Source organism: Fundulus heteroclitus, chromosome 22 (assembly GCF_011125445.2).
Source record: "Fundulus heteroclitus isolate FHET01 chromosome 22, MU-UCD_Fhet_4.1, whole genome shotgun sequence".
Lineage (NCBI taxonomy): Eukaryota > Metazoa > Chordata > Actinopteri > Cyprinodontiformes > Fundulidae > Fundulus > Fundulus heteroclitus.
In genome coordinates this window covers 20,935,442-21,179,234 of record NC_046382.1, presented here as the reverse complement: position 1 = coordinate 21,179,234, position 243,793 = coordinate 20,935,442, and the positions used below count along the sequence as shown (strand labels likewise).

The window sequence follows — 243,793 nt, the reverse complement described above, 5'->3', positions numbered from 1 at the left end:
ATCAAAGAGGTGGCCAAAAGACACACGGCCCACATCAGTTGGTGATATTTTTTCAAAGGACATCCATTTGTTGTTCACTCACCAAATCTGTCTTTTTTGGTAAAAACCGATGTCGTTGCAAAAAGAGAGCCTTGACTAAATGAAAGCCATTTGAAATTTAAGAAACATTTGGGAGAAGAAAAGAAAGCTCAGATGAGACCAAAATTAAAGTTTGAGGCATGCAAGCAACAGGCCCATCCTCCACGGATGAACTGTGATGGTGGCAGCATCATGCTGTGGGCATGCTTTCCTTACGGTGGGGCAGAGGATCGGGTCAGATTCAGTGGGAAGTTAAGTAGAGCTAATACAAGGCAATCCAGAATGATATTTTGTGCACACAAAATAGCATCATGAGGAAAGCGCATCATGTAGAAATGTTGAAGCAATATTTCTAGGCGTCAGTACACACGTTAAAGCTTGGGCACAAGACCGTTCCTAAGCAGGTTAAAAACTGGATTTAGCTCAACCAAGTCAGTGTTTTTTTTTTGTCAAGCACGGGTTTCAGTCCTGTAGAAAAATTTGTAGGCAAAGCTGAAAAGATGTGAACAGGTAAGACAGCTTCCAGATAATCATTTGTCTGCAGAGGAAAAGGTGAACACAACAAGTTCTTTGTGATGCCAATTGTGAAGCAACCTGTTACAATCAATATGTGGAGCAGTTTCCCAGGTTTCAATACAAATCCGCTGAAAGCACTGCCATGAATGAAATGTGGAGTCAAAATATCCAGAGGAACTTTAGCGGTGATCTGCATGATGGAGCCGCATTATTTAAGTAAAGCGCGATGAGAAAGCTGCCGAAAGATCTTAGAATTGACATTTTGGCGCCGCTGCCATGAAATGAAGGTAGGAAGAAAAAAATACAGCAAGAATCAGCCATCATCAGTCAGGGTTTGGACCAGAACATAATATTCCTCATGCCAGTTGCAGGCGATGTTGCTCCTTGCTTTACATGAGGACTGAAGGTAAGAAACTAAAGTGTACATCTTTACCAACTATTACAATTATACAAAAATGTCTGATGAAGTGAGACATTCACACTTCTGAAAAAAGAGAGAGAAATATAAAAGTGATGTATAATGTAACAAAAAATGGACTAAATATACACTTAATCACACACATAACTTAAATATGTGAATAAGAACAATATTCTATTCTTTATCTGTCATCAGTTATCTTATTTTCCATGTAACCACAAATAACAGAGTGGGTTTACAAGGTTGGGGGTGAGAGGTGGGGCAGGCCGGGGTTGGGTGGGAACTAAATCTCGTTGAACCTGGTTAGCATATCCAGGTGTTAGAATGGTAGTTGTACAGAAATATCGACAGAAAAAGGGTTGCATGCAAGTGCATGCTACACTTTAAAAAAAAATCATATAAAAAATTAATACCATGCATCATCTTCCTTCCACTTCATAATTATGCGCTACTTTGTGTTGCTCTGTCACAATTTTAAAAAACCAAAAAAAAAAAAATCTAATGAAATAAAAAAAAAAATTGAAGGCTGTGGTTGAACGTGACAAAATTTGAAAAAGACCAAGGGGTATGAATACTTTTGCAACGCGCTGCATGTGCATCAGAGAGGTTGATTGCTCTTCGTGGCCTTTCCCATGGCAAAAAGTCAAGTGATCCACAGGGCTTTCCCAGCATGCTCCAAACACTTTGGAAGATGTTTTCAAGATAAGAAACAAAATGACATTCTTAATGCTCCTCCCTTTCAGAAGGAGTTGCAGCTTTACATTCCATATTATGATCATTTTCAAGTAATTCAGTCATACTGCAGGCTAACACATCTGTACTTCTTGAATCTGCATGCAATAAGGAGCTGGTGTGTGTTGGTTAGCAGCTGAATGAACGCAGCTCATAAGCAGTGACATCTGAGGTTGAGGTTCAAACCAACGTCCGCGAATCGTCCTCCATCTCTGACTCGGAAGTGTAAGTCGTGTCGCTCCGTACAACATCTAAAGTGGCAAAATGTAAAGTTTGTAAACCTCATAATATCTTTTTTTTTTTTTTTTTGCATTTTTGGCTGAGTTTGTATTAAAATAGCTGTTGAATACAGATAAAGGATGTCGTCACTTAACAAGTCTGACTAATCATGTAAATTACAGCGACATTTACACTTTACAAAAGAACATCCGGACGCCTTATTTGAAATGCGTCCAAATTTCTGTAAAAGCCATTTGAAAATTGTTACGATTAATCATTCTTTATCTGTATCGGAATATGCCGGTTTTGTAATAACGTGATTCCTCATGACAGTGTTCTGTATAAAATAAAAATAAAAACACAAAACGAACCAAGAATAGGCGGTGCGCGAACATCTCGCTGCTTCTAAGGAAAACTACCGACCAAAAAGATGAGATGTAATCCTCCTCCATTATGAACTGAAAAAACAAAAAACTGTTCATCTCAAAAACCCGGAACAGGCTGAAAACTTCACATTCACTCTAACCACCACCAGGTGCTGTGTTCGGTTTCTTGCTTTTTCCCGCCCCCCCCTGGCCGCTTATAACAAGAGCTGTGGGTTTATCGTAAAGCAAGTGGGGTGTGTCTCTCCAAGGCACTTGATTCTTTTCATTTCCTCATTCACAATGAAGTGAAAAACAATGACTTTTCTTTTTTTTTTTTTTGTTCATCTTACACACCCTTCTCCAGGGTACAAATGCACTTAAAAAAATTGCAACATGTCGATTCATACTTCTCCCTAATGTGTCAAAGAAACAAGTGAAGCTCTAAAACTCGGAGGATATTACCAGTAGTTGGAAGGTCTGACGACTACCAGAAGTGGAAGTTTCATGCAACCAAAAGAAGAAGGAAAAAAATAAATAAAACACTAACATACATAAAATAGAAGGCAATCGTTAAGCTGCTATCATCAAAGCACCGTGAAGACATATGCAGGAAAAAAAACAACAACTAATAAATTGAAAAGGAACATTTTCATTGTAACTAAATGGACGTTACATGACCAGATTTTACAGTTGACTAAAGGGAACGAGCCCCAAAGGAGAAAGTACCACTTGTGAATTAGTCTGCTGTGACCATTGCCGCACAGCGTCTGCAGGTACATGTTGCTGAGCTCCTTGGGGGGGGAAACATTCAAACGATCTTGTGGTCTCTGGGACTTTCTGGTTGCCACTGGTTTCCTTGAAGCTGTAATATTCCCTGCAACACCTCCAACCAGACTTTGTAGCAGAATAGATACTGTTCCTGAAACAAAAAGGAGACAGAGGCCATGTCAAACCTTTTGTCTACATAATAATGCACTTTTAACCTTGACGCCTCCGCTTTCACCGACCTTGGTTTGGATCATCCCATGCCGCTGTAGCCTCATCTCTTTTACAATGTCACTTACATTAATCTGGAAACAGATTAGTAAACTGCTATGAACAACTGAATAAACATCAAATAATAAATGAAAAGTAATGCAGTCATTTCTACACCTGTAAAATGTTCTAAAGGTGATCTGGAGGGGAGGTCAGCTAGACTGCGAACATCCCCCACAGAGATGTTGTGATTCTATCACAAATATCCACTTGGGGATCCAATCAAGCACCGCTGGACTAATCAGAGGTATGTGACTGGTTTTTATGAAGCTCTGACCTTCTGATACAGAGTTTAGATGATTCAGATTTCTCTTTGAGAACTAACTTATAAGAAGATGTGAAGGATATGTCAGTACGGTTTCAGAAATTTACTGATATTTTGTACGTTTTCTGAGGAAGATTGTAGATCCTTGCCTCAGCTCCATGATTAAATAAAAGCAGCCAACATTTCTAAATCCCATTTGTTATGGAGTAACTCTAATCAGCCATCCTCTTATCCACCGCTAAAGGCCTTCCGTTTTCTCTGTCTCCCTTACAGCTTGCATTAATTGGTTGACATGTCATAGAAAAAAAACGTTTCAAAAAGTGCTTCCATCTCTATGCTTCTCTTGGCTTCTGGTGAAGAAATGAAGGGAATACCTAACTGTGAGTCTTTTTCAATCAGGAAGAACTTCTACATCTTAGCCTGTCATTGTCGTTCATGTAGCGCTTGCAGAGTTTACATCTGCGGATCGGAAAATAGACGTTTGACGGCCCAGACCCTGAAAATAATCCAACTTTGGCCAATGCCTGATTTGTCAGCACATCTCTAAAAATTTAAACGGTTGGCATCAGAGGCCCCCCATAAACTTAACTGTTGCTACCTGTTGCTGATGTACTACATGTGATTTTATAACAGCTGCACCCCTAGTGGCAATGTCCATGGGCAAATAAAAAAAAAATCACTGCCTGTTTTTCTGTGTACAGCCGGAAAAAAAACTCTATTAGAGTTCTAACAAATCTACAAAGCCTTGGTTTTCCTCAACAATTGAAATGTTTTTAACCCTTCAGATGCACATTGATAGAGAAAGTGAGACTATGTTGGCTGCTGCGGGTCGCAGTGTGTCTGTCGTGTCATTCTCTGCAGTCTGCTCAGATAAATACCACTGCCAGGTTAGACTATACTGAAAGCAGCTGTCTCATTAGTCTCATTAGTCAGCACTTTTGATGATGTTTCAAGAAAAGTGCTTATATTTACTGGGAAGGGAACACGTTTCTTTTCTATAAGTTTGGTCTGGACACAACATTTAGGTATCTGTAGCAAACTAGTACATGAACAAGTCCTCCCGAAACACTGGCGTCCACTTACAGGTAAGTCATTCTCGATGAGGTGGAGGATAATGTCGGTGCAGATGAGAACTCCTGTCCGTCCGATGCCAGCGCTGCAGTGAACGGTGATTGGCCCCTCGCGGTGCACCGCTCTCATGTAGCGGATAAACCGAACCAGCTGCTCGGAGCTGTGCGGCACGCCGTGGTCCGGCCAGCGTGTGAACTTCAGGTGGTGAACAAAGTGTGTCTCACCAGTCTAGGAATTACAGAAAATTTAATCTCTGCACTGAAACAACACAAAAAAATCATCACTGAACTTAAAAACGTCGTGCCTCTTTCTCACCTCCGTCTCCACCATGCGGATGACCTTTATATGGAAGTATTCCAGGAGCTGCTGATTTTCAAGGTGGAGCTGGTACCTGTCAGTGGTCAAAAGTGCGCTCTGCCTCTCCGGCAAATAGTTGTGACATTTGATCCTTCCCCGTTCTACCTCCTGTGTCATCATGGCGATGAGGTCAGACTTGTTCTCCCAGATCATTTGCCAAAAGGCCTGAACTGTGGAGGGCAGGGGGCCCTGGCAGGAGATGTAGAAGAACTCCTCGGCTCCGACCTGCATGCGGATGTAGCTGGCGTTGATGTACTCCTGGTTCTCTCCGATGGCTACTCGTGTTTTATCATCTGCAGAAGTACAGATAGCACAACCTAGTGATTGTTCAAATATAAATGAATTAGAACTGTAAGCGGTTATGAAATGGGTCCAAGCCTTAGAACATCTCTTTTGGTCTACTTTCCTCCCCAAACCCTGACATTGTGGCAAACATTAGTGAAAAAAACAAAACACTAGCCAATTGAACAATGTAGATTTAGCAATCTGAATCATACAGCAAGTTATTTCATTGGATAGTTCATTAAGTCGAAAGGGGCAATAGAAAACATTGTTTAATTCAAAGATAAGAACCACACCTTTATTCATAAGCCTTATTTATTTTGGCCATTCATTTAGTTAGGGAGTTCATCTTGTAACTGGTGGGTTGCTGGTTCAATCCCCTGCCCCGACCATCTCAGTTGATGTGCCCTCTGTCAGTCTGCCTTAGGGCAGCTGTGGCTGCTAACATAGCTCACCACCGTCAGGGTGTGAATGACTGTTGTGTAAAGCGCTTTGGGGTGGTAAGACTTGATAAAGCACTGTACAAGTACAAGGCATTTACCATTCATACAAATCCTGAAACAGTCATTTTTGTATAATAAGGTTCAGATTACTTGAGGATAATGTTTCTAGATTGGGACATGCATCTCATTATCAGTCACTAAGTCTGAGATTGGTAAAAATAAGCTAGCCAAGAAAAATTGATGGAACCTGGTTTTGATAGTTTTTTTTTTATTAAACATGTATAAGATTATTCAGCTTTATTTCTAAATAAAATTGGAAGATTTGTTGGCCATAAATGCTTTAACCCCAGAGTGAAAAAGCTATTAAAAATAACCCCTGATTTAAATTAGGAAAGGCTTTTCTGAAAGAATACAAAGGATTCAGTTTCTGTTTTGTCTGTCTGATTTACTGTTCATCATATAGAGAGTATAGAGTATATTGGTATATACATCTTAACCATATCATCAAATATTGGTGAGTGGTTGTGAATTTTCTTCAAGTTTAAGTTGCAGTATGAGATTTATTGGAGAAGGGAAACAAAGCAACAAAGCAACTACAACAGGGCTCCATGCTCCGCTGGATGCATGCTAACTTGGCTTTGCATCCTTGGGCTTGGACCCATAATTGTTATAAAGAAAAAGAAGCAGCAGTGGGTTTTCCTAATGCTATGATAAAAGCTCCTGATGATGTGACTGGACATGGACCAAAGAAAGTCTGGAATGTTTACTTGGACAGCCCCACACCTCCAGCTTGTGTGGTCAAAAATAAATAAATTAAAACAAATACAAACTCGAAATTTGTCCGTCTTGAAAAAAAAATAGCTCCAAGCAGGGACCTGAGACAGTAAATGCCTATTTTCTTAACCGGTTAACAGGCATATGGCAAGTTTTAATTCCACTGGGAGTAACTTCTCCTTTTATCACGCTCATTCATCTCCGTGCTGACCCCCCTCACCCCCACACACAGTGAGAGTGTGAGGAGAAAACCCTCGTGGACAGGTCTCAAACACGTCTGTGTGTTCGGCCAATAAGCTGCCATTGATAACCCTCCAAGGCTAGGTGTTTGGAAATGAACATTCGATCAGCATGTGTTTATTTTCCCCTGTAATCCTTTCTCTGCTTATACTACCAGTAATTAAAAAAACAAAAACAATCATGCGGTTCGTTAAACCACTTCCTCCTTCATTTATTAAAGACATAAATCTGGATAATTACAGAGATACTCATAGTCATTACATCCTCATCAGGCTGAGAGAACAGAGTACTGTAAGTGCAGTACCAGTGAGTTATTGGTAGCTATTGGAAACATACAGGATCTGTTTGCTGTTTGTTACCAACACATTGTTGCTTTATCTTTTACTGCAGCAGCATAGTGTCTCCTCTCTATTAGGATCCTTATAACCAAGACAATGGAGGTAGGCTGATCTAGTGTCTGGTGAACTATTTCCAGCTTTATTCCTACTTGCTTATATTCTGTTTTATTTTCCTGTATTTTAATCATGTAAAGCACTTTGCCTTGTCTCTGTACTGAATTGTGCTATACAAATAAATTTGCCTTGCCTTGCCTATTTAAGTACTGTATATATTTTAGGTCATTCTTGGGAGACCCAAGGCCTACAGCATCACAGATTATTTACCATTATTTCAAACATCCATTCCCGGCAACCACTTGGAAATATGGAGACTTGGTGATCCCAAGTTGCCATTGCTTTCTGCGGTACCAACCATTACCATCCTTTTCCCTGTGCATGGTGACACTATTAATATAGTAGGTCCTCCAGCATTGGCCAATTTTTTAAAGAAATACTTACATTCAACAAAACTAAGTACTTGCCCTCACGAAAGTAGACTCTACTAAATCAACGGGAGTTAGTGCAGCATGTAGAGAGATGTGTTTTGTGATTTTTAAGGGTTTGGACGTCTTGGCTGACAAGTTAGACAATAACATGCCGTCGCTTCTGATGACTGATTTTAAACATTGCAATAAAGGCCATTAAACTAAAGAGAGGCAAAGGTCTGTCACTTCAGCCTGCCATAAACAACAGAGCCAACAGGAGATTTCTTGTTACTTTTGTCATTTGTTATTGTTGGTGATGATTTATTAGTCTATTTACATTACATACAACATTAATGGAGTGCTTATTCTATAAGAAACTGAAAATTACTTTAATGGGTGGCTTTTTCCTACCTTTTTCCATCTTTTTTTTTTTTCAAACCTTGCTTGCCTTTAGTCTTGCAATTTTTGAACGGGCACATTATTTCATAGAAAATATAGGTTAAATATTTTCAGATTATTAGGTGTTATTAAATCGTCTGGAAAGTCTGTGAAGATGGCGAACATCTCCAGTTTTTGTGTCAATGCGGTCAAATAAATGAGCTCATGAAGCATGAATTCCTGAGAGCTACGAAGTCGAACGAACTGGTTTTTACGTGACGAACTTGAAGTGAGCGCAGCATCATTTGACATCGCTCTATTCAGGGGGTGATACCCAAGCTTAAAAAATAAAAAATTCCTTTGCTGAAATTATTTTACAGCAGTTGTTATAGGGACATAAATATTTCTGATGCTACTGATTTAAGGATTTCCCCCCCAGACTGAATAAATGTCTTCATTCTGTTACTTAAAGCAAAGGAAGTTCTCTTACAGGGTAGGATGTCTCTGTAGCGGTTCTTGTCTCTGTTCTCGGGTGCTTGTCCAACCAAACAGTTGTCAGAAGGTTTCAAATGCTCCAGAGCCTAAAATTAACACGATACAAGGATTTAAGTGCAGCAAAATGAATGAACTAAATATAAAAGCAATGAAAGCGTGTTTGTGTTTCTTTGCTGAATACTACCATGCTTTAAAATATGAATGCGTATATGCACACCATGAACTCTTTGACCAGTTCCTGCTGGTCCAGTTGATGCTGCAGAATCTGTATGAGAGCTTTGACTCTGGAGCCTGAGTACTGGCTGGTCTTGGCAGGGGTAATGAGTGCTAGACTGGCCAGTTCCTCCTCCGATACCAAAGGCGGACCTGAGGATCCCAACAGAGATTTGCTTTTTAAAGTTCATAGGAGCTAAAACTTGCGCTCTGACGACTGAAAACTGCAGTAAATTAACTAAACTACGCACCTGTTTGTGGTGAGGAAACATCCTGACTGGCTGCATCAAACACGTCATCATCTTCATCGCTGCTCCAGCCATCTGACTGGGTTTTTCGAATATCCTTACAAGACTGGTCCAGTAGCTTGGTCACAATTTGTCTCCTAGAGGAGTAAATGTGACAGAAATGAGTCTACAGCATCTTTGTTCCAACAGAGTGGGCTAACATGAAGCTACTCTAAGCTTCCTTACAGAACCACTGTTCACATCTAGGGTACGGACCTCTGCAGCTGAAAGAGCTGACGGAACGGGCTGCGTTTTTATAAATGTTAATACAGAACCTAAAGTGTTTTGAGGATTTTAAACAAATGTTTCCAAAAACACAGTTATTTAACAAAACTTACCTCCTTTACTGAACAATTAAAGCGTAAATGGTTTGATTTTATTGGATGGACAAATATAAAAAATAGTTATTGACTGCCTTCACCAAATGTTTTCCATTTTTCTGTTCACCCTTAAGAATTTTCAAAATATCAAGGGATTTTCAAAAAAAACATTCTTACTTCTTTTAAACAACCTTTTTACCAATTTCTCACTTTAGAACTAGAAACTTTAAGACATTATTTCTTGCATTCTTCCAGATGTTTAAAGCGTCCTCAACACAGGTTGTGACAAAATGCAACCTGGACCCTGTACGGCTTTCTTCTTGCCACATTTCTATAAAGGTAATTTTTGCGGAGTTAAAAACCAGTAACTTTAACTTTGTGCACGAGGTTAGTGGTGGCTGGAATTGTTGAAAGAAACGATTGGGAAAATAACAGATAATTTACAGACGTTGTGGACGTCACAGATGCAGCACACATAGATGTGGACAATGGGACTGACAGCATGTGAGGAGTGGACTGCTCTCATTCCTGTTTTCCACGTTGATACCTGTTAATAGAGCCTGAGTACCATTTCTCTGGCTTGTTTAGATTAAAAGTTAAAGTTTCTGCTCAGAGATTAATTTCCTACAAAAGAATTATTCCATTTTCAACCGCTTCTTCTGCATAAAATGACCGGACAGGACACAGAGGCATCTAACCACTGACTGGGGGCGGTAGCTTTAACAGCAGTCAAGCAATTCTTCCACCTGATTGGTGGATCTCTGCAGCTCTTCAAGAACTACGTTGGCTGCTTGTCTGATTAACGCTCTTCTTGTTAGTTTTGGTAGCTATGTTTATATAGTTTTGCCATACTAAATCCATTTTTGGAACTGGATTGAACAGTCGCCTGTGAGATTTCATAGTTTAGGATTTTGTTCATTCCCTAGCTCTCCGTTTAAACTTCTCCCCATTTTGACCTGTCTGCTGTGTTTCTTGGTCTTCGTGATGCTGTTTGTTCACTAATGTTCTCTAGAAAACCTCTGAGGGCTTTAAACAGCTGGAGTTATAATGAGACTGAATTACACAAAGATTGGCTCCATTTAAACAATTGTATTACTTATAAAAGCAAATCGTTGCACTGGATTTTATTTAGGTGTTTTAGAATAAGGGATAGTCAATACAAATGCAAACTGTATTTTTCGGTGTTTTATTTGTACAACTGCAGGTTACTCAGGTGCGAGCCGGCAGAATTGACAAAGACTCCTGGATAGGTGTGTTCAAATGCGAAAGTCCAGTTGCCTCAGATTTAAGCCTGTTTGTTGTTGCAATGACCCAGATAACTGAGAATTTCTTTCCACTTCACAATCATTTGCTACTTTGAGATGATTTATCATATAGAATCATACTAAAATACGTTGAAATCTGAGGTTTGAATGTGAAAAAGTTTATGGTTTATTTCTAATTTGAGCATTTAAAAAACCTTTTTCATTCAATTTAAGTCAAGAATCATTGACTGTTTGCTTCAAATATGTGTTACATTTACATTAGCTCTGCAGATTTGTGTATAAATTAAGACCTCATCAGAGTTCAAGTAATTATTTTGTCAAGCAAAGCAAACACTAGTGACAAGTCAGATTTTGTTGTACTTTTCTTCTTCTAAGATCAGATTCACATTCAATAAAAAATTTTTGCAAGTTTTTAATGTTTTTGTTTAAATCTATCTGACTGATTGAATTGATTTTGCTTTTCTGTATTTAAATGGGTCCTATTTATCTTGTAAAGTACATTGAGATGATATTGGAGGAGTGAAACCTGCTTGTCAAGACTCGATGCAATCTGGCGGGTTTCCTTAGATAGAAAACTTTTTGACCAACCTGTCTGTATGATTTGAATTTGAATTTTAAAATACCTTGAGATGACATGTGTTGTGAATTGACGCTATATAAATAACATTTAATTTAATTGACTATTGGCTGCTATATATATAAATAAACAAAATTGAACAGAATTCTATCTAAATCATCTTATGTATAATTTCACATTTTATCCTACAGACCTAATTAAAATAAATGCCAAATTATATCAATTTTCAAAAACTCTATTCAGCTCTTTTATAAATATTAACATGCAGTGTTTTTGATTTATTAACTGTGTTTGAAAACAAAGTTCATTAAAATTTTGTTTGTTGCTCTCTGCTGCCCTCTTGTGGTTAGACATGGAAATCCAGCAACGTGAACAAGAGCAGGAATCTTCGAAAGGTTAAAAAAAAAAAAAAAAAAGAAGGACAACAGAAACGAAACACAGAGACAACACAACAGAAGACAAGTTGGAGCTGCTGGTACCTGTCAGACGCTCCATGCAACATTTCAGTGACATTGAGGGATGGGCAGCAAGCCTGATGAGAAGGGGTGTTGTTACAACTCTCCTGTCCCACAGACAAGTAGCGAGAGGAGGCAACAGACAGGGGGAGGAAGTTGTTAGTGGATGTTAGTAGAGAGATATGAAGCATGATCCATTTCAAACAGACAGTAGTGTTAAATCATGAATTTAGGTTTAGGGTGTTTGTGCTGCTTTTAGTGTTACCTCCTCAACAGCAGTCTCATCCCTCATTGCAGTAACTCTGTGAGGTGGGGGAGGCGGTGATGTGAGGATCACTTCTGTTTCATTAACCACCGGTTCTAAAGGCGTTTTAAAAATATCCAGTATTAGCTTTCAATACTGTCCAAGATAAAGCTTTATCAATGTTTCACAGCAACCTCCACAATTATTAGAAATCTATTTTTCTTTTGTTGAATTCCTGAGTAAGAATCAAGGTGTGAAAATCAACCAGCATTGCTAAAACATTTAAAAACATTTATATATTGTGATTTTAAAAGTTAGATGTTTTACTTTGAGCACATTAATTCAGCAGCAAAAATTATATATATATAAAATTGGAGTTTGAACACACAGAAGAGGTCTTCAACTGTTCCTCTTTGCACAATCTTACAAGATCATCCAGAGTTCATCTCTCAAGCACTCTTCTCTTCATGCCACAAATTTCCTATAACCTTGAGGTCTGTGAACTCAGATGACCGTGACTTTTGAGTCTACCGGACCATTTGTTAGTCTATTAGAACGAATGTTTAGCATTACAATCCAAATCAAAGACCCACAGACTGATTTCAGTTTAATTGTAGAAATGCTTTATTTAGCCCTGGTTTTTCAGAGTTAAGGTTATCCCAGGGTTTTTTTTTTTGGAAGAAAAACTGGCCCACAGAATTACAGATCCTCCACCATACTTATCAGTGTTTTTCCATGTATTGATACTTTGTTTCATGCCAGATCCACCTGGAGTGTTTGTTAGACATACTTTTTGAGTCTATTAAACCCTCCATATACCACATCGGGTGGTATTAAATAGATATTTCAACCCGTTGGGATTTGGACAGCATTGGATCGATGCTATGGTGACATGGTGACCACCACGCTCCCTGCTGTATTTTTTTTTAACAGTGAGCTTTAGAGGTTTTTGTCTTCCGTACTGTACTGCCCACACTGTGCACGGTGACAGGATAAATCTGGGTCTTTTTCCAAGCCTTGTTTGTCACAGTTTCAGTAGTTTTAACCTTCTGCTCCGGATTAACCGAAGCCGTATTCTTACTTTTCTAGCTCATCTCTCCTCCTCCTGACTTTACTGACATGCTCTCTAGTCTTTCCCATTTTAAAGAGTGGCTTAGAGAACCTGGCCTTAGCTTTACTTCACATTGCACAAGGCAAGGGGAACATGAAGTCATTAATAATTCCCAAATTAATAAAGTCCCTAAAAGCACTAATAGTCATAAAGCAAAGTATAAATAAAAAAAATGCTTCTATTTATTTAACTGACAATAGAAATAAATCTATTAAAAGTGACAACTATAATTTTGCAAAAGGATATTCCCTTCTGAATAAATGTACTTACAGTGTGAGATTATGCAACTCAAATATAAGATTAATTTAAGGCGTTAAATCGAGGGAAACTGAGTCAAACTGATGAGAGGAAAGAGAGACGTTAGACATCATACCAGCGGGGTGCTCAGCTTGCCTATCCTGCAAGCCTTCAGGCGCTGAGCAGATATCAGAGTTGGACACATGAGCCGGCTGCTCTGCTAAAACAGCCTCCGTGTGGACAGACATGTTTGGCGGCGTAGGTGACTCAGAGTAGGTTAGAGGCAGGATGTCTCTGCAGATGGTGAGCTGCACTGTCCCCTCAGCCTTTCGCAGGATGTCCACCACCTTACTGTGGCTCAGCCCGGACACGATCACGCCGTTCACCTGGCACGGCAGTCAGATAATCAGACGAAAAGAAGACAAAAAAACAAAGCAGTGGTGTTTTTATGACGGTTTGTTACCTCTAAAAGGATGTCCCCGACTTTCAGCCGGCCGTCCTGCTCAGCCACTCCCCCGGAGCAGATTTCTCTCACTCTGAGCATGCTGCCATTAGTTCCCCCGACCAAAGCGAAGCCGAGGCCTCCGCCTTCTGGTTTCTTGAACTCCACTTGCATAATGCAGCTCTGAAGGGCAAAGATTGTGTCACAGGTTGTAGTTGATTGCTTATTTGGTGTTTTTATTTATTTCATTTTATGGACTTGCCGGCGCTTTGGGTGAGTCAAGCACTATAAATAAAACTCGATTGATTGGTTGACATGTTCAACATTCGAACTGAGAAATGTGAAAACAAAGATTTCTAAGAAGAAAATGCCAGGGACGTTCCTCACATCATTTTAAAATGGTTGCAATCCAGAGACCCAAACAAAACTCAGATTTTTATAGACCGCCCCGTGGGCAACTACATTTTTTGTGGCCAGCCATTTTTTTTTGTATTAAACTGAGCCATCACATGTTGAACATGGTGCAGCATTGCTTGTATTTAAAGCACTAAAATGAACTTGGACATAAAGAATACAGCACCAAACTGAGCCAGATACAGGGGAAATCCTTAACACATATCTTACACATACTGTGAGCTATAAGCTATGCAGATTTGGTCCCACAATTCCACCAGCCTGCTTTGAAGCGCACACGACATCAGCAGAAGCACGAGTCTGTGGGTGCACACAGACCAGAGCCATCAGTGCAGCTCCAGAGGGGGCTAATCATTAAATGTTTAGGTGTTATAAACATATCACCAACTTTATCAAACGAAAGGTTTTTCTTTAAGTTTTGTCTGGACTCAGTTAAATGGAAATATGTTTGAGGGCTGGCTAAATTATCAAAAAAAAAAGAGTACATATGCTTAAACCAGCAAAGAGCTTCTTACGCAAACCTCGTCAGACTGTAGCCTTACGTGTCAAGTAAGTGACATTGTTAAAGAAAGAAAAAAACTGATTAAGCTCTAAGCGCCGTAGATGAGCCGCTGTCAAAACATTAAAGCAGCTTTCTTATTCCAGTTAAAAATAGAAAGCAGACACTGAAACCTCCCGAACACCACTGGTAAAATGTAGCATGCTATTTCCCCGCACTTTAAAGCTATGGAGTTTTCTGGAAGGCTCATGACATTGATTTTATACATTTTAATAAAGTATAGGACAGGAACGATCAGATAGGTCATCCTCAGAAAATCCTTCTACAGACTTTCACATGTTTGCCAAAAGATGAACGGCTAAAAGTATACAAGCAGCTGTAAGATGCACACAAGCAACAAGTGATAACTGGAGGAAGCAAACCCTCTTTCAGAGACTTACATCCTGTCCTTGGGTAAGCGAACGACATCTCAACCTCTCCGTAGACCTGCGTGCAGCTTCAGCTGAAAAACAAAAAAGGAACAGATCGAGACGCTCCTAATGCAAAATCACCCAAAAAAACAAAGACACATTCTGATACTAGGATACCATGATAATACCACTATGATCATAATCTGAAAAGAGCATTTATCAAGCAGGTAAAAAGCTCTGGAGCTCTGGTGTCTTGAATTAGGCCCTCATATCAGTAGTACGCTCCCCTTTGCTCTCCTCTATGAAGCAACTGAAACGAAAACACACCGACCTCCCACCTCCTCTGCCATTTTCCAAAAAGAAGTGTTGATGGATGCGTCTCCCCTGCGACAGATGAACAAGGCTGATCTGTTCAGAACGACCCTCTGCAGTGTCCTCTGCTGCTCTATGTTCTGTCACCAGGCAACTGAGCTATCTGTCCAGTAGACCACTGCCTGCAAAGGTCCTAATGTGTGTGTGTGCGTGTGTGTGTGTGTGTGTGTATACATGTGTGTATCTGCGTGTGATGCCGCTGGCTTTGGAGTCCAATACTCCAGTGGAGGGCTCGCTAATTATTAATTCCACCGTGTGAGCCCAGGATCTGTCTATCACCATTCAGAGCTCACACACACACACACACACACACACACACACACACACACACACACACACACACACACACACACACACACACACACACACAGAGCGGCTGAGAGAGGTATCTGTTAGCATCGAGCTCAGCTTCGCACTGACAGTCGCACAATAAGCTAAGGTCTGACAGGGAACCGTGTTGTAAACTAAAAAAATGATCATGGAGAGTTTGGAGAAGCTGAATGGAGAATTAAATAGAGATGCGGGGGGAGAAACAAAAACGAAAGAAGAACTTACTGTCTTCAGCAGCAAACTCTCTCTCAGGAGAGGCAACTTCGTCAAAACGAGCGAAGAACTTCTTGTCCTTTTTCCAGTCAAACAGGCCTGTTAATGACATTATGCCTTTGAATCAAATCTATCGTCTTGGCATACAAAAAAAAAGGGGGGCGCAACATGCACAGACAAGCCATTATTGCGCTTCCAGGAACACTTATCTGGTAATGATTGAACTCAGACGAGTTGAGCGCAAACATATCTGGTTTCTAAGCAGTTCTTTCGGTGCAGCTGATTCACAACATCCAAACAATGTGGCCATTCCCTCTGAGCTGTTCCACTTACCGTTCCACTTAGCTTTGGAGGTGACTGGCTGGTCTTCCCTGTCACACAGAAACCAAAAAAGGCCATGGATGAATTTAAAAAATACAAACACTAACATCAGAAAGTATTTGTGTTTAATTTTAGCCCAAAGGCCAACCAACACATACCGGATAATTTTCAGCTTGACCTTACGAGGGGCGATCTCGCAGGCTTTGACTGCGTCCTCTAACGTCATTCCCAGGGTGCACCTGCCGCAGATGTACAGGATCTTGTCATTGGGCTTGACGCTGCCCTCCTCGCTGGCGGGAGAGCCCGGCACCACCTCCAAGCAGTAGATGCCCTGCCACTTGCTGCCAATGCCACCTGTCAGCTTTATTCCTGGGAAGGACACAAGCACTCACGCGTTTAAATACCGCCGATCGATCTAACCGGTGCGTCTCAGAATCCGACATTTAACGCGCCGGCTCCCACCCAGCTGTCCCGAAGGCGTCTTGTGGAGAACGATGTCCGGCAGGCTGTCGCAGGGAGGCGGAGCCACGAGGTTGCTGACTGCTCTGCCCAGCGTCATATTCAGCCTTCTAGGAGATGACCGGAGTATAGTCATGGCAACATCGTCTGCCACACTGGTGACATTGTGCCCATTTACCTGTAGAAAAAGATAAAAAAAAACCAGTAAAAGCACATGTCTCGTTACTAAAAAGAGACATTTAAATGTGCAGAAGGGTGTGCACCGTGATGAGCCTGTCGCCGGCCCTGAGTCGCCCATCTGCCTTTGCGGGGTTGTCCAGGATCTCCTGTATGTAGTAGCAGTTGTCCAGCTTGCTGCGGGTGATGGTGAACCCAAAGCTGCCGCTCCTGGACTTGGTCAGAACCACTGTGAGCTCAAACTCTTTAATCATACCCTATGGGGTAGAAACAATGTGAATACACGCCTTGTTCAAAACCACAGCGATCTTTACAATTGCGGTTTAGACCAAGAACCTACAGGCCTGTTAAAAGGTTATAAGCAGGTAGTGGTTTACATCTGTTTAGTTTTAACCCTAAGACTGAAGAGAGCAGCAACTCTGAGAGAAGCAGACGTATACTCTCTTAAAGCATCTGCAACATCGCATGCATCATAGCAGTAACTGTGGACAATAGTTCATTAACCTTTAAACCGAGGTCACATTTGTGTTGGGTGGTTACAAAATCACAAGGCAAGAATTATTTTATGGAACTGCTCAGAATAAAATAAATTAATAAAAGAAGCACTTTGCTTGCCAAAGAAGAGAAACTGGGCGGGGAGTTGCATGATTGGTTGCTTTTTTTACCCTGCCGAAAGCAATTCAACACGGACTTCCAAGTCAGGTCTGAAGGTGCAGTGCGTACTCCCATGTAAGCTGTCCATGGAGCACCAGGGAAAAACAAATCGTTTTCTAAGGATCCCCCAATGGGGGTGCAGGCCCAACCTGCTGACGGTGACTGGCAGGCAAAGTGCTTCTGAAGAAAAGTGTCATTATGAACTAGGGCTGAACAATAATTCATTAACGATATATATCGATCGATAGACGAATGCTTCAATATGAAAAACAGAGTTCAATAAAAAGTTCAATAAAATAACAGTGCATTCTAGCCTATCATGTAGGTTAATACTACAGTCATGACATCCTCCCAACCAATCACAAACCCAGGAAAGCTCCATCAGGCTTCAGAGAGCACATGTTCTTTTTTTCCTTTTTTAACACTTACAGTTTTGTAAAAAGTTGGTTAAATTTAAAAATAGGTCATGAAGCAACAGCATAAAATGATCAGTGCTGCACTCAAAATGTATATTTTGAATTGTTTTGACAATTATCAATATCGACCAATATGATTTCTATTTTATCAATATACTTTTATTCTATATCGTCCAGCCCTATTTTGAACTAAATAGGCCATTTGGGAAAATACCATTATGAAATAAAATCTGACTTTTAACTAAATTACATTTATATTAAATAAAAATTACTTGAAGTAAATGATAATGCCTCAAAAATAATTTCTATCACTGTGAAAAAGAATTTAGGTGAAATCTTTTTTTTTTATATTATCGTGCACATTTTAAAAGAAGAATGAAACGATATTTCCTAATAATGAGGTGATCATTTTAAATGCATTTGACAGTTTTATTGTCACTTTGTGTATTTGCCTTTTATTTATTCAAGAAAATTATTATGCCATAATGTTTTATTTATATGTTTAATTGTGAGCACTTTGGCGTTCCATATTATTTATGCTGGAAATGGAGGTTTTGAGGTGGTGTGCCACCACTGACCTTCCTGAGTAAAACACAGAACATCTAAAGCCTTGTTCGAGTAACTGTTGGATGTAAAAATAACAAAGTAAGGTGAACAATATTGCATAGATTTTAAATTTTATTTATTTTAGGTCATTTAAGTTTATTTATTTTATTTTAGTTATTTCGGTAACAAGCAGTTCCTGGATGAATGTTTCGCTCACATTGGTGGGAGCTGCAATGCCTCCTAACTCCATTTCCCACTTCCCATGATGCAAATAATCACCAGGTTGTGTATAATAGATGGCGCAATGCAAACATGGCGATAGTTCAAAGGTTCATAAATGTGATCTTTTGTGACCGGAGCTGCTTTATAATGGCAGAGATCTGATTTGGTCTTGGTCCGTCTCTGAGTAACTTTAGTCTGTGGGCTCAAACAAATCTGCATTCATACTCCATGAAGGACCTACAAGCAGGTAGCATATAAATATTAAAGTTTTAACCCTACTTTATTTTAGAAAAAAAATATTTCTCTAAACCTTTATGTTCTTTCCCAAACATACCCCTTTAATTTAAACATTTGTGGCGATTTGGAATATTGTGTCTTTCAAGGTGCATCATCAGAACTCTTATTTCTTTTGCATAAAGATGAAATAATTTCATGGTAATTTGAAAACTTTGCAAAAAAGGTTAGAGACAACCTGCTAATTAATTTCTTTTTGCAAAACACTGAAATATTACATAACTGAATAGTAGTGACGTTTTTCTTGCCTTCCTCCGACTCTCTTCCTCCTCCTCATCCAGCTCTTCGTCAAAAAAATCATCCATGTATTCCCTTCCTTTCCTCTCTGGCTCCTCTCTCAGCTGGGACTGAATCTGGGCAGGGCAGGGCAGCACCGTGGAAGGCAGCGTTGGAGCGGGCACTCCAGCGCAGGGAGGCACAGAGGAGATAATTTGGGCTGTGATCGGCGTGATGGGCGGGGGCTGCGGGGGAGGCACGGTGGGACGAATGTTCTTGGACGTCGCCTTGAAGTGGCTCGGAAGAAGCCCCTGTTGGATGGGATGGTGCTTCGTTTTGGGGGGCTGCGTTGTGAGCGGCTGAGATGGGTAGGTGAGGGAGCAGGTGGTGTCCATGTCCGAGGAGAAGACGAGGGGCGCGACGTTGGAGGCGGTGGGGGCGTGTGGGGCGGGGTCTGGACCCTGAAAGCTGTTCTGAGTTTGAGAGTCGGGCCCTTCGACGCTGGTTGTTGGTGTGCTGTTGGAGGGAAGGCTGTGAGGGGGCTCTAGGGTGGAGCTGATGGTCAGGTACTCTTCATCGGCCATGATAGTCAGTCCATTTCCCATAAGGCAGTAGGTCACACTTCCATCCGTCTCCTGTCTGACCCCACTGCAAATTCACAAACACAACAAGAAATGCGTGCCGTGTTATTATTCATGCAAACATCGTAACTCTGTCAATTTCATCTGTAAGCAAACTGTGAATAAAACCTAGTTTAAAACAGAGAGATCGTGGTGCGATATTATGCTTTAGTGTTGTTTGAATTCAGTTAAATGAACACGTTAGCATGACATTTACAGGGTCTTGCAAAAATCATTCCCACCCACTGAAACTTCCCGCGTTTTTGCCACATTAAAACGATCGATGTCAAAGTATTCTATTGGGATTAGGTTTGACAAAAAAAAAAAAAAAAAAAAAAAAAAAAAACCACAAAGGGAGAGGGACGTAGTTTTCCAAAACTTAAAAAAGTATGGCTAGCACTTTTATTCTGTCCCCTTTCCTCTGACACCCTAGAGTGCAGAAAATTGCTTTTAGAAGTCAGCTCTTAATTAAAAGGCATCCACCTGGGTGTGCCTCAGTTTCAGTATAAACGCAGCTGCTCCGTGAAGGCCTTTGAGGGAACATTGGTGAACATTAGGAAACACCCCAATGTATCAACGGTACACAGCTTTATCCCTTCTTTGGTTCTTTGGGTGAGTGTCCCTTATGTTGTTTGCATGGTGGGGCAGGGGAGTGTACTTGTGTGTATACATAAGTGACATATAAATGTAAATATGTGAGCATTGTTCCAAGAATCTTCTCTTTGTTCTGCATTTGTTAATATTCAACGCTTAATAGAAATAATTATACAAAGCAAACAAACAATAAAAGGAAACCGCATCAAGACTTAAACGTGGCTGTTCACTGGTGCCTTTTAATCTAATCTGACAGAGCTTGTGTTTTTTTCAAAGAATAAGAGACACAAATGTCAGCCTTCAAATGTGCAAAGCAGGTAGAAAATACCCCCAAAAGACTTAATTGTTTTTGAAAATTATTTAACAAATTAATGAATGCGAGATGTGCAGCACCTTTTAGATAGTCATACTTTTTAAGATAAGAAATGATTGCTATTCCACTTCCTAATTCTACCCCACCGTGTTTTGCTCCATCACATCAAATCCCGATAAAATCTGAAAAAATTTGGAAAAGCTCAAGGGTTGTGAATACTTTAGCAAGGCAGTAATTACAGTGTCAGTATGAGAAGTTTATAACAATGTTAAATTGGAGTTATCTTATCTTAAGATTATCTTATTTTATCTTATACCATGGTCTGGGAGAATACTCGACTCTGATTGGCTGCAGGGTGTCCGTTTAAAGTGTTATAGGACACCTATAAAAAAGTTCAGGTCAAATAGCCTGATTGTTCGAAATTATTGCGCTGTCTCGAACGTTAGCTGGTAATGGCAAGACCGCCGACACCTTGGTGTCAAAAAGAGAGATATTATATAGTTCTCTCAGCTGCTTCTTGTGAAAATATTATGATTTTAACGGTGAAAAAGACCTTACAGTATTAATAATTCATTTGATATTTATTTATTTTGTATGTGACCATGGCATAAGTTGGATAACGCCCTCCAAGGTGTCCATTATCAGAAATCCACGAACGGTTCATGCCTCCGCGTCGTCCATTAATTTCTGATGATGGACACCTCGTCTGGCATTATCCCTTACTTAATCTATAATCCTAAAAACAAAAGCTTTAAACGTACGCTAGGTGCATAATGTCTGGTCGGCATGTTACAGGGTACCTGGTATAAACAGGTTTAGAGGCAGTTTTAGCATAAACGTCCATAAGCATCAAAGCTGTGCTCAGCGTTGCTGAAGCCTCCTCCTCTTCTTCTTCCCTTTTCCTCCTCTCTGTGTCTCCTTCCCTCTGTTCTCCCTGTGTCCCAGCAGCTGGTTGGGGCTCGGGTGGAGTCGGTGGAGAGGGAGGTGCGGGCGAAGCCGGTGAGGTGGGTGATACGGGTGAGACTGGCGACGGAGGGGATGTGGGTGACGTCGGGGAAGGAGGGGTGCGTGGAGGAGATGGAGGAGGAGGGAAGGCCTCCTGCATATCGTTCTCCAGACTTATCTCGCTTTCTGGGGGTGGTAAAGGTGTGGGAGGATCTGGGATATTCTCTGTGCTGTTGGCCAGACCCTCTTCGTTGGCGGGGGGCACGGCCTGCTCATGTATGTTGACATCACTTGGAGACTTAAGGAGCTGGCTGTAGTCTTCTCCAAGTCGGAGGTCCAGAGATCTGGATCGAATCCCACGAACGGGTACAGGACTCTACGGGGTAAGGTGAGAATCAGGACAGTTGCTACAGATTAATGTCTGCACTGCAACGCTTTTTAGGAGTGATCTTTGTATTTTTATTATTTTTTTTTTTAGCTTACCAACGTGTTGTCATTTACTTCATAAAGTACACCAGGAGGGGGCCGACAGATCAGCAGGCGAACTTCGGATGGGGCTCCTCGTAGCAGGAACAAAACTCTCTGAAATGAAGCAGAAAAGGACGATGAACCAAAAACCCTTGAGAGAGAACCAAATCCGGCAGATAGAACCCCATTCATTCATCTAAATATCAGGTCGCCTGTTTGTACTGTGTATCCTTAGCACAGGCTCAATGTATTCTCAACGTATTTTTATAAGACAGACAGTGAGGCATGTATTTGTATTTATCCCCTAATTAAAATTCAGCACAACCAATTCCCTTCAGAAGACACCTAATTAGAAAAATCAAAAATCCCGCTTTTTGGTCCACTTATAAAACCCTGCATGTTGCAGAAAACCATCTCCACTGTGACACATGATGGTGGCAGCATTATGCTGTGACTAAGTAATCAAGTGAGAGTTGATGGGATGAGAAATGGAGCTAAATCACCATTGAGTCCCACTAAGATTAGGAATATCTGTTAGAAGGAAGACCTGGCCGAAGTAGCCAGCACACAAATCAAAACCTGGTACAAATATCCTTCTATATTAGAGGCTGCAAAACACTTTGGCTTTCAGCAGTATGAGAATAACAAAAGTTACATTCAAAGTCCGAACCCAAGTCCTATAAACAATCTGTGGCAAGATTTTAAAACTGAGCTTTACAGTTCCTTGCTTGATTAAATTCTCATTTAATCAGTTAAAGTTAAAGCAAAAATGCATCTCTTGATCTCAAAAGACTTGCAGCTGTAATTGCAGTAAAAGGTGTTCTTTAAATGTATTGACTCAGGCATGCTGCAACCAAGTGCATGTTACATTTCAGATGTTTAAATGTTAAAGGGTTTTCAAATCCGTGTATCATTTTTAATCCACTTTACAATTATAATCTACTTTGTGTTGTCCTTCATAGCTAGAGTCGGCGATTTGTCCGGGAGTTTCCTTAAGTCCCTTTCTGAATAACTGTACATGCACAAGACCTTCTTACCTGATCTTCCGCTCCTCAGTGGGAACCGCATGAAAACAATCTCCCATATTCACTCTGGTCCTATTTCTTCCTACTGAGACCTTCCTCTTTTTCTCATACCATAAAACATGAACGCAGTTTGCTTCTTGTGACTCTGAGCCATGTTAAAAGTATACAGTGAGAGCAGCGGAGCTATAATGAACGGCTAACAGAGAAGCTAACCACTAAGCTACCCGGATACAAACACAAGAAGTGTTTGTATCCGGAGCCAGCAAGCAGAAACTAACAAGGAACGCACACGTACAATGGCGCTACATAAACGCGTCAGAATGATGGCTTGTTGGACAACCAATAGATGAGGTGATACCCCCAGAACCTGAGGGACAGATGGGGGTGTGGACCAAAACTCTAACAAATCGGACTGAATGGGAGTGATTGATCAGAGGTTTTACAGGCCTGCAGCTCTCACAGAGAGGAATTATTTTAACCTCCTTTTTCTGAATACATAATGTATTAACTACTGTCAGGATGGAAGGACAATTTTACCCAGTATAAGAAAAAGTGTTTCTGAACAGGATTATCAACTATAGCTTTAACTTCAAAACCCCAATAAAATGTGTTGATGTTTGTGGTTGTAACATTACAAAATGTGTAAAAGTGTAAGGGCTCAGACACTCTGACACAACTAACTCGCTAATCAGTGGTACTAGATTGAAAAGGAGGTGAATCTTTGACCACGATGTGACCAAGGTGTACAGAGAACACGGCCAGTGGTCTAATAATTTATATAAGTCAAAGAAAACACATAGGTGATGCAAAAACTTCACCTCCGTATTGCTGTGCTCACATTTTACTGTTATGGAAAAATACAAACCATAAAACTACAACTATGACGGCATTTTAAATGTGGAAACCCAACCTGGTAGGAGAGATCTTTCACGGGTTCTCTGTTGACGGACAAAATGACGTCGCCCTCTCGTAACAGACCGCTCTCTTGTGCGGGCTGGCCGGGGAACAGGCGTTTGATGCGCACCACGCTGCCGCGGTCTGCTCCTGAGCGTAGCTGTGAGATGTAAAAGCTGAAGCCAAGACCGGACAAGCTCTTTTTCAGAACCACTTCGTGAGTGTTTTCTGTGAAAAGAGAGACGACACCAAAGAGAAAGAACGTGAGTTTCCCCCCATCATCTATCTGCAAATCATTAAGTGTGTAATTTTGTACATTTTCTTCTATTATTCCAACAAAGAAAAGTGAGGGTCTGTAGTAGATAGGGAGATGTTTTTATAGCCAAGCTCAGACAGGAAATGGGCAGCTTCAAGGTTTCAGTGCGTGCAGACTCAAGGGACTGAGGCAGCATCAGTTCTGGATGCCTCTGACAAGTAGCACAATGTAGCTGTCAGATGGCTCACAATCACCCCTGGGCCCTGCGTGCGTTTGTGTGTTCCTGTTTAGGCATCACAGTGAGGACCATTCTTTTTATTTCACCATTAAAGTGAGGACCGTTTGTAACAAAGTGAGGACATTTTGCTGGTCCTCACTTTGTATTTTGCTAATGGTAAGATTTACGACATAATTTGAATTGAATTTAGGTTAAGGTTAGGGCATAGGAAGGGTTGAAAATGACTGAAAAGCAACAGCAAACAACGCATGGTCCTCACTACACTATAGAGAGAGAGAGAGAGAGAGAGAGAGAGAGAGAGAGAGAGAGAGAGAGAGAGAGAGAGATTTGTTGTTGCTTTTTTTATTTTAGGAGGTGCATTTGCTCCTTCCTCTCACCATCCGTCACAAAGTTGTAGTCCTTGGCTCGACCACTCAAGGTTGTTTCCACAGAGACGTCTGTCCTAGGGGTCGGCTGAGTGTATGATGGACTGTGAATCATGGGAAGACAGGGTGACTCAGGTCTGTGCTCCAGGACAACTGTAGGCTCTCTTTCCAGTAGCAGGTTCACCACCTTCAAGGAACAGATGGACACCCGTAAACCCCTTAATAAAATGCACAAGACAACAATAATACATAACCAGATGGCCCACTTTGCAAAATAAAGCACGTTAAATGAAACTTTAAATCTTCCGATAACATGTTTCTACTGAGAGGAAGCAAATCAACATTTTGGAGCGGCCCAGCCCAGCATTCAAGTTCAGACTTGAATCTGATAAATAATCTGTGGTGGGAGTTTAAGATTAGGGCAATAGTACAGAGGCCTTCCAACCTCATCAGCAAAGATAAATCATCAGAATACCTAACATACAATTTTCCAAATTGATAACTTTTTTATTATTGGTTTATTATCTTTCAAGTTTTTTTCAAAATTTGCCAAGGGTATGAATATTTTTTATCTTAATTGTAAAACAACAACAACAAAAAAGCAAAAAAAACCCAAAAACAAAACAAAACAAAAAATTGCACTTGTAGTGTCATTCTGTTGCGAAAATATAATAAAGTATTCCAATGGGAGAACCCTTAAAAACTGATATTTCCTTTAGTGTTTCATATTTACTGTGTGTAAAAGATGACTTCAAAATATTTTTTGTTACAATCAGCCACATGCCAGAAAAATTACTATGGCTGCAGACCTGGTTCAGACAATAGATATAACAATGGTTGAATAAATATTTTCAGTGCTTTTGTTGTAGCTTTTTATGTTACAATCAAAAATATTTTGAAAACTAGAATGGGCAAAGATTGTATAATATGATTGAATTTGACTTTATAAAGTGCCTTGAGATGACATGTTTCATGAATTGGCGCTATATAAATAAAATTGAATTGAATTGATTGGTATCACTTTCAAAGCTTTCTAAAAACCTGACACCAAAAAATCAGTCATACAATTCAGATTGTGGCATCTCTAAAATGATAAATGTAAAAAAATATGTTTTGTAACTGTTCAGTTGTTTTTTTCCCTGCAAACATCAGTCAGTTTAAATGTTTTATTTGTTTTTATAGAGTGTGCCAGTGTGTAAATCTGTTCATGAGTACCTCCCCACTCCTCTTCAGACACTCGACAGCCTGTTGGTGAGTCACTCCCCTCAGGTTGGACCCATCAACCTCCAGCAGTCTGTCACCTGTCATGTGCACAAAACAGATCTCATCGCAATTAGCAGCATCAATATGAAGATGGTTAGCATGTGTGTGAGTGAGTCAACATACACAGGCTTATTAACAAAATATATATATTTTTTCTATTTTAAAAAATTTTTCCTGCTCACTGAATATAAAGGAAACAGAAGCAGACACTGTGGTACACTTCTATAATGCTAAAAACAATTTTTCTTTTTAAATCAAAGTGTGTTAGATGTTAAACTGTGTCCCTTCAGCATATTTTTAAATTAAATGTTTTGAATGCCTAAAATACATTACGATACTACACAGGATCCTGGGGAAATTCTTATCTGTCAAAAGGACATCAATCAAAGTTTGTATCTCAGGGATAGCAAATGGAAGGCTATTTACCAAAACATCCCCATAATTACATTTGTAACACATGGCTTCATAAACATTTTTATAAACAAGTTATCAAAACTATAATATTTATTTTTAACTACTTCATTTTCCTACTGTATTTTTTATTTCACTCCTCAAGATTAAAGATGAATACCAATCTGAATGCGTCCGTCTCGCTCAGCGGCTCCTCCAGGCACCAAACTCTTGATGTAAACGCCCCCAAATTGCACATTGGTGTTTATTCCTCCCTTTTAAAAAAACCCAGAGACAACAAAGATGTAATTATTCAAAGTCACAGCCCTGAAATGAGCCAGATCATTCACGCTCACTAAGGATGTAGATACCACGGCTTCTGCAATGTGTGCCCTGCTACTGAGAGACTATTTGGCTTTAGTAATTCATAGTTCAGGGTCAGAACTGACCGAAGGCAGTAAAATCCACTCACCCCACATAGAAAAATAAAGTTAATAGTCCTAAATAAAAGAGGAAGAAAAAGGTCACTCACTGTGACACTTATGCCAAGGCTTCCGCCACTTTTCTTTATCTCCACAGTGAAGCGCTCTCCTGTTTTAAGGCTTAAGATGGACGGGGACCTTGGAGCCACATCCTAAAAAGGGACACAGAAAGGAAAAATACTTTTTGACTCCAACCAGGTAAGAAGAACAGACCATTTACAGTACAGCTGTGTATTGTAAGCAGCAGGAAAAAAGCTAAAACATTTATATTTAAAAAGGAGCAAAAGAGAGATTTAAATATAATATATGTTACCCAGAACATTCTGAATTATAATTATATTACAAACTACAATCAGAAGAACCTTGTAGATTATGATTACACTGGTGAAGGGTGAATCAACATTTACAAACCAGCATATAGCAGAAAAAATCCCTTTAATGATTAATTTATGAATCATTAAAGGGATTTGTAAATTATCTTTGGAACAGTGAGCAAAATGTGTTAATACATACAGTGCTTCAGCAAAAATACTCCTTGAACTTTCACGTGCTATCTTGAAATTGTTTGTAATAGATTAACACTAAGTAGTGTAAAAGCGTATAAAAAACCTCTTAAGTCTTTTATAGTCTCTGAACTTATCTACCACCCATCCTCCCATCAACATCTCCACAGAATGATGCTGCCACCACAGAGTTCCACTGGGGGACAGTTATTCTGGGTTGATTGCAGCATTCATTTTCTGCCAGGTGTGAAATTTCACAATTGGGACAAAAAATGTATTTTTATTTGTATGAGCTAACCAGAACACCTCCGGCCACATTAGGTTAAGGGCCGTGCAAAAGTATTCACCCCCCTTGGGAGATTTCCTGTTTTGTCGCATCACAACCTGAAATCAAAATGGATTGTTTGAGCATTCTCCCTTGGCTTTGAACATATTTCAACGTTTCCCTTGAAACCACTCAAGTGTTGCTTCAGCAGTTTGCTTCGGGTCATCGTCTTGCTGGAAGATCCCAGTTTCAAATCACAGGCAGACTGACAAGTTCTGCCCGACAACATCCCTATATTTAGCACCATCCATCTTTTCCTCGACTGGGACAAGTTTCTAATTTCCTGTTCCTGAAGAACGTTCCCGCAGGATGATGCTGCCACCACCATGTTTAACTGTGAGGCTGGTGTTGGCCACTCTCCCATTAAGCCCAGCTCTATGTAATGCAGGATTATTGTGGTCCTATGGACAGATCCTCTGCTGTGGAGCTCTGCAACTCCTTCTGGGTTATCTTTGGTTTCTATAGTGGGAGTAATTTTTCTTTGGATTTATTAGCAACAAAGGGATTGAATACAAACACCCCATGATTGTTTGTTCATATATTCTTCTATGAACAAACAGCAGCGGGCGATTACCCTTACAGCTTTTAAGATAAGATAAGATAAGATTAGCTTATCTTATCTTAAGCTTATCTTTTGCCAAGAAGCTGTTGTTCAGTCAGTTCGTCTTGGACTTGATGTTCCTGAAACGTTTGCCTTATTGAAGAGGGGCAAGCAGTGCATTTCCCGTGCAAAATATTTGTTACACTTCTAAGGCTGTGTTTAAAAAATCAGTTTTCCAATTCTTAGTCGATTCTCATATTAATTCCAAAAGATTGATTCTTATACCCAAACATAACTAAAGATCAATTAAAAAAACGCATTGTCCACTGTGAACTTAAATGTTTGTTTTCCGGCTCACACTCCACTCTGGGAGGTGAATTTTTAATGTAATAATTTTAATAATGCACCAGGTTAGTGTCCAAATAGCAGCTGTAGATACCTCTGGCGTCCTCTGCTTTCTACCCTGAACCTGTTTGGGTATTCACATTCAGGGAGAAGGTTTGGTCCTTAAACAAGTGCTCTGTTATGGTCAACATGAACTACCTTTACTTTAATAATTTGCTGTTCAATGTTATTATAATACCAGCATCAATATGTTGCATAACTTCACAGTTATGTAATTCAGGTAACAGCTAATTTATTTTTTTTAATACCAGCAATCCAATTTGAGATTGGATCGGATTGAAAATAATCAATTATAAATCTTGAGAATTGAAATCGTTACCCAGACATCCCCACTTCACAGTTATAGACTACACTTTAGTTTATCACATATAAGCTCATTAAAGTACATATAGGTTTTTCAGTATGTACCATTTATGCTATATAAGACAATATTTGAAGTATAATTAATCCGTTACACTTAGAGTAATTTGTCCTTAGCTTAAGTTCATATATAAAAATAACAAGTAAAAATGCCTTTATCATTGGCTGAAACTGTTTTAAGGTTAAATAAGAAGAGGAAAATTATTCCCTGTGGTGGTCAAAAACACACCTGTCAGCCAAAAAAAAAAAAAAAAAAAATCAAACCACCGCCAGAGTTGATAGGAATAATAAAGTAAACTTGACTGCATTGTTTTATAATTAAGAGCACCCCCCGCGACCCCATGAGGGAGAAGCGGTTTGGAAAATGGATGGATGGATGGATAGGAATGTATGTTTTCTTATTGTATTTATTTTATTTTATCATAAAACACCTTGAGATGATATTTGTTGTGAAGCTGAGTTTCATTCAATTCGTTACAATTCAGATCAAGTCAGCTTAGTTCAATGAATTTGAGTTTGGCTCAATTGAGTTCAAGTCATTTTAATCCATCTGTACTGTTCCAGATTCCAATTACCAAGTGTCATCTCCGGGTACTTTACAACCAGTACAATACACTTATATTGTATAATTCAGGAAAATTAAAGTCTGTTGATCGAGTAATTAGATCAGTGAAAAGTTATCTATTTAAAGAAGCCCATTTAAGTGTGTTGCATCACCAACTTTGCTGCAAACACTCCTCCTGATGAGGGATGTGTACTCGAGTATTCTTTCTGAAACCAGTGAATGACGCGGAGCTTCATCCAATTATTAAGAGCACCTAATCAGTTTACCATTAGGAACGGTCTGAGCTGTTAAACATCCTCCATGGAAACAAAGTCGGCTCCTACCTGAGCGTCGTGTATCCGAACGACAGGAATGTGGAGCTTTCTGTTATGCTTTGGAGTGGCCATGCTGGACAACATGATGGCCTCCTCCAGCTCCTCCACAGGAGGCCGAAACTCTGTGCCACTCAAGGTGGTCTGTGACCCAAAGCTCCTCTCCAATGACAAACCGAGAGTGCTTTGACTCAGGGAACCCGGCATGTCCTTCAGGGAGTCTGCGAGGAAAGCAGCTAGGAGAGATTACACACCCCAACCCTACACAGACAGAGATTACAGAGAAGACGCAGCAGAGTAACTCTTACGTTTAGGCTGAGAAACAATGAGCTCAACTTCGTCGGGGCTGTTCTGCAGGATGGCAGCGGCGTCGCTGAACGTCACTCCTTCTAAACTAGTCTTGTTAAGAGAAATGAGACGTCCACCTAGAAAATGAGCAAGAGTTGTGATGATTACCCCATTGCAACGCTAAAACATACAGTGCTTCAAAAAGGGTTTGTTCCCTTATAGATTTCTTCAGTTTTTGCTTATTTTTTTGTCACAATAGATATCAGACAAAGAAAACCTAAGTAAAAACAAAATACAGTTTTCCAATTAGGATTTCCAGTAAAATAACAGCCAATCTAGCTCTTTTTTAAAATCATGAATTATGTCTGATTAATCACAAACACAAGACACGCCCACACCTGATTACCACCAGACCTGTAAATTCAAGAAATCTCCTGCAAAGAACCTGTCTAACAATATGACGTAGTCTTAAAAATCATGTCCCGATCTATATAAATTCAATAAAGTGCATCAACATGTCATCCAGCAGATCACAAAGGAACCCAGACAAAGTCTCATCATCATCATGATAATTTTTACTGTAACTGCAAAATGCATTCCAAGTGGCAGCCTATGGGAGTCAAACCAAGAACCTCGCAGCCTCTTGCAGCCTCTCCCGGACACAAGCGCCCTGTTCTCTAACCAGTAGGCCACCACTCCCCTTAAGACTGGAGCCAAACCTGATTGAGCTGCTCTGGGATGGCATTGAAAAGGCATTTAATGCTGGAAAACCATCCAACGCTGCTGCAATAAAACAATTCTGCAAAGAACATTGGGCCAAAGTTTCAAAAAGTTTGCATGTATAAAAAAACTCTTTGTCAGTAATCTTGCTTGATGGGAGTTGCTGCTGCCAAATGAAGCGCAACCAGCTACCAGGTTCAGGGAACTATTACTTTTTAAACAGGGCCAGGTTGGTTTGGATAGTTTTTTTTTTCTCTTACTAAAGAACATCAGAATTTGAAAGCTGCTTTTTTATTTGCTCATGTTGTCTGATATTAAAATCAGTTTGATCATCCAACACATTATAGTGGGACAAAAAAAAGGGGAAAATTCTCTGTAAAAGGGGAAAGTATTTATTTAAAGGCAGAGTATGAATATAGATAGTAAAAGAGATGTTTCCAGGTCTCATTTCTCCTCACCAGGTTTGATTCGTCCATCTTTGTCTGCAGGGCCATCAGGCACAATGGAAGCAATGAAAATGCCGAGGTCAAGTTTCCCTGTGTTGTCCTCTCCTACTATCACAAAGCCTGGAACATGTGTACAGAGGATGAGAAGTCACATAGGACCTGCATAGCAAAACTAGGCAATAAGGGGCCCTAGTTTTTGTTTTTAACAATTAAGAGTTCCATAAAACCTCACCAAAACCCAGTTTGGGATCTTTCTTCAGCGTCACACAAACGATCTCTCTCTCAGGCGGGGTCCGTGTCGGTGTATCAACTATTAGGAAAAATATAACATGTTTACATGTGTGTAATTACACATGCGCTTACTGTAAATTGGTTTCGCTGCTTTTGATACCAGTCCAGATGGAGTCCAAAAAAGAGAGCATTTAATAAAAAAAAAAGATTTAAAACAAAAAGTTTATCCAGTCTCCTTCATTGGAAATAGATGCTTTTAATCTGAATTCTGGATTCTTCTTATTTTGTGACATTTGTCTTTCTGATATCTGGGTTGGGACCGTGCAATGTTCACACGACTAAAGGGATTATTATTATTATTACGGCATAGTCAAAGCCATTCAATATAACTAGCAAAAAACAAACAAACAGTGGGTTGTTGCAATTATCTCCAAAATACAGAAAAGGAGAAACTAAAAAGGCAAACTCAATGGTGGCCGTGTTCTATGTACCTCGGTTATCAAATCTGTGCAACAGCACGCATAAAAGAAGGTTTATTGTGATCACCTCTCAGAGAAGATGAGGCAGAAGAGTCCTGCTTCTGTAGTGAGACATTTGACATCCTTCTGGGAACAGTCCCTGGAGAGCTACAACATAGGCGTGTGTTTAAATCCCAACAAGACCCTTATGATTGAAAACACAACTCTCATCATCATCATCATCATCATCCTCAGTGATTACTTCCAACAGGGTCGCTCTTTCACATCCCTGGCGTCTGCCGTTCCGGACAGCCCCTTGTTCAGCTCCCTGCTCATCTCCCTCCTCATTTCTCTCTGCTGGCGGAGTCGAGCTTCCAGCTTGGCAGTAAGATCGTCACAGGACTTGGAGATGGAGTCGGCCTGGCCAGATGTCAACCCTACATGGTTCAACATGCCCTCTGAGCAAGATATCCGCTTCAGGCTCATGTTACGAGCCCGGTAGGCAGATATGTTTTCATCTGGAGAACAAGAGAAGAATTGTTTTTATTTTTGTCTTTGTCGTGATATTTCAGACGTGTTTTTTTTTTTTTTTTTTGCCTGCAGAAACAGTGGAAAAATCCGGTAATGTTTTGTGCAAAATTACTGCAGCTGGTCCCACCAGGTATCATGGTGTGGTTGAGCTGTCGAGATGTCATCTCGCTGTGAAACTTGTGCTGTGCCGAGCAGAGGTTCAGGAGGTACTGTGCGATTTTAGAGGTTTCTGTTACAAAGATGTGCTTTTTTCCGCTGGGCCCGCCGCACTCTATAATCAGCTTACGACGCTGAAAGACAAGCAAAGGTTTATGTGTGATTATGAAATTTTATTGTACGTTTTTTTTTTTTTTTCCATAACACTGAGATGCACATTAAACAGTAACCAAACCATGGCATAACTGTTCAGTGCATTGAAAAATATTCATACCTTGATAGCCCAACACAAAGTATAATGCAGAATCGTTAAGTAGAAATCAGAGACATGTGACACGCGCATTTATTTCGCTCCCTTTATTCTGATGTGACTAAATAAAATTCAATGCAACCATCCAAAAATGGGAACAGAGAAGCTGAATAGCAACTAGAGGCCCTTAGTAACTCTGAAGAAGCTGCAGAGATCCACAGCTCAGGTGGGAGAATATGTCGACAGGAGAACTGAGTCATGTGCTTCATCTAGTATGAGGGCGTAGGGAGAATAATATACTGTTGAAAGAAGACTACTGGTTAGAAGCCACTCTTCATCCGATCGGACTGAGCTTGAGATGTCTTGCAAAGTCCAGACCTGAGAGTCTGGATGGGAAGGTAGAATAAATACAGGCCGATTCTAGAGCAGACGTTCATCTTATAGCAGGACAACAGCTTTAAACATACAGGCAGAGCTACGGGGTTTGGTTTAGATCAATGTTTGTCAAAGTGCAGGCCGCCAGGGGGCGCTAGCGGGGCTCAGAAAACTGGAGGGAATGTAAGAAAAATGTGCAAAAAAAAAAAAAAATAGAATCTTTTTTTTAATCATTATCGTAAAATATAATTGAATTATTTAAATCATTATTATAAATTAAAACTGGTGTTAATAGATCACATTGAGCCTGTTTGCTCTGCTGCTGTGCTACAGACAGCGTGGGCCGGCTGAAGTTATGTATGCAGACGTTAAGACTGGCTAATTTAACATGGGCCTAAATTTAAAATTATTTTTATTATAAATTTGAGATTCTGCGGTTCATAAACACCGCAGTTCATAAACCCTTTTTATCAAACCTGACTGAGCTTGAGCTGTGTTGCAAAGAACAATGGTTAAAAACAACTGTAGTCGTGTGAAGCTGGTGGGTAAATACTGAAAACAGCTGTAATTGAAGTGAAAGGCAGTTCTACAAAAATATTCACAAATAACAGCTAAAAACAAGTACAGGCTGCAGAGTTTTGGATCGTATTTCTTTAATCAAATTGAAATCAATTTGAGAACTATTATTGTAGTTTGACTGGAAAATTAAGTAATACTTTGTGTTGGACTATTTCATATATTCCCTATAAGTTTGTGGCTGTAATGTAACAAAATAAGAAAAGGTTTAAGGATATGAATTCTTTAGCACTATCAGCACTTGACAACAGCAACAACAGAGTAATTAATTTCCACGCTGTCCTTAAAAAAACCCCAGTATGTTCACTAAGTCCATGGCACAACTTTAATATACGTAAGTGATGAAGATTAACTCTAAAGCTAACAAGCTGTGTTGCAACATTTGCTGAAAACAGTTTGGAACAAAATCTGACATAAATGTCTCTTTGGTTTTTACCCCAGTGGATATGGAGTCTGTTTCCCTCCACAAGAAGCGCCTGGTGACAGTTCGCAGGTGGTTCTTCGTCTCGTAAACGATGATTCCTTTGGCGCACACTCCCAGGACTAACTCCCCTATCACCGGCCTTTTCTCTCTTCCCACGCGGTGGAACATAACTCCGTACTCCGGCAACTGTTGGACAATCTGAGGTGGGCAGAAATGAATCATTCTAAAGTCAAAAACAACAACAACCTTACACTATCTTTTTTTTTTCAAATTAGCACGTTATGAGTGAAGGAGTAGTGCGGGAGCTGGTGTGTAAATACTGTTGACCTTCAGGTACTCTGTCTCTGCCTCCTCAGGCAACAAATTGGCATGACTCGCATGTAGCCTGGGCAACTCCTCTCTGATAATGGGAACGGCGAGCTTCTCCAGCATCCTCTTGGATACATAATGTTCAGGCTGATAATAGTCTTTACCATACAACTGGACACACACAAAACACACTATTGGTCACACTCTGACACACAAAGGTGGCATTCAAAGCTAAAACGTTGACATTTCTCTGCGCGTCCTCCGTACCTCCGGCATATAATCACCAAACTCGGCCTGCAGAGCAAGGGCAGCCAGAAACAAGCCCGTCTCCTCGTTACAGTAGAGCCTGTCTTCCAGGATATCTTTTCGCTGCTGTAAGTAATACTGGTGACGAGTCAGTCTGTGCCTAGGAGGTGAAGGAAGAATTATCATTAAAACGCTATTTAACTAATTAAATTACAGTCTACAGAATGTGCGTTTAAAGGCCTGACTTTAAAGTTTCAATGAACGGTAAAAAGATTTAATGTGCACATGTTGGGAAGGTCTTTGCTTGGCTCACGTGGATTCTAAGAGGAAATGTGACATTATTGGATCCCTGTTTCAAAAAGTCTTTGAAATATAAGAGGGAGAGTGTAACCAGGCTATTGGGTGAGTTTTTGCAGATAAAATATCTGAATTGCCGTAAAATAACCAAACAAACAAATAAAAACAGTTTCTCCAGGGGAACTCTTTGGTTTTTGTTTGTCATCTGCATGTTGGATCTTATTGCGTGAAAGTCTGTTTCGTGCTTTGCCTCTTGAGGGTTTTCTGGTACTTTTACAGACAGATTCATCCAGGAGGAGTGAATGCTGCAAGTCAGCGACTCAACGCAATCTGTGGGCTTTCCCTAGAAAAGATTTACCAGTCTGTTTGTATGATTTTACGGACCTGACTTTGTAAAGTGCGTCGGGAAGACGTGTTGCGAACCGGCGGTGTATACATAAAATGAGTAGAATTGAATCTGTGATGATCATTCTTCTCAGAGACATAACATCATGGAAGTTATACCACTACAAAACCAAAACAAGCATCAATTCAAAACAAAAATAATGCATTTGAAAAAAGAAGGTTTGCTTACAGAATGAAGGCGATATCGTCAACAAAAAACTTGACTCGAAGAAACACCAAAAAGGAAGACATCTGGCCTTTTTTCCAGCTGTCGGGTGCAACTTTGGAGATTTTTGTCTCGTGATCCAAAAAGAAATATTCATCATCTGCAAAATACAGAAAAATATAACCCTCATTAAAGTCTCTCTATGTCTGTCTGTATTACCACCCATCATTCTAGCTGTTAAGGCATCATTTCTCAATTAGCATCGTATTAATGACATTAATGAAATTTCTGATTTGGTGACTGTGATACAGACAGATTAGGTCCCATACGACATGTCCTCTTACCATCTAGGAAGGAAAGACCAAAGTAAAAGTGCTCCACCAAGTTTGCGTGAGCCACCACCATGTCAAACACATCTCTTGCCCTGGATTTAATGTCACAGCGAACAACCACGTACTGTCCGTTAGGCAGCACTACAGACACTTCTCGCTGAGAGGAGCTTGAATGGCCCTTTTTGGACTGTGGTGTGCAAACACAGAGATATGCATGCACATAGAGAAAACAACAACAACAGACACACTCAGAAGGTTGTACCAGACATGCACTTATGCATGTAGACAGTTCAACGTGCGAGAACAACAACAACTTAAAAAGTGTGGCAGAACAGACAAATACACCGATCAGGGGCAGATAGAGAAATAGGAAAGAGACTTGAAAGTGATAAATTACCACGATAGATCCTGGAAGCTCAAGAAGAACTTGCTGTTCATCTGGCATTCTTATAAACTCTGGACCCAGTGCCTGAAATGTATGGCATTTAATGTCAAAATAGCTTACAGAGTACCATAATGAACCTATATCGTTTTCTCCCCCAAACCGTCTCTTATTCTGAATTCAATTTTAACCAGTATTACCACTTTTAGGTTTAAAAAGAAACATATTAACTTGCATCACTCGCTCCTACAGCACATTTTCAGTCCATTCATCACAATGAAAAGCTCCAGTTCTTACCTTAGCTTTCCTCTGGCTCAGGCTGAGTGAGGACTCGCTGAAGGTAATGGAAGGACTGTGAGATCTGCCTGATGCCTTTGGAGAGAAATCGTGGTGGGGGCTCCTACCAATCCAGCTGCAGTTGCTGTCCCTGCGCTGCACCCTTCGAGGGAGCCTGATGGGACAGAGGCAGGGAGGGAAGGAAGGACAGAATGAGCAATGGTCATGTGGACAAGCCGGAAAGTCAAACCACAGCAAAGAGTCATGCCCCTCCAAAGTCGGTACAGGTGATGAGATAGACAAAATGAGAAAGGGGAAATTTTACTTCCACTCATCGTCATCCTTTACATGACTATTTCATTCATTTCTGTCTTTTAAAGTTACGTTTAAACACCATTTCTCTGTGGTGGCCTGATTTTACAACAATAATTTTACAACAATAATATTTATATATATATATATATATATATATATATATATATATATATATATATATATATATATATAATATTTTTTTTTTGGGGGGGGGGGGTTCTTAAAGGAGCTTAGAGTGAGTTCCATTACTTTTTGCACACCTCTGCCCCCTCTGGCAACAAGTTGAAATGACACCAGTGTTGTGTACGTGGAAGGGAGAAGGGTAAAAGCATCTGCCACTGCAACTGCACAGGTCTTCTGTTTAGAGGAATGTCGTAATGTCTTCTGATGTGAGGGAATTATAAATATTGAAGTTAGTCGATACAAAGTAGGCAGGTGAACAAGAGTGCGGCGCGCGTCACACCCTCATGCATGACTGGAGGATGCGGTCTGAATCACTCTGTGATGAACTGACAGAGTGATTTTGCCTTTAGAGGTAACTGCAGTAAATAGAGGAAAACTTATTTTACACGTTGGGCAATTGTAAGGGAATGTATGGGAACAAAAATAAATAATACTTGACTTCAAAACTTGCTCTATGCACCTTTGACAGCATTGGTAGACCTCTGTTAAAGTCGTTAGTTTCCTTGAGCACTGTCAACTAGTTTTAAATATGGTATGAAATTCTTCAGAATCTTCATATTAGCTCATTTCATCCATTAAGAAAAATCAGCATTGATGTGTTTGGGATTATCGTCTTGTTGAAAAACTCAGTTATGTCCGAGTATCAACCAACTGATCTATACTTGTCGCCCCAAGATGAAGGAAATTGGTCATGATGTTCAAAAACCACTCAGGAAGAACCGAGGCATAAGTAAACTGGGAAGTGGAGGCACCACGGTCACAACCCACTGGGAAGCCAGTTTAACATCAACATGGACTGATAGCTCCTAAGAAGAGTACACAAGAACACTGCCAGCTATCAAGCATGGTGGCAGCAGAGTTGTGCTGAGAGGCTGTTTTTTGTTTACATTCATTAAAACGTAGACACATTTATGTAGTTCAGCACAACAGTTGTCCTGAACACATAATAAAACTTGTTTTGCAATGGATAAATCAGGCTCACAATCATCTTTCAGAAAGCTCCGGCCTCAACCTTGTTAGAAATGTATTGGTCATAAAAGCAGGTCAGTGTTTGGAAAACAGCCAGTTTATATGAAATCTGCTAATTGTGCCGTGAGGAATGAATCAGCTAGAATTGCCCCAGAAGCTTGTTGGTTTCCTACAAAAACCATCTAGCCCAATATTCCTTGGGATGGATTTAATTGAGATTAAATGTATAACGTTGACCCTGTTAGAATTCTGAAAATTTCCCAACAAATTCAAACTTCAATGAAACCATTAAAAGCCCCAAAGAGATATAACATTCATGCTAGGATGAGAGTATCAAAACTTCTGACCCAAACAGTATCTAGGTATGTATGGACAGATCACACACAGACAGTGAAAATCAAAACTCCTTTCCTCCTTTGTCACAGAGGTCACAGAACCAGTGCAGATGTGCTGATGCATTTAATACATGCCTGTCTAAAGAAGACTGGTACAACAGTGTGGGGGAACTTCTTGGTCTTTGTCTCCAAGGTCTTTGAGATAAACTCCCTACACCGGAAAAACAAAAGACATTACATCTATTGCATATATTTTACCCTTACGCCATTTAAAAAACAACAGCAACAGTAATTTTCCAAGGGAAACAAGTGCAAATGATAAAAAAAACAACAATAGATAAAAGCATTTTGGGCACCTTCTGCGTTGTGTGCTTACCTGACTTTGAGTCAGAGTCCGTTGAGTACCTCCTCCCTTCAGCACTTCCTTCACTGAAGTCTGATAATGGCCCTCTCTTTCCTGCCAGGCAGGCAGGAGATGAAAGATGACAGCAACATTTCAATTCTGTCAGTCTCCAAGCTCGTCTAAGACATTTATATGTTTGAAAGCAACTGGAGGATGATGGAGGTTTATTCTGGAGCATCCTGCACTCTCTGTATCTGATTATTGGCTCCCACTGAAGCTAATCCCGGGCTTGCTTCAGGTTAAGATCTTAATCCTATTTACCACTGTGCTATCTTGAGTCAAAATGTAACTTTGAGGTAATTTCCTGGATATTACACATACGTGAAGTTAACTTTTATGTGGGTAAAGCCCAGTTAAATAGGCTGCACCATTTTAAACGTATAAAGGACAGATTATTTATCAGAGCCTGAAAAACTCACTGTGAAGTCTCTCTCTGATCATCTGGCTCCTGCCGCTCAGAGGAATGTTGCTGTCTGGCAGAGAACCATCCATCTTTTAAAAAAGAGAGGGAAAAGCTGCTATTTAAAACCGTTTTAAAACTTTTGGTGTCTCTGCAGAGACAACATGCCTTTTGATTTTTGACACATACTGTATAACATTGGCTGTAGAGGAGCTGTAAAGCCAGAAAGGAAGAACATACGGTCCTCAGATAGCTACGACTCACTGATTCGTGAAAAACCTCCTCCACGAGCTGTCGGACGACTTTGGTGGGTGGCAGCAGGTTGGAGGCCTTGTGCTGGGATTCGCAGGCCTCCAGAATGGAGGTGAGGTTTACCCTGCGATGGGCCAGGTCCTCACACATGCTGAGGAGGATGCTGTTTAGATGGTCACTCAACTGGACTGGCTGAAAAAGATATTAAAAAATAAACAAAAAAAACGGCTAAGCCTGTGTACTTTGATACCAAGAAAAGAGTTTTAGAGACTCTGACCTGGTTTTGAGGTAGCTGAAAATCAACCGACCAGTAGAGAGTCATTCCCAGGGAATATACCAGCATCTGCGTGGCAAAATGGATTTGTTAAAGAAATAAAGCATGTTTCTAGAACTAAAACAAATATGATGTTAAACCGTGTTACATATCTGCCCTGTGTAGCGAAGCCTTCCTTTCTTGGATTTGATCTGCGTTTCTCTAGGTAACGTAAAAATGTCCTCGCAGATCCGCAGCTCTAAGAGCCTAGGAGCTCCAAAATACAAGCATTTAGCATGGCTGTCTTTTTCCGAAAGTCAGCTAAGTCCTGCTGAGGTTTGTCAGAAAAAGAGCCTGAAAAGGTTTAATCAAAGTCGGTGATAATAATTTACTAATTTAGAAATTGGGAAAAAAAAACAACTTTGAATTATTGAAGGAATTAGATTGCACATTACTTAATGCTTGGAATGGTTAACTGCGAAAGTTACTTTCTAGTGCACACCTGCCGTTTTCTTTTTTCCACAGTTGGCTTCAGTTTAGCAAGTTATGTGGGGGGCGGGGGGGGGAGAGAGGCTTCCCTTGTCATGTTCATAATTAATGTTCTATTGAGGTTAGGGTTATAATTTAAATGCAGAGGTCAATTTCATTGGAATGTGCAAAGTTGCAATGACAAATAAAGATGATGATAGTGATTATTATTATTATTATTATTAGAAGTAGTAGTAGTAGTTGTAGTAATAGTATTATGTACAAGGAATGTTTTCTATGCAACCTTTTACTTGATGAATAGTGGTCATAAGCCTTTCTAGCTTCTGACCCATAAACTACCAGTGAAAGAGACTTCTGTCCCCGCTGGTTTGGCTGAATGTACAAGCATCACTAGTAATAGAGGAATAATGGCAGCATAAACAGGATCAACTACCAATATTTTGCTCTGTAAGAGACATTACATTTTTTGAAACAATCTTAAAATAACATAAATGTACTTTTTCAGAATAGTACTTTTGCGGGGGAACCCCTAATAGCCTCGCAGGATCATACATTTTGTCAAAGGAAACTGTGGCCAAAGACTTTTAAAACATAAGGCGTATATGGCCCTGCTGGGTTGTAATGGGGCTGTTTGTGCACCTGAATGCCTGGAAACACCATGTAACAAAAAGGTTCTGATAAGATAATTAATCTCATTTCAATGATTTAGAAATCCCACAACCGTTAAATATTGATTGCGGATTTTGTCGACCCTGAATGTGAATGCTTTGTTTTAGGCTATGAAGTGACAGGAGGCTTGGGATTACAGGATCTCAATGGAAAACAACACCAGTCATCACCGTTATTGAAACCAACCTCACACTTTGACATGTTTCTCTGATGCCACAAGGGAAATAGTTTTGCTGTATTATTTCCGTTTAGTACATAGTTTTTTTTTGGCCTTTGGTCCCATATATTTATCTGCTATCTGTTCCTTTGCCATTTTTCATATATATTTGAGGGAACAGATTTCCTATGTGCAATAGTTGTTGTCTTTAAGGTATATTTTGTACCTTTTCCTCCACATGCTGGATTTTCATCTTTCTCTGTCCAGTCATATTGTATCCCAGATAATTACCATATACTGTATTAAAAAAGACACATGACCACCCTCCCTATTTTTGGACATTAAAGCAGACATTTTCCTGTTTTAGGTTGGACTGGTTTACCAAAATAATTTCTGCACTCTGAATAAAAAAGACAGAGATTTATTTTTATTACTCAAATTCAAAAGTTTACATACATTGACATTGAGATTATTGAGCCTTTAAACAATTTGGAAAACCCCTGATGACGGTGTCATGGCTTTGCAAGCTTCTGATAGCTCTGAAATGTTGTTAATATTGTATATTTATTTTTTATTTTGCTGAGACTCCTCTTATTAGTGATTGAAGATGTAGTACGATGCAGTTGATCCTTGTATCCAAGGCAAATTTCTCCCAAGGGAGACTGAAAAAGATTATTTGATTTTAAATCACAAACAGAAGAGGATTGTCCATCTGTCACAGCAGTCAGGACGTAGATGGGTGCTGTTTCCCAGAGATAAAAGTGTTTTGGTGTGAAATGTGTGCATCAACCCCAGAGGAAAGGCAAAAGACCTTGAGAAGATGCTGGCTGAAGTTGGTTAGTATCACCATTCTTAAAAACAGAGGAAGACCCCTTTATAAAAAATAACAACATTAAAAGCCAGATGGCAGTTTTTAAATATTCTAAGGAAGAAAGACCATCAGAATTTAAAACAAAACAAAGTTTTAAGTTTTGGGTCAAAATGATCAAAATTTAATCGGTAAAAATAGCCTGAGAACACCATGCCAACTGTGAGGTACGAGGGTGGCAGCATCATGTTTAGGGGGTTGATGTTCTACAGGAAGGACCGGTGCACATCACAAATATATGGCATCATGAGGAAAGATTTTTTTTGTGGAATTACTAAAGCAGCATCTCAAGAGATCAGCCATGTGAGAAAAGCTTGGGTTTAAAACACCAGTGAATGCTTTAGAGTGGCCATCACAAAGCCCAGATTTCAGTACAACAGAAAAGTTGTGAGCAGAGCTTAAAAAAGTTTGTGTGAACAGCAATGTGGCCTAAAAAAAACATGGTTCAATTACACCACTTCTGTCAGGAGGTATGGGACAAACATGTCAACAAACTGCTGCTGCTGCAGCAAAAAAAAAAAAACAAAAAAAAAAAAAACCTACAGATTAGAAGGAAATGTGTGTAAACTTCTGAACTTAACGAAAGTTAAAAACCTTTTCCAAAAATATCTAGCAAACTATTATGGTAGTTAGGAAATAGACATAATTTTGCAAACTGTAAATGACCTAAAACACAAAAAAATATATTTAACTTGGAAAAAAGAAGAGAAATTGTCTTTTTTGTAGTGTTTGTTAATGTTGCACTTCAACTATACTTTGGCACATATTTAAAAGTCCTTTTGGTTTTTAATGTGAATTATGGATACGATGATGTATTGAAATTGTTAAAAAGTAAATTTGTGTCGAATTTAGCTAAGTAAGTTAACATTAAATACCCTAAAAGACCATTTTAAAACGGATACACCTTATTTGAGCCACTAGAGGGCGTATTTACTCCTTACTTGACCTTCAGTTTCTCACTGATGGAGATTTTGCATTCACAGGAAAACCACATCTGCTTATGAGAGCCCTGACTTGGTAATCAATTCAGGCAGCTGTATGATGAAAATGTTGTGATATATATATATATATATATATATATATATATATATATATATATATATATATATATATATATATATATATATATATATATATATATATATATATATATATATATATATATATATATATATATATGTGTGTGTGTGTGTATATAAAAACACGCAAAGAAAAAAGAAAACTGCTACATGGCTCCAGCTGCACGCCATTCATCTAACACATGAGGTCCTGAGACAGCGATTAGGACCCAAGCACTGACCCTATCAGTGGCAGGTTTGGTTGAGCCGGCACGGTCCTGCAGCATCTCCGGAGCAGCGAACGCGGAGACCTCATCTGATAGGCCGCAGTTCTTAAAAGCCAAGGTGCCAGTGGCTGACAACAGCAAAGAGGAGGGGCTGATGATGCTGCACATATTGTTGTGACCTGAAAAACCCAAGAAGTCCGGATAAAAAAAAAACACACATTACGCCCAAAGATGTCACTGTCGTTCCACAACAAAGCCACTTTGAGTCGAGCTCACATCAAAATATTCATGCACAAACGACAAGAAATAGGGTTTCCGCCACAGCAGTGGAGCTCCCTGTGTGAGCCGACAGAAACGCTTTACCCTTATAAGAGACATCCATTAAGCACTCTGCAGCGCCCAGCAGCAGGGACCAGATCTCCTCCTCCAGCAGAGGTCCCCCCCGAGCCTCCAGCACCTCAGCTAATGTAACAAATGTGCTGCTCATTCTGCCAACATTTCACATTCACGCCTGGAAACACAGGGAGCACAAAGAAAACACAAAGCACAAAATAAAAAGCTTTTAACTCATCACTCATTTGATATTCTTGCAACAAATATGTATGAAAAAAACATTCTTTTTGTTACAATTTTAAGTGTGAAAATTATTAAATATGAAAATATAGAAAGCCCAAAATTGGAAAAGCACTGCAATGAGTATTAGGTTTTCAGCAAAATAGATTGAGATTCTGTTGCTAAACACGCATATGCTGGATCTTCCGTGGATGCTAGTAGTTTAATTAAATTATCCCGATCAATTACTGTGGTTTCTCTTTTCAGGTGGCATCTGTGGTGAAAAAAGAAGATTATCCAAGCACTGTTAAGAGCTGTTAACAATCACTCATCGAGGGTTTATTAAGATATTTTAGATGCAAGATGAAAGCAACAGGGTTGGAACATTTCTTTTTTACTCAAGGATTCGATTAGTACAGAAGTATTTCCAAGACAGACTGTGAAATCTAGCTTCTCAGCAAGTTACTTTGACAGCTGACTTCTCTTTATCTCTCCTTTGAAGCTGCAAAACCCAGTTCTTCAGAGAAGCTCATTTCACACAGAGTTCACAAGCATACTATAGTAAATAAATCACATAAAACACAAGTTCAACACAATCATGAGACTTTACCAAACAACAAAACCTTTGCTCCACCAGATCTATATATATTTTTTTTCCTTACATTTATTGTAACTTAGTTTATCCAGGTCTGTCATCGCAGTAAAACAGAAAGCCTGCTCCTAATGTAACAAAGCAACCCAATTACTTTAGACCTCGATTAATCCCTCTCTTTAAACTCAACTTGTCCTTGGCTGCTAGGATTAAATGTGTGGCAAAATAAAACAGACCCACTTATCACCGGTCACCGTGTAATGCTAGGAGTCGCAATGTGAGCATTTTATCCAAGGGAACTCTTAATCTGTACCGCTCCATAGGCAATAATTACTATAACCTTTACCAAAATCTCTTCTTAGTGACACCTAGGACAGCCAGCGGTGTACTTGCACTGCAACTTCACCACCATGGATCTACACCAGGTCATTGCAGCCCTGAGTAGTGAAAGAAGAAGCAAAGAGTTTTGCGGGTGTTCCCACACAGCCATGAGTGAAACTTCAGTGGCTGTGCTCCTTCTAAGCGTTGAGTACCTAACTCTTACGAAGGAATGCAACAAGCACCAAAGCAGAAAATTACTTAGAACTTTTGCTAGATTTCCACGTGGCCTGTTGTATTTTACAATACATGCTTGCAGAACGCGTCTTTACATTTAATTGTTTACCCCCTCATGGAGCTGCATAATATAAATCGAGTTAATGTTGTCTTTTTGTATGTTTGGCCAGCGGGTTGGACTTCCGCCACACTTGATCCCCTTCACCTTATACTGTGGTGATGGAAAAAAAAAGGGAAGAGCAGGGGAAATGTAGCCTAGCCACAATCAAAGTTATCGTTGCACTATTCAAAAATGACACTGCAATCGTATGTTTTCCTGATACCAACCAACTAATATATCAGCTGGCATTATAAGCTGAATTTGACAGCATTGTATTATAACTAGGAACAAAGCTAAACATACTTCATTGAATTGGAGTCTGTCTTTAAGACTGGTTTGCATTAGGTAGATCTGATCACAGCATAAGCATAGAGTGAGCAGAGATGCAGAAATGAGGCTTCCAATGTCAGCTTCTGTCATCCTATACCGAGCGTTTGATTGCGATTTTGACCAGTTTCAGTTTCTTTTTCAAAGAAGCATAATATAAGAGAGAGAGAAAATATGCTTCAGGTTCTTTGATCAGATGTAATAGCTCTGAATCAACGGATTACAAGATTGTCTCCATTTATGCATCAAAACACATCCCTGAACTTTTCTTGATTTCTGTTTAACTCAAAAAAGTTTGTTAAAGCTCATGCTGCCAGTTTGTCTGTTTGATTATAGACTGAAAATAATGAAAGTTCCTTATTTTCAAGCTGAATTTGAGCAAATTATTTTCCTCCTCTCTGTGTTCTCTCAAACGCTGCCTTTTATGTCTTTGTTTGTGCATGTCTTGTTCCTCAAACCTGGATCATATAATCAGAGCTTGGAGAGATTCCCTTCAAGTCAAATATACCTGGTGTCTGAAAGACAATATCGGTGGCAACTGTATCCAAGGCCGGTGTTATAAGCTGTTTACCGCTGCTTGTCCAGTCATTGCTCTAAACCTCTGTCAGTCTAACTCATCTACTGCATTAAGGGGTCTACATCTGATAACTGAGATATGAAAAGCTACCGTGGATCCAAACCAGGTGTACTAAAGTGTATTTGGAGTTAGGCCAACGTGGCTCCATGGGGTTGGTATCCTATAGTAAAACCTCATGTTACAAGTTAATGATGGATTTCACATGATCAATCTGTAGACTGATGTTTCTCCCCCTTTATCTTCGCTCTGATAAGCACTAACATAAAGGCTTTGCTGTGCAGTGTCAACGCTGGGGTGGGTGTATCACTCTATCCCAAATCTCTATTAACCCACAGGAAAACAACAACAAAACTATAAACACAGCAACTGCAGCTGTGCAGAAAGAAAGAGAGATCACCGAAACAGCAGGGAAGGTAATTTACCTGGCAGCATATGTAACCAGTTTCCTGATCCCGTGCAGATTATTTCTCCTCAGCGCTCCCGGCAGAGATCCACAGCGATCTCTGCGACCATCGCAATGCCGCTGCTGTGATGTCCTCCCAGCGAAAGGCTGCTGGCTCCTGGCAGGCGATTCATCAATGACATTAAGCATACACACGGTCCCCGGAACGCTTCGCTCCCTACATTCCCGAGCACAAATCAAACTTTCTCCCTCTCTCTCTTCCTCTCTCTCTCCTCACAGCAATTGCCTCTATTCTTAGCCTCTCTGCTTTTAAACACTTGATTGGATTAACGCGGCGGTTTGACAGCGACAGGTCAGAGCCACCAATAAGCGGGTGGCATGAGATCAGCTACACCGATTTAACCAAATCCGACTGACGCCCAAAGGTGCGGTGGATCCCCCCGCGGAGGCAGACGCGCCGCTCACGCTGTCGCCTGGGAAGGACGGAGCATCCCGCTGCTGCAGGGCAGCTCCCCGACGATGATCATCACACTGCGGGCTCTCTTGGAACAAGGGGTAAGGAAATGTAGTAGCTCTGGCTCGCTGCTGGGAGTCCTCCCGTCCATGCCGCTGCGCTCAGCGTCTCTCCGAAGGGCCCCGGGATATCTGCGCAGAGGCAGGATCAGGAAAAAAAAAAAAAAAAAAAAAAAAAAAAGAAACCCACAACAACAGCAAATAAAAATAGAAATCGAGAAAAAAAAGCGATCCTGGGTTATGAGGTAGGTGCAGGGAGCATGTGTCCTCTACTACTACCTACCCGGCGCGGAGTTTAACGCAAATTTACCGAACGTCCTCCTTATTGGCACCGCTTTGGAGTCACATGCGCAGAGAGCATGGCACGGTAGATGTAGCGTAGAAATGATGCATAAGCTGTAGATGGTGCCCTCGCCTCGTTCTACTATGCTGTAGATTTCTGCAGAGCCAATGAATGCCCTTGTCCTCAATTTAATACCATGGCTCTGGACAGATGTATTGATGTGCTTTTACAGATCAGATCATTTCAAAGCTACATCCCTAAAATAAAACATAAAAAAAAAACCAAGATAATAATGACTGTAACATTTTTAGTCTACTATATCAAAATAATAAGTCTGCTGACAGCTTTTTGGTGAACATTTTTTGTTGATTGCGCGAAACTGTAACAGAGAATTGTCTAGAATATTTTCCCACGTTATAACCACAATGTGGGTTATTGATTTGATGTGACAAACATAAAGTGGCGTTAGGTTTTAAAAAAAACACTTTTTAAAGTTATAATTTGAGTGTGATGTGCATTTATTTATGACAGGAGAACGGTTAGATGAGCACGCCACAAATCTGGGCCTGTGGAAAAGTGACAATCAGACTGCTATTCAATCAGAATTAGCTTTAATCAGCAGGTTTGTGCACACAAGCGGGAAATTTGACTTCAATTCAAGGATAATGAAGCAATTTCAAGTATAAATATATAAAAAAAGTGAACTAGAAATATTTCTTATAAGTATGTCAAATATGTCTATATATGTTTTTTACAGAAGAAGAGCAGATGGTTGAGTTGTTGCCAATTAGCATGACAGGTTCAGTAGGTGTTCATTAGACTAACAGCCCGGGGGGAAGAAACTCTTTATGGCGGCTGGTTTTAGCAAACAGCGCTCTGTAGCGCCGACCTGAGGGTAAATGTCTAAACAGTTTGTGTGCAGGATGAGTGGGGCCTGCAGAGACCCTGACCCTAGACCTGTACAGGTCCTGGATGGAGGGAAGGTCAGTGACGATGATTTTCCCTTCCTGTAGACCTGTTTGTTGCAGTTTATACCTGTCCTGTTTGCTGGATGAACCAAATCACACAGCGGCAGCTGGTCCACAAAACAGGCCGAGTAATGTGTGAATACCATCTTAGGATCCCGAGAAGGGTGGTTTCCTAGGAACCGGAAGTGATCCACAGAAGACACCCTGAATCAGACCTATGACAGTGGCATCATTTACACACTTCAGGGGTTTCACAGATTGCTGTCCTTTGTGTCCAAAGAGAGGAGAGGCGGGGAGAAACTTGAGGTTCACCAGTGATGATGGTTGTTGTGTGGGAGAAGATGCTCCCCAGTCTTACCTGCTCCTGCTGGTCAGTCAGAGAAGTGGGTTGATGGTGTTGAAGGCCGAGCCGGAGCCCAAAAACAGGATCCTGGTGTACATACAGGAGGTGCACGATGAAGTGTAGTCCCAGGTAGACCGCATCATCTGCCAACCTGATTACCAGTTAAGCAAACTGCAGCGCTTCCAGCAGGGGGGTCTGTGATTTCCTTCCCACCGGCCCACCGCCGGTCGCTCAGGGCATTTCATGAACACAGATATCTTTTGACCCCCGTGATTGTGTGTTTCTCTGGGATTGGGATGATGGTGGAGTGTTTGACGCATGAGGGAACCTCACACAGCTCCAGAGAAATGCTGAAGATCTGAGTGAAGACGGTGCCAGTTTGTCGGGGCTTGTTCTTTGGCATGAAGTGGAGATATTGTCGGGGCCTGGAGCCTTCCTGGACTTCTGACGCTGAAAGAGCCTCTTAGCAACTTCTTCATACATCTTATATCCAAGTAGGACTTAACTATTCAACTAAAGTCACTGCAAACTCCCAGGGAATTGCTCAGAGTTGATGGAAAGGTAGACAAGGTAAATCCAGGGGAATACTTGTAGGCTGCAAAAGAATTCATACAGCCAGAACTACAATGAAATTGTTTCGATCCATGGTTGTCAAAGTACAGCTTGAGATGTCTTTAATCAATGTTACTCAGATGAAGATTTTAGTAAAAAAATTTATTTGCTAGTTTAATACAAAGAGTCTAATGTGAAAAAAACAAAACAAATTAGTTGTTTAAGCATATTGATATTTGCTTCATCAATAGCATCCCAAAACATAAAAGCAATGGACATTTTCTCTCCTCAGAACTTTCAGAACGAGTGATTTAGGAACAAGAGCTAACATGGAGGGAAATCAGAATATTAAGAGTTATAACAGCGCACCACATGACTTACAAATGTGTACAGGGATTTGTGACTGTTGTAAATGCGTACGCAAACAGATACACATTGATGATGTTTATAAATCTAATTTAATTTTGTTTTGCTTGTTGCTACCTATTACATGCGAAGAACCTCTGTAGTCAGAGAATTGACCCAGGAAAGGCATCAAACCTACCTTCACCGTGTCCCATTTGATGTGATGTGGGACAAAGCTGCACGTCACCTTAAAGACAACTTCCTGATGGTGTAACATAATGTTGACGGGATCATGCTGCAGGGATGCTTTTTCTCCAGCAGGCACAGAAGCATTTTTTTGAAGAATAGCTGTCAGGGGCTACACAACAGGCTGAAGATCACCTTCCAACAGGACAATGCGCCTAAACGTATGCCCGGGGGCTATAATGAAACGGTTTACATCAGAGCATATTTATGCGTTAGAGCAGCCCAGTCAAACTCCAGATCTAATTTCAACTCAGACCATATCAGGACTTAAAATTTTCTGTTCATACTCCCCATTACATCAGTCTTTGCCTGAGCTATTTTGTAAAGGAAACTTTGGGAAAAGGTCAATGTCCAGATGCACATAGCTTGTAGAGAGATACCTCAAAGCCTTGAAGTTTTAGTGGTGATAATTGCAACTAAAACTTAATAACATACATAATCATGCCACACTTTTTGGATTTTTATATGTAAAATATGTTTGAAAAGCATGTGAATCTTTTTGAATAATTACTCATTACTTTGTGTTGATCTGTCACATAAAATCCCAATAAAATAAATTAAGGTTTGTGGTTGTAATGCAATGAATTTTGCTTCTCTAAAATGAAAGAAAGAGAAAAAAACCTTCAGTTGCAGATCCCTTTTCTCTGGATTTTACTACTTTCTGAAATTATTAAAAAAAATGTACCTCCTGACTGCTCATTGATCTGTACTTTGCTCCCATCCCCTCACTGTCTTTGTCACAATTGTCTGAAACATGTAAACACAACACGCAGAGGTAACATGCCCCGCCTCGTCTTCTCATAAACAGGAAATAACTACAAAAAAAACAAAAAAAACTGCGCCAGATAATCTATCAAGTAGCAAACGGAAACAGACCAAAACATGGTTTTATTTAATGGCCAGGCCCAGGCGGAAGGAAGTTAGGAAGGATGGATGCGTGGAGGGAGGAGGGAGGAGGAGGAGGAGGAGGAGGAGGCGGTGGGTGTGTCCCTGCCCGAGTGTGACGCGCTGCTGGGACGCATGCCCTGTGTGCGCACTGCGCGTCCTGGCCTGTCAGTAGCAGCCGGTTGGAAACGTAGGCAATGCAATCGGTGAGGTCACGTATTTTTAAGCCGCACGACGGGATAAACCGTCCTTCAGCAGCGGCATAAACAAACGGGAGAGCCGCGCCGGATCGTCTCGACGCTCGCCCGGACCCACTTCAGAACAACGATCGATCGCTTGTTGGTTTGATGACAGAGGTAAGATGAGGATTCACACCTCAGCTCCTCAGACGGTCCTGCTCATTGTTTGGGCCGTGGGGGGAGGGTCGTAAATCGCTGCGCGCATGCTGCTCCAGCCCCTCACTTTACATGGCAGCTCCATTTATCCCCATATTACGGATCCCTCGCGTCTTTGCAAGAATAGTATAGCCGCAGCGTTCCCTTTAGGCGCAGGCTATACAGTCAGAACCGACAGCCCGCTGACATGTTAGGATACGGGTGCCATTGTCGCTGCCACAATAACGTGTCTGTGTGCGGCGTCCAGCCCCGGTTTAATCTGGCTGCATCACTTCGGCGTGCATCTCTGTTTCCCGAGGCAGCAGTTCAATCATTTACCTTCAGCCAAACCCCAAATGGACAAACCGGGGGACCTTGTGGTCAACCCTAGCATTATGATAGACCCAAACGGATCTGCCTTGTGTTCCTTTTGGTGCGAGTGATGCAGAAGCAGGTGTTCTTCCACTGTTCCTTTATCTGGTGGGTCCATATGAAAAAAAGCTGGATTATATATATTTTAAAAAAAAAATTCAGGGTTTAAATGCCTAATTTCAAGCAGTAGCACTCCGTGAGCGTTGAGCGGTTATCAAACAATATGACCCGCGTAATCATGTGGTCTTGCACACAGCCATCGACACTTCCCACAAGGACACTTCAGCTGCAAAAGGTCATTGCCAAAGAAGCTTGCTGTATCGAAGAATATTAATGGAAAGTTGAGTGGAAGGAAAAAAATAGTATAGAAACAGGTGCACAAGTAGAGCCACACGGTATATCAAATTGCAATTGTCCTCACAGTTATGATGTCTATATTATCCCAGTCAAAGGAATGCTTGGATGCAATATTTGGGAGGTTATGATGTTTCGGGTGCCTTAACTGTAACTAACTTAAACAGTAGGATGGACTTTTAGTGCCTCCTTCAATGACACTAAAGCTCACAGAGACTGGTGGGGACGTCACGTTGATGGTGGGGAATTTGTAGGCTTTGTCACAATTGCTGTTGTCATGTAATATTCAAAGATAATGTCACATTGAAATGTTATTGTGTGTTGTTATGCTGAATTCCTTGGTTTTAACCACTCCTACAGCATATCAGGTCTAAGGAGAAAAAAAAAATGCATTTAATTTGGAAACCAAGGTCCCAGAGGAAGAATGGAGAGGCACATAATGCAAGTTGGTTGAAGTCCTGGTTTCATGACTATTGTATCACGGAGCTTGACTGGCCTGACTATAAGCCCTAAGGGAATGTAAGTGTATTGTCAAGAGGAAGATGAGAGACACCACAGCCAACAATGCAGAGAAGCTGAAGGTTGCCATTAAAGCAACACGGGCTTCCTTAAGAGCTTTGCATTGTGACTGGCCATCAGTAGGCAAACACTTCTGTATTAAACCAATTTAATGTTGTTTTGAAATATTGAAAATTTCTTGGAAAATTTTGGTTGTTTATTGGCTGTGTGCCATAATAAACAAATAAGCCAGCAATCAATGGAGCACATCACTGTGTGTTATGAATCTATATTTGTCAGACAATTTATGAAATTGCTTAGAAAAACCAACCTCCTGAAGATACCCTAATTTATTAAAATGCACATGTAAAATATCCTTTAAAATCAATATGAACATTTAGAAGTAATTCATAAATCACAATTTTTACACCTAATTTTTCAGAAAAATAGGCTGTAAATTCATTGAGAGACCCTATCATTGCAAAAAGGGAACTAAAAGTAAACCATGTTTCCTAGAAATTAGTGCATTTGTCCTTGATTTGAGCAGATAAATAAGATAATATGCCAATTGAATAAGATGTTTGCACTTAAAATAGGAACAACTCATCTTCATCATCTTATTTCAAGTGCAGAATATGTAATTATCTTATTTTAGGGGTCTAAATACTCATTCCATTGGCATACCATCTTATTTACCTGCTCAAATCAAGGAAAATGCACTAATTTCAAGAAGATTAGACTTAGTTTTAGTTCCCTTTTTGCAGTGTACAGTATATTTCTGCTTCTGCAACAAGCATCTTTATATGCACCACTCTCCAACCAAAATGAATTCATATTGAATTTTGGGTAAACTGAGTGACCTGCAGCAAAAGGAGGCAACGGTACCCGTGTAGAAAGAATGGATTTGAAATAGATGGAAAGTGGAATCTACAAACGGATAAAAAACAGAAAAATCAAAGCATAAAATAATAATGTAAAGAACACGTTGAAAAGGCTTGAGACAGATAATCTGTGTGGCGGCCTGCTGGGTCTGTTCTTGATGTTTTCCTAATGGTAGCAACCTAAAAAGTAAACGGAAAGTGTCTGAGGCGCGTCTGCCATGTTCCTGCAGCCACAGATCCTGGCCGGATGCTACGGACCCTTTCAGCTCCCGTCCCTATCCTCCGCAGGGCCCTGCTGTCTGCCATATTGCAGCTATTGGAGCACTGATGTGGCCGTTTGTGTGCGGCCGACGCAAAAATGCAACCCGAAAGTGTGTAATTGTTATCGGGGGAATATGTCGATTCAGTAACCAGCTGCATGCATCACTACGGGTTATCTCCCAGCTGGCCCATTAATATTAACGCCCGTGCGTGTTGGAATTTCTGGCATCTTGCAGCTACGCAGCGAGAAAACCTCTTTGGACAGCCGTTATTTTGATTCCTCTCACCCGATGGCTGTGATGCAAAAAAAAGGCAAACATCAAATCAATTCCAGACATCAGAGTTCTTATAAGGTTGCCGGCCTTCCTGTCTGTATTATAAAAAGAAACTGCCGCGCGTCTATTTTCACTCCTGCGAGGGAGGTGGATGTTATGGACGTCTTTGTGACGTTGGTGGAACAGAAGGGGAGCTGACTCACTTCGTTCTGGCAATTATTTCCCTCATATGGACTCTTGTGTCGGCAGCGTGGTAGAATGGAGAAAGGGTGGTGGCGTTGTTTATGTAAGAATTGGAGGAAAATGAAAGTTTTGTTGGAGCCTCTCGTAATCACACCGTAGAAAGCCTCCACTGGCACAGACCTTTGTTTTGTGTGGTTTAGGTGAGGGTTACTGTACCTTTTTTGTGCAAATGAAAACGTGTCCGTGAGAAACCCGCTTGTAGGATTGAGCTGGTGTCTTGGGCTGTGCTCCAGACTCAGGGTGGGGGGGGGGGGGGGTATTATCACCGAGCTTGGTTTTCCAGCGTGGCACAATCCCTCCGGGGTACGTGTGATCGAGCAGATCTCTGATTTGTTTGGTGTTCTGCCATCGCGCATGATGACATCCAATCTTCAGTCCATGTGGGTTTCCAGGATTTGCTGAGAAAGGAAGCTGCACTGCATCGGCGTGAAATGCAGCAGTGCCCTAACAGTCTCCTTCACTGCAGGAATTTCTTCCTCTGTAGCTGTGTTTTTTTTTTTGCTCCTTGCCACTCGGCTCGACAACCATCTGCGTTTTATCCGCGGCGTCAGTCTCGCTCTGCCGGATACTCAAACCTGTTTCCTTCTTCACAGAGGACATTTTTGGATGCTCAGAAAGCAGTAATCGAAGATTTTGCCATGAACAAAAACAAGCGAGACAGAGAGTTCTACAGCGTAGACGTCGGGGATTCAACATTTACAGTATTAAAGCGATACCAGAATCTAAGACCCATCGGCTCAGGAGCCCAGGGAATCGTCTGGTGAGTGGTTCAGCATCATCCTTATTCTGCTAATTTATGCGCTGTTAAAAAAAAAATGGATCACTCTTTCCTACATGTCACTGAAACGTTTGAGTATCAATAAACATATGATGCCGTTTTTGTGATAAATTCAACATTAGTTATGCTTTTTATGAGAGATGCACAGAGAAATTGACTCATGAGCAGAATCTGCTGATTTTATTGGTTAATCGACCGTGACCCAGATATTCAGCTTACATGAAACAAATACATATTGCCTTTTCCTAATTAGTCAATAAGCAGTACATGATTGTGCCAATATCTCCTTTTAATTGTCGATGAGTGATTAAAGCTAAATTGAATCTTATTCTAGTAATGTTTTTTATTCGGGCATTCACAAACCTAAAGATCTGACTTACGTTCTTACCACTGAATGCACCAGATCTAGCTGACAGTAGCAATATATTATGTAAATGAAAGGCTCGAAGTTAGCTATTGTTCAGTGTCAGTAAGGTATTTAATATGAAGTCAGAGAAGAAGCCATTTAAAAGGAAACCGTATTTTCCACACGTCGACATGTCTGCAGTTCATTCAAGCTGCAAGAGAGAGAGAGAGAGAGCAAGACTTCCAGGAGATGACAGGAAGGCTCAATGGAGTACAGCCAAGTTGCTCTTTTTTAAATACTTTTAAGCCTCCAGCCTCTAAACAAAAATGTTAGAAATGTTGGCCACCTTTGTGAAATTTGTATTAAGGCAAGGATCTATGTTTAGTTTGGCAATTCAAACTTAGACTGCTTTTTAGTTAGGCTAGGCACACTAATCATGTTACAAGATGCTAAAGCTAGTTTTAAAATGTCGACCCCATGATGATTTTGTCTTTATCTTAAAATGATAAAACAGCATCGCTCTGTCACGCACAGGGGAACATTCAATCTTATATAAATAAATAAATTGATGGGAGAAAGGCTTGGGGAAAAAAACACAATCTAGCTCTTCAATCTCCTGAATTAAAGTTACTAAAAAGATATAGGAATTGGCCAAAATCAGACTCAGCTAACCTCTGTAAAATTGGCCGCAAAAATCTTAACAGTGCATCTCTACTTTTTTTATTTCTGTTTGGACACATTTGTGTGTAAAGATGTCAACTGTCCCCCATTCTGATGCATTTCTCTCGCTATCTTTGCCGTTCAGCTCCGCTTACGACCAAACCCTCGAACGAAATGTTGCCATCAAGAAGTTGAGTCGACCCTTTCAAAATCAAACTCATGCCAAGAGGGCATACAGAGAGCTGGTCCTAATGAAATGTGTCAATCACAAAAATGTAAGTGTGCGGATATTGCGACATGCTATGCATTTCACAAGTAGGGAAGACAGAAACGCGTATTCTCACGCCCTCAGCATGTTTATGCTGATGTGAAAGCGTGACTAAATAAATGTATCTCTTTTTGTCTTCACAGATAATTGGATTATTAAATGTGTTCACGCCACAAAAATCCCTAGAAGATTTCCAAGATGTGTAAGTAAATAAAAATAGCCTGCGCTGTTACTGGAATCAGACCGTGTCGTACGTGTTGCCAAAAGCCAAATCCCTGCCAGGATCATGAACCCTTTTTTTCCTCTGTCAGATACTTGGTGATGGAGCTGATGGACGCAAACCTGTGTCAGGTCATCCAAATGGAGCTGGACCACGAGAGGCTGTCCTATCTGCTCTATCAGATGTTGTGTGGCATCAAACACCTCCATGGTGCCGGGATCATTCACAGGGTGAGCAGCAGCTGGCCACGAACACACAGCCTGAAGTCAGGCCAATGTTCTGAAGTGTGAAGTCCTGAACTACGTGACACTGAAGTGTAAGGGCAAACAGGCAACTGGCACCATTACGGGATTGCTGGATGTATATAGTCCCTTAACTACTGAAAAAAACATTTAGAAAACACCGGGTACGACGTACATGTTATTGTGCTGATCAGTCCTAAAACTGTGCATGGATTTAAAGGGTCTGAGCCTAAAATCAGAGCGACCAGTCTCTGTGAAATGCCCTTGAACGAACCACCAAATTTCCTGCCGCGTTATTTGCTGCTGACGTCGGCTGATACAGCCCGCTAACCGCCAAATTGACAGTGACAGGTGGATGCGTCATTTTGCCATATGCACCAGTAACCAGAAGGGCACTCGGAGAGCAATTCCTCGACGAAATACAATTCCCATCTCTTACAGTCTGAAAGGAAACAGCCTTATCCTCACCGAGTGCGCCCAAACAATGCAGGGGGAATCGCAGCTGCGTGTCAGATTCAGCGCCCTTCACACTCATTGAGATCCCTGCTTAAAATCAGGGGTAAAATGAAATGTCTTTACTGCAGTAGCATACGTTCACATTGAATGTTTTTGAAAAATCTCACCCGCTTTTTGAGTATGTTGTTACAGAATAAAATTTTAGAAAATATGTGTATACAGGGCCTTGCACAAGTATGTCCTCATGGTGTGATGCATCTTGCTCAGTAGTGCTGCTGCTTCTGGAGCCTTTAACAAAAGCTGTGCTTATACTGACAGATCATGTGACGCATAGATTACACACATGTATACTGTTTTGAGTCATTTGCATATGTTATTATTGTAAGTTTATGCTTATTGTGTGCTTTATGTGTCGTAATTGACTCTTAGTATGCTGCCAGTCTTGGCCAAGTCTCTGCTGAAAAGTAGATCTTTGATATCAGTGGGACAAACCTGGTTAAATAAAGGGTATTATTATGATGATGATGATGATGATTATTAGTAGTAGTAGTAGTAATAATAATAATAATAATAATAATAATAATAATAATAATAATAATAATAATAATAATAATGTGCATTCATCACATAAAATAAAATTCAAGAAATTTTAAATTACCGGTTGAAATTTAACAAAATAAGCAAAAAAAAGCCAAGGGAGGTGAATAGCATTTCACTGTTGAATTGGCCATAATCTTTAAACCATTTTTCTCCTGAAAGACCCAACGACCACATATTCTCAATAATCGAGAAGAGGCCACCAGATTTTTGTTTGAAAATCAAAACGCCATGGCTTCCCTTTCGCCAGATCTTGAAGATGAATGTTAATTTATTTGCAGCGATAATGTAGAAAATAAACCGATTCATGTCCCTGTAGGATCTGAAGCCCAGCAACATAGTCGTCAAATCCGATTGCACGCTGAAGATTTTGGACTTTGGCTTGGCCCGGACGGCTGCCACGGGCCTCCTGATGACGCCGTATGTGGTCACACGCTACTACAGAGCACCAGAAGTTATCCTGGGCATGGGCTACCAGGCCAACGGTGAGTGATCAGTTTGGTACAGCATCTGTTGTCCAGTCCCTTTTTACTGTTATACTATTAAGATTGCTACTCTTATTATCTATATTCACTGACATGAAAGCAAAATTTGCTGCAACTCTGTGATCCACTCGATGCCTTCTGTGGGGAAAAAAAAAAAGACTTATAAGAAAATGCTCACTATCAAGCCTCTAACATGTAACTAACCTGTTGCTATGCATTTGTCCCTTCTTTTACTGACTCTGTTTAATGTGGTCCACTTCATTAGTGGACATATGGTCTGTGGGCTGCATTCTGGCAGAAATGGTTCGCCATAAAATCCTTTTCCCTGGAAGGGACTGTATCCTTCTGCCTGCTGAATATTTCCTCTATGTTAACAGTCGCTGTCCAGTCTTTCTTGTTTCTGTCAGGCTTTTTGCTTGTTTGTTTTTGAAGATATTTGTTTCTACATTACATGAAAATGCTAATTTATACAAATCAACTCAGAACTAGTGGGTAGTTGTTGGCTGTACATCTCAATAACGATGCCAGTTTTGTTTCTTTAGTTTGTTTTTCCCTTATCTGCCAATCAGCGCTCTCTAGCTTTTTTTTTCCTATCATGCCTGCTCGTTGCTGAATGGTCTCAATTTTCGTCTTTGTACCCCGGCCATTCTCTTTGCTTTTCTCTCACATTGTCTGTTTATACATGTGTATATATTTTTTTCTCTTTATCATTTATTTGCATGTCCACCTGTCTCTCCCTAATGTCCACCCGCAGTGGATGTGTGGTCAGTGGGCTGCATTGTGGCCGAGATGATCAGGGGGAGCGTACTGTTCCCTGGCACTGATCGTATCCTTCCCCTCATTGAGCAAAATGTCATCATTTCATTATGAAGATATTCACCACCATCATGAAAGTATCTTCTGTTGTTGTCTTATTTTATCCATCACACTCTCCCACCTTCATTGCTTGCGCTACTGAACCCGCCTATAAATTCTTGAAGCTGTAGTAATTGAGTTAATGTGTAGTGTCTGTTTTTTTTTGTTTGTTTTTTGTTTTTAATGGCTGCACAGTTGCTGAAATGTCTTTTGGACTGTTAGAAATGTCTTCGTTTTTACAAAAACTTTTACAAAACCCATAAATATAATTTATTTGTGCTCAATTGAAATGAAACAAGAAATGAGAACTTAATTTGGTCATGCAATTATGTAGGTATTTTTTATTTATTTTTTTTGCATATAAGGAACTTGTGAATATGTACAATCTAAATTTACATGCACACCAAAAATTTAGATTTAGCATCAGATCAGCAACAAGATATGACATAATAGATGGTTTCATTATCTATTTAGCCACTTTTGAGGGATTTTAAACCACTTTTTTATAACAGTTTATTAAATTTTGCTTAGTTTCAGTGTATATTATGCCTTTTTGGATCTGTATTTTTAAAGGGTCACCATGCAAGTTTAATTAACCCTTTTTTATACATTAATTTGGTTTAGTGCTGTACCTAAAATCGTTGCCCTTTCGCATTATACAACTGGGTCAAACTAATTTGATATTCAGATTTAGCTTAGTGGACAACTCAGTCCAAACCAAAATTTTCTGTGGAGATATGCAGCTAGAACAGAAGCTAGCTAGACGCTAAAAGGATGAGATTAGACTAGCTGGAAAACAAATGACAACGTTATGGTCCTAGTGTTATTATGGTCAAAGCGTTGAGTTGAAAGCAATGATCCGTTTGGTACTTCTAGGAAAACCTCATCAGATTCTCTTTTAAGCTGAACTCTATGGACAGTTGGGTAAGACTTTTTTTGTTTGTAAGGCACGTAGTTCAAAATCCTTAAGATAAGGCTACTTGAAGGTCAAACTATGTGAAAGATGACAAATGATATTACTTGATGTATAGATTATGTGGTGTTTAAGGTGTGGCAGTAAGAAGAATTTGTGTGAAAGGCTCCAGCAGCTCAGCTGCTCACAAGAGTGGGTGACATTATCAGTTTTAGACGCTTTCTTCAAAGATTTTATGAAAAGAATTATCTAAAAAAACATAAGAAAATACTAAAAAGCTGAAGCACTGAGTTGTAACCAGATTTCTAAGTTTAAATGGTACTTCTAGGTGGAAGTTTGAGGATAAATAATAATATTTTTAAAGCTTGTCCCATTCATGTTTATGGGAAGAAATAAAGCTATGCAGTATGAGCAGCTATTGTTGAAATATCAGCATGTGTAATATCCTAATCATAAAGGATGGATAGCATAGGATGCTATTTGGAAAGGTATTCTTTCATTCTATAGCAATCAATAGCTTATTTGGCAAGTTGGATGGACTCTAGCGGACCTAAACTTAACCCCTGACTTAAATTTTAAGGGCTAAGATACTAAAGCCCACGGAGAATGATGAGAACATTGTTTAATCATCCGGAAAGAAGATTGTGAAAATGTGGGTTAATTGATAACTGTCGTCACAAATTTTTAGCAATTGAATCACAATTATATATTTTATATTTTGAATGCTTGATGGCATTCACACAATGAAAGCGCCATTGTCGGCACTTGGTTCGAGTTGTTTTATGGGTAACTATTTGCTCATTGGTCAGGTCTGTTCAAAGTACATTGCTACAGAAGTGGTACGGTCCGTTTAGGTACAAATTTAGAGATATGAGGCATGTTGCCATATTGGTTTAGAGCAAAAACCCTTTTACACAGTATTCTGCTTCATTGTTCATTTGTTTAACAAAAATTAAGATTAAAAAAACCCTGTTAATCATTACCATGGACTTTTTGCTCTTAGTTTGTGTGCGTGTGTGTGCACGAGCGCGTGTGTGTGTGTGAATTTGTGTTTATATAAACTCAAGGAGAGCTGCCTGTGTGTGCAACCTCAAAGCAAAGTTAAATGTCACGCTGCCCTTCTGGAGTGTTACAGTATCAGCATGCGCCTGTGTTTGTGTGAGGTCCTTTCCTTTAACATTTCCACTTCAGATATCGACCAGTGGAACAAGGTAATTGAGCAGCTAGGCACTCCATCTCAGGATTTTCTAATGAAGCTGAATCATTCGGTGAGAACTTATGTGGAGAACAGACCACGGTACGCAGGATACACTTTTGAGAAACTCTTCCCAGATGTGCTCTTCCCTGCAGACTCAGATCACAACAAACTGAAAGGTATATAATCAAACCACAATTATGAACATAATTTATATTTTTTTCCCCTAATCAATACCAATAGCACCATATTTGCTTTTTTAAAAAAATCTTTTCATAGCAAGCCAAGCCAGAGATCTGTTATCCAAGATGCTGGTGATTGATGCGTCAAAGCGAATCTCTGTGGATGAAGCCTTGCAGCACCCATATATTAATGTTTGGTACGACCCTGCTGAAGTGGAAGCGGTGAGTGGATCACTGAAGGGATGAACAGATTATGCAAGTGTTTATTACATTGCATGAAGTGAGAAGTTGGCATTTCTCTTGCTGTACCAGGATGCCTTTGAAGCCAATTTAGCATTTCCTCTTCTGCTTTTTCAGCCTCCGCCAAAGATCCCAGACAGGACACTGGATGAAAGGGAGCATACTGTGGAGGAGTGGAAAGGTTAGACAACTTGCTTAGCTTTCTAGCTCTGCACTTTACAAATTCACTTGTCAGATTTGAAACACAAATACAAATTCATCAGGCTTTGCGTCCCTTAGGATGCTCCAAGTCACTTTTACTGTTTTAAATGAATAGATAACAGCTGGCTTTAAGGTACAGTGGCTTGCAAAAGTTACTTGAACCTTTCCACATATTGTCACATCACAACCACAAACATAAATATATTTTATTGGAATCTTCTGTAAAAGACCAACACAAAGTGGCATACAATTGTGAAGTAGAAAGAAAATTATACATGATTTAAAATTTTTTTTGCAAATAAACAAAAAACAGCGATTCAGTCCTCATTTCTCCGAGTGTAACCAATCGCCTTCAGAAGTTGCCCGGTGGTTGCTAATGACAGAAAAGAGTCCACCTGTGTGTAATCTAATCTCAGTGCAAATACAGCTGCTCTGTGACGGCCTCAGAGGTTGGTTAAGAGAACATTGGGAGCAAACAGCATCATGAAGTCCAAGGAACACACCAGACAGGTCAGGGATAACATTGTAGAGAAGTTTAAAGCAGGCTTAGGCTATAAAAAGATTTCCCAAGCTTTGAACATTTCACAGGACACTATTCAATCCGTCATCCGGAAATGGAAAGATTATGACACAACTGTAAACCTACCAAGACAAGGCCGTCCAGCTAGACTTACAGGCCGAACAGGGAGAACAGTGATGCAGCCAAGAGGCCCATGGTGACTCTGGAGGAACTGCAGATATCCACAGCTCAGGTGGGGGAATCTGTCCCACTGTATAGAGAACTAAAAGTAAGTCACATTTTCTTGAAATTAGTGTATTTGTCCTTGATTTGAGCAGGTAATTAAGATTATCTGCCAATGGAATGAGTATTTTTACCCCTAAAATAAGACAATTAGATATACTGCACTTGAAATAAGATGATGGAGACGAGCTGTTCTTATTTTAAGTGCTAATAAAAATATTATTCCATTGGCAAATTATCTTATTTACCTGCTCAAATCAAGGACAAATGCACTCATTTCAAGAAGATTTTACTTATTTTTAGTTCCCTTTTTGGACATCTGTTAGTCGTGCGCTGCACAAATGTGGTTTTTATTGAAGATTGCCAAGATGAAAGCCGTTATTAAGAGAAAACCATGAAATGTCCCATTTGCAGCAAGAATGTGAAAGAAAGTGCTTTAGTCAGATGACACCAAAATTTAACTTTTTGGCCAAAATAAAAAAACGCTATATGTAGTGGAGAACTAACAGTGCACATCACTCTGAACGCACCACCATGTCAAATATGGAAGATACTCAGAGTTGTAGGGAAGATGGATGGAGCCAAATACAGGGCAATCGTGAGACTGGGGCGGAGGTTCACCTTCTAGCAGGACAATGACCCTAAACATAAAGCCAGGGCTACAATGGGATGGTTTAAATCAAGACATATTCATGTGTTAGAATGGCCTAGGTAATGACCAGACCTAAACCCAGTCGAGAATATGTGGCAAGATCTGAAAACTGCTTTCACAAATGCTCTCCATCTAATCTGACTGAGCTTGAGTTGTTTTGCAAAGGAGAATGGGCAAACATTTCAGTCACTAGATGTGCAAAGCTGGTACCCTACAAGACTCGCAGCTGTAATTGCAGCTAAAGGTGGTTCCACAAAGTATTGGTTGCTCTGTGACCTTGGCTGTTCTCGTATGAATGGTGGGTTAGCCCTTCATTTGGCCGCCCCAGAAGCAATTAAATGCAAACATCTGAGATTCTGGGGCAGGGTCAAATGCAGTTTAGAGAGAGCAGGCAACCCAGTCACCCTAATCTCAGTTTCAAGCAGGGGAAGCATACTCAACACACCAGGGCCACACAGAAACAATGCAAAAATCGCTCAGGGCACATTTAACATATCATTTATGTGAATCTTGTTTGTTTCCCTTTCTAATGCCGCCCTGAGTAACTGCCCACAAGGCCTTTTTCATATACAGTTTCTGGTCCTTGGTCTTTATAATCATTTATTCTGTAATGTAATACATCTCTGAAGCTTCCCAGAACAGCTTGATTCATACTACAATTAAGTTGCACAAAGGTTTTTTTATACATACTGATTAGGTAACCTTTGAAGGAAGTTGGTTTTACTAGATTCCGCCTCTCGCCCATTGACAACTGGAGATAGGCACCAGCACACAGCACACAAATGCATACCACACTTGTCCAATTCCTTTTACTTCCACTTTATAACTAAACACTTCTTTGGTCCCATACAATTACAACATAATACATATCAGTTTGTGATTGCACTGTGACAAAGTTCAAGGCGAACAAAAATGTTTTTCAGGTACTGTGTGTATGAAAAACAATCAAGGCACTAAAAACTGGATCATTTTTCACATCCGAATGTTCGTAAGGATTTTAAAAGCCTAGTTTGTGTCTTTCCGCTGTGGGGAACATGATTCTGTCCGGCATAGGAAAGATTGTGATTAAATATCAGTTTCAGTCGTGCAGCAAGATGAGCTCATCTCAATGCCTGTCAGGTGATAATGACCCCCTCTCTCATTTTTAGAAGGGTCATACACCAGCATACCCCGTCCAAATTAGAAACGTGATGTTGTTTGGGCTGCACAGTATGCTATACACTAGAGTGACCATATTTTGATTTGCAACAAAAAACGGACACTCTCTAATGATTCTCTGATAACTTAATGAAATGGTTAGAGTTTTACATATTTAAAGAATGCCTGTTCTGTGTGGTTACACAGAATTAACCTGGCAAGCCAGATTGATAATGTGTAGCACTCTACGTTCTGCACATTATCAATCTGGGACTGCTCCCATTAGAATCTGTTTTGGGAAAGGAGAGACATTGAGCAGAACTCTTTGAGCTGATTGGGTGAAGCGACGCCTAGTGCCCGCCTACCTTTAGCTGGTTGGCTTTAGCTGTGGGCTTGTCAGCTCTTGCTTTTGTCGCACTTGCATGTAGGGGTGGGCGAAATGAAGAAAATCTAATATCACGATATCTTTAGGCTATATCACGATACACAATATATATCGCAATATGTTCAAATAACCTTGAATAACAAATATTTTTAGCCAAATAGTGCCTAAAGTTGCATTGGTATATCTCATATTAACGTGTCAGGTTTTTTTTTTGTTTGAAAAATTTATTGCAAAATAAAAATTAATTTAAAATGTTTTATTTTATCCATTTACATAAACACGTGGAGTTTACAAGAGTCTTCATTTTGCATTGGATGACGTTTTTAGGTTGAACAAATTTGTGATACTGCTACTTTTTGTGGCAATGGTGTTACGGCATGTTTTGCAAATAACCACATTTTGTTCGACATCCTTCCACTGCCTGAAAAGCTCGCTGTCGCCATAGTTCTCGCTGTCTCGTCAACGTTAAGTAAGCGCACAGGTTCGTTGTTGTGTGCGCACACCAGAGAGCTTTCTGGTTTGGAGGAGGAGCGAGTGATGCGTTCACAGCATGTGGGAAAACTAAACTCACAGTGAATTAATTACAGCCGCTCAATCTTGCCATTAAAATTTATACGCGATGGTCGCGAGAAAGTCATTTTAACTATCGCGCGGAGGAAAACTTGAGATACATCGAGTATACTCGATATATCGTCCACCCCTACTGGTATGTCCCGCCTTAAACCTTAATACTGCAACGTGACTGGCCCGAGCCATTTTTGATTCGGACACAGGCGGTTAGAGCCAGAGTGGTACAAGACGGACTCTTGTGTGTTTGTGAACGCACAAACCGGACAGAATGTGAAGAGTGGACATGTCGGGGCAAAAGAGCACGTTTGGTCACCCTGTTATAAACCCCAACCTTAATTTAAAGATCTGAAGTTCCTGAATACACGCATGAACAGTTCTCCTTAATCCTTTCACCTTTTGCTGCTCTTTTTGTTTTTCTAGAGCTAATTTATAAGGAAGTGACTGAATGGGAAGAACGTACAAAGAATGGAGTGATTAGAGGTCAACCTACTGCTTTAGGTGAGTAATCACTTTAACTTAGGTTAGTTAAGATAAAGTGCAATAAACTGAGGTATAATAATTATGGGGAAGAAATAATTTTACCAGTTGTTGCTCATAATCATAGGTAGATTTTGATATGACGCTATGAGTATTAAAATTGCATACTGTTTTTATTGTGTACAGTTTACAGCTTAGAATAATTAAAAAAAGTGGCAAAACATTTGTCCAGTTTTTTAAACTTCTCCAAGTTCTAAAATTGTATAAACAGAACAAGGTTACATTTAGGTATTTGGCATTTGTGGTCTACGTCTAAAGTCCAACCCCCGGGCTCTTTATGTCTCAGTGACACCTGTGCATTTGCATGTTTTTCGCAGCACAGGTGCAGCAGTGATAGACAGTCCTCCTCAGCCCACGTCCTCCTCCTCCTCCTCCTCTTCCTCGACCAACGACGTCTCCTCCATGTCCACGGAACCGACCGATCCCAGCAGCGATCCCGCTGTGGGCTCGGAGACAGACAGCAGCTTGGACAGCCACACGTCTCTCAGTGCGCTGGCCTGCTGCAGATAACTACAAAAGCACACATCTGCTGTAAATGTTTAAAACGTAACCTTTCCTCATCAGTGTGTGTGTGTGTGTGTGTGTGTGTGTGTGGATGTGACGGGAGCGTTTTTAGACAACTTGAACTCCATGTTAGTTTGTAGAGTTGAGGATTTACTGTACAGTTTGTTCTTTGTCCCCGCTTCCACCTATAATGCTGTAAATGATTGTGGTTTGGAAGTGTATCATGATTACTGTATTTTTGCTGCAAAAAATGAAATGTTTTGATGTGAAACTGTGATGTATGTAATGGAAGGGATTTGAGTGTCCTTTTATCTACTGCTGTTTTTTTACTTACCACTGCAGTCAGAAAAAAACAATGTAATGACTGCAAAATCATGTTGAGTATATTTTTGCTTTTTAGTGGACTTTTGAAGGAACTTCTAGCAATTCGCTCAGACAGCCGTTTATAGCACATTTCACCTTGAGCTGTAATGCTAATTATATGACGAATGGCTTTGTTTTCAATCTGTTACTAAGTTTTCTCGTAGAAAACAGATATCGGTGCAGCCAACTTAATATATTTCTTTTTACAAATCCGTCTTGATTGTGTGCATCTGATGAAAAATCTAATGGTAAGGTTTTATTTTTTACTATAAAAATGTTATAAACAAACCTCATTGTTCCCCGTTTGCGGGCGTAGACGTAATTTGTAGGGGGCGCTTGGTTGGATGAGAAGAAAGGGTGAATGTTGCAGAGAAATAAAATGTTGACTTGGCAGGGGCGTGCTGTGAAAATTTAACATAAAACATCAGCCATATGTATTGGCACCCTGGTGGAGATGTTGAGAAAGCTGTATAATGTATATTTTATTGCAGTAGCATGATCTCACATGAACAGAAAAATTAAAAAACTGACAGACTTAACTTGAAATTTAGAAAATTGCATATTGTGTGTGGACATGGCATTTTTGTTTTTAACAACGTTAACTTCCGGTACAGTTATTGGTACTCGCTGTTCTTTGCTCTTTACATCAGCGGTTCTTTTCATCATCAAACTATGAAGGGAAAGGTACTCATGACCCCCAACTATCGTTGGACTGTTCAGGGTGTCCTAACGAGTCAGTTAAACAGAAGCACAGTGCTCCAGTACTAATTAGATAATCTCGCTCAAGAACAAGTAAGTTAAGTATCATTTAAAGAAATGTTTAAGTTATGTGTATGTTAAGGGGATTGGTAGAGTACCTAAAATTGAGCCACCTGTGATTTTATTTAAAAAAATATTTCTTATAGAAAACGTACTCAAAGATCAGATTATGAAGGCATTTCCAATGTGAGATTGTGATGCTGCTGAAGGACAAATTTAAGATGTTGCTGTTTACACATATTTACCAGGGCTGCCAATAAATGTGTCCACATATGCAGAGGTCTCCGGTCAATGGAGTAGTGGACTATAATTAAAGACAGGCATCAGAGACTGATGTTACATATAAATTAGTCACATTTATATGTATCCTGTAAGACTCAAAGTGTCAAATACAATATTTAATTTAAGTGTCCTTACTCAGTTCAGTGGTTCTCAGATCCACCTCACTTCCATCGCTACCTTCACACCATCAGTCAGTCACATGTTCACTTTCAAAAACACAATCTGTCACAAATCAGTAAAATAAAATGCAAAGTAGATGTTTTCCATGATTTATTTCAAGCTAGAAGATATCTAGTATATGTAATTTACATCAGACTTAAAGATAATCATATGAACTTAGTTTTATGTAGTATGATTTATGAATTAGTGTAGTCATAAATCTGCCTGTACATTTTACTTTAGATGTGTGTTTTCTTAGGATCAGAAACCGGTTCTTTTCCAACCTGCCATGGTGGCTATGTGTTTTTTGATGGCTCAGATTCTCAATAGCTCCAGCTATTAACCCTTTAGTATCATCTCAGCTGAATGCACTTTGTAGATCACCAAAATTGTCCCAAGTCGTCTTATTTTACATCACAAGTCTTGCACTTCCTTTGTTATGGTTTTACCCTCATTTGGGTGCATCTCAATAAATTAGATTGTCTTTGAAAATTTTATTTGAGTCATTTATTTCAAAAAGTGAAACCCCTATGGAGATTCATTACACATATATGTGACTTAGTTCAAGTGTTTGTTAGTTTTAATGATTGCCTACAGCTAATGAAAACCTACATTTTACATAAGATATATATTTTTAAAGGATTTCCATACAAAAGTGGCCATATTTTTCACATGATGTTGAAGACTGTTGACAGTAATACAGCAGGCTTTCATTAACCTTCTACATCCAGAGAGTGTGCCACAAAATGTCATTGCTAAAGAAGATGGTTGTCCACAGAGTGTCAAATCTTGGCTCATCAACAGAATGTTCAGAGGATGGAAAAAGTGCAGGGCAAAAGAGGTATAAAAAATAAACCAATAAACCTTAGTCTTGAGCAGTAATAATTCATGCATGATGATCCCTGGTAGTATATTGAGTCCATATATTCTACATGAATAAATGTAGCTCTTTAATATATTAAAAATCTTGTCGGTCAATTTTCTGCGAAGGTGAATTTTGGATTTTATTAGCTAACAGAAATAAATACTTGAAATACTCTGTACATCTGTCACCATAATAAATATATATATATATATATATATATATATATATATATATATATATATATATATATATATATATATATAACTTTTTGAAAGCAATTACAGAAAGACATTTTTGAAGATATTCTAATTAATTGAGATGCACATACAGAGAGCTAGAACAGTCCTACACAGCTTCTCTCACCATTTGTTTAGGTACATTTTTAAGAACGATGATGGTATTCAGTACCTCTCAGATGGTGCAGACGTCTCCGTAGGGTTTGGCCAAGCAACATCAACAAAGTTATCCTCACATGCTGCGGTTTTGGAAGGTTATGTGAAGTTTGGCCTCTAAATCAGACGTTCCCCAACTAAAACTGCTACTTATAAAGTCTCACATTTTTATAATATCTGTCAAGAACAAACAGGACTTTAAAATCGTATAGATGGAAATGCTACAACACTTTTGGATTCCTTGTCATTAAGGGAGAAATTTAAAATGTATTCTTGTGATAGATTTTATGGAATGACAAACTAAGATCTTGGTCCAGAGGAGTTCTTGGTTGGCACCAGTACTGGTCAGCATAGGCACAGGACAGCTACATTGAAGTGGAAATATGGCTATCTTTGTTGCACAAGAGGTATGTTTTCTAAAAAGCTTTAGGACCGGTTGGTTCACCCAGTGACCGAGTGCCTGCAAGACCAGATAAAGGCAGTTTGGTCAGTTCTAATTGGCCCTTGTTGCTCCTGTTGTTAGATCGCCAAGCGTCTTGAAGAATTCCTCCATTTCCTTCTGGAGAAGAATGTTTCGATTTTCTGCATCCTGATGTGCCCGCTCTGAATTCCTGAGTCGAATCTCCAACATGTGAAACTTCTTCTTCTCCTGGTCCAGCTCCTCCTCGAGGCGGCTTACTTGGCACTGGTATTTCAAACAGGATTCCTCCAGCCTCAAAAGGAGAGAGGAAGATGTTACATGTTACTAATCATGCTGTTCGAATTGGCTATTTAAGTAAGAAAATATGGATTGATTAGTCTTACTTGCGAATCCGGGTTTTGTAGTTTAACTTTTGTTTTTTCAGCTCCTGCTTCAGTTGGGTCAGCTCGTTTGTGATTTCTTCACTTGTTCCGTCAATATCTTTATCATTTGTTCCATTTACCACCTCTGTGGTTCTCTCCTCATCTTGTTCTAACTTTGTTGCCTTGTCGCTGCCTTCTGTGTCTGACAACGAGATCTCAAATGGTGTCCAGATAGATGAAGTTTCAGCAGGTAGACTTAGGCTGGAGGGAGCGACATTGTCATAGGCAGAGAGTCTGTGGGATTTGTGGAGGACTCTGTGAGACTGGGAGCTTTGAGGGGATTCTAGGTCATAGTCTCTCTGTGTGTCCTTGAGCAGAAGAGTGGTTTCTTTAAGAGATTGGGTGGAATCCTTTAGAGACAGTGTAGAGTCTTTCACTCTTTCACCTGATGAGGTCGTGCGTCTGTGCGCTCGGAGGGACGACAGGCCATTCATCAGCCAGTGGCTTCCACCAGATGCTGACACATCCCCTGCTGAGCCTCCCATTTTCCCCTTCGCCCCTCCAGAGGCTGCATTGCCCTTGAAGGAGCACCTCCATGACGGTAGAGCTTTGGCCTGTTTGCTGGGACTTACAGCGACTTCACTTTCTCCTTCGGTTTTGATGTTGGCTTTTTCATCTAATTTGTTCATGTCATTGCTCTTAATCTGGATTTTCTCAACCTTCTCAGATGCAACAGAATTTGAGGCAGTCAACTCACTGTCCATCGAAGCAGTGCAAGGTGTGTGGTTTTCTTTGGGGTTTGAAGAGTTCGTACTTGTTGTGGGATTTTGCGGTTCAGTATCTTCTTGTGAAACCCATTCTACTTTGGATCGTTTAAACTCCTGTTGGGGTGGAAGAGATTTGATCTCAGTTCGGGCGTCCTCATTTGGGTAAAGTCGAGAGTGTTCACTAATCAGAACAGTCATCAAGTGCTGCACCTGGGAACTTCCTAGTTACAATTTAAGAAAAAAAAAACACAAATACTTGAGACATCTGGTGGGGATTAAATGGAAAATGTAAGAAGGTACAAATAAACTTTCACATATCAGGCATTACATTATGACCACCTTCCTACTAATGTATTAGTTAACCCTTTTGCTGCATAAACAGCTCTGACACATCAAGGTATGGACTCCATTGGACCCCTGGAGACGTGTCTCACAACAAGATGATAGCAGCAGATCTTTAAAGTCCTGTAGCCTACAAAAAAAAACTATCTACAGAGGCAACACCTTCAAATCTGTTGCCTCTATGGATAGTTTTTTTTCTTTTTGTCCAGGACATCCACAAATGCTTGACTGGACTGAGATTTAAGATAATCATGCGACCTGTCCGTGGTCTTAATGTTATGCCTGTTTGGAGTATGCTAAATAATCTCCAACCTTCCATCATCGTAACTGGATCCTCCACTCTTGGACGAAGAATATTAGGTCCAAAAACTGTGGCCAGGTTCTGAACGCTCATCTTATTGTCATTGGACTGCAACTGAACCTCATCCAGAAACCTGAGAAGAACACCCCAAAAACACAAGAAAATAGCATTAGTAACTTTTTTGCTAACATGTAACTGTTCGCCAGCATACTGAAACTGCTTATTAGCTAACTACAGCATTTCAGCTATTGATCAAAATAGGCGGAGGTCACTACTGGTGAAGTTGTTCCAGCAGCATATGTTTGAAACACAGTCTTACACTGTAGGTTGTAATAGCTAAAGGCTGGATATGTAGTCTGCTGAAATACGGGAAATTATTTTGGTTTTCTCAATCTGAAACTAAGAATGTTGTCACATGTTTGGTTTCAGTTCTGAAAATATCGCACCAAGTTTTACATTCCTAGGGGAATATTTTGATTTACAGGCTGCTGTTGGATGCTGCTGGTAACAATCAAGTTACTTTTCTTCTGGCTTTTCCCTTTCAGGGGTCAGCACATTGAGTCATCTGTCTCCATCTAACCCTACATCTTCTTTTATCACATAAACTACCTTCATGTCCTCTTTCACGGCATCCATAAATCTAATCTTTGATCTTCATCTAGGTCTCCAGCCTGGCAGCTCCAGCTTCAGCATCTTTCTACCAATGTGCTCACCAACCCTCCTCTGGCTTCATCTCCAAAACATCTAACATGAGCTCTCCCTCTGATGTGTTAATTTCTCAACACCTTCATCTGTGCTACCTCCAGCTCTCCCTCCTGTCTCTTCCTCAGTGCCACAGTCTCTAGACCACACAACGGTGGTCTCACCACTGTCTTGTATATCTTTTCTTTCATTCTCGCTGATAGTCTACCACACAACGAAACTGGTACTTTTTTCCACCTGTTCCAAAATGCTTTGACATGTTTCTTTACATCTTTTCCACACTTACTGTTGCCCTGGGCTCCTATAAAATCCTCCACTTTTTAAAATCTCTGCTTCCTGTAACTCCATGGCTCCACTTGGTTTCCTCACATTCACAGGTTAGCTGTCTTGCTACAGCTAATCTTCATTCCTATCATTTCCAGGGCAAACCTCCGTCTCTCTAGATTTCCCTCCACCTGTTCCCCGCCCTCACCACAGATCACAGTGTCATCTGCAAATATCATAGTCATCTTCCAACCTGCCTGTCACCACAACAAACAATCTCTGCCTCCCTTACTCGCCAACCTGTATAAATACTTCTTTCCCCCTAACTGTCCAACCTGTTATACTAGTTGGTGTATACCCTTTGTTTGGCCTTAGCTACCTCTGCCTTTACTATACGCCACATCTCTTTGAACTCCTGGCGACTTCACCCTGTGTTCCCGCCTCTTCTGGTGGAATGTATTCACGACAGCAATTTCCATCCTCTTTGCAAAATCTATTGACATCTGCCCTTCTGCATTCCTGTGTTCCCAGCTCTAATGTGTCCAATGAAATCTGCACCAATCACCACTCTCTCATCTCTGGGTATATTCTGCATCACATCATCTAACTCACTCCAGAATTGTTTCTTTTTCATCTAACTCTCATCCAACCTGTGAGACATAACCATTAACAACACTGAACATCACACCCTCAGGTTCTAGCTTCAGACGTCTCGTACTATCTGACAATCTTTTCACCTGAAATTTTGAACCATTTCTCTTTCCATCCACACTATGGTAGAATAGCTTGAACCCTGCTCTCAAGCTTCTAGCTCTGCTACCTTTCCACTTGGTCACTTAAACACACAGTATTTCTACCTTCCTCCTCTGCATCATGTCAGCCAACTCTAGCTTTTCTTGTCACAGTCCCAGCATTCAAAGTCCCTACTCTCAGTCCTAGACTCTTGCCTTTCCTCTTCTCTCTCTCTCTGACATGTTCTTACTCTTTAAAAACTCTTCTTCTTTGCTGACCAAAGGTAGACCAATTTCCACGGGTACCGTGTTGGTCACCAGTGTCCAGTCCAGTTTCTGGGCTAGACACGTCACCCGCTTTGCCTGTTGGCGGTGGTCAAAAGGCGCGGTGGTGCTGATGTATGGCAGCCTCACTTCTGTTAGCTTGCCCCAGGGCAGCTGTGGCTACAAAAATGTCGCTCACCACTGTCAATGTTTGAATGTGTGAATGACTGAATGTAGTGAAAAGCGCTTTAGAGTCCTCTAGACTTGGTCAAGCGCTATACAAGTGCGTGCCTTTTATATTACCTCAATTCAGTATACTGGATAGTGTTTGGCAAGGATAGCTGGCGTGCTAATGTTGCCATTTTAACTAACAATACCATTTGTAGCTAATATTTGAATGTCAGTTTCTGTTACCACGGAAGGTGATAGTAGTAATTAGCTGCTGTTGGCTAAGATGTTTTTAGTTGCTTCTTAATTTGATACTAGCAAAAGACAAAATGTGAGTAAAATATGTTTTACAGTATATTAGATCTTGTATGCCAGTATGTTTGCATGTTTTAAAATATAGTTTCTAGATTACCAATGTGTCTTTAAAACCTAAAAGTTATGCATTTTGAACTCAACTTGGCAAAAAAAGCTTTATTATTATTGTGCTGGGAATTATGCAAAAAGTGGCAGCCAGTCTCAAAATTCCTTCAGAAATGTTTCTTGTTTTTGAACAGTAACACTAAAGCTAAATAACATGCTGAGAGCATGTTATTTATGATGATTCAGAAGAGCAGACGTCATCCATTAAGTGACGTCTTTCCCTGATGACAGCAGTGTCGGTGTGAATGAATGCCATTTCCGAATCCTTAATCACAAGATGGCAACTAATGAAAACTGTTCCACTCAGAGAAAAGCCCGTGACTGATAAATAAAGCAAACTTACTTGCAGATGTATTTCAAGAGGTTGTAGTTGACCTGAGGAAGGGATTTCACCTGTTTGCTTAGTTCTATGATGGCCTTAAACAAAAACACAACAAAATGACGTGCTCATTTCAAAGACAAGACTATGAAGCAATAAGACCAAAGGAGTCCAAACGAGAATCGTACCATTTCTTTATCCTTGGTAAGAATCTGAGCGCAGGAGAGAAACTGGGTGTATTTGGAGAAAGGGATTATAGGCTCTGGCAGCTCTCGTATGTACAGCTTTAGCAGTGATGCCACTGTGTGGACGTCAGTGGAACTGTTGGAGCAGAAGATTCAGCAATATAAAATAGTAACCCACATATATAATGGCATATACATAAAATGCTCCCCGCTGCTGTCTCACCTGTCAAACACAGGCTTTTCGCCACGGTCAAAGGCATCCCGCAGTTCTCGAACGTGATTGGTTTGCCCAGGTGCTCTAAAAAGACCCTCCTCCTTGAGTCCCTGTTCACGTATGAAGCTGGCACACAGTTCAACCAGAAGAGGGACCTCTCGCTGAGGGCCACACTGTGCCTCGTATGACATTGTTGCCTGTAGGTGCTGTCCGAATACACCTGCAGCCACACACCGCAGCAAATGTGAGCTAATAGGTAAGTATTTTCTAATATGTGTATTCAAAAGGAGTGTTCTTTAAAGCATGAAAAGAAATGTGTGTTGGTGTGATCTCACCTCCACCAAGCGGGGCCCAGATAGCTCTACGTATGGCTCTGACCCATTCCTCCATGTCACTCTGTGAGTTAGCCATTAGTAGTAATGATTCATGACTTATGTTACTTCGATCCTTTTCTCCGGTTCCCCCTGAAAACACAGATTATGGTATACAAGAAAACATAAAAGGAGACTTCCTTGCGAGAGCTTTAATACCCTTTGAACTGTTTAAACTTTTTTTTTAACAAACAAAAATCTGACAAGTGTAGTGTGCTTTTCCATTTAGCCCCATCCATGTTGACATTCCTAAATAAAATGTATTGCAACCAACTGCCTTAGAAGTCATCAAAGTGTGTGTAATGCAGTCTGAGATCTGTGACGTCCTCAGGGGTTTGCTAGAGAACAATGGTGAAAAATAAAGCGTGCCAGTCTCAAGTCCTTTACAAACCCCTAATAGGTTTTCTTCTAGGAATGCACTGTTTTTACCTCCATCCATCCTCCCATCAACTCTGACCAGCTTCCCTGTCCCTGCTGAGGAAAAAAAAAAAGAAATACCCACAGCATGATGCTTCTACCGCCATGTATCACTGGGCGGATAGGGTGTTCAGGCTGATACGCACTGTTAGTTTTCCAGGTTATCGTTTTGCATTTAGGGCAACAGGTACAGTGTTGACACCATATTTCTAAGGAGGTCCCCATACAGCTTCTGTCAAAATAGAAATGGGACTTCTTATAGCTCTCTTGGCACTATTTCATGAAGGCCAGATTTATTAAGTGTGTAACTAATAGTTATTTCATAGGATCCTTCCCACCTGAGTCTTGATTCTCTGAAGTTCCTACCATCCATTTTTTAGATGATAGAGAGTGAACAGTGTTCTTTGTGATGCCTTAAAGATCGGCATATAGTTTTAAAACATAACCCTGTTCTTTCACATCTTTATTCCTGACCTGTCTGGAGCAGAGGTTCTTCTTGCAGGACACTGTCCATTAACAGGCGATCATAGCTACAACAAAGTGGTTTTTAGATCAAAGCATTTTCAGTGGAAATCGCCTGGATCTAAATCCTAATGAATTATTTGGCAAGGCTTGAAAACAAATGTTTAGAACCACTGGCTATCCAGTCTGACAGAGCTTGAACTATTTTGCAAAAAAACTATCAGTTTCTAAATCAGCAAAGCTGGTGGAGACCCTAACCAAAAAAAGGTGCTATATTTGTTGTGAAAGACGTTAACAAGTAGTTAGTGTTTACTATAAATATCAGTACCAGTCTTTTCAACAACCTTATTAAACCAAGCACCCCTGTAAAGTACAAAGCACGGGCATGAGCTCCGATTTTCCTTCTTCAAAGTTCAGTCAGCATGAGACCACCCTGTTTGACATTTTGGTTTGACATTTGCTTTATTTCACCACAGCTTTGACTTCCGTTAATGTGACTACGCAGATATAAAATAATAACAATTTTGGGGTAAAAGAACATGCATTTTGCCTTTTAACATAGCAGTTCAACACATGCTATTGGAGAGTTTTACAAATGCTTATCTGCACTTATTGTTACGCTCCGCATGGTGGTGCATAGCATGTTATGTAGGACAACCAACCTAGAAAGGGTAGTGTTCCCTGGAGACAGCAGCAGCAACTGCACCATGCTTCTCACTCACTTTTTTCTGTCCTTTGTTTTTTCACTCTAGTATTTTACTAACAAATTGTATCCGTGGGGTGAACGTTGACTGCAGTTCCTATATGGAAATTGGAGAGTAATTTGCATACATAAACCTGCCTCTTACAAATTGTTTTCTGGGTACATTGTGCTTTTGTCTGTGTTTTACTAAGGTCCCGCTGATTAGAAAATGAGCTCATCGTTTCATTTCTGCTGGTCTAATCATCTTTGAGAGATCTGCATTCTGGAGATGAAACAAATGAACATCTGCCCTTGATTCCCGTGCATCTGTGAAGCAATCTGAACCCTGCAGCTCAATTAAAGCTTAGCAAAAAAGGCAGTGAGATAAAGATGCAGATGTTGTTTTGCATAAGGTTAAAGACACACTACACATTTCAGCATCATTGGTAAGAACAGCAACACCCTAAACAAAATAAATGTACATTTACTCTCTTCATACTGAATATGGAATTTTGATGTAATATTTAAGAAATAAAATCTAAATAACATACACATAAAATCTTGCAACAAATATCTCCATTTTCATGAAAACAAAAAGTGTACTAAACAATCATTCCTACCCAGAAAAAAAATATTGTTGGTATTCAGCAGAGAAATGCTTATCAGTATCCCTTGAACAGGGATTAATGTACAACCTTACACAACAGAGATGGTACCCTTCCAACTCACCTGGAACAATTTCAAAAAGATGGCGACCGGGCTCATCCTGATTGGCTGAGACCTCATTGACTTGACTACCCTGAAGAGGAATGCAGCCCTGTAGGAGAAAGGAAGGAGCTGTGAGATGGAGTGAAAAAAAAGGAGTTCATGTTAAACATTGTGGAGTAGTGAGTACACAAGACTCTGGGCAACGGTCCAAAAGAGAGAGGTAATTGTGATTAAAGCAAGAGTGACTCAGGGGAACTTCTCTTCATCTACTTATCCCTGGGCTGGTTCTGGATGTAATGTCATTTCTGATCCACAGAGGGTTAAAAGTCAGCTTCTTAAGTCAGAACGACAGGGCAATTGCTCATGGCACTATAAGTGCACAAGTCTTGAGGTAATAACAAAACATAGTTTTAAATCAACATTTTAGATCAATACTAAGCAGTAAGGGCTGCACAGTGGCGCAATGGGTAGCACTGCTGCCTTGCAGCAAGAAGGTCTTGGGTCTTTCTGCATGGAGTTTGCATGTTCTCCCTGTGCTCTCTAAACTGTCCTTAGGTGTGAGTGTGTGTGTGAATTGTTGTTTGTCTCTGTGTTGCCCTGCGACAGACTGGTGACCTGTCCAGGTTGTACACTATCTCTTGCATATTAAATGCTGGAGATAGGCACCAGCAACCCCCTTGCGACCCCTAACATGGATAAAGCGTGACGGAAAATGGACGGATGGATGGACTAAGCAGTAAAACCTGTACTTGATAAACATGTACACTCTTGAACTAACCCTTTTCTGTAGCACCTTTTAAATCAATTTCAGCATCCAGGCTTCTTTCCTAGGAGTCTATCAGCATGCTGCTTTTTGGCTTGACAGTATTCACCCACTCGCACACATCTTCGATGATGTTTAGGTGTGAACTAATCCATACCAGAAATGCAATTTCTAAATGCTTGCACTCAGTTATAGGTTGAAAAACTGAAATTCCTCTTAATCTGCACATTTCTTGCATAAACCTGAAGGGTTTGTGTCAAAACTTGTCCTACTTTTTAAAGTTAATTTCTTTCTTTTTGGGATGGTGGAAATGGGCCTTGTTTTCTTCGGGGGGTTGACATTGATTTTGGGGTCAGAGCTCTCTCATGGATGCAAATTTTTGTCCTGTCACTTCCTTATTGTGGAATCATAAACCCAGAAAGTTCTGGACTCCAGGGTCCGAACGGCGTAGACATGTCTTGTGTTTCTTTTGAGATTTTTTAGCCAACTTCTGAGAGGTTAGCAACTAATTAATGTATTCCTCATGTCCATCAAAAATTAGAGCTGCGTGTGGCTAAAGAAACTTAACCAAGAAACACATATTATTCATAATTTACCACAAGTCATTTCCCCAGTATTTTCTGGTAATTGATTATTTCTAGCTACACAAAATGCCTTTTTTAATAGTGGTGAGCACCATTGTTGTGTCCAATGTATGCAGAGTTTTTCTTGCTGCTTGGTGCCATCACCTGTGCCTTGCTTTCATCCTGATCTTTGTAGAAATACAGAGCTTCAGACCTCAGGACGAACCATCGCAACTGCCAGTTTTTCATGATACTCCTCTGCCTCTTCAGCCATCCAGCCTTCAGGGGTTTCTCTTGATCCTGAGGAGAGCAAGGCCTGGAGAGTCGAGACAATTCTCCAAGCACCATGCTCTTGGATCGTGCTGCATGGACACAGACAGTGAGGTAAAGTGAGGAAGAGATAACCTGCTAGATTGAGATAAGAAAAAAAAGATAAGAAGATACAATTCCCGGCAGAAGTTTTCATCCCATTTCAACTTTTCCACATTCTTTTCACAATAAAACCCCAAACTTTAATGCCTTTTATTGGGGAATTTATCACGTAAACCAACACTGAGTGGTGAAAAACTGAAATGGGTAGAAACGTTTTTTTTTACAAATAAAATCACGACCAAAATCCTACATTTGTCACAACACCAAATAGCGCAGTTTAAACTGAAATCCAGGCTTTCCATCTTCTGTGCTTTTCTTTGTTTGCTTCAAACACTGATAAAAGAAGATGCAGTTCCACCACTGCAGACAGGACCCCTCTGCTTTGGATCATATTACGCTTTGCATGCCACAGAGTAATTAGAAGTATGGATTATATATTAGCATCTATATGCCAAAGATATAGAACAAAAAACAGGAGCAGTGTAATAATCTCCAGGGAGTCATGGGGAGAGAGAAGCAGAATGCAGTGGGAGCGCAGAGGAGGAGGGAATCAATGGCATCTTTTTTTCCTTTTAATTGCATCCAGCATTCTGCTGAGGACAGCAGGGAAGGTATCTGTTAGAGCTGGGCCGAAATCTCCCTTTCCATTTCTCCCTCCTGTCTCCTCCACTCTCGCTTATCAGTTCTGTGTTCGGACTTTTATTTCTCCCCTCTCTGGACGTCCTTTCTTTGCAGTGTCATAAAGGCTGAGAGGAGAAGAGACTGTAAAGGAGTCATTAGCAAAACTGTACGCTGACAGCAGAAGCAGGCGGAGCAGGATCTATATTTATAGCAGACACGGCCACCTCTTGGACATCTTCATTAAAGGGGGAACTGAGTTCAAGCTGAAGAGCTGGTTCAAACGGCAACGTTTTGAGCAAAAACTATACTCAAATTCAATCGCTACAGTTTGAAGCATTAATTAAAAAAAGTGTATGTAACGAACCTGGCAAAATATTTCAGAGATTTTGTCATGTACCAGCCTCAAAACATTGGGATTTTATAATAAACCAACACAAGTGGTGTGCGTGATTGCAAAGTAGAGTAAAAGTGAGACCCAATTTTAAACATTTCTTAAAAATATAAATCTAGAAAGCGTGGGATGCATTTGTGTCCAACCTCCAATCACTGAATGCTTTTCAGAATATGCACATTTTGCTGCAATTACAGCCGGGTGTTCTTTGGAGTATGCATCTACATACTTTCTGTAATTTCGTTCTGTACGCACTGTACGCACTGTACGCACTTTGTGCATACAAAATGACAATAAAGATATCTATCTATCTATCTATCTATCTATCTATCTATCTATCTATCTATCTATCTATCTATCTATCTATCTATCTATCTATCTATCTATCTATCTATCTATCTATCTATCTATCTATCTATCTATCTATCTATCATCTAAAGCGTAACATTTTTCCCCCCATTGTTGAATAGCAAGTGTCTTTGAACATCGAATAGCAGGTTTTGGAAAAAAGCATCCTATTAAAACTCTATCTGTAGCAGTGGACATTGACTGAGCCATTTTAACACATTAAACCATTGCTCTGTAGCTCTGTCTGTAGCTCTCCCATTTATCTCACAATAAATGGTAGATGTTTGATAGCAAACATTCATGACATAACCACATAAAATGATAAAACATTAAACAATCAAGCTTATTAGAAGCATGTTGAAAGAAAAACAATCTTTGGCTGCTTTTAAAATGTTTTACAGTATCAAGGCAATGGATTGCACAAATTTTGGGAGTTGCTTGTTGAAAACATCTGTCTCCCCTAGTCTTAAAATGAGTCTGGAGGACAACTAGAAATCCCTGACCTGATGGTCTTAGACTGGTAAAGAAGAAATGAAGATCTAAAAAGGTCAGAGATTGACAGGGGTTTTAAAACAGGGACAATATTCTTAAATGGATTACAAAATGTAATAGCAAAAAAAACGATTAAACTGAGAGTAATGTGATGCCTCCTTCTCTACTAGTCCTGACATCCACTATCTAGTCAAGGGCGCTGATATAGAAGGTCAAGTTCGCAAACTCAATGTACAGCATGTACATAGCAGATTTTCATCTGCAGATTTTCATCTGCTATGTACAGCAGATGAAAATCTCTAGTGGGATAGCCAAAATATGTGTATTACAGGGAAATAATGACAGTAAAATGGTATTATTGGCATTTATTCAACATGGTTAATGGTCCTAACATGGTCCTAAACTTTTAGAATGTATTTACTATGAATAATTGTTATTGATTGTTATAATTTGTTCCTTGAACAGCCTATAGATTGGACCATAAATGGTTCTCCGACCGTTTGCTTAAAATGAGTCTTTAAGTAGGTAAAAGCAACTTTAGACTGATTATCATGCATCTACAGTTATACTCAATAAATTTGAATATCACTGAAAAGTTCCTTTATTTCAGTGACTTAATTCATTAAGTGAAACATATTATATATATATTATTTACACACAGGCTGATGCTGTCAAGGCTTTATTTCTGTTAGCTATCATCATTTTCCATTTACAGGTAATACACATTTAGGATTGGACTTACATCAGACCAATAGAAACCTTTTTAATACAGATAAGTTGCCATAATGAAAAGTATGTTAAATACCTACCTGAAAGGTACTTTTAGTCTGACAAATGGGCCTTGTTTTGTATATGACTGCACAGCATTTTATTATTTTATCAGGTTATGTTGTGAAAATAACCCAGTTGTCCACATGCTACAGGAGCCCATATCAGCTCTGCGAATAATATCCTCTTCAGGCAGCTTTTCACTCTTTAACTTCCTGGGGTTTGAGCCTGATATGTAAGCCTTAGACAGCACATCCCGTTCAGTGATGCTGTTTGAATTTAGTCAGAGGAGAGAAGAGCTGGAAATCTAATCAAAGCAGAATATCATTACAATAAATGGGAGATGGCAAGCCAGAAAACGTTGCCAGAAAAATCAAGTGGCTACTGCACCAGCTATCTGAAGGAGAAAGGAGAGGCATTTCTCTTCCCCACCAGCCTTTATGATTTTGTCTTTGGTATCGAGTAAAACAGCATCCTAAGAATCGCACAATTTAGATTAATTCAGGGGTGTCACTTTTTTCTATTTAAAAATGTACAAGATAATCGACTAGTGACGGGAATTGGATGACTTTCAGCTTGTCTGGCCTTCAGCTGTGGCGAGCCAGACAGAAAAATAAAAAAATGAAACATTTATTTTGCAATTCTACAACCGGTTTACACACCACAGCAAAGCATTACAAACCACAACACTTCAGTGTGGATGCCGTTACAGAAGGAAGAAAACTCAAAGTTGGGTGTAAAAATAAAGCCAGAGGAAGCACCAAAATAGTAAGAATGTATGTGAAAAAGAAACGATGCTTTGCTAAGTGAAACTGGCTGTGGTTCACACTGCTACAGTGGAGACATAAACTCCAGCGGTCATGTCTGTGTTTCGTAATTTTGTACTTTTTGAAGCCGCTATTTGCTAATCTTTCTGACTTTTTTGGATATGAAAATGAGCAATCTACCATGGATCTGGCTTCAGCATAGAACAGAAAGCCCCTCCAAGACTATAACAAATGTCATGTCCATCGTTTGGTTTTTTAAAATCTAATAATAAATCCCTGTTTTACAGTCATTGCTCTCTTATACACAAGGTGTGATGCTGCATTTTCTGCTAAGCACATGAAAATGCACAAAAATGCTGTTTTCTCCTTATAGCGTACATATAGACTTCATATTCCACAAAATGCAATTTCATTGCTTCACATTCATACCCACCTTAAACACAGTTTTAGATTCACTAACATGCAAATATAAATCGGTATTGGCGCCGGTTTCCAATCTGTCCATCTCTTTGTGAATTTCTTTAATGATTTTCATTTTTAGCCAATTGAAAAGTGAAGAGAAGCATTTTGATTGGGAAAACGGCAGGTAAAAGGGGCAACAGCTCCATGCCACCCCACCTAAAGCAGCATGTGTGAGTGACCCAGGAACCACCTGCTGTGAGGACCACAGCAAGTACTCCCACTCTGCTTCATCAGAACCTCCGAGGCAGAAGCTGTTCCTCTGAGTTACAGCTTCTATCTTCATCTTTGCGCCTTTCCACCGGCTTGCATATCCCATGTGCTGGCACACATGGATTTTACTCCGCATTACAGGAACTACGTTTGACAGTCAGCTGTTGTATTTTAGAGGAAGAAGAGAGTCAAGAGAAGCTCCGATCTAGAATTTGTCACCTGCCAAGAGCGGCAGCCAACCAGCTGGGATACACCCTGAAAATAACAGAGGATGTGCAGGGCATTGTTGGGAGGGGGGCTGAACAATCTCTCCAGCAGCCATGTTTACTACAACCCATGTCCAGCAGAATTAAATTTGTTGGGTATTAATTGAATCAATTGTGGGAGACATGACAGATTACACCCACCCTGTAGTAGAGCACGTTTACTCTCACTGAATACGGGGGGAAACTTAACAATCGAGCACTTTGGATCGCAAAATGAAACAAAACTCTGTGAATTACAGTTTACAATGGCAACCAAACCGGCATAGTGTGCAGATTTAACTCTAGCATTGGAATCAATGCCTTCAGTGAAAGCACCGATGGCCGATAGTAGAAAGACAGTGTAACAGATGGAGCTTTGCAGAGAGAGGAAGAGATGGGGGAAAATGATGGAAAAAAGGAGGAGGGATTGTGCTTACCCCGGCGTGCCTGTTTTATCTTGGGGCTCAGCATGGTTACCGTTGCTGTGCTGCTCCCTCTCACAGAGACATGACTGCATCCCCCTGTTCACACACTAACCCTTGTGCACAAGCACACTTAGCGCCTCTCGCAGCTGCCTCACCCTGTTACTCCTCATCCTCTCCCAGCATCTCCCTCTGATTTCATACTGACACACGCACACACTTGCAGCCACTTAAGCGTGCACTCTTCTATTCCTCCTCTCTTCTCGTCTCTCCGATTCCCCGTCTCCGTCCAGCTGCCCTGATGTGCTGTTGTTCTCTCATACCTAAAGCCCAACCCACTCCCTCTCCTTTCTCTCCCTATCTGTTTCTCCGCCTTTTGCCGCACACTTGCAGTGTCATTTTCTCACCTTCTTCTATAGATGTCTGACTGTGTGTCCTGGGTCTTGTCACCTATTTCTTAATATCGCTGCACAGTCTTCTTCACAGCCCCCACCCACCTAAGGAGTCCATGGAGATTTGCCTGACGCAAAGCCTCAGATCAATACGTTTGTATTAATGGACAGTGTACTCAACAGTAAATGTTGCAGAGCCAGCAGAGATGGGATTACATTGTCCACATTGACCACTTTAGGTTCACTTTAGGTTCTTCAGCTCACTCTATGGGGTCACATTGTGTGTTCAGGGCAAAAAGTGTACATATAGTCCCTCCAGAGAGTTCTGAGTCTGATCTGGGATCTCCTCCCGGTTGGACATGCCCATAAAACCTCCAAACGGTGGTGCCAAGGAGTCGTTCTAATCAGATTCTCTAACCACCTCAACTGATTTTGTGGTAGTGGCTTGTGTGAAAATCTGAAGGGCAAATTTATTAACAGGGAACCCTTGAAAATTGGAGCACACCTTCCAATTCCCTGCCTCAAAGGATTCTGGTGAAATCACCTTTTCATTCATCAATTTTATATACCTGCTTGATCCTTGCTGGTTCACAGGAAAGGCTGACCGTTACCATCAGTCAGTGAATGAGAGGCGAGGCATACTTCAGACAGACGGTTATACCATCAAAGAAGCAACACAGAGACAGATGAGACAAACATTCACACTTATACTTAAAGCTATAGTTGGTAATTCGGTACAGAAACACTTTTTGTAATACTGGGTAAAATCGTCCTTCCATCCTGAATGTAGTCAATTCAATATGTATTCACAAAAAGGAGGTTCAAAAATGTATTCTGTGGGAACAGCAGGCCTGTAAAAAATCTAACCAATCACTGCCATTCGGTCTGAAGGTCAGGAATTTGTTAGAGTTTTGGTCCTGCTCTCATCCCCCTCTGTCCCTCATATTCTGGGTTATCACCTTATCTATTGTTTGTCCCACATGCCAATCATTCTGACGTGCTGACGTAATACCAGTGTCTGTGCTCGTTCCTTGTTAGTTTCTGCTTGCTGGCTCTGCATGCGCACTTCTAGTGGTTATATGTCTGGTTAGCTTAGCGGTTAGCTTTGGTGTTAGCTGTTTGTAGACCAGAGTGGATTGGAGAGATTTTTTATATATATTTTTTTTTACGAGACCACTCTGATTTGCAGAAGAGCAGGTAAGACGGTCTTGCAAATGTGCAGTTATTCAAAAAGGGTCTTGGGGAAACTTCCAGAAAAATCACTGACTCCACCTTTAAGGAGAATCTCCAACTAATCTAGTATGCATGTACTTGGTCTGTGGGAGAAACCTGGAGAACACAGAGAAAATCCAAGCAAGTGTGGAGAGAACATGTAAACTCCACATAGATAGGCCCTTAATGGGATTTAAAACCAGGTTAGAAACTGTCAATGTGCCTATTCAGCATATCTTAGCAATCAACAGGGCATGCAGTAATGGCCCTGTAGATGCTATTGCAATTATTGCCAGACCACAAGTTTTATTTGGTTAGGAATCGGGATTAATTATTCACCTTATTCCTTTATCCTGTGATGCATTATGAGAATTCTGTTGACAACATTCAGACCAGCATTAGTATTTGAAAACAGTGGCGGGGCAAGTAGAAATAAAAAAAAAAAAAAACGTGTGTTAACATCGGTGTTAACTCCACTGCTACAGACAACAGTGGACGTAAAAATAAACCCTGTATAGAGATAACGTTTTTTAATGGGTTTAAATCACTGAGAGCACATTAGTTGTATATTTGACTATTTTTAGGTTTTAATTTTCAATTATATGTCAACAGTGTGGTCAGTGGGGGAAGGAAAGGCCATGCATTAATCAACTATTATGAATCATAAAAGAACAAAACTACGTTACTGATCGTCACTCTCTGGTGGTCATGGAAAAAGGATTTTCAAAATAAGGCATTTAGCTAAACTGTAACCAGTTAATTGAAAAATACAGCTTGATACATATGATTAGGGGAAAACATATCACCTTACTGCAGCTACTGCTATCATAGCATAAGGCAACATCCTAAAGTGGCATCATCAGGAAAAGGATGCAAAGTAAAATGTCTCAAGGATGTATACAAAGCCTTAGTAATAGCGCATGCTGTAACTGCAAAGAAAGTTTTAATATTTAGGTTATCAATGCCAGAAACTGTTTTGAATGTGAACTGCTTTGAGAACAGCTTGATTTCTAAAAAAAAAAATGTCAGATTCCCCAAATATCACTGTGACCACTGCTTATTTCAGGTAAGACAGTGACTCCTTAGAAATGTCCCACACATCCCACTCCCAAAAATATGAAACGTGCTTTTAATAGGATGTCCACTTAAACGGAAGACAAATCTGTATAGATAAATACTATGACTGACATGTGGCTAGCTGGTGGTGTGGGATATTGATGAAGAAGGATCCTGAGAAGGGAACCTTGCCTGCCATATAGTAAACAAAACGGTAAACAAAGCAGAGGAGCAGGATTTGGTCATACACATTGTATATCAAAAACCAGTGTTAACACTGGTTTCTAATTAGCTTACTGCAACATTTTGTCAGCCCTGGCTGTTCCTCTGTCTCCCGTTTTGCTTTTCCACCTGTTTTAGATGTTTTACTTGCTTCTGCATACATCAGATTTTACCAATCAAGTCAATAAATGAGTTGATACCTTGATTTTGAAGATGTAATTCAGACAATAAACAGTCCCAGAGCAAGGAGGAAGGTAATATATGAACTGATTAAACTGGCTTTTCCGCAAACATTGTTTCCTTGTTTCTTTCTGTAAAACCTTTGTGTGCTCTGTACAATACTGAAGCCAGGATCCTGACTCATTCAGGCTGAGGTTTCCAGTCTGACCGAAACGGCTACACTTCTCAAACGCGCCGTTTTCTGTGCGGTCGAAGACACAACACTCAGGGGAGCAATGTTCTTGTTTCTTGTCGGGTTGCATTGGATGTGTTAAAATGTATAAATGCTTTTCATCAGGCTGAAACACCAAAATGCAGCACGGAGAAGCTATCACAACAGAATGCTTTCTTCGGCTTCAGCACTTAGTAACTATTAATGATAAGTTATTAATTACACAAATTAAATGAAGGTTGTAGAGATTAGTAGAAGCAGATTAGTAAAAACTATCGTAACGTAATTACTCCAGTTCATTTGAATGTTAGACTTTACAATGTCAGCAAGAAGAAAAGATTACCTCTCCTGGTATAATTGCTTATAAATGCAAATAAACTAAACGCTGACCCTTACCTGCTTGTTGTTTCAGATTTTTACTGAACTGAAGGGTCCTGGATGACTTCATGACACCAGCAGATTGGTACAGTATGTCCTTTTCAGATGGTGCCATTTCTGAAGCCACAACATAAATACACACAAATCCACATTTTCAGGGCCCGAATAATTTCAATCCCCAAATCTTATTTCTCCACCTTATAAACAAGCCCTAAGCCTAAACAAACCAAATGACATTCGCACAGAGAAAGAGGTACTATGGTCGCCATAATTAACACAAATAACACGCGGCTGAGGAATGCTGATGTGAACAGACTCTAGCAGAAGGAAGTAGAGCCAGTCATGCGAGTATTACTTGCCATGTCATTTTGGATTGGCATCCCAGACAATCCTGGTCTTGAGAAAGAGTCTGTGTGCAGCTCAAGATTGCTCACATTTCCCCAGACAGATGCCCTGATTATGGGTATTATTGTTCTTTTTTTTTTTTTAAAGGCAACTAAAAACCCAAATGTGATATGCTCTCCTGTTGACTTCCTGTGCTGACTCATCCACAGAGGAAGTGAGCTGCCTGATGGAGAAGTGAAAACTGATGACTTGAAAGAAAATTACATTATGGGTTTCTCCCACTTATATCATTACTGTACATTTCTCCCGACTCCAGCTGAGCTAAACCCGAAAGCTCTGGCTCCCGATGCTTTATCTATGCAAATCAAAAGGGAGGGTCAGAAACATCTGAAAAGTCTGACCAACCCCCCTTTGTCTCAGACATACACGGCACATACAAATAGATATAATTAAGAAAACATTTTAATGAACAAAATTTCTATAACAAAAAATACATCACCACACATAAAAGAACATACAGTAATTTTACAAATCAAAATTAAAAACAAGTATTTAGGACAAAACTAACTTGGTACAAACCATGAGTAGTATTGAAATGGGAAGACACATATAGTGCTGACAGCGGCTTGCAAAATTTATTTACATTTACTAGAACCTTTTAAGGGTTTTCATGCTACTACTAAAATTACTTACTTGAATTTTTACTTGACAGAATGTAGTCAATGTCGTACAGAACTGTAAAGTGGGAAGAAAAATTATACATTTTCTAAATATTTTACATATAAACACCTGAAAAGTATGGCCGGTGTATGTATTTAGCTCCTGTCAGATATTCCTAAATAAAATGCCTCGGAGGTTTTCTTCATGGAGCAGACCAGACCAGACAAGACGGGAAGAAAGTTCTGGAGAAGTTTAAAGCAGGGTGATGCACACGACACATGCTAGTCGCAGACATCATGCTGTCGTGATGCTGTTTTTCCACAGAGGAAAGGAAACTGGTTAGAGTTCAAGGGTAGATGGATGGAGCTAAACAAAGGCCAATCCTGCAAGAAAACCTATTGGAGGCTCCTAAAACACCTAAGACTGAGGTAGCTGTTTACACACACCCAAGACCCTATGTCCCTAGCATATCCATGTGCTGAAAGTGCCCAGTCAAAGTGTAGAACTAAATGCGATAGAGGAGCTGCGGGATAATACGAAGGGTTGTGTTCACACATGCTATTTTCATCAACTCTGAGTCTGATTTATTTAGAAAAGAAATAAAAAAAAGAATGGCCAAAAATGTCAAGCACTAAAACTGCAAAGCTGGGTATGGGCAAAAAGACTTGATGTTGTAACTGCAGTGAAAACTTCTTGAACTAAATAAAGACTCAAGGTAGCTGAATAGAAAAACAACATGTAAATCTTGTAATATTTCCTTTTTTACCGTTTGACTTTGACTACCGTTTGAGTTTATGACATACAATACAAACAGTACAAATGTATGTAATTGTATATAATTTGACCATATGTAAAAAATAAAATAAAAAAAGGGCAAGGTTAATGTAAATTGTATTTATATAGCACATTTTCAATAGCTCTAGTGGCACAATGTGCTTTACAAGCATGACCACTCAATGTGAAAAGAACATTGTCAGACAGTTCTGACACTGTTCATAGTTCAAGGGTTCTAAATGCTGTGTCAAAGTATTATTCTCAGGGACACAGAAACACTATAAAAAGCCCTCTGTATGCCAGTACTAAATGTGCTCAGCTTCCTCACTTCATATGGCTGAGAGGCAGTTGAGCAGAACCTAAATCATATCTTGTGACGTAGACCCTCACACAGTCCAGACACTGCAGTCTCTGGGGGATGTGGGGACCATCATCCATAATCTGGAAATATGGTCCTGTGAGACATGTAGGAAATGAGTGTGTTTAATTGAAGGCATGAAAAGAGCACGTCCCATTAGTGAGAGCAAAGGAAACGTGATGGTAGAAATGACTTGAAACTGATACAATAAGAAACAAGGTCATCTGTACATCAACAGTGCATCTGTTGATTAACTATTATCACTAGCTAGCTCTACAATTTACTGAGTGTTTTGCTTAAAAAAACGCCTTTCTTTAAAGTAATTACAGTACAAATGTAAAACAATGAGATCAATCAAGTAAATGGATCCATAAACAAGGTTACCACAAGGTTTAGTCATAATTATTCAGTAAACCACAATCAGCTGGTAAATCTATTATATGGGCACGTTTATAGTCCCCTCAAAGTAACTCAACGCAGTCATCAATGTCTTAACCACTGGCAACAAAACCCCTAAGACAAAATGTCCAAATTGTGCTCAATTAGCCATTTTCCCTCCCTGGTGTCATGTGACTTTTTAGTATTCCAAGGTCTCAGGTGCGAATGGGGAGCAGGTGTGTTCACTGTGGTGTTATCTCTCTCACACGCTGTCATACGGATCACTAAAAGTTCAACATGGCACCTCGTGGCAAAGAACTGTCGGAGGATAAAAAAAAAGGACTAGTTGCTCTACATAAATATGGTTTAAGCTATGAGAAGTTTGCCAAGACCCTGAAACTGAGCTCTAGCACATTAGCTAAGACCATACAGCGGTTTAACAGCACAGGTCCCTCGCCATGGTGAACCAAAGATGCCGAGGGCACGTGAACAGCATAAGATCTAGAGGTTGTCTTTAGAAAATAGACGTACGAGTACTGCCAGCGTTGCTGCAGAGGTTGAAAGGGTGGATTGGTCAGCCTGTCTGTGTTCAGATCAAACACTGCATCAAACTGGTCTGCATGGCTGGCGTCTCAGAAGGAAGTATCTTCTAAAGATGTTGCACAAGAAAGCCCACAAACAGTTTGCTGAGGAAGACATGATAAGGGCATGGATTACTAGAATCGTGTCCAGGTGAGTACCAAAAGTTGTCTTGCCCACACTCAAGCACACAAACAGCATGATCCCCTCCATCAGACATCGGGCCACGGGGCAGTATTCCAACATGAAAACAACACAAAACACACCTCCTCTGCGGGTAAAGGTGCTGGACTGACCAAGCATGTCTCCAGACCTGAACCCTACTGAGCAACTCTTTAAACAGAAGGTGGAGGAGCACAAAGTCTCTCACATCCACCAGCTCTGTGATGCTGTCATAGAGGAGTGGAAGAGGAACCAGTGGCTACCTGTGCAGCTCTAGTGAACTCCTTGCTCAAGAAACTTAAATGAGTAATAAGCAGGAGATTTACTGTAACATCAACCAAAATTATTCTCATTTGTCCTCCGGGATGGAAGTAACATTTCCTTTAAACAATCGGTCCTCTCCATCAATAACATATTAGTCAAGTTTTTTTCCTTTCAAAATTAGAAGTACAGTGCGGAACGACTTCGGCTCAGAGTGAAGCCGTTGTTTACTTCCTGGTTCCTGAGCCAATCACATGAGAGTTCCCAGGGTTCCCAAAACAGAGCACATTATTTGGTATTTTATCTTGGCAAAAGAGCAGCAGACCTGCAAACATGGAAGCCAGTAAGAGAGCCGGACCAGAAATAGAACAGAATACAACATCATAGACCAGTCCTGTGTTAGTAAAAACTTCAGTAGAGTTTCATAGTAGCAACGGACCGTTGAGAAAACGGCAGGCTGTACTGTAGTGTGTGTGTGGTTCCGATTTGAACCACTAGGTGTCATTATTACTTATTCCTCCTTTAAGGCAGTGCTGAAAAAAAAAAAAAGAGGCCCACACAAAATATTGACCCTTTGGGCACAATCTGGACATTTTCCCTTTGGGGTGTACTCACTGTTGTAACAAGCGGGTTGAACATTAAGGGGTGTGTAAAGTTACTTTGGGGGGAGAGCAAATTTTCACTGATATACAAGTGGCACACTGACTACTTTCAGTGTTGTCCAATGAAAAGATGCAACAAAATACTTACAAAAATGTCAGAGGTGTCGCTCACGTTTGTAAGATACTGTAAATACAAAACTTTATATGACAGCATGGCAAATGTTTCAACAGTGGTCTGGATGTAAAAATGGAACCTGGCAGACAGAAAGAGAAAGAGAGAGGAAGGTTTTGAACGAAGGAAGGATGGAAAAAAGGTATGAAGGAGAAGGAAGGAAGAACAAAGGAAAGTAAAAAGAATAAACAAATAAAGGGACAGAATAAGAGAAAGAATGAGCAAAGAAAAGACAAGAAAGGAAGGATGGTTGACAGATGGATGGATGAATCAAGAGCTTTTGGGTAATAAGATGGAAAACTAAACATGTAAAAATGTTATACGTATCCAGATTTTCTGATGGTCAGACAGATTTGTATGTTATCCGTTTTAAAAAATGTTGACGTAGTATATAAGGTTTAGAGCTGCCACCTTTAGTTCTTGTATTTCCTGCCTAGTCTGGTTCCTTCTGCACATTGTGTTAGATTTACGTCTGGCTTCCCTTAACACTTCTGTTTCTAAGTTTCCAACCAACCAACTCACTTGTGTCCCATTTGATCATTCATCTCATCAATTTTCTTAAGTACTCTCCAGTGTCTTAGGCCCATCTCAGCTGACATAAGGAAATCATGCATTCAAAATATTAAATGGCATTGAGATGAGGGATCATCACTACGTTTGAACAATCCAAGGCTTTAAATCTGTACACGAGCAACAGTGCTGGGGTCAACAAGACAGCTCTTAATGCGTCAAACTAGCAGTTTTAAATGTCTATAGACGTTTTGTCTTCGCTGATTTGTCTGCTGCCCACAGATCTGCGTCCCTCCAGGAGAAAGGCCGCTACGACCAGCCAGCGTTGCCCCAGCGACCTCTCCCGTGCATCGCCCTCGATGTGTCTAAAGTAGGTGGTCGTTCTGGCGGCGATGGCGTCGAACTGATCAGTCAGAAGCCAGGCCTCCCACAGGAGCGTCAGGCCGTTCATGACCATCAGAGCCACAACCCAGAACTCCTCCCCTACCAATGTGAGCCACGGCGAGAAGGTGGGACTCTCCTCAAACGTGATGCCGTACAGGTAGCTGATCCCCGAAGCGATGAAAAGCAGGTGGGCAGTCACCATGGAGAGGATGAAGACGAGGAAGAGTCTGTGGTTGCCCTGGCCAATGCAGCGGTTGAGGAAAAGACAGTGATGGTCGTAGTCTTTAATGCACACTTCACACAGCTTACAGTGCTTCGTGTAGTCGGGCTGGAAAAGCTGGGAGGAACACAGGGGCAGGGTAAGAAGCATAGCAACACAGAAGAGATCCAACTTTCTGTAGGCGTTTTTGAACAAATCTAGAGGGCTTTACCTCACAGTACGAACAGAACCTGTGAGGGCTCTGGTTGTTTTCCACCAGGTCAGCAATGCAAGAAAACCGCGGATCTGATTCTGCTCTGTCTAAAATCCCAGGATCCTGAGTCAGAACCATATAGAAGAGACTGACCAGTATGAAGAAGTGGACCAAGGACACCTGAGCCAAGGTGCTTGTGGGCCACACACATTCACAAGGTCAAGGATCAAACCGCTGTTATATTCAGCACATTACTTGGCACACCAGGCAAAAATGTGTCAAATAAATTAATCTTTTACTGCAGAATTACTTTTTTGGTACCCCTTTTGCACACGGCACATTTACTCTTTTCCTATTACATTTGATTCATATAGAGACAGACATCTTTGACCATCCATCCTTGCACAATGCCTAGAGATCCTCATGGATCCTCACTTATGCTTCCTTTCCTCAGCTCACCCCACAGAAGTTCTCCAGAGAATAGGTTTGGGCACTCAGAGTCCCCAACAAGCACAAAGATGTCGCTAGAGTTGTCTGTAGTCAGTTAAAAAAAAAAATAAATCATCTAGGTGGTCTAAAAACGTTGCTATATGTACTGGCAATGTATTTGGCTTACATGCAAATGTAAAATTTGAGTTTCATGTTAATGCAACACACATTTGTGGCTGAAAAGCTATGATCTAAGTCTAATCAAAGCACATGGTTCCAGTAAAAGTCACTCTTTCTGGCAGTTCTCTAAAAGAGAGCTTGAGAGATTATTTTCACTTCCCCTCCCCTCCCCATCACTATTTATTGTGGCATGATAAGTGTGGGACCTGGTTCAGCCTTTATTGTCATAGTTCCAGTTCAGCTTGCTAAATATTTGTCTGATGGAACAGCTCAGGGGAGTAGCTAATTCCTTATGAACGGAAATCACACATGTACCATACTTGTATTACGTGCATGTTCTCTTGTCTTTCCCATTTTGAAGAGTTGGCCAGGGGAAAAGAGTCTCTGCTGTGGAAGTTCACAGACACTGTGATTATCTTTTAAAAAGTAGAATCAGAATGGCAAAAATCCAATGCATTTTAGTTCATTTTATTGAAATGATTTAGGGATGCGCACGATTTATCGGCATTAACATCAGTATCAGCCATTGTTAGTCATTATTTAACACATCTGTCCGATGAGTAAAACTGCGCTGATAGTAACGACCGATGTTTATTTCAATGTAGTTGCCCTTTGTGCCAGCGTTTCAGGGGGCACAAAGGCCAGGAGAAAGTGATAATAAATGTAGTCAGGATTGTGGGGTTTTAAAATGAAGCAGAGATGCAATGTCAGCAGTGTGGTTGTGTTTCACGGTGTCGAAAGAAGACATGGGAAAAGAAGCGTGTATGTCTAGACTATAAACCACATTCAAAAATTCAGTAAGCATAGTTTTGAGTTGTAAAATTTGATCATCCCAGAAATGGAAATGTGTGTGTGTGTATATATATATATATATATATATATATATATATATATATATATATATATACACATTTAAATAAATGTGACACACACCAGTAAATATTGGCTATTGGACTTAACATCAATATTAAAATTGGATATCGATAGCAGTCTAAACTTTCATATCGCTGCATCCCTAAAATGCTTGGCTTTTCCAAAGAACGCTACCCACCCCACGAAAAAATGCTAACTCCTTAGAGTACAGTTCCTGCAGATAAAAAAGAAAAACATAAGTAAGAAAAACCCTTTAGCATAAACCTAAAATATAGCTCCTCTTTTAAGGATATTAGGCACCAATTTTGCAGCAAAGCACACCAGGGAATGGATCACACCAGCCAATAGGGTCCCCAAGTATATTGGATTGGCTAACCTAGAGAAAAAGCCATGAGATATGTCATTTATCAGCCGACACAAACAATACCGTATGATTACCTACAAACAGATATTCTACATGTGGATACCTCTGGTACGTGGTCATGCGGTAGTACTGGGTGAAAATGCTTCTGGCCAGCCATGGGAAGAGGACAGCACAGATAAGGCCTCCATACCCTCCAAACATGGCTGCTATCAGCAGGATTGCAGCTCCACTTATAGATGGAAAAAACAGCGTCCAGTAGTATAAACCTGGTGAACATGGGGAAGGGAGTTTTAATATTACAATTCCATTACCATCATAAACAATCTTTGTTGCTTATTGCTTAATAGAAAATACCAACTATGGCAATATGTACCATGTGATTCGCTGGGCTTGTGATGTATTGGCTCGTTTATGTACCGCTTTAGTAGTTTGGTGAGTTGCTGATGTCTAAAAACAACAAACGCAGCTGTTAATCAGCATCATGAACGAAGAAAGATGCTTAATTGCAGCATGTGCTGCATCTACAAACTGGTTCATTTGTCTCTACAAAATGTTGAAAACGGCAATTTCACCTGAAGGTTTTTCCCCGTCTGCAGAGATCCAGCGGCGTCAGGCCGCTGTAGTTCTTCTGATGAAGCACCATGCAGCCGGTCTTCTGCAGCAGAGTCCAGCATACCTCTACTCCACCCCTCTCTGCAGCAACATGGAACGCCGTCGCTCCCTGCTGGTCAACTGCATTCACAACCCACCGCTGGTCAAGAAAAAAAAACAAAAAAAAAAAACACTGTTTGAAGACCTGACATCATCTTGCAGAAGGCTGTGTCTTATAGTTTTGTGCATTTTCTAATAGCATTTAATTTAGCAGCACCGCACGCTACAGAACATAGCTGTTAGATTACAGTCTAGATAATATTTCATTGACAAACGTCATAAATAATACAGCTAACTTGAAAAGACAACAAAAGCTTAAAACTTAGCCCATTTAGTGTGTTTAATACCTGGTCTTTGAGCAGATAGCGAATCATGTCTATGTTGCCGGTGGATGCAGCGAGGTGAAGAGGTGTCACCTTGTACATGTCTGCGTCAGAGAACCTGAACATTCCTGTCTCCCACAGATACTGCACAGCAACTCTTAGAGAGATGAGCAACAGTTAGTGCGTACAAAAAAAAAAAACAACAACATTTGTTTTCTAATGTTTCCTTCGCTTACATGTTGCCACCAGTAACTGCATGGTGCATGGATGTTTTCCCCTGCAAGTCCACCAGCCGCAAATCTGCACCGTATTGCATCATTTTGTGCATGATGTAGATGTTTCCCTGCCTGTTGATGGAATACATGTGATTGCAAACAAAAGTGTACATCCTGGGTGTTAATTTGAAAATGTAAATGCAGAACCTTGTGAAAGAATCCATATTCCCTGAACGCTTTCACGTTTTGTCATGTTCCATATACACAAACCTGAATGTTTTGTAATGGGATTTTACGTGAAAGACCAACATGCAAGAAAAATGCATGATAGGATGCTAGTTTTTTTTTTTTTTTTTTTGCAAATGAAAGTACGAGAGCTGCACTCTTCTTTTCTGTTCAACCAGAACCAACACGTTGTAGAACTGAATGTTGCCGCAAAGCTTTTTCCCTGCTGCCATCAGACTGTTGAACTGCCGAAGCTATAACTGGACTCTGTACCACATGTGTCCTGCATGGTTTACATTTCAATTGCTGTACTGTGAAATCGACCGCTGCACTTTATCCTGAAAATATCCTGCAAAATTACTTTATTCTGAAATCCACTGCAATTCACTGAAATTCTCAAGCTGTATGCAAACGAAATTTTGTTCTGTACGCACTCTGTGCATACAAAATGACAATAAAGTTAGTCTAAGTCTAAGTCTAACTACAGCTTCAGTTTTAAAAAGTCACATTTTTGCACACACGTCTTTTTAAAAATTGCTCAGGCTCAACCAGGTTTGATCAAGAGTCTCTGTGATCATTCATTTTTAACTGATGCTCAAGACTTGCAATCAGAGTTTCAGATCACGAAGCAGGAAATGGCGTCACATACAAGGTGAGAGCAATCTGGTTGCAAAACAATCAAAAGAAAAGACAATAGCTATATAGTTTTCTGTATTTGATGCTTTCAAAACTCAAAAGGAAGTAGTTCATAACTAGATATTTAACACCGCTATGTTTTGTAAACACATTCAGACTGTCAGAAGCTCTGAATTTAACTATACTACTTTCTATAAAACGGGCAGCCATATTGGATACTGATCTCGGGGTTGCTTGGCAAGGTCCAATTTTCCTAGTTGGAATTCCGACTTCTGGGGGCATCCTTGCTGTTTTTCTGACTGTGAGCCCCGAAAATCTGACCTCACAGTATACAGACAACACACCACTGAGTCCTGAATTTAAACGGACAGTTCTAACACATGAATATGCTTTGACACAAACTACTGCTCTGCAGCTCTGGCTGTATGTTTAATGTTGTCATTCAATGGACTGTGAACCTCAACGGTCACATGGGTTTCCTTGAGGAATACAATTCATTCATCTACAACCATCATCTGACCGGGTTCCTGTTTCACGTTGAAGACAACCAGCCCCACAGCATGATGCAGCCACTGCCAGGGACAATAAATTGAAGGTACCATGCAATGTTATTGCTTTACATGTAAGCCAAAACATTTGCACACATCTAGCTAGACCATCTTCTTCCTCGTGTTTACCATGCCCTCTATATGGCTTGAGGCAAGCCACCTGTCTTTCAGCAATAACTTTCTTCTTGCCAATCTTTTAAAACTATTGTTTTATAACCTAACTCTGCCTCCATAACCTTATCCCTGATCTGTCTAGGAGAGCTATTTTGAGTTGAGTTTAATCCCAGGTATAAATACACAGAGGTCTGGTTGTAACCTGACAACATGTGAACAAAAATCAATGGGTGTCAGTATTATATATATATTTTTTTGCAGCTTTTACTCACCTGCAGGCAAAATGAAAAGCTGACTGCCCTGCATCACACGTCACGTTGGGGTCTGCACCAGAGCTGAGGAAGAAGTCCACAAGGGAGCGGTTTCCGTGAAGGGCAGCGTAATGGAGAGGACTGAATCCACCCCAGCCTAAATAAACACACATACATCACAACCAGGCCCGAAAGATGCTCGTCTTCCTCACCGAGGTTACACACAAATACGTGGTTACAAGGCTGGTGGTGGCTTTAAGCTTGCTTCAGCTCAGCTTGAGTTTGTGCTGACCCTATCACAGGAACTGTGCCACAGCATCCCACAGAGGAGCACCAGCAGCAGCAGAGTTTCTCCCTGGCATGTTTCCACACACAAAACAAATCATACATGGAGCCTCATGCATGCAGATCACAAACTCTGCAATGACAGCTGTGTTGTGGCGTGTTAGCTCTAAACCATGTAGTTTATACCCACATTCCACACACATATAAAAAGTCCCCCCCGCCCCATTATCATTATTATTATTTATTTATTTACAAAAAGACAAATTCGTGAAATATCAGGAAGAGGTTCAGTCGACAGGAAATAAGGTCGTGACACGCACTTTCAAAGCAATCCGCGATTGAATTAAAATCGCACGTCTACACAGCATCTAACCTTACCTTTGTATCTGAGGAGCGATCGATCATTTTGCACGGCAAGTATGCACTGTTCAACATCTCCCCGCTGGATGCAGTCGAATATGTCCTCACCGCTATCAGTGCACAGAGGCATGGCGTGCATTGTGACGGCTGCAGCGGATCTGTCCTCCAGGACCTCCATCGGCACAGACTAGCAGGAACGAGCCCTCCGGAAAAGCGGCGTTACATCCTACTAAAAGAGGAGACCATCTTTCCCAGGGAGGCGGCTGCGACCGAAACCTGTCACTGCGTTGAATGTGGACCGCTCCCTGGACGTGCCATTGGTTGAGGCAGGTCACGTGACTCGCGTTGCCGCTTTGGCCACGCACCAGGCGATCGCTAGAGGGCGCTGTGCGCTAAATAGGGATGTGTCTTATCACTAATGAGATGTATGGAAGCGGGGGGAAAAACGACAACAACAGCTGTTTAAACAGCTTGTTTTGGAATAGGGTTGAGTTTAATTGGAGTCAAAGCCACCGTTTTTCCTGCTTTCACTTCCATCCAGTTTGAACAAAGTTTGGATAATTTGTGGAAACCACAGGGACTGATTGCTAAACTACTAAAAGCCTAGAACAACTAACTTCACCGCGGTTAGATGGCGTCATTTCCTCACCAACCTCACCCTAAAACCACTCGGAAAGAGACACCAACTCGGGAACACAAGAGTGGATTTCTGTACACTCTTAAAGTATACTTTCAAGATATGTTTTCAGATGCAGGTAAATGTCCCAATTATATTAAATGGGCAATTCTAACCGATTCCCTCCCCCTCTTGAGGCTGTTTTAGGACTATTCTAGGTTGACCTCGCTATGAACCTTAAGGGAAAGTTGCCTAAAAGGACCCTATAGGTGTTCCTTAAATCATGTCTCTGCAGAGCCCATACTATCCTGCACAAAGGCATTTATCTAGCTGCAGAGCACTATTTGCTAAAACCAGCCATCACAGAGTGATAAAGTGTATATTCATAGTTGCATGAATACCATTTTCTGTTAACCCTTTTTCCTGCATTGTTCTTGAATCGTGTGGAATTAAGTCAAATTCCTCGTTGTATGAAGCAAGTAAATTAAAACTGATTCTAAGTGTTCTGTGAGGTGACATTCTGAGCGTTTTGGACCTTTATGATACATTTTATTTGTTTGTTGTTTTATTGAATGTTATAAGACTTACAAAAAAAAAAAAACATGTTCCCAAGTCAATGAGGGCAACAATTAACACAAAGCGGTAACATAAACAAAATACCAGGGGGTTTGTATCATTACTTGTGCACAGGGGATTTTACGGACATCGGTCAGGGATCTTTAATTTGTCGAGAAATGTTTTTTAGTCTTCGTAGTTTTCTTGTTTGGGATGTGTTGGGTGCTTGAAGTCTATAACTAAAAAGTTGCTGAAGGAAGTAACCAGTGCTTGGTTGGGAGCTAGTCCATTTGGCTTTGTTAGGATACATTTCCTGAAGGCTCCCAATAGGTTGTACTGTTGCTGCGTTCCAGTTGCAGTCGGAAATCGGAAATCCTGACCTCCAATCGGAAGAATCAACTGGAATGGCAACTAAAGTCGGACTTTCCTCTCGAAAAGTCTGAAAAATCTTTTACGTCCGGCTGTCAGATTTAGCATGGCAGCTCCTCGCATTGACAACAGTAAGCTGTGATGAAAACATGCTTATGTTACATGACACAGTTGTGAGAGTGCGTCTATAATTAATGTTACATGTAGCGGCTGCAATTCTTAACCAGCAAATTGAAAGTGGTGTTTGCGTGCGGAAAGTACATCTTTAGACGATGTTCGTATGAACAAGACAACAGCTCTCCTTTCTGTCCTTTTTGCTTTTGTTTTGTAATCCCGACTTGTCCAACTGGAACACTGTTCACTCCGGTTTACGCAATTCCCAGCTCCTAGTTCCGACTTCCAAGGCAAACGGAGCGCAGCACGTATGGAAACTAACAGCCATGCTTATGATAATGTGGATCTATGATTAAAGTCTGAAAGGGAGTGAAATTTAATGTTTGAGAGGAGAAATAACACAGTGGGGCTGCAGTTCACCACTTCCCCACCTGTGTCGGCAGTTTTTCCTGTCTCCAAAACCAGCGTAGGCGAGGGTGAGCGTCTGCGTTAGGGGCCGCACATTCTGACGCCAAGTCTTTCTTTATTGATCACATCATTTGCGTGGAAAGTGACGCACGCACAATTTTGTTCCCATTTTGCGTGTAAGCAAGCTTTACAAACAAGACCCCCAGATCTTTAACCCTCTCCATGCACCTTGGGAGACGGCGACACTGTGCCAGAAGCTTTGGGATCTCTACATTTTACATGTTGCAAATAAACTTCGGAGGACTTTTTTTTAAAGAAAATGTCCTACTAGTGTCCAATCTTGGATGTTATCTGGAGGAAGACGACATTGTGGAAGGAGCCACCCTTTCAGGATAGTTCCTTCAGGGAATCTTTTAGGAAAGTAAGACAAGAAATTCTATTACCGTCCCACAATGGGGAAATCGGGGCGTGCCAGTGGCAAAGACACAGAGTTACACACTATTTATAGTAATAAAAAAAAAAGAGAAAGCTAATCTAAAGTCATTTTTAAAGCAACAGAGAATGAGCTTATCAGAACGGCCAGAATAAAAGTAATAATACATACTAGAGTAATTATTGCACAATTATTGATAATACTCAGGTAAAAAAAAAAAAGATTAAATATTCCAGTTGAGCGTTCTGAAGGTTGTCTAAATTTGGAAACCCAGGGAACATTCCCCGCCCATTCTCTGAAGGCTTTACTCTATTTAACCTTTAGGGAACATTCCCTGAAGAGCCTGAAAAGGTTAGTCTGTGCCGGAGAGCAAATCTTCTGTGAAACTTTAATGATAATCACTTAACCTGAGGGTACTTGATTTCAGACTGAACATTATCAGAGTCCTGTATCATTTGTACCCACAAGATGGCGATGTTTACCCACATTTGCTTTGCCTTTTTTTTTTTCCTTCTTTTTTCTTTGCAATACAAGTTTTGCTCAAGTTCAAAATTCACACATTTTAACCAAAATTAAACCTAATCTGTTGGAATATGTTGTGTGACCGTTAAAGGTCGCCTACTTGTTCTGGCTTGAAATATAAGCATTTAAATCATTTCTTGGCCAAGTTTGTTGCTGATCTGGGGGATCCGTAAAGGCAGACTTCTGAGGTCTTCTTGCCAGGACTTGGGCTTGTTGCTAAATATTTGGGGTAACAATGTTGTGCCTGAGAGTCCCTCTGCCAGGCTTTACCCTACAAAAATACACACACTCCACCGCAGTCAGCTCGGCCTGTCCTACCAGCTATTATTAGTAGTCAAGATTGTGTTAGAAGTTCACAGGGGCATTTGGATTTCTTGATTTCTCTGCTGAGTGGCCGGAGCTTGTTAATGTGACTCATGTCATGCAAGTGTGACATGGCTAGCCTTTGAAAACAATAGCTCCTCTTTGCCTTGCAAGGGAGGGCCTCATCCAACCAGCCAAGCAACAGTCTTTCACTTCTGCTTCTCTGAGGAAGTGAGAAAGCACATGACCCGAACCAGCTGATACAAGTTATGCTGCTTGTTCAAAGTCTACTAGGTGCAGATTAGTAAGGGGCGGGCTGTTCCGCGGAAGGGTCTGGGTGCCGTGCGTTTTCCGTCATGCCACAGCGGGTCCCAGCTTGTCTTTCAGTCCAGCCGTAGGAATACAGACAGACCCCTCGTTCCCCTGGAAAAACGCAACGCGGATGACGAGGCCGTTCTGGAGCCAGGGAACACCTTGATGGCTCTCACACAACTACAGGTAGGGCTTTACTCTCTGTTTCATGAGCACTTCTGCTTGTGAAATTAGTAGAGACCGTTTAGTTTTTAGTTATTTTGTTTCTCGGTGTCTTTGCCTTCTGTGATCCATGAAATAGACACAGACAACAAAAGCTGAATCTTCAACACAAAGTATGAAATTAGGTTATTATTAAGTGTCTATTACAAAATTGGCTGCTGTGCACATTCCTTACCTTGATGCAATTCATCAGATGATCTTGGCTGCACATTTGCAATGATTGCTCATCATGCCTGTGCCTTAGATAGACGCGATACAAAGTAATATCCATGTCATGAGGAAACTGTGCTCCAGTTAAATTTGTTAGCAGCGGGACTCCAAATTGTTCACTTTGCGTTAAAGCTCACATTGGCACCAGATAGAGGAGTCACTGTGCCGCTGCAAAGCGACACGCTGGAATAAAGACAGGATCTGTGCAATAGTTGTCCAAAGATCCTCATTAAAAGTTGCCCAGGAAGCTTTGGTATAAACAGGAGAAAATAAAAAGCTTTTAGCGCTGAGGTTTACTGGCACTAATGATAGCCATGAATCGAACACAGCACGCTGGTCCCTCATAGAGCCCACTTTTCTAAATAAGAAAGGCACATGACCGCCAGATGCCAGTTTATCTTATTTAGCAGTGCCAACATGTGCCGAAGAGGGGAACGCAGAGGGTTCGGTCTGGGACAAAGTTATATGAGGAAGTGAGACAGACCCAGAAAATGTGATTAAGTGCATCTGCGAAGATTACAGAATCTCTTTTTAGAACGGCGTCTAAAAAAAGAACAAACAGTGTGTCAGGATCTCTCCGTGTTTTTTCCCCCCCCCGCCAGAACCAAACTATGAAGAGAGAGAGGATCAATAGGGAGACGGGAGAGCTGAGTGCTTCGGGGGAGTTGTCCGTGTCGCTGGAGGTGAAGGAAGAGAAGGTGGAGGGCTCTTCTGGAACCCCTCGGCTCCTTCAGCTGCTCAAAGAGCTCAAAGAGCAGCTGAAGGAACTGGGAATTTACACGTACTCAAGCCATGACCACAAAACTGACCAGCATCCTTTAGAGCGACTAGAGCAGCACCTGCCTAAAGTCCTCCATCTCTACACACAGGTAAAGTATACGGTACATTTTGCACATTCTGGATTAGTTATATTTTGGAATGCATGTATCAATGTTAATCATTCACTAGATAATCCTTTAAAGAAACTAAATGGATTATTAGTTTAGCTTTGAAGGGGTTGAGTGGATGCCTCGAGACAATTAGATGTCCAGAACCGCCTGAATGAGCTCTTAAAATACTAATTTAGCTGCGTCAGAGGCGTGGCCTTTAGCTGATTCCAGCTGTCCGTGTGACGAACCTGTTCATTGTCTCTCAGCAAACCTGTAGAGTTTATTCAGCTGTCATGTGAAGCAGAGCACTGCGTCACGCCCGTAGCCTCAGGCTGCCCGTGGATTGGCTGAGACAACAGAGCATTCTCCATGCCTATACTGTCTCAGTTAAGAATAAACCTCACTGTTATTTTTTACTTTTTATTTCTTTTACTCCCGGAGTCGTGGTAATTCCATCTCTGCACGTGTGACTCCGCTGACCAGGCTTAGGGCTGCAGATGTAATCAGCCTTTGGTCTGTGTGCAGCTCTGTGTCTGGTGAATGAAAAGGTCTCATGACCAGAGATTTGACCTGAACTTACCGTCTGCCTAAAGAACAGCAAATTCAGTGTAATTCAATATCCCCTCGTAGGACTGCAAAGACTTTGTAGCGTGGCATGGGCTCTTAATTATGTCAGATGTGGTGTTTTACTCAAAATGACTTTTGAGTTTTTAACTAAAGAACTTCACATTTATCTCTTTGAACTTCATTAAATGTCCTTTTTAATAAATATTAATTTATGAGAGAGCGAGAGATAAACAAGTTTATTTATGTAGGACTTTTCATTAACAAGACGATTCAAAGTGCTGTACTGTGCTAGTCTGAACCTCTGAGTGCCCTGCTAGTTTAGGCCTATCAGGCATTTAAACTATTAATTTCCAGGGTTGAAACGATGTCAGATCAAACAAATCCAAATTCGAATGCACATCAACTGTTTTATTCATATTAGTCTAATATTGAATCAGACCAAACTTTTCCTGTTTTAGGATCACAAAAATACCCCCCCCCCCCCAATTTCCTAAATGCCAGAGAGAATTTGTTACTGTTATTTGGTTTTAATCAGACGTTTACACACATGATTTGTTAAAATTGTGTTTTTAACTGAATGACTTTGGTAAAACAGTTTGGGTATCCTTCCAGAAGCTTTCAACAGTAGTTTAAAGCTTTTCCACGCAGCCACAAAACTTGTGTAGCGTCTGTGACTGCCGCTCCGGTAGCGGTGTGCTTTGACACAGTTCATTTGAGCGACTCGGATGCACCCAACCTTTAACTCTCATGCTGATGTGTGCAAAACACTCTGACCAGACGAGTGAGTGGTTATTTGAGCGCCTGTGGTGGAGCATTAAGCAGTAGAGTAAGCTGGCTTGTTTCAAATTCAGTTTTGGTAGCTATATGGGGGTTGGTGCATGTTAAAATGGGATGGGCATGTCATGAGGATGTACTGTGGAAAGGCAGAGGCAGTGGTATTATTTGGGGAGTGCCTTGCTAAGGGCCGGACTGATGTGGACATAATGTCCGACCCTTAGAAGTGTGCATGACCAGCTCTTGAGTTTGTAGTTGGAAAATATCTCTCTGCCACACTCCAGAATGACTCAGAAATGGCTTTACCAAAGCCCCACAGAGGGCTTAGTTGGCCTCATAATTCTCAAGACTTTAATTCAAATTCAAATCATCTGTAAGACATGCAGTGAGAGACTTGGTCAACAGACAATTTACAAACTTTTACCACTAATGGCTTGGTTCCTGCTCTGGGTGCTACATCAGGAGTTTGGAGGTCTAATTAAGTTTATAAATGGACAGGTCTGGGGGTTTTAGTTTGTAAGAGTAAAAAAGTAAGGGTTGATTCTGAGGAAAAATGTTTCTTCAAATGTTAATGGTCAAAACATTATGTGGTTTGAAAAGTTATTTCACTTAAAACTTTACAGTTATTGGTGAGGATTCAGCTGATTTCCTTGACACATTTACCCGTCTTCTTTCACACATAAAAACTTTAGTGACATCCTATTTGTAATCTGTAAGGTTTACCATGTCGGTCCATGTGTCTCTCTCTACGCGCTGTTCTCAAACTAATCTGAAGGCTAATCTGTGATTTAATGTGGTTTACCACTTTATGGCTGAGTTGCTGTTTTACTGGCGTCCTAACCAGAAACAGTGTTTAAATGCTGAGATTTTGTTTCTCACCACCAAGTTCAGATAATCGACTTGCCAAGGTTCCAAATGCAAAACACTGTCTGCCTATTTTAGATAGGCAAATGTCAGTCCTTTCCCTTTCTATTGCTGAAACATCTATTTGGGTGCAGCCTTCATTGATCCAGTAATTTTAATTTGACAACGGGCAGATAGTCATTCTTTGTTACTCAGTTTAGCTCATTTTACCACCTGCTGTGAATTATGATATGTGTCAAAATTCTTTTTATGATTTTAAGTATTTGCTACAATGAGTACCATCTTAAATGTGTTACAATAATGATTTAAAATCAGTATTAAAGGAGTGTACTATTTCACACGAACCTCTTTAGTTGCATGCCATAATGAGCTGTTTCCTCTCTGATTGCAGGTTTGTGAAGACGGTGCCAGATTTGATGGTGCAGATATAAAGGGCCTTGCAGCTCTCACTGCTGACTCTGTCGTCCATAATATCCACAACAGACTAGAAGGACGGCCCGCAGGTACTAACCGATGCTCATATCAGCAAATATGCTGCTGGTAATTCAAGGCAGAGGGACTTTCTACCTCCTCTGCCTACTTTTCCTTTTTTCCTTTGTGCTTTTCTGTTTTGCAGTAGATTCCTCCAGTAGCAAAACCACCTTATATGTAACTCCTGTTTTTTTTTAAGGGGCATAATGGTGTTCTGTCAAGTTTATCTGTTTCACTCCCTGATGCGCTTTAGCTGGTTGTATTAGTGAATGTTTAAATCTGTTACCTTCCTTTAGGGAAGTGCATGGTTCTGTTTTTTCTTTTTTATAAATCTTTAACACCGGTCTCACCAAAGTGTTGCTGGAGGAAATGAGTGTCGTAAGTATGAGACAACGAAGAATCGTTACTTTTCTGCCCCAGTTTTTTTTTTTCCCAGCTGCTCTTCTAGGGTACACATAGCTTTCCTTGATGATAACTGGCAGGGATCTACTGATTAACAGCATGTAAATAGAGACTGTCCTCCATGCAGAGTTGGAAACTTACAGGCAAATTGTGTTCCTCAAAATTAGTATTTTATGTCTAAGCGTGACTAATTTCAGTCTTGTGGGCAAGAAGCACTTTATGAACGTAGAGCCTCGACGCCTTTTGGTTTTGATTTAGTCTGACGGGATTTTAGGTCACTAACTGTCTTTTGTATTTTTAGAGCAGGCCCGTGAAGAGGTGGTGAAGTTTCTCAAGAGGCCAAATAAAGAAACAAGTTGTGAAGCAGAGACAAGTTCAGGATGGCAGCTGTTAAAGTCGCTTTTGTTGCTCACATCAGGCTCAGCAGTGAGTTATTAGACACCAATTTTAAACTGATATTATTATTAACAGTGTTGTTATTAGTAACATTTAATTGTAGAAATGGTTTGCAGTTATTAGTTGACCAACATAATTTAACATCAGTAAGTTCTGAATCCATTCATTGCTTTACTGTGTTTGCAGGAGACATTATCTCTTTTAAACCCAGAGCTGCCTGCTGCTTTGGTGAAATGCCTGTACCTGCTGGTTTGCCTTCCTGCACAACAGGAGAACGCCGCCACAGAGCAGACCTTCCAGGAGCCTCTGACCCAGGTCAGTAAACAACCAGTCCTTCTCTTAAGGTATCACTTTTACAGGGTACCACCTCTTAATGTTTTACTTTAAACAATTTTTTTTTAAAATGATCTTCAGCAACAGTTTTTTTATATAATATAAAGAGTTTTTATTTGGGTCTCGGCTCTTTTGTTCCTCATTTTCAGGTAAGAATTTTATTTGGTCGGGGTAGCATGAAACTGAATCAGTAAATAAAGTAAAAAAACAGGTGTTTTGTCTACAGATAACGAGAAAAAAAGCAACAGTGTTACAAGTCCTTTCTTTGTCCCATTGTTTTGCTTCTTCTACCCCTTGTTGACTCCTAAAGATCAATTCCCTAAACCGGTTCAACACTGCGTTTATGTAGATAAACTGAAAGAAGGTGAATACCTGAGATGTTCTAGTTTTACGCTAGAAAACCAATCAGATTTAATTGTTGTTGTGCTAAGTATAATTAGCAATGTTAGCCAATAGCGATGCATTTATTGAATTTCTCTCTATGTATTCAAACTTTGAAGAAACATAAGATAAAAATTCCTTTAATGTCTCTCAATGAGGAAATTCGGGTGTGACAGTGGCAAACACACACAATTTTATTAGTGATGAGAAAAGAATAAAAAATACAAGGAAAGACAAGTAAACTGGCTAATCTAAAATTGTCTCTAAAGAAAGACACTATGAGTAGAATATAATGGTAAATAAATAAATTGACCAAAGGAAAAAACAAGTTATTTGAAAGTGGTAAAATAGCTCCGGCCTATAGACCTAACACATGTTAATAGAGTATGCAATACGTACAATTTCAACATACTCTCAAATAGATCTTGTTAATTACTGTGTATACGTCCGTTTTAGTATGATACAAACTGTCAGAAATACCAATAAACCATTTTTTCTCTGTAGCTTTGACAGCGTTTCATACCATTTCAAATGTACAACAGCTTTATCAAAGAGTAAATTTGCATTCAGGAAACTTTCTATGCCTTTGGTGGGTGTTCTGCTCAGGTTTTACAACCTCAACCTCAGAAATTCTGAAATATTACCACAATATAGATGCATCATCATTTGTTTTTCCATTTCTTCTGGGTATTTTGTGACTCCTGCAGTACTTTCCTGTTAAACTTGTTGCCCCTGCATTCGTTTGGACAGATTTTCCTTCAACTCTGCCAGAACCCGCGGAACGTGGAACGGCTGGTAGAGACCCAGGAGCTGCAGTGCCTCATCATCGGACTCACATCACTGTGGGATCAGACCAGTCCCCAGTGGAGGCACCAGGCGTCATGCGTTCTCAAAGCTGTCTCTTCTGTACCAACAAATAAAACCGTGCCAAGTTTATTACGTAAGTAAAAGCCAAAGACTAATGGAGATGCGTAATGTGTTCCTTTTTTTTCGTTGTCATTTAGGTGTTTATTGACAAAAGTTTGATAGAATTTATTTGGTTTAGTAAGGAAGTTATTGCTTATGCCATTCTTTTAGAGGTGAGTTAACCTTTTGATAGCATTTCTGAATATTACTATATGTTCTGTTTTACCTACAGTAATATCGTTATTGAATTATTATGATCAGTTTTCCAGTTCCAATCTGATGTTTCATTCTCTTAACTTTTCAACTCCTTTTTTAATGGAATGTGAAACATTTCTGCTTATTTTTTTTGTGAGTAAATCTTTTGCACCTGTCTCCAAAGGCAAAAACTGTGTGCGAATCTGTATCCAGAACCTGTTGCACATCAAAGCCAAAGTCTCAGGATCTCTGCTGGCGGAGGTGGCCGTGGCCGTCTTTAGCTTTGTAAGAGACACATACCACCTGAATCCAGCCCTCTTCATTGAGTTTGACAGCAACAACGGCTACAAGGCCCTGAAAAACATCCTGAAACGGTGAGATTATATGTTATAGAGGGAAAGGGGGCCGGAATGGTGTTCAAAACGACTTCAAATCTACTAAAAAAAAAATCAGATTTTTGCTTCTTTTCTTCGAATCATGCAGTGCTCTGTGGAAGCATTCACTTTCCTTGAACGTTTTTATGAAACAATTTCAGACTAAGACAGCCCTCTGTCTAAACTGAATATAACATAAAAAATCTACTTAAGAAACCTGGAATCAACCAAACCGTTTGGCAAACATTAGGCACATCTCTAAACTGCCCTTTAGTCCTAAAATCTCAGAGATAGTCGTCCTGACTCAGGTTACACTCTTTTTTTTTTTTTTAGATGACCATAACAACCTGGGTGTTTGTTAATCTGGTTTTAAAACTCTGCACAGCACAGAATCTGCCTTAAGAGTTTTTAATGACATCTCATGACAAATAATTCAGCTAAAAATCTTGTTGTTGGCCTTCTTGACTTAACCGTCGCTTTTGATACAGTGGACCACGATATTTTATTATCTCGTTTACAGCACAAATTGGGTATTTGTGGTACTGCAACAAACTGGTCTGGGTCTTATTTGACAGACAAAACCATGTGTTTTAGAATAGCAGATCATGAATCCTCCTCTGCTCCTCTATCTCATGGAGCTCCACAGGGCTCAAACTTAGGTTCCTTGTTTTTTCACTTTATCTCCTCCCTTTGGGTTCAATACTCAGGAAGCACAGAATTTTTTTTTTCCATTTTTTTGCTGATGGCAGTGAAATATATATGCCATTAGAAAAGGTGGCCCTCTCAGTCAAAACGCTTTTGTTGTGTCTTGACGATACAAAGCATGGATGACCTTAATTTCTTAAATAAATAAAATAAAACAACAGAAGTGATGTTTTTTTGGCCCTAGTGGCCCATGGGAACCTTCCCTGTTGATGTGGGCTCCTTAATGCCATATTTAAAGCATAGAGATTAACTTTGTTTTTATTAGATGGACAGTGATTTTAAATTAGATCGGCAGGTTGGAGCAGTGAAGTCCAGTTTTTATCATCTTAGGGAGCTAGCAAAGGTAAAGCCAATTCTTTCTAAACAACACATTGAAACAGCAGTTCATGCCTTCATTCCATCCCGGCTTGACTACTGTAAGGGTCTTTATCTTGGAGTCAGCCAGTCCTCCCTGAAACGTCTAACTGGAGTTTGTAGGAGGGAGCTTATCCACCCCACTCTGGCTGCCTTTGCATTTTAGGGCCCATTTTATGATTCTCTCATTTCTTTTGAAAAGTTGACATGGTCTTACTCCGTCTTACCTTTCTGAGCGGCTGCACTCTTACTCTCCTGCTCAGTGCGGCCGATCAGCTGCTCCTGGAGGCGCCGAGGTCTAAGAGGAAGCTCAGCGGGGACAGAGCTTTTAGTGTTGCTCCTCCCAGATTATGGAATCATCCTCCTTTAGATAGTAGACTCTTGACTGTCCACTTGTAAAACTCATAAAAACCTTTCATTCTTTAGCTTTTTGCACAGTAAAAACAAACTTCTTGTTTTTACTGTTTTATTGATTCTATTGTAGTTTTTAACTGTATGTTCTTGTTGTTCTTTCCTTGTTTTATGTTTTAAATGCCCTTTATTTTACATTTGCAGCACTTTGTTGCAGCTGGGGTTGTTTTAAAGTCCTTTATAAATAAAGTAAGCAAGTAAAAATGTTAAGGTGAAGAAATCCCTTTACAAGTCAGCGTAGCAGACAGAAAAAAGAAGCTGAAAGAAATGAATGCTATACAGCATCTTTACATGGCACAGCTATCCATAGAACAGATTTGTCAGCATCCTTAGTTAGAATGACAACACTTTTATTCATCTTTGCTTTGCGTTTTGTCTTTTTTTTGTTTTCTTTTGGTCTCCTGACTTCACAATTACAAGCTGTGAAGACGGCGTGCCCATGGATCAGTTTCAGCCCGTGCAGGAACTGCTGGCTCTGATCGCAGCTTTCACTTTTCTTGGAAAAGCAGAGCTGAAAGTGGCTCTCTGTGTGACCAATCCCCAGCCTGCAGGCTTCAAGTTTGACCCCCCACTCACTAAAGGTAGGTCAGGTCTTTCTTGAGACCCTCTTCTGCTAACGCTGTCTTATTATCTGTGCTTGTACCATGAGGATAAACTGTGTAGCTCCTCCTTCCGAATGCGCGCTCCAAACTGTGTAATTAGTAGCACATGCATGGCTCAGCAATGTTGGACTCGGGGAGGGGGAAAGCCTACTCAAAGGAACCACACGCTTCGTCCCTACTTTGCACTTTTGCCCTCGTATAATCCAGCTAAACCGTATCAACCCCCCTCGGCTGATTTCCCACAGACCCTGACTCCTCACTACCCGTACCGCTGGCCCCTCTGCAGTCTGCAGGCTCCCCCAGGTTAACAGGAAGCTGAGGTGATTATGTCTGGGATGATGAAGTGGAGGCTCCCCCTCTAACTCTGTTAGGATGCCCCACATCCATTCACCACTGGCCTACGCCAGGCAGTCATCTATCATTGACGCACGCATGCTCTTCCATCCAGCGCTCATAAATACAGCGTCTGGAATGTACATACACAGATCAAGCCACTCAGCAGCCATCCATCACATCAAGGAGCAGATCCGTTTCCAGCAGAGGGACCTGGAGCTGTTTTTTTTTTACAAACTTAACGTGACACAGTTTTAAGAGTGGAAATGAATCCCATTATTAAACAGTTATGTGTTTAAAAAAAAAAAAACAAGCAAAGGTTTGTTTATTTGCACATAAAATATAAGGCTTTTACTAAATATTTTGACAAGGCACCAAACAAATGCTATTAGGGGCGGATTATGCTACACTATTTGCATTCATGGCTGGAAATCTGTTTGTTTTGATTCAATCAGAGCACAGGGAACTTGACCGAGGTTTTGCGTGGAGGAGTTAATTCCTGCGTGTTGTGTATTGTAAATGCTGGTTTGCTCATTTTCCCGTAACTTTAGCTGTTTGACCTTTTTCAGAGCAAAGTCTTTCAGATGTAATCCGTCCAAACGGAGCGCGCACTTGTATTATGCAGGTTTCAATTACGTTATCGCACTCCTACAGTAGGGGCCTCTCAGTCCAGAGCTCCATTTTCAGTGTTATCGGTTTTAAAAGAATAAAACCTATTTAAAAAGCAAAAAAGTCTAACCCTACATTTAAAATCTTCAGGTCTGGCAGTAAAGAACCTTCCTGCCTTCCACCTGCTGCAGGCTTCTCTGCTGCGTTCCCAGGACTGTCTTTTCTGCTGTCAGCTCCTTCGAACTCTGCAGACGATCTGGGAGAAAGACCCGGCTAATTTCTTTCTCTTAGAGTGGACGGTGCAGTCGATGGCGCAGCTAGCTGTGCGAGTGAACTGTAAACCGCTGCCTGTCATGAAGATCTTCTTTTCAATGCTGGAGATGGTATGAACTTTTCATGCTTGCAGAACACGAACCACGCGTCACTTGTCTTTTTTTTTTTTTTTTTTTTGTTTAAATGGCTCATTTTAAGCGCTCCGTTATCTTCCAGGTGGTGTTTAAGTTGAACTATATACCCCATGAGACGCTGCGAGCCCTGCTGGGTGTACTGAAGCAGAACTGGGCTGGGACTGGCGGAGCGGCAGGGACAGAATTTAGCGTAGAGGCGCTCCGGAGTTTTCACAAGTGAGAAGTGACTATTTTTGGCAGTATTTGTAAAATAGCTTATTACCTTTGCATAAAGTTTCATCAGTTTAACCTTTATTCCTTGTCAGGATTTATATTATCTTGTATTTGTGACAGGTGGGGGAAAATACATTATTAGATTATTTTATTTACCTGGGAAAGTTTGTGTTTGCCGGAAATTTTGTTTTATTTTTTCTCTTTGTTCGAGTAAAACTTGTTTACTTAGCTTTAGTAAATGATTGTTGTAAATGATTATTATATTGACTATACAGTGCAAATAGTGTGTTAATACTTGTATAATGTTTCATCTATCTTTTGTTATAATGCTTTGTGCTGCTATCTCAAATTTTTTTTTCCTTATGGGGTTTAATGTATTGTATTATGTTATTTTTGTAGGATGGTTGTGCACAGCACTATGCTAACAGAGGTACTAAGTGATTGGGGAATACTCGAACTGCTGCTCGGAGAACTTCGCAGGAGGGCTAAGATCCTGAGGAAGGCTGGATTTGTATCTTCCCCCAAAGAAAGTGAGAATCAGCATTTTAATGTCCTGGCTTTTCTTATTCCTCATGAATAAAAGCTGAAACATATGCAACACATTTTTCCTTTGTTCTATAATATAAACTTAGGTTATCTACACTTGTTTTTGGACACTAAAAGTCTGAAAGTGTCTTAACTTAATAAGCAAAAAAACAAAACAAAAGTCCTCTTTGTTTTAGATCCCTTGCAGCCTCAATGTGTGGAGAGAAATGAGAGACAACTAACTAGCTGCATGCTTCAGGTTGTTTCAACCCTCACTTTGCGATCAATCAAAAACACAGGTATTTTATTTTATTCATGCAAATTTATGTGCAACAATACGGAGATCTGTCTTGTTTATTATACTCATTTTAAGTAGCTTTTCTAAAACCTTTTTAAAATAAATTTAAATAAATAACTAAATTGAACTGAGCTTTATTTATTCTAATTATTTTTTATTCACACAGGTATATTCAATACTGTACCTTTAAAAAAAAAAAAAAAAAAAGTAAACACTTTTCATATGTTTGTCCAGTGTCGCTGCGAGATCTCGGCATGGTGCCCTACATAAAGATCTTCTTGGACGATGACCAGTATCGGGGTCCGACGCTCAGCATCTTGGAGCAGCTTGCTGAGATCAACCCTGATGAATTCATGAGCACAGCAGTCGGAGCCCTCTGCTCCTCCACGCAGCAGGAGCTCAAGCTGAAGCTGGACCTCTTGCAGGTAGGCCGCACGTGCACGGCCGACAGCTCCCACGCACACACACCCTTATCCAGACGCACTCGGATGCGCACAGATCTCATCTGAGCTCTAAATGCAGTTTAGCACCACATTCGGCTTTAACCGTTCGTAATGCACTTAAAGTGTGATAAGCTTGTGAATTTATTTTCTGAGCATGTGGGACTTTGATCACATTACAGACAAATGCAGATTGATTTGCTAAAACTGATTTAGATGTTAACTCCGGGGCCGATTCGATTAGGCCGGCAGCATTGCGCTGTGGCGCTCTGAAGATTACCACCTCTATCGGATCAGTGAATGGGACAAAGATCTCATTAAAGCCTAACTAAGTTACACACCTACTGTATGTGTCCATTTTTATAGATGGCAGCGAGCGGAGCGCTCACACACACGGACGCTCTCCGTGTGTGTGAGCGCGCGCCTCCGTGCACCGGCCCGAGCGCGCCCGCGTGCGATGCTTCGTGCTAACGCGGTTATAGCAGGTGGCAATCAGATTGGCTACGACCTGGGTTGGCGAGTGTTGAGAGCCATTGTGATTACTCCAGTTTCACTTAATCACATTTTTCCCCGCGTTATGTCTCGCGCATTACCTACCTGATGGATTAGCTCGCCAAATTCAATAGAGATAATGCGATTTTGTTCACAACCAAAAACTAGTTACCAGAAGTGATTTATGATTTATCTGTATGTTTCATCTGTTTTTCGTGGCACTTTTTTAATTGACTAAGAAGATCGTCTTCGAGCCGAGACTCGGAGAAAAGCTTAGTCCCTGCGAAATCCATTCCCCCTCAAATAGGCGGAATAATTTGCTTGGTCATATGTGTTGTAAGTGTGTCTCTGTGTTGCTCTGTCTCATTTAGTCTGTGCTCAGAGTGTTGGAGAGCCCCAACTCCTGGGACCCCTTCAGGAAGGCCGGAGGCTTCACTGGGCTGCTGTCTCTGATGGTGGACATGGAAGGAGCTCTGGCCGACCCTCCGGAGGGGGAAGTGTGGAAGACTTTGGGGCCTCAACAGCTGCTGGACCTCATCCTCCTCACGCTGCACATTATGGCTCTGGCCGTCCATCTTCACGTTGTAAATGCACACCATTTTGACACTGGGGGGTTTTATGAAAGGCTCTCGGATGCTCTTCTCCATCTGGGCTGCTTTCACGTGGAAGGCCCAAAGTGGGATGGAGAGAAGTGCTCCTGTCCCAAAACCTCAGATGAAAACCAGTCTCCAGGAGAGAGCTTTTTCCGCTTTGTTGAGTTTGCAGAAGCCTCTGCAACTCCCAACAGTTCGCCGAAGCAAAGTCTGCCCATCACTCTTCAGACGTGCATACGGCTGCTCTCTTACCTCGACCACTTCGCCACAGGGACCTACTCTCCTCAGGCTCTGGGGCCAAAGCCCGACGGCCAAGGTGATGAGAATAATGAGACGCTATTTGGACCAGGAGGATGTGAAGGAGTTAATTCTGGACCTCCATCAGTCTTCTCTGGATCAGGTCCACAGTCCATGGAGGAGAAACTGGGAAGTGTCAGAAACACAGCACCCAGCAGTCCCACAATCAGCACAGTGAGCCAGTTCAGGTAGATATTACTCTACTCTTTTTAAATTTATATTATCTGGACAGGTTAACAGAAATGTCTGATGTCACATTGAGACCTGTTTGTTTTTCATGTTTTACAGCAGGCTCACATGTGATCAGGTTATTCTTCATCCAGGGGCAGTCCGAGTGATTATGACTCTCCTTCCACACGTGTTTGCTCCAGAGGACCCACAGGTAACTTGTCACAAAAGAACAGCGGCTGTTGTTTTGGTTAAATAGCTCTAAGAATTACACATATTAACAAATAAGAGCTGAGTAATTATGAAATTGTGTTTTTTTTTTTTTCCATCTGTAAACTGCTTGGCCTGTGGCATGATTGACAAGATCCTTCAGGCATGTGGATGGTACAGTTTCTGGAGAGTGTTGCTCATTCCTCTGATGTTCAACCCTAGATGTACTCATAATCTTATTGTGTGCCCTAAAGCATCATGTTTCACATGTTTTACATATGAAAAACCCCGCAGCTGTGACATACGGCGCCTTGCACAGAAGGATTTTGCCACATTTTGCTCACATTACACCCATAAACTATTTTATATGGCTAACAAATCTAATAACTTTATTCTGCCGTCCCTATATAGGGATTAGAATTGATATACCAACACAAGCAAATAATCACAAAGTTTTGGATTTCTATCCAGAGTAGAGGGGAACTCCCTTCCCCTCTACTCTGTAACTTTTAAATAATATCCAGTACAACTAATTGCCAGACATTACCTAACTGGTAAATTGGGTTCCCCTACATATAAATTATTCTCAATATAAATGCAGAGAAATTTAAATCAGGATTGTGTTATAAAAATGATATCCAGACATCTGGTCCTAATCAAAGAGAGGCAAAAAGAAAGCCATTTTTGAAAGAAATCCATAATAAGTACCGTTTGCTACTTGGGGAATAAAGCAAATATGTAGGTGCTCCGGTCAGATCCGATCAAAACTTTCCTTTTTGGGCTTCGTGTAAAGGGATATGTGTGTTGGAAGACTAACACTTCACATCAACCTGAACACAGCTTCCCCACGATGAACCATGGTGAATCATGCCGTTGGGATGCCTTTCTTCAGTAGGGACAAGGAGGCTGGTCAGGGCTGATGGGGAACAACAACAAAACAATGCTGGAAACAAAATTTGTTGGAGGCTGAAGTACACTTAGGACTGGTGTGGAGGTTCCCCTTTTAGCTGGACAACAGCCCTGAACATGCAGAACACCTTCAATGAAAGCATATTGTCGTGCTAGATCTGCCCGGATTAGGTCCAGACCTAAATCCAATTCTCTGTGGCAACAGTTTAAAAGTGCTCCTCATAGTCAGATTAGCTCTGTCTAATCTGCCTGAGTTATCTTGCAAAGAATGGGCAGAAATATCCGCATGTAAATGTGCAGAGCTGGTAGGGATGCAGGACTTACTGCTGTAATTTCGGTGAAAGATTTGTACCTGTGAAAAAAGCCATGCATTAGTTTAATTTCCTTTCACTTCCCAACTACAACTACTTTATTACTCCCACTACTTTACATTTGTCCATCACTTTCAATCCAAATAAAATGTATTGAAGACTGACGTTTTAATTTGTTAATGTATTTTTTGATTGTTTTAAGCTGACACTCTTAGAAATGACCTTGTTAAAATGCAAAAAGGCTTACATTTATTTCTCTCTTTTTCTTTTTTTTTTCTCCAGTTGTCTATGGAGGTCCAGTTCTCACTGGCTCACCACATCCTGGCCATGGTCAAATCAGAGCGAAACCGACAGATAATGTGTAAGGGGGGACTGGTGTCCACTCTGCTGACACACTGCCGCAGCATGCTGCTGTCTCCAAACCACCACCTGCATCTCCCTGTGACATGTATTTTCGAGAAGCTCTCCTCTCAGGCCATCTCTTGTTCTGACTTCAGGTTAGGCACAGTCCGTTTCTGGGGATTCATTTTTGAGTGTGCGTGCTAATGTATTCTGTATCTGTATCCTCTCAGGAAGTTCCTGTGTTTAGGAGATCCTCTGATGTGCTTGGTGAACCGAACATCCAAGCAGGCTCAGCTGGAAAGCGACCAGACACTTGAGACACCATGTTCACAAAGTAAAACTTTTTTTTTTCACAGTTATGTTATTGTTGTATAACTATTAGAAGTCCTGAGAGGCAAGTGAATATATTTTTGTTATTGTTGTACCTGTTTTATAAGTGTGACTTAAAGTAGGGGTGGGCGATATGAAGAAAATCTAAAATCATGATATCTTTGGGCTATATCGCGATACACGATATATATCACGATATATTCAAATAACCTTGAAAAACAAATGTTTTTAGCCAAATGGTGCCTAAAGTTGCATTGGCATATCTCATATTAACGTGTAAATTTTTGCTTGAAAAATTTATTGCAAAATAAAAATGAATTTAAAATGTTATATTTTAGCCATGTTTTAACCACAGCTGCACATAGAAGCTTTTCACAACTTACAATATTGTCACATTAAAGCTCTTTCATGGTCAACACTGGACCTTAAAAAACAGAACATCCCAGCGGCCAAAAGGAACACCAAGGAAAAATCGGATACAAATTAAACCTGAAATAAAAGGTGCTCTTGCTCGCTGTCTCGTCAACATAAGTAATCGCACGGGTCACGACAGAGCGCTTTCTGGCTTGGAGGCAGAACGAATGATGCGTTCACAGAATGTGGGAGAAACTAAACTCAGTGAATTAAATACAACGGCTCAATCTTGCCGTGAAAATTTGCATGCGATGGTCTCGATTGTCAGGAGTTGTCTACGGATGAACTCAGAAGCACACACACATGGGACTAAAATAGAGAGTCTTTATTGCAAGGTTGATGGATGGAGGTTTGATGAGGCTAGAGGAGCAGGTAGCACAGGAACCGGAGTGAAGATGATGGCAGGAGCTGACGGCCCGGACGAGAGTCCATAATAATCAAGGTGACCGGGAAGCTCAGTGCTGCAGGGCTAGCAAACCCTGTGGCAACACCAGGGCACAGATCAGAACTTCTCCAGGGCGGCTAGTCAGGTTAGCAGTTCTTTGGAGACACCAGGGCATAGAGCAGAGCTTCTCCGGGAACAGAGTACAGAGTTTTTAGAGAGACTGGCAGGACTAACCTTATACAAGAGAGCAGAAACAAAACTTCCGAGGCAAAAACGAGGACTGGCATGGAGAGGTGGATGACTGAAGACGGACCGGCGCTAGAGTGAGACAGAGGGAGGCTTAAATAGGGAAAGTAGCAGGTGAAATGCATCTGACTGAATAATTAACCACAGGTGTGACAGACTGCAAAGGGAGTGAAGGGAAAGCTTAAGTGAGGGGAAGGAGAAACTAAAAATAAATAAAGTCAAATCATAACTAAAACTAAAACAAGGTGGAAAAACAGAAAACTAATGGTAAACAAAAGCCGAATCAAAACTAAACCATGACAGCGATAAAGTAATTTTCGAGGAAAACTCGAGATACATCGAGTATATTCGATATAACGCCCACCCCTAACTTAAAGTTGTCCTTCCTAATGACCCTAAGGTCATTTTTTGTGTGCATTGATATTTTTCTTGAACAAAATCTGATATTATTTGAATAAAACAAATAGATTTTCTTGGCTCTCTTTTTAAATCATAAAATCTCAAAATAGTACCATAACTAGCGATGGGTACCGTTCACATTTGAACCGATACGGTACCGATACCGGTACTCAACGATACCTATTTTTAGTACTTTTTTCAATTTAACATTTATTTCTCAATATATAAACATGTTTGAATCTGCAAATGAACCTTATGAAATAATGTATTGATTGCAATGCATTCCTTGAATCCACACCACATAAAGCAACTTGTTACCAAAACAAAAGTTATGAGAGGCACACAGAGTGAACAAGGTCAATAAGTGAATGAAGCTGTGTATGAATCAAATTCAGAACATTGTTTTAACAGTTTCAAAGAAAAAAAAGACTCTATTAAGAACATTATATTTTATCCTGCTTTGTAATCCAGGGTGGGATACATTTGTAACATGGAAACAGGGAGGCTCTCTACTCTGCTCTCTTTGCTCTGACTGCAGGCAGGTTTCAGTGACCAGGTGTTTCCTCAGATTAGAAGTGTTCATGCCGCTTCCCTTGCACTCCATGTCACAATTATTGCCGGCATGTAAAATCACCCACTATAGTGATCCGTCAGTGTCACAATGATGTGCTTTGGTATCGAAACATGGTACCGTTTGTGTTTGTGTGAAGCTGTACTCTGTAGTGCCGACGTACCTATAAAAGTACCGAATTCAGTATCCATCCATAACAAACACAGAAAAATCAATGTGGTAAAATCAGTCTTGTTAACATTTTTTAGAAACTTTAAACTTAAACTTATCTGCTGTTTCCGTTGAAGGTAAGAGGTTGATGACCGTTGTGAGTAGAGGTTGACCGATCAGCTGGCCGATTTTTTTTTTTTTTTTTTTTTTTTCTATGTTCGCCAAAACCATTAGCACACTCAGCTTCAGATTGTTCACATTGCTTTTTATTTACTAATTTTTTGTGGTATTGCTGTTTACAAATATTCTCATGAAGGTCTTTTACACTACAAAGGCCTCTAGCTGCTTCATGAAGTGCACAAACATTTCAGTGTTAAGTTTGTTTTTATTGTCATATATTTATATGTTTTACATCGTTTGCTATCCATTGTTAATATGAATTCTTAATAAATGTTTATTTTTTTGTTTAAATTGAGACTTGTGTAACATTTGTTACCATGGTGTCATTTTTACCTTGTAAACGGGGGAAGAAAAAGTAATATTGGCTTCAAGAATCGTCCACAAAACAATCGGCAGCACATATTGGGGATCGGTTAGACTGATGTCAAAATAATCGTCATCGGCTTTAAAAAAAAAAACCTGTATCTGTTGATCTCTAGTTGTAAATATTTGTGTATCTACGTGTAAAAGGCAGTTTAGCTCAACCTATGAATTTTCAAGTTGGCCTGCCTTAGGGACAAGTCCTTCAAACACCGTTTCTCTCACTTTGCCTTTCAGAGCTTCTGCAGAAATCAGGTCACTCGTTAAACTTTCTTGTCTTTTTAACCAGATCAGAACACAAAGGCAGAATCCGCTGACTCTTCCCGGAAGACACTGAAACGGACCTTCAGCTTGTTGCAGCCTACAGCCTCATTCGGTTCTGCCATCTCTGTCCACCAGATCGTCACTCTGGTGTCCATGACAGTACCGCGCACCTTCAGACCACACCGACTGTCTTCCTCACCTGCCTTTGTAGAGTTTGACATGAGTGAGAGTGGATATGGGTGAGTTGTTTACAAAAAGGTCTTTTCTTTTGTGTGTTGCCAGAAGATGTGCGGTAGTAAAAAAAAAAGGTAATACAACTGATTTTATGTTTGCCCGTAGGTGCCTTTTACTCCCGTCTTTAGCCACGGTGAAAGGCGTGACTGCTGATTCCATCTCAACTGGAGGAATTGGAGGAGGTAAGTGATAATTCGTGCGGTTTAACTACTTCACGTGTGACCTATTTGTGAACAAAATGCCCAATACTTCTCTTGTGTTTAAGAATGCAGGGGCTTTCCGCCAGCAGCCGGCCTGTCATTCACCTGCTGGTTCCAGATCAACAGGTTCAGCTCGGCTTGTGATTCCCACCCGATCCGTCTGCTGTCAGTGGTGCGCCACATGTCCCGAACTGAACAACAGTACATCTGTTTGTCGGTCTCTTTCTCGGCCTACGATGGCTGTCTGGTCATATCCACAGAGGAGGAAACGTTCACATACCTAGGTGGGAGAAGCTGACTCCCTCTAGTTCTCTGAATTGCCAGGCCGCCCAAGTAGAGACCCACACGATAGTAAGAAGGTCTGCTGCTGTTTTACAGATATGCTGGAGCCAGAGGTTTGCACTCCGACCTCCCTGCCCTCGTCACTGAGGTTCCGCTGCTCTAGCATGCTGGTCCCTGGCCAGTGGCACCATTTGGCTGTCGTCATGGCCAAAGATGTCAAGAAAAGCTGTATAACTTCAGCCTACTTCAATGGAAAGGCATTGGGAACCGGAAAGGTAGACTGAAGAAGAGAGGGGGGTAGCTGATAACTCAACATACGTATCCAACGTGTCATAGCATCTCATTTTCCTATCCCTGTTTCCGTTAGATGAAGTATGTTCAGCCATACCCAGGTCAGTTTGTCTCCATGGACCCCACAGCTGTGATTGATGTGTATGGACTGATAGGGACACCAGCCATGTGGAAAGATCATGCAGCTTTAGTATGGCGCGTGGGTCCCTGTCACCTATTTGAAGAGGTGTTGAGCTCAGAGGCCGTGGCTGTTGTTTACACGCAAGGCACCGCATACCTAGGGAACTTCTTGGCTCTGCGCGACATGGGTAAGTCTGTGTTTCGAAACCCATCTGAAAGGACGTCTTTTGTTTACTTTAAAAAAATGTACTCCAGATTAAATTCTCTACTCTAGTTTTAGTCTTTGATTTTCATGTTCATCTAATGTTCTTTGCATTACCATAAGAGGTCCTTGTTCTGTTGCAGTGTTGGAACGAAATTTGAACCTCTTAGTTTCAAAGTTTGGTAATGTTTAATGTGCACGAAAAGAAACGTTTATTCCAAAAGGGCATTATGGTTACATGTTTGGTGTTTGTGTCCAGGCCCCGATCCAAACGCTGAGTGTTTCCCGCTCAGGCTGGTTCCTGAGGAGAGAATCTCTTTTGGCATCAATCCTGCAATTTCTACGTTAACAAGTGTGGTGCAGATCAGAGAGGATTACAATGAGGTGGACTGCAGACTGATCGCTAAAGAGGTAGGTTAGAGGCAAACCCCTTGTCATCACGTTTCTCTTCTTTTCACAAAAGATAACACCAATTGCGTGTGATTACAGATGGGGATAACATCTCGAGATTCCTCCACACCTGTTTTTCTCCTACCAAACATTAGCAAGCATCTGAGTGGTACAGCGCGCACCATAGGCGCTGCCTTGATTGGACATTTTGGTGAACAAATTAAGGTTTTGAAAAGTTAATTGAAAAGTCTTTGCCTCTTATGTGCGTTATTTGTTTAAGTCTCTTTGTATTCCCCAGGTGTCCGAACGTTCACGCCAAGGTCTGCTTCCAGTGGTTTCCTGTATGTTGGCGGGCCTTCCGTTGTTCTCAGTCTTGTTGCGATGGCGCCAGATGACAGCTCTTTGTATGCGGCTATTAAAGTTCTTCTTTCTGTGCTGGAAACCAACTCCGCAATGCAGAGTGAAATGAACCGAATCAATGGATACAAGGTTTTTCTGGGCTTAGTAGCACAGTTTGTAATGTCCCTATTGTCTCAGCCATTAATATTTTGTTACAGATCTGATCCTTTGTTGTTGTTTTTTTACTTCTAGTTATTAGCCTTCTTACTGAAGATGAAAAGCAGTCTTGTCAGCCATCGAACCTTCCAGCTGGTTATGTGCCTCTCCAGTTCGGTGGAGATGAGCTGTGGGACTGGTTTCCTACAGAACACACCTGCTTTCCAGGCTCTGTTGTGTGATCTAGAGGTAAAAATCAATATAGTTATTTTAAAGTTAAGCATACATGCTAAAACTTTTTTTTAAAACTGCAACAAAAATCTGATGTTTTTTCTTTATCCCGTGTTTTCAGGTGTGGCAGAACACACCAGACAGTCTGGACCTCTCAGTCCTGAAATACTTTGCTGAAATCCTGAAATCTTCAAGGTAATCTTATCTTAATTCCTACAGCTAACAAAAACGATGAGGGGGGGCTGTGGCCATTACTCACAGAAGAGCTTGAACCACACTGGTTTCTTTTTGTGTTTGCCACTTTGTCAAAGAAAAGCCTTTTCATTGTATTTAGCGTTAGGGATGGACTTGAGATTTATAACACGATTTTTACTGTAGTCTGAGTGCAAGTCCTGGAACGGTCGTATGCTATTAGAGGTAGCACTGATGTTGGATCAGAAAGCTAGACGATGGGCAGTACCAAAAGCACATTAGGGTCACGGTTGTGTTAGGACGTCTGTGAGTAACTGTGTGTGAACTGAGGCTAGATGTATACGGGTTAGTCTGTGTGGTAGCATTCATTTTGTACGTTTTATGGTATTTCATGGAAACATCCTTTGTATTCACAACAAAAATCTCTTTGTACTCAATCTTCTCAGAGCCGAGTAAAAGCAGGAACGTCTAAGGTCTTCTCACTAAGTCTATTTCAATAATATACACACCTGGGACCAACAGTCACGCTCGGTGACACACCATTCCCCTGAGTGAATGTGTGCAGAGGTTGCCTTCAGTATTTGCTTAGAGCCATTAGATCGTGTTGCTTGCCTAAGTCCAGCCTATTGCACGGTGTGTAGTTGTAATCTAGCCTGCCGGATGAATTCTCGCAGTAGCTGCTGCTATCACATCTGTTTGGTCAGAATCCACAATTTTATCATTGAAAGAAGAACAGCAAGAAGTGCCTTGACCACCGTACCTTCTTGTGGTTTCCCATGGCACCTGCTGCTTACTTTTTAATTTGATACCGTGATTGGCTAAAACCCATCTCTGGTAGGCGGGCACTAGGTGTCGCTTCACCCAATCAGCTAGAAAGTTCTGGTGAATGTCCTTCCTTTCCCCTAACAGATTCAAACGAAGTAGTCCCAGATTGATAATGTGCAGGACGGAGAGTGCTGAACATTATCAATCTGGCTGGCCGGGTTTGTGCGCTTGTACAAGAAGATACATTTGTATTGTATTACGATTACGATGCTCTTTCTGTGGATAAGGTTCCGCATTGTACAACTTTAAATGTGGCATCAACTTTAAATAAATAAGACTTTGGCGTCTGAGAACCAAAGTCTCTGCCTCCTATCATTGGATGCCAACGAAGTAATTGAGTAATAGAAAGAGCTAAAATAGGTTTTTCCTACTTTGCCGAGATGCAACATTGGTCAACCGGTGGTGGAGATCCTGAATACCGTAGCGGGTCTTAATCCCGCGTGAAGGGGGACTAACTTATTTTAATTTACTGTTAATTCTCACAACCAACAAAATCGTGTAAAACAATAAAGAGGACCTTGTTCTGAATTGACAACCTTTATTGGCTGTTCTGTCGATGAGCGCAGAAGCCTGTCATCAATTTCACCGAACTGTAGGGCAGAAATAGTCAAGGGGACATTCAACAGAATCAGTCAGGAAGGCTTGAGGAGAGGACTGAGTGCTTGTATGGATTGTTGAATTAGATTTCCTGTCTGGGAACAGATTGTGATTGATATCGGCGCTGTTTCTGTTTCCCTCATCATAAACTGAGCAGTGACGGCAGGAATGCGGAGGTCATGCACAGCGTGGGCCTGCTGCCTAAGCTACTGTTTGACTTGAGTGATCCGGCTGTGACCGTCCAAAGGGTTCACATTATTTCTGCCATCATCACTTCCCTGCTGAAGGCTCACCTGACTTCTTCGGACATAAGCAGGTAGAGTCTGGGATTTGTTTACTAGATACCGACAACCTGTTTTCTGATTTAATGCTTTCTGCGTGTCTCTTTTTGTGTGAAAAGACTCGGCCTTTTCCTGGTCTACACACTCCCTCCATCCAGTGCAAAATCTGAAGGCAGCGAGATATCGGAAGGTGATCTTTCAAGTGAAATGTCAGGTACTGTTAATAATCCCCGCCCTCATCCCACCGATACGTACCTGACATCCAACCATGTGTGACTGATCCAGACGTGCTTTCTCTCCGTGCTGTAGCTCAGAGTTCAGGTCCAACCAACCTCATCTGCATCCGCAACAAGATGCTGCTGGTACTCTGTGAAATCCTCACGTCAGACAGCCTTCAAAAAAAGTGAGGGTCAATGCTTTAACCTTTTGCTGATCACCAGGGTCTAAATAAAAAGCAAGCATATATCTTTTTTGTCATAAAGTCATGTCATGGTAGGAAGATTTACCCAAATTAACCAGTTATGTTTCTTTTTTTTGTTTGTTTTTCTCCCAATAAGTCACCAGGCGACAGTGTTTGAATCTCTTGGCAGTGATTGGTTCCTGCTCTTCCTTCAGGCCCACCTCCACCCTTCCACTTTGAAACTGGGCCTGGTCCTGCTCACACAGTTTCTGTCCAGTCCAGGCCAGCAGGGCAGCTTCAGAGAGGGGGTGATCCCAGGAACGCTCATAGAGGGCATAGAGGAGCCATTTGTTATCATGGGTAGACACAAATTATTTTTTAGCCCATTATACTGGAATTATGTTGGTTTTATTTAAACTACTTTAATTAGTCCTGTTTAGAATAAATAGAATTGTGTTACACGTTATTTAATTAAACGTATCTTGCTTTTCAGTTCTTCCTTTTCTCATTTAAATCAATCGGCTTTGGTCTATATAAAGTGGAACTGAATTCCTCGTAATTGTTGCTCCACAGTCCCTCTTCCACCTATGTTCTGACATGTGTCTGAAAGCAACTTGTTTTGGTGCTGTCTCTTTAAATGCACATGAGGCACTTCCCACCCTGAACCCCCCCTCCATGTTGCAAAGCGTTCTACTCCATCCTGTTCATCCATTGTTGTAGTATGCTGGAGGACGGTGTAACGAATTGTGTGGGTCAATACACCCAAAATACAACACTAGTACTACAAAAAATACATAAAACAGCAACACATATCAACAGTTTTGTTCATGTACAGTTTTCCTCTTTCTCTGTCTTGTGTTTTTTAAGGCAGAACCATTTGTAAAATCCCTTTTGTTCACACAACTGCTTGGTACATACCTGCCCTCAGTCCATTTTGCAAAGTCTTAAACAGATGGTGTTTTAAACTCAGTCAATAAAACATGCTTCTAGTCTTGTGTGCAGAATTGAAATTTCTCTAGTCTGCACATTTGCATTAAAAGAAATTGATCTATTCCAGTAAATTTGTTCAAAAAGTAAAACTTCTGTCTCTGACCTCCTTGCCTCGTACCAGACAACCTTCGAGCCCAACCATGGTCTCAGGAGTGCCTCAGCCCCACATGTCCAGGTTTTGATGTTCTCCAGGAGCTGTTGGTCAGACACACTCACCTGCCACAGGTATATGAAGCTCTAGCTGCTGTTCTGCTTGGGAGGAGCTCACACCACACTACAGAGGGAGAGGTGCGTTACTCTGCACGGTCCTGGATCCCCCGCGTTGCCACCAGTGTTGTCATCATCCTTGCACTGAATCTCACTTGTAGGTCCATTTGGATGACGCGCTGCAGTCGTTGATTGAGAGCCAGCGGGAAGCTCCATCTCAGCAGCTTTGTGTGGAAGCTGCTACAACACTCCTGGAGCTGGTTAAAGTTATCATCTCTCAGGTTAAGAACTTAGAAGAGCCCGGATCCTACAAAGTTTTATTTTATTTATTTTTTTATACAGGAAACGTTCAGCAACGTGAATGTGTTTCTCTTGTTGTTTCTGAAGCCTTTTTCTGCAGACCCATCTGATAGCGATGCGCCATGGGAGGTGCAGCTAACAGCAAGTGTGATGCAGTTTCTTTGCCTCCTCCACAATCTCCGGCCAAGAGACCCACTGTGGGCATCACCCAAATTCCTGCGTTCAATCGCCAGCGTTGTTTATCCTGTGGAGGTTTCTGAAGTTTGTTGTGTTATTGTGGTTTCATTATATTCTCATGCGAGTTGTCATCGGTAGAGTTTAATTGCCCGGTATTCTCTCTTACCTCAGGTTAAGCCTTGCGAAATGAGTGAGAGAGAGGAAACATTCAGCACTCATCCAACTAGGAAGCCGGTACTCGATTTCATTCGTATTCTGCTGATGGACAATCTTCTGAACGTGTGTGCAAACGCCGATACACATCCTGTGGTTCTGCTGCTGGAGGTGAATTCACACCCGACACCATCAGTCACAGTGCCGGTCCATAAGTTAAATATGAAATAAACATAGGGTTTTATTATGCAACACACTGCTTCAGTATCAATGTTTGCACAAGTTCAGATTTGTAATGGACTTTCTTTCAGAATATAGATGATGCTCAAAAATGTACATACACCAACACTGACATTTGATATTTGGATACATCCTTGGCAATTTGTTATATTAATATGACGAAGAACCATATTAGTCAAGCATCTTGACGGAGGGAATGAAAGCTAAAACAGAAATAAAATGAGTCAGTTTCCAGTTCACAAAGGAAAAGGTAAAGGTGGATGCTTGTTTAATCCTACCACTATGTATCCCTTCTAGTATATAATGTACATCATAGCTGTGCAATCTACATCACCTATAGACTATCTGTTCTATTTAAAAATATTGGTAACAATAATTTGTTGTCCCTGTGATGGTTATCCAGTCTAAACCAGTTTTATCTGGTATATCTGGTACTTTTAGTGCATATACTGTATATCTGTTTTTCATCCTTTTTTATATCTATTATATCTCTTATTTCCTTTTAAATTGTATTGGCAAGGAACATTTATTTGTGTTGCACATTTCAGTACAAAGACAATGCAAAGTGCTTTAGATGATTAAAACATAGGAAAATAAAACAGAATAAAAGCAAGTTGGAATAAAATGTAGAAACAAAATAAAATATGGAAAAATAGAAACTAAAAGCAAACATTAAAAAACAGTTGGACTACAAAGTTGAACTAATTATGTTTCAGTAAAACAGTTTAATTAGAACAGTCGAAGGCAATCCTAAACAAACGTGTTTTTAATCTTGATTTAAAAGATCTGAGGCTTTCTGCACTTTTACAGTTAGCGATGTTATTTTCATCATCTTTTCTTCAATTTTATTCTTTCTTTTTTAAGCATCCCCCAACACGTAAAGCACTTTGAGCATCACTTGGACTGTTGTATAGGGCTACATGAATAAACTTTGACCTTGATTTAATATCGATGAACAAGTTTTTAATCGGCTTTAGCCTTGATGGATTCTGGGTTGTTCTTGAACATCTTAACTAGTTCCTTTTTTCTGAGGCTTGTTCCTAAACCTTTCATTAGCGCTTTTGCAATGAACATGAAATTAAACGTAAATGTGTTGTTTTTTTAGGAGTCTATTCATCTGTTTGAACCTGTATATGTAACGGCCAGAAGTATTTAATTTACAGATCCCAGCCACCATCAAATGATGCACACAACTGTAGATATGCTTTTGTTAAACGCCTCTTCTGTTTAATAAAACTCTGCAAAGCTATTTTTTCTCCAGAAGGTGCCACTCTACGCTCATTTACTAAACAAGGCAGAGCCAAGGTATTTCTAGATAATTATTTACCAATAAGAGAGCACCTCAAGCACCTCAAGGCACAAAACTGCATATTTTCTCACAAGTGTGTTCATCTAAACAAGCTTCACCCGCGTGGACTTGCATCATCTTTGCTCTTGTTGTTAGATGATGGGTTTTTCTACTTCTGGCCTAGTTTTGTCCTGACGGCACGTCGGTGGAGCAAAGGCAGAGTTATCAGTCTGAGCTGGTGGAGCTGATCATGAACATCATCCATATGCTCAGCTACGATGAGGATAACAACACCCATCTTACCTCGCAAGGTAACGTTGCAATGCACTGTTTTTATACACCTGAATGTGGACTCAACGGAAATAAAATAGTCTTTTTGCTTTTTCTGATAGACTGCAGTCGTGACATGCCCGAGGGAGAGATGGGTACTCTGATGGAGAATGTGGTGCTCTTCAGTCGGACTTTGCTGGAGAACCTTCACAATGCAATGTTCACTGGAGATTCTGAAACTTTACTTGACTTCCTGGCGGATCAGATCATGGTGGTAAGACCGAGATGAACGCCATTCACCAAATATATTTGATTAAATTCATAGTGCCACTTGCCCTGTCAATTTTGGCAACATGAGATAGGTGTTTGAATGCAAAAATAAGATTGATCAAGATTTTGAGGTGTATTGTATGCTGGTGAAGATTCTCAGTCATCCAGGTCATGGTCATTCCAAAAAAAGTAAAAAAAAACAAAACAACTGGACTTGTTTTCCAAAGTTTGAAGACGTTTCACTTCCTATGCAGGGAGCTTTCTTAATTCAAAAAGTCTGGAGTAATGTCGAGCATCAAGGATCAAGCCTTGAGGTGTATTCTGTCTGATTATGTAATTCTAGGCTGTGGGGAAAGCTCACTCTCAGAGGGAGAGGACGGTGTCCGCTCTCTACTCATGCACCAATAAAGTGCTGCTTCACTTCCTGTCCCAACCACGACAGTCCCAAGAAGAGAAAGAAGTCGTTATCAAGGCACTGCAGACCTTCATGGGACGCTGGGATGTTTTCATGGCAACCTTCAATGCTAATGTGAACTTCATCACCTGCCTTCTTCATTGTCTGCTACTCATTCGCTCTGGCAGGTAATGGAAATGGAAAAATGTAGGCCGCAGCCAATATTAGATCCTCACCATTCTATCACAGTATCAAACATATTTTTTTTTAGATTTGGGGGATTTTTTTTTAGGCTAAGGGACTTTCCGTGGGGTGAACCTATTTCTGTGTTCTGTATAGAGAGACATATTTGCATATATTGGATAAAAAAAAACATTTTAGCTGCTTTGCACACAAAAAAAAATTATCGGTTTATTGTTGTCACATTTGTCACTTCTACACTTAATGTTCTCCTGCTCCACCCTTCAAAAAACAATAACAAAAAAGTTACAACTACATACATGGAGCTATTTGGAGCCCCATGTATACTATACATGGTAGCGTGACCCATATGCAGAGGCCTTAGTCTTCAACGCGACTGTCCGGAGTTCAACTCCGGCCCATGGACCTTTCCTTCATTCAGCCCCCCTTCTTCTCAGTATACTTTCATTAAAGGCCGCTTGTGTCACATATACAAAAAAAGCAAACTTATTTTTTTCCTTCCAAAAAAGTCACTTTAATATCTAAGACTGGTAGGTAAGGGGTTAAAAATTCTGTTGTGTAAACAGAAGTAAATACTTTTATTTTTTAAATAAGAAAAGGTTAATAAATGTTAATACATACAGTATTATGGTGCTCTAAGTACTTTTTTCTGTTCCACCTGTGGTACAAAATGGAACCCCAAACTGACTGTGTTCGTAACAAGCAAAAATGTTTTTGTTGCAAGCAAAGGAAAAGTAAAGGATACTTCTTTCAGCCAGGCGACTAGAAGTGCGCAGCAATGTGCTTGAGAGTGCAGCCAGAAAATAATGTGCACACTTCAGCATCTGGCCTCTTAATAAAATCAAATTAATCAATCAAACTTTATTTATAAAGAGCTTTACACATCAAATTGACCAAAGTGCTGTACAGATAAAAATGAAAACATAAAATAAGAAATAAAACAATGTCAACAGTAAAACTAATGGAATAAGAATAACAATAAACACAACACAATAAACAGAACACAATAAATACTACTTGCAGTTTTCTATGTTATTAATTCAAAATTCAAAAACACTTCTTTTATAGCTACCCTGAAGGTTTTGGATGTGTGGCACAAAAGGGACACAACAAAAAATCGAGCCCCCTACCTCCCAGGACTAAACGGCCTTCCTGCCTCAGTAATGCAGCAGACATCATGACAGGTTTGATGCCCTCCATTAGAGATTTCCCATCTATTTGACTCATCAGACGATGCATAATGTGTTTTTTTTTTTTTTTTTGTGTGTGTGTGTGTGTTTTCTAGATGACAAAGAGCTCGTGTCCTTAGCAGAGGCCTGCTGGTCAAAGGTCCTTTCTGAAAGGCAGCACATGCTTGAAGAGAGCTTGAAGGTTGAGATCTCAGCGAGCAGTGCGACTGAGACGAAGCCGGTTACCATGACCGAAATCAGCCCCCTGTGGGAGGAGATGGCACACAAAGCTTGGCAGCTATACACAGGTAAGCTCACGCTCTTCTCACAACGCACAGGGTTAAAAAGCTGTGGCTGTGAGTGCCCGGCTGATGTTTGTTTTTGTCTTCTCAGAATCTCAGAAGACAAAAGCGGCCAGCAGATCTCAGAGGACGCTTGATGTCATAGGTAGCGCTCTACGCGCTGCTTTGGGCAAAAGTCAAGAGTCGATAAAAGCAGAGGTACTTCCACAACGCCTTGCACTGTTTCCATCTTGTCACCTTGAAAGCAAATTTTTGTATGTATTTTTGCAGAGTGAAAGTGCTAAATGGCTTTTATAGAGGTCATCTAATTCAAACGCAGTGCACACATCTTCCCTTTATGGAAGAGTAGACGATAATTCAATAACAATATATTTCGATCGAAAGACGTATATCGATGAATGCAAAAAGGGTCAATAAAAAGTTCAATGGATCAAACTTTTTCCTTCCTTATGCATTTTGGCCATGTAGGTTAATATTACAGTCATTACATCCTTCCAACCAATCACAAACGCAGACCTCGCCCCCTTCAAAGAGTTCAAAGAGCAGATGGGTTTTTTTTCTTTTTTGGTAAAAAGTTGGTTGAATAAATGGTTGAGTTTGAATTCAGTGTTTGTGTGTTCTCTATCTAAAAATAGGTCGCTAAGCAACAGCATAAAATGGCCAGGACTGCACTTAAAATAGATGTTTTGAATTTGTTGATAATTATTGATATCGATCGATCGATATGATTTTTATTTAATCGATATCGAGTAGCATGAAGAAATCCATTATTGAAAGAAAGTCATATAGGAGACACAGAAAACATGAAAGAAGGCGCTCACGTCCGCTACTGCCAAAACATGTTTTTTTTTTTTTTTTTTTTGTCGTGCATTAAAAATGTGAGGTTAGGTGGGGAGAAAAGATAACTCCACATCACCGCCACTTTGTGTTGGCGTGTCATTGAAAATCTTAACATACAATGACGTTTGAGGTTTTATTGTGAGGAAATGTGAAAAGTTTACGTGGTATGAATACTTGTGCGAAGCTTCAAGTCTAGGCTTGTGTCCACACAGGACCCACAGTTGACCCGCTCAGGTATCTAGGGTTGTTACCTTCTCCCAGGTGTCTCAGGATCATCCCAGGGGACGGAGCCAAACGGCCACCCAAAGTCACAAATGTGCCTGTGCTGTGGGCCGTCTAGCCCTGCGGGGGGTGTTTATTTCTTTAAATGGATTTGGATTATCACAGCTGATTGCCCCTGAGTGGGCTTTGTAATTGATATCTGTTAGGCCCATCCATGGGAACACTAGCCACAGCACACTGTTTGCCGCTGAAGGTTAAAGACGCCTTTATTGTTGTTTTTTACCCCCCCCTCCCTCCCTCCGAAACACGTGGCCCACATCATTAGTTCCCCCACAACGCTTAAGACGTTGAGCCATCTGGAGCAGGAAGCAGGGACATATTACTCAGGCACACAGGCATGAAATTACAGCGTCTGTGTGTCTGTCTCGCACTCCCCAAAAAGTGTACGTGTGCGCTCTTGTTTGTGCATGTTTCTTGCCCACAGAAATCATGTTGGCAATTACAGTGGTAGCAATCTGATGAAAACATTACTCATTTGATGTTATTCTTTATCATATCAGTTCCTGACAGGCTATCAGAGAAGGTGATGAATTGTTTTTCCATCTGAGATGCAGGGGAAGAGGAATGGCGGGAGGATTTAGTTCTTCCGCCTTGTAGACTTTTTGCTGCACACGTGTTGAAGAATGTTGGTCGTATTTAAGTGAGAGAGACGCGGAAATGATCATCAGCCATGGTCAGCTGCTACGTCTTTTTCCATCCATCCTCATAAAGTTACAACAGCCATTAATTCACTTAAAGATCGTCAACTTATGACCTTTATTTGACAGCTTGTGAGCTTTTAATGGGCTTCTTAGCAGTAAAGTGAAGCATGGTCTCTTAGACCAGCATCTAGTGTCCAAGGAGCCCCTGTTAAAAGGAGACCAATATTGATCATCCCTAAATTTTCCAATGTTCAGTGTGACATGTATCAATTCAATTTGATTTTATTCATATAGCGGCAATTCACAACAAATGTCATCTGAAGGCACTTTACAAAGTCAAAATTCAATCAAATCATACATATTGGTCAAAAAGTTTCCTGTCTAAGGAAACCCAGCAGGTCAACTAAACACAAACAAATCTGGTGGAAAGAAACTAAAATTACTTACTTTTATACCCTTAATCTAATGTGTTAAAATCCTTTTTTGATTCGATTTCAGCATATTGTCTTTTTAGTGCGAGTCCTTTAGCATCTGGACTAAGTAATATTTGCTCGCTCTACCCAGCAAAAGCTCTCCATATCTCTCAAACATTTGGGACGTTATCTTGTCCACCGTCGTCTTTGTTCTGCCAGATCTAGTTCTGGATCTTTATCTTGATTTTGACGTATGCGTGGACTCATTGTGATGCTGAAAAAAAAAAACACAAAAAAAACAATCCTTCTTCGTCTTCAGCTTTCTCGGAGCCGTGTAAAGGTTTTACACCCAAACTGAACTGTTCGTAATGTTGTGCATCGTGGTGAACGCAGGCCATTGCTATCACATGTGAAATACAACCCATACTTTAGAAAATTCCTGCAGCTCGTTGAGTGATGCGTTTAGTCTCTAAAATGACTCCCTGACGAGCTTCAACCTAATTTTTACATCAGTTTTTGGAGAAAACGCTTTTTTAATCCCTTGGTCCAGTGTTTTTCCGAGTTATTCTTGATTACCATCACCGTGCTATGATATATGTACAGAATAATACCGTGGATTTGTTTGGGGACTGTTCTACTGGCCGACGCCTTCGTGCAATGGATCGTTTTGATCCTTTGTAACCTTTTTGTAAGCTATGGCTTTACCTAAAGGATGATGAAGATCGGGAAATGAAAATCCTGCAAGAGCTTGATCTCATGTTTATGGGATTTGCCAGAACTGACGGCTGGTGTGAACTCAAGACGGCTGAAGGCTGAAACTAAATGAAAAGGTGGATCAGCAAAACATTAGTCAAATGCCTACACTCATGCATCTAGATTATCACATCCTTGTATTTATTTGTCTTCTTTATAGTTGTACTGGATATATGTCACAATAAAAGGTGGGATAACTTTGAAATTCTCTATTAGATTTTTTTTTTAGATTACAAAATGCTGCACTTTTGAGAGCAACCGCATCTGCACGTATTAACCAAATAAATAGGCCTAGAGTCTGTAGGTAATGAAAGAGAATATAAAAACTGATGAGCAGACTTTGTCCTCAGTTAAGCTTCAGTGCAATCTTTCCAGAGATTTATTTCATCAGCGAATGCAGTTTCCATAATCATATCTGTGTCCTCATATTAGAAAGATAATTAACAGCAATAATGATCACGTTAAGTTCATTACACATTCACTGCCAGCTCAGAATGAAGTTGACATTATGTTGCCTTATCATCAAAGGTGGCGTATTGTTGGGAAGTCATTAAAATGGAAATGAGCGCGATGTTCTGATGTTAATTGCAGAGGGAAGAGATGAGTTATGTATTTAATGCAGCATTTTAAAAAGCCAATGAGGTTCCTATCTGCTAAATAGGGTAATTAATGCTATATATTACTTATGTTTGTCCAAATGAAGGAATGAAATTAGAGACGATGACGCCAACTTGCTGTTTATTTGTCACAACGCGCCTCTAGTCTGCAAACTTCATTATTACTCATATTTCTATAATCTCCCTTCAAATTCCTCTTTTATTTCCTTCCCCGGCGCAGCTCCTCATTTGGATAGGCAGCCGGCCATTTAAGAAAACAATTTGTTTTCCCCAAAGAGCCTGTCAGAGTTTGTCAACTTTTATGAAGATGTTCGCTCTGTAACGCGTCTAAAATTAGTACATCGGCTCTTACGCGGAAGTATTCTTGCCTTTTTTATTCCAGTTGAAATATATGAATGAAATTCTTCGGTGGGTTTATTCCACTGAACGTAAAACCAACATTTGTAAATAAAACTCCATATTAAGGGTTTACTGCGTGCTCGCGCGCTCAATTAAATGGCTTTCCTGGGTCAGCTGTGAAGATGGACACATGTTGTTTCACTGGTCTCCGAGCGAGCTCCGCTGTGATGATGAGTTTAATGAAGCAGTTAACAGTCAGAATATGATCCCAGTGTGTCTGAACATGAGCATTGTGCAGTGTCGACACGCGGCTCTGTTTGGGGGGTTTTTCATTGCTTTTCTCTTTTAATCGACCTTAAAAAAAAAAAAGAAGAAGAAAAAAAAGAAAAGAGAAAAGCACCCACAGACTCACACACACACACACACAATAAGAGCGCTCAGACAAACTAACCTTGGCTTCTGACTGCGGCGAGGCTCAGTGGTATTAATGTTTATGTTAATTAGATCACACCAACGAATGATTACATTTGAACACAGGGTTATTGTAAGACTGTAGCCACTAGCTTGTTTTGCCCAGTGAATGCAATTTAACACAGATGTAATTGTATGAATGCATTGTAATTACATGAGGAAACAACAATGCCATTATGTATGGGTGCATTTGTGTGTGTGTGTGTGTGTGTGTGTGTGTTTGCATGCGTGCATGCTTGCCTGAGCCCAAACGAGTTAAGGTGTGTTCTCGCTCTTTATATGCAGCTGTGTTTTTAACTCTTGCTCCTGTGCAGGAGTTTCTGTACCACATGGAGTCGCATCGGCACCGAGGCCACAGCGTCTTCGAGAACATGAGGACCAGCCACTTACAGGTCCGGCATCAAAGTTGAACGTGTTTAAGAGCTGGAAATGGGATTTCTTCAAAGTGAATTTGTCTCGTTCGTTCCCTCTGCGTCCCAGATGCAAACCGCCGAGTGGGAGCTCGCGAGTTCTCAGTGGATGCGTGTGGAGGCCGAGCTGCTGAGGGAGAGAGCTGTGTTCGGCCCGGGCCCTGGGGTGCTGTTGAGTCAAGACTGGGTGCAAGAATCTGCAGAAGGACCCAACAGGACCAAGCTGCGCATACGCAGGAAAGCCATGAGGCAGTCCAAACGGGTATAGCCTCTCAGATTAGAGTTGGAGGTCCTACTCAGAATTGTATGATATGAACAATGCCCTGCAGAAGTATTCACATGTGATTAACTTTACGCACTGCAGCCTCAAACGTCTGCATATTTTATTCATAATCAATAGACCGACATGACGTGGCACATAATTCTGACATGGACGAAGAAGTACATGGGGCATGTCTTTAGCATCTTCATATCTTAAGATGGACATTTTTCATTACATTCTTCAGATTTGATTTGGGTCTCTGTTAACAGCAGTTTGCAGGTACAGGACTTTTAGGTTTTGGACTAGGGTTTTTTTGCAGCTCAGGCTGTATGTTTAGGTTGAATGTCTGACCTACTGGAAAGTGAACCTCTGCACCAGTCTCAAGTATTTTGCAGCCTATAAAGTATTTTCTTATAGAATTGCCTCGTTTTTAGCTCCATCCATCTTCTTATGAACTCGACCGGCTTCCCTGTCCCTGCTGAGGAAAAGCATCCCCACTCAATGAGACTGGCACCGCTATGTTATACCATGGGGGAGGGGGGGAGATGTGTTCTAGGTGATGTGCTGTTTAACTCTGTCTGCACACATAGGATTTTGCATGTGGACCAAAATATTCCACTATGGTCTCATCAGATTTCAGATATTTATCAAAATATTTGCTTTGCTGCTACTTAGCTTGAAATCTACTTTCTTTTGGCTCTTGGCAGTGACCTTCTCCTTCCTAGTCCTCCTTGTAGGCCAGATTTTCATAGTGCATGGCTAACAGTCGTCCTCTTAATAGATCGTTCCACCTGAGGTGCAGATCCTACAGTTACAATTGGTTGCTTCTCGATCAACGCTCTCCTCGTCCGGTGTCTCTTCACTATTCATGAAAACCATATTTTATTTTCCTTCCACTTTACAAGCATGCTCTACTTTGTGTTGATTTATCTCATAAAGTTCCAAAGAAATGCATTGAAGTTGGTGGCCTTAATGCGAGAAATGTTTTAAATAGTTCAAAAGGGTATGAATGTTTTTGTAAGGCTCTGTTGCATACCATTAAAAAATGTTTTTTACAGCACATTGAAAGTGCCAAATGTTTTCACTGCAGCTCCTGGGAGCAATGGGTCTCGGCCTAAGATCTGAGGAGAAAGATGGCAGATCCAATAGTGATGCAGGTAAAGATTGTATTGAATTTAGAGTCACATTAAAAATCAGAATTGCATCTTCTTAGAGCAGAACGCTGCTGGCATTCTGAAATCTCACCACAAGATGTCAGTAAATCCTACACATTGTTCTATTTAAATCCCAGTTTCTGCCCTGGACACTCAGGAAGTGTTTATTTTCATTTTTACAGAGCCCAAGATCTTGTGTGACGTCGATCCAGAGGTCAAAGAGGACGAAGCAGAGGGAGAGCAGAGCTGCGAGCGTCTGACGTTTTTCCCGGCTTTGAACGAGACACCGACAGTGACCGAGGGTTTACCTGACCCTTTCACCCCTGAGCCCTGCTCACACACACAAGACTGCCCTGACATGCGCATTGTCCTCCAGGAGCTGCACCCCGGAGAGAAGGTACTTTGGCACGGGATGATATTTGGTCTGTCAACTCCAAATACAAGTGAAACCACTCCCCACCCCTTTTAACACTCATAATTATCTGATGCGGACGAAGGGATTCCAGTAGCTCCGCGCCGCTATCAGAATTTCATCTCTCCTCATTAGTAAAACATTTTAATGTCGAGGCTCAGCACAGCTCCCCATCGTTGTTGCAGCGAGTTAGAAAATACGCACGTGTTGACGGGGCCCTCTCGCTCCGGCAACCAGCCGCGTCTTTTAATGTTTCTGACAGAAGTATTAATAAAAGCAGTAGGAGGTGATGCAAGCTGTCTTCCATCCGCTTAGCGAGCGTGTGTGATGTGCGCCGGTGTGTCCTGTTGCCTTGCAGTGGTTGAGCGCGCGCCTCCCCGCTGAGCTTCTTGTCAAATGAACACAGTCATTAGCTCTGAAAAATGCGCGCACACTCACAGCCCGGCGTTCACACAAAGGGGAGACCCGCTCATAATTAGCTTGCCAGCGCCAATAGTGTGATTATGACAATAATGTGTGTGGGGAGAAATCAATGGTCTGACATTAGGCTCTCAGTCAATAACAGTCCTCCTTTTTCTCTCCTCCCTCCACATCGCCCGGCTAAATCGCTCGCCGGCTGATAGCGCGTATCGGACTGGACCGCAGATAAGGAAATCAGTTTATTGTTAGGCGTTTTATTTTTGATAATAAATTCAACTAGTTTAATCTGTGTCATCTACCCAGGACGTAGCCCAGCGAAGACTCGCTCACCTTGACTCCTCTTAAACACCTTCACATGATAAGTGATCGTATCCATCATAGCGTGTCTCTGTGTGGCCTTTAAGACAAGAGCTTCTGATCACTTATCAGCTTTGCCATTGTGTGTGTGGCAGTGATTAATTCTCCTAATAAAGGCCAGGCAGGACCTCCTCCTTGTCCACCGAGCGTTGCGGCTGCGTGTCTGGGGGTAGGGACTCTGATTTGATTAGTATAAATTGTGTGGGCCCCCGCGGGGTGAGTTGGGGCCCCATATGTTTTTTTTTTTGTTGTTGTTCTTTTTTTTTTTTTTGAGGGGTGTGTGGGGGGGTGCTTGTCTCCCGGTGGACTCGCCGCATGGAGGCAGCCAGGTGCACGCACTCATTGTGAAATCAAGGGAGACAATAAAATTATCCACGCATTATCACGACGCAGTTAGCGTTAGCTACAACCTGCACGCTGAAAGCAGGATGCGGATTCGCCGTTTCGCCCGGGATGAAGAGGGGGCTGGTCCTTCTCCTCCCCATCAATCAGATCTGATAATGAAGTGTTCGACGGTGTCTTTTTAATAATGATTAAAATATGTGATTAAAATGATCAATCAAGTAAAGCCTGGACTGCCTGTGTGTCTGCCATGCCATGCCCTGAGAGAATAATGCTCTGGATTGTATGGAGCTTCTTATACGGGCCTGCTGATGCATCTGACACACCTGAATCGCCCCGCTGTGGAACAATATGGGATTATTTTATTTTGTTCTATTCTGTTCTAATGTATCTGTCGGTGCCCTTGGTAACGATGTGGATGAAATTTACTGGGGTTGCATAATCTCCGACTATTAATCCAACTTTCGACTTGAGAACACTTTATTTAGTGAGGTAAAGATTCCTTGATATGAAACAATCATTTTTAAAATCACTTGAAATTAAATGTGAATGAAGCAGCTGATTAATTTGCTTTACTTTTAAGGTACTCTGACTTGTAAATAAAGTCTCCTAATTAGTAATTTGTTGCTCTCTGTTTCTTCGGGATGTAAATGTGACTTGTCAGCGAGGCCTATTTCTAGTAGCCACTTGCCTAGACGAGGACCCATTTTAATCTTGCCACTATGATCAGGGTGGAGGAGATAAAGTAGGTAAAACAGAAATGTAGCTTCTTTGGGGTTTGGTAACACATTGTTACTTTAGTTTGTTCACATGCTTACCAATTGCTTGGGAGTGATGCCAGAACAAGTTTTTGGTTCTGCTGTCCTTTAATCACAAGCACAAGCATAAAAAGTTTGCCAAACTCTACCGGGACTTTACCTGGAGGTTTGGGGTAAAACGACGGATAAGAATGCGGAAAAGCAGATCATGTCCACTGTTGTGTATTGTTGAGAATCTGTGATTCCGTTTTCTCTTCCTGGGAGCCTTGTTAGACCGCAACGAATCATTAACTCTTTAAAACCAGCAGGGCATTTTGAGGAAAGATCCAGTAGACTCATCCAGCAAACTTAAAACTGAGACATAATTGTTAGTTTTTTTTTCCAACAGGGTGGTGATCCAAAGCATTAGGTCATATAATTCAGAACTGGTTCACCAGACACAAAATCATCCGTCTTTGATGGCCGTCTCCATTTTCACATCTAAATCGTGTCATTCTGGAACAGAAATGGTCAAAGACTCCTCTGTCTGTATGCTCCAACCTTGTCAAATGCCGTATGCTAAATGTTGCCCTACTAGCTAAATGGAGCTGTAAAAAGTATTAGCAGCAGTCGTAACGATAAATGGGGAACAGTTGATGTCTGTTTCTTTCATAACAACATGGGGTTTTTTGACCACTAAATAGATGCAATCAAATTAGGTGTTGAATTTGGTTGCAACTGCAATAAACATGTTGTTTTAAGGCTTTATACACATATTTATCCGGGTTGCTAATAGATTGTGTACTTCTGCATGTTTCGTCCTGCGTAGATAAAGGCAAAAATGTGCATGGTGATGGTGAGTGGCCTCAGGGTGACAGAAGGTTTGCTGCTGTTTGGAAATGAGAGCCTGCTCTTGTGTGAGGGATTCACGCTGAACACCGCTGGAGACGTCTGCTGCAGGAGACACCACCCGAGCAGGTACCGTAACCCCCTGAGTCCCGCGCGGCTTTCTGCTGGTACCAAAACACAGTAAACATGACATCTTCTGTGTCCCCTTCTGCCAGAGTGAAGGATTCCTTTATTTCCACCATGCTGAGCAAAGAGCTGCCGTCGGCCACGTGCAGACGCTGGCTTTACGAGGACATCAAGGAGGCGCGCTTCATGCGCTTCCTTTTAGAGGTCAGCCATCAAATGAGTTTCACAGATGTTCTTTCATACATTTGAACAAACATGTAACCGTCTCTTATACATGCATATTCAATCAATTAGAATATGATACCACGAGGGTTGTTAAAAGTACTTTTTAAAAATGACAACCTTAAAACGGGTATTAAACATACAGTGAAAAATTTAAATCAATAATATTCTTTCAAGCTGTTTAGATTTTTTTATGTTTATATGAATAATCGTTTTTAGAAACATATCAGTCTATTTACATGTTTCAATATGTGAGATTACCTTGCAATGACAAACTTTTTGTTTTTGGTTAGTTGCATCCTGTTCTATCGGCAAATAGTTTGCAGTGAAAATTAAATAAAACATTAATAAAAAAGTTAAACTAATTAAAAGTAACTAACTTTTATATATATATATATATATATATATATATATATATATATATATATATATATATATATATATATATATATTTATTACATTCATACATACATACATATATATTTATATATATATATATATATATATATATATATATATATATATATATATATATATATTATTTGTGTGTGTGTTTTGCCTTTGTATTGGCTGCTGTCATTCATTTAAGATTTTGCAAGGTTGGAAAAAAAAAGATGAGAGGCCAGCTTTAATGATGATTAGAAAATCAGTGCAGGAAATGAGTCTGGACTCTGGCCGGGCCACTCAAAAACAAAAATTACTTCCAGGCAAAAGAAAACTTGTTGGCAAAATTAAACAATTATTTTAAACCTAAATCAGCAGGAGTTTAACTGTATTTCTTTCTGCTCTTAGTGATCTTTGGTTATATTAGAGAATTAATCCTGGCTCTGTTGTGCCCAGAAAGTATGTAATACATTAGCATAGGAGGACAAATATTAGCATATTTGGGTTAGTAAAAAGCCGCTGTCTCTCTCTGCCAAACTAGGACAATGCCATTGAAATTTTCATGAAAAATGGACACTCTGCATTCCTTGTGTTCCTGAATAAAGACCATGTCTCCGCATATAAAAGGTAACTGAGACTCACTGGATCTTAAATGGTTTCTTTCAGTTAACAGGCTTTGACCTTCACTCTTTCTCTCTGGCTTCAGACTAAGCACAGTGGTGCCGGCATTAAAAGGCAGAGCTGTTGCTGAGGTCATTGCTAACGCAAAGTAAGTGTTTATATTTATTTCCTTAAAGATTTGTTTGGCTCACAAGATTTACATTCACTGGTCCAACGTTTAAAGCGCTCCGAGGGGAATGACGCTGACGCGAAGAAAACAGCTTTACTTGGCTCAGTTTTATTCATATGAAAACATGGAAATTGTGTCAAATAGAAGTCTAGCATTTAGACATATTAAACATTTCAGGATTGCTTTAAAATTGGCTCCCTTCCAGCGTCTTTATTCAGTGAAGAGCGGAAATGGGCTGATGCTTCTTCGCTTTTATCCTCCACACATCCTGGGTGACTGCAGCCACTGAGTTTGGTGTCATCAATCCTGAAAATGTTTTCTTTTTCTCTTCGAACATATCACCCCTGTCGCCCCGTCGCCCTCCTTGTCTTCCTCCTCGCAAAACTCTTTCTGTCTCTGCTTTACATTTTCGGAGGCATCTCTTACACAAGCTGCTTTCATGCACCAGGTACACCTCCTCTTTCTGCTCCGCCTTTTCCCTTTTTATCCGCTCGCCGCTGGCCTGAGCGTACGTGAAAGGATTTCGTATCACATTCAGCTTCGTGAGGTTTCGTAGGGTTTGCACAAACTCGGGCATTTTGGCGAAAAGGTTATCAAACAGGGCTAACTCTTGAAGGTGGTCTAACCGCTCCAAAGTGGTAGGAAGGGAGTCCAGCTGGTTCAGTCCGAGGTTGAGACTCTTCAGGTTGCAGAGACAGCCCAACGAAGAAGGTAAACCAGCAGAGGTTAGGCAGTTGTTTGCCAGGTTGAGGTGGGTAAGTCCCACCAGGTTGCCGATGGACTCGGGCACGGACTCCAGCTTGTTGCTGTGCAGATCCAGCCATCGGAGCGACGTGAAGCTCCCGATGTTAGCGGGAAGCGTCTGGATCAGGTTGCGACTGAGGTCCAACTCATCCACGTTGCTCAGCTTGAAGAGACACTTTGGGAAGACGGTCAAGCCCATGTTGCTGAGTGTGAGTCTACGCCTTCCTTCTTGGGTTATGTGTATGGCTTTCTTGGCAGTCTTTAGAGTCACCTTTTTTGCATCGGCTCCCTTTTTTTTCGCCATCGTACTGGAATGTAGAGAGAAACACCCGACAGATCAGTTCAGCTTTATTTTTTGACATTTGCCTCAAGAGGCTTAATTTATGATGATTTACATTGCTGTAAAAAAGTAAATGCCTCCTTTACAGGCTTTCTTTGTCTTATGTTAAACTTTAATGTTTGAGATCATTGAAACAAAACTTCATATTGGGCAAAGATAACTTGAATGAACACAAAAAAGTTATTCTAAAATGATTTCCTTTAGGAAAGTAAAACCTTGCCCTATATGAAAAAGTAATTAATCCCTGGTTACGTCATGAATTAAAATATCACAACTAACACCGCTGCCTGATAATTGACAGATCTGTAGAGTCAAAAAGTCCTTTAAATGGAACCTGACTGATGACATAAAGCAGGCTAAAGGAAGGATAAAGATAATCAAGAAAATATGAGAAACTAAGGCTACGTTCACACTGCAGGTCTTAATGCTCAATTCCGATTTTTTTGTGAAATCTGATTTTTTTACGTGTCCGTTCACATTTTCAAATATATGCGACTTGTATGTGATCTTCTGTGTGAACTAAACGCGTTCAACCTAAGTGTCCCGCATTCGCACTGGAGGACGCGATGACGTCACACGTAGAAAGCGTGCTCAGTGTTTGCGGAAGTAAACATGGATTATAATGCTGGCGCGCATTTTGCGCTCATTAATTTATTTTCTAACCGGAGCTTTCCCTCCATTGACTGCTCTCCTCATTGTAGTCCGCTATGGCTGTCGTCTTTCTTCCCGCTTCTGCATAGCAGGACGCAGAATAGTGACGTTTGTCGAGTATCGGTGGCGTACAGGTCGGATAAATGCGACCTGGCCGTACAGACACAGGTCGCATTTGAAAAGATCAGATACGTATCGGATCAGGACCACATATCCAAGTGGCCTGGGTCGCATTTGAAAAAATCCCATCTGTGTCGTTCAGACTGTCATAAAAAGATCAGATACAGGTCGCATATGGGCAAATAAAATCGGAATTGGGTCACTTCAGGCTGCAGTGTGAACGTAGCCTAAGTCACTTTCATCAGTCTTGAAATCGTTACAAAGCTATTTCTGAAATGGAGAAAACATGAAATAATAGTTAACCTGCCCAGCATGAGCCAACTTGACCAAAATGACTTTAATATCGCATCATTGACTCATCCATAAGGTCAAAAAAAAGGAATCAAAACAACTTCAAAAGCACTGCAAGCCTGACGTGCCTCATTAAAGGTCAGAGTTCATGATTAAATAATGAAAATACATGCTGGGCAAGAAGATGCATCACAGGGCAAGTTCCAACACAAAGACAAACGCGGTGGTAGTGTGATGGTCCGAGTCTGCTTTGCTGCTTCTGGACCTAGATGGATTCCCATATTTGACGCAACAATGAGTTCTGCTCTCTGTCAGAAAATCCTGAAGGAGAATTTCTGAGCATCAGATGATGACCTTAAACCCATGCTTCTCAAATAGTGGGGTGAAAGTATTGCAGAGAGTGCCTTTTTTGTCCAGAAGATACAGGCATTCTGCATCACTCTAAAGGTGACAACTGCACCCCCTGCTGTTTGGTCTGTGCCTGCAGTCAGTAGTATGATGAATACTATTAATAGACACTTAAAAAAGTACAAGACTTAATGTAGCTGAAGTTTGTCTTTAATATTAATGGCTTAATATTATTTTGCCATACAAGGTTCATAGTTAGTTAAAAGTAGACTGCAGGTACGAGTCGGGCTAAAAGGCATTTATATTATTGTTAATATTATTTAAAGTGTGGCAATGTTGAAACATTGGTTAGAAACTATTGTTATGTTATACATTTTAAAAGAGATTCAGGGTTATCTTAAGAATGACAGCTTTAATGTGTTAAAACAGAAAACAATAAAAGTTGCGTTTCTGACCTAATATGTTGGGATAGGGTGGCCTAAAACTTTTTGCTTCTTCAAAGGGGGGCGCAACAGACAACATTTGAAAACCACTGCATTAAACTCCAGAACACTTGGATTATGCAGCAGAACATTGATACAATGTACACAAGTAACTTTACCTCTGAATGTCAATTCTTAAAAAAAAGTCCCCAAAAAAAGAAAGTTTTGAAGGGAGCTAGTGAGAAATCAGACTTAAATTGTTTTGCTGTGGAGTGACTATAAACAGGCCAGTCATGCTCAGGAACTGTCCAGAATGCCTTCAGATCAATGCAAAAGTCTGACTGCCAGCTACCGCAAACGCTTCAAGGCAATTGTTGCCGTCAAGGGTGGTGCAACCAGGTTTAGAGGGTAATACCTTTTTCACCCAGAACTAGGTTGGTATGGGTTGCCATTTTCTTTTAATAAATAAAATCATCACTTGAAAACTGCTTTTTTTTTTTGACTTACTGAGCTTGTCTTTGTATGGTTTTAAAAAATCCCCGGAAGATCGGAAATGTTTAAGTGTGACAGAAAAGAAAACGCAAAAAAAAAAGAAAAGAAATTGACAAATACGTTTTTTCGCAGCGCTATGTCGGATCTACCGCATCATGCAGTACTCCGGGAAACGGATGTGTTCTGTGTATGTTAATGCGTACGTGTACGTGCGTGAAGCTGATGGGATTTATTCAAAGACAAGGGCCTGTGTACGGCCTGGGGCAGCGGGGGAAAGCACGCAGTCTGAGGAATGAGAACTTGAGCAGCGTGTGTGTCACAGTGTTGTGTCTGCATTAGAGTGTGCTCACCCTCTGTTGCCCATGGGGGTATTTAAGAGCACGACTCTCTAATTAAGGCTAATGCAGGGGGAACAATAGGAGCGAGGCGACAGCCAGGAAACACAGGAGCGCTGATGTTCTCACCGCGCAACCTATTTAGGTTTTTTTAGTTCTTCTCGAGCAAAAAAAAAAAAAAAGTGTGTGTGTGTGTATTTTGACGGACAGCCATTCAATGTGTTATACGTGTGTTTGTTCACAAAGAGTCAAATCAGGACTTTGATAAATGATAGTTGGGGAGTGTTGGGAGTGTAATGAGGGCTTTGCTCTTCTCCCCTCCCTGTCTAAAAGAGCAAGGTGTGTTTTTGTTTGTGTCTGCGTAACACCCCAAGGCCCTCTCTCGCCTCATTCATCATCCTCAGGATGAGAGAGGTTATCTGCTGGTGCTTGTTCCTATTATAACCTCCTATAGGAAACTATTGCATGAAATTATTGCCGCCAATTAGATAACACCTCCCGCGCCAAATGCAATGATTGATTTAGTGTGGGGCTATGAAATAATTTTATCGATGCAAGACGGTGGATACATTTAAAACACAAACTCATCCTTTAAACTGATTTTTTTTTTTTTTTTTTTGCAGTTGAAATCAGATATTTGTACTGTATGAAAGAGCTCAACCTTTTTTTTTTTTTCTTTACTGTCTGGCATTAAATCTGACTAAAATGTTCCTGTTTTAATTCAGTTTGGATGACCAAAATTATTTCTCTTTGATAAAAGTCCACATTATGAGCATTTGGTAGAATGTGACGGGAATTTAATGTTTTGGGTGTCCTTCCACATTAATTTAGTGGCAATCTGGCCAACCCCTGCCAGAACTGGTGTAACTGTGAGGTTAGTGGGCCACTGGGCTCGCAAACACTGTTTCAACTCTTACCACTAATAATCTGTGAGGACTGAGACTAGCGTGATCGTTGTGATGTCCGCTGCACAACATAGACTTTGTTGTATTTAAGCCCTTTTTTGGCTATTGTGGCGTTATGCTTAAGGTCATTTTCCATTTAGAAGACCCAATTATGCCCTAGCTTGAACTTCCAAGCTGATTTCTTGGGACGCTGCTTTAGATTTCCTGATAATGTTCTTTCTTCATAATGCTAACTATTTTTTGAAGGTACCGGTTCCTCCTGCAGCACACCACTGAGACACTATGATGCTGCCACCTTTAAACTTCATTGTTGGGATGATGTTCCCAAGCTTGGAAGCTTTCCTCATTTCCCTCCAGATTTTACTAAATTTTAGATGATTAACTGTTTTTTCTGTTGCTTTTGGCTCCTTTCCTCTCTGAGAGGTCTTTCAGCCAATTCCAGTTCAGGACTTGTTTCAGTGTGGATAATGTAAATGAACCAAACTTGTTACTTCACAATCATCTTCCTATCACAATTATGTTCGTTTTCCAACAATGCCTCATGAGGAAGCTGGGTGTTTTCGAGGTTGCAGGAAAATATAACAATAACTCAAATGATGTGAAATAACCCCAGAGACTTACGAAAACATGACAACTTATTTGTAACTTTGGTGTATCTACAGTTAATTGATTCATACATATTTAATATTGCTATGAGACAGATATCTCTCAGGGGGTCATAAAGTAGAGAAAAGTATACATTTCATATTTTATTAAAAAAACGAACGGCTTGTCTAAAGTTTTTGGTAGCAATCAAACCCTTCTTATGACTGTTGCCCAGCTTTTCCCCAAGTTTTCACTGATGTTTTGTTGTTTAATCTGTAGTTATGAGCTTCAAGTGTTTGAGTTTGGAAGGCCTTTTTAGCTCACTCTACAGATTTATTTTTTATAAGATTTAATTCAAAACTCTGGCTGAGTAACTTACATATGTTAACATTACTTCCAGTCAGGAAAAAAATAATCCAGGTAAAATTAAAAGGTCACTTTAAATCTAAATCTTTTGGGGATATATAAGACTTTGGGCTTAACTAGACACGTCAGTATTTAAAGAAAGTAATGGAAAGTGATCTGGCTTATTATTTTTTTAAATACAATCATTTTTGTCAGCCTACTGACACAAAACAGATAAACGTTTAGTTACAGTGAGAAAAAAAGGCCATAGTTTTTTTAGGCAGTGCATGTAAACACCATAAATCAACACTCCGCTGCAAATTTCACTCAAAAGGTTTCACAAAAACATTCTACTTACCAAATTTTATCAGCTTTTTCCCCCCTATGTTGTTAAACTTGATCAGATTTCGCTTTAGTGGTCAAAAGAGTTAATAGTTGGATGCAGAAATAGCACGTACAATACTGGCTAATCCTCTTCAGAGGGACAGATAACGGTCTGCATACAGAGCCTTCCTTCACCAGCCAGAGGAAGATTTCTCTTGTTTATGGCTGTTACTTAGCAACTGAAGTGCTTTGACTTTATCGTCCTGTTACTGGCCCGCAGAGGAACCGGCGGATCACTTTTACAATTTAGATTAGATGTGTTTGGTTGGTTGTTTCAGAAATAATGAAATGTTCAGCAGTGTCGCTGTTTTTGTATGAATGTTTTATCGAGCCGGGCGCTTATTCTGGTGAAATAAAACAAAACCACGTATGCTAGCTTGGCAAATTCTACACTCTGTCGTTGTCTACGGTAACTTTGGTCACAACACGAGCTTCCGTTTGACCGCATTAGTATTTAAAAATCAAATATGGAACAAAAAACAAATGGTAACCAATGTATACTGTTTGTCTGTTTGTTTTCTAAGCTGTGAATTAGGAAGTCTTTTGACAGAATAAGCCGACCCACTTTAGCTGAACTCACCTCCATAACTGCTCCTACAGCTGTGTACACAGTCTCTGCTTCCTGAGTCTCCCAGCTCCTCTCTGCCTGCTGCTTCTCAACTCTGGCTTTGGTTACTTTTAAATCCTGGCTGCTAGGCAACAGAGCAAGCAAAGGAGGTCTCGGCTAGTAAGGGCTGTTCTGTGCTCAGTCTCTATGGCTAATTCAAAGTGTTTGCTTTTATTGTTCTTTAGGAAGACTCCAGTGGTTGGAAAGACAGCCCTTGTTAAATGGCAGGTAATGTGAAACGCAGTGAAATTCTCCTCATCCTCACTAAATGACTGCAGTTTTATCTAATTAATTTTAACAACATAGTATTATTTATAAAGCTATGTTTTAGGAAGTGTTCCTAACTTGTCTTTTTTGTCTTCTAGAAAGGCGAGATGAGCAACTTTGAGTATTTGATGCACCTGAACACTATTGCTGGAAGGACGTACAATGATTTGATGCAGTATCCAGTTTTCCCCTGGATCCTGGCTGACTATCAGTCAGAGGTAGAATCCCACACATGGCACTGATGTTTTAGATCAGAGGTCTGCCACTTGTGGCTCGATCTTTGGCTTCAGACCTTCTGCTTTTGGGTCCCTTGTAACTTTGTAAAAATAATAATAATTGAACTTTATTGATCTCACAATGGAGAAATTCACTTCTGCATTTAACCAATCCCCTTGGGAAGCAGAGGGCTGCCACTGTACGGCGCCCTGGGGTTAAGGGTCTTGCTCAGGGACTCAGAGTGGCAGTCTGTGGGAGTTAAACTCAGAACCTCCAGGACCCAAGCGCAATGCTCTAACTACTAGGCCACCACTCCCCATTGTACAGAAATACCATGAACTGTAATAATATGTTACTGTCAAGTCCTTTGGATAGAGTGAGTTATAAATTTATTGCCGGCCAAATAATTAGAAATATTTATTTTTGATCATTTTTAATATAATTGTCAGGGTTAATGAGAACCTAAAATGTGGTCGTCCAGAATTCAAAACATTACAAAAGCACCAATGAAGATGGGTTTTAATATATAAATGTTACGTTTTTGCTATGATATGACCTGCAGGATGACAGGGAAGAGTAGTGATTTGATGGTTGTCCAGCAGACACATTCTTTTTAATGCCTTTCACATTCAAATCATTCAGGTGTGGGCCATACAAAGTGGACCTGCGATGCTTTGGGATGAATTTATCTTTATTGTTGCCCCACAGCACCTCTTTTGTCCCTTTTCTAACCCGTTTTTGGTGCCGTCTCATTAAATGCGTGGGAAGCACTTCACATCCTGCCCTCCACCATGTTGCAGAGCGTTCCACTCCACCCTTTTTGGCCATTTTTGTACTACGCTGGGGTATGGTGTAATAAATTATGTGGGTTAATACACCCAAGAACTAAACATTTTCACTTATCAACTTGTAGCTTCGGTATTCTTGACCTTTGACTGCAAAATCGCATCGATAGTATTGAAATGACAGATTCACAAAATTGGTAAGCCAGAAGTCCATGGCCCTTTTCAGCAGTTCTGCAGCAAATTCTGCCATGTATTTATTTTTAAAAATTTAATAGAGAAGAGGGAAAACTGAAAGACTTGAAAGATATGACCCCAAACAGAATATAAATGTATCTGCATAGTATCTGGACAGACTATAATCCTATTTTCTGCCCTGCTGGAGACTCCAAGTACACAACCAAATGTCTTTAAGTAAACAGTGAACTTTACATGGTATGACCCCTTTAACTTGCTACAAAAAAGGTGAACTCACATAAGATCATTGGTGAGGAAGCTGGACGTTTAGATAGCACTGTATGCTGGCAAATAAATGCAAAGTTTCCTGGAAGGAGTGGTTAAAAAGATCCATAAGCAACAGGGAATGTGAGGCAAAAATTATTTCAAGAATTTAAGCATCAAGAGCCACTGAACGTAAACTGACATTTGTTAAGCCACTCCTGAGCTAGAGACAATATCGTAAGGGTCTTAGCCAGTGGTGGGTCTTAGAGTCGTGCTAATATAAAAACAGATATTTGCAAAGCTAACTTTTTGCTCATTACATTATAGTTTATGCTAAGTTTAGTTTAGTTTGCAAAGAGATTAGCATATCCATGCAGATTTAGCTAGGTTAAGGGAAATAAAGGACCGCATTGATGCCCTGTTCAAAGTCTTTGAAGAAGATACATTTCAGGATACACACAATTCAAGTTACTGGAGGAATAGTGTGAAATTTCAACCGTCAGTGATTAATCAGGGAGCTTTATCATCTACCTGTGATGGTTCTCTACGGTTTATCAAGTCGGAAGTCGGCACAGTGGTGTACTTGGATGTTTTAGGGCACTTTGTTCTTCCCTGTATTAACAAGTTTCATAGATATGCTGATTTAATTTTTTAGCAGAACATAGCTCCTTGCTACACTGATTAAAATACAAACACCTGCTAATGGTGGTGTTGTGTTTTTTGTATTGTTTTGTTTATTTTTTGGTCAGCAAACTTAGTTGACTTAAACCCCACAGAGAATCTATGGAGTATTTTCAGGAGGAAAACGAGAAACACCAGAACCAGCAATGCAGATGAGCTGAAAGCCCCTTAGGCAACCTATGCTTCCCTAACACCTCAGCAGGGCCACAGGCCAAGCCATGCCATGCAGCACTGATGCAGTAATTCATGCAAAAGGAACCCTGATGAAGTATTGAGAGCATGAACTGTACCGAACATGGATATACTTTTCTGAGGCAGACATTATGGTGTTCTAAATCCTTATTTTCATTGTGTTATATAATAAAACTTGCTAAAAAAAAAACTGAATTTTGGATTTTAATTAGCTCTAAGCCATAACCATTAAAAATAATAACTAATGCATTCAAAAAGAATTTTATGCTAGAAATTAATTAAATTCTGAGTGGAAAAGGACATAAATGAGTCTTTGGGTCATAAACGTTACAGATCCCTGTTGTACATGTTTTGCTTTTTTTATTATGGAATGAGTTAAAGGTTTTCCTCTATCTCTGTCCTCAACAGACACTGGATCTGTCAAATCCCACAACTTTCCGTGACTTGTCCAAGCCAATGGGAGCTCAGACAGAGAAAAGGAAACAGATGTTTATAGAGAGATATGAAGAAGTGGAAAACACTGGGGGCGAAGGTATCTTCTTTGTTCTTCTCAAAGCTATCATTTCAAAGTTTGATTCTCTATCGCGTCTCACTGTTCTAACGTGGTTGTCTCTCAGTAACAGACATGTCAGCACGTTGCCACTACTGTACACACTACTCCTCTGCCATCATTGTGGCCTCCTTCCTTGTAAGAATGGAGCCTTTTTCACACACTTTCCAGGCACTTCAGGTGAGGCCAAACACACCAAGGAATGGAAAGTTACAGAATTTGATGTGCTTAAAACCTGTAAGCTCACATAATATAATGTAATGTGAGTCTTCACTGTCGTGTTGCTGCTAAAATGACCCTATATCTCTCTAAAACATCGTGAAGAAGTAATCTGCAATTCAGTTTCATTTGAAGTGCAAATATTTCACTATACAGATGCTGCTCATCACAGTAGGAATTGTATCCCTTGCATTTCTTGTAACATTTTGTTACATTGTAACCACAAACTGGAATATATTTCATTTGAGTTTCATATGATAGAGCCACAGTGTGGTGCATAATTGTTAAATGGAAGGAAACTGACGCATAGTTTTCAAAACGTTTTCTAAATACGATTTGAAAAGTGTGGCATGCATCAAGTCAACACTGGAACAACCTTTCACTGCAGCTACAACATCTAGATCAGTCCGATTGGTTGGAGAACATATTCATTTTTTTAGTCTTCCATCAGATTTTAATTTGGATTTAGATCTGGACTTTCTAACGCATATATGCTTTGATCTAAACCACAGGGGGGGAAATCCAGTCGTCGGAGCCCAGTGTTGTGCCAGTTTTAGTTGTGCCTTTTTGAACATACCTGACTTCATTGAATGGGTTATTAGCAGGCTTTAGCAGAACTTGGTGACAGTATTAAGAGATAATGCTGCTATTTAAATCAACTCTTTTGTAACAGGGACGTGTAAAACACGCAAAAACAATGTTTTTATTCCAGTTCACAGTTCTGCATTACTTTGTAATCCAAAAATAAAATCCCATTTTTATATGCGTAGGTTTGTGGTTGTAAGGTGACAAATTTGGAAAGGTATAAGAGGTATAAATACTTTTGCTAGGCTTTCTATGCCCTTGGACAATAAATTGGCATTCTAGCACAAACAATATATCATTTTCTTTAAGAGAAAAAGTGCACATATAGTATTTCCTATACTCCACAGGACCTTACTGTCATGTACTCAAGTAGTAAATTATATAAAGAAAATATGTATATTAACTTCCTGACACTTTGCCATGATTTCTCGAGTGTTGTGTTTACTTCAGTTACCCACAGGAAACAAAGTGCTCCGGATTCTCATTGACGTTCACCATTTTTCTTTTTAAACTTATTTTCAAACGTTATTTTGCCAACGCCATGGATCTAATATAAGCAGTTTTCAACAGTCTTCTTTTTGGTCTGAAAGCAAATTATAGCGATTTTTAATATATATGCAAATAATTACAAACAGCACATAAAAGAAGCCAATCCAAATAGCCACAGATGTTGGCAATTTACAATCGAGCATCCAGTTGATTATAATGAAAAGGCATGCATATTTGATAGTCTGAATAAAGCAATAAAGATGTTCATCTGGTGAACTGGGATGCCTTTTTGTCTTCTAAAGCACATAACGGGCGTGCAGTAATATCCATAACTGAATTTGCATCTTTAACTGAGTTTACTGCTGTATATGCTATTTTCATTTATTGAGGTAATTGTTTTATTTCAAATTACATTCCCTCTCATGAGATTTGCACTGAAATTATGCAATTTTACATTATGATGAAAAGCTTTTCTCTTATAGCAGCAAATATCCAGAGCTTACGTAAACAATGTAAAATATGGTTCATTGCACAGGATTAGGCCCCTGTTTTTCAACATTCCTGCAGGAAAGTTCAGCCCAGCCAGCAGTGTGCTGGAGGTTTGAGAGTGATGTGTTTTTTTTTTTTTTATCCCTCTGTAGGGAGGGTTTGATATCCCTGAGCGGATGTTCCACAGTATAGGAAAAGAGTGGGAGTCGGCATCCAGAGACAACATGGGAGACGTCAGAGAACTGATACCGGAGTTCTTCTACCTGCCAGACTTTCTGCTCAACTCCAACCACATCCAGCTCGGTCAGCCAACTAAACGCTTCTCTGTATTTATATTTCAAACTGTACATGTGGTCTTGGACCTTAATAAGCAGAGGAACAAAAAGTAAAAAAAAAGAAAAAAATCTAATTGGTCTCACTGACCTCTCCATAATTATAGGATCAGGAAAGTTAGATAAAATTATTCAAAACTTTTGTCATGGGTTGCTTAAAAGAAATTAACAAATATTGGAAATTTGAGTTTCATTATGTCAATCTTCTGGCCTCTGTGACATTTTGTTCACTTTGTTGTCAACACAGCCTTGATAAAAAATTAAGCTGTTTTTTTTTCTTTTGTGTATTTTCGCAGTTTATTGTTAAAAATCAAAAGCCCCACCTACTCACTCCTGAAAGAGACAGGAGGGGGCGTTAAACATACATTAAACTACCCCACTAACAAACATGTTTGTTACATATACAAGAACCATCGCACAATGCAATTTCACACTTAAATTTACAAATAAATATATATATATATTTTGTTTTGACTAGTCCCAAATGTTGTTAAGCTGCATGTCATGTTAGGCTCTTGTACTGAAGTGAAGCGGATATCCAAGCCCAAACAGATCAGAGACTGGAGCAGGGGTATCCCATCGCTGAAGTTTTGGAAAATATTTTGAAAAAGGACCTCAAATTGTGTCAAATTTGTCAGTTTGATTCTGAATAGACTAGAGGCGACTAGGATACAATGTCTTTTCAACACAGAGACCAGGCAGGTTGTCAAAAGCCATTGAATGTTTGGGGGTGGGGCAGCGGCCCTGCATCTCAATAATACGGTAGGTGTGATGAAAAGACAGGCAAAGATCCAAGAGACAGGACCTGCCGCATGATAAATGTCTTCATATGTCTTAACCACTGCTTAAAAGACAGCAAGCAAGGGATAAAGGTCAGTTTCAGGTCAGCAACACTACTCAGGGAGTGAGAACTTTCCAAATTTCATGTCAAAAGCCTAAGGTAGCCTCCTCCATGCCACAACACTGGATTGAAATCTGGGTCGATCGTAGCTAACTTGGATCTAGCTATAGATGTAAATTTTGTTCTTAAGCCACAAAACCTCATGTAAAATCCATGACTATATTTCAGAATAACTTTCTGAATACATTTGCATTTAACAGGTTGCTGCAAACCTTATAAGACTTTGTTGCTAATAAGCTTAAGGCAGCATCACTAGGCAGCATCAAAAACAAATGTGCAAGTGTTTAATGAGCTTCTTTGGGAGAACATTTTTTATGTTGGTTGCATATGAGGGTAAAAATCATTGTTCTTATATGAGCTGCTCTCATTCTAGGTATGAGCTGATTAAGGCACTTTACAAGACAAACAGATCCACTTTATGTAAAGTTAAACAGATTAGCTCTGAGCCATTGGTACACGCTATGGTATGAAAACAGAGTACATATAGTTCCTGGGAACAATAGCTCCTTCAGTGGTTTTGTCTAGGAGAGACAGGATTAAACACAGACACAGCGGGCCAAGCGGATCATTTGCAAAGACAGAAAATTAGGTTATTAACAGTTATAGCTCAGCATGTATGCGTTGAGGAGGGCATCACAGCTAACAGAGATGCCAGGCCAGTTTCTATGAAGAGAGAAAAACAAAGAAGGAAATGGCAACTTTATTGAAAAATCATTGCAAATGCTGCTTTTTTTACCTCTTTTTTTTTTTACTACTTTAAGCATCAAAATGTGCTAGATTTATGAGTGTTCCTTTGTTGCTTTTCCTGAACAGGCTTAGAACGTTTAACTTAGAAAGCATTGCAAAGGTGTCCCTTTGAGCTAGAAAACTGTTTTCCAGAGTTTTGCTTGTCTGGTCAGCCAGACAAGCAAAACCCCAGGACAGCCAGTTTTACCATAGTGAGGAGCCGGTAGAGCCCGCTTTCAGAGGCGGGGCTAACAGGGTCAGCGTCAGCAGGTTAGATGCATCCGGATGACTCCAGATGTGATGCAAAAAAAGTCCAAGTGACGCGCTCTGGACAGGCTTTAATAGATAATAGAGAAATGGTTCACCAGACACAAAATAAACCTTCTTGACAGAACCCAGACCTAAATCTAATAGAGATGGGATGAGCAAAGAAAAATCAACAGCAGTGATGCCAACAATTGTGCAACAAGTAAATTCTTAACATTATTTTGTTCCTCCACTCCATCATTGCACTTAGATTAAATGTTGATGTTTTCTCAAAAAACCTTTCAGAGTGAGTTTATACTTCTACAATAAAAGATGAATTTAGGATTTATTTTTCACATATTTACCAGGGTTGGGAATAAATATGTCTATCACTGTATACATTAGCTCCCATTGTATGGAAATTTGCTTCTTTATGCAAGTAAGTGTAGAGCTCACATGTGCTATAGAGACAAAATTCCAAAATATTTCTACATCAGTAATTAACTTCTCTATTGACAACAGACAATTTTAAACACATTTTGTGCCTTTTTAAAGCTCCATTTGCAGCGACGTTAGATGTGACATATCTGCGTGTTTCCAGGTTGCTTGGAGGACGGCACCGCTCTGGGAGATGTGGAACTGCCTCCGTGGGCGAAAGGTGACCCCCAGGAGTTCATTAGGATCCATCGAGAGGTCAGCATCACCTGACCTCACTTGGCTCCTATTGGTCAGCCTGACCAGCTCTGAGCGCGACTTTCCCCACCAGACCTAATGTTTGTCAATACTGTCCGATTTATTCAGAGACAAAGGTTCACTGGTTTTGGTATCTCTCAACAAACGTCCGCTGCACACATGACAGCGTAGCTGTTTGCCCTCATTCTTTCAGCTGCAATATAAGAGTTCATCACAGCAGTCACAGCCTTGTTCTTTAGATAATTTCAGCACTTTTGTGTCATTGAGATCAGTGCTGTTCTCAAACATAATGCTTAGTTATTTTCTTATTAAGAAGGGGCATAAATAGCCATGTATGTAGGGCTTGGATTTTGACAACATGCCTATTTAAAGTGATTCATGCAGGCAGAAGAATTTCTCTTTTTCATAAGGCCATTATTTCAGCCGGTTGTTAATGGGCTGAATGTTCTCGCTGTGCTCCTCTGTAAGCCCCCTGTTTTCTTCCACTGTGTGAGGATGCGGGGGGTTATTGTGTATCTTTGTTGCTCTGATTTCTTTAGCGTGACCCTCCCTTTTTTCATTCCTGGGGCATCTATGATGGTTATCACTCTGTAATCTACTGAACTTCCCATATTCCCTACCATTCTCATAAAATTAGTGACTTCAGAAGATTGTGTTTTTTTCTTTTTCTTTTCTTCCACAGACAAATTAACTCAGGACAAAATATCCTTGCTGTAATGTTTTCTTTTTCAGGTTGGGTTTATTACAGCAAGGATGTAGCTGGTCATAATGCCCACTTTCCCTTATTAACTCTTTGAAACCAATCTCTGGCTAATTCCACCCAAATTATTCTCTGATTCCAACACGGAGATAAGTTCATAACACAACTCCTCAGCCCTCTCCTGTTTCTAAATTGACTTTTGGAAGATATCATTGTGCACCTGAATAATGTCTCCTGTGCAATCTGAAGGAAGTTTTGCATCTTGTGAACTTTCATATTCCCAGTTTGAGAGGTGGTGTTTGTCTCACAATGATAATTATAGTTGCAGCACCATCGGTACTTCTGTATTTGTTGCTTAACTGGTACGTGTTTGTGCTCACACTGCTGCTGTGTCCGCTCTAGGCCCTGGAAAGCGACTATGTGAGCTCCTGCCTCCACCTGTGGATCGACCTGATCTTTGGACACAGACAACAAGGTTCAGCCGCTGTGGAAAGCGTGAATACATTCCACCCCTATTTCTATGCGCAGAGAGGCCGACAACATGCAAAAGACCCCATGATCAAGAGCACCATCTTGGGATACGTCAGCAACTTTGGCCAGATTCCCAGACAGGTAACAGCAATACACTATATTTACTTACATGTTGCAAGTGAGAATGAATGCATGATATTTATGTATTTTAAAGGAAGATATGTGTGGTTAACAATTAGTATCTTTTCCATAGCTTTTTACCAAGCCTCATCCTCCTCGTGGGGGCTTCAAGAAAGATGGGTCTTCACCCTCTCATCCGACTCCATTTTTTTTCCAACTGGATACACTAAAGACATCTGCACAACCGTTCAGAGGTAAAGCTGCACAACTACAGAGGGGTCAGCCCGGGTGCAATATGTAGGAGCAAAACGGGTTTGGGTCCAAGTTCATCTCACTATAAATATTGTGCTTTCTTTTTCTGAGGAGATTACATTTTAATCATCATAATTTGCTTTTTAAAGCAATATAAAAGCTTATGCACTATAGCATGTACTTAGTAATTTTGTTGCTCCAGACTTTTATGTTTTTGTTTGATGTTAGTTTGACTGTTTTGCCAGCAAAAAGTTTCCAGTTTCAGGAAATCCGTTACCCTAATGCACACGCAGCTATTTTAAAGTCTATCCACAGATTTATGATGGATCTTTTGGTCAGGGACAAAGGGAGTCACTGTGGCCCCGTTCAGGAAAAACATTTAAATTAGGAGTTTGGCACCTTCTACCGCTCTGTGTGATTTCTGATAATAACAAAATATCGTCTAAGCTTTTTAAGAGATGTAGAGACATAGCGGTCAACAGATTAACTTTGTGATTTCAAGCATAAACACATCGAGATGTTACATGTGTAGGGGTCTGCACCCTGACTTATTTTCTTTTTCACTTCATAACCAAACTGTTTTATGAAAGAGGCAGTGAAAAAAACGTCATGTTATGGTCACTTAGTGGTCACCAGCTTACCTGACTCCGCCAGATAGATTTGCTCCGCATGTCCATCTGGAAACCTTCCGTTGAAGTAATTTTGGGAAGGGGCGAAAATACTGGTTAGCTGATTGGCCTATGTTGGTGATAGACGGACCAATTAAACCAATCAGATTCGTCGTCACTCTGTTACGAGCGACGACGAAAACACAACCACAAGCTAAGCTACTCTTGCTGCTGCAGGTAAAGGCTCGTTAGCTCAGCAGAGAAATACTCTGTAATTCCGATAAAACTTGCTCCATAGCCACGCTAACGCTAGTTTCATCGGCTGAAGCCGCCATGTTGTTTAGACTGAACTGTCGATCTTCTCGTTGCGTCACACCTCAACCCGCCTCAAAGCCAACGCTGATTGGACGTTCGTTTGGTGAACGGCTCCAAATTTTCTTCAACGGAGGGTAGCCAGACTGATCTGCGAGTGAAACCTTGAAAGCTCGCGAGATCAGGATGGTCTCACGAGGCTAGTCACCAGCATGCGTGTTAGCACATGAAGGGCTGTGATTTGGTTCATGATGCAGTGAAGAGTGTATGGTGTAGGCCTGACATGATAGGATGGAGGCCTGCAGGCCACATCCGGGCTACAGTGCAATCGTATCTAGCCTACATGATCATTTTCTATACTTATTATTAATTACATGTCAGTCAGTCACATAGTGTTCAATTCAATAACATTTTATTTATATAGCAGCAATTCACAACATGTCATTCTCAAGGCACTTTACAAAGTCAAATTCAATCAAATCATACAGACAGATTGGTCAAAAAGTTTCCTATCTAAGGAAACCCAGCAGATTGCATCAAGTCTTGACAAGCAGCATTCCTACTCTTGAAAGAGCGTAGAGCTACAGAGGACAGTCATCTGCATTGTTGATGGCTTTGCAGCAATCCATCATACTGACCATGCATGAAGCGACAGTGGAGAGGAAAACTCTCCTATAACAGGGGGGAAAACCTCCAGCAGAACCGGACTCAGTATGAACGGTCATCTGCCTCGACTGACTGGCAGGGTTTGAGAAGACAGAGCAGAGACACAACAAGCACAGAAGCACACATTGATCCAGGACTCCTTTCTATGTTAGAAAGGTGAGGACACACAAGGAGAACAGCTATAAAGAAAGTTTTGACACGTCACGTCACTCGCCAAGTAATGACAAACCAATTGTGCTCTGCTGTTTTCCCTAGAGCCCATTTTGGTGATAAACTGAAATAGCTGTGCAATGAATTCAAACGGCACTTTGGTGGCTTTGAAGCCCAAAAAAATAATCAGAAGGCAAATTGGCAGAAATCCATCCAATTTCTGATATCCCTAGAAAAGAATGCGGGGATTTTTCATCTAGAGTGAATGAGGTTAATTCAGAGACCTAAATTACTCTTTAATATTGGATAAATGTTTAGGTGTTTTAAAATGTTTGAGGTTTAGGTCATCTGATGCTTTTTTAAAGTAATTTTGAAAAACTGACCATTCTGAGTAAACTGCTTTCTACCCTCATGTATTCCTCTTACTGAGGGCAAACAGGATCCAAATAGTTTTTTTTTTACTTTAAAACATATTTTTTTTCTAAAGTTAGTTCATCTGTTGAAGTTGCCCTTTACAATTTTAACAATTCTGACCATTTTGGATATTTTACAATTCTATTGAAAAACATCCAGAAAGCAATTGTCAAATTGAACGTACTGGTGGATCACACGGATTACTGGATTACATGGATTTTTGAAAATAAAACAGAAAATATTTTGTGGTAATTGTTTTCTTACCAGATTAATAATAAAACGTAACAGGCACTATTTTAATGACGCAAACAAAGTAGTCCAATTTTTGTTGAAAAGGTATCCGTAAATCTTAGCAAATACGAATCATTAAAGCGTTTCACGTTTTCAGTAACAATAACATGACATGAATTACTCTTTCTCCAAAGCGTTCATCTGCACTAACCATGAATACTGGCTAGCTAATTTTGTACCATGAATGCGGGCCGTACAGAATCATTCTGAGGGCCTTAAATGGCCCACGGGCTGCACTTTGGACACTCCTGGTTAAAAGATTGTTGGAGCATTTAGTAAATAAGATTTTTTCTACTTCAAAAGCAAAATAAATAAGATCTCTATCATCATGTGTATTAAACTCAAACTGAATATACTCATTCAAAATGCTGCGTAACATAATAAAAATGTAACATATATTTGCAAACAGTTACATAAGCATGGTCAACTTTGCTGAATATACTATACCTCGCTGTTTATTGTAGCTCTTTTAATTTATACCTTACCATTATATATCTGTTATTATACACCAGATGTACTCGGGTCTCGAGGGAATGATTGAAACACAGTGAGAACGTCCATAGATTAATTTATCCTACAGAAGGGTAGAAGGAGCTGTCTGTTGGAGCTACGATATGGAGATGACTCTTCAGCTGAGCTCTACTTAATAATCTGAATATCCCTACAGGCCCACTGAGGGAGAGGAGATGAATCTGCGAATGCTTAGGGAGAGATTCCTGCATATTACATTTCATATTAAATCTTGGAGTGTCTGATCTGATCAATAAGGAGATGGAGATGAATAGGAGGAGGAACGTTAAGGCCGGTGCAGACGGAGGCTCTTTCTGGGGATTTGAGACGCAGATCTGGCAAATGGATCTAATGATTTCTGCCTTTTCCTGCATGAATAGGTCAATTATAGGCACAATTACTGCCTCCTGTAAGTTTCCTCACCCACATCTGCTTGCCTTCATGCCGTCTAGGATGCAGGTGGCCCCCAGGACAAAGCTCTGCTTCTTGTAAACTGGGAAAAGCCGTTTTAATTGCCCAGTTTTCTCTGGTCAGTTTAATGAAATTCTTTACAAGTTTATGGACCAACTGAACTCTTAAATGTGATGCTTTTGAAGAGCTATTAGTTTTATTTGGCCTGACGTCTTCACTGATACTCGCCAATTACAGAATCGCCTTTATACTTGTAGTTTTACCCTATAACCCTTTATTGTATTCACATAGTATAACATATTCTTTTAAAAAAATTCAAAACTTTTTGCTTTTACTAATAAAGCCTATCTGAACCCTTTTTTTGCAGAGCTACCAAGAGGTCCGGTAGGTCAGATACTTTGTCTTGAGAAAGAAGTCTTGGTCGTGGAGAAAAACCGGTTACTTGTATCGCCTCCATCCGGCTGCGTCTTCAGCTGGGGATTCCCAGACAACAGCTGCGCCTTTGGAAACTACGGCGCAGAGAAGGTATGTACCGTACACCGGCTTTAAACCGATGATTTGATTCTGTTCCAGCCTTTATTGTTTTATTAATTAACCGCTGCCATCAAATATAATGAAAGTTACTAACCAGAATTAAAGTTTGGCTGTCCCTGTAGGATTTCTCTCTAAAATTTGCTCTTTTGCGTCATCACATTTATCTCCTTGTATGATAGTGTATATCAGTGATGCTGTCAAAAGTGTGCAGAAAGTCTGGTGATGCATTTTGTCTTTAAATACAACTTGAAAGTGCTTGTAATTGTTTAAATTGAAGTGAAGTAAAGCAGCTTTTTCAGTTGTGTTCAGGGATAGAAAATTATGAAACTTTGACAGCTAGCGGTCCTAAATATTTTAGAAACTTTTACATTGTGATTTTTTTCCTCACATCTTTATCATATGCTTGTGTACCCGATACAGTCAGCAGACACACTATTGTGAGAAAACCCCTGATGTCAGAACTATTGAATTTCCTCTATTTGGCTGTACTTGCCAATGCCACCCTTTAAAACACCTTTTGCGCGTTTCATGTCTGTGAAATTTGTTCTCAATAGCTTTGGGATTTTAAACTATTCCTACTTATTTTATTGGCTTTATTTATCTTGGTCCTTGCCTTATGAAGTAATGAAATTGCAAGTTTAATTGACTATGAAAGCATAAAAATCAATAGAGCAATAATTGAACACATAAAAAAATAACGGCCTGAAACAAAAAAATGTGGGTTTCAAATCCAATTTATTACCAAATTTCTATTTCGTCATATGAAAAAAAGACTAACATTACAGTCATGCTTGAATTATGAAGAGAAACATTTGTGGAAGCTGTTTTTTTTTTCCTCATATGCAACGGAAATATTTTAAAGAATTGTGTTACGAATTAGTTTGAAATATTTGTTGGCATTAAACAAGGATCTACCAACATCTCCAGCTAACCAGACGAGACTATACATGAAATCTGGTTACATAAAATAAGAAATAGGAAAATGAAGCTGCAACAACTACAATTAATATGAAATCTAAGCATTGGTTATCAGAAGACTAAGAATACAATTTTTCTTTTTTTTTGGGCTTTTACAATTAGACTAAAGGTCTCATAACAGTGTAAAATTGTAGTTACTAGTGGTGTAACAATACATCGATCCACATCGATACATAGCATAAATGATTAATGATCAAACATTGATGCAAAATGAAAATATTGATCCAAGTCATCTTTAAGATGCACCTTTATTTTAAAGTTCAAAAGGCATTCGACTATAGTGATCAAGTGAAGTTTATTTGTATAGCACATTTTAGCAATAAGGCGGTTCAAAGTTTTTTACACCATGAAAACATAAAAACTTCAAACACATCGAGATGGTCACTGGTTGTCAGACTGGTAACAAACATTAAACTGTTTCAAGTTTAATTTAAATTTTTTTGTGAGTTTTAAATGTAAATAATTGTTAGATGGGCAGATAATATTTCATCATTTTAATTTAATGGAAATCATATCGTGACACACTTTGTGATGTTGGAAAACATCATATCACCAGCCAAACAAATCGATATAACATCATATTGTGATAAAACTGCTGATTTACACCCCTAGTAGTTAGTCAATAATAATTCAGCCCAGGTTTGACTGGTCCAGCTGTTTTTATGCGCATTTCATTCTAAACTTGTCCTAATATTGGAGTCATACTTTTTGTCTTCACAAATATAATTTCTTAAACAATCTCTGTTCAGTAGAAATTTAACCAGTTGAGGTTTGATAAGTCTGCATATTTTAGATTGTGAACAGCGGAAGATAAAACTCAGTCCAGACTTGTTAAAAAAAACTGCTAAATAGCTTTTTTATTTTTCCAATCTTTACATACATTTTCCAATCTTTACATAAAAATAATAAAATTTCCCTTTTTGTCCTCTTGTTTTTGTTGTTTTTATTTTAATGATAGACGTTTAATACCTACAACTTTATTTTAAGAGGTTGAAAATTACAGATAGTTTGCGTCGTTCTGTACCAATAACAGATGTATGAATATCTCTCGGCAGCACTTTGCAGTAAGCGAGAGCTTGTGCGACTGGGGCGAGACGCTGTGCGCCGCCTGCCCCAACACGACCACCGTCATCACCGCAGGAAGCAGCACGGTCGTCTGTGTGTGGGAAGTGGCTGTCGGCAAGGACAGACTCTCTCACATGAAGCTCAGACAGGTGAGTCTGTCCGCGGGATTTGCTCACGCCGGGGCTGTAGCTGTTCTCCTCTCTGACTCTCCCGTCTTTCACAGCCCTTATACGGTCACACCGATGCAGTGACGTGCCTGGCTGTGTCTGAGGGCCAGAGCTTGATCGTGAGCGGCTCCCGTGACCTCACATGCATCCTGTGGGATCTGGAGGAGCTAAATTATGTCACCCAGTTAGCGGGACACACAAGCAGCGTCTCTGCACTGGCCATCAATGACCTCACGGTAAGTCTACTTCCTGTCTGTCTTTTCTCTTTAAACCCGTTTGATTTGCTCACGGCGGAGAGGAAGGGAGGATCCTCACAGCTGGCAGGGTGCTTATCCTCTCTTCGTGCACTCCTGTGCATGTCCATATCTGACATCAACACGTTGCTACTTTGTCCAAGGGGGAGGTTGTGTCGTGTGCGGGACCTCGGCTGTACCTGTGGAGCATGAAGGGCCAGCTGCTGGCTTGCACTGAAGCTTCCTGCGGGCCTCAGGCAGACATCCTGTGCGTCGGCTTCACACAGCGGCACGAGTGGGATTCCAGAAACGTCGTCGTCACAGGGTGTGCAGACGGCATTATTCGGGTAAGTTCTCCCTATGCAGGCAAAAAGCTTTGCAGACCTATTTACCTCATGCATATTTTTTTTTTTAAATAGGCAAACAGCACCAAGAAGAGCTGGTTACACAAATGGACAGGTCAGGAATAAAGCTGCGTAGTACTTTAAAGCACGCTTAGGTTACAGAACATTAGCTCAGGTGAGAGAACGGGTTGATAGAAAAACTATTATAGTAATCATAAATATAATAATCTTTATTGGCATTGCAACATAAATTCCAGCAGGATTCGTCCTCTGAATTTAACCCATTAGGGGTGGAGCGGGCTGCCACTGTGCCGTGCCTGGGGAGCATTCTGGGGCTTAATATCTTGCCACCCATAGAGGCAGTCTGTGGGAGTCGAACCAGGAACCTTGCAGCCACTCCAGGAAGCAAGCGCCCTGCTCTCCAACCACCACTCCCCTCATTGGTTGTGCACTCTACATATCCGGCCTTCACATTAGCCATGCAGGAGACACAGCAAACGTGTAGAAGCTGCTCTGGGAAAATGAAACCAAAATGTTACTTTTTTGCCTACACACACACAAAAAAAAAAAATTCCAGCAATGCACATCACCCTGAACAGATCCTCTTATTATTATAACTTGGAGGTGGCAGCTTCATGTTGCTTTTTTTTCAGCGGAGAGAGGGAAACTGGTTGAAGGGAGGAGGAATGAAGCTGCATGCATGGCAGTCCTGTTGGAGGTTCAACGTAAAGCTGCACAACACTTAACCTACAACCAATGAAATGGTTATAGATCAAAGCATGTTTGGGTGTTTGAAAGCGCGAGTTAAAGTCCAGAACTAAATCCTATTTAAAATCTATGTTAGGCTTTCAAATTTATATTCTCCCCATTTAATCCGACTGAGTCCGGGTTAATTTTAAGAGGAGACTGGATAAAAATCTCTAGAAGTGTAGAGCTGGACGAGTCAAACCCCAAAAAGATCTTCCAGCTTTAAGGTGGTTCAACAAACTTTTAACTCAGCACACGTCACCCTTTTCAAGCTTTTATCTGCAGAAGACTTGAAAGCTTTGTATAATTTTCCCATCCCAATGAAAACTTTGGGATGGGAAACCTTGCTGTTGTGAGAAAGTTGAAGAGGTATGAATACTTCTGCAGAGCTCTGAACGCAGTAAGTCAGAGTCGTCTCTCTTATTTGCGCGGTTTTCATATAGTGTGTATTTCCCACCGTTCTGCTGTGCAGTCATTACTTTGATATTATCCTCACATATGTCTGCTTGAATGTCCACAGAGGTTATTAATAACAACATAAAGGGAGCGCGCGTGTGTGTGTTGGCCGAGTGTTTTCACTCAGATTAATATAACCACATGCTGCCGCCTCGCAATCAAAGCAGCAAAATCTTGAGTTGTGCTTCACTTGTGTCCGCGTGCACGTGCGCGGCACGCACGCACACACGCTGCCGCCGCTTTATCATTACGCTGCCAGTGATGAGGTGGGCGCGCGAAAAAGTGTGAGCCCCGCTTGTTATTATCCTGAATTATGTCTATAATTTTGCCACTCGTTATGTGTCTCTCATACAGATATGGAGGACAGAGTACACCAGAACACAATTACCTGGCCCTCCAGAAGAGCCCGTGTCCCCGGGGCAGGACCAGATAGAAAGAGATGGTAATGTTACTGACAGTGCTGTAAGATATGGGCGTGTGAATTTTATTTACAACGGGCGCAGACCATGTACGCGGCTGACTGTACGAAACGCTCTGGAAGCGACTCGTGCGGCGCTGTGCAATAAGGGGTCATCCTCGTCCTAATTAAATAAATCTTTATGGTCGGGTTTAAGTGCTCATCTCAGAGCTAGACCACGTCTCTTCCAGACGAGGGCTTATAGCGCTCGCCCTATCCCTCGCTAGCATTGGGGCTAGCAGGAATTATGCTGTTATAAAGTTATTAAACATAGAGGCTGTAAACACTGATGAATAATTCTGCTGACGTGCCTGTATGCTCGTGTGTGTGTGTGTGTGTGTGTGTTTGTATAATTTAGAAAGCAATAATACCCAGATCCAATTTAGCATACGTTGGTTACAGCCTCACGTCACCTCATAGGAGTATTATGCTTTCCAATTACATTGAGACAAGTCTTTACGTAACCCTGAAGCCTTCATATTTGAAGGAATTTTCCCCCCTTTTACTGCCCGCTGACTGCAGACGGACACGCGTTAATGTACAGTTTAATTGTTTTGCGAGGGCCGCTGGGTGCCACAACGCTGAGCTTACTTGTTATTTTGGAGTGAGTGGATGTGCTCTGTTGATGAATCCGCAGGGAGCGCCTCAGGCCAGGGGAAAGGCTGGAGGAGGTGTCTGGTGTTGTGTCGGGAGCTGAGCAGAAGTCCGAGCGTTTTCCAGCGCCGCCCCAACGACAGCCCCGCCGTCACCGCTCTGGCCATGAGCAGGTACAGAAATCAGAAATAATTTACCATGTGGTAAATTATTGGCATTTACAGTTAGGCCCACTGTAATTCAAGCTAAGATTTAGCTTTAAAATCTGTTTTTGTTCAGCTATGAAGTGGATTTCTGTTTGGAAATGAAAAAAATCTTAAAGGATGATAAAACAATCTGAAAAGAGTATGAATTTTACATAATGTCTTTATTCACATTTCAAGAAAAACTTACATGTCAAAAATGACGTATATACTATTTTCAATTATCCGTGGAGAAATCTTATTTTTCCATTACAACAATCAGACCCCACTTATAACTGCTGACCAGCCTTTTAGCATATTTCCTCTGGCATTTTAGGGATTCCCATGTCTTTAAGGTTGGAAAGCCTCTTGGCCGTCGCCCTAATCTGTTGTTGTCTCTCACAGATTCAAGTCGGGAATCCAAAACATTAAAATTACCTCCAGTCATATGAAACACGTTGGTAAAACTGAAATATTACTTTAAACCAAAATGTGCCTAGGGTAAGGAATAATACTGCCCTTAACTGTATTTATTCTGAGTACCCACCGTATGTCAGTGTTTATAAACTGTACTAAATTTTTATTTAGTCAGTGATAAAGTATAAAAAGATCAAATTAAGCATGGGAAGAGTCTGAATTGTCCAGACCTTTTTTCCCTTTTCTATAACCTAAAACCTAAAATACAGATTTCTGTAAAACAAAGATCTCTTTTACATTTATTTATATTTAAATTGCTTCATTTGTCCTTGATTTGCTACACTGAAGATATGTGTGAATGTGAAGAGCTACAAAATGTTCTCGACCCTTACAAAGAAGATAACCTTGAGCTTTTTACTTATATGCAATATAAAAGCTGTTTAATTGTAATACCAGGGACCCACAATGTATTTTATTTTTTACTTTTAGTCAAAACTTTAAGAGCGAGAGAGTTTCTCAAGTACAACAAAGCCAGCTCTTTCTGATACTTTTCTTTATTCTTGGGAAATAAAAATGTAATGGTAAATATATGTCGCCAGTTTAAAGATATAAGCTAATTTTGTGCCCTTTAAGCGTCTCCGTTATTCAGGGGTCACCACAACAAGTCATTGTAACTTGTGCACAGACCTGGCAGAGGTTTTATGCTGGACGTCCTTCCTGACGCAACCGGTATTTGTCTTACAGATCAAAAGATTCTGCATCTTCCTGCCCACTATACCACAGAGGGACTAAATAAGTCAAGTGCCTATGTGGTAGAAAATCAGATTGAGGATCTCCCTTAACCAGCCTTTTTATTAAAAAAAAAAATTAATATAAATTTAAAAACCTTGCTCATATAAATATATTTTCTGGTCAGGAAGGCAAGGCACCACTGCTGAGGTTTAAAGAGCCACAGATGGAGAGTCTGCCGGCTCCAGACGCCTCTAGATCACAGTTATAAACTGGACCCAAGATTTGAACCGTTGTCCGACTAGACGGTGTCCAGATAAAACATTAACACTCCCCGTTTGGACTTTTTACAAATAAAATAGAGGTCAGTCATTCAATCTTTACATTTTAAATCACAAAAAGAATGTTGCAGAAAGGGCTTTACAGAAGTCGAGAGGAATAGAAATCAATCCCTGCCCGTTCACTCACTCATGTGCACGGACACACGCATGTACACGTGCACACAGAAACTTCACAGCATCACCAACAGACTTGTAAAAAGCGACGGCTACATTCAAATCTCTATCTTAACCGTAACAATCTGTAATGAGGGGACACTGGAGGTATGATAAAGCCACTGAATTAAACGTAAAGCAATAAGGCTGAATGACAAAACGGTAAACTTAGTAAAATATATCTAATCACCTGGGTACATTTTTTCAGATGCTAAAAAAAAGCTGGGAAGTAGCCCTTTACTGCAAATAAATAAATAAATAAAAAATAGGTAAATGTTTTGTACTGATATGTCCAGAAGTTTGTAAAAATGGAAATTTGAGCCAATAAATGGTAGAAAAACTGTAAGAACCCTGTACTAAAAACTACCCATAATCCCTCACTTTCTGTATTTAAGCACATCATTTGACTAAATAAGGTGAAAACCTAGTTGACATTTGCTTTTATAGGTAATCACAACTAAGGAAGTGTCAGTTTGTTAATCCTGACAAGTTGAATGGTTTCTGAATTTGAATTCAGCATTGAACAATTGAGCATTCAGCATCGGAAACACCAGGATGCTTTCACAACCTGCTCGCTCTCCTCTGTGCAGGACTCATGCAACCCTTCTGGCCGGAGACGCTTGGGGCAGAGTTTTCACCTGGACCTGCGAGTGAAGGACGGCTGCAGTCGATGTTTCTGCGCACCTCGTCGCTCCGCGAGGAAAAAAAACTGAGAGAAAAACTCATCAACAGTCTTAAGGCGTGACACTGGCCGAGCGGCAGGAGCTGTCTAGTAGTTACAACAGAATCAAGATACACATAAAACACAGTATTTCCCACTTGCGAGCATATTTAACTATGTATTTCTCTGTAAATAATGAATGTCAATTAATATAAATAAAATCATGGAGAGACATTCTCTGAGATCATTTCTTGGGCTTCTTTAATGGATGGAGACCAGGGTCAGGCAGCTGAAGCTGGGATATCGGCCACAATAATGTACAATTAATGACAAAAAGAACTTAGCAGGGACTGACAAGGGTCACATTTAAGGTGTATTTCAGACTTTATCAGCTTTGAATTACAAAAACTGAAGGTGCGTGAATACAAAACAACCCAATGAGTCAAAGTGGGTTTTTGCACTGACGGATAACTGGAGTAAATTACTATCAGGGTGCTACAAAAATGCACGCAAGTTTGCATTTCACTCTACGAGATGTTTACTTTGGTGAGTGCTTCAGGCGTGCAGAGTTCAGGATGTTTCTCAGACATTAGCTGGCTTTTGTTTTTCGCAATGTGTTTCTACTTTGCTTCGTAACGCGGCACTCGGGAGAGTTTTAACTGCTTCCTCGCATCATAATTCTAGGTGAAGAATTTAGGATGTGGAGGGGATTCAACATGCGTTTGGGTCCTTCGTGCTTGTCACAGATTCTTTTCTGGTTTCCCGAAGACAAATACGCCTCTTTAGAGCCATCTCTGTGGGACTGACCACAGAGTCCTGCTTTTGATCTCCCCCATTTGACTAGAGACCGTTGGACCTTAATGTAAGTCAGCAGACGGATCAGTGATAAAGTTGTGGGAAAAGTTTGAAACACTGTTGGGTTCTAAAAGAAAATCCCAAGCTTTGAACATCCCGCAATCCATAATCTGCCCGGGGTAACCCTTTAGCAGCTGTGTGAAGTAAAGGTGGCCATGACTGTGAGCTGTGCACTCCCCTAATTTGGCCTTTATAGAAGGGTAGCAAGGAGAGAGCCTTGAAAAGTCACGTTGGTTAGTTTTCCACAAGCCATGCAGGAGGACAGCAAACATGTCAGAGAAGCTGCTCCACACAGGTGACGCCAAAAGGTTTCCTTCTTCATGCAAAACCCTAAATGTGGCATTATGCTTCACTTTGCGATGGATTATCACATAAAAGGCACTGTATATTTGGTTACAACTGTGCATTTTAATAAACAGGTAACCATGCAGGGTCTTGCTTGTGCTACGTCTGTTGTTGTGACTCTTAAGCAAACGCGCCGCCCCTCTCCATGATAGAGGACGGGGTCCCTCTCTTTAACCTCTGTGTGTGTGGCTAATTGTGCTAAGTGGAGTGGCTTAATAGAGTAGAAAATAGTCCTCATAATTTTCCCAGAGAGCGCGCAATGACCTTCTCTAAAGACAACAGCCATCTCCATTCTCTCTACACGACTGGTTTTATGATATGAGATGTCAAACCACTGGGTTCCTCAGAATAATTAAATCAAATAAATTATTGCACCTAGGCAGAACCATCTTGTAGCCTAACCCAATTATAATGCACTGTAAAGCTAATTATTAACCATGATTACAATTAGTCTAATTTGAATAAATGTAGTCATTAGTGGGTTCATCCCAGTCAGTGCGTATGAACTGTGGGGGGATGATGGCCTCTCTCCATCTCTCTCTCCCACTTGCTGGAAAAGGAGTGCAGATATGGCTCATTCTCTTTCTGCAGGCACCTCCGTCTTCATCCCATTTTTCACACTGACCTTCACAAACTGCCCTACACCCTTCACCTTCTCTGCATTAAGTGCTTTAAAATGTCAATTTTGCACACTGATTGGACTTGTTACTGGCACTCTATTAAAAACAACCAGAGAAGATGCTCTCTTGCTTTTGTTGCCGTGGTTTAGATGAGAGTGTCGATAGAGGTCCTTATCTGACTGTCGGATAAAAATGTAGCCGGTTTCCTTTGTTTCCCGCAGCCAAAAAGAAAGGATGAAACAATAATTATCTTTGGCAGAGTAACAATTAGAATAATTTCTAGTTCTTTAAGTGACTGTCACACTGTTTCTTGTCTTACCGTGCATGTCGGCAAATCCAAAAACGCATGAGGTGTGTCTAAATGTGAGGAAGATACCCATATCTTTCTGTACCGTGGAAATTCAAGGCAGATGGGCAATATTGTGATAGGAGTTAAATATCAGCTGACGTTTTTCTCTGTTACAGTCTGCAATTATATAAATTAAAGACTTCAGACCACAGCTTATTTTAAATATAGAGTTTTAATACAGTAATAATGAATTTGCTTAAAAAGCTAATTGTTAAAGTGACACGATGCTGTGGTAAAAAAAACAAAAACAGTTTATTTTCAACAAAGTCACATGATTTTATGGATGATAGTTAACAGTTAGATTGGGAAAGGCTCCCATGCCGGTAATGCAGCAAACAGAAAAGGGACTCCAAAAAAAAAAAAAAAAAAAAGTTCAAGCCCTGCACAAATTAAACTCCAAACCCGTTACGTACCCACAAATGTGGCAACTTTCATAGAAAAAAAAAGCTAAATATTGTACTCATAGTTCATAAATACGTTCCTTTAGATGCTGATTAGTTCAGTTTGGGGTGGAGAACTGGACCTCTGCCCTCACCAGGAGGTACCGAGCTGCCAGGCCTATAGCTTTTCTTCCTGGAAGAGGATCTGAGCGTACACAGTGTCGGGGCTGGAGGGTGTGGCGTCAGGGCTGGAAGAGGCTGGCGGATCCTGCTTCGGTCGCACCAGCTCCAGCTCTGCGTACGTCAGGCTGTCTTCTTGCGATACTCGAGACTATAGGAGGGAAAGGAAAAAAAGGGGAGAGGAATTTAGCTGGGAGATAACGCAAATGAGAAACGTGGTCTGCTCAGCGTTCCCTGCTAAACATCTCCTCGGCTGCAGAAACTACGTGTTCACTCTGTTTGCAGGAGCTTTGGGAACATTCAGTTTACTTGAAAACATTTGCTGCCAAAGGCGTCCCATTCAGCATCCTCAGATCTGCCTAATTTCGCTAATCTAATCCGTGTGTGCATGCGAAACAGACGCGTACATCTCCAGTGCCGCTTGTCACAGCAAAATGTCAAGGACGGCACAAGCAGAGACACCGCTGGTTCTTGATTTGAGTTGTTTTACCTCTCAATACACTCGTTTGAGGCTTTCATTGTAGATATAAAACCAATGAAGCACTCTAAGTAAATAATTGAGTTTCTGAAGCAATAATGCTAAATAGAATTATCAAGCTCATAACTGAATGAAGACACGGCAATAAACTCTGGTAGACAATCACGCGGTCGTCAAACATATTCCCTCTTGTGCGTATTTCAATAACAACTCGGCTCCTGAAGAACAAAATAAAAGGAAAAGCAGCTTTTTAAAAATTAAAAATGCATAATGAAACACTGCCCACGTGTTTTTTTGTTATGGTCAAAGGCACCCTGCACGTAGACTGAGGACTTACAGTGCCAGATCTTCTTGGCTGAGTCTTCAACCTTCGGGGCTTCTGAGGTCTCTTTGCTGCAGCAGGCGCTGCAAGAAAAATGTGAGAAACTTAATTAGGTGAAAACCACAGCCAGGAGATTTGAACCTAGCAACGTCGCAGCCTGTTTGACATCTAAGTTAAACTCAACCAAGACGTTTAAATCTGAAATCAGAGCATTATTTCATCGTTTAGCCTTTCAGTTTGGATCAATCTTCTGCTCTCAGTCGCCAGTATCTCCTCGTTGTGGGCTTTGATGTCTCGGTGCTCTTTGGGACTTTATGAGATTTACAACCGTGTTAAGAATGTGACATAAACTTAACCTCAAGAAAGAAAGAGGACGGACTGAACCAAGCTTCGTTTTGCAAAGACATAACTCTAGTTGCTGTGAGGATATTCAGCCAGAGCTGCAGACATTCATTAATGCTCAGTACTTTTGTCGAGGTTGACAGCACAGCTTTTCAGCAGGATTTTCAGGGTAAAGAGGCTGAATGCTGAAAGCGTGGTGATCATTTCCAAGAATTAAAGTAGGATCTCATACCTCTGACTGGGGGCTGAAATAGTGGCTCTTCAGCTGGTTTAGGTGCTGTCACTGCTGGTCCTCTGTCAACCTGCTGTCTTGTCTGTCTTCTTTGTGTCCTTGGGGGAGAACTGGAGCAGCTGCTGGAGCTGGTGACGGTCTCTCCAGAGCTGAGGAGTAGACGACGCAAAGATGACCTGCAATTTCACTTTCAAAGTTACTGTATGTGTTTTGGTCTTATAAAGCTATATACAGGTCTACACCGCTGTTGCCTATTAATTATTTTTTTAGAGCTTTTGAATAAATTACAGAGATGATTGCAAAAATGAAGAAAATAATCATTAAGTCTTCAATCTGTAACAGCCTTAACAAACTGCCTGTTTCAATAACACTAAACAAGTTCCCCTAAAAGGTTTTATGGCAGTATTTTGTATTTCACAACAGAGAAGTAAGTATTTCAACAGGATTTTATTTCAAGCATATATGTATAGTTATTTTTGTTGTGATCAGGAATCATAATCTGCCATAACCTAGGAGACAACGGCCACAAACAGGGATCAGAACAAAGATAAGCGGTGATAGAGCTCAATATGTTTTCAGATTTAAATGCATGGCTAAACGAAAGTATATTTGAAATTCCCAATTCAATATGACGTTGCCAACAACTGGCTAGGCACAGTTACTAAATGTGGGTTTGAAAAGTTAAACAATCTGTTTTATATTTTTTTACTTTAGAGAACAATCCTAATTGGTTATAGTTAGAAAACAACCAGTGTTGAATAGAGCTGCAATCACAAGCGAGTGCTTGGCAGTAACTTGTAGCAGGATATTAAGCCCCAACAATAGTTTTGATTCTGTTGGATGGTTGTTCAGGTCCCTCGATGCAGTTCTTTATTGGCCAAGATTGTAAAGTTTACAACAACTTGTGGGGATATTATGATGAAGGTGACAAAAGTCAGGAAATGTCATTGCAATATTCAGCAACAGTACTGCAGATGCATGTCTTTCTGATTTCAGTGCTGGTAAAATACGGACTGGAAAACCACAGAAAGAGAATGACCCGGTCAGCCTTAGAAAATCAGCTTCTTGCTCACAAAACATCCTTATCAGAGCTACAGAAAAATGGCCATTTCATTAAAAACCCTTCAGAAAATGTGTTTATGGAGCACCACCTCGGGCGGGGGTTCCCAAGGTGGGGTTATGAGATGATCCAGTGTTGCTATTGAGCCGTATCTTGGTCAGCTGATGAGATATCTCAGCTTCACACCTCTACATTCTTACCTACATCTTAAAAGTTAATTTTGCATCACAGGAAGTGTAATATATCAAATTCATGTGTACAATCGTTTCAAAGTCCTGACAGCAATAACAATTTGATGTGCTAAAAAGATTTAGTATTTCCTTATTTGTAAAACTGATACCAAAGTACAACTTTAGAGGATTCTTAACATTTCCCATTTTAACGCTAAGGAAGACTGCACTTCTTTGTAAGTGTTATCATAAAGTTACAACCTCTCATAATTGTTGTACTTTATTCTAGTAATATTTAAAAAGAGGCTGCCAGTCTCTGGCACTCTTCTTTTGAGGGTTGCAGGCTGAAAAGTTTGGGAACCCCTTAACTAGGGTATGTTTTACGGAGAGGAAACTAATGTATTAATTACCATAAATGAATACAAAAGCACCTGCCTGGTTATGACATTTCAGGAGCATAATGTTTAACAAGTATCCATGAATAAACTGTTTAGTGTCGTTAAATGCTTTGTGAGTGTTTTAATAAACAGTGTAGTACCTGCTTTCTGGACATTTGACGAAAAGATAACTGGCTGCGGAGAAATCAGAAAAAAAAAGTCTTGAACTTCATCATTTGTTCGAACAAGTAAAGGGGACACATTGCTTTGTACATAATAAGTATTGTGGAGAGAAAAGTGTGGAGGAACCTTTGAGCCTGTGTCGCCTGTGGAGGTACTGGGCCGTTAAGACGAGAGAGAACAAGAAGATGGACAGCAGGCCCAGTGAGCAGATCAGCACAGCGCACAAATACACATCTAATTCAGAGACAAATATGTTGTATCAAGGTTATGCATCATTAAAGGTGTAAAAAAAAAAAGGTCTAGAGATTCAGACAATACCTGCAAATAAAAGCCACAGCCCCTCGCTGCTGCCATCCTTGGGAGTAAAGTGCACTGTAGAAACAAACATGTTGCGATAAGTCAGCATAAACAGCACATAAAGAATATAAAATTTCCAAGTCTATCTTTATAAATTGCTGATGTCTGTGGGCACTGACCCAATGGAGCAGACAACCTCAGTGGCTTCTGGAAATATCCAAACCACTGCTGTGAAGGAAAAAAAAAAAAAAACCCGCTCAGCCAAACCCACAGTGGGGACATCCGCAAGGATGCAGGCCTCAGCATGCAGCTGGTTTTGGATAAAAATGGAGAGATTTCTCATTATTCTGCGATTTCGCTTCCTTTTCACTGGCCCTTCACAGTTGTTTGTTGATACTTAGAAATAAAAAAAAAAATACACTATGCAATTAAATAACTGCACAATCATTTCCCGACCACTAGGCTTCATTCAAAATTAAAATACTTAAAGTACACCAACAAGTGGCTTTTCCGTGTTTTTAATGTGAATTGACGTATTGTTCCAGGGGCTGTGTGACGAATGGGGTTTGTTTCTTCCTGAGGACCTGTTCTCAAACTAAATTACTCATCAGGTACAATAAAAAGATTGAACTTGAACTTCAAAATCTTAGTTCTGTGCAAGTGTGTGGAATAGCAAGTTACACCATTAGAAAAATGATTTTTAAAAATGACATTTGCATGACAATACACTCTTAGTGGTCTTAAATTATTAGTCATTCAAACTGCTAAATTTTGTTGGTATGGTCACAAAGACTTGTTTTGCTGCAGAAACTTACAGTGCCCTCCAAAATTCACACAATTACTTAAAAATACTTTTTATTTTTTTATGCAGCTTGGACATTGCTGTCCAAGCTGCATAAAAATAAACACATCAGCATTTCTTGCTGTAACAAAATCTCACTGCATGGCTGCCTGTCCAGAATGTACCCCACCTCTGCACCCTGTGTAGATAAGTGGGCAAAGTTGATGGACAGATGGATAACCTTATTCTAAGAAAAAGAGAAGAATCCGGCCGTTTCGAGTAATCAGCTGTTAGAAAAATCCTCGAGTTAAGGGTTAGCTGATTCTTTAATTCACTCATACGCCTCTCACAATTCCAACAACTTAAAGTGTATTTGTAATTTATACAGTTTTATGCAACTTTTAGGTAATTGACGATAGTGATGAGTGACATTGAATTTCCCTTAGCTACTGCTCAGAACGGGTAAGACAAGAGTACATACCAGCTAAAGATGTGTCTCGATCCTTATAATCAGAGAATGGTCCCAATATAATGGCTTATTACCATAAACCTGCTCATATCTACAGTTGGAGCAATAATGGAATAACGTTGACAACCAAGGCAGAACAAATACTTGTTTATCTTTCCACAAAAACTGTGAGCAGAATGACATGGGAGATAAAATAAAGGAAGGTAAAATAAATTCCCAAACCGCATTGTTAAAGAACTACAGAGAGGAATGACATTACTTTCCAAACACTTGTTTGTGAGGCATGCCAGAACCACTACCCAAAAAAAAAAAAAAACTTTGTCCCCCTGTCCCTCCACCAAAAACACAAACGCGTCCATCTTCCCGGGACTCTTACAAGGGCCTTGTGCTTTGGTTAGATGAGATGAGGATCAAACTTTTTTAAACAACAAACACATCATGGCTGCATCCAAACGCTCTAATTATAGCTCCTAGCTCCTTTTCCTTGACCTTTCAAGAGGTCAACAATAAGAACGCTACCGTGGGTGGGGGTGGGGGGAGTGGACTGCTGTGCCGATTTCAGACAGCCTTTAACTCATACGTCATTATGAGATGGACACACGCATTGATGATGTCAGTCAAATCCGGGCTTACAGTCTTGCAAAAATTAGCTACAAAGTTTGCGCTTTCTTCTCTCAGGAGATTTTCGTTAATTTCCGTGAGGTGGGCTGTGCTGATACGTCATGTCACGCAAAGGATTGTTTTGGCTCCTTAGCGCCGCTTAGGGACATTGCGGGGTTCCTATGCTAAAGGAGCTATGATAGGAAGCATACAGGCTCCTTTTCCTACCTCCTTCCTTACTGACTGCACTATTTGGGGAACACTTATCATGGCAAAAGCTGATGCATTTCCACTTTGGCTAAAGAGTCCTTACCAATTAGACCCTTTCGGATGCAGCCCCTGTTTTTCTGTGGAAAAACAAAAGATGAATATCAGGAGTGCATGGTGTCAGGAACTCTTATAACTCTTATCAATAAAAGCTTGGTGGACTTAGTGATACAAAACGGAAAAGGGGTCTGGAGAGTTTTGATTGATTTTGATAATGAATAGGGAACCAAATCAAGACAGAAATGTTTGAAAATATTTTGAACCAATATACAAATGTGCTTCAGTTAAATGATAGATTTTCCACCATTGTTCACACAAAATGCTGCTGGAATAAAAGATAAATTTGTTCACACATCTTAACCAGGCATGTAAGTAACTCTGGAGGGAGTGGGGGGGGGGGGGGGGGGGTACTTTTTTGTCTTCCATCCACTTTAATGTAAATGACATCTCAAGACAAAGTGAACTAAGTTAATAGGAGTTAATTTAAGTGAGTGCACTGCAAAAATAGAACTAAAAATAAGTACAATTTTCTTGAAATGAGTCTATTTGCCCTTGATTTGAGCAGGTAAATAAGACTATTTGCCAATGGAATAAGATTTTTGCACTTAAAATAGGAACAATTCATGTCTATCATCTTATTTCAAGTTCAGTATATCTAATTATCATATTTTAGGGGTAGAAAAACTCATTCCATTGTCAAATAATCTTATTTACCTGCTCAAATCAAGGGCAAATACATTCATTTCAACAAAGCTTTACTTATTTTTAGTTCTCTTTTTGCAGTGTGTCTGTTTTCAGGCTGAACAGTAAAATAAAGACTCGTGAAAGCAAACCCCAGATCTGAGCAGACTCACTCTGTTGGTCAACCTGATCTATCCAGGCAGCCTGGGGTCAGCAGGTTGACTGTAAGGAGCTGTTATGGCTCCTTACAGTCAACATATGTTCTACAGATGTGTCTGAAAAAAAAACAACCCAACTCTACAGCAAACGGCGCCACGTTTATATAGGATGAACAGACAAGTTACAGCTGCTGGCATCAGCACTCATCTAGATAGGAAAAATGAAGACGTGGAAACTCGGAGAGATTCGACCCATTTGTGCAAAGAACACTCAAACATTACTTTAAATGGTTTGATTTGGGATGCAGAGATGTGGAAAAAAAGCAAACCCTTGACTCCTTGGCCAGAATCTGTGGGATATGAATAATTAATTAATTTAAGCGTTGAGTGAAGGTTGAAAACTCCAGACCGAGAGGTTCCCTGGATTGTAACTTTTTCCCTCATTGTTTATCCTCATAATGTCAGCTCTTGTGTTTCCTGCCTCTGTGGTCAATGCATCTCTCAGATGCCTGAGGTTGCGTGGTTCCTCAGCGTGCCCTGAATATAGGGCAGGGCGTTGTCCGATGGCTCTGTCGGACCTGAGCCTTTATGCTTTGATAGTATAAAAAGTTACAGCGTCTTGCAAAAGCATTCATACCCCCAGGACTGTTTTTAACACCCGAAAATGGAAAAAGTGTGCAACAGCTGCACACCTGGTAAAACATATGGCCATCCACACAAATGGCAGGCCGAGTGTGAAGAGGATTAATCAGATGAGCAGCCAGGAGGCCCATGGTGACTCTGGAGAAATCCACAGCTGAGGGGGATGAAAAGGTCTCGCACTCTACAAATCTGGCCTTTATGGAAGGGGAGACAAGTAGAAAACTACTATTAAAGCAAAGCCAGAAGGAGTCAGGTTTCAGGTTTACCACAAGCTATGTATGGGACAGACCAAACACGGCGTAGAAGGCTCTGCTCAGACGAGACACAAGCTGAACTTGTCTGGACTATAAGCAGAATGCTGTGTACTGTGGAAATTTGGCCATGCACATCACCTTCTACATATCATACAGACTGTGAAATATGGTGGCAGCATCATGCTGGGGATTCCTTTGATCAGCAGGGATGAGGAAGCTGGCCAAGGCTGATGGGAACATAGATTGAGCTAAATACAGTGTAAGGATGAGAGGAAACCTGCTGGAGACTACGCAACGTCAGGCTGGTTGAGCCGTCACCACGGCAGCAACCCCAAACATGCAGTCAGAGCTACAACCAGATCATTAAGATCTTAACATGTTCCTGTTCTGCCATGGTATAGTCAAAGTCCAGACACAAATCCATCAGAGACATTGTGTTAAAACCTTAAAACGCCTGTTGAAAGGGGTTACTAACACTGCAAAAAAGGGAACTCAAAGTAAGTAAGATTTTCTTGAAATGATTGTATTTTTCCTTGATTTGAGCAGGTAAATAATACTATTTGCCAATGGAATGAGATTGTTGCACTTAAAGTAGGAACAATTCATCTTCATCATCTTTATTTCAAGTGCAGAATAGCTAATAATCTTATTTTAGGTGTAAAAATACTCACCCCATTGGCAAATAGTCTTATTTAGCTGTTGAAATCAAGGAAAAATATACAAATTTCAAGAAAATTGTACTTACTTTTAGTTTCCTTAAGAAACCCTCATGATTTACAGCAGCATTTAACTCCCTTTTGGGATTAATAAAGTGTTATTGATTTGGAATTGAGATACTTACGCTGCAATCTGGCAGTTTAAACTAGTTTTTGAAAGAAGAAATAGCATAAATATCTCTTTTTGCTCAAACCTGGCAGAGACAAACTCCTAAAAGCTTTAAGCTATAATTACAGCCAAGGGTCCTACAGCCTCCCTGAGTATTTCTTCAATCCATGTCAAAGTGGATTCACAGATTCTTATTTGCATTTTTCTTAAATAATAAAGCCACATATGTTTCTTTTAACTTTAAAGTTATGCACTAATGTGTGTTGGTCCCAATAAAAAAAAAAAACATGAGAATTGTAGCCATAGGGCAACAAAATGTGAAAATGTTGAAACACCATGAAAACATTTGCCTGACTACGTACAGTATAGATGTGCTTTTCTTCAGGTAGAAAAATAAACTCAATAACCAGATTAAAGTCACATTTTATAACAGGAAACCTTTCAGAGCAGCGGTTTAGTGACCGTGCACAGTTGGGTTGATTTCTGTGTGGGACTTGAACCTGGCTGAAACCCGAATCCTCAGGACTGTTTCTCTGAGACTCGGCGAGTTGAATAAAAGCGCAGTAAACCCAGAATGCTGACGTAATGTGTTAGAGAGTTTGAGAACACTGCCAGCTCAGCACCACTACCTTTTCCCCCTTTATGCTCACACAGAGTGATATTGTTGACTGTGTGAGATCATTGTTTTGGGATGGAAATGCCTGAGGACTGGGATCACGCTCCGATATATAGGTACCCATAATCCCTCCTGCCGCGACATGAAAAAACGTTTCTTTGTGTTTCCCTGCTCTTGAGTAGAAAGAGCGTGGAACAGTGTTTTATTCCTCGTAGAGATGAACCATATGTCCCAGCAGGATAAATACAGCTCTCAGCTGAATTCTTTGGAAAGGACCTTTCCTTGAAACACATTTTCAGAATGATCGCAGCAGAAATCCCCCTTTGTTTTTTATGGTTTAAGTACAAGAGCCGTGTTGAGCATACGCCCAGAGGAAGGCCAGATGGTGATGGACACTTTTACTATTAAGATACGTAGGAATGAGAAATCCTTTGCCATTTTGTCTGAACTAAAGCTGAATTGTTGACAGTCTGTTTTGTTTGACAAGGAACCACAAAGTCATGTCAATCTGAATCAGAAAAAACTGCATTTCTTGAACTCATTTTGACCACATTTCCTTTCCACAGGGTATTGTTTTCCATGAACTTGCAGATGTGTGAGTCCAAACACAGTATCTTTTGGCAAATATGAGTAATGGCTATTGTGTGAAAAAAAAAAAAAAAAAAAAGCTAAATAAAAAGAAAGGTTTGCATGACAAAAAAAATGTGTTCTGATGAGAAAAGTATTTTTCTTCCATATTTAGTGAAAACTCTATGCTGTGGCCTGGGCAGAATGAAGGAGCCTAAAATAAGGAAACACTTTGATGACACCTGACTCCCAAGGCTCCAGAAGCCAGGCATCATTCCATTTTTTTTCTTATTTTCTTTTTTTTACATTAGATACTGAAAAATAACTACATTATTAATAATTATTTGAAACTGGGGAGAGTCATCCATCCATCCATTTGTCGTCTTCGGCCTATCCTAGATGCAGGGCAAACGGTCCAGGAGAGAAAATCAGACTTCCCTCTGCCCAGCAACATCCTTCAGCTCATTCTGGGGGATCCCAAAGTGTTCATTCCAGACGGGATATATAGTCCCTCCGGCGAGGAATATCCCTTAAAGGGATATTCCCAGGGGTCATCCTTATCAAACCACCTCAACTCACTCCTTTTGATGCAGAGAAGCAGCGGCTCTACTATATAACAGAGCTTCTCACCTGGTCTCTAATGCTGAGCCCTCTGGGGGATGCTCATATCGGCCGCTTGTATCTAGGATTTCATTCGTTTGGTCATGATCCAGACCTCATGACCGTAAGGGAGGGTCTGAAATGTAGATGAGCCGGTAATTCGAGAGCTTCGTGCCATCACTCATGAGCAGGACAGCAAGATACTTAAACTCCCCTGCTTGAAACAGAGACTGACTCTGAATGTCTCTTGGGGGTGAAAAAAGATGGAGGAGATGGGCAAGGCAAGGCAAGGCAAATTTATTTGTATAGCACAATTCAGTACAGAGACAATGCAAAGTGCTTTAGATGATTAAAATATAGGAAAATAAAACAGAATAAAAGCAAGTAGGAATAAAATGTAGAAACAAAAATAGAACATTAAAAACAGTTGGACTAAAAAAGTTTAACTAGTGATGTTTCAGTAGAGCTAGCTACAACAGTCGAAGGCAATCCTGAACAAATGTGTTTTTAATCTTGATTTAAAAGAACTCAGGCTTTCCGCACTTTTACAGTTTTCTGGAAGTTTGTTCCAGATGAGTGGAGCATAGGAACTAAATGCTGCTAAAGTGTCATCTACAACATAAGCCTAAACCGAAGTCAAATGATTCCATAAATGATAACATAAAAGAGCAGAAACTTACAGCAACTAAATGAAACTATAATTCTTAATAAATCTAATGAATATCTTCCAATAACCATCAAAATGAGCCCCTAACTTTGAATAAAAACTTCCAGGTTTCCAATTAAAGACCTAAATTGTTTCCTTTCTACACTGAAAAGAAAGCATAGAGTTTGAGCTGATGACCATTATGGTTGGAGGAGACTTGGCTCCCTACTTCATAAGAAAAAGAGTTAGGAGGCCCCACTGGATAAACAGAGGGGGAGGCGGCTCTAATTTGCTCACTCATGCATCCAGAAATACCCGGTCAGCATTAAACATCTAAATGTGTTGTTCAAGTGACAAGAGATGCTTTGAGCAAAGGCAGAACAAAACTCACAAAACGTTCAATCTCGTAAGGCAGGATTTATTTATACAGAGAATCTGTTAAAAAGGTTATGAGTGGACAATGTCTTATTTAATATACAACCAGATTAGAAGCTGAAGCTTGGTACCGCTGGTCCAAAAGGGGCCAGGACCAAAGGGGACTTCTGCCTTCTTAAAACAACTCCAAACACAAAAAACATCAAAGCAGTTTATGCAAACTGTATGTTATATAGCTATAACCCTAACCTCTATTTCAATTTTTTTTGTTTGATACATACTTTTGCATTTTGCAAAATACATCATTTAATGTCTTCATTATGTACTTGCAATGTAGAAAATAAATAATAAGGAAAAGCCATTTAGTGATAAAGGTGCGTCTAAACTTTTGACTGCTAGTGTTTGTATTAGTTGTGTCATTACAGTGCAGTTGGTTATTTATTATCACAGTTATAAAGCTAACTATAACATTTATTTGGAATTTCATACACAAATTAGGCCAAGATACAAAATACTTTTCATTGCAGTGTTAAAGGAAAAAAGCTTGATGTGGCCTACACTTCACAGTGTTGTTCTCTGTAGAGTGACATGAGTTTCAGAAGCAGGCTAGTCGGTCAGGCCATCTGTCCAGGTACAACACCTGCTGTTTCACAACCGTGTTTTTAAACAGGCCTTGTTATGTGCTGCCTTAACAAGACAAATGAGTGGTGTTCTTTTGGTTTCCAAACCAAAAACTGTTTGAGTCTCAACTGGAAATAATTCCTAACAGCCAAATTTGACTTTCTTGTATGAGCAAGTGAAAAATTGTAGTAGCCTTCTTTCAGCCAGCTGGCCTGCAGTGTTATGCAACAGGTGAGGGAGGGCTAGAAACACATAACTGTATGCTCCACACAGCATGAGAAAGCCCCAGTCACGTCAGCACTTACTTAACATCTCGTAAAAGTGACTTTACACCACATGGTATAATGATACATCAGCTGCTTCTAAATAGTAAGCCTTGCCTAATGAGACAATAAATCTCACCGCAAAAAAAACGGTAGCTATCCCTTTAATATATCAGATACATACATATATATATATATATATATATATATATATATATATATATATATATATATATATATATATATATATATCTATATATATGTATGTATGTATGTATGTATGTATGTATGTCTGTATGTCTATATATATATCTCTCTATAGATATATATAGATATAGATATATAGATATATAGAGATATATATATAGATATATATATACATACATACATACATACATACATACATACATACATACATATATATATATATATATATATATATATATATATATATATATATATATGTATGTATGTATGTATGTATGTATGTATGTATGTACAAATAATAAAAAAGTCATTCTATTCTATTCTATTCTATTCTATTCTATCCCAATATTCAGCTTCTCCCTTTTGTCTTTTCAAGCCAAGCTTAAGGTACAGAAGAAAAAGAGTCCAGAGAGTATTTTTCAGTTACCTGTCAGCTGTGTGGTGCCGGTGCCATTGGAGGAGGCTCTCCACGTGTTTCTGTATTTTCGGATCTCCTGAACTCTGCAGCTATAAAAGCCCTGGTCCATGCCGGTGACATTGGCGATGAGCAACCGATACGCCTCTCCTGCCGCATCATCAAACAAACGAAACTTCGGCTGGGGGAAGCGACGGCTGTAGTTCCCATACTGCTTTATTTTCTTTATGCCTATCCTCACAATCAGAAACTGGGAGGGTGGGAGTCCCGTGGGAGAAGTGGCCGGGACCACAGGAGGTCTTAGAGTTGGAGGGGACAAAGGAGAGAAGAGCCAGCGAAGAATGAGGACACTGCTGCTCCACTTCCTTTCAGACACACGACAGCACAACGTCAGGTTGTCTCTCTCTGCGACTAAGACCAAAGGCCCAGGGGTGACCGTCACGTTCAGGGTGTGACAGACCTCTGTTGGCAAAAAAATAAATAGTGGAGATCATTCAGTCATTTCACCTGGAAGTGTGCAACACTGTACAACAGGAAAACAATCCTTAGTTTAAAATATGTCAATAACTGCAAATTGGAAAAGTGCTGAGTACCTTTGTATTCATCCACCAGGATGAGAGTACTTTGTAGAAGCAGCTTTTGATGCAGTTGCAGCTGCAGCTGCATGTCTTTTTACGTCTCTACCAGCGTTTAGGATCACGAGACTGGCATTTTTGCCCATTTCTCTGAGTAAGATAGCCCAAAGTCAGACAGACTGGATAGAGAGCGTCTGGGAACATACACTTTGAAGTATGGTCACACATTTGGATTGGATATAAGTTGGATATAAGTCTGGACTTTGCATGAGCCATTCCTGCACATTAATATGATTTAACATAATTCAACCCATTGCAGCTCTGGCTGTATGTCTTTGGTTGTTTAGGCGGCTGGGAGGTGAGCTATTTCAGGGTTGACCTTTATTTAGCTCCATCCATCAACTCTAAGCGACCGCCCGGTCCCTGTTGAAGAAAAGCATCCCCACAGGATGATGCTGCCACCACCGCGTGTTACAACAAGGATGATGTGTTCAAGTTGATCTGCTGTTTGGCATGTAGGCCAGAAATTTCCATTTTGGTCTCATCTGACCAGAAAACTTTCTTCCACACGTTTTCAGTGTTCCCTACATTAGTTAGAAGAAACAGCAAACAGGACTTGGCAGAGCTTTTTTATATATATATATATCAACAACGTATTTCTTATTGTCCTGTAGAGGGCAAGACAGATAGATGTCCTTCTGACAGATCCCTCACCTGAGCCATGCATCAGAGCAGCTCCTCCACAGCTGCTATGGGATTTTTCTTTTTATCGCATCTTTGACGAATGCTCTGCTTGTCCCAGCCTGTTAACTTACATGGACAGTCATGCCTTGTGATGTTTGAAGCTGTAACATACTCTCTTCATTTTGTCTCTGTGAGACAATCATAACTGCGGGATGCTGTTTTATAAACCTTAACCCGCGTAAAACATCCCAACTCCCACCACTTTATCCCTGACCTTTCCGGTGTTTGCTCACTAGTGTTTTCCAGCAAACCTCTGACGGTGTAATTTGAGAATTTTATTTTATAGTATCTTTTAAGATTTTTATTCGTACAAAAATGAATAAAGTTGTCATTAAGTGATGGAAAAAGACAACAAAAACACTCAGGAGGCTAAGCCCAAGACCCAGAGAAAAAAACTTTACAAGATCTCAAGAAATCCTGGAGACATTTTACTGAAAGTTGAGTTCAAAAGAATAAAATGTTTAAGGCAAAAATAAAAGAGCAGATGCGAATCAAAGTGTTAATTATTTTTCATTACGTGTCTCTTGTATAAAGATTTATGAGACACATCTTGTTTCTTGAGGTATTTATCAATAAATTACAGACGATCCACAGAACAGGCCCTTTTGCCATGATGGGTCACACAGTCACTGAATGACTCAGCTTGCGTGACTCTTTCTTGCTTTTTTCAATTAGCAAAATTACTGGAGCAGAAAATGCGCCCCACATGGAAAGGTCTGAGTTCATTTTTACAACTATTTATTTCCTGCCAGTTAGACCTAATTGTAGCATTTACACAAAATAATTTCATGTACCCACACCCACAGTGGCTTATAGGATTTATACTGTCAAAAGCATAAAGTATGACTGGTTCTGCTTATATGTGTCATTCCATCACCAGATGGGAATTTTGTCTGTACCGCTAAAAGAACAGCTCAAGAGCATAATAAAAAATAAAAAAATCAGAGATTCTGCACGACTGTTGTGTTTTTCCATGCATACTTTTGCTTTCCTCTGACGGAAGCAGATGCATGTGTGTCTAAAACAGAATATGAGTCAATAAGTGGGATTAGGCAGGCAAGGATGTGCTACAGGTGAGAAACGTTCATCCTCTGGACGGTTCAACCCAATCCACGCAGGCAGGATAACTGGGAACATCTGCTGCTGTTTTTTTTGTTGTTCTTGTTATGTCAGTTGTTAATCTGCCTCTGGTTATGTCCAAAATTACATCATAAAACATCATAGGCAGAAAAAGTTACTGGAAAAGTAACAATATGCAACTCAAGCTACTGGTAACAATTGACTCATCAACTTTAGGGCTGATCAGAACATCCAAAACTTCAGATTGATCACAGAGACCAAAGCTTTCTTAACTCTAAAACCTTTTAACGAATCAGAATTACCTCTTTGTGTGGGGCTCATTTTCACCACTTGGTGTTTACTAATTTAGAAAAACTGGGTCAATCCAATCTACATCATTTTTTGACCATGCTTTATGATTGTCTTCAGTTTATTGTCATAAACTGAGAGAAACATACGTCTTGCACATGTTTAAACCAGACACTTAATCACTTTAAATGTGTGCAAACAAACAAAAATAAAAACAGTTAAAGCACATGCACGTTTCACCTCTTGCACACATAATGAACATATCGTTTTCATACTGAAGATAAAGGAATCTGTATTGCATGTGGCTATGTGCACCGATTGCTACTCTATTTCACCCCCCAACCCCTTCTTGCGTTCCTGCTGAGCTTTGCTGTTGCAAACAAAGTAAACTTACCTGTGACCAGAGTCTTAGTCAGGACAAGGACCACTATAGAGAAGTGCATTTTCCACAGCCAGAGAATCCATAAACCCAGACAACTGCACAGCCCTTTCACGAGCAGCTACATTCAAAACAGAGGCTGGCTGCACAACCCACCAGAGCCCTTACCCACCATTAACTCCTCTCCTCTTTCTCCTCTTTTCTCTGTAATATGAAACAGTAAAAGCTCTGTTCCCACTTAGAAACTCCCACTCTCTCCCTCGCTCTCCCCTTCAGCTGTCTCCGTCAACCTCTCTCTGTCTTTCCCCTCTGTGTCCTGCTAAACGTAGGAAATGTCATTTCCTGTGTTCCTGAGAGTGGGTGTTGGATCATGGCCCAACACCCCACAACTCAGAGGTGACAGACATATCTCATTTGTGGGGGTGTTTCTTTTTTTTTTTTTTTTGGTTGCCTAAGCATAACGTGTGTTCCTTTTTTTGTTGGTTTTGGTTGGTGCATGCAGATGCTGCCACCCTGTCTCCAGCTACTGGACAGAGTGGCATGGGCTTGTCTCTGGCTGCGGTCGTCAGGCTGTCCCAGTGGTATGAAGCCTGCTGCTTTATTGGGCAGGCTAAACTGCTGAGGCAGGGCTTCTTGCTGGCTGCTTTGAGCTCTGCCAAAGCCAAATGAAATTACACAACACATTTAACCCTTCAACCAGTATGTAGGATTCTTATGAAAAGCGTGGAATCAGTGGAAAGTGTGCTGGCTTTGGTCCTGCAGCTCTTTAATCCCATCTCACCTTGAGAACCTCTTTTTAATCTCAGGACTTGTGAATGCAGCAGCTATTTGGTGTTTACATTACACGGCCACTCATCTCAGGTTTAATGAACTAAAGGTTGTGCATACATACATGTGCTATAAGATGATACTTCATGTGGGATTTCTGTCATGTTATCATTCTCCTGTGTCTCCTAGATCCAAGCGAGGGACCCTGCTCTCCTCTGCCCTGTAGTGGCCAAAGCAGGTTACTGCTTCTCAGGGGATGAGAAGTTGTTTAAATGCAACTAAACAGTTACATTATTTATATTTTTTCTTCCATGGTTACACTAGGATAAGATTTTAGTGAAATTATGATTCATCCCGAGAGGACAAAACTTGTCAAAAAAAAAAATTCCCCCTCCAAGTTTCTTTCTTTTGCTGAGTCATTTAAACTGTTTGGAAATGTCAGGAAACAAAATGTTCAACATGAAATGAAAACACAGAGAATAAATCCACCAGGAAAACCTGTCTGTCTTGAACACTGCTCCATCTGAAATTTTTCCAGTACTTTAAGTACTTTATTATTCTGGTCTGAGTTTGATCCTCCCATGCGTGTTGTGATATTTTTTATACTCCCACGGTCTGGATCCAAATCAAAGTGTGAGGAGGAGGAGGGACATGGGCATGGGTTATCAACATTACCCTGCTGTGCTATGTTTTCCTGCGAATGATTTGATTGTGTTACTGTATGCGCAACAGATGATGATCACACGCGTTATTTTTGTGCACCCTTCAGGAACATATTTCAAAATCACTGATCTATTGTCGTGCACAGTGTTGTTATCATTTTTGTGGAACATTAAACCCAATCCCACCACAATGGAGAGACTGTGTAAAGGTACCACATTGAAAGGGACCCCAGCAAGGTGGCTCTGGCCACCCACCACATGGAGGGTACCCTGATAACCCCAATTAAGCACTACGTTAAAAAAAAAATTATCTTATTATTCTTTTTTCTGGGTTTTTGTGGTAGTAGAGGTTAATATTTTCAAAGTAGGCTGACTGTAAAGGAGGTTTTAGAGAGTGGGGAAGACATACGGAAAGGACCTCAGGCCAGATTCAAACCCTGGTCAGCCACGTTGAGGACTAAGGCCTCGACGCGGCTGGGTGGGGTAGGGGGGGGGGGTGCTTATTACCACTGCGGCATTGGAGCCCGCCCCTAATTCAGCACTACTTCTCCCGCCCCTGTTGGAGGTTTTACCTCACTTCTCACCTATTGACCCATAGAGATGTGGACCATCCCCCCTTGCGACCCCGACCAGAAAAAGATTTATGAATCGAGACTTCCACCTTTTTTAAAATAGCATTGTAAAAAAAACAAAATCAACCTATTGCTGAAATCTTTCAAAAATCTTTTTTTTTTTATTTTAAGTCTTCAGAAGAAAAAAAAAGACAATCACCTGATGGCAAAATATCTGTGTGAAGGGTGTTTGTTGTTGTCTGAAACGGTCCGTGTCATGCTACAATCACAGCAACACAAAAGCACTCCGAGAAACATCCATGTTACAAAAATAGACTACTGTACATATTTAACAACAGTAGCTCATCAATCTCATCACTGCCTTGTCGCCACGTTCATTTCGACACCTGCTGCATAGACAAGCTGTGCTGTATACCATTTGAAAACCTTCAAAGAGTTAATATTTCATGCATTGCAAGGCTTTCACAAACGGAAAAGTGAGGCAGGCCATTCGTTGCTCATAATGCAAATGTAAATGTGTTTTCTTACAAGAACCAACGCGCTTTATAACATTATAACGGGGGAGTTTGCAGTTTGTTTATGTGAGGTGTGTTCACCATATGAAGAAATGAGATACAGATGATACTGTTAACACAGGAGACATATCTTAGCTTCTGACATTCAAAGTCACATGGAATGGTAGCAATAAATATAGAATAGAAATATAGAATAGAACAGTTGATCTCTGAAAAAAGGCACCAGCAGCAGTTTAAGAGCACGTCCCGGTGACATCTTAGGTCAAAAACAAGATTTATTTCATTTGAAGAGTTGTTCAAACGTCATTATCTAAACATTTTTAGGTTTCCGGAGTTATAATCTCAGCAAATACTTTCTTTAAAAGTCTACGTTGGTTTTTTGCTCTCACCAGTCAGACACCTCCATGAAATCTTCCAGTTCACTTATGGCTATAATGTCACGGGGTTGATACTCCGAGTTAGCCGAGCGTTCGTTTTCACAAACTGAACTTCTACCAAGCTGGCTGTCCGTGTCACAGTCGAGGAAAGGGTCGCTTATCTCCTGCACGCTGTTTACCAAGTTGTGAGTTTTGGTGACGTCACTAACTGTGTCCATGTATGGCGCCTTCTCTGGACTGTAGCGACGCCCCTCGGAGTTCTGATCTACTCCGGGAACCGGGTTCCCGTAGCTGTGGGCCTCCCTGGACGTCTGTGGGTTTTGGTGCGGAGTTGCCGGGACTGCTGAGCTGCTCGGCGGCGCAGGGTTGACAACCGCTGTCTGGTAGTGCTGGGAAGAATCGTGGTAGCCTTGATAAAACCTAAAAGGCTTGCTGGCAACGGAGGCGACAGAAGCGAGGGGCATTTGGGGTGGCACTTGAGGCTGTTGGTACGCTTGCTGAAGCGGAGGTTGAGAAATGCTCGGAGCGGTCTGACGCACGTTCAGCTGAACATATTTCCCTGTCTCCGGGTCAAAGAAAGTCTTCGTTTTTACTTGAACAGGTACGTCCACCACAAAGTACTGACCGGATCCCAGATCTTGCAGAACCTTGCGCTGCGTCAGTGGATAGGACTGGGGATAGCTGGTCGACTCTACGTGGTACTGTGTCACTGGAGGGGCCGGGGGGTGGACATGATGGAGAGTGGGAGAAGAGGATACGTGAGCAACGGTTTGAAGGGCGGCGTGTTTGGAAGCAGGGCCGGAAGCATGAAGGGACACAGCAGAGCCGGCATGAGGCGAGGGGCTGGGAATCGAGATGGGGCCGGTGGCATGAGGGGAAGCATGGAAGGAGCAATGAGAGGGTTTGGGATTTGTATGAGAAGAAGGCAAGCTAGATCCAGGAGCTGGCGCAAGAGCAAAGGTAACAGGCGGAGAAAAATGAGGGGAAGCCACAGCATGGTGGTTGGTGGAGCGTACCTCGTCAGAGGCGGATGACGAAGAAGGAAAACCGGCGGCTTCTTTCCCAACTCCCGCGGAGCCTGGTGCTGCAGCCTTGGAAAGCTCTTTCCTCATCCTTCGAGAGGTTAACCGTTGGGCTCTGCGCAAGGCTTTCTCACTTTTCGGCGGAACGACCGGAGGTTTGCCCAGAGAGCGAGACGCATCGCTGCTGAAGCTGCAGGCCGACTCGGGTCTGTCCAGGTCAAACTGGCCGTGCAGATCGGTCAGGTCTGCTGCGCTGGTCGCAAAGCTCTCCACATCCTCTGACATGTTGCTGATGATGGAGCGGGACTCGTCGTCGTCCATCACCATGCTTCTCCTTGAATAGGGTCTCAGGTGAGTGAGAGAGTTTGAGTAGTCTTGTGATGAAGATGGTGAGAAGAAAGCCGCTGACTCGCTGATTGCAGAAAAGCGATTTAATGGGGTCCCTGCATTCCGTCTAATCATGTCCTGGTCTTCTTCCGTTTTATCTGATCCCCCTCCCAGCGTCGAGAAATCCTCTCCAAAGTTCCTATGGAAACGTGGCTTGACTGACTTTGTGAAAGAGGAACCTCTCATGGTGTTATCCTTCACTCTGAACATTAAGGGCTTGACTCCTAATGCAGGAGAGGAGGTGTTTGAACGAGGCAGAGATGGAGCTGGGGATGCAGCCGCAGGAGATCTGTGAGGTCTGGTGGGGAACAAAGAGTCGTTGGGTGATTCCAACTCCGTGACTTTTTTATTCTGTTGTAGTGGCTGTAAAGGGGAGGACAGCTGTCTTTCTCTGGGTTTCCTTTCTCTGCTGGTTGAAGTGATTGCATAATACTGGAGGGCATCTGTCCTCTGTGCTGCTCTGTTTTCCATCTCCATCTCAAGGTATCTTGCTTTTTCTTTGAGAGATGCTAACCGTTCGTCACCTTCTGCCTTTTTAGCTTGACGATCATTAGTAGTTAATGTCTCTTGTGCTTCAACACTCTCATGTTTGACATGCCTTTCTACCCTCTGTTCTCTCATGACTTTCTCCTCTTCAGCAGCCATGTTTTCACTTTCTAACCTTTTCTGTGACGTAGTTTTGTCCTCTCCCATAGGCCTTTCATTCACGGGATCTTCAGCCTGATCCTGCATGTTGTTATCTTTGTTAAGATCGATTTGTTTGATGCTTTCCTTCTCTGGACTGAGAGCAACATTTATATCTTCTCTTAGTCTTCCCTTTGTTTCTTTTTGAATAGGTGCAACTGTCTGCTCTTTGACATGTTTAACTTGCCTTTGCTCTCCACGCAGAGATGTTATGCTTTGCTGCTTTCCTTGTGCAGCTTTCCTCTGTTGCTCGTCGTGTGCACCTTTTCTTTCCTGCTCATCTAATTCTCTTCTTTGTTGTTCTTCCGGTGAAAGTATCTTTTGCTGGTTCTTCTGAGCAACTCTCCATTGATGCTCCTCTGCTTCTCTTCTTTGCTTCTCCTCGTGGACAATCATCATTTGCTGTTCGTGTGCTTCTCTCTGTTGCAGTTGTGACGCTCTTCTTTGTTTTTCTTCGGTTGCTTTCCTCTGTTGATCATTTTGCAATGCTGTACATTGCTGCTGCTCTGCTTCTCTTTGTTTCTCTTGTATAGTTCTCTCCCACTCTTCATGTGCACTCTTCTTCACTTGTGGCCCTTCCTTGAACCTCCTCTGCTGCTCCTCTGCTGCTCTTCTCTGTTGTTTTACTTCTGAAATACTCATTTGTTGCTCCAACTGTGCAATTGTCCTTTCATGCTCCTCTGTTTTTCTTTGTTGTTCCTCATGTGCATCTTGTCTTCTTTGATGTTCTGCTGCAAGCTGCCTTTGTAGCTCAATATGTGCAGCCCTTCTTTGCTGCTCCTCTATCTCTCTTCTCTGCTGTGATTCTTTTGCAGCTTTCCTCTGCTGTTCTTCTTCTGCGAGCCTCCTTTGCTGCTCCTCTGCTGCTCTTCTCTGTCGTTCAGCATCTGCAGCTTTCCTCTGCTGCTCTTCTTCTGCAAGCCTCCTTTGCTGCTCCTCTACTGCTCTTCTCTGTCGTTCAGCCTCTGCAGCTTTCCTCTGCTGTTCTTCTTCTGCGAGCCTCCTTTGCTGCTCCTCTGCTGCTCTTCTCTGATGTTCAGCCTCTGCAGCTTTCCTCTGCTGTTCTTCTTCTGCAAGCCTCCTTTGCTGCTCCTCTACTGCTCTTCTCTGTCGTTCAGCATGTGCAGCTTTCCTCTGCTGCTCTTCTTCTGCGAGCCTCCTTTGCTGCTCCTCTGCTGCTTTTCTCTGATGTTCAGCATGTGCAGCTTTCCTCTGCTGCTCTTCTTCTGCGAGCCTCCTTTGCTGCTCCTCTGCTGCTCTTCTCTGATGTTCAGCCTCTGCAGCTTTCCTCTGCTGTTCTTCTTCTGCAAGCCTCCTTTGCTGCTCCTCTACTGCTCTTCTCTGTCGTTCAGCATGTGCAGCTTTCCTCTGCTGCTCTTCTTCTGCGAGCCTCCTTTGCTGCTCCTCTGCTGCTTTTCTCTGTTGTTCAGCATGTGCAGCTTTCCTCTGTCGCTCTTCTTCTGCAAGCCTCCTTTGCTGCTCCTCTGCTGCTCTTCTCTGTTGTTCAGCATCTGCAGCTTTTCTCTGCTGTTCTTCTTCTGCAAGCCTCCTTTGCTGCTCCTCTGCTGCTCTTCTCTGATGTTCAGCTTGCACAGCTTTCCTCTGCTGTTCTTCTTCTGCAAGCCTCCTTTGCTGCTCCTCTACTGCTCTTCTCTGATGTTCAGCATGTGCAGCTTTCCTCTGCTGCTCTTCTTCTGCGAGCCTCCTTTGCTGCTCCCCTGCTTCTCTTCTCCGTTGTTCAGCATGTGCAGCTTTCCTCTGCTGTTCTTCTTCTGCGTGCCTCCTTTGCTGCTCCTCTGCTGCTCTTCTCTGATGTTCAGCCTCTGCAGCTTTCCTCTGCCGCTCTTCTTCTGCAAGCCTCCTTTGCTGCTCCTCTGCTGCTCTTCTCTGATGTTCAGCGTGAGCAGCTTTCCTCTGCTGTTCTTCTTCTGCAAGCCTCCTTTGCTGCTCCTCTGCTGCTCTTCTCTGTTGTTCAGCATCTGCAGCTTTCCTCTGCCGCTCTTCTTCTGCGAGCCTCCTTTGCTGCTCCTCTGCTGCTCTTCTCTGATGTTCAGCATGTGCAAATTTCCTCTGCTGATCTTCAGCAATCCTCCCTTGTATCGCCAATTGTGAAGCCCTCCTTTGTTGCTTCTCTGCTTCTCTTGTTTGCTGTTCGTTGAGAGCATCTTGTGGTCTTTGCTCTTCTTCTGCAAGCCTCCCTGATAGCGTCATTTGTACAGCTCTCTTTTGCTGCTCCTCTGATTCTCTTCTCTGCTGCTCCTCACGTGCAGCTTCTCTCTGTTGCTCTACTTCTACAAGCCTCATTTGCTGCCCCTCTGATGCTTGAGCAAATAGTTCTGTCTTAGCTTTGGATAAATTGTTTGTATCTGTTTGACTTTCGTTTTTGTCTAACAAACATATTTTCATTTTGGCATTCATTTTCTCTTGCCTTTCTTTGTCTGCCAGTTTGAACATCCCAGTTCTTTGGTGTTCCTTCTCCATGATAGGAAATACTAGGGATTTGGGCTCTTTAGAAGCTGTGGCACTTATCTCTGTCTTATTTGGCACGCTTCGAGTTTTCACAGAGGGGTCTTGTGGGTCATCAGTAAACACAGGACATCTGCTGTGACGTGTTTGGATTAGCGGGAAGAACCCTTCCTTTTTATTCGGAGGGAATTGATGAACCTGCGGCACTTCTTTATCCTCTGAAACAATCACCTTTAATCTGGCGTAGTCCGCAAGGGCTGAGATCTCAGGTATTGCAGACGTTCGTTCTTTCAGTTTTGGTTTAACTTCAGCCCTTTCTTTAGCCAAATGTGTGTTTTTTAAGTGTTGATCACTTGAGTGCTCTCTTTCCATTGTTGAGGAGTCACACTGGTTTTCCTCATTGTGTTTTCTGCTGGGATTAGATTGACCTGACTCCCCTTTTTTGTTATTATTCCAACTATCCATGAAACCGCCACTCTGTTTTGGAGCAACCGTATTATCTTCAGTCTCCAAATGTTTCCTTGTCAAGTTCTCACCCTGAATATTTGTTAAACTTGACAGATCTGCTATTCTTTCACTTGGATCCACAGTGAACACAAAGGCGTCACTTTTTTCTTCCTTGTGCAGTCTGTTGCCGATAACTGTCTTGCTTGGTAATACCTTCAGAACATCCTCTGCCTTTGAATCATTTCCAGCTTCCATACTGCCATGAGACGCGTCATTCGTCTCTGCTAGCCCTTGTACTTGAAAGTATTCTGCTTCCACCAGCTGTGTGCCAGGTTCAGATTTCTTGTCCTCGGCGACAGCAGGTTCCCTGGCTGCGTTTGTGTTGTTCTGTTTATCAATCGCCTTCAACGAGTCAGACAGTTTCCGTACACTGGATAACACATACTGTACAGCTAATTTCTCCTCCAGACTGTCTTTCCTGTTTTGCTCAGTGTTTGCTTGAATCAAGTTTTCAGAACAATGTCCATTAGTTGAACTCGTTGCTTTTCCTTCACTGCTAGATGCTGCAGCTTGTTGCTGTTCATAGGGAGACTCCATATTGGATGGGCTAGTTTTTAAGTCACGATGTTCCACCATTTCCACATGATCTTTTTTATCTCCAACTGGCTCAGCTCTGATGGCAATGTTGTCAATATGGACACTCGTAGCTTCTTGACCATTTCCTTCGGTGTGTGTTTCAGTGGACTGCAGGTTTTGAGACACATGCCTGGTTTCATTCACGGCTAAATTATTGGGAACACCACCTTTGCTCAGTGAGCTTGGTAAGGTAGAGGGGCAGATGTTATGTTCTGGGTATGGAGCACAATGCCCGTCCTTGCTGCTGCTTTTAGAAAAATCTTTACCTGTTTTCATATCATCTTTTACTAGCAGATCATTTTCAGCTTTGTTGACTTTCTCACGAGATATTTCATTCGCCGGGGGCTTTTGCACTTTCTGTTGATTTTCTTCATCTCCTCCCTCTGTTTGTCCAAAGCTTTTGGACCAATCTTTCATTGGCGTTTTGATAGTGACATCCTTTGTTTCTTCTTGAATTGCGACTGTTTGGTGGAGAACCGGTTGAGTTTGGGCCAACATTTCATCACTATCAGATAGAGCTGTCGCTTCTGGTTGTCTCATCCGTCGTAGCTCTGTGTTAACGGTGCAACTGTTGAGCTGGAGATCTGCCATTTCTGCTGTCGTCTCTCTGTTCAATGCCTCCCAGGTTAAAGCTTCCTGCAGGTTCTGTGAAGAAGTATCCTTACCAAGAGCGGCCTCATCTTCCTTCACCATAGACTGACTCTGTTTTGAGTCATTTGCCTTCACTAAGACCTCTTCTTGACCTGAATCTGATTTATTGCACTCTCTTTCTGCTGCAGTGGTTTGATTTTCAGCATTGCTATTCTGGGGAACATTGCTCACTGTCGGCTTTCTTTCCACTACAGTTACCATGATCCCCATAATCTGCACGGTGTCGTCTGTTACAGGGGGTTCTTTCTGATTTACACAATCCACAAGTCCTGAGTCTTTACGAGCTGCTTCCTTAGTTTCAGTTTCCTCTGTGGTCACTGGTTTAGAGGTACTTGTATCTTGTGTAAGGTCTCTTGTTTTGCTGAGAGCTTCATCGTTGGCTACTTGTTGCACATCCCAGTTCTGTTTTGCAGATGTTTCTGGAGGGTTTGCCTCTTTTTGTTGCGATATTGACGTGATCTCGGATTCTGTTTGCATTGTCCTGCTCACACTGGCACCTGATGGTTGAATTGTTTTTGTAGGTTTTTCTGCGGCATGACCGCTCACTGTTTCAGAGCTCAGAGATGAAGCACACTCCGCTGCTTCTTTTTCTGCTCCTGGAGGCTCCACCTGATGCTTTGGTGTGATTTTATTGGCACTTTTAGGCACTTCCTGTGAAGAAGGCCTCTGCCGGACATTAACGCTCTGACCACATGTGAACTGCTTGGTGGAGCCTTTGCCTATAAAACCTTCTGGTAAAGCAAATCCCTTTTCTTTTATTGCAGAAATCTCTTTTTCTGCGTGAGCTTTTATTTTGGAAGTCAGTATCTCCTGCTTAGTTTGAGCTTTCGCCTTTTGAGGTAAAGCAGTAGGGGGAGTGTCTTTTCCTGTGCTGAAACGTTGATCATTTGACTTTCTTTCCTGTTTGACCGTGACAGAGTCCTTTTGCAGTGAAGCTGTGTCTTTAATAACATCAGTTCTCTGACCACTGTTGTCCTTCCCTTTCTTTGCTACGTTTTCTCTGTTTGCTTTATCATAGGGATTTGTGTGGAGACAATGAGAGCCAGAAAACTGTGGTTCATTTAATGACTTATTGTGATCACATGGACTGCCTTTCTCCTCGCTGCCTTTAAAGCCTCTAACTCCCACCTTATCGTCTGTGCCCGATGTCAAAAATAAGTCCTTGAGACATGGCTCTTCAATCGATTTATTTCCTGTCCCTACTGCAGTATCGTTGAGATCATTTGAGGGAACATTTTCTGTGACTGACGCTTTGGTGCTGTTTGCTGATGCCGCCTGAGTGAAACCATATTTTTCCCTGAGCCGTTGATAATCATCAGTGACCGCATGGGTTTGCATTTCAGCTGGGTGGCTCTGGTTTATGCTGCCTACATTTCTACCTGTATTTGTATCTATAGGATCGATGCTCTTCCACGTAGCTTCCTCTTTACTAAAAAGAATGTTTCTCACTTTTTCTTTTTGCTCTCCTCTCATTTTCTCCTTTATTCTGGCCAACTCTGCTCTGGCTTTAGCTAGCTCCGTCTTAACCTGCTCGACTCGGTCTGGTTCCTGTCTGACCTGCTGCGTTGCTGCAACCTTAGCTGAGAGTTTAGCTGACAGCAGGTTTTCTGTTTTTGATTGCTTGGGTTCCTTTTTCTCCAGGTTTTCTTCCAGCTTTGCCTTTTCTGCTCCTGTAGATGATGAAGCCTTCTCTAAATATTTTTGACGAGCAGGACTTGGGTCTTTCTCATCCCTAGCCTCTCTGACATCCTCCACTTTCATGTGGTCTGCTCTGATCTCCAACACTTCCACTTCCATTCTCTTTGTGTCTCTTGCTTTGGTTTCTGACTCTTTCATCTGCTCTCTTTTTTCGCCTCCGATCTTTTCTGCTTTAACCTTTTCAGTCTTGATTTTCTCTGCCTCTCCTTCAGCTGTTTCTGTGCGCCGCTGTTTTTCCTCAGCTTGCAGGCCGTTGGCCTGTTCATGTTTAACTTGGTTTATACTGACCCGCTCAGGCGTCTCAGTCTTTGCCAGTTTGGTTTTTATGCATTCCTCTTTTAGCTTCTCCGCTTCAGCTTGTTCTGTTTTGGGCTTCTTAGGGACTTTCTCTGTGACATTTATTGGCTCGTCGGTCAGTTTCTGGGCCCTTTCTTTTTCAGCCTTTATCTGCTTCTCGTTTTCTGTCTGAAAACATTTGTCTCCTAACTTTTCTTTATGTTGATCTTTTCCCTCCCCCGCTTTAATTATATGACTTTCTTTGACTTGTCCTATATTTTGCAGCTCTGTCGGTTCTGATTTGGACTCTTGCGTTTTGACAGTTTCGAACCCAGTTTGCCCTGCTAAAATAAACCCAGCTGATTCCGCTTTTGATGGCTCTGGGTTGGACTTCTGCTGGGTTTTGGCCAGCTCTGCTTGTGGATATTGTGTTTTCTTGTGTGATGTCAGGACCTGTTCACCTTTGCTGTCTACATTCTGTGCGTCCTTTACCTGATTTGTCATTGTGACGGTGGATGCATTGCCGGGGATAATTGTTGGATTTTTCTTTTCGAACTGGGTCTTATTTTGTATTTTCTCATTTAGAACTGGTATATTTTGCTTGATTGGACCGGTTTTTATCATGGTTATGGGTTTATCTGATGTAAAATAAAGATCTTGTTGTCCTCTGCCATGTTGATCGGTAAATCTGTTATAATTCTGCATTAAATTGACATCTTTTACATGTTCCCTCTTTCCACCATGCATGTTTTGCTGCTTTGAGCTTTCTATTAAAGACGCGTTCTCCTGTTTCAATGGGGAAATGTTTATTTTGAGATGTGTGTTTTCTGGATCTTGGCTGTTTACTTGTCTCCAGCTATCCTGCGTGGACACATTTTTGTAATCGTATTTGTTTTCTTGGACCTGCTCATGTGTGTCCAACTTCGTCAACACCCTTCCCGTAGTTTCATTAAAAACTGACGCTGTATTTGCTTTGCCCATTAGATGTTGTCTGTGCTGATTGTTGTCAACGTTCAACCTCGCTGTGTCCACAGCTGCGTAAGGCTGCTGAACTTTGTCTTCAGATCTATGAATATCTTGCCTATAGGGCGTAATTGATGCTAGAGTTTTATCGGGATGCTGCCCATTTCCCACCCGCTGATTGTTGGTGTAATGTGAAGGCTCGAAGCCACTGAATCTAGAGCCGTGACCCATCGGAGCTGCATTGTATGAGCTTGCAGTGTTTTCTGGATACTGAGCTGTGTTCATTCTGACAGGGTGAGAAGTCTGCGGTGTAATTGATGGTCCAGGGGGTTGATACTGGTTTACAGCAGCATTTGTCCTTCTGGGGGCTTCTGGCTGGAGACCCTGAACATCTGAATCAGTAAATGCAGCTTCTGGCGGCTCCTGGACAGACGACTGTTGGGTCTTCTCCGGCGTATCCAAGCCTTTGAATTTGGTTGGACTGTAGGTGCTTTTCACTCTTTTTCTGTTGTCTTTCAGGTTGAAAAGAAGGCTCGTGGCTCGGGCTCTGTAGCTGGACCTCCTGATGTCTGGAGTCGCTCCGCGGCTTTCAGCTCGCACCGGCGCATGCTCCACAGGTTGAGGGGAAACTTCATGCTGATGTAAACGGGACGTCTCTGCGTCCTGATGTTGGTGGACTGAAGGGGTGAGCTCCTGACCGGCTCTAAAGGGATTTGCTGTGTTACTCCTGACGCAATTAGTCTCCAATGACAATGCATTGTTGCTTGAGTGAACCCAACTTTCATTCCTGCCAAACACTCCTTGTTCGTTAGTCAAATCTTGCTCTGACATCATTTTAACCTTCTGCTGCAGAGCTTTGACGGAGCTGATGGTGTCTCTGACGCGGCGAGACATCTCAGTTGAGGGTGATGCAGTTGATGGTCGATGGGAAGGGAGTTTGTTAGTCCCCAGGTTCTGTGTCCACTTCCTGTGCGGATGATGGACGGCCAGCTCCGACTCACACCGTTTCTCCACAGCTGAAGCTCTCTGCACCTGAGAGGAAGTAGAGACGGAGCGAGGAGCCGTGAGAGGAACCGGCTGTCCCTGGTAGTTCCTCGGGTTTCTGGCATCTCGTTGATGACTGTGCGCTTGATTTTCAAGAGAAGGTTCATTGTACATTGGCGTCCGGTACCATTTAGGAAACTCTGAGTAATGCATGAAGCCTGAGGCCTGGGCTTGCTGGAAGGGAAACCTGTTATAATCCCTCCATAACTTGAAGGGACTGAACTCACTGTGAATAAAGAAGTTGGAGCTGCAGTTGGCCTGTGAGGACATGCTGTGTTTAATATGTGACGACCTCATAAATCCGTGAGATATTTGCGCCAGTGTTTGCGATTCAGAGGAATAGAAGTTGGCGTCCTGACATGAAAATGGCCCGGCAGGATGGAAATGATGGCTGTTAAAGTTTTGCTGGTATGAAAATTCAGAAAGTTCTCTCTGAATACTCATGAGGGCTGATTTGTCCCAACTTGTCCCACCATCCCGCTCTCTTATCTTATCGGCCGTTCCCCCTCCGTCTCTGTGTCCGTCAGGTCCGTAAGCCCGGATGAGAGAAGAAACTCTCGAGTGGCTTCTGCGTTGCTGCGAACTCAACTCTGTGGTGCCGTTGCTGAGGAAGGACAGCTCCTTCTCTCTCAGAGACGTGTCCAGCTGCGAGGTTTCCACTAAGGAGTGCTGGAATGTGGCAGAAACCGTCCCCTGTGTCCTTTCCCCATACGCCCCCCACTGCTGATCTCTGTGGATCGCTGCTCCGTACGTCCCTCCAGTGATCCAGTCCTGCTCATATCGCTGCACCCTGAGGTTGAAATCTTCCTGCGCAGCTCTCTTTCGGTCCTCCCTTTCTCTCTCCTCGCTGTCTCTGCAAAAGGCCAGCTGTCTGTCTGACTGGGCGCTCGGCGAAGACCAACTGAGGTCAGAGTCATTATAAACAGCCTCGTCTCCGATGCAAAGGCTTCTGAACGCTCTGTCTGTCAGATTGCTGACCTCCCGATCAGTCTCATCCAGGAAGGAGCCTCCACTCGACGTGTCACTGAAGCCTCCATCGCTGTGCTTCCTGTGCCCACTGCTCCTCCGGCTTGAGCGGCGCTTCTCAACCGAGGTCATGATGCAAAGTTACAGATAAAAAACTTGGATTTCAGTGGTTCAGTCATTCATGCAAGTATTGACCTTAAAGTTTGACTCTGTTTGTGTTGGTAGAGCTGCTGCACCCGGGGTTTGGGGCCTCTGTTCAGGATTTGATCCAAAGGCATTGTCTGCTTTAGTTTGGCTTTGCACATATAATCCTTGAATCTACTGCTTTCCTGGAAGAAGAAGAAAAAAGAAAAGACAATCAGCTCGGACCCGATACTACAACCGCCGACACCTTTTAAAAGAATAAAGCTTTGATTTGGGAGAAAGGTGTGTTTTCAGCTTAATGCAAAACTTGAAATACAGTGCCTTTTAAAATCATACACACCTCTTGAGTTTTACACATTTTGTCTCATAACCACAACAAACTTGTATTTATGTATTTATTTGGATTTTATGTGACAGACCAGCACAAAAATAAACATAATTGAGAATTGAAACGAAAATGATACCTCTTTTTTTTACCAATGGAAATCTGAAGTGTGTGCATTTCTATTAATTTCCCTTAACAGTTATTCCTCTAAATCAAATTCAATTCACTGCGTCCATGTGCCCCGAAAAGTCACCTTGTTTGTAAACTGGGACCCCCTCTGTGTAAATTATTCTCAGTATAAATATAGCTGAGTTGTGAAGGCTGCAGGATATGCAGCTTTTGAGATTTTGATAGCTTTAAAGCAGAGTTATGTTTTAAAACCATCAAAAAGCTAAGACTGCAAATCACCCTGAACACACTGTGCCCTCTGTTAAACATGATGGTGCCAGCATCATGCAGTTCTTCATTCTTTATCAGGAAGCAAACCAGCCAGAGGCTTCAAAACCCTTGAGACTATAGAGCAGAGGTTCACATTTAAGTCATGCAGCCAGAGCAACAATGGGATGGTGTAGGTCAAAGGATATATATGTGCACTAGAAAGGCCTAGTCAAATTCTAGGCCAATGCCAAAAGGAAAACCTGTGGTAAAATTTGGAAATAATTGTTCACATATGCTGTCTAACCTGTCTGCATTTCAGCAGATAGCAAAGGTAAAGACATATATCAAAGCTGTAATGGCAGCAAAAGGTAGTCCTACAAGGGGGGCTGAATACAAATGCAAGCCACACTTTTCAGATTCCCCTTTTTTTGAAAACGGTTTAAACATTTATCCTTTTTACTCAAACTTTACCATTATGCACTACTTTGCTCTGGTCTAATGTGACAAAAATGTGTCAGAGTTCAAGTCTGATTAACACCTTTTAAAGTCACTTCATGCCTTGGCTTGTGAGATTGTTTCAGCTCTTTCGTTGTGATGTTTCGGTTGTGATAATCTGATAAGTGCTGTTTTTTCCCCCCTTTGGACTAAGCAGCAATGTACTGTATGTGGTTCTGAAAACAGCTCTGTAAATCCTTTCACTCAATCACCATGACCTTCGGGGGACATGTTGTGAAGAAAGCCACCCTGTTGCTAGGCTCAGAAAAGACAGACTCACGTGCGTTATTTTGGGCGATCAAGATGCACCAGTGCAGGTTTAACAGAGCGCACACACGCACACACGCACATGCAAGTTCACATTGCATCTAAAGACAGATATTGATGCAGATTTGGCAGTAATTTAAGGTCTGGGCAGCATGAAAGTTTTAATTCACAACAAGATCGGCAACAAGAGTAGCAAAAACATATGTTTGGTAACAGTAACTTATGGCCTACATAAAACTAATTTTGGAAAAGTCGTTTGCTTTATTATAGAGAGAGCAGCAGGTGGAAAATGAAATATCCTGTACCAGAAGTACTTCTAATTTTAGGCTTCAGAGGGAAGACTAAATAATTAACTGCAGATAAAGTTAATAAAAATCAAGCATGTTTCATGTGACCTTTAATAGTGTCATAAATTTTTTTATTACAAAATGAAGCAGGTTTACTGTTCTTTGACGATTAAATCACTGTCTTGGTGTGCAAATACTAAATAGACACTACAAGGCTGGAGATTTGGTGAGCTTAGCGAGTTTTTCTTGCTTATCTTAGATCATTTATAACCTAGAAGCTGACTATACACACATTACTTCACTGGCCTTACAATTTGCACTCACCTATATTTACAAAGATTGGCTAACATATCATTAGTTAATATTTGCTTCTAGCTGAAGCCTTTAAGACATCGCTTATGAATTTTGGACCAAATATTAACATATGTTGAGGTAACTTAGTATTATCATGTGCATCATCTGCTTAAATGAGTGACTGCCAAGAAGACGTCACCTTGCTTAGAATATCCAGTGTGAATCATTAATATTCTCTGATCTGGAGGCAGTTCACTTCATGCACATCTTCACACATGCTAGGTCAGCACCAAACATTCAAAAATGTGGTCTAATAATTGTCTTTTGATGGAGCTCGTTACTGCTAACGTTATATTAAGTAAACAGTCCAAACAGTGATACTGCCCTTTTACTGGCGGCCGATTCCGATTGCTGGAAACGGAATCAATACACTTTGTAAATTCTGAGTTAAAATCAACCACAGCTATGGAAACTTTCCTTACTGTGAGTGTTTTTTATGCAGCAATAATCTCCTCTCTAACTGTCAAGAGGATTTCTTTTCATTCTTGCATGCGGCAGGTTTATTTCTGTCCAGTGACGGGCTTGCAGCTCTAAAACCTGACACCAAAGAGGAGTAAATTTCAGCTCCGCTCCGACGGACGACTGTATCAGCTTCGTAGCTGTCACTTCAGAATGGACTGAAAGCTTTTAAATGGCAGCGAGGTTGAAATAAACTTCAATCTGAAGAAGGTTGAGCTTAACGGTGTTTCTATTTTTTTACAGCTTTTGTGTGAATTTGCATTTACTAACTTTCCTGTAATTCAAATTTAGCTCAATTCGACATTTCTCTGATGTAGTTATTAGCTTATTATTATTATTTTGTATATGAATATCACAACAATCTCATAATCTTACCTTCCAGGTTTAAAGTCCATACTTTTGGTGATTGTTTAGTAACTCCCTCTCTCCAAAAGAAGGCCTTGCTGATCTAATGCTGGCCTGTAAGCTCACACAGCCACTCTCTGGGAGATCCTGGGTCTTCCCAATAAGAATAATTCAAATCTGCTTTGGGATCCACTGTGAGATCTCCGAGGATCTGACCAGCAGCAGGCAGAGGAACTCAGGACAGGAGACCAGACAGAAATAGAGGAGCGATCCCGCAGAGATTGTCCACCATGGGGCCACGGAATAAGGGCTTGAGTTTAGCATGTGGGTCTGTGAGATCCTTCGGTGTCGAGTGTCAGACGGATGAAACAAACAGCCTCTAAACTATTTATAAATCTGGACAGCAATGTTGGCGGTTAGCTGGGACAGCTAACTGTGAGTAAACTGGGGAAGTCAGTCAGAAGGTTCTGCGGGTTGACACACAGCTGAGAGGGTGTGGGGGGGGAAAAAAACGGCATTTTCTGAAGACGTGTCGATGGGTGAAGGGTGGGTGAGGGTTGAAGTTTGGAAACATAAATAGCCCAAAGCATCACGGTCCAGTCCTTCTGACTGAACAGACATGACGGGGACCAGAGGGGCTTTGAACAAGTGGGCTTCAGTCACAACCTACAGCATGGCAGCAAAGCTGGTTAAAGCTAAGACAAATGGACACTGCTTGGCAAAATGATTCACACCACACAGTTATGACTGAAATTATGCCTTTCGTTCTTGGCAAAACAGTTCAAACTCGGTCAGATTTGATGGAGAGCTTTGCTTAACATTGATTTTCATGCCCTGTCTTAGATTTTCCATTAGACTTAGGTCTGGACTTTGACTGGGAAATGTTAGCATATACAGAATTCATTGTAGTTCTGGCTGTATATTAATTGTTGTTGTCCTGCCAGAAAGTAAATACACCCCTGCCAGTCTCATGTCTAATAGTTTTTCTTTCAGGACTAACCAGTATTTTGCTCCATCCATCCTCCAATCTGCCCTGACCAGCTTTTCCGTCCCTACTAAAGAAGGATGTCCTCCCAGGACGAGGCTGTTACCACCATGTGTTATGTTAGTTTTCCACCCTGCTTAGTATTTTGCATTTAGGACCAAAAAGTTCAGTTTTGGTCTCATCTCACAAGAGTACCTTCTTCCTCTTGTTGTCTGTGTCCCCTTCAAGACATCGCTCTTCCAGAGAGGCCAGCCTTGTGGGCTTGGCCCTTAGTTCCTAATGAAAGGAAGCCTAAATATTCAGCATACCAACAGATATTGGAGAACTCCATGCTCCCTACTTTTTGGGAACAGTTTGAAGATGGCTACTTCCTCTTCCAACATGGCTGTTCATCTGCTCACAAAGCAACGTCCATAATGACATGGATGAGTGAGTTGGGTGTGGATGACCTTGGCTGGCCTGCTCAGATTCCTGAACACTGTTGGGATGAATTAGAGCGGAGACCAAGAGCCAGGCCTCCTCGTCCAGCATCAGTCTCTGAATGGTCAAAGATTCTTATAAACACACTCCAAAACAATGTGGACCGTCTTCCCAGAAGAATTGAAGCTGTTGTAGTTGGGTGGACCAACATCTCATTATGGATTAGAAATAGGACGTTACTTAGCAAAGCAGTTATAACAGGTGGCCAAATACTTTTGGTGATATAAAATGAAATGGCAAAAAGTCAAAAGTCTTTTGATCAATTTTGCAGCTCTGTGTGTTTTAGTATCTCCATGGCTTTTCATCAGTTTACGTTAAAGAAACACGGGAGTTTTGTTTTCACACCAACTCCCCGACATCTGTAATCAAAGATCTGATGTTTGATCTCCCTGACTACAGCCTCCCTCAACCCAGTGAAAGAAAAAAATGCCATAAGGCACAGGAAGGGGAGGAACCGTACCTCCCTCTTTCACTCCCATCTTCCTCCTCTCCAACCGGCTGCTGCTATAATAGGAGATTGCAGCAGCGGATTGCTCCCTGGGATTGTTGGCGGCGGCTGCAGAGCTTTCCCGTGTGGGATTGATGGACACACACACATGGGCCTTAATGGAGACACACGCCTTCACATGAGCATGCACACACGAGGGCTCGGAGACTGAGAAGAGGCGGTGGAACAACCTCTCTTCTCTTTTTTTAAAACCCCGCAGACGTTCATTTAAAAAAAAAATTATTGCAAACTAATTTAAAATTTACAGCTTATTACCAACTCTTTGTTTTGATACATCTCCTTTTTAGTACACAGGACTTAATGTTTTTTTTTTTTTAATAAAGACATTTTTAGAAAAAAACGGATGTCCCCTCCCAAAAAAAAATAAAAAATAAAAAAAACATCCTCAACTAACATGATGACTGATGAGCGTCTTCTTCCGAAATGCTCAGGTTCCCTGGAGAAATCTGAGATCTGCTGATGCAGTACAGACAGGATTCCTGCTCACTAAGTCCATCTAGTGGAGAAGATAAGAACACACATCCAAGGGCATTTTATCCTGCAGAAATGACTAACTTGAAGCAAGCCTCTCAGGTTATCGCAACTAGCAACTCTGCATCTCCCTTTCTTAAGAACTTCCGTGAGAAGCCACTGAGCCCTGCGAGCATTGATCACAAACGCTGATGATGCTTCTTCCCTGTGCTGAGTCAGGACAAAGGGAGGGCTGTGGTTATGTGGCACACGGCAGACAGGCACATTACTCGCTGCATTAAGATGTGCTTTGTTTGTATAATCTCCATTCAGACATGAACTCAACTGATTCTAATTGATTGTGTTTATTGATCAGCTCTTGCTGCAGGAATTAAAAGCGGAGATGATGTGTTAGCGGGCCGTTTTCGGTGGGCCTTCAGAGGAGCAGGGCCTGAGTGCGCGTTAGGAGTTACGTCTAACTTTAAATTCTGTGTAAAGATTTGCAAAGGTTTCTGGAGTGTGAAGTGTCGCTGTTTGTAGACGCAGATGGTTGTGTGAGTGCGTTTTGCTGCTTCTTTGCAGGACAAAAAAAAAAAAAGCAAACAAACAAACAAAAAAAACATTTCATTATCGCAACAAAAGAAGTCCATTAACTGCAATGTAAGAACAGAGTTCAGCTGCTGTCCCCCCCAACAGTCACAGTGTTTGTCTGCTTTTCTGGATGCTCTCCAGCTAATTTGATATAACAATGCTCAACAAAACATCCCCAGGACTTTTTTTTTAGGTGACGGAGAATTATCAATGATGCCACATGCACAAGCTGAATGTCAACAACCAACTTGACTTGTTTATGAAATATTAAAGCCGTGAATTATGGGCACCATGCAGAACTTAATGATGATCGGAGTCATTATGACTTCAGCTTCCTTTGTTTTGGCAAATGATTAAATTCCACGGCTACTGTTGTCAATTTTGGGGAGATTGAATGCGTTTTTTGGTGCCTTTTGTGTGAGGTCTGCTATCCAATCTGCCACATTGTGGAAGTGAAGCTGATTTAATGTGTTATCGTTAGCTGCCATGTCACCCGGCTTAACATGGTTGCTCTCCCATTGACTTAAAACAAAACCATTATATTACAACATGATGTTTGCAGTAGATCCAGTAAAGTAACTGCTACAGAAACCCAATCTGCACCGATAAGCATCTAACTTTTAGGACTTCTGCATATATATATATATATATATATATATATATATATATATATATATATATATATATATATATATATATATATATATATATATATATATATATTTGTGTGTGTGTGTGTGTGTGTGTGTGTGTGTGTGTGAACATTTTTCATTTGGAGCTTTTGTAAAATAACAATCTTGTCCAATCTTAAAGTCCATTACATGAATGCATCACTTTATTGTTATATCTGTAGGATATTTACAACATGCACACACAACGGGGTCATAATAAAAATAATAATAATAAGGATAATAATAATAATAGTAATAATAATAATAATAATTAATAATAATAGTAATAATGAACAAAGAATTGTGAGTGTGCTGTGCACATTCTGGTACTATTACTGACATTATCTCCTTCTCCCATGTCATGGGTGGGGGTGTCTCCTCATCAATTATTGAACCGGTACTTCATGGTAATACATAATTTCCCATCAATTATTCACGATAATGTGTGTGTAGTTTACTTAATTGTGTTATCGACTATCAAAAGTAATTTCCTGGAAATCCTCAAGGAGGCAAATTGAATCAGGCGGACTACTGGCCGTTGTGCTCTGCAGTTAAGTACAATCCGTCCGATCAGCTGACCCCCGTTATTCAAGAGTCATTTCAGTGTGGAGCTGGAAAAAAGACAAGCCGGCAACTACATAGACAGAAATTTTAAAATCAACATAATTAATGGAACAAACCATTTTTTTTAGCAGGAGCATAGTGCGTTCCTACAAGTAAATAAATGATAAGAGTCCCCTCCTGGCTTTAAGAGTGGCTCATAAATAATGGAACAGAACAGATGGCTGGAGCGAGAGGCAACAGGAGAGGAACATGAGTGACTACATCTTTAATTGTTTTAAAGAACATGTCACAACAGGACTGGTGTGTTCCCTGTCTGCTGCCGCTACAGATGTGCTAACAGAGAGCAGGGGATAACTGAAAACACACAGTGACATTGTCAATTACCTCCTTTTTTTTTTTTTTTTTTTTTTTTTACAAGGGCCACAGCTGATTATTACTAAAGTGCACTTTCACTTTAAAATAAAAACATTTGAGACCATTGTGTTGTCTCAATGCTGACTTAAAACAAAAACAAAATCCTCAGTCCCGCCATCACTTCATGCATTGACAGTCAAAATGTAAGCAACGGTCCCAACAGGATTATTTAAATTCACATTATCAGTCAGGCCTCTGCTTCACAACGTAATGCATCTATGTTATAGATAATATAGCCCAGGAGTGCATGTAGATGGGTAAGGATAGAAAAAAAAAAGACCCACAGTTTTGTCTTTTTCGAGGGCAACAACAACTCAGTTATTCAGCGTTTCTCACGGCGATACTTTACAGTCAAATAAATATGTTAATGTTTGCATCCATACAAAACATCTGTCCCAGGGTTTTTTTTTTTTTTCTGGATTCAACCAGTAGTTTTGTGCTTTGTTGCTCATTTTGGAGCAAATGAGATAAGAAACAAGGAGGCATAGTCACAGATTATCAGCAACATCCACGTTAGTGTCCAGCCTCTCACTTCTTCTCCAGAGGCTCCTTGGAGCAGTGGGGATGTTTGTCCGGACCGCCACCCAGGATGGAGACTTTTGTGGCCGTGCCGGGACTGGAGCTGTCTCCCCCTCTCAGGCCACCGGCGGGTACCTCCATGGTGGGCCTAACCACCCCGGCGGAGCTCACACTGGAGAGGACGCCCATGCCGGCTCCCGGCGTGGCCGCGGCGCCGAGCAGGTTGGCGGACTGCAGCACGGCCTCCGAATGCTCCCGGGCCTTCATGCGCAGGGCGGCGACGCTGGCTGTGCGGTTCCCCTGACAGCCGTAGGGAGGCAGGAAGGACAAGCCCATGGGGTCAGAGACGCAGCAGGAGCACAGACCATTCCCTGGGAAGTAATGAGATACAAGGGTTGGATTCGTAATGAGTTGTTAAAAGCAATAACAGGTTTATCAGACAGGCGATGGGAATCTTATTTACCTTTCAGTGTGGCAACGTGTGAGAGGGCCTGGGCGTAGGTGGCAGAGTTGAGGAGCGTGCCTGGAATACACGACGGGAAGAACGGACCACCTGGACCCACTGTCCTGTTGATGCTGGAGAGAGCAGACAAACTGCGTCTTAATGCCACATTGAAGATTATACGCTTCTCATAATATTACACACCAATATAACAAGAACTATTCATGATTTCTAACTACTTCACATCAAGACGTGTTGTTAATAGTACTGCATAATGCAGCTTCAAATACAGGCCCCATCACATATAGTTATACATATATGAACAAATTCAAAATTAAATTGAAATTACTTGGATGTCTTCAAAAGAGGGTAAATCAGGCATAATTTTACTGATGAGTTTCCAATACCCAGATCCAGCAGTATGGCAATATTCCACCACATGTATGTATCTGTCTTCCTTTACCTCTGCTGAAGCTCCAGAGGCTCTTTCTGTTTCCTGCCGTGGTCCTCCGGAGACTGAGAGTTGATACCGCGAGACGGAGGGGTGCCGTCGCTCATCGGCTCCTTCCCCGCTTCGGGTTCGGAGCCCCCTCGCTCCGTCTTCCTCCACTTTGCTCTGCGGTTCTGAAACCAAACCTGGATAATAGTGGGAATAAAACAGAGGAGATGTTTTGATGCTTTTTTCCCCCCCGAATGGACTCAGCATACATTTCTGACTTGTAAGATTTTCTGACGCTACCTATTAAAGCACATCACTGCAAGGTGAAATAGTATTATATTTTAAATACAATGCAAGTGAAAACTTTCTAAAAGAGATGTATAACAAACAAATAGATACATTTAGACATATTAATAGAAAAACAACATCCAGATGAGCAAGAAGGAAAAGATACTAAGCTGTATATTCCCAAGAACATGCAGTTGAGTTCAGCCTGTATAACCGTTAATTTCCACACTTAAATGCACTCAAAGTCAGATTCAGTTAATTTTTTTTAAAAAGGGTGGAGAAATTGGGGACTTCCAAACTTGTAACCTGAGTCTATTAAGAGATATTTGGACTGGGTTCAGCAGGTGCCGAGTGTGAGTGTGAGGGACAAGAAAAGATAATCCTGGCTTTAAAATAACAGCCAAATAATTTGGAGCCAAATCAAACCAAAGAGGCACAAAACCAGAAATCTGCAACACACCTGTCACATGTTGGTGAGACAGAGAGGCACATTTTAAGCAATCTAGACAAGAGGTGACGCTTTTAAAGCCTGATGAATTAATAAAAACCCAGAAGATTCTACATTTAAAAAACTAAATGCTCTTATTAATGCATTTTTCTATTTTAAAATATCACCTGACATTCCATTTTATGCATCATAACTGATACAAAAAACATGTATGTTTGTGTATTTAACATATTGTCCTCAACCTAAAGGATATGAATTGAATGCACTAAAAACCTCATGGCAAAAATCAGCAAAAAAAATAAAATAAAATTTGAAACACTCATCCCTAAAAAATACCTGAATATATAAAGTATCACACCCGATGCACACATTTTCACCAATGCTTTATGATTTAAGGACCACTATATTAAAGAATTATTTTTTTAACACCAATCAATTTTTTAAACATTTTTCTTTCTCATGTAACCATTTTAAAATCAAGAATTTGTGCTTCATAAAATCTCTGCTTTTCATGGGCTTGGATCTTTCACCAGAAGCAGAGGATGAGGGAAGGAGTCAACACAGCAGGTTTTTGAGAAAAGGACCAACTTCTTTAAAGAAGTAGAGCTTTTCAAATATGTGTGTTTAAAAAATTATACATTTGGCATTGTATGATTTACAAATGCTTTTTCAAATGTTTGGGCTCCAAACAGAATTATTAGATGGCACATAAACATTGAAGAGAACAACACTTAATTTTCGCTCTTTCTTAATATATGATCGCAGATTTCTAGTCTTTCACAGTTGTTCTTTTTCTAAAAGCATTTTCATATTCCAGGTTAAAGTATGTTTGCCTAACGTATGGATTGCAAGCTGGGACATGTATATCAACATTTCCGAAAGGTTTAGAACTGTTATTGTACATTTTAAAATACAAATAGCTTCCCAACTCATTTTTCTCTGTTATAATTTTATATTTTTAAGCATTTTGTTTATTGCATTTGATCCAGAGCCATCTTGAAGCATATGCCCCAGCAAGCTGAGTGTGACACGCCCGTGATTATAATCTTGTGTCCCCACACTGCCTAATGTCTGAGAACGCCCCTGTCAGGTGTAATATTCAGTTTTGTTAGCAGGTGTGGAGAAGCTGAATCGGATAAGCTCGGCTCCTCTGAACAAGGTGTCTGAACCTGCCCGGCCAGCTGCTCCAATTTCCCCACCTTCCCCTAATTTAGCCACCAAAACTTCACGGTCCACACAGCAAAGAGCACATATAGCCAAGTTCTTGGGATCTTAATCGACTGAAGGTCAGTGCCTGTAACAATATTTAATTGAGCAATTTTTCATTATCATATTTTAATGACTTCCCGCTGACAGTTGTGCTGCCCGAGAGAGAGGCAGCTATGATGAAGTCGTTTATTTCCCTATTTAGTGATTGTTTGACAACATCAGATTCGATTAGGACTCGGGTTCTAGCAGGCATTAATCACGATGTGTGAATGGAGGTGAGTCGGCGTGCATGTGCTCTGCATCCTCTCCATTGTGGCAGAGGGTATAAATGATGTCAACAGCCAAACAAAACGCAGGCATTCATTCTGCAGAGAAAGGGACAACATTTTCATGGCAGGACAACAATGCATCCAATGGACTTATCTCACCCCTGCACCTTCCAGCTAGAAGTCGCGCCCCCCCCACACGCACCCATCTCTGAATGGGCTATAATTGCTCCATTAATCTCAATTTGCTGCGTGCTCTTAATGCGGGGGAGGGCCCATTGACACTTTACAAAAAAAAAAAAAAAAAAAAAAAAAAAAAAGAGGGGGGCAACAACACTACAAGAGAAAGGAAATTTATTTTCTAATAATAATGTAAGTTTAATATCCCCTGCACAGTGCGGTGGATTCATGTTCAGATTTAATAATAGGAATGCGGTAATCGGATTAGGAGGGGGAATAATTTGTTTACAATCCCTAATTTACAGCGCTGGATTCCATTATCAAGCCCCGCCATTGGGTTTAAGCGATAGTAAAGATGACCCTGGGGAACAAAAAGCCAAACTATTATATTTCCTACAATTAGATCTGCTGCGCACAACAAAACCCAAAAGCAAATCTGGAATGCAGGGAAATTACATACAGGACGCCTAACCTAATTACATCTGGCCAAGTTTATAACCGCGCACATGTGCAGGGCAGGAACCGAATATCAATTGTTACATTTTAAGACGTGATTGTGGCACAGAGTCAGTAAGAGTTTGCGGGGATTATGACTTTTTTTCCCCCACCTATTTCCTAAACACACACACACACACACACACACACACACACACACACACACAGACAGACACGCCGTGTTTGCGTCACCGGATCTGCACGGATGGCGTACCCCTGCCTATGCAGACGCGGACAAATTAGCGCAGAACATTATCGCTGCTTAATTATGAATGACCGATTAATCAAGCTAATCTAATATTCACCATTAAGTTGATGTTATTAAAGTGTATCGTTGGGATGACAGAGTGGCTTCATTTAGCCTCCCCTCCCTTGCGTGGTCAGACGTGCCCGGCGACGGGACGCGGTGCGCGCTGCAGCCAGCAGGCTTACCTGCACCCTGGCCTCGGTCAGGTTGATCTTCATGGCCAGCTCCTCCCGGGTGAACACGTCCGGGTAGTGAGTCTGTGCAAAGACAGACTCCAAAGCCTCCAACTGCGGGGGACACAAAACAAGCGTTGGCTCAATGTTACTTAACTCGTTTAATTGTAGCTTTTGTGTTGAGAGTTTCTTTCGAAAACTCCGACTGAAGTTTGCTTTCATATTAGGGACCGATCTATTGATGCTCGCATTTGAGCATATTAAATATGCATAGACAAAAAAGAAAAAAAAAGAGAGAGAAAAGACTCTATCTAATTATTGGTTTTAACCCGAGAAAGAGTTTCATATCTATTAATCCAAAGGGGTAAACTATTTTTTTTAAAAGAACTTTGCCAACTTTTCATCGATTTCCAATCAGTCTAATATGGATTTTTCCAGCTCACAGTCGCGTTTTGGAAAAAAGGAGAAGTTTTTACCTGTTGTAAAGTGAACGTTGTTCTGTTTCTGCGCTGCTTCCTCCGCAGAAATCCATCGTCGAAATCAGCCGGGGCGTGGTTTCCAAAACCACCTGAATTAACTGTAAAATGAGAATTGAAAAAGAAAATACAGACATAAATAAATAAACAGACAGATGGCTGAATTGTTTCATTTGATTTATAAAATCTTTGGACAACGTTTTATGATTCTGTTTTGTGTTTTTATTTTTTTATTTTTTATGCAGATTAAACGTGAGGCGGAGATATGGAGCTATTTTTTTTTTTTTTTAAATAAGAACAAGATGGCCTATACAAATTGGCCAACGGGTGATATTTTGTTTCCATTAGTTTCATGAAACATTGATGCCGAGAGTCTAAGGGGAACTATGACGAACTAAGAGCCATGACACCCAACATCTGTGCCCGGGACAAAGCGGGCCCCTCTGCCCCGGGGCCAAACCACCAGCGCTTCTCACCAACGCAGCCAACAAACTGCCACAAGCAGACAGGGAAGATCACATTTAACCCTTTACAGCCATCCTCGGGTTTGAGACAAACACAAAGTAGCCTGTTCTTTTGTTTGAAATTATTCTTGTTATTCTAATTATTTTTTTAATATGTTTAATGAATCAATCGTCTGGGGTTATTTCCTAAACGAGAGGAGAAAAATGTCAAGGAAAACTTTTTAACCGCAGCCGTAATAACAGGGCCTTTACAGCTCTATTTATTTAGATGATGGTAGAATAAAGTATTAAAAAAAAACCGAGGCGGCCTGTTCTACGGTCGGACTTTGTGCGCAAAAGGCTCAGCGTGAGCGAAACTTCAGTCAGGTAATTCGCAACAGCAGAATAATTTGCGAGCAGCGCGCACTTCGAATGAAAACGTCCAAATTCAAGGGACGGGGAAACTCACGCGTGTTGGAGCGACAGCACTCTCCGTCAAGTTGAGGCGGGCAGTGAAAGTAGAACATCCTTGACGGCGCGTCTTGGAACCTGGAACACACAGAGGGAGAGAGAGAGAGAGGGGGAGAAAAGTTTCAGTCTCCCATCAGACGTCCTCGTTATACCATCGGTCTGATCTTTGCGGCAGGTTGATCCAAAACGGATGAGGTGGATTCAGAGCTGAGAGCTGAGCCCATCCTACCTGCAAGTGGGGATGCTGATGAGAGGGAGTTTGCGCTCTGGAGAGAGAGAGGCGGCTGATGCTGCGCTCCCACTGACTCTCTGCTTGGGAGTGTCCGGATCCCTCCAGCTCTCTTCTCTCTTTCTTCAACGCGCACACACGCGTCCTCTCTCTCCCTCTCTCTGGGAGTGTCCAGATGTCTCTATAACTGTATAACTGTCTACAGAGTGTTAAGGCTTTCAGCTAGTGTCGCAGAATCTCACGCCTAATTGGTCCTAATCGGATTATCTCGGCTTTGTCTCTCTCACCCCGAACCCCTGGCGTGTGCGCGCGTGTGCGTGGCTGTGTGTGGAAAGACGGAAATAAAGGAAGAGGGGAGACATGCCCAAGGTAGCTAAAAAAAAATTCATCACCAGTGATTGTTATTTCAGAGTCAGGCATATTCCCTAACCATAAACATGCACACATACCGCTGCACTTTTTTATTTGGTTCTTTCATATATTAAAAAAAGGAGGATGACTGCTTTTGGGTTTTAGATTGACTGTCGGGCGGGTTAATTGCTCGTCAGGGTGTGTTAGGGGGTCCACTTTACAAGGGCTTGCTCGTGTAGAGCACTCACAAGGCCAAATTTTTGATTTTGTTCACAGCAAGGGGTCCCGCGATTTATTTCGCTTCCTCAGATAAATGATCTGCTGCGGGACCCTTTCAATTAGTTTTAAAGCGCTTCTGGGACGGCAGAGCGCAGACGCCATGCGTCTCTGAGGTGGAGGCAAAATGAGGCTTCGAGAAGCAGCTGAAATTTAGAAGAGGAGTGCGGGATTGGACTAAACCACATAAAGTGCAGAAAATCCCTTCTAATGGCGCGTAATTGGTTCTGTAATATCATTACAGGCGGATAATGGCCAGTTACAGGGCCCCGCGCTATTAAGGGTTTCCCTGGCGTGCAGCGTTTATGTTATTAAAGGGGGAATATAATGATATTTTAGTTATTAAATGCGCGTAATTAATTTATGCACCACTGAAAATAAAGTTGTTATTATGACCTCGGTGAAGTGCGTGGAGAAAATTGAAATCAAATAACAGTTGATAACTTTATCCCAATATTTGGTCTAGACAACTCTTGACAGGAGTGCACACCTGGAATCTGATTGTTTCCTATCACCGACTTTCCTCCTGATCCCCTCCTGATTTTTGCTCAAGCGCCTATAACGATGTTTCAGTGCTCCGTTTCAGTGGGCTGAGACAATTTCACAATTAAACCTAGCCTTTATTCGTGAGACACGAATCATGGTTTTTTGGGGTTATCTAGGACATTTTAGGACCCTGATCTGCACCACAAGACGGGGCTGATCTTGAGAGGGAGGATATGGCTCACTGCCCAGGGCGCCATAGGCTGGGGGGCTACTCAAGCACTCAAAAAAAAAAAAAGAAGAAAAAAGAAAAAAAGAAGATATAGTCTGGTTTCCATTGGTAATTTGAGTGTCCAGTAAATGGGATTTCTACAGGCTCTTAAGTCTTAAATCTAATCCTAATTATAGGCCTCAAAGAGCACGTCCAGATTTCCTGCCATAACTAATGGCACCATAAATAAATTAATTTGATTGTTTAAAAGAAACTCATTGACAACATTTATAGTTCTGGCTAAGAAATTATTACACTGGACCACAACCACGAGGAAGTAAACAACTCTGAAAGAAGGAATAAACCCCCTGCTATTTAACTCCCCCCACCATGTTTTTTTCTACAGAAACAAAACAAAAAATATTTTGTTACCTTAACAGCTCCATATACAGATTAATAATTTCTTGCTTAATAAAGGAGATTTCAATAGCTGGCTGTCACTGTTTTGATTGTTAGTCTAAGGGCTATTGTACAAAAGGTGTTAACATTAAGACGGAAACAGTGGCCTGAATTGAGATTGTATGAATATTATACTAATGTACACTGTTAAGAGGCAGATAAGTTCACAAATTCATCAAGCAGTTTTACTGCCCTGCGTTTAAACCTGTATCTGTTTTCTTCAGTTATTTGGGATATTTCAGGACTCTGGTCAGCGCCACCACCTGGGACCGCTCTTGATGAGGATGAAAGGTCTCACAAGCACTTAGTGGAAAAGTTAAATGTTTTCTATTGCTTATTTGCCCATGGACAGGGTTGCTGCTGTGTCTTTTAAAGTCATAACACGCTGTAACTCTGATAATTTTAATTTCTGGCTTCAAAGAGTATTAATATGTCAAAATTTTCTGTTGTCGTAAATTTCCTTTCTCATCCTTCTTTCATTGTCTCTTTTTTATCCCTTTTAAAGATTCAAGGTGTTAATATATGCAAATCTGGAAACCTCCTGGTGCTTAGTATCAAACTAGCTCATCTGAAGGAATTTATACAGAATTCAATTTGAAACATTTTATCTCATTTACTACCAATGGCATCAGGGAAGTTTATATTAAACAAAGTCTGACTAGAAAAAACACAGATTACAGTAGCTGGCAAATACATCCTATATATAACTACTATACTTACAAAATGGGCTACTGTGTAAAGGTGCAAAACCATATGATTCAGATGCCAGAGCCAAGACATTGTTATAGTGTTAAGTCGTATTTTTTTTATAACTTGTGTAAGGTCTAACATTGAAATTGTTATAGCATTAAAAGGTCACAAAATAGTACTGAAGAAAACCTGCTTCATAGATCAAAATCCACATTTTAATCTTTTGGACAGCCAAGAACAGTTATCATAAAACAAGTAGACTAGTCACCCTTATCATTGTAACCATAAATGTTACTCAGAACACATTCAAGTAAATCAAATATCTCCTTCCTTTTGTATATAAAAAGGGAATCTTACAGATGTTTATTGCATAAAAATATGCAGGAAAAGACACCAAGTTTATTTCAAGTAAAAGACAGAGATCGATTAACTGTTTTACCCACAAAAAAGCAGGCGGCATTTCCACCCCCCCATAAGAACCAATCAGAGGTCCATTTATTTACATAGATCAGTCAGTTTTTAGAAAAGTCACCAAAACCTACAGCCTAGTGATATTCATAACGTGACACACCATAGCCTCCATAGAAAAATATAAAATCTAGCAAAAGTGAGGTTGTTCAAGTAGACACAGTTTACCTGACAGAATATGAGGTAATATAACTGGATAATGTGACAACATAAAGAAAAAGATATCCAGACTATAAATAAAAACGAAAAGGCATTGAGTCGTGTGCAACAATGCTACAAAAACTATTCCATTTGTGTACTGTTCCTAGAAATAGCCCTGAAAGCACCGTCTGAATGTTGATTTCCTGAATCATGTCAAAATAATATTATTTTTTGGAGTGTATTTCATAAATAAAAACATCTACAAAAATACATGAGCTTTAACCTTAAGAGGCTTATAGCTGAAAGTTTTTTTTGTTTTTTTTTCCACAGACTACAGTCGTTCCTTTCTTCAGCGGAAGTGCTCCTTTAGTCTCCAGATGCCTTCCTGACCGGCGGTCCGGTGGAAATCACAGATGCTCCTGAGCAGCTCTCGGAAGACGGGGGCCTGTTTCTGGCTCAGCCTTGGTTTGAAATACTCCAGCACCTCCTGCGTGGTGGCCTCGCCGTCCACACTCGCCTGGAAGGCCACGAAGTTACGCAGGTCCACTAACAGCTCGTCATGCTCAGTGGGTGGAGCAGGAGGAGAGCTGGTTCCTGGAGCTCCGGGGCCATTCTCCTCCTCCTCCTCCTCCTCTTCTGCAGCTGCTCCCTGGGAGGAGGGCTTAGCGATGTGGTTTCGAGCTTTTATCTTGGCCAGCAGCGACGCGGACGACAGCGGGGCTGAGCTGGAGTCGTCATCTGGCCCTTCCCCGCTAAAATGAGCTCCCGCGCTCGGTTTCTTTGCAACAGACGTCTTCACAACAGCAGCATCCTGAAAACAGGAGATGTGTACGTGAACGCGTGTCTTTACAAGTTTAAATCCTGGCACAAGGTGCAGAAGAGACCAGTGCTCTTACCTTGCATCTAATGGAAGTGGAGACAGACTGAGCGGGCGGCGACACTAAGAGGGAATTCTTCTTCTGGCCAAAACGTTTCCTGAGAAAGCAAAGTAAAAAAATGCAACGTGTGTTTGAAATGAAAACCGGCGGAGCTCCACATAAACTGAGCATGGAGAGCACGTACTTTGCAGGCGGCGGAGGAGGAGGTCTATTATAAGGCAGCCTGCACTGCTGCCGAGAGATCTTGAGCGCTTTGAGGGCATCTTTGGCCACCCTGTTGGCCTCAGCTTCCACCAGCACATAGTCAGGGTTGGAGGACTCCATGATGGTGTCATGTTGCATCACGCTGTGGATACCTGAGGAAGACCACAGATGAGACGCCAGCGGAACAGCTGGAACGTTACAGATGCAGACTGTGAACGCGGAGCCTACCAGATTTCCTGAAGAGCTTCGCCAAGACGTAGTCGTCTGACTTTCTCTGGTCTTCTGGCGGACTCTCTTCGCGTTCATCTTTCTTGTAGGTGCGCTTCTTCACCAGGTGGGAGATGCGGTGGCCTTCGAAGCGAGCGTCCCTGGAGTGCTTCCGTTTTCTCTGCTTGTGTTTGTCCATGCCAGCAGAGTCAAAGTGCTTTCTCTTTTCCCTGTGCTTCCCCCTGTCTGTGTGCTGGTGAGAGGCAGCCGCGCCTTTGTCTGCCCTCTCAGCTGAATCCGAGTTGTTTTTGCCTCTCGCCACAAGCGTATTTGCAGAGTTATCCATCTCTATATTTTGGGCATTTCCATTTGAGCCGTCCGTCGGCGCATTTGATTTACCCTGACAGTTTCCACTGGATGGAGATATGTTGCCGTCTCTCGGTGCTGGGATTTCTCTCGATGAGGAGTTTCTGCTCTCTGGCCTGGATTCACTCGGTTTTCCTGCCGACTGTTTATGGCTGAAACCGTTCACGGAGGGCGATGACTTTAACCTTTCGGGTTTTTTGGGTACTTTGACGTCAGATCCGGTGCCTGTTTAAAGAGAGAAGCCGAACCTGTCAAACTTGTTCTTACATCTTGTTTGGAGGAGTTTTACAGGAAAAAATCTCAAATAAAATACCCACAAACACTTGATGTACTTTAGTTATTAAATTCAAAAAAGTAAAACTCATAGATTTTGATGATCATGGCTCACAGCTAATAAAAATGTACTTTCACAGACAAATTTGATTATAATATTAGAACAATTTACATTTTAATATAGAAATCTTATGTGGTTGCCACACTCAATATAATTGGAGAGACTCCTAAAAAGTTCAAGGTATTCTCCAGGAGGAGGGTAAACCATCATAGGGCATTGACTAAGAAGCTGGCTGATCGCAGAGCGCTGTATTCAAGCATATGAAAGGAAAGATTGGTGGAAGGTAAACGTGATAGAAAAAGTGCACAAGCAACGGGGATAACTGGGGTCTTTAGAGGATTGCAGGGTCCATTGAAGAGTTTGGTGGGACGTTCACAAAGTTAGGACCGTGACTAGGGTGGGGTCAGCACAGAAACAATAGCAGAAGTGTTTTATGTGGGCTAAGGAGAAAAAAGGATGGGATTGTTTCTCAGTGGTCCAAAGTCCTCTTCTCACACAGAAGTAAACTTGCCATTTCATTTAGAAGTCAAAGTCCCAGGGACTAAATTCAAGTTGTGTGATGTCCACTGTGACGTTTCCGTAGCCAGGGATGATTTGGGGAGCCATGGCATCTGCTGGGGGAGGTCCACTGTCTATTTCAAGTCCATGGTCAGAGAAGCCATCTACCAAGAAATTCTGGACCCCTCCCTGTTTCCCTCTGTAGACAAGCTTTACGGAGACACTGATTTCTTTTTCCAGCAGGGCTTGGCTCCTACCTACACTGCTAGAGGTACCAATTCCTGGTTTAATAGCTGTGGTATAACTGTGGTTGACTTTACCCACACACAGGCCTGACATAAACCTCACAGATAATCTATTTTCAACCAGGGCTTCTTAGACATCTCAACTCAGTCCCAGGCCGATCACCGGCTTGGATGCAGTAATTCACGCAAAAGGAGCCCTGACCAAGCACTGAGTGTAAATAGCCTACGATACACAGAGATATTTCTCAGAAGGTCGATATTTCTGTATTAAATCCCATTTCTATATTTCCTGTGATATTCTACTTTTCTCAAAAACTGAACCATGATCGTCATCCATCCATCCATTTTCCAAACCGCTTAATCCATCATGGGGTCGCGGGGCCATGATCGTCATATTAATCAGAAATAAACACTTAAAATATAATGTAATGAATGGATACATAATGTTCCTTATTTATATTAAATAACTAAATAAAATACAATTTTTATGATATTCTAGTGAATTTAGATAAACTTATACACAGGTTTGAGATTAAAAAGCACCTTAAAAACGTTTCTCTGATAACAAAATGGCCAGACAGACCTGCAAATATGGCGCTGGTCTCCGTCCCCTGAGTTCGATCCGGATCAGCCAGAGTGAAGAGCTCGTAGATGTCGTTAGACTTGAAGAAGCGCCTTTGTTTGGGATCCTTCAGAACGCGATTGGTGAGAAACTGCTTGAAGATTTGCCTGGATGGCAACAGATATAATACAGAATTAGACACTTGAATCTAATTAGTTTCTCCTTTTTAACTCAGCAGGCAATTTTGATCATGTCACCGCAGAGTAGTTTGGCTGATGGATGAGAAAATTAAATAAGTTCACTGCTGCAGGTATCAAAATAGAATCCCTGCAGCTCTCCAATCTGCTTCTTCAAGAGCGCCTCTCCGACGCAAACCAAACACAGCAACAGTTTCAGACTCCTCAAATGGCCATTTAATATTGCAGGAAAGCTTTTCAATTACTGAGAAGTGGGACAGCGCAAATAGTGAAACGGCAGCTATCTGAGCAGTTAACAACAATCAGCAATCTGTACGGTAGCTTGAAAGAAACACAAAAATCAGCTAAAACCCCGGGTTCTCTGTAATTTTCTGTATTCTTTGCATAACAGAGTGATCAAGGTGGTGAATTACCTGTGGTAGATTTTCTCTTCGATGGTCCCTGCTGTCAGCAGCCTATAGACGGTTACCTGCTGCTTCTGACCTATCCTCCACGCTCGTTCTCGAGCCTAAAAGCAACACATCACATTGGACCGAATGAAGTGGACCGTCAGTATGGAAGAAGGAAACGCTCAGTATAGAGCAGTCACTAAAACAAACATGGAGGTATGGAAATCTGGCATTTAAATAAGGTTATAAATAAGTTAAAAAGAGAGAGCAAAGGCTAAATGTTTAAACTGATGTCAGCATTAGAAATATCATCTGTACCCATCTGTCAATCAATGCTGATCCATCCGGAAAAGACCGTCATATTTAATCATTTAAAGTGGGAACATTTACCTGGCAAAGGTTTCCCTATCGCTTGAAATGTTTCACATTTTCACATAATCACACAACAAAATAAAGAGGAGCATAATTGTGAAGAGGAAGAAAGAGGATGGGTTGTTTAAAGGAGCAATGCCCAAGTTCAAGAGTTTTTGCACACGTCTGCCCCCTCTGGCGACAAGTTGAAATGACACCCGTGTTGTGCACGTTGTGCAGAAAAGCGCCTGCTGCTGCGACTAAACGGGTCTTTTGTTTAGAGGCGTAATGTCTTCTGAGGTAAGAAAGCTATAAACACTGAAGTTAGCCCGTGTTCTCTCGCTATTGCCTCGATTACGGCGGAGACTCAAAAAAGTAGCCAGGTGAACAAGAGGATTCGGTGTGAATCACATCATAAACTGATTATTCCAGCCTATAGAGGCAACTGCGGTTAATAGAGGAAAACACATTTTACACGTCTAACAACTGTAAGGACATGTATGGGAAAGAAAATGAATAACCATGCTCCATTAAACCAGCTCCTTACGAAAAACTTTTGATGCATTTAAATTCAGCCCCTCTGACTTAATACTTGTTTAATTAGATTTAGGCCTGGACTTTGACTGGACCATGAATAGGCTTTGTCATAAAATGATTTATACAATTTAATCGCAGCTCCGGTTGTATGTTTGGAGCAGCTGTTCCGCTGAAAGGTGAACCTCTGTCCCATTCTCAACTCATCTGCAGCTTATTTTCCCACGGTTGCCCCATATTTAGTTCCCTTGATCCTCCTATCAACAATGACCAAGGTCCGTGCTCCTGCTAAAGGGCATCACCATGTCTCACGGCAGGGATGGTGTGTTCAGGGTGATGTGCCTGAACGGACACACATTACGTTTTTAATTAAGGCCAAAAAAAGTTACGCTTTGGTGTCGTCTACCTTGGGCCTCTTGGCTGCTTTACTGATTAGTTCTCTCTTTGCCAGGCCTGTAAGTTTAGGTGGGAGGCCATATCTTGGTGTGTTTGCCGTTATGTCATGATCTCTCCATTTGTGGAAGAAGGATTCAACGGCGTTCTGTCAGATGTTTAAAATGTTACATTGTATTACAACGCTTTTATAATCCAACCCTGCTTTAAACTGCTCCAAAACTTGACCCCTGACCAGCTGGCTGTGCTCCTTGGTCCTCTTCACAAACCTCTGAGGTCTTCACAGAACAGCTGGGTTTATACTGAGGTTAATTTACACACAGGCAGACTCAAAGGACTAATTATTAGCCTTCTGAAGGCAGGTTGTTGCACTGGATGTCATCTAGAGGGTCCAGATTAAAGAGAGCTGAATCCTGGCACTGAACACGATTATTTTCTACATGAAAATATTTCCATATATTCCCAGTAAAATAAATAGCAGTTTCTGGCTGTAATTTGACAAAATGTGAACAAGTTTAAGAGCCATGACAACTTTTGCAAACTGTCGAGGGCAGTATTTCATCTGCTAAGCATTTTATTAGAACTGTATAATGCGAGTGTCCAACCTGTGTGTCGGTACTTGGGTTCCAGTCTGGGTCATAAATGATAACTCTGTTGGCTCCAGTCAGGTTGACTCCCAGACCACCAACTTTAGTGGTCAGCAGGAAGATAAAAATGGATTTATCCTGCAACAAAGAGAGGCCGGGGGAAAATCTCAGCATTACTAAGCAGCATTTCAACAGTTTTTACACATATTCTGACAATCGTGTAAGGCAAATATTACATTTCATCTCATTTAAACATCTTTTTCTCCCTCAAATCAAACTCTTGGCGCTAATAATAAAATGGTAGTGCGTCCGCTTTAAAACACTAGACAATAACTAAAACACATTACAGTTCTGAAGTGCCTCTAAAGGAAAACACGCGCTGCCAAGTGATATTTCCACTAATCACACCCAGATTAAAGAGAAAACTTCCACTTTGAACAACAGACTGCCGTCAATTAGTGTCTCCGCCTCGGGCTGAACCGTGGTCCACTGCAGCGCTGTGTCCCCGAGGGCAGGATTTTCATGGGAAACACTCAGAGCCATTAGGGAAGGCTAATCCTTACCTCGTTGTAGCGAGCAATGAGCGGCTGTCGGGAAGCGATGGCGGTCGTGCCGTCCATTTTCAGGTACGAGTAGTTCTTCTCCCTTACGAACACCTCCAAGATGTCCAGCATCTGCAAATGAGGGAGACGATGAAGACAACAGGGAGGCATGGAGGGAAAAGACGACGGGGAGGGAGGGAGGGAGAGCGGGGGTACGGCACTAGGGGCTGAGGTCTGGATTAGCACTAAAAGGATTAGAGCAGATTAATATTACATGGACAGAGATGCCGACAGGGAGGGTCTCAGGTTCCCTCTGAGGTATAATCTCATTGGTATTGACTGCAACAGCTGGGGCCTCTGTCACATGTACACACTTCCTCCGTCTCTGACATAATTACACCAGAAGGAAACATGACATCACAATCTAACATGCAGGGTTTTTTTTTCCATGATAAAAATAAACTCCTTATTCTGAAGGGCTTTGACACGTTTTGAGTGTCAACGCTTCATACTTGTCCAGACGAGAGAACTTTTAATACAAATACAAAACGTTACAATTAATCTGTGAAGAAACCTTTGAATGTGGTCCCGACTGATGGACGGATGCAACTTCTAGACAATAGAACAAGGAAATAAAATCTCTCTCTCTCTCATATACACACATATATATATATATATATATATATATATATATATATATATATATATATATATAGATAGATAGATAGATAGATAGATAGATAGATAGATAGATAGATAGATAGATAGATAGATAGATAGATAGATAGATAGATAGATAGATAGATAGATAGATAGATAGATAGATAGATAGATAGATAGATAGATAGATAGATAGATAGATAGATAGATAGATAGATAGATAGATAGATAGATAGATATATATATATATATATATATATATATATATATATATATATATATATATATATACACCCCTGGGTCTTTCTGCATGGAGTTTGCATGTTCTCCCTGTGCATGCGTGGGTTCTCTCCGGGTACTCCGGCTTCCTCCCACAGTCCAAAAACATGACTGTTAGGTTAATTGGCTTCTCCAAATTGTCCTTAGGTGTGAGTGTGTGTGAGAATGGTTGTTTGTCCTGTTTGTCTCTGTGTTGCCCTGCGACAGACTGGCGACCTGTCCAGGGTGTACCCCGCCTCTCGCCCAGTGAACGCTGGAGATAGGCACCAGCAACCCCCGCGACCCCATGAGGGATAAAGCGGTTTGGAAAATGGATGGATGGATGGATATATATATATATATATATATATATATATATATATATATATATATATATATATATATACATACATAGATCTAGATATATCTATATACTCATTCTTCTTCCCCCCTTATCCAGGCTGGAAAAACACCTACAATAATTTTTTTGTAACTTATCCAGGCTACATATTTATTAAAAAACCGAAACAGAAGGAGAAATCTGTGCTACAGTTCCTTACCTGTCTGGACTGGGTGAAGAGCAGCACCCGGTGGCCCTGTTTGTACCAGAGGCGCAGCAGCGACTCAACCACCATCAGCTTGCCCGAGCGTTTCCAAAAGCCAAATTGTTCCTCCTCGGTCAGCTGCTCCTCGGGGATTCCCTTCAGCAGCCGGGGCCCGCCGGAGAAAAGGTCCGGGTGGTTGCAGATCTTACGCAGCGCAATCAAGCCCGAGAACACCTGAAGAGCAGAGAAATGGTTCACTTTTAAAGGCGCTGTGCAGAGCTGCACTTTTAAACAAATGAGCACATTTACTTTAGTCAACAGGAATGAATAACATAATTTATTTACGGACAATAAGGGCTGTTTGATGATGAGGGCCCAGCGGTCACTGCATTAGTAATGGTGGTTAATGGACTGAGAGTGACCACTGAATACATCTATAGGAGCGCGTGTGTAAACAATCTGGTCACCAATGGCTCTTCAAGCACATCCATTTGGTCAGTGGTGATAAATGGGAGCATTTCTCTCATGAGTCTGGCTAATGTGAGAAAAAAAAAAAGTTCCCAGCCTTCTTAGTGAGATCCTGAAAAATACTAGTTAAGTTATAGCTGTGAGATTCACGCAGATTTTTCTTTTATTTCCTCAATGCTGTTAATCTTCATTGGTTTCAGAGTAAACACTTCTGAACCACAAATATGAAGTGAGAGTCATCAGAGGAGTGGGTAAAATGGAAAATACGGCAAGTGGAGGTGTTCCTGTCACTGAGCTATATTATACACTAGAGTGCTAATCGCCCGCTGTTAGAACGAGTCGCTTTGAAGCCACCAGCCGCCATATCGGTACTCCCTATTTTCCTCCATTAACTAGAGAATATGTGCGCTACAGCATCTAATAACGAGGATTTTCTCATGTTCAGGGGGGGCTTAAAACTTTTAAAATGTCAAATGCCATATACTTTTATGTTATGTTCTAAAACTATCAAGTACTGAGAAAGTCATGTGCTGAAATATTTAGCATTTTATTCATTTATATATATATATATATATATATATATATATATATATATAACATTTATAAATATATAAATAACAATATACAAAAACATATATTTGCATAGATGTATACATATATATACATATATACATATACACAGACTTAATATGAATAACATGTAAAATATTTCAGCACCTAATTTCCTAGTAGTTGATAGTGTTAGTACATCCACTGACTGTAAAATTACCTATGAAACGTTTTCACACAGCCAGAAAACTGCTTGTTGTTGCAACCAAATCCTATGGGATTCAGTGAGAGTAGGGAGGAGCAAGATGGCGGCCAGTGACTTCAGTTTTACGGCAAAATCAGCACTCCAGTGTATTATATAGCTCAGTGGTTCCTGTTCATAACCTTTAACCAGCTTATCTCTGGAATGTGTGCAATAGGAGAAAGACTTCAAGGAGCATTTCATTAATATAATTATTAAGCTTGCTGACTGATAGCAGCAACAAATTTGATGCATATTTTTTGTGGTGTCAAAAGAAAAAAAAATCTCACACTTGAGGTCCTGAGGACAGAAAGATGCTAGTTTTCTAAAATCCCTCCATTTCTGGTCCAAAAACACAACCACCAGCATTATGTGACCTGTAGTTTTTTTTACGCTTGTTTAATATCAGCGGTAAGGGACACGTTATTTGTTCTAATTTGCATACAATAATCTTGTAATTCCATGATTTCCAGATACATTCAAAATGACTACTTTAGTAAAAGAAAGCGCAGCAAATTCTTTTCTCTTTTATGCGTTAAAGTCATCAGGGGTCTGTGGAGATCGGTCAAAACTCGAATCAAGAGCTCAGACTCAGAGAAAAGGGAAATTGGTACGTGACCAAAGAAAAAGCCTGACCGCTGCTTCTCTATGCATTAGAAAAATATATTATTTCCCTTCTACATGACTTGATTTTTGTATAGTTTTGACATGTGCAGAAAGCTCAAATTAACAACTATCTGCATAATTAAGCATTTTATTTTGTAAAAAGCACGTCAAATTTTGGTGTCCAAATAGTAACCGTTAGGTTGAGTATTTGTATAGAATTAGTGCCTGATTATCGTCTAAAGTTGAACAAAATTACACAGCCCTGCAGAACCTCTGCAAAAGCAGAACCTCTGGATTACCACTTCTCTGCCTCAAGTGGCATAAAAGTCTCTTTTCCGCCTCTTTACATTTTTAAACTGTTGTCAAGATTATGCCCTTTACATAACTGCACTCATCCTATTCATCCTATTATCTGATTTTTATCTCAGCTTTATACAGCAAAATGAATACCAAACAGTACCAATACCTATTCAGCTAAATTGAAAAGCCAATTTGGACTCCTAAATCCTGAGTTAAACATTTTTGTTCCACATGATTAAAAATTGAGGGAGAAAGTGACATATTTTACAATAATTGAATATCTTTTTTTTAACTTTTGTGTTTCAAAAAGGGAGGAAAGGGAGTTCAGAAAGCCAGAATTCTGCTACATTACGTGAATTTTTGAAGTGAAACTCACCTGCATGTCGCCGTTTAATATTTGGTAGACTTCTTTGGAATCCAAGAAGCTTTGATAAACCTGCCGCTGCTCCTCTGTTAGTCTGCAGAACAGCACCTACACACAAAGACGCACGAAGGACAGAGGAACGGGCAGTGAACATCCACTTTAAACCCCCCTGATGAAATGATGTGAGAGAGAGGAGAAATTAGTGAGAAGCAAGGTGATTTAAACAAAAAAAAAAAAAAAAGAAAAAAAAAAGAAAACACCTTCCTGTGGGACTGATTTAATGAGCTGAAGCGGACTGAGTAGTCAACCAGCATCAGCCACGAGGACAGACCAGAGACCAGCCAGCTTTAATGAATACAAACTCCTTTTACTTTACAGGGACTTTATTAGCTGCGCTTCGCCTGACAGGAGCCAAGCACGGTCATCAGGCGCTCTGCAAATGAATCCCAAAGACTTGCAACCTGACAGAAAAAAAAACAACAACAAAAAACGACAACACACCTGCACAGCTGAGAGGATTTACGTCTGAGGATTACCTGCTCGTTCTTATCAGGTAAGGAGAGGTTGGCCTTGACGTCATCCTTCATTCTTCTGAGCAGGTACGGGTTTATGGTGTCCCTCAGCACGCACGCGCACTTGAACGCCGTCTGGACCTAGAAAAATGACAACAGGTAAATCCACTGAAAAAAAAAAAAAAACGCAAACTTCGGCGCGTACACAGTCTCAGAGCTCATGGTGTCTGTGGTTTGATTGAACCTCCCTCGGGTTGCCGTCCCTCTCAGGACAGACATTAAACATTGATTAGAGCACTTTAACTCACAGGGGACTCAGTCTCTCCTCTTTGATCCTTACGACTGATCAAACTGGGGGGGGGGGGGGGGGGTGTAAGAAACTCTTGGTTTCATCCCCAGGAAGCCCTGCTGTAAGCGCTCTGCTACACTTTATCTAAAGCTAGCGCTAAAAGCCAGTTAGCCTTTTAGACATTAACTCACCGGGGGTCCACACGGGGGATCAAAGACACCGCTGGCGATGCTGGAGGGGAAAACAAAGAGCAGGGATCCTTGAGCTAAATGGAGGCCGGAGTGGGAACGAATCAGAGGAGGGGCAGCAGAGGATCCTGCGGTCTCAGCACAAGCTGCTGACTGGATTCACACGGGGGGCTGCGAAGCACACGCTTGAATAATGGATCCAATTTCCACGCGCTCGTCGGGGTCCCCGCCCCAAACACATATGTGTTTTTTCACGCACGTCGGGCCGCAACACGCGTGCTTGTTCACGCGTCATGCGAGCGGGCTGCTCTGGCGCTTTGTGACTTTCAAGAACAGGATAAAGCAGCAGAGCTTTGGCCTCCCTGGCCATTTAATAACATTAATAATTAGTAAAGGTTTTTATTATCGACAGCGGAAGGAGCATCAATAGCCATCTTAAATAATTAAATCTATTCAGTCAGTGGGTTATTAACGATTAGACGCTAATGACAAAGAGCTACAGTTCAGCTCGCTGGCTCTTAACTTTATCCTCGTCCACCCTCACACATTAGGGAAGATCTGAAGTTCCTTTGCACGGACCTACATTATCCAAGCTTAATGGCTCCGCTGCTCCACTTTGCTTCCTTCTGACCTCCTCCGGTCTAAGCATCCAGAAGTGTGCAGAAATGCATTTGTGCGCGTTTGTCAGTAACGGTTTAGGGTCCATACCTGGACGGGCGACGCGTTGCTGTATCCTCCCATGGTTATCGGCACAGAGAACTGCTCCATGAAGACGGGGAGGGTCCCCAGTTTGCCAGGGAAGACGAAGTCAAACAGAGACCACAGCTCCTTCAGGTTGTTCTGCATAGGCGAGCCAGACAGGATGAACCTGTGGGGAGTTCGAAACTAGAGGGGAGGAGAGCCAGGAGATGAGTCCGCTTGGCAATTAATGACAGAAAACTTCCTAATGCAAGTTATTGCCTCACATCTGTGATCTTTTAATGCTTCATGCTTTCAGTAAAAAAAAAAAAAAAATGGCCCCCTTGTGAAAAGAGCAACGATCAATGGGCCATTATGGAGCGTGGGGGGGAAAAAAATACGTTTAAAGTGCCTTTATTTTATGTGACAATTTGGGTAAAGTCAACACTGACAAATGTTCTCCCTCTTTTTTCTTTTTTACTTTTCACTTGATTTACTTTTACTTTAATCAAAGCAAATAAAGTACAACTAAATAAATTAAAATAAAAGTAGTTAGGAAGAAGAAAAAATAAATAAGGGGATAAAAAGAAGGAAAAGGGGATTATTTTTTATTTTATACTTTATTTCTGAATGTGATGACTTGTGAGTTTACTGGAGGGGTTTCCGCTCAGTCAGCTTGTTAAGATAACAGAACCGCAGCGTCACCGCAGACAGGGGATCCTAATGGAGACCGAGCTTGGTCACAGTTTGCTGCCGCTGATATGTTTTCAAGAATCAAGCATCTTTATTGTCGTTATGTCACCTTAATGAAATTTTGGTGAGACATCGGTTCAGAATTCCCACAGATTCACACACGTCACACAGAACAAGACGTAACGTTCAAACGGTTGAATGCGCCGACAACGCCTCCTGAGAAGCTGAAAATGTGTAAATAACCCTTCGCATCTGGTAAGGTTTAATGTTTGAGTCAAAAAGGACGGCAGTCTCTTCACAGAACGGTGTAAGTTACTGTGCAAGCGCGTGAATGTATCAGACAAAACACTCCCTGAGAGGTTGAAAAATGTGCAAATAATGTTCAATTAATTGATGCTGAAGTCAGAGAGACGGGTAGCAGTCAGTTCACAGGATGATGTAAAAGAAACTGTGCGATTGCATGGATGTGTTGGACTCCTGCACTGCAAAAATAGACCTAAAAATAAGATTTTTTTTCTTGAAATTAAAGTATTTTTCCTTGATTTGAGCAGATAAATAGGACTATTATTTGCCAATGGAATAAGATTTTTGCACTTAAAATAGGAACCATTCATCTCCATCACCTTATTTCAAGTGCAGGATTTTTTAATTATCTTATTTTAGGAGTAAAAATACTCATTCCATTGGCAAATAATCTTATTTACCTGCTCAAATCAAGGGCAAATACATTAATTTCAAGAAAATTTTACTTATTTTTAGTTCTGTTTTTGCAGTGTGGAGAAGTCATCGGCAAAAATTTGAATATTGAAGTTAAAGGTCTGTACAATTTGCAAGGATGTCCAAACAAACACTCCCTGAGAGGCTAAGGTTTTGATTATATTTGTAAGATAAAGGCTTTTGAAACCTGTTTTCACCTAATCTAGGTTGCCTTTATTTATTCTTATGGCCACTTGCTCTTTCCTATTTATTTTATTTTTTTTTACTGAAAGCAAGAAGCTCCGTGCATCACCTGTACAAGATGTAGACACCAAACAGGTGATGAGGCTTTACTTCCAGGAGCGACTGATACCTGTTTGCAGGCGACGGTGACCCCAGCATTGGGATTCCTGATCTTGTGGCCCTCATCGAGTATAACATAGTGCCAGTCGTAGCGCTGCAAGGCGTCCTGCAAGTTCCTCACCGCTGAATATGAGGTGATCAGGATGCCGTGACAGGCTGCTATTTCTGGAATCAGCTTTTCCTGCAAACATAGAAATACAAATGATTGTTTTTTGTTTTTTTTCCTGCACAAAATAATAGAAATATATCCTTTAAGTCATATCTATACCAACCAAGACTCTTCATACAGAGCTCTAGTGCCTCCCAGAGGACGGTAAACTTTCTAAGCAGTGTTACGCACACAAGCACACGTAGACGGACGGAAGCGTTACCTTGTTGCTGGTGAAAGAGCCCGTCTCGTGCAGGACCGCCACTCTGAAAGGAGGCCACCAGGTGTGGAACTCCTTCACCCACTGGTGCATGACCGTGGCTGGGCACACGATCACCGTTGGACCTAAACCCACGTATCTGGAACCAAACACAGAGGAGAGACGCGTTCAGCAGCAGAACGTGCGCTTGGCTTGCATGCGGCTGCGCGCTTCTTAAAGGAACCAGCGCGCAAAGTTTTCCTCCAAAACTTTCGTCGGGCGCAAGAATCCAAACATCGGGAGGGCTTCCTCAGCTCCTCTGTGAAGATTTACAATACGGCCGTCCAACACACACACACACAAACATGCACTAATGGACTGGTATGAGCCTCTGCCTGCTGGAAGCTATTGATACCGGGCCATAATTGAGTTTGCAAACAATCAATTTGTGGGCGTCTATAGCAGACACAGTATCGACCATCTGGGAAACTCTGCCTCCTGAAATGCGCAAAGTGTCGCCGGTGCAGTAAAACCCAATTCTCTCCGACACTGCCCCGGTGCTTTCTGTGACCGGGCGAGCCCTTCCCGGCGGCCCCGGGGCCCCGCCCACATTTCCTGAGTCCGCCATTCGCTGCAGGAGGCCAACGGACGCACTAACGGTCCCGCTCGAACGCACGCAAACGCACAGTAAGTGTTTTCTCCTCTGTCTGCAGTAAGAGAGCGAGGAGTCGGATAATTGAAACACGTTTAATAATTTAGACGAACACTCTCAAGCAGAGATCCTCCTGATCAAATATTCATACCATACAGACACACAGTCTCTGGGCACAGTTTATTTGCGTGAGTGAGTGCGCGCGCGTGTGCATGTGTGTGTACCTGTAGTTGGACCCTCTAGTCCTCAGTTTGCTGTAGCTTAGTCCTGCCAGAAAGCTGATGACCTGGATGGTTTTGCCCAGTCCCATCTCGTCTCCCAGGATGCCTCCCGCCTGCTGACAGTGGAGCTCCCACATCCACCGCACGCCGGTCTGCTGGTACCTGGAGGTGTTATGGAGGTGTTACAGGAACCAGAGATGTTCAGGTTAACAGATGTAAAAGGGCTGGCCGACCAAATATACAAGTAGTCGATATAGAAAGAATGTAATATGTAATAACTAATTAATAAAACTCATTAATTGATTTGTTTATCTCTGGGTGATCCAGATATTTCTGGTTATCGTCTCAAGAAGAGCAATCAAAGCAGGGAGGAGTGCTCCGGTACAAAGTACGTCAATAAAATCAGATCATTGATAGTTTTTGGACAGCTGTCTTCTGCACTTGCCTAAAACGTTTTGTCACATATTACCAAACGCTCTGCTCGCCTGCCGTTCCGACACACTGAACCTACTTGTAGAGTTTTTTCCAGAGGAAACCGGGAACTTTGAAGCCTTCATCAAACTCTGCGTCGCTGTCGTCCGTAAGCTCCTCCCCCCTTTCTCGCTTCTCCTCTCGCTCTCGAAGTCGCTGGCGCTTCCATCTCCTAAAAACCCCCAGACAAAACGACAACGACTTAAATATAACGATAACAAATTCAGATTTTGATCCATCATCAAGCAAAGTCTTGCAGGCGCGTTTACAGCCCTTGTAGCCTTAAAGCACACATTTTCAAGAATTGTATTTAGATGGCACGCCAAGCTTTCCGGATTTTTTTTTTTTTTTTACGTTTAAAGCCATACATCCTTTTCACAATGCAATCTGAAAAGTGTGGCATGCATTTATTGTCACCAACCTTTGAGTCAAAACTCTGCAGAAACACATTTTGCTGCAGTTCTAGCATTTGGGCTTTGCACACCCAGAGTCTTTGTCCAGTCTTTGATGAGTGGGAGCATCAATTTCCATCTTCTACACTGGATTTAGGTCTTTGGGTCACTCCAACACGTGAATGTGGTCTGATCTTAACCCTTCCACTGCAGCTCCGGCCGTGCGTTTAGGGTCACCGTGAATATCCGCCCCAGTCTGACTACAGCTCACCTGTCCCTGCTGAAGGAGAGCATGTCCAGAACACGACGATCGCCACCGTGTCTCCGCATGGGGATGGTGCGTTCAGGGTGACGTGTAATGTTGGGTTTTTGCACCTAGTCCAAAAAGTTACATTTTGATCCCATCAAACCAGAGTTCTCCGTGTCTATACGTCCCTTACATGGCTTGTGGAGAAATGCAAACAAAAAAAGTTTTCCTCTCCCTTTCCACTTTATCTTCACACAATCTGAAGACCGGATCATTTAAGCACCGCCGTCACCGATGAGCGGGTGCTTTTATGCGTCTTTGGGCTGTGAGCGTTTACTCTTAGCACAGGGGAGGTTTTCCAAACAGAATAAGTTATTGTAAAGTGGAGAGTTTGAACAGTGCAGGGGAGAGGGCAGTTAAAGGCACAGTCGTCGTGCCGCAAATGAAGATTGATACACACAATTAGCGGTGTGAGTTCCCTTAGAAAGGTGTGAGGTGTGGAGGATAGGAATCCATCTTCATTTGGGCCCGGTCCTGTCACCCTGTTACAAAACCGGTCCTTTAGCCGGGCCTGGGAGACCACGCTCTCTAATTAAGTCAAGACTAAGCATTGGTTCAGTTAATTACACTTTTCTGCCCCCCGCTCCACCCGCCCCCTGCCCCCCCCCCCTCCCAACTAGAAATCCAGCCCACTCTAATAATATCATTCCTCACACAAGCCAGCCGCACCACCGTGACATGTCTACGCGTTCGTATTGACATTTAGTCGCTGGGAGTCTGGGAAAAAAAAAAATACGTGTGCCAACACAATTTATTTGGCAGCTTTAAATATGAAATCTCATTAGGGCTGCTCTTCCATTTATTTGAGCATTGGGGTGAATGAGAGCATAAAACCATGTGCAGTAGGATAATTAGGCCAGTGCAAGAGCAGAGAGAAAAGAAGAACCGAGAGTGAATTTGCTTAGTCAAGAAACAGCTGCCAATCTCATCTGGGATTAACTCTCTCTCTCTCTCTCTCTGCACTACAGAGCCAGCCAAACCCACTGCTTTTCACCTTTAAATAAAGTCAAGAACAATAGCCCATTTGCACAATTGCCATGCAAATATGATGCAAATTTAAGTCTATCTTTTCTTTTTCTTTTTTTTTTGGTTTGAGAATTTACAGATGTAACTTTATGCAGAAGAGTGGCTGATAAAAACTTTTTTTTTCCCACCTTTGCACACACGGGTAATTTGATCTTTTGACTATTCTCACCTCATCCTCTGCCTGTAGCAGTCCACATCCCCGTCGTCTTTAGATTTCTTGGATTTACCTCCGTTATCGCTGTCCTCATCTGAACTCTCGGGGGAGTATTCGTCCTCACTGTCGTTTTTCTTAATTCCCTTCCTTCCTGTCCTCACCGTTTTTTTCTTGTACGGTTTTAGTTCATACTCATCACGGTCATCATCGTCATCATCACCAAAGCCCTCTTCCATGGCGTCCCTCTCCTCCTGGTCCAAATCCAGTCCCTCATCACTGGGCAGGTACTCCGACCCCTCGCTGTCTGTTTGCTCTCCCTCTGCGTGTCGCTTCCTCCGCGGCTTCGGAGGCTTTGGTTCCGCCTTGGATCGGGTCTTAGGTTGGGTCCTCAAGGCGTTTATTTGCAGCTTTCGCATGCGCTTTTTCAGTTTTTTCTCTTTGGATGAGGAAACGGTTTTTCCTGTTTTACCCTTGGTCCCCTCATAAAGACTGAGTGCAGAATCTTTCTTCTTCTTCTTCTTCTTAAGAAGAGGAACCCTCCTGCGGTCGGTAGCCAGCTTGGCCTGGTCCGTCAGGTACTGGTCAAACGCCGAGTTCTCCGCCAGCATCAGTTTCCGCGGCTCCTTCTTTACCTCCTTCTGTGGGATTCGGGTGCCGAAAGGAGTCATGTGGCCTTTCCGGATGAGTTCCTCCCATTCGGTCTCCTGCGCTGGCATGAGCATGCTGCCCAGCGTGGATGGTCCAGGTGCTGATAAAACACACAAAAATGCATTTAGAATAAAAAAATATATATTTCAGTCCACGTACATCAAGCCTGACTGTCCCGGTTTTAACACGAAGAAGACAAACTGCCTTGGTGAAGCAGGCAGTTATTTATTTATTTATTCATATCTTCATCTGTTAATTGCTTGCCGTTTAGACTCACTAGTTGGATGATGATTGTAGTGGGTTACACAACCATTGTTCAGTTTTCATGTTAGATAAGATGCTCCCTGCATTTTCTCTATTTAGTTACATCTGAGGTAGTTCTGACAACGGAAACACACACTTTGTGTAGCAAAAGGCGGAAATGTGTCTAATTTGAGTCCACGGCTGCATCCATAACTGCTAATTAAGATGTATCAATTTGGGTTTTTAACAGTATGTCTGAGATAGGATTGGGCCTTTATCATTATTATCATAAAAAAAGAGGTTTTGTCTTCACAACAATAAATTCCAGCTAGTGGTGTTCGAAAACTCCCAAAACTGCCAGCATTGTCAGGATTGTTATTTTTGCTATTTCCTCTACTGTTGGTTTATTGAGAGCATCAATTAATAATAATAATAATAATAATAATAATAATCTTTATAGTCATTACTACATACATTCCAATGAAATTCCTTCTCTGCATTAGGGGTTAGGGGTCCTGCTCAGGGACCCAGAATGGCAGTCTGTCGGAGTTGAACCCAGAACCTCCGGGACACAAGCGCTATGCTCCAACCACTAGGCCACCATTCCCCAAAAAATATCAATAAACTCAAAAATATCATTAAATGGCAGTTACTGTGTACAGTATGGTAATATAAATCACACTTTTATATGTAAGTAGAGTCCCAATGACTCCTTTATTGCAATTGTGTTGCAATATTAGCAACAAATCTCTGGGTGTCACAGTTAAAATGTTACATTTTTAAATGTTTTTTTAAGGACAGTGTGAGTGCTTATTGGGCTATAATTGACATGCAGTCACAGTCAGGCCTGGAAAAGACTGCAAGAAGCTGTAAATAGTCATTTATCATCACTTTTATTGTTATCACACTACCACAATATAGCGTAATAAAATTTAAAGTCCATATCGCCCACCCATAGTCTGAAACCTTATAAAGAATCTAGCAGTGTGTAAACGTAGTGCATAGAATCACCTGTGTAAATAACCAACAGGGTTTATTTCCTTCATCAGAACCGGTGGTCCAAACGGACGTTTAATTAGAAAAAAAACTCCTTTTTGGGTTTTTCCCATTTATAAACTGAAACAAAAATAAAAACAAATTGTAAGCACTGCAGCTAGAAAGGCAAGCTCAAGACAGATGCCCCGACTATACAGGAGAAGGATCAAATCGTTTACAACATTTTAGACGTTGAACAAATTGACATTCTATCGAGATGAATCTGACGGGAACCGTATCCTGGGATCAGGCGGCCTTGTTTTGTGCTTTGAGTGCACCGACCGTCAGCTATGAGTCATTTTCTTTTTGCTTTCTAAGCATAAAAACATCTGAGCTGAATCGCGCTCATTTATTTTCATTGTATGTGTTTCAAAATAAATAAAACTACATAAAAACATATCGTCAGTAAGTACGCGGGAAAGCACTGGAATGTTACCTTCTTCTCCATCGTCTTCAGCCAGCAGCTCAGCCTCCACCCTCTGAATGTCTTCTCCTCCCAGGATGGCCTGAAGCCGCTTCTGTTTCGCTCTGACTTTCTTCAGCTGTTTCTCCTGAAACACATTTCCCCGTGCGGTTAGCGTCCACAGCTGCTGTTGCGTTATTGATCGGCTATTTTCGGTGCGATATTGTGCATTTGACCTTGTTCTCTTTCTGCCGTTTCACAGACTCAATCTTCCTGCTGATATCCTTGCTGGAGGCGGCATAGGGGGACAGCTGCTCGATGATCTTGTTGATCTGTTTCAAAGATGTCGTGACGGACCTGTGAGACAACACAACCGAGGCGGAACGAGCGTTAACCGGCACACCTTTGACTTTGTTGCTTTACGATAAAACGCGGCAGACGGATACCTCATGTTTCTGCGCATTTTTATTCCAGAATTGTTCAGCCTAGAACTTAACAGGCCAGGGACTAAAGCCTAGTAATCCAATCATTATTTCACACTCGTTGTAGGAGCCAGACATTGTTCTGTTTTTGTCTGGTGCTCCTGTGATAGTATTCTCCTTTCTGTGGGTGTATTTGCACCAGTGTTGTAGGACTCGAGTCCGAGACTCGAACTCGAGTCCGAGTCATTAGCTAAATTCAGAGACTCGTGACTTGACTTGGACTTGAGCACTGATGACTCGAACTTGGACTCGGACTCCTACATTCAGATCATTCTGACTCGGAAATTGAGAAAAAGACTCGACTTTTTTTTTTTATATCATTAGGCTATAATTTTAATATGTCATTAGAATATTATTTGGTGTATGATTTTAATATCTAAATTATTAGTGCAATGTGGTGGAGTGTGGATTTCTTTTTTTAGTTTAAAAACATGTAGGCTATGCTTACTTTAGTGCGGAACTTGGACTCGACTTGATCAAGAAGGACTCGACTTGGACCAATAATGACTCGGACTCGGCTCAGATTTTTTTTAATGACTTGGACTTGACTCGGACTTGAACACTGGAGACTCGAACCTGGACTCGGACTCGAGGCATAGTGACTTTACTACAACACTGATTTGCACACACACGTGACTTTAAGATCGTGGAATGGAGCAATAAAAGGACATCATCGTGTGTAGTGGTTCAGCGTGACGCGTCTTCAGTAGCCTACACCCCTTGTCTTGTTGATACTCTTGTTTGTCTTTTCCACACATGTCCAGCCCTGGAAGAACTTGAGTCAAACTTTACCCTTTTCCAGCCTACACGCATATCCGCTGAGTAGAAATTTCAGTTCGATTTTTGTGAATGATTTTCCTTTATCTGACCTCAATTCCTGATGCATTGGTCACTACACACATATACAACAGTTGCTGTAAAAAGAACTGGAAGAGAGCCAGTAGCAAACATCACCTGGCATCATCTAGCACAGACTGGTACTCCTTCTCGGCCTCGGCTTTAGCAGCAGCCTGACTCGCTTCGTGGATCGCCTCGTCCACTTGCTGCAGGACGCCTTGCTCGAGGACGTCCTGATCGTACACGGCCACGCCGAGGCCTTGGAGCTCGTCTGCACCGGAACTGGCGGATGCCACCTGGATCCGCAGCCGGTCGATCTGCAGCAGGGCTCCCGACCGCTTGCCGGCTGAATGTGCCACACACATCAGTGGGTTAGTTAAACGGCTTTTTAGATTTTGTTGTTTTTTTGTCTGTCGCTCCTGAATGGGTTTGAAGCTCGGCTTACCACTGTTGCCCTCCCCGGGTCCAGAGTTGGCAGGGTAGGCTGCGGCTGCCTCAGAACCATGACCGTTCTCTGGGAAGGAGCAGACAGCAGGTCCCCTGGCAGGTCCATCCTCTTCCGAACCTCCGGGCGTGAGAGCAGCACTGACCGGGCTGGAGACGGAGGAGGACGCCTGGTGCTCTGCAGCTTCTACAGGCATTATGATGAAGCTGCAAACAGAGTCAGTGGGATGTCAAAATGCGATCCCTAATTTAAAACAACAAGCTTCCTCAACGCATCTACAAAATAAGGAAATAAAACGGGAGGAAATTAATGTTGAATTATAACATTGTCCTAAATAAGTAGTACCAAACTAGCAGGACTGAACGCTAGCTTTCCATACCATAACAGAAGCTGAATTTTGAGACATTATTTAGGAATCAATAACAAACAAAAGACTTGTATACGTCTATATCGCCCTTACTAATTACATTAAATAGCAAAAACACACACGATGTGACGGTGTGCCTATAAAAGAGAGCAAAGCCACAGATGCTTTCACAGACACCTATTGTTTATGTGGCTATGCTAACCGGCTAAGCTAACAGAGAACCGAACACATCATCAGCTGTTCGGCTAAGATCGCCGCCTGCTCTTCGGCGTTGGCTATAGTGCTAAAAATCACACAGACAGCATCAGAGGGGTCCAGACGAACGATGATAACATTAAATCCAATAACCAAGGAGCGATGACAAATTCACTCACAAGACAAGTAGTTACACAACATCACCAGCTCGGATTATGTGATGTTGCTTCGCCGGCTTCCTCGTAGCCGTACAGACAGACTTTCCCTTTAGCGTCAACCGTATGTGAACGCGGCCGCCATATTGTGAGTGGCACTTATTGCAGCATGCAGTCTATTCCAATGAAAACTGAAGCCAAAGCCCTCTACCCACACCATGTACTCCCTACCCAGTAACGTTGTTAAACCATTTTGCATCATAAGACCACTGTGTTAACTTAGATGAAAAAAGAAACTGTATACAATGCCAAATGCGGGGACCACCAAAACACTGGAAAAAAGCAACTATTCGTGTTTTGTCGCTAATTTTTTGTATGTCCATTCAAAAAGGAATGAACATTATTGTGCACAGTAAAAAAATATGAGGCTGAAATTTATATTTGATTCTTATTTAGGGTCAGTTTCAATACCTAATTAAAAGGCTATTTTGTAGATTTAAAAAAATCTGGACATGTTTTAATCACATGCGGTTCAAAAATAAATAAATAAAAATCTTGACAATTTTAGAATTTAGAGAGATTCTATAAAACGCAGTTTGAAACGTATTAAGCATTTAGGTTATTTATTTATTTATTTATTTATTTATTTTGTCCTAAGGATCACACCATCGTGTGTGAAATGTGTTGAAAGGTCAAAATTGATTAGAATTTAAAAAATATATATTTTACTGATTACAGATCTGTACAACTTAACCAATATAAGTAAGAGTTAATTTAAATTCAATTTAGTTGTGTAGAATATTCTTAGAGGTAAACTGTTTGGGTTCATTCATATTGGTTGATCTCCCTTTTTTATTATTTCATTTCCTTTTTTCTCAGTGAACATATACTGCCAATAAAATCAAATTTCTTCAAATACATTTAACGTAAAGGTCTCGGCTTCTCTTATCAAATTTCTGGGCATACTCGCACTGTTAGCAAGGTAAACCTGCCACCCACAATATGGCGAAAGCGCTTCATTCGCTTCAGTGACGTTGCTTGCTCCAATCATATAGACCTATATGGCGTATATGAAAAGTAGACAGCGCCCTCTGCTGGTTTACAGCTGTTATCTCACATGTCCTCTAGATGGCGCCACAACCCACTTAATTTACCTGGCCTGGCCAAACAAACTGGTTGTAAGACCAGCGGTCCTACTGAAATTTGAGTCGAAGTTAAATTAAACCGCGACTACATGCTTTATTTATCTTAAAGGTAGGCTAATTGTTTTACAGTTTTGCAGACAGTTTTATAAAAGCCACAAGGAAGTTGGCGGTAACTAACGAAATCTGTGATCATATGGAGACGGTTACAAATTCATCATGTTGTTTTTAATGTTCTCTTGTATGATTGTTTCAGCTATTATCTGCAGACCTCCCAGGGACTGCAGATGTGAATTAGACTCTGTGGGTAAATCTGGCACATTCACACTAGCTTTCACTGAATAATGCACACTGTTGGTTTTAAATGAAGCAAAGTGAGGTCGTCGGTTCACAACAAATGTGGACAAGATTCATCAAATCTTTTTAGCAGGTTTACCTCGAAAGGGCTTTTAAATATAACTGCATGTAAGGTTCTCGGTGCAACTATTGTAAATCTAGATGGAAGGGTCACTTTTTGTCGTGTTGTCAATTTTATCTGTGTTGTGTCCTGACGACTCAACAAAATTTGGAGAAATTGATAAACCTACGTTGTTCTGCCAGACCTTGTGAAATCGCACGCTCCAAACAAACAAAAACCTTCTATTTCTCTGAAAAAATCAGTTCTTTATCATGGTTGAATGCCTGCAGGTCGTGCATGATACAAATGTGGATTATGCCAAGTATTAGCATCTCAGAGGAAGTTTATTTCCAGTGCCTTGCAACAATAAATGAAAGACTTAATTAAAAAATATTTTCTCTGCCTTGCACTAGGGTGCCTTAGCAGAGTAAAGTAATCCTTCCAAACTGCATTATCTGTGTAAGCAAACAGAGCTATATTGGGGGTATATTGCTGTCACCCTTGGATTACAAAGTGAACGAAGATTTAAACACCAATCTATTTTGTACGCCTAACTGCTCGATGTGGGTCAGCCTTCAGTGGGATTTCTCCTGAGATGCTGGATTTAAAAAGTACTGAACCAAATAAAAAAAAGTGTGTCACAGTAAGATGTGGGAGTTTAATTAGCGCAAGACTCTGTAGTGCTAAAGAGATGAGGTATTCAAAAGATGTGTTAGAGATACATCGATTTAAATGAAGTACCAAGCTTGTGATAAATAGCCTTTTGTTCAGAATTAGCAAATTAATCTCTTCATACAATGTTGTTACTGTGTGGTTGAGTTGCAGGGAGGAACGAATGTAAACCTGTGGATATGAACCTCCATCTTTCACATCTCCAGCCAGTACTCGGAGGAGATAACATTCATGCATTTGTTGTGTTTTCATCACAAGGTTACACGTAGGTGATGGACCACACCAGGTTCACACGATTTATTGCATGACAAATCTGTTAGTCTGAACTTTATGCTTTCTTTTGTTAGCGACTCGCACCAGTTTGTGTGTAGGGGGGTTTGTAGATTTATAGGGTGTACGAGGGCAGGGTGCAAATCCCGGAGGGATGCAGTGGGGTTTCTGTTAACACTGCCCGCTTTGCATTGTGACAGTGGAATAACAAGCAAAGAAAGATTTAAAGAGAGACTGTTGTAGGTTTACATTTAGCAACCTTTGGCAGGTTTGCATTTCAGCTCTTTTCCTTCAGCTTATTGCTCCACCAACATGCTGGATGTTTATGTACATAGAGCCGTGTGTGAGTTGCCATGAATGCAATGGAGCACGTCTGTGCTCTTTGGTTGGTGGCAAATATAAAGAAGTGTTTCACATTTTTTTTTATCTCCTGCACACAGATTCCCATGGTAAGATAAGATTGTTTTAGACTGTACGGCCTTCAGCTGCCGTTTGGCACTACGTGGATGTCTTAATGATGAGATCACTTAGAAAATACACGTTTAAGATGGGAAAGAAGTCAAATGTTTTTTTCTACTGAAATAGTTTATCTGCAGG

At 41.1% G+C, this 243,793-nt stretch overlaps 10 protein-coding genes across 25 annotated transcripts; 2 read left to right on the top strand and 8 right to left on the bottom strand.

Moving 5' to 3' along the window:
* Nucleotides 1-1,869: 1,869 nt before the first annotated feature.
* Nucleotides 1,870-46,666, bottom strand: ptpn20 (protein tyrosine phosphatase non-receptor type 20). The gene is made up of 47 exons (XM_012880529.3): nucleotides 46,578-46,666; nucleotides 43,816-43,963; nucleotides 43,468-43,631; nucleotides 40,009-40,074; nucleotides 39,744-39,923; nucleotides 39,499-39,571; nucleotides 39,053-39,133; nucleotides 38,812-38,887; nucleotides 36,896-37,049; nucleotides 36,614-36,685; nucleotides 36,229-36,403; nucleotides 35,909-36,044; nucleotides 35,059-35,197; nucleotides 34,810-34,962; nucleotides 34,495-34,680; nucleotides 32,829-32,991; nucleotides 32,433-32,688; nucleotides 32,259-32,338; nucleotides 31,714-31,791; nucleotides 31,494-31,601; nucleotides 30,336-30,452; nucleotides 30,040-30,248; nucleotides 27,068-27,169; nucleotides 26,717-26,810; nucleotides 26,098-26,183; nucleotides 24,895-25,069; nucleotides 24,040-24,251; nucleotides 22,120-22,218; nucleotides 21,492-22,012; nucleotides 19,197-19,812; nucleotides 16,903-17,073; nucleotides 16,643-16,817; nucleotides 16,339-16,549; nucleotides 16,193-16,230; nucleotides 15,872-15,958; nucleotides 14,975-15,036; nucleotides 13,643-13,804; nucleotides 13,316-13,565; nucleotides 11,853-11,947; nucleotides 11,612-11,694; nucleotides 8,935-9,068; nucleotides 8,688-8,836; nucleotides 8,466-8,556; nucleotides 5,015-5,349; nucleotides 4,712-4,927; nucleotides 3,336-3,398; nucleotides 1,870-3,247 (listed from the first exon to the last, which is right to left on the bottom strand). The coding sequence occupies exons 2-47, from the start codon at nucleotides 43,937-43,939 to the stop codon at nucleotides 3,137-3,139; spliced, it is 7,128 nt and encodes a 2,375-aa protein (XP_012735983.2). The 5' UTR covers nucleotides 43,940-43,963; nucleotides 46,578-46,666; the 3' UTR covers nucleotides 1,870-3,136.
* Nucleotides 46,667-47,029: 363 nt separating this feature from the next.
* On the top strand, nucleotides 47,030-67,039 carry mapk8a (mitogen-activated protein kinase 8a). 4 transcript variants are annotated; one of them, XM_036126357.1, is made up of 12 exons: nucleotides 47,030-47,113; nucleotides 54,545-54,711; nucleotides 55,881-56,010; nucleotides 56,147-56,205; nucleotides 56,315-56,453; nucleotides 57,838-58,003; nucleotides 58,758-58,829; nucleotides 60,963-61,145; nucleotides 61,246-61,370; nucleotides 61,506-61,569; nucleotides 65,496-65,573; nucleotides 65,935-67,039. In XM_036126357.1, the coding sequence occupies exons 1-12, from the start codon at nucleotides 47,078-47,080 to the stop codon at nucleotides 66,120-66,122; spliced, it is 1,407 nt and encodes a 468-aa protein (XP_035982250.1). In that variant the 5' UTR covers nucleotides 47,030-47,077; the 3' UTR covers nucleotides 66,123-67,039. The 4 variants fall into 4 exon arrangements, with proteins under 4 accessions (XP_035982250.1, XP_035982249.1, XP_035982251.1 ...); XM_036126356.1 differs by lacking the exon at nucleotides 58,758-58,829 and adding an exon at nucleotides 58,269-58,340; XM_036126358.1 differs by lacking the exon at nucleotides 58,758-58,829 and adding an exon at nucleotides 58,269-58,340 and having other exon boundaries at nucleotides 65,930-66,065.
* Nucleotides 67,040-67,773: 734 nt separating this feature from the next.
* On the bottom strand, nucleotides 67,774-87,232 carry arhgap22 (Rho GTPase activating protein 22). Of its 2 annotated transcripts, none has more exons than XM_036126355.1 (10): nucleotides 87,130-87,232; nucleotides 78,528-78,724; nucleotides 77,058-77,145; nucleotides 74,732-74,860; nucleotides 74,406-74,616; nucleotides 74,186-74,318; nucleotides 74,022-74,095; nucleotides 71,141-71,262; nucleotides 69,741-70,707; nucleotides 67,774-69,649 (listed from the first exon to the last, which is right to left on the bottom strand). In XM_036126355.1, exons 1-10 carry the CDS (start codon nucleotides 87,224-87,226, stop codon nucleotides 69,430-69,432), a joined length of 2,238 nt encoding a protein of 745 aa, XP_035982248.1. In that variant the 5' UTR covers nucleotides 87,227-87,232; the 3' UTR covers nucleotides 67,774-69,429. The 2 variants fall into 2 exon arrangements, with proteins under 2 accessions (XP_035982248.1, XP_012736068.2); XM_012880614.3 differs by lacking the exon at nucleotides 87,130-87,232 and adding an exon at nucleotides 83,476-83,957.
* Nucleotides 87,233-90,939: 3,707 nt separating this feature from the next.
* On the bottom strand, nucleotides 90,940-98,493 carry si:ch211-223a10.1 (palmitoyltransferase akr1). Of its 2 annotated transcripts, none has more exons than XM_036126354.1 (10): nucleotides 98,182-98,493; nucleotides 97,540-97,675; nucleotides 95,766-95,876; nucleotides 95,554-95,686; nucleotides 95,128-95,306; nucleotides 94,929-95,002; nucleotides 94,659-94,821; nucleotides 94,485-94,567; nucleotides 92,728-92,903; nucleotides 90,940-92,633 (listed from the first exon to the last, which is right to left on the bottom strand). In XM_036126354.1, exons 1-10 carry the CDS (start codon nucleotides 98,339-98,341, stop codon nucleotides 92,145-92,147), a joined length of 1,704 nt encoding a protein of 567 aa, XP_035982247.1. In that variant the 5' UTR covers nucleotides 98,342-98,493; the 3' UTR covers nucleotides 90,940-92,144. The 2 variants fall into 2 exon arrangements, with proteins under 2 accessions (XP_035982247.1, XP_035982246.1); XM_036126353.1 differs by having other exon boundaries at nucleotides 92,728-92,918; nucleotides 98,182-98,492.
* A 2,987-nt stretch (nucleotides 98,494-101,480) lies between these two features.
* Nucleotides 101,481-169,376, top strand: wdfy4 (WDFY family member 4). Of its 4 annotated transcripts, none has more exons than XM_036126379.1 (64): nucleotides 101,481-101,981; nucleotides 102,830-103,096; nucleotides 105,693-105,804; nucleotides 106,476-106,600; nucleotides 106,757-106,885; nucleotides 108,035-108,224; nucleotides 108,570-108,759; nucleotides 110,650-110,810; nucleotides 111,924-112,156; nucleotides 112,263-112,396; nucleotides 112,793-112,923; nucleotides 113,116-113,217; nucleotides 113,451-113,641; nucleotides 114,520-115,226; nucleotides 115,330-115,420; nucleotides 116,919-117,133; nucleotides 117,209-117,312; nucleotides 120,303-120,516; nucleotides 120,617-120,693; nucleotides 120,777-120,995; nucleotides 121,090-121,268; nucleotides 121,361-121,592; nucleotides 121,866-122,017; nucleotides 122,096-122,207; nucleotides 122,295-122,485; nucleotides 122,588-122,740; nucleotides 122,844-122,917; nucleotides 124,494-124,652; nucleotides 124,737-124,831; nucleotides 124,927-125,020; nucleotides 125,175-125,377; nucleotides 126,129-126,295; nucleotides 126,376-126,495; nucleotides 126,602-126,766; nucleotides 126,863-127,015; nucleotides 128,557-128,683; nucleotides 128,765-128,916; nucleotides 129,256-129,494; nucleotides 130,576-130,691; nucleotides 130,793-130,984; nucleotides 131,070-131,176; nucleotides 135,649-135,726; nucleotides 135,815-136,006; nucleotides 137,097-137,163; nucleotides 137,343-137,557; nucleotides 140,258-140,406; nucleotides 140,493-140,607; nucleotides 141,551-141,636; nucleotides 141,716-141,778; nucleotides 148,554-148,596; nucleotides 148,734-148,853; nucleotides 151,356-151,479; nucleotides 151,571-151,677; nucleotides 153,432-153,582; nucleotides 156,086-156,177; nucleotides 157,280-157,489; nucleotides 157,602-157,722; nucleotides 161,450-161,607; nucleotides 163,650-163,808; nucleotides 163,883-164,062; nucleotides 164,224-164,406; nucleotides 165,961-166,048; nucleotides 166,701-166,830; nucleotides 169,070-169,376. In XM_036126379.1, the coding sequence occupies exons 1-64, from the start codon at nucleotides 101,961-101,963 to the stop codon at nucleotides 169,131-169,133; spliced, it is 9,690 nt and encodes a 3,229-aa protein (XP_035982272.1). In that variant the 5' UTR covers nucleotides 101,481-101,960; the 3' UTR covers nucleotides 169,134-169,376. The 4 variants fall into 4 exon arrangements, with proteins under 4 accessions (XP_035982272.1, XP_035982270.1, XP_035982271.1 ...); XM_036126377.1 differs by having other exon boundaries at nucleotides 101,482-101,981; nucleotides 151,565-151,677; XM_036126378.1 differs by having other exon boundaries at nucleotides 101,482-101,981; nucleotides 115,327-115,420.
* lrrc18a (leucine rich repeat containing 18a) lies at nucleotides 141,887-148,494 on the bottom strand. 2 transcript variants are annotated; one of them, XM_012880445.3, is made up of 2 exons: nucleotides 148,342-148,494; nucleotides 141,887-142,851 (listed from the first exon to the last, which is right to left on the bottom strand). In XM_012880445.3, the coding sequence occupies exon 2, from the start codon at nucleotides 142,845-142,847 to the stop codon at nucleotides 142,014-142,016; it is 834 nt and encodes a 277-aa protein (XP_012735899.2). In that variant the 5' UTR covers nucleotides 142,848-142,851; nucleotides 148,342-148,494; the 3' UTR covers nucleotides 141,887-142,013. The 2 variants fall into 2 exon arrangements, with proteins under 2 accessions (XP_012735899.2, XP_035982273.1); XM_036126380.1 differs by lacking the exon at nucleotides 148,342-148,494 and adding an exon at nucleotides 147,736-148,303.
* Nucleotides 169,377-171,470: 2,094 nt separating the features above from the next.
* Nucleotides 171,471-189,285, bottom strand: vstm4a (V-set and transmembrane domain containing 4a). Of its 5 annotated transcripts, none has more exons than XM_021307547.2 (8): nucleotides 184,911-189,281; nucleotides 184,330-184,779; nucleotides 175,352-175,405; nucleotides 175,160-175,267; nucleotides 175,012-175,045; nucleotides 173,244-173,419; nucleotides 172,685-172,752; nucleotides 171,471-172,020 (listed from the first exon to the last, which is right to left on the bottom strand). In XM_021307547.2, the coding sequence occupies exons 1-8, from the start codon at nucleotides 184,981-184,983 to the stop codon at nucleotides 171,868-171,870; spliced, it is 1,116 nt and encodes a 371-aa protein (XP_021163222.2). In that variant the 5' UTR covers nucleotides 184,984-189,281; the 3' UTR covers nucleotides 171,471-171,867. The 5 variants fall into 5 exon arrangements, 4 of the variants coding, with proteins under 4 accessions (XP_021163222.2, XP_021163223.2, XP_021163224.2 ...); XM_021307548.2 differs by having other exon boundaries at nucleotides 187,399-189,281; XM_021307549.2 differs by having other exon boundaries at nucleotides 173,244-173,392; nucleotides 184,911-189,280.
* Nucleotides 189,286-189,519: 234 nt separating this feature from the next.
* On the bottom strand, nucleotides 189,520-205,040 carry LOC110366468 (titin). 3 transcript variants are annotated; one of them, XM_036126572.1, is made up of 3 exons: nucleotides 204,602-205,040; nucleotides 194,307-201,846; nucleotides 189,520-194,228 (listed from the first exon to the last, which is right to left on the bottom strand). In XM_036126572.1, exons 2-3 carry the CDS (start codon nucleotides 201,647-201,649, stop codon nucleotides 190,286-190,288), a joined length of 11,286 nt encoding a protein of 3,761 aa, XP_035982465.1. In that variant the 5' UTR covers nucleotides 201,650-201,846; nucleotides 204,602-205,040; the 3' UTR covers nucleotides 189,520-190,285. The 3 variants fall into 3 exon arrangements, with proteins under 3 accessions (XP_035982465.1, XP_035982466.1, XP_035982464.1); XM_036126573.1 differs by having other exon boundaries at nucleotides 189,520-193,682; nucleotides 193,839-201,846; nucleotides 204,602-205,039; XM_036126571.1 differs by having other exon boundaries at nucleotides 189,520-201,846; nucleotides 204,602-205,038.
* Nucleotides 205,041-209,070: 4,030 nt separating this feature from the next.
* drgx (dorsal root ganglia homeobox) lies at nucleotides 209,071-215,868 on the bottom strand. The gene is made up of 7 exons (XM_012880485.3): nucleotides 215,560-215,868; nucleotides 215,329-215,408; nucleotides 214,417-214,517; nucleotides 213,953-214,054; nucleotides 210,659-210,831; nucleotides 210,217-210,329; nucleotides 209,071-210,124 (listed from the first exon to the last, which is right to left on the bottom strand). The coding sequence occupies exons 2-7, from the start codon at nucleotides 215,384-215,386 to the stop codon at nucleotides 209,763-209,765; spliced, it is 909 nt and encodes a 302-aa protein (XP_012735939.1). The 5' UTR covers nucleotides 215,387-215,408; nucleotides 215,560-215,868; the 3' UTR covers nucleotides 209,071-209,762.
* Nucleotides 215,869-218,969: 3,101 nt separating this feature from the next.
* Nucleotides 218,970-240,844, bottom strand: ercc6 (excision repair cross-complementation group 6). The gene is made up of 22 exons (XM_036126393.1): nucleotides 240,740-240,844; nucleotides 239,999-240,204; nucleotides 239,671-239,899; nucleotides 238,471-238,591; nucleotides 238,268-238,382; nucleotides 235,921-236,653; nucleotides 234,067-234,198; nucleotides 233,559-233,717; nucleotides 232,707-232,842; nucleotides 232,346-232,516; nucleotides 230,614-230,790; nucleotides 229,453-229,569; nucleotides 228,929-229,024; nucleotides 226,404-226,622; nucleotides 224,947-225,057; nucleotides 224,402-224,521; nucleotides 222,543-222,637; nucleotides 221,954-222,099; nucleotides 219,949-220,518; nucleotides 219,701-219,872; nucleotides 219,535-219,613; nucleotides 218,970-219,449 (listed from the first exon to the last, which is right to left on the bottom strand). The coding sequence occupies exons 2-22, from the start codon at nucleotides 240,192-240,194 to the stop codon at nucleotides 218,988-218,990; spliced, it is 4,356 nt and encodes a 1,451-aa protein (XP_035982286.1). The 5' UTR covers nucleotides 240,195-240,204; nucleotides 240,740-240,844; the 3' UTR covers nucleotides 218,970-218,987.
* Nucleotides 240,845-243,793: the final 2,949 nt, after the last annotated feature.

What these genes read in the sequence shown, in the direction of transcription:
- ptpn20 (XM_012880529.3), bottom strand. Translation starts at nt 43,939, where the DNA reads ATGAGCAGCACATTTGTTACATTAGCTGAGGTGCTGGAGGCTCGGGGG. An exon ending in GATCAGAGAGAGACTTCACA is followed by an intron (nt 39,134 to 39,498) that starts GTGAGTTTTTCA and finishes CCTGCCTGGCAG; the next exon opens with GAAAGAGAGGGCCATTATCA. An exon ending in CCGGCGACAGGCTCATCACG is followed by an intron (nt 16,818 to 16,902) that starts GTGCACACCCTT and finishes CTTTTTCTACAG; the next exon opens with GTAAATGGGCACAATGTCAC.
- mapk8a (XM_036126357.1), top strand. Translation starts at nt 47,078, where the DNA reads ATGATCATCACACTGCGGGCTCTCTTGGAACAAGGG. An exon ending in GGGCTCTCTTGGAACAAGGG is followed by an intron (nt 47,114 to 54,544) that starts GTAAGGAAATGT and finishes CCTTCTTCACAG; the next exon opens with AGGACATTTTTGGATGCTCA. An exon ending in AGATCACAACAAACTGAAAG is followed by an intron (nt 61,146 to 61,245) that starts GTATATAATCAA and finishes ATCTTTTCATAG; the next exon opens with CAAGCCAAGCCAGAGATCTG.
- arhgap22 (XM_036126355.1), bottom strand. Translation starts at nt 87,226, where the DNA reads ATGGCACCATCTGAAAAGGACATACTGTACCAATCTGCTGGTGTCATG. An exon ending in TTACCAAGGATAAAGAAATG is followed by an intron (nt 74,096 to 74,185) that starts GTACGATTCTCG and finishes TTTTTGTTTAAG; the next exon opens with GCCATCATAGAACTAAGCAA. An exon ending in CTCTTGAAATACATCTGCAA is followed by an intron (nt 71,263 to 74,021) that starts GTAAGTTTGCTT and finishes TGTTCTTCTCAG; the next exon opens with GTTTCTGGATGAGGTTCAGT.
- si:ch211-223a10.1 (XM_036126353.1), bottom strand. Translation starts at nt 98,341, where the DNA reads ATGGAGGTCCTGGAGGACAGATCCGCTGCAGCCGTCACAATGCACGCC. An exon ending in GCTATCTGCTCAAAGACCAG is followed by an intron (nt 95,307 to 95,553) that starts GTATTAAACACA and finishes TTTCTTGACCAG; the next exon opens with CGGTGGGTTGTGAATGCAGT. An exon ending in CGCATGACCACGTACCAGAG is followed by an intron (nt 94,568 to 94,658) that starts GTATCCACATGT and finishes CTTTTTCTCTAG; the next exon opens with GTTAGCCAATCCAATATACT.
- wdfy4 (XM_021307538.2), top strand. Translation starts at nt 101,961, where the DNA reads ATGGCTCTCACACAACTACAG. An exon ending in CTCTGTTGTGTGATCTAGAG is followed by an intron (nt 122,741 to 122,843) that starts GTAAAAATCAAT and finishes CCGTGTTTTCAG; the next exon opens with GTGTGGCAGAACACACCAGA. An exon ending in TGGCCATCAATGACCTCACG is followed by an intron (nt 164,063 to 164,223) that starts GTAAGTCTACTT and finishes ACTTTGTCCAAG; the next exon opens with GGGGAGGTTGTGTCGTGTGC.
- lrrc18a (XM_012880445.3), bottom strand. Translation starts at nt 142,847, where the DNA reads ATGGCGAAAAAAAAGGGAGCCGATGCAAAAAAGGTGACTCTAAAGACT.
- vstm4a (XM_021307547.2), bottom strand. Translation starts at nt 184,983, where the DNA reads ATGCAGCTGCAGCTGCAACTGCATCAAAAGCTGCTTCTACAAAGTACT. An exon ending in GCTGTGGCTTTTATTTGCAG is followed by an intron (nt 175,268 to 175,351) that starts GTATTGTCTGAA and finishes TCTCTGAATTAG; the next exon opens with ATGTGTATTTGTGCGCTGTG. An exon ending in GTCAAATGTCCAGAAAGCAG is followed by an intron (nt 173,420 to 175,011) that starts GTACTACACTGT and finishes GTGAAATTGCAG; the next exon opens with GTCATCTTTGCGTCGTCTAC.
- LOC110366468 (XM_036126571.1), bottom strand. Translation starts at nt 201,649, where the DNA reads ATGACCTCGGTTGAGAAGCGCCGCTCAAGCCGGAGGAGCAGTGGGCAC.
- drgx (XM_012880485.3), bottom strand. Translation starts at nt 215,386, where the DNA reads ATGTTCTACTTTCACTGCCCGCCTCAACTTGACGGAGAGTGCTGTCGC. An exon ending in GTGCTGTCGCTCCAACACGC is followed by an intron (nt 214,518 to 215,328) that starts GTGAGTTTCCCC and finishes CTCATTTTACAG; the next exon opens with TTAATTCAGGTGGTTTTGGA. An exon ending in ACACGTTGCCACACTGAAAG is followed by an intron (nt 210,125 to 210,216) that starts GTAAATAAGATT and finishes ATTACTTCCCAG; the next exon opens with GGAATGGTCTGTGCTCCTGC.
- ercc6 (XM_036126393.1), bottom strand. Translation starts at nt 240,194, where the DNA reads ATGCCTGTAGAAGCTGCAGAGCACCAGGCGTCCTCCTCCGTCTCCAGC. An exon ending in TCTGTGCTAGATGATGCCAG is followed by an intron (nt 238,592 to 239,670) that starts GTGATGTTTGCT and finishes GTTGTCTCACAG; the next exon opens with GTCCGTCACGACATCTTTGA. An exon ending in TCACCGTCGCCTGCAAACAG is followed by an intron (nt 230,791 to 232,345) that starts GTATCAGTCGCT and finishes CCTCCCCTCTAG; the next exon opens with TTTCGAACTCCCCACAGGTT.